This window comes from Mauremys mutica, chromosome 1 (genome assembly GCF_020497125.1).
Source record: "Mauremys mutica isolate MM-2020 ecotype Southern chromosome 1, ASM2049712v1, whole genome shotgun sequence".
NCBI classification, from domain to species: Eukaryota; Metazoa; Chordata; order Testudines; family Geoemydidae; genus Mauremys; species Mauremys mutica.
In genome coordinates, this window is record NC_059072.1 from 158,203,752 (window position 1) to 158,431,037 (window position 227,286).

A 227,286-nucleotide genomic window follows, 5' to 3' on the forward strand; every position below is an offset into this window, starting at 1 on the left:
GTTCCCCCACCTGTTATTCTGGCAACAGACAAGAGTTGAGTCTCTGTAAGCTGGGTGGTGTAACCAGAGTGGTGATAACAATACCTTTTTGCTTTATTGCTGATGAAGTGCCTGAGAGCTATGTTTGTTTGCTTGAATATACCACGGTCTGAATTCTGTAGACACCAAAGGCACCACCCCAAAGAACTGCTGCTTCCCCAGCCCCCTCAGACTCTTGTGGAGGTCAGATTCCAATCAGGAGTCCCAGCGAGTTTGAGGAATAGCTCTGATACTTCATGATTCGGCTGTGTGCAGGGTGGCGTGAGCTCACAAGTAAATAAAAGGGAGCAGGTAGTTTTACCTATTGAATTCTAACTCCTTTCCCCCACTGCCAATTAGCTCCAGCCCCTTCTCCTGTATTTCCTCCCACAAATCTGAGATTTAAGGCATTCAGCACAGCCTCCTACAGGTCTCATTGTTCAAGAGTGATAAATGAGCACGTCTCCTGTTGTGGCAGGGCAGATGGAAGAGGCCTAGAATCGGGCAATGAGGGTGAGTGGAGGTTTAGCCTGAAAAGGCTATGGCACTTGTTTACAGGGTACCACTCTCAAGGTGTAAAGAACGCTCAGAGAAAGGGGAAAGACGTTTCCCAGGCTGAAATAATCAAAGGAAGACTACATAGGAGCACAGAATTTCTGGTTTCAGTTTATTTTCAGAATTTTACTGTACAAAGTATGCAAAGTGTAAAATGGTTTCATGTTTCAGTTCAAAACCAAAACCATCCAGCTATAACTTAAGAGAACCCAGCTTGGAACAGAACAATTCACTCTGCTAGACACACAGTGCATGAACATCACAGACACCAGGAGTTTGCTACTCAAGTTCACAACTGGTGGGAGGGGGAAAACAAAAATGGATTTCAGAATTTATTTCAGACCACGTATCACTGCAGTTAAAGCCACCTGTGCAGCAAGAGGCTGGTTAGTGTCTATTCATTAGAAAATCTCAGCAGAACCCACCTTACTATATGCAGTTGGTGTAGAAAAAAGTATCAGGCTGTACATTACACAGTGATCAGAAGAGTTGTGTGGGAGCCAGGAGATCCTGGCCCCTAGTACACAATAACATTGTATTCATTACAAGATACAGGCACAGAGGAGTGTAAGAATCCTTCACAGACAGATCTCCATGCAGGCAGCGAACCACAGCAAAATGAACACACACATGTGTGTGTGTGTGTGTGGCTCCCAAGTGAATTAGTTAGTGCTGGTGAAAGGTGCCAGATCAACAGGCCTAGAGAATTCAGTCCTCTCTATGCACAGGACAGGCACGGGTGGCAGAGGCACAACACTTCCCCTACACACTGCCCTGCCATGTGGGGTGAAAATTCTGTCTTTATTAACCGGCCCCTTTCTCGGAGAGGCCATACTCGTGGCAGTCATGCTGCTGTGGAGACCTGGCCCAAGAAGAACCAAACAGATCAACACGGAAGTTGCACAGGTTACTGACCACCTGTCAGACGGTAACTTTTGGTCATCATCTTTAACGGAGTCGGAGCCAGCCAACGGGAGGTGAAAGGATCTGTGTATCCATCCCATTGCCACACAGCCCCGACAGAAGTAATTTTATGACTCAGTCCCAAGAGTGCTTCATTCTCCATACAGTCCTAATGGGCATTACTGAACAACCACCCCTGGCTTCAGGCATTAGATAGGAATAATGCACACACCTACAAAGAGACAGCACGTACAAATACAAGCTGAATATGAAAACAACAGACATCTGCACGTTCATTTCCTATTCATCTAAATGTCTATTGTGTGGCAGACTGAAAACTTAAGGACATTTTGAAGATAAAGTCTGGAGCCAGAATACAGTTCTCCCCAAAGACCCAAAGTCAGTTTTATTTATATTTTTTAAGAGGGGAGGCCAGATTTGCAGGCTTTTTTAATGTGATAGCTATGTTAGATTAATTGACTTGAATAGGTCTTCCTATGAAGCAGGGCAAACAAGTTTGTGATCTTTCAGGCTTCTTTATCATTACTGTTTAAATAAATTTATGCCAATAAGACTTTAAAGCAGTCCATTGGGCTAAATGGAATTGCCAGTTTTTAAGAAACTGGTAGTGGTGTGATTTTCTAGGCTTTTTAGTGGAGTACATGGCGGCAGGGGTGGGAATGGAAGTGTTTCCTGTAGCTGGGAGGCAAGACTGGGATTAGGATGAGATCCACCCAAGAGCCCTGCCTTATCATGAGTTCCAGCCTGTGCTCCTGATGACATCCATCTCGGCTGCTACTAGTTCCTCACCAGGCTCTTGGCCTGAGAAACAGAGACCAGGGAGATGGGAGTGGAGGCTGGAGCAACAGAGGAGGGAGAGTGGGTGTTCTTGGCAAATGGGTCATCAGAGGCAGTGAGCCCAGCAGAGGGGTGGGGAGAGGGAAGAGGATAGGAGTAGCCATGGGCAGAGGTGCTGAAAGCTGGTTTACATTTATCACCACTGCCCCCATCCAAAGACACTAATGACTTGCGTTATTCCTCTGCTATGGAGGAACGGGGGCTGCTGTCAAGGCGTATGCTAGATCAGACCCTGCTCTGCAAGAGTTGTGTCATGTCACCCTTTCGCTCTGCTTGCTGCCTCTATTCTCAAGCACCCCTGCCCCCAAGGGGAGTGAGATTAGCAGCAGCCACCCTAGCCCCCTGGCAGCAAGGGTTGGTTGGGGACCATATCTTCTCCACCCTGCCCCACATAGGGTGGGAGCCTACTACCAATCACCTTGCTCTAGGTCCATTCCAATTCCATTCCTTCCTCGCCCTGCAAAGCAGAGGGGCAGCGTGCTGAACCCGCATGCCGTGGTGAGAAAAGAGTAGTGCCTCAGCTGTGCTTCTGGTGGGCTGCTCAGTTCACACACTGGCTTTCCCCATGCTACAGCCCTCGTTATGGGACTGGCAAGAACCAGGAGACAAGCATCTGCCCCTTGGTTCCCACAAGGGGCCAGGGACCCTAACATTTTCAATATCCATCCACTCCACTCTACAAACACCACATACCATTTTACTACAGAAAAGTCACCTCAACAATCTCCATGGGTCTCAAGCTGACCACAGCAGCTTTGCTTGCATCTACTTGGGAGGTGCCCTGCTAGACCCCTCCAGGCTTCAGGATTTGCACCATGCTGCTGACTGAGAGCAAAAGATGTGAAATAGTGTCTCTGGCAGTCCAAGCTACATAGTGGGGAGTAGGGGAAATAGCAGGGAGCAAGGAGATTGCTCGCCCTTGAGCAACAAGGAGACCCAGCTCCCTAGGGAAAGGCTCAGCCTTACATGGACTTCACCTGACATTGTTCAATAGGAATTTCTTCAGTCCCTTAGCTTACGGTCAAAGGCTGGGGCTCTTAAACACTTCAAAGTAGGTTTCCATTCATTTAAGAACTTTCCAATAAAAGAGAGGAGAAAAGGGGAGGTGGGTCAGAGTGAAACAGCCCCCTTTCAGAGCAAACCCTGCAAGCCTTCATTGCACTGTGCTTCCCATGGACGTGAGCGTAAAGCAAGGACTGTGGGATTGGGTTGGAAATGCTGACACTACCTTGCTGTCCCCCCACACCTGATTCTCATCCACTAACAGACTATAAACGGCAAGTGAAATAGGCCGGTCTAGTTTCACTGTTCAATTCTTTATTAGAAGACAGTTTGCGCTTTGATAGCAAACCTCAAGTCACTTCACAAAGGTTACGTTTAGCCTCACAACATCCCTGTGAGGTAAATATCATCACAGTTCTCCCTTTTGCAAATGGGGAGATGACGGCCCAGAGAAGTGACGTAACTTTCCTAAGGTCTCACAGTGATTCCCGTGGCAAAGCAGGGAACAGAACCCAGGAGTCCTGGCGCCCCGTCCCCCACTCCAACCACTAATTTCTCCTTCCATGCTCAGCAAAGTGCAGAAAGGGAAATGACCTTGTCTCTCTCATTTGGGTTTAGACCTCTCAGGCGTTAGCAGTAACAAAGTTAAGGGCATTCCATTTAAAGGAGGTTTATGCTAACAGCGTCCCTTTCAGTGACAGACAGAAATGGTGGCACTTTGAACTGCAGCAGGTAGGTTATGTAGCAGCTGTGAAGACACTTGGCTTCTATTTGGTTTTATGTTAAATCCTTACACGCATTTAAAAACAAAAAGACATGTTTCCTGAGCAAAGTGACTGTCAAACAACTCCCAGTTCTGAGGTGGTACGGCAGGAATCATGAAAGGAGGAAATTTATACTGGGTGCTTTTGTTCTAAATTCACACGTCTGAGCCAACTGAGCCAGGGTTGGGGCCCTGAATTCAGACAGCCCGTTCAACCCTGATCACAGCTTTATCCAATCACCCCCACGGTCCCTGCCCCACAGCCCGACAGAGTCTCTCCTCCAGTTGCATTTGTTATCCAAAGGCTGAAGAAACTCCCTTTTTATGACGCATCATGCACAACACTGTGTGACTTTCGTTTAAAAAAAGGGTACAAAACCAACAGCGTTTTTAAAAGTTAATATACAGCAAAGGCCACAACTGTTAAAAACCAACAAAGACTGCCAGAAAGCCTGACTGAAAGAACGGGTGTGCTTTAGGGCTGGGGAAATTTATAAACATCTCATGTGGCAGTGAGACGAGATTCTCCCATAGACCCACCTCCCTCCAACCACCAGTGCAATTTGGCTTCTTTGTAATCCTTACTGGTGCATAAATACAAAGAGGGTAGGGTCCTTATAAATACCATAGGAGATACCTAGGACCAGCAGGAAGGGCCTGGCAGACCACAGATAGACCATGGCTTGAGAATCACCACTTTAGGCCTTGGTTCAGCAAGTTGCTTGAACACACAACTGGTCCCATACACTTCAATGGGACCTGCTTAAGTACCTTGCCTTAGTGTGTTAAAAATCTGTCTGTAACACAGACAGGCAAGCAAAACAAAGACATTCACATTGTAAGAGACTTCCCCCCAGACTTTCCTGTTCATCAAAATAAAGTTAGACATAGGCCCAAGCCAGGAAATCCCCCGCCAGATCCGGAACTGAACTTGCCCAGAGTCTGGGCGTCATCTGGACCTGGGGTTTTGGTTTAGCTCATGAGAGAAGTAGGAGCCGGCTCTGGAGTGGAGACCTGGACCCAAACATTCCTTGAATTCAGAGTGCAGGGAGCGGGTTCAGATCCAGAGGTTCTGTTTAGGCCCAGCTTTAAAACAAACCTGTTTAAAATCTTGAGAACTGAGCTGCACTGACAGGAAAAAAAGCCTTAAAAAGTAAGTTCTCTGGAGAGCTAAGCGCCCCTCACCCAAGAACAGACAAATTCCAGGCTAGCTTGGTGACTAATACCGAGGAGAACAGTCAGTCACACAGGGGTAAACGGTCAAGATTTTTTTTTTAAAAAAGCAATTGCAACATTCAGACGCAGTTTGGTCTCTCTTAGCTACAGTGGGGTTGGGGGGGGATGAACATACCATAGTGCATTTATATATACTGTCTTAAAGAACTATGGCACTCAGCCACACGCCTCAGCCAAGGTCTGCCCTTCCCCTGCTCACACTCTCTCTCTGGGCCCTGGGAGGACAGGGGTTAAGTGTTCCCCCTTCCTTCGAGATGCACTTGAAGCCCTTCTAGAGTTCCATACCGACATTCCTGCGCATGCTCCCTATGGTTGGGACCAGTCTGTCAGGGTTAGGTAAACTCCACACACCTCCTAGGAGAACGTTTACTCAGCCAGGCTGTAACTGTGCAAATACATAGGGAGAGGGAGGAGGTGATAACACGACTGACCCCGGGGAGCTGTTGCTAGAGAAACACATTCAGAAAGCTGAAAGGGGAGCAAGGAGGAGAGTGAGCACCGGACATTCAAATTAGTGGGGCAGGGATTAGAGATCAAGGGGCCGAGGGGGAGAGTTGCATCAGGCACAAATCCCCTGACGTCTCATTAAGACTGGTAATAATTCAAACAGCTGCAAAATGAGCAGTGCCCATACAATGACCCGCAATACAAGCAACTGAAGAGACTGAAGGAAACAGATGGTAAAACCCACCCCTGCTACCTCCTGGTTGACAGGGGTCTAGGGCTATTGGAGAAGAGCAGCCCTGGAGGGGGAAGGGCTCTTCAACCACAAGACAGCCTGGGTTTACAAACAACTATCAATTCTCTCCCCACCCACCACGCTCTCCTTCCTGAGCAGAGGGGAACTGCAAATTCTCCCTCAGACGCAGACTTCTATGAGACATGAGAAAAAGTTGCTTCCCCATAGAAATCTACACGCGCAGGACGCAGAGACCAGGCCTGAGTAAGGGAGATGTACGCACACTACTGATCACTGCAAGGCAGGGCTCCAAAGGAAATATAAAGGCCGTGTTTGTTCACACAGTCTACAATATGCCTGGAAAACAAGGAGGACCATTTTGTCTTAAAGGCTCAGCTAACTCAAACAAGTTGCCTGGTGAGCTTTTAAGATATTACTTTCTAGATAGATATCCCAACCCATTACCCCCGGCCCTCCTTCCAAATAAAGTGCAGATGGTCAAATATTACTGGTCTGTCATCTGTCAGTTTCCGTCAGCATTGGGGACACAAAACCCAAAAGCAGAAGAAGAGAACACTGCCCCACACCCTAAACCGAAGTCTCAGACTGCAAGCGAAGGGCAAATTTGTGAGATTTGGGATCTATGAACTCTTCCGAGAGTTTGATGAAGGGGATTTTCTTCACATTAATTACAAGGCTGAAGTCCAAGCACTTGAGAACAAAAACGACACCATCCCTTAATCCACTTGTGACTGCTTCTTCACTGACGAGCGTCCACTGCTTGGAGAACCAGCGATCCCTGTCATATTGGAGGGTTGGGCCTGGATTGATGTAACGCTCCAGGAATGCCTAGACACACAGAGAGAAACACACACACAGAAAGAATGAATTGGTGCCACGGGAACTCCACCCCCCCCATGACTCAGGTCTGCCTTGACATTTTCTTTCAATCTCATGATTTAGCCCCAGGGACAGAGACAGTCCCTGTAGCGAATTGTTTCAGCTAGCACACTTGGTAAACCTTCCTCTCCCCCTGCCATGTCCTACCCCTAGGACCTGAACAAGTAGCTGACAGCTAGAGAGCTGCTTTATCTCATCCCAGACAGTTCACAAAGTTATGGCTCCAACTTCCAGTTTCAAAATTGCCTTTTAAATACAGATTTAGCACTAGGGAAAGGTCCGACAGCGCTGGAGAGCAGAGGCCTCTCCCTCCAGAAAGGAGGAGCCTGGGCAAGGCACAACTTCCCCTCTGCCATGTATACAGCTCACTGCTGAAAAAGCCCCATCCTTGACCTGGAGAAATCCCCTGCCCCAGTGGGAGGAGATTTCAGTCTCCGTGACCCACTCAGTCCTTGGCAGGCAAGTACTTTAGCTCAGACACCTGGAAGAACAAGCATCACTTCAAGCAGTTTACTTCATATTGTTGGATTTTAAAGTTCCCACTGCAAACTCAGGGGGCAAGTTCTGCTGTCAACACACATCATGCAGAAGGGGCAGTGGGGTCTGAGTTCACTCCGAGACCTAAAGCCAAGTTACAAGCAAAGGACTGAAATGTACCAACGGTATCATCCACAGCAGCCCTCAAGTCTCATTACTCTCTGCCTGACCCCCATTCTCCCTCACATACACACTCTCTGGCTCCAAGGCTGAAGGCAGCATTACCTTGGGCGTCATGTTGTTGGTGATGCAGGAGGACAGGTGCTGCAGGATGCTCTCCATGCTGTGGTAGTGCTGCTGCCGGGTGGTGCGAAGGTATTTCTGCAGAGCCCTCGCCATGGATGGGAAAATTGCCTGGGCTGCCTCACGGGGATCCATCACTTCACCTGGAGCTTTCTGCTGTTCCTCCGCCTGGAGACGTTTAATGTGAGTGAAAGCCTCTTCCACTGCAACCACGAGCCTGCAAAAAAGACACGAGGAAGCCAGATTCACCACCGGGGAGGACGGGAAGGTCCTGTGGTTAGGGCACAGATTGCTTGGGAGTCAGGAGATCTGGACTCTATTCCTGGCTCTGCCACTGGCCCACTGTGACATGTCAGGCAAGTCACTTAACCCCTTCTGCAGAGAGGGAAACAGAGGCCTGGGGAGGTGAATTGGAGTTTTCTTTTTCTTGCGCAAAAAGTCACCCAGCACATCAGTGACGCAGCCAGGATTAAACCTCAAGAGTTCCTGGCCCCAGTCTTGCGTTCAGGTCACTAGACAGTCCTGCCTCCACTTGTAACTTTGGCCCACAGCTACTCTCATATCGAGTACAGAGGTACGAGAGTAGTGGACCCAGCATGCATTGCTCCAGGTTTGATCTGGGGGAAGGTGCTTGGCTCAAGATAGAGCACTGAATACACTGAGATCCACAGTCTCCACGCACCTCTCCATGTTCATGACCTGCACTCTATTCCCTTTTATACAAGCTGGGGTGCAGTCCTCAGGCTCCTGGCAGGTTGCTCAAGTGGCCCTGCATGTGGCAAGGGTTGGGTTCCCTGTCCTAGCACTTGGCAGCCAAGAACGCATCCTATGCAAACCATCCCTGTTTCAGCACAGCTGTGCAAACAAACTCAGACCACACTGGAGCAAAGCAACACAGATGCCAGAGGATGTTCAAAAGCTACCCGAGCCGAGTTTAACGAGTAAAAGAGAGCACTGCAGTTAAAGGAAAGCTAGTGGATTGTAAAATACTCATGTTTCACATTGGATTAAATTAATGGAACTAAGTCACTAATAAGGACTTTTCTACAATCCCCTGCATATAAAACCTTGAGATATTAACGCAAAGAGAAGCTGTACTGTCAGCCTGATCACGTGTAGGGAAGACAGAAATACCAGAGACAAGCCACAGACACAGAACGCTTCAGATAGATATGTGCAGGAAACAGCAGGAGGTCCTCAGAGCTCTTTTTAGTTCGGTTTTGATGTTTTTAGACAGATTCCCCACGTATACGCCAGCAGACTGCATCTCCTGCTAAATGATGGTTTGTCTTTAAGCCAGCAGCTGCTCTAGCTGAGCTCAGTGAGTAGGTGAAAAGGACCCAAGTTGCTAGATTGCACAGAAGGAAGCCTGTGGAAGCCCAGAGATAGCAAAAAGGGAAGCATGTGAGAGACTGGAGAAAGCCTGACCAGCAGCAAGGGGTCAGGCTGAGCCAGCACGAGACCTAACTGCTGACTCTAAACCAGGGGTTGGCAACCTTTCAGAAGTGCTGTGCCGAGTCTTCATTTATTCACTCTGATTTAAGGTTTCACATGCCAGTAACACATTTTAACCTTCTTTAGAAGGTCTCTTTCTAGACGTCTATAATATATAACTAAACTATTGTTGTATGTAAAGTAAATAAGGTTTCAAAATGTTGAAGCTAAATTTAATTTTAAATAAAGCTTCAACATTTAAAATGCAGAGCCCCCCCGGAGCGGTGGCCAAGACCCAGACAGTGCGAGTGCCACTGAAAATCAGCTCGCGTGCCGCCTTCGGCACCTATGCCATATGTTGCCTACCCCTGCTCTAAACCCTCAGTTACGGCAACTCGTTTAGTCCCTCTGGTTACAATGGAAACCTTCCAACTGCGACTCAGCTCAGGGATGTCAGTCTGCTGCAGGTGACCTGCCTGAAACAATAGCTCGGAGGAGCTACCTACCCAGGTTAGCTTCAGTCGAGTGTTAATTCTGAAGGCGAATACCACCCTGTAATCACCATGCTGAACTCGTATGCACAGAGGACATCCAGCTACTCACATCCCTGCCTCTATCAGACCTGTTCAGATGGACAGTAAGACTACAGCGTTTAAGCGGAAGTGTTGTACTGCCATATCAAATGCTGCATCCACCTACTTCTGAAGGAGGGAGAATTCCTCCCTGTAGAGCCCAGGTGGCACTGACAGTGCTATGGATTCAGCCCTTGGATTACTTGGGGGAAATAATGGGATTTCATGCACTGAGCGATTATGGATTTCTCAAGCACCGGACCCTTCCCTAATCCATAACATTCTGTTAGCTGATCTGGAACATTTACACATGCTCTTTGCTTATGTATTTCTCTAAGCTCTTCCTGTCACAAGCCATTGCCACCCCTGGCTGTCTGTTTTTTCCTATACCTTTTTAATATAAAGGACTTTATTTATACCAAACACTCAGTCCCTTAAACAAAACCCTTTCAACCCAATTCCCCTCTTTTTTATTGGGCCCACCAAGCTGTTCAGATACAGTTAAGAGAATCCAGCACGCCAGCAAACTGACTGTGGCGGGCAAACAGCCGCTGCAACGGGAAGGAGACAGCATTACCTTGCTCGACGTTTTTTAACTCTGCGATCGTGGTCGGCTTCTTCATAGTAAAGCTCATTGTGACTGGAGTCTCTGCGCCGGGCGGCAGCAGCGATCATGGCCCGGGACTGGCCGGCAGCATTGTTACCTGGGCCTCCAAGGGGAAACAGAAGTAAGAGGAAGAGTTTACTGTTGCAGAATGGGAGTTGAAAAGGCTCAAAATCCAAGAGTGCCTGTCACAGGCGATTGGTGGGGCTGTACCTGCCCAATGGGGGTGTGTGTGTGTGTGTGTGTGTGTGTGTGGGTGGGTGTGGGTCAAAACCCCTCCCTGCGGATACTCCCCCTGGGCAAGCGTGCACATGGAGGCAGTATTTCCTGTCCACTCCAAGTGTTGCAGTCAGTGGAGATGGGAGAGAGAATTCAGAGGGGATGAAGTAGCGGAACAGTTACAGTGACTGACTACACCAGGGGCAGGCAACCTATGGCACGTGTGCTGATTTTCAGTGGCACTCGCACTGCCCGGGTCCTGGCCACCGGCCCGGGGGGCTCTGCATTTTAATTTAATTTTAAATGAAGCTTCTTAAACATTTTAAAAACCTTATTTACTTTACATACAGCAATAGTTTAGTTATATATTATAGACTTATAGAAAGAGACCTCCTAAAAACGTTAAATGTATTACTGGCACGTGAAACCTTAAGTTAGAGTGAATAAATGAAGACTCGGCACACCACTTCTGAAAGGCTGCCGACCCCTGGATTACACAAACTAGGAGACCGAGTGCTAAGGATGTTACTTACCATCCGCTATATACATTTTCAGTTTGGCCACAAGGGCAGCTGGAACACATCACATTTCAGCAACAAGACAATGAGAGAGCACAAGAGAGTTGGGAGGAGAAAGACAGACAGAAAAGAAGAACATCAAGAGACATGGAGACAACAGCCACACACAGGAAAACACAGAGCTATGCTGGGATGTCTGGGCAGCGGCATCATCTTTAGACAAAAGACAGACACTTTAAAAAATGTAGTTACTGTCAGAGAAGTGACTCTGCAGAATGTAACTCTGGGCTCCCTACTGGTTCTCTGTGGGGCTGAAAGTTACATCTGTCTCAAGAGTTTTTATGCCTATTAGCAGAGCCCACTCAGCTCTAGGAAAGGGAGCTGGAGTCTGCTCTACATTGCACATAGATATCAAGTAAGTATCTATCACTTGATTATTAGTGATGCTTTAAAATGCAGGAACAGCCCAGCTAGGTTCTGTGATCCCACATGCAGCCTGCAGCGCTAGGAGTTAGGGAAAAGTGTCATCATTTGATGAACAGAGCACATCAGAGTCAGAGAAAGAGACATATAAAACAACCCCCAAAATGTATACATTTTTAAGAGCCACTTTTCTGACGGTAACTATGCTTTAAGAAACAGTCTACGCCATTAAACGGGCAGTGTTTAAGCATTATCAATTCTGGAGAGCAGACAGGCCCAAGAATGCTCTGCTCACACAATAAGGGCTGCTTTTTTCTTAAAAAGAACATGGTTTCCAAGAAATAAGTTTGATATTTAATGATGGATAGTTTAGGAATTCAAACAAACAGCTTCTCAAGAGTAAACACTTTAGATTTCATTTGACAGCCTTGATGTGTAGTGGTACGGCATAGGAGAGGCGCAGTTCCACTTTGGTTTAGAGCTATTAACTATCTGATTCATCACGCATGGTGATGAAAATACAGCCTTTGGGCAAGCTCCCATTTTGCCAGCACAATAGGGACTTTAGCAAAAACTGTTTCCTCCTCCCTCCCCCCCCCCCCCCGACTACTGTAACACCAAACTCAAAGGCTGCCAACAAATTAGAGGTCTTAACAGCATTACTGTCCTCTCATGCGGAGAGCATGCAAGACAGATTGTTCCAGTGCCAAGAGGGTCCTGGCTACAGCTACACAGTCCACTTAGTAAATCCACAGGAATTCTTCTAAAGGATATGCTTCTATGCCACTGAGTTCAGTGTGCATTAAAAAAAAACTCTGCTGCACAGCAAGAGAAGCTATCCAAAACCTCTGCAAACTCTGGGATTGCACAGTATATTACAATAGCTAAAGTCCTGCTATATTCATTACGGCAATAAAGCCAAGAAGTACCGAGAGACCAAGGAATTGACAATTAATGTAAGATCCTGTGATTGAAGCCACTAGTGCCACATATAAATGCTTTATGCTATTGGAAAGTTGGGAGTTCCTCCTATCCCGTGTCATGAAGCACTTGTTTCTAGCCCTGCCAGACAAAGATTTTGGAACTGAAAAAGCATCCCCCATCCAGCTCCCTAGCTTGCTTTTGTCTACTTGAGTTCTGACAGGATTTTAAACTATGCTAGCTCACAGATTGCTGGTGCTAGAAAAATCACTGATTTTTCCTCTGAAAGTCTGGAACCCCAACTTTCCAAAGGTCTGTATCATTAGCCTCTTCCTGCCGCAGCTGTGCCCTGCCACCTCACAGCTATGCTGCAACTGCACTAGAAGAGATGGTAATTGGAACGACGTGACATCAAATAAGCCTAATGCCTTACAACCTGAAAAGGCTGGGAACACTTTGGCGGAATCAAATTTGGAAATACCTTCCGGACCAGTAAGTTCCCCCCTGACACTAGCCCGTGACCAGAATGAAAGAGAAGGCTTCCACCTGGTCAAAATGGGTTATTTTTTTCCAAGACCCCCTCCCACATACACACAAACATTGCCCATTTCTACAACAGAATATGCACGCTTACATCCCTTATTACTGATGTTACTATTTCACACCCCTTGGCACTTCCTGCACTAGCCAGGACCAGAAGTGCTACAAAACAAAGCTGCCCCTTTCCAGGTTTCTGCCCCACCCCCCCCAATCAGCAGCCAGTCTCACTAGAGGAAGCTGCTCTGGCAACATTTCCAGGTCCAATTTTTGTTGTCTCTAAAGGTTCAGAGGAGGTTTGGAGAAGCTTCCACACAGCCTCTGCACCCTTTGGGGGCACCAAGCAATGCAAAGCAAGGTATAAGCCACGTGTGAACAACAGGGCAGAAGTCTTAGATTCATCTCCCACATTCCTGCTGCGCGTGAAAAACAGCCGCTCTCTGCAAAGTCAAATCCCCTCTGCACACACCCTGCTACAAAGCTTTTCAGTGCTAATCCACACATGTACAATGCAGCCCTGATTTTTCCAACTCCTGTGAAATTAAAGCTGACCGTGTTTCCTGGGACAGCCCCGCTCCTTTGTTGAGTTTAAAAGCTTCCCCATAGAACTGAAGCTACCTGATTACTGGAACACCTGATTTTATCAAGGCTGTGGGTGTCCTGACACAACCTTGGCTTGTTTAAACCTGTCTTATTTAGATTCAATCAGCAAAGAATTGATTCAAATTTGGTTTAACTCAGGTTCAGAGGGGCCACATAGGGCCTCACAATGGTTTAACTACATCTATTGAAAAAGCACCCCTTTAAATTGGTACAACTTGTGAAGACAAGCCCTAAGTTTGCGAAGGTTTGCAGGACACTAAGCCCCAGTCCTTATATCTACCTATAAAGTGCCATACCCATCTAGGCTTTGTGTTGAGTAGGAAGTACAATCAAATTTAAATTGGGCTTCCCTAATACTTGGCCACTTTTCCTAGTCAAGACAAAGTTCTATTGTGCTTTGTAAGTCTGAAGTGATTTGGGACCAATGGACTCAGTAGTGGTAGGAGGATTTCTGACAAGAATTTTGGATGGTGAGAAGATATTCTTTGTTCCAGGCACATGCCTAACAAGTCCTGCTCTTCTCCACCCCACACATCAGTTCTCAGCTACTATTCCACCTCACCTACCATCCACATTGTAGACTTTCAGGCCAGCCATATGTTTGGCTGCGCGAGACTTGGAGGCCATTAACAAGCTCGAGTTATAGACGGTGAAATCTCTGTAGTAGTTTTCCAGAACCACCAATGCAGCTCGCTGGATGCTAGAAATAAAATGCAACAAAACAGTTTTTAAAAAGACAACTTAACATTATATAGAGCAACACAGATAACCACATTAATTGGAAACCGGTTATTAGTGTCATGGCTCTGTGTACTATGCAATTCTGCAACTGACAAATCTGTCAGACTACACTACTTGTGGAATTGGGTTCCAGGATCTTCTAGCTTTCATTTTTGAGCAAAGCATTTGCCTTTTCAGTTGCTAAGAAAAGCTTCTTAAATGCAAACTGGGTGTAAACTGACATAATATCGTCTTCAAAACTGCAGACAGCCTGGAACAATAGCTCATCTATCTCATCTCACCTTGGCTTTACCTAGACCAGAAGCTAAGATGCAGTTCTAGCACATATTAGCCAGCCAGCCTGCCTCAGGTTGAGGCACTGGTTCAGTACCGATGGATGCTTTCCCTTCCAAATCTTATATTCTTGCAGCACCTGGTGGTTCTTGAGATGTGTCTCACCTCAAGTACTGACATGGTACAGTCTTTACAACTTGTGAGATCAGATAAGATCACAGCCTGAGGCAGTATGGCTGCATTATAGCAACATTAACAATTTCAGATTACATCCCACACTAGGGCTGGGACATAAAACAGTGTCACCTCCTCCCTTCGAGTTGGCTTCTATTCCTAATATAGCAGCCAACATGAGCAAAGCAAACACAAAAAGGTGTTCAGCTGCATGGTTTCCTTTCCTCATAATCAGCTTGTCAAGCAAAATATAAAGATAGGCACTGTTTAAAAACATTACAAGCTGAAGTGTTTCAAAATGAGCCAAGGCCCAGGGCTAAATCAGGCAGAGTGCAGGGAGATGCTCTACAAATTAGGGTTTGTCTATACTGCGACGTTGTCAACAAAACTTGTTTTTCACGGGTACTTTAAAAAGTTGTCCCTCCCGCGAAAGACAAAAGTTTTGCAGACGCAAGTGGCAGTGTGAATGCGGCTTTGTCGGCAGGAGCACTCTCCTGTCGACAAAGCTAACGCCGACAAAGCGCCGACAGAGAGCGTTTACATACACCGACTTTAAGTGACAAGTCTGTGTTGACACAGCCTTGTCGCTAAAAGCTGCGTAGTGTAGACAAGTCCTTAGCTCCCATCTCACAGCTCTGCCAATGCACTGCTGTCCTGAGCATCCCCTTCAGCAGACCATCAGTAGAGATTTCTTCATGTCATTACCCAGGGGAACCAGCCACGAACACCACGCTGGTTTCACTTTTAACCCACAAGGATTTGTACTCAACAAGTAGCACTTTAGCTCCTAGAACCAACCTAACCTGTTTTAATTAAGTTACATTTGTCATTAACAAGCAAACTCCCCCATGAAAACAACAGCAGATGATTCTCACATGAGTTATAAGAAGAAAGTTGCAGGATACGTAAGCATAGGAAGGGCAGCGTTGCGGGAAAGATACGAATCAAGAAATGGCATCTGAAGTCTAGTCTCAGCTCTGCCACTGACTCACTGTATAAATTTGGACAAGTTACTTAACCTGCGTGTCTAATGCTGATAAAAGCCTTCATACCACGCTACTCTGAGCCCACACAATACATAAATAGCCTTCCAAACAAATGCCAAAATCCAGATGTCTGTTCAATTACCTAGGGCTAGCGGAGTAAGGAGGAGCAAGCTGTAGCTCTTTTCTGGACACCTTCCTCATTAAGTTTCACTGTACAGCTAAGTTGCTTTCCTTAGCTGTGTACATTAAAAGCTCAGGTTTAGATTTTCAAAAGTGAATAGTGATTTTAGACTTGATTCTTGAGGCTCCAACTTGAAACACTTGAAAGGTGTTTGATTTTCAGAAGGCGAGTGCTTGGCACTTTCTGAATGGTCCCCTGAAAAGCATCTCAATCTTTGAGAGATTTCTCCCCCCACCATTCACTGCTGAAAATTTAAGTCTTGGTGAGAAAGTTGCATAAAACGAACCCCCTGCACACAGAACACAGTTCTCAAAGGTTCACACAATGTCAAGTCAAAACCAAATTTTCAACTGAAGTTTCAACTGCATCTCTCCTCAACAAGGGTGATTTCCCTGCCGAATTTCTGTTGGCCAACCCCAGTCGTTCTAACTGGGGGGCCTGTTAAATAAGTGCCTATTGTGTCCCCCCTCCCATCATACTTACACATGGCAACTTTTTTTGCTCAAGCTTCCCAAAGTTTCACCCACATGCCTGGAAAGGCGAAGGGTTTGGAAAGCGATGAGCTCCTGAGAACAAAGTTAGAACAGAGACTGCCATGCTCGTGTTCTGCTTGTGGACAGTTTGGGCTGCGTAAGACTACATGCAAAATGGGCAGAGCATCTCCAGGGGGGTGGCGTGTTGAGTGATTCCCTCTTCAGTGAGCAGGGGCAATACAGCTCAGAGAAAGCATTTTGTTTATTTAATGTAAGAATTTTCCTGCAATCTAGAAAGAACGTTAAAATTTAGAAGTCCCCTGTACCCCAGTGACCAAAAAAAAAAAAAAGAAAGAATTTAACTTGCAAAAAAATGTCACTACCACATAGGCACCCCTAAGACATCCCGCTTCAGCAGGGCCTGTTCAACTACAGGTCCCTCCCCACTATAGAGCTGCTACAGATTATGTTAAAGTTTCAGCATTTCCTAAATCCTCCTGTCAGCCCAACTCTGGCTCCTATGCAGTCATGGGCATCAAATTAGGAAACAGCTAGAACAGGGGTAGGCAACCTATGGCACCTGTGCCGAAGGCGGCACGCGAGCTGATTTTCAGTGGCACTCACACTGCCCGGGTCCTGGCCACCGGTCCGGGGGGCTCTGCATTTTAATTTAATTTTAAATGAAGCTTCTTAAACATTTTAAAAATCTTATTTACTTGACATACAACAATATTTTAGTTATGTATTATAGACTTATAGAAAGAGACCTTCTAAAAACGTTAAACTGTATTACTGGCATGCGAAACCTTAAATTAGAGTGACTAAATGAAGACTCGGCACACCACTTCTGAAAGGTTGCTGACCCCTGAGCTAGAATTCCATTTGCAGGGCTTTGTGTTTGTTTTAAAGCTAAATTCTCTTGAATTTTTTAAAGACACCGATGGCATGGATAAGAAAATTAGAAGGGTCACAATAATTAGAAGAGTGAGCAAATGGTTGAATCAGAGCCTCCGGGCTGTATTGCTCAACCTCTCTACCCACATCAAGGGGGAGCACCGCCCTCAACTGTGCAGTAGGAAAACTATTTCTGCTCTGCCTTGCGAGCTATAAAGCAACAAGAATCCCCCACCCCGCAAACACACACCCAGCCCTTCCCACAGCCGGGAGAAAAAGACATAGAGAAGGAACATATCTTTGCTCATAAGAAGGCACGTAAAGTGGCCAGATGTATTTGGTGGAAAGTGCAGGGTCTACCGCAGCCTTGAGTAGATGGAAAGCCTTAGAGCAGTGGTTCTCAACCAGGGGTCCCGGGCCCCCTGCAGGGCCGCAAGCAGGTTTCAGGGCAGCTGCCAAGCATAGCCAGCTTTAGATTTGCTGGGGCCCAGGGCAGAAAACTGAAGTCTCACCGCATGGGGCTAAAGCCTGGAGCCCTGAGTCCCACCACCGAGGGCTGAAGCCTGAGCAACTTAGCTTTGCGGAGGCCCATGTGACATGGGACCTGGGCAGCTGCCCTGCTTGCAACCCCCTAACGCTGGCCCTGGCTTTTATATGCAGAAAAACAGTTGTTGTGGCAGAGGTGGGCCATGGAGTTTATGGTATGTTGGGGGAAGAGGGAGGAATGAAGATAGAAAAAGGTTGAGAATGCCTGCCTTAGAGGGAGGTATTAAGATGCGTAAGTGAACTGACTAGAGTAGAATGCTAAATACACACACAAAATTCAGCTCTGCTTTTATATTCTCTGGGACTTCCTCCTGCAGGCTAGTTACGCTGCTTCTTTAGTAATGCACAGAGAAGTAAAGTGGCTGCTGCAGAAAGATCTCTCCTCTCCACCCACACTCCATGGACTCCAGATCGAATGGAAACTGGCTAGGTTCCCAGGTCAACGTTCTGAGACTTTCCTGGCAGAGCATCTCTACAAGGAGTTCAGCCCTATGTTGGCTGGTAACACTGCATTCAGCACCCCTGCAAGTTAACTTTCCTTCCATTTACAATTAAAATAAGGGGATGGGCTAGGAAGATTTCAGTGCACTGTAACTGAAATGACCCACTCAGATGGTTGCAGCTGGAAGTCTCACCTGTATCCTACATATGACAGCACCCAGTAGAATAGGCTACGAGATAAAGCATGCTCTAACATTATGCTAATGTACAACAGCATAAAGCAACCTTCATCAGGAATTTCAAAGTGTTTTATAAACACTAGTTCAGCCTCAAATCACTGTTGGGGCAAGGCAGAAGACAATTGCCTTTTGTCTAGGCTGCAGAACTTAGGATATTCCTAATGTAGATAAATTCCTGGATATTGTGATGTGAAATCAGTAAAAGGGTCATGTCAGAGCATGCTGCAACTGGGGGAAGCCAATAAGCAGATATAACTTCAGTAGTATGTTGCATCTGAGGATTGCAAAGTCATTTACAAACAGTAATGAATTAAGTTTTACAATGCCCCCGAGGAGGGATTTGTTTTTTCTTCGTGTGAAACACTTCCCCCTCCTTCCACAGGTAACTCAGGAACAGCCGCACTTGGAAACTTGTCGCTAAAATGTGATTTCAGTTTTAGGAGATCACGAAACGCTTTGCAACTTGCAGGCCAAAATGGCCTTAACCTTGGCTGCAGTGATGGACTTAATCACGCTGTGACTGAAGTCTTTTTTTCAAGGAGATTGTTCTTGGAGGCTTTGCAGAAGACCGGAAATGCTAGGACAAAGCTTAGAGCAGAGAAAGGCAATCCCAGCAGTTATGTCCAAATCAAATCTGCAACAAGTAGCAGTGCACAGACATGCAGAGCTAGACTTTTAACCACTGGAGTCCCTGTCTTCCCCGGAATGTTACTGGGAGCCCTTCCAGCACCAGGTTGAGCAGAGGTTTCTGAAGAGGTGGCTCTAAACAAAGTGTCTAAAATCTGCAGGTGTACTCAGATGGGCCAACAATTCCTGTGCCAGTTAATAGACCTGGGTTGTGTTAGTGGTGCACATTAGGGTCTGTTTGGTCAAAGTGTTCCTGAGAAAAGTTTCTCCCCCAAATGACCTACTTTTTAAATTTTCTAGTGCTCTAGAATCTGGCACAATGCACTGAAACTGGGGTGGGAAGCGGAGAAGAGACATGCTCCGTTCTCAGTCACGTGATACTGAGACCAAGCAGAAACTGAGCTCTGGATCCTCAAGGAAGAGCTCAATGAGACACCTCCGCTCAGCTGATGGCTTAGGGAGGGTGGCACCAAAACGCAGTCCTAATGACCATGAGTTTGAGTCCCCTTCTAGGCAGATTCCTGAGATTAGTTTTGTGCCCATTGGCTGCGTACCCAGCCTAAAACGATGGTCAGTATCTACAGAGATGTCAAATCACTGGGCTGCCCTGAGCTCATCTAGTGCAGGCAATCGACAGCAAGTCTAAAACATACGGATTTGCTGGGCACACATCGGGGTAAGCCAGTTACAGACTACTTTTATCCCCTGGCGCTGTCTCCCGCTGGTAGCTGAGGGGCTGTGAGAAATGCCCAGGAAGCTTCCCCCACCTTCCCAAAATTGTCCCTCAACTTTGCCCCCCCCCCGTTACTCCCATTTTCTCCAAAACCAAGGGAAATTCACACACAAAACCCCTTTGCAAGCACGGAGTCCGAAGCCAGTCAGCACTGCCCTGTGCTTGCCATGTCCTGCAAGAATATTACAGTGTAGCTCCCAAAACGTAAGTGTTGCAAAACCTGGAAACCCAGGATGAAGATGACACTTCCCACACCAACTGGAATCTGTCCCTGAAGGGATGGTAGGGAATAGGAAGATCGGTACCTTACCCCTCTCAAATGTGCTGTGTTCCTTGTGCCTACCACAATTCCAAGTCAGCATCATTCATATGCAGCCTCACTGTGCTCTGGGCAGCACCACTGATCCAGGAAGCACTTGCTACTGGATGGAAGAGGTTAAAGCAGGGGGGTGATATTGTGCTCTTCCATTGACCCTTGCGCTAAGGTGGCAGTTAGGGCGCAGGATTAAGGTTGTCTCAAACTGGAGGGAGCAGCAGCATTTCAGTTTTATATCTGAGAACACACACTTAAAGTGACTTAAGAAACCTGATCAACTATTGTATCAGAACAAGATCTTCAAACTATTGCAACAGCAACAATATTCCATTTTAGTTTCCTTGGCTGTGGTCTCATTCTCTCAAATGACAGGAAAACCACATTTTCTTGTCAGACAACCACATTTGAAGTCTACAGGCAACTAAGAATAAGTGCTAAAAATTCCTCACCCCGCAAGCCTGCTCAGGCTATGCACTGGGATAGCCAGAATTTGGAAAGTATGTTTTAAATACATGACTAAGAAGCAGGGCCCCAGGCAATTGTTGGACAATCTTCTCAGCTGGGGAGGGGATCCACACGGCCAATCTTTAATTTCCCTTGTCCTGAGAGGGAAGGAGTCCCCAGCCTGCTCCCCAGCTGACTGTATGGCAACAACAGAACAGTTCTTGTAAACACTTGGCTCTATTAATTGAATGCCTACTAATGGTTCAGTTAAAGGAACACGTACTTCATACAAGTAGGAAGGATTTGTTGGACTGGCTCCAAGAATCACTTCCTACGTCAGTTTCTTCTCTCCCTTTAAAGGCAGTTTAGGAAATTAAGAACAAGACATCTATATTCAGGCAACATTAGCTGGATATTTTTTTAACACACTGCTACATTAGTCAGGAAATGCATTAGTTAAGTTTCCAACAGCAGCAGGGTTATCTCAGCTGCTTTGAACATCCCAAATATTTTTTGGCACACATCACACAGAACATCAAGTTACACATTTAACAAGATAAAAACTAATAAAAAATACTGTGTGCAAAATGTCCATGGTAACAGTTCAGTAGGGATTTTGTACAACCTTAATTAAAAAGTTCAGGAAGTATAGAAGTTTTTTTCATCTGATACTTTAAAAAAAAAAGTCTTCATAAATCTACCACAAATGTGGTTAGCTTCTTTTAAACTTAGTCCACATTGGAGATAAAACAGCATGAAAAGTTACATTTTAAAAAGAAAGTTTCATTGCAGCATGACATCAGCAAAGCTTTTAAAAAAAAATACGGTAATAAAGCACTATTTTAAAGGAAGTGTCCAGAACAAGCTATTTTTAAAAAGTAACTCTACAATTATTCCCAGGCCAATGTTAAAGTTCACAATTTAATCCAGAACGCTTTCATAGCCATTCTACAAATCCTGTAAAACTCTATATTACAGCCACACTCTGGTTGAAACTCTTATTCTAAGAAACTGACCAGGCCAGGAGCTTGGTGAAGTTTATTGTTTTTCGAGCATTTGTACTGGACGGCCCACTAAGCAATTCTACAACAGTCTTTCACCAGGAAATTTTAGTAGTGGTGATTTCAATTGACAGAGTTCAAGATTAATGTTTTCCTGCCATTTGTAAGACAGAGTACAAGCTACTTTCAGATGGTAAGAGGCACTTGGTTTAGCTCTAGAAGTTTAAGTATGCAGCTAATACAATAAGTCATGGCAAAATTCAAAGATACTGTTGGTGGGTGTGAAGGGGGACATGATTTAAAAGGTCAAGACGACGCTGGCTTGTCAGGGACAGAAAATGACTAGTAAGATGTGTCACACTTCACTATGTCCCTGCACACCCAAATAGCGAAACATTTTACTCCCCAGTATAGGGAAAGACCTACACATGGAGAAGATGTGACAGCAAAGGGTTCTCTAATCTAGCAAATAAAAGACATACCAAGATCCAATGCGTGGAAGCTGAAGTCAGATACATTTAGACTAGAAATAAGGCGCACATTTAACAGTGAGGATAATTAACTAGTGGGACATACCAAGGGACGTGGTAGATTCTCCATCACTTTCAGTCTGAGTCAAGATTCGATGTCTAACAGATATGCTCAGCCAAAAGTTATGGGCTTGATGCAAGAGTTAATGGGTGAAGTTCTATGGACCTATGTCATGCAGGAGGTCAGACTATGATCATAAAGATCTCTTCCAGCCTTAAAAGTCTATTAATTCTCTGCTGCACTGAGGAACAAGAAGGAGAAGCAGGCAGAAGATAGGGTGACAAGGAAGGAAAGAAGGGAAGCCAGTCCCTGCAGGAGAGAAGAAGAGATGGAGATATCAAGGACTGGAGCCTAGGGAGAAAAAGGAGGATGAGGTACAAGGGACTGTGAGAGAGAACATAAGATATTCATACCAACACAAGGTGGGGGGGGGAGACTGGGGTTATGTGATCAGGGATTCCATAGTCAGCAGAATCAACAGGCTGGTCATACCAGAACACATCCAGAGAACAGAAGAGCTTGCTGTCTGTGAGGAACAAGGCTATGAGATGGGGACATGAGGCTGAAAAGGATCCCAAGGAGAGCAGGGGGGGAAACCCATTGAGCTGTGCTGCAGGTTGGAACGAATGACACTGCTTGATTCTCACTGGAATGGATAGTGACTTCGCTAAGCTGGGTAACACACTTACCGTGGAAGCTCAGATGATTTTCAGCAGAATACCTGTATATACTGGATCATAAGCCGGTTCGTATATAAGTCGACCCCCCCCAATCCAAGACAGATAAGTAAAAATGCAAAATTTTTATGACCCATTCATAAGCTGAGCCTATAATTCAGGGATCAGCAAACTTTGGCTCCTGGGCCATCAGGATAAGCCACTGGTGGGCCAAGATGGTTTGTTTACCTCGAGCGTCCGCAGGCACGGAGGTAAACCTACGTAAACAAAGTGTCCCGGCCCACCAGCTGCTTACCCTGACAGGCTGGGACAGCAGCTGGTGGGGAAATGTTTTTTGTGGGGAGAAGCTGGGGGTCAGGAGAGTAACCCCTGTGACCACCCCTCATATGACCCCACCCCTAGCCTGGGACCCCCATACTCTCCCCCCATCCCATCCCTTCCCACCTTATCTGGGGAGAGCCAGGGTAGTGTCTCTGGCCTGGCTGGAGCTGCTCCGGCAGGCTGGGCAGCATGGCCACAGCCTGCCCCGGCGAGCCAGACCGGGCAACGCAGCCCCAGCGTGCTCCGGCGGCGCGGCCACAGCCTGCTCTGGGGGGCGGGGCCAAGCAGCACAGCTGCAGCCTGCCAGCCCTGGAGCTGCAGCTGCTTCAGAGGCTGGGGGGAGAGCAGCATGACCAGAAGCGGAGACAGTCTGACCCCACCTCTTCCCTTCTGGCTCTGCTGCCTCTCCTTGCTCCCTCTGTTGGGGAACGAGGCTGTGTCCCACCTCTCCCTCTCTATACCCGTTCATAAGCCGACCCCCTTCTCTGGTGCTTCCCTTTTTTACTAAAAAAATTCGCTTTATGAACGAATATATACAGTACTTCTGGTCCCTAGAGAAGGAGGACAAGTTAATGAAGATGAACCGGTGATTCAAGGATTGGTGCTACGAGGAATGTCAACCACTGGGAGACATTCACAGAAAGACGACATTCCTCTGTTGATGGACTTCACTTGAGTACCTGGAGTATTAACCTTCTGGGATCAAAGCTGGCATGATTGAGAAGAAGGATTTTAAACTAGGAGACTGGGGGAGAAAGTTGGGAGAGTCCTTGAGAAATCTCCACATTTGGCTTCAATACAAAGAGCAGTAAATCAGCTAAATGAAGATATACTAAGGGATAAAGGAACATCAGAAGGTGAGAGTATAGACAGCAAGGTGAAAAAGTACAAATACTGATTTGAGTAGCAGTCGGGTAGATGTTAAATTAGTAAAGGATTATACAGGTAGAAAACTAGATGAGATCTGAGCAAAAACAACTGAAGAGCTTGTACATGAATGCAAGGAGTCTGAGCAATAAAATGGAAGAACTTGAACTACTGATGCAGGAAGTCAAACCAGATATTATAGGAATGACAGAAACATGGTGGAATATCACTTATAAACTAAACTAGAGCAGGGGTGAGCAAACTTTTTGGCCCGAGGGCCACATTTAGGTGGGGAAATTGCATGCAGGGCCATGAACGTAGGGCTGGGGCAGAGGGTTGAGGTGTGGGAGGGAGTGCGGTGTGCAGGAAAGGGCTCAGGGCAATGGGTTGGGGCGCAGGAGGGATGCGGAGTGCACGAGGGGGCTCAGGGTAGGGGACTGGGGGCTCAGTTCAGGGTGTTAGGTGCAGCGAGGTGCAGCGGGGGCTCAGGGCAGGGGGTTTGGGTGCGGGCTCCGGGCCAGCGCCACTTACCTTGAGTGGCTCCGGCATGGCAGCGGTGAGCAGCGGGGCTAAGGCAGGCTCCCTGCCTGCCTTGGCCTCACGCCACTCCCGGAAGAGGCCAGCACCATGTCCCTGCGGCCCCTGGGGGTGGGGGCAGAGGGCCCTGCGCACTGCCCTCGTCTGCAGGCACCACCCCCAAAGCTCCCATTGGCCGCGGTTCCCCATTCCCGGCCAACGGGAGCTGTGGAGGGCAGTGCCTGCATGGACATGGTGCTCGCTGCTTCCAGGAGTGGTGCGAGGTCAGAGCAGGCAGGCAGCCTGCCTTAGCCCCGCGGCACCACGGGGGGGTACCAATCCCTCGGGCCGTAGTTTGCCCACCCCTGGACTAGAGGTATTCAAGGGTAAGAGATTTTTTCCTTTCTCTACTAAATATGCCACGGTGGTAGGGTAGTACTGTGCACCAAGGAAGCAGTAAATTGTAAAGAGATAAGAAACAACAGTATGACCAAAACAACCTGTTTGGATCAAAATCACTTTGGGGAAGGACTGTAAGAGTGGCTGTATTAGGCAAGTGTTTGGGTCTCCTCCAGACCTCCAACAGTCAGGCTCAGAAATGGATAGAGATCTCTTCAATAACATGAGAGAGAAAAATACATTTGGGAATTGTGTCATGATGGGAAACTTACTTCCCAGATAGAGATTGGAGAATAAATGCTACTAATACAGTTTGTCCTAGATATGATAGAGGAGTTTTCTTTACCAGACCATCACCAAACCAACAAGAGGTGGACTTTTTGATAAGTAGCGAGGACATCATAGAAGAGCTGGTCGTAGGAAATAACCTTGGATCGAGTGATCAAGAGCTGCTTTCGTTTACATTAAATGGAAGAACCACCAAAACCAGGTAACAACTATGGTTTTAAATTTCAAGTGTTGTAAGGGAAGTTAAAGTTAACTGGTCTGAAGAGCTCAATGACTTAAAGGTGGGGGAAACGTAGCTTTTGTACAGCTGATTTGAAGAAATTCCATCTGCCGTTTGCATCCCAAGCAAGGGGCAAAACTTGTAGGAAAAAGCGCCAGGCCCAGCTGGATGAATAGCCTCCTCAAAAAGGTTAGCAGATGTAAGCAGAGAGCCTATAGGGCATGGAAAAAGGGACTGATCCACAAAGAAAGCTACATAATTGAGGTTAGAAAATGGAGGAATAAAGTGAGGATTGCTAGAAGTCCAGCTGAATTAGCTCTGGCCAAGGAAGTTAAAATACGTGAGAGGGTTGGTTTTTTTAGTTATATAAATAAAAAGAATACAGAAGGATGAGATTATGCTGCTATACAGTGTGGATGGGAAGGAGTTTAAAGATGAACTAGGTATGGCCCAAAAACTAAATGAATACTTTGCTTGTGTTTTCAATAAGGGTGATAATATGGAACATGGGCATGAAAGACAGAATGGCTGATGGAAGTGAGTGTATAGAAATGGAAGGTACCACATCTGAGGTGGAAGGAAAAAACTTAAAAGAGCTTAAGGTGCTCAAATCATGGGAACCTGATAATTTCCATCCCAGAATATTGAAAGAACTGGCACATGAGATTGCTTGTCCGAAACAAGGATTGTAATAAGTCTATCTATTTTGGGGGTAGTACCATATGTCTGGAGACCAGCCAATGGCGTACCTATATTTAAGAAAGGGAAACAAAACAAAACAAAACAAAGACAGCTGGGCAATTAGACCTGTTAGACTGACCTCAGTAGTACACAAAACTTAAAAACAAATTGTGAAGGAAAGAATCATTAAGTTCCTGGAGCTAAAGGGAATGTAATGCAACAAAGGTTTACCAAAGGTAGAACATATCAGACTAATTTGATTTCCTCCTTTGAGAAAATATCTGATTCTTTTAAAATAAGAGAAATGCAGCAGATTTAATATACTTGGACTTCAAGTAAAGCATTTGACACAGTACCACATGGGAAACTGTTTAATTAGAGAAGACGGGGATTAGTATGAGACTTGTAAGATAGATAAGGAACTGGCTAAAGGGGAGAAGGCAACGGGTTACACTAAAAGTTGAACTACGGTATCATGCTGAAGGGAGATTACTAGTGGAGTCCTCAGGGTCCGGTCTTGGGACCAATCTTACTCAATACTTGTATTAATGACCATGGCACAAAAGAGTAGCAATGTGCTAGTGAAATTTGCTGATGATACGAAGTTGAGAGGCATCGACAATACAGAGTATCATCAGAGTATAGCCAGCCCGGGGAGACAGACACATGCTAGCTCTGCTCAAGCTAGCATACTGAAAATAGCAGCAGGGACATAGTGGCACAGGTACAAGCCTGTCCCACTCTGTGGCTCGCCTGTGCCACGAGGTCCAGACGGCTACTTTTGGCAAGCTAGCTTGAGCAGAGCTAGTGCATATCTGTCTACCCAGGCTGGAAGACATGCTCCCAGCTGCCATACTGACAACCTTAGAAGCTAATGGCTCTGTGTCCAGTTAGTATTTATTTGTATTACAGTAACACCTAGAAGCCCTAAAACAGATTTAAAAATATATACATATAAGCCGCTAACGCTCACAGAGCAGAGCACCCAATGAGAAACAAACCAAGGTCTGGCCAGATGCCCAAAACCCTCATTACAGGCTTGAGCCAGTTCTCATTGAAGCTAATGGTAGCTGGTAGGAGGAGGCGGGGACTGGATCTCAGAAGCTAGCTCAGATTTAGGATTCTGCCAAGCACGCTGCCAGTACGCCATGCCGACTGTCTCCACACCATGGTTTTGTGAAGTGGCTGAGTATCCCTGTGGGAGTGAGAGAGAGAAGACTAACTTGTTCTTATTTAAAAAAAAAAAAACAACCTACCAACTGCTAGCACTGAAACAGGCCTAAGCAGTGAAAGGCCTCCATTATCAATTGATCGACCAGGCTAGGGGGAAAAGCTGGCCGAAGCACAGAGCTGGCAATTTACACGAAGGGATGGTTTCAGGAAGCAGATCCACAACATCTCAAAATTAACGGCTCAGCAAGCACAGCAACGGCTCTGAACCTGCACAGCATCAGCCAGCTTAGTACACATAGGTGCAGTAAACAGCAGCACAAGCCAGCTGGTCATTCCAGCTTCCTTACAGTAATGTGAACCCATCCGCCCGTAGCTCTTTGAAGGCTTGAATTAAATCAATCCAAGTGAACAATATGCAGGCTAACTACTACTGGGGACTATCAATGTTTGCTACCGAAGTTGGTCTTATGAGAAAGATCTCAGCAACGGGAGAGAGTGGAACAGCAGGTGCCAAGAAGTGCTGGAGGAAGAGATCTGGAGGGCTCCGGACAGGGTCAGCTCCAGACACCAGCTCAGCAAGCAGGTGCTTGGGGTGGCCAAGAGGTGGCACGTCAGGCTCTTCGGCGGTGGGTCCCTCGGTCCCTCTCGGAGGGAAGGACCTGCCGCCGAAGAAGAAAGCGGCGTGGTGGAGCTGCTGCCGATCATGACCGCGGCTCTTTCCCCCACCCCCACCCCGCCACTTGGGGCAGCAAAAACCCTGGAGCCGGCCCTGGTTCTAGAGCTTGGATGCAAGTTTGAGTCTCATTTCTAGGTCAGCGACTCCAATCCAGATTAAGTCTGTAGCGAACAGAAGTTATCACACAATATCTGGGAGCTTATGAGAAAAGCGACTTGATGGTCTCTGTTCCTGATGTCCAAATCACAAATGGTCCCCACTGCTGACAGGGGTGCCAAAGACTGACCATGTTGCTTTCACTCTGGAGGTGGGTTCTTTAGGACAGGGAGGTGGGTTCTTTAGGACAGGGGATGAGGCACACAACTGGCACCATACTGCAGGAGGCATGTGCTATCGAGTGCTGTTCTTGTTCTGCAGACAAATAGACTGCAGTGTCCAATGCGCAGTGTCCCTCCACACTGTCCACTAGCACTTAAAAAGGCAACTGCAGAGAGACCCAGAAAATCAACGTGTTCATTTCAATATTCATCAGTAATCCACCGAAGCGGCAGACGCAACCTGTTTCTCTCAGGCTTCTTACTAACGTGAGACCCACCTCAAAGAACACCAACAAGAATTTAGTGTGTGTGGTTTTGTTTGTTTTTAAGAGGCACAGAAACATTTAACTTCCAAAAAGCATTTTAGTGTAAAAGAGAATTTCTAGTTTTGGATTAAACTCCCACCAAAACACTTTGGGTAAAGAGTTGGAAAACAAAAGGTAGACACCAAAAGAGCACACAGCCTATAGTTGGTGCTTGACTGAGCAAACAGCATCTCCCCCCCCCCGCCCCCCCTCTTCCCTTTCTTGCTTCCTAACAGTGGCAGTTGTCTATAGGGAGCGCTCTGCCTAGGATCCCAGGACTTAAGTGCCAGTGTGTAGCTGAGCACAGGAACAGAAGGGGGTAGGGGCTTGGGTGCCTCGTAGCACCCAGGAAACAGCCAGGATACAGAAGCACTCTAACCTTGCTGCTTTCGGTCACTGGCCCTACATCTATGGCTCCTGAGGTGGGGTGGTGGTAGGGGTGGTATACAGACTCATCCTTCTACAGCAAATTCACCACTAGCCCAAGCAAATAGCTCCATTTACAGCGGTGGATTTGTCCCGATTTATACCTGCAGTGGATTCAGACCTGAAAAAACACAGTCACAATAAAAACCAATGCAGAAACCCTAATATAAAAACTCTAGCTTCCTCCAATTGCCCTTCTTTTCAAATATGGAAAAACCTTCTATTTCTTGTACATATGCAAAATTGAATCAGAGCTCTGAGTAATGAGAGTCCATGTTTTAAAAAGGGCATAAGGCTAACTCAATTCTCTTTCTTGTGCTAGGTGAGATGGTTGAAGAGCCTCTGTGAGCACTACTAGGAAATTCGCCCCCATGCACATATATTATTAGCTTTGAAAGTTAAGGAAGGAAATTATATTTAATGTATTTGCCCAGTTTTAATGAAGTAAATAAGCAAGAGGAAATGTTCTAAGTAACCATTAGAACAGTTTTAAATTCATACATCAGTGTAGTAAGAGATTATTTTTGTTTAAAGGGTCTCATTTGTTGCAACAAGGCAAAAGCACTCAGGTCTCATTCCAGGTCCTGGCCAGCAACCTGACTGAGTGCTATCCCAGGGAAAGGATCACCCATTACTTGATTCCTGGCAGGGCTCAGGATTAACAGATTCAGCATTCAAAGGCAGTTTGCCATTACTCTGAATTAGAACAGCTTTAATCTCTTTTGGGGATATTTCTCATGATTCTCTCTCAATCCCCCAAATTTTGCCACGAAGCTACTCACAGCTGAACGATGGGGTTGAATACAGACGTACAAGGGCAATAAGATGAACTACATTTTAGGCTTGGTCTGCACACAGACTTGCAGAGATGTAACTACTCTGTTTCCCAAAACAGATGAGTTATTTCAGTGTCAGTCAGGGTGAGGACATTCATTTCAGATGGGAACCCGCTAAAGTCACTAGCTAGACTTCCACAGCTAAAGTCAGTAGCTAGACTTCCACTAAACCAACATTAGCCACTTTCTTCCAAACTGGAAGTCCACACAAACTTGCATGGAAGTAACTAAACCGGTTAAATTCACACCTTTTGTTATATCTGTGCAGGTCTGTGCACAAAAGACTAGCCCTTAGGGGCTGTTTTGAGACTATGCCATATAGGGCCCTGTGTGAAAGGGACCCCCTCTCACACACTCCACTTCTAAGCCAGAGCTCAATCTCCCATGCAGGCCACGTCTTGATTGCAGAGTTAACTTGAGTTACTCCTCTTAAGTTAGCCCAGCTCAAGTGAGAGCAGCCCACTGCAAAGCGAGACTCAGGTCCGGTCCAAACTTAAAATTTAGGTCGATATAGCTAGAGCGCTCAAGGGTGTGAACAATCCACACTGCTAAGAGACATAGTCAAGCCAATCTAACCCATGTTGTGTTCGCAGCTGACAGAAGAATGTTTTCATTGACCAAGCTACATCACTGGGGGAGGTTGAGTTCCCGTAGCAATGGAAAAAGCTCTTTCATTGCTGTAGGAAGCATCTATGCTGTGGGATTAAAGCAGTGTAGCTACAGCATGCTACCTATGCCGCTGTAGCATCTGTAGTGTAGATACAGCCTCAGTGTCCACAGTGGTGCTGCATTCACCCTTGTGTGTCACTGGGACTTCTGGGAACACATCCCATGGTTCTTAGTGCTGCAATAAGATGAACTGCTCTATAAATTCTTCCCCAGGGAATTGTGGGAGAACTTGAGCACACAGGGGAATTGTGGGAAGGGCACTGGAGGACAAGTGGCTCTTGAGTGATACTCGCCTGCATCCAGCACTACAGTAGCTGTGTCAGTAGCTAACACGTTGTGCTCGTAGGAGTTTTAGTTTATACCCTGCCCCTAAAGAGGACAGCCAACTTGAGTTAAAAGCACTAGTACACTTGAATTAAGGGTTGTATGTGTGGAGGGGACCATGGTGGGGAAAACATTTTTTTTAAATTTAATTCGGGTTTTCTATTTAAATTATTATAAGTTTTCATTTTAAAAATAAATCTGTTTAAAATGAAATGTGAGTTTAATACAGAATGTGTTACGGCCTAAACTTCTCATCTCTCAAGACATTTAAATAAAAATAAATATGCTGAATCCATTAGCCTCTATAAAAACGGTGTTGAAGACAACATGTTGATTTACATCAGCCTTGGAGAATGCCCGTTTCTTTAGAAAAATAACTGAAGTACAAATGGAAAAGCGATTAAAATTGATAATTTAAATCAAGGCTTTCCACTTGGTGATTTAAATCACTGATTTAAATTGCCTTGATTTAAATCAATCAAGACTGGAGGGGACTCAAGTTAGGGACAACATTCAAGTCAAATTAACTTTGCAGTGAAGACAAGTCTGCAGAGCTGATTTAAGGTCAGCAGTAGAGATTGAATCCCCTAGGAGTTCTCCCCTGTTCCCTAAGGGGAGGGTCTAGGATTAGCTGCCATCTTACTTGATATTTTTTATATTATGTATATATAGGGGATGAATTACATATTTCTTGTACACCAGGTCTGGACTTGTATTACTTTGATGTAATCCTAGTACCCCATGATTTGTCACAGGGAGTTGTGTTAAAAGTTTTGGGGTTTTCTTTTTTCAGTGTTTTTAGATGCCTGGGCCTTTTTTGTAGTGGCCACAAAGTTCACAGTAGGCACTTCAGAGGAGGCCAGCTGGCCTTTTGGGTGGCAGGTCAACAACGGAAGAGGACATGAGATGACAAATCCACAAATACAGGGTATGCTGAAGAGCTTGTACATCTACTGCTGTGTGCTGTCCGTTTGCAGAACTAAAACAAGGAGAAAAATCCCTGCAGACTAAGCCATGGCCCTTCAGGCTGCCCTTCAGGAGATCACACAGTAAGAGGAAGAGAAAGCCAGAGATTAATAATTGACTCTAGGCCCTTCACCTGCAAGTACACATTCGGGGCTGTTAAAATATTAAGTTACAAGTATTCCAAAAATGTGAAACCATCACTCCAGGGAATAAAGGTCACTCCCCAGCCTCTGCTGGTTGGAGCTCCTGTAGTAGCTGAGAGCAACTGTTGCACTGGCTGGTGTGCATCATACAACACTCCACACTCATGTTTTTGGGACGCAAAGCGATTGGAAAAAAAACCAAGCTCAGGCTCCCTTGGAAGGCGGAGGCTGCAGCCCAGTAGCTTGCAAGGCCCCAGGGCTGCATCGTTATCTCACTAACATACCCTATTTCAACAGAGTGTCAAGAATAGCTTTCTACTACCACAGCACATCTCAGGAGAGGATCCCACTGCACTAACTTTCATTACACTAGCCTTGCCTCCGAACCTGTGAGATAGATGGGGAAAACTGAGGCATGGGGTAAAATGACAGGAATAGGGTCACACAATGGATGGAGCAGAGGCAGGAATAGGACCCAGGCCATCTCAGCTCCCATTCTTTTATTCTGACCCACTGCCTAATCAGTTTTTGGAGGCAGGAGTCCAGTTCTAGATTTAAATCAATATTTAAAAGCCTGCTGGGCAAATCTGTGCAATAAGGGAATACACTGGTTATACCCACTCTCTTCAAAACACACACTCAAAACCAACCAGTCAACCAAATAGACTTTGGAGGTTGACTTTCTAAGTGTGGCATCTAGGGAAAACTGTAGCACACGGCCAGATCACCCTCCATCAGGTCTCTGAGAATGCTCCTTTGTAACAGGAGGAGGCTGGTAGTACCAGACTTTGCTGTTAGATTCAGTCACCAAGAAATGCTCCAGTAGACCGTGGCACTGCTCCAATTGCCATAAGAAATCCTGATGCTCCCATTGCCGGTGCACAATACAGACTGTGTCAGAGCAAGCTGCCAGACAGACGAACCCTCGTAAAAGGGAATGAAGAAATAAAATGTTCCTACCAGCATTCGTTTTCAGGTGCAAAGGAGCCCACAATACCAGCTGCTGGGAAGGCAACAAGGATTTTCAGAGAACACTGGCACCTCTATCACTGTGCCCCCCCCCCCGCTACCCCCACCCCCCCAGCTGGATGATGCAGCAGGCAGCTGTTGCTCCTTGTGTGTACAAGGAAGTGGGGGTAGAGGAGGACTTGGTAGGTCAAGTGTCTGGGAAACCCAGCACTAGACAACCACCAGAACTCAGCTTGTTATTTGGTGGACTGCCCAGTGATCAACTGCCTATATCAGAGACTACTGCTGACATGCCCAGCGCGGTTAAGAGCTGAATGGGTCTGGAGGCAGAGAAGCTAGCCTCTCACCCCCGGAGAGGGCCCAAGCAAGTCACTGTTGCAGTCTAGTGGCAAACACAGGTGTGGGGAAGCTTGCACTGTCATTGTCTGTGCTGGGCCAGTTCTGTAGTCGGGAGGACTTCGGTCTCCAGGGCATCAGGCTGGCACCTTTCCCCAGCAAGGCTACATTGGGGCTGACTGCATAGGTTCCGAGAGAGCTTTACACCCTCAGTGGCAATTAGCCACTTTAGCAGAATGACACTCAGCTTCCCAGGAAGTTCTGGGCTGGCTAGCGTGACGAAGCGGGGAAGCTGTGGGGAATGAAAACAGTAGAGAAGAGTTGTATCATACAGAAGTGGGTAGGGCTAGCTTCAATTTGAGAACACCCTCCAATTCTACCAACATGAACATGGTGCAATTTAGCAGGGAATGAGCAAGACGGTGTCCAATTCCACTTAGGCTACTGGGTTTGACTGCGGAGTTGGCTGTGCTACTCAACTGAGCATATACTCAGCCTGTGGACCTTATTGCTACAGGAGGTCAGAGTCTCTGATACCATAGCTGAATACATTTCAAATTACTAATAAAATTGGTAGTTATAGGCCAAGCTCAGAGTAATCAGATCTCATGCTTCAGAGCAAAGGCTGATCACTGCAGGAGGTTTGGAAGACCACACTTTCCTAACCTCTTTATCAAGGGGTTGGATTCTCCATCCCTGGAAATTTTTAAGGTCAAGACTGTATGTTTTTCTAACAGATATGCTCTAGTTCAAACAGGAATTAATTCAGGGAAGTCCTATGTGGTCTGTATTATGCAGAAGGTCAGACTAGATCACACCAATCCTCTCTGGCCTTATAATCTATGAATCTCACTGAGGAACAAATTGGCCAGATACATTAGGGAGTTTCTTCATCATTTTCAGGATCATGCCCTGCCTGAAGCAAGAGACAACTGAATGGGCCATTGCTCTGATCTGGTCCAGTAAATCCTGTGATGGAGAACGGGGGTAAGAGGTAGGTACTCCATGAAGGGCTTGCGTTTGGGGGGGCTGAGACAGAGTGTCAGTAGCCTCCAAGAAAAAATGCTTCAACATGACTCTGGACAGAAAGCAGAGTTTTCTCTTCCGTTCAGATGATGGACAAGTGTTCTCACTGACTAAGGGCATGTCACTCTTTAAGCAATGTCTGGAGTTAGTGAGCCACACTTAAGGAAAGGCTTAAACATGCAGACTTTGGTTTGAGGAACCTACTTCCCCCAACCCTTTGTTCCTTTTCAGTCCATTCCCCTCCCCACACACTCCAACTATGCCGCTGCACCAACTGGAGGAACCTGGATACAAGAGGCAGCTTATCAAATGAGATCATTAAGTGCTGAAAACCCAGAGAGCAATTTCACAAGTGCCAGGTCTGCTGTTTGTTTAAGTTTGAGTATTAATGAAAGAAGCTGATTGTACTGGATACAATCAGAAAAGAGGTGGCATAAATTTGCCCTACATAACTCTGCCAGCACAGATTACTCCTGCTTTGCATTACAGTTCACAGGTGTGGGTGGACATTCGCCACGTATGCCACTATGGACAGTTATATCATCTTCTGCTGTAATGGATGGCGAGCTCTCCCTGAGGTCTTTCATATAGGCCTAGATGTGGTGACTTCATCTACTCTGTTGTTGATCACTGCGCATGCAACAGCACCTCTAACCAGGAGGCATTAATGACTTCTAGATGGAGATGGGTCTAGAAGGGATGAGCAGAGTAGTAGCAGATGGGGGTGTAGCTACAACCAGTTTCTTTCTTGGCCTCTTGACTACAATTAAGGTCAGGTTAAATATCCCAGATAGCTTTCAGCAAGGGTTATATCCTACCTTTGCAAAGGGATGGGCAAGGATCTAGTTGACACTATAGTCCAGGGGTAGCGAAACTGTGGATCGCAAGCCGCATGCGGCTGTTTTACAGTTAAAGTGTGGCTCACGGAGCCCTCCATGTCCCTCTACCCCGCATTATCCACCTCCCCTACACCCGGGGGAGGGGAGCTTGGGATCTCTGCCTTGTAGCAGGGTTGTGGGATAGGGGTAGGGTGACCAGACAGCAAATGTGAAAAATTGGGACGGGAGTGGGGGGGTAATAGGAGCCTATATAAGAAAAAGACTCAAAAATCAGGACTGTCCCTATAAAATCAGGACATCTGGTCACCCTAGGTAGGGGCTTCTGCTGAGCAGGGAAGGGGGTGTTGGGGCTTCAGCCCCGGCTCTCGAACTTCTGAAGATTGTCATATGTGGCTCAGAGGGTCAGTAAGTTTGGCCACCCCTGCTATAGTCCTTTCCAAGTACTCAGCCTTTCTGGATTAAAGACAGCCAAGTATGTCCACTTCTGTGGATTGCACTGCAAATGTTGTGGCCGACTATCCCGTAGAAGCTAGATTGAGACTCGCAAACTAATCTCACAGGCAGCTTGTTTTAAGAGGTAAGCCCATGTTCCAAGAGGTGAAAGGCTAGGGCAGACCTGTGCTCTCCACCACAGACCTGGCATTGTACAGACCCATATAATTATAAACGGGCAACTGTGAACGGTGCCTCCTGTCCCTCCTCCACTGCTCCTTGTTCTGGGAAGACTCGTGCCCCACCATGTAACAGGGTGGAAATAGACTCTATGACCCACTAATGGCCCTGTTTAACCCAAATCATTCCAAGATAATGCAGGCGCCTGACACTAATTCTATCAATGTTTACAGACCAATAATTACCACGTGCTTCTGAAACCATTCATTTTCCTGAGCTGTCTAGACAAGCACTGCTCTAGGGTGAGTCGGGGTGGGGGGCGAAGAATGCATATTCATTTGACAGGAAGAGAATAAATTTAGCGGCCTGATTAAGAATGGGAGGGGTTTTTTAAATGGGGCTTTGCTAACAACCTATGAGGCATCCAGAAAATTTTAGGAGGAACTGGCCTGAAAGAGCAACAGATGCCCGGGTTTTGTGATACAAACAGGGACATAAAAAAATTAAGTCCCCAGAATATCAGGCCTGCTGACAGAGAATGCTTTCTTTTTCCTTCTCTCTCCCTTCCCCTTTCTGTTCACACCCCTTTTTCCTGCTTTCACTCCTACTATCTGCTTCCCGACCCAGCCTCACTTGCATGTTCCTTGGTTTTCCTTTCTTTCTCTGAGTTTTGTTCATTTCTCCTCTTTCTTTCTCACTCTCTGTATCCATGTGCATTTGCTGAACAGGGTTGCAAACAGCCCTCATGTTGTGTTCCTCTGCACCGTTACCAGCAGTGCAGCAAACATTATAAACTTACCAAAAAAAGCAAGGCTTCGGCTTGGCTGCACAATCCTGGGTACAACTCCACCTTCCACCTGCACTGCAACACCCCACCCCCTGCTCCCAAACAAAAATCACAGGCCAGGAGGTCCTTAAACTGGGCAGCTAAACTTGAAATCTTTGGAACTGGTGTGGTCCCTCTCTCAGCACTTTAGCCAGCCTGCTAATAGGAACCACTCTTGGAAGAGAAGTGACCTGAGCCTGCCAGAGCTCAGCAGGGCTGAGAAGAAGTCCTTACTGGCAAGTTCAGCTCCTCCCCATTCCTTCACTCATTTGGAGCCAGCACTGGTGGAAAGTTTTCCTCCGAACCTCTGCTGATAGAAAATTAGGTTTGTGACAAGACTTTCTGAAGGAAGTGTCTGCTTGCCTCAGAATTTTGGTTGTTCCATTGGAAAAAACCAAAACCCCCGATGCTTTCATTTTTGACAAAGTTGAAATTTTTCCACAGAAATTTTTTTTTTTAAACCGACCAGCTCAGTTTGGAGGTGCTCCGAGAAACAACATTAGGAGGAGATATGTTGAAAGCTCTCCCCAACCCCAGCCCACCCCAAAAAAGCATGCTAGACACTCAAGGGAAGGGGGTGGAGGCAGAGAAGCGGGGCTCAAAACTGCAGAGATGGAGAGAGAGAGACGGACAAAGTGAAGACAGGAGCAAACTGCTTGGCCTTAGGATGAGAAGTCAGTCCATTTATTTCAGTTACCATGCCAGTTAAATGTCACTGACCAAACAGTTAGGTGCAGGTAGGGGTTTTCCAAAAAAGCCAGATATATCAGGCTCTAACAGAAGACCTGTTACAACTTTCGGCCTCCTCCTGCTGAGATTTATGCAGGTACTTAACCTTAAGCATGAAGTCAATGGACTATTCCCATCTACGAGCTTAGTTTCAAGCATGTTTGCAACAGAGGCCCTACTATCTATGAATACAAACCTAGGATTTCCCAGCGTTTTGTACTGAAACACTCAAAAGCAAGAATTCAATTTTTTTTTTCCTTTAGGAAAAAACAGATACCCAAAGTAAGTTTTAAAAATGCAGAACTCTTCTTCTTGTAACAACGGCATCCTCACTCCCCAATGTGTGAAGCATTAGTGTATAGATGAATTCTTACTTTGGTGGCTACCCTTCAATCTCTCTGGGCTGAAAGGTGTTTATCAGGCAAAGGACCAAGACTAGAACCTATCACTGAAGAATCTTAACATTATGTGATCTAAACTCTCATATAGGCAATAGATTAATTATACTGGAAACAGTGTGGTCCTACAGATTTAAGTGATTTACAAACCGTAAATTAAGCCCTGCTACTCTGCCACGCTCTATGAAGATAGGTATCTTCTCCCATTTTACAAGGGCAAAGAGTTGAGCTAACTTCCTCAGAGTCACGAGTCACCAGCACAGCCAGGAACAAGGACCAAGAATCCCAACTCCCTGGCTCTTGCTCTAACCACTAAGCCCTACTTCAAAGCAATTCCGTTGCCATGCTAACAGGCTGCATGAGACTGTGTTCATATATCCACTTAAACCAGCAGACACTAATCTCTCCATCTGCACTAGATCTGTGCGCGCCACAGGGATCTGGACAGGATAAATTTGACAGATGTTTAATCCAGACACTAGTTCACAGCATCTTCCCTTTCATGCTTGAGGTCATTCTCTCCCCCCAGCCTGAGAAGCCATCAGTTTCATGGGGTGAGGGAACCAGAAATAAGCCTTCTCCCCCGGAAAAAGTTCTAGCCAACGTGACTTGGCCTTTCCCACACCTGAGAGAGGCAGGAACCTCAGCACAAGGGGTGGGTTGTCAGGCATGAGTCATACAACTAAAGGTATCAAATGACATGTAGGAGGTGCCGGAGTGCTAAGAGGGTCTAATAACTTTTAGGCACCCTGACCCCACCTAGACACCTACGAAGTAGAGCGTACCACCCACCACCAACTGAAGCAGCAAATAATTTAGAAACCAAACTAAAGTAGTAACAATATAGAGCAACTGAAAAGGCCACCAAAGCTTACATATGGGACCGACAACAGCTGAAACAAATACTCCAGAGTGCGGAGTCTTCAATTATCCTAAGAGGGGAAGGAGAAGCTGGGGCAGCTCTTTCAAGAGGAGCTAGTGCCGTGTCCTGGGAGCTGCCACAGCAAAAGCTTACCTAGGGCATGCAGGCAGAACCCCTTCACATCAAGAAGCGTCAGGGTCCAGATGCACAACAGGACAAGCTTTGAACATTGCCCCCATCTTGATCTCAGGCTTGAGAAACCAAATCATCAATTTGAAAAAAATTCCAATCTCATAGCTGCTGATCACTTAGCATAAAGGACCCCTTTCCCTCTGGCTACCCAATGCAGGAGCACATAGGGATTCTTCAGGCAGTCCCAATGCTGGCTCTTCATAGGAAGTGAAGAGAGGAAGGCAAGGACTAGAGCAGACGTGGGCAAACTACGGCCCGCAGGACGGTCCTGCCAGACCCCTGTGGTCCCGGCTGGGAAGCCTAGTCCCCAGCCCCTTCCCCGCTGTCCCTCCTCCTCCGCAGCCACGCCACCGCGTGGGCCGCGCTCTGGCCCGCCATTCCCGCTGGGCAGCGTGGGGAGCGCAACTGGCTCTGGCTGGGTGTTGTGGCTGCGAGCTCCTGCTGCTGGTAAGGGGGCGGGGAGTGGGGGTGTTGGGTAAGGGAGCAGGAAGTCCTGGGGGGCAGTCAGGGAGGAGGGGGCGGTTGGATGGGGTGGAGGTTCTGGGGGGGCGGTCAGGGGATGGGGAACAGGGAGGGTTGGGAGTGGGAGTCTCAGGGGGCCTGTCAGGTGGGGATGTGGATAGGGATCGGGAGGACAGTCAGGGGACAGGGAGCGGGGAGGGGTGGATAAGGGGGTGGGATCCCGGGGGGGCAGTTAGGGATGGGGAGGTACCAGGAGAGGGTGGTCAGGGACGAGCAGAGGGCGGTTGGATGGGGGTGGGAGTCCCAGGGGGGCTGTCAGGTGGCGGGGGTGTGGATAGGGGTCAGGGCAGTCAGGGGACAAGAAGCAGGTGGGGGTTAGATGGGTTGCGGGTTGTGAAGGGGGCAGTCAGGGGGCAGGAAGTGGGAGGGGGTCAGATAGGGGGTGGGGGCCAGGCTGTTTGGGGAGGCACAGCCTTCCCTACCCGGCCCTCCATACAGTTGCGCAACCCCAATGTGGCCCTCGGGCCAAAAAGTTTGCCCACCCCTGGACTAGAGGTTAAAATACAGGCCTGGGACTTAGGAGATCTGCACTCAATCCCCAGCTCTACTGGCTCTTACTGTGGGCAAATCACAGCCTCTGTACCTGTTTCACTATTCATGAAATTGAAACATACTGTTCCTACCCCACTGGGGAGCCAATAGGTTTAATTTGTTAATCTTTTCTTTATGAAAGACTTGGAGAGCCTCAGATGGGGAAGGACGGAGCAACCCAATGGCTATCACGTTAACAAATCCATGCTCAGTGGATTTCATTCTCTGCTACTGCCCTTGAATCTTTATACAGATTTCCAGACATTCCCCTGCCCCCAAGAAATGTCAACCTACCTCAGGTGCCCCAAGCTATAATATCGCGACTCTCCGTCTGTCGACCGCACCACCTTGACCGTGAACATGGGCTGCAGTTGCCTCAGCTCCAGCAGCACAACGGCTAGATAGTGAATGAAGAGGAGAGCATCTACGAGAGACACTGCATACTGCACTATCCCCTGGTAATTGGTGTCCTTGGAGTCCAAGATGCGGACGCCATAGAAGAGCCAGTAGGAAAAAACAAACAGGAATATAAGGACCAACAGGAGGGCCCGGAACATGAACACTCTTGGTATATCCGCCTTCGGCTGACGGAAGAACAGAGCCCAGGTCCCAATCAGAAGAATCAGGAGTTTAAAAGCCACAGAGATGAACAGTCCCTCGCAGACGGTGCCACATGGCTCCAGTTCATCCCGCCACAGGATCTGGGGTAAGAGAATGAAGGCAATGGGGGTAAGGAAGACGAGGAGTCCAAGGACAGCAGCCACTGTTAAGCCAAGGTAGCGTTTGCAATCCAAGCCAACACTGTCCTCCAGATCCTTACTGATCCTGGCAATGTCCTCCTGGGAGATGCTGTGCTCCGAGGTGCCTGTGATAGCTGTTGTGGTCTCACCCCAGTTGTCATCCTGAAAGGGAAAGAGAATAAGGAAACACCAGTTTATATCAATTCCTGACATTCTGCGTTTAGCAGCTAAAGAGCCACATGGTCGCCACAGAAGACTGGAAACTGCCACAACACAGCTGAACAGCAGGTAGAAAATCCCAAAAATGTATTCAATAATGTGGGAGGGTGGGAAGCAGGGGTAAATGGTCTAACCAAGTTCAGAATTTTTTCCTGCATCTACAGTCCCAGGAGATGACTCAACATAAGAATGGCCATACTGGTCAGACCAATGGTCCATCTAGCCCAGTATCCTGTCTTCCAACAGTGGCCGGGTGCTCCCGAGGGAATGAGCAGAACAGAATATCATCAAATGATCCATCCCCCTGTTGCCCATTCCCAGTTTCTGGCTAACAGAGGCTATGGACACTCAGAACATGGTTTTCTATCCCTGTCCATCCTGGCTAATAGCTGAACCTGACTTCCATGAATGTACCGGTATCTAGTTCTTTTTTGAACCCTGTTATAGTCTTGGCCTTCACAACAACTTTACATGCTGATTACTAGTCTTTCCTTTCAGTTCCCTGAAAGAAAATCAAATATTCTGCCCAGTCTGTAGGGACAAGAAAGATTACATGTTACGCTGAGAGTGTGAGTAGAAGAAGGAGATTCATGAAGGGAGAGCGATTGGGAGCATTTGCTCTTGCTACTTAGAGATCTGGAGAGCCAGCCCTGATAAAGATACCCAGAAGTTAAAAATAAAGGAGCCCACCTCCTGCAGATACAGAACATTCTGTAAATGCAGGAACTAGTGCTCTTCCAGTCCGCAAGTATTTATATGTGCACTGCAGAATCCACCTGCAAGAGAAATTCTGTTTCAATGGTCAGCAATGAGTCGAGTGCAATTATGGTTATAGTGAAACCTCATCCATAGTAAAGTTGTGACATAAGTGGTTTCACTTTCAAAGGGTTCCACTGCATATTTTCTCAGTCTCCCTCACTAGTGGAGGAAACATTACATACACACCCTGCTGAACTATTTTAGCCAATGTTTGTCAAGCTAACCACCAACTCTCCAGCAGTTTGAGATAGATATTTATAGGTGCTGGGCCATGTGAATTTGTGGGTCTCTACAACACCTGTTAGCTCCTATATTAAAGTACTGGATGTGTCCAAAAGCTGTTCAACCTGAAGCCAGCATATCTGAAAAGTAGGGACAATTGCCAAAGAGTCAGAAAACTTTATTGTAGACTGAAGTTTGAAAGTCAGCAATAAAAGAATTCCGACTTCAGAGAACTTCTGCCACAGAGATCCTACACACTGTTCTTCCTACTCCATGATGCATCTGCTTGGACACACCCACACAAGGCCAGGATAAAGAGTTTATCTGACATGTATGGATCTGACTTGGAGCTGCTGTTCAGGGAGTGATTCAGACTTCTGAAGACTTGACAATTTACACCAATGCATGCCAAACTGCATTAAAGCTTCTAAACAGTAGGAAGCAACAAAGAGTCCAGTGGCACCTTATAGATTAACAGCCGTATTGGAGCATAAGCTTTCGTGGGTGAATACCCACTTTCTCAGACGCATGCTTTCACCCATGAAAGCTTATGCTCCAATACATCTGTTAGTTTATAAGGTGCCACGGGACAGTCTGTTGCTTTTTACAGATCCAGACTAACATGGCTACCCCTCTGATACTAGACAGTAGGTAGATTCCTTCATTCCACATAGTGGCACCTTAAGTCTTTGTAGTCACCAAGTCAGTCATTAGCACCCCAACATGTTTTTGGAAGAGAAAAAGATATCCCAGTGCAAGTGTGTCAGTGACTGACAGGAGAAAACCTGTTTGGCTTCTGCACGGAAATATGCTGACAGAAGTGTTTTAACAGAAACAGGCTTAGAGGTAGTGATGTTGTGTTGTTCTTGTTCTGTGGTTTCAGGGCCTCCATCTAATCAGGGCCATCAGCCCGGTATCTAATAAAATCATTACAATCACTTCTCAAAAAAGTTATAAAAAAAGATTAAGTCTAAAAGTATCCTTGTGACAGGAGCAGACTGAGGCAGCATAATTATTTAGAATAGCTACAAGAATTTCACTTCTGGTGCAATTTGAGACATTAATATCTCAGGCCGAAAGCACTGAGGTTTTAAAAGGTGAGAGACCAACCACAGCCAGCAACTTGAAATGGTCTCAGCAACGTTAACACTTTTTACAAAAACAGGCCCTGGAAAGGCCTAACAAGTTCTCAAATGGAGTGCAGTACTAGAGTACTCTGCCTTTTGCTAGCACCTTCCAGATGATGATCTAAGCATTTTTGACACATTAAAAAGGGTATAGAGAATAAGACTGAGAATATATTATTGCCATTATATAAATCCATGGTATGCCCACATCTCGAATACTGTGTACAGATGTGGTCTCCTCACCTCAAAAAAGATATTCTAGCACTAGAAAAGGTTCAGAAAAGAGCAACTAAAATGATTAGGGGTTTAGAGAGGGTCCCATATGAGGAAAGATTAAAGAGGCTAGGACTCTTCAGTTTGGAAAAGAGAAGACTAAGGGGGGACATGATAGAGGTATATAAAATCATGAGTGATGTTGAGAAAGTGGATAAGGAAAAGTTATTTACTTATTCCCATAATACAAGAACTAGGGGTCACCAAATGAAATTAATAGGCAGCAGGTTTAAAACAAATAAAAGGAAGTTCTTCTTCACGCAGCGCACAGTCAACTTGTGGAACTCCTTACCTGAGGAGGTTGTGAAGGCTAGGACTATAACAATGTTTAAAAGGGGACTGGATAAATTCATGGTGGCTAAGTCCATAAATGGCTATTATCCAGGATGGGTAAGAATGGTGTCCCTAGCCTCTGTTCGTCAGAGGATGGAGATGGATGGCAGGAGAGAGATCACTTGATCATTGCCTGTTAGGTTCACTCCCTCAGGGGCACCTGGCATTGGCCACTGTCGGTAGACAGATACTGGGCTAGATGGACCTTTGGTCTGACCCGGTACGGCCTTTCTTATGTTCTTATTAGACTCTTAGCCCCTCTCCCACTTGATGAGGTGGACCAATAGAATTACCCCCATTTTACAGATGGAGAAACAGTGACAAAGAGGGGAACTGACTTGCCAAGATCACAGCCAAAGCCTAAAACAGAACACACAAGTCCTGGTTCCCAGCCTCACCGTTCTAACAGTTCTCCCCATTTAAAATGGCATTATCAAGAGATCATGCAGTCAAGCGGAGCTACTGAGCTAAAAATTTGTGCTGAAAAGCTGCCGGAGCATAATGTCTCTGAGTTGCTAAGAGACAATCCTTCTCGTATTGTTTTTGTATTTTTCTTCGCTTTTTAGTTTACATTACTAGAGAGATTTGCATGAAGATAAAAACCTGTTTCTTAAGAACTCATCAGCATATTTTGCCCCACCTGACACAATAAACTCACCCATTCACAACTGTTTAACTGGCAGTTTGTGAAAGCTATTGTCCAAAAACCAAAGAAGGTTTATTTATGTACCTCCATTTGGCACCCTCTGCGGTGGCATCTGGGTGCTCTAACAACTATTAACGCGTACATTGCTGGTGGGGAAAAGGCAGCAGGCAGGCAGCAGGTCTGGACTACATTGGAGGCTTACATTGGTGTAACTACGGCGCTCATGGGGTGTGAAAAATCCACACTCCCTGAGCAAAGTAGTTATACCACCCTAACACCCACCCCCAACCCTCCAATGGAGACTGTGCTACATCAGCGGGAGAGCTTGGTGTAAGAGCATCTTCATTAAAGCGCTACAGCGGTGCAGCTGCACCAATGCAGCCTTTTATGTGTAGACAGGCCCCGATTCCCTGAGAGAGTTCTTGGTTTTGTGTACGAAATCAGCACTAACCTAAAAAGTGCAGCAGCAGAAGAGTGAAACGTAGGATGCACTGAAACACTATTTGGAAACTATTCCAAGTTTGTCCTGAAGTGTCACTGCTCTTTAAGGCTACTATTCACACAGTATGACTGCTTCAACCCGTGGAGCTCCGGTATAGAAGAGCCTCTGTTCTGATCCCGATGTAATATAGAAACAGTAGCTTTCCATTCTTTGCCTGACCTAGTGTCCATATACCCACTGCATGGACTCAATTTTTTGCTGTCATTCCTTATATTTGTTGTAGATTGTCTCTTGCTTTCCTCCCTCCACTCAGCATCTTGGTCGCCTGTTTTGTTACCTTTGGAAAGAGGTGTTTGTTTGTTTTTTAAAGGTCTAGATTTTTTTTTAATGGGTTGGGTAACTATCCTTGATCAGATGGTAAAAACAGGCTGGCTTGGTATGTTTGGCAGGAGACAAAGCGTTGGTGATTCAGTAGTAGGCGCTCTTCGAAATCAATAGCGAACTAAAGTCCTCAGTGTGGCCAGACAGGGTATTGTTCTACTGAAAGCGATGCTTTCAGAAGAGACAAAACAAAAGTCTTGACCACTTGTAAGCTCAAAGGTCCCATGCCTTTTAATATAAGAGTGGGGGTATAATTGGATCATTGCATTCTGCCTCCCTAAAAGCCTGTGACCATTTCAGTTCTTCATATTTTATCTTTAATCATGTGTTGTGCTCTGTTAAATTGCTACCACATCCCACCACAGAAGTGGCTACATTTTGGTGGTAGGTGAAGTGACACAGTCCCTATAGGTAGAGAGTTTTGCAAAGCAGTTTAAGGCCTGAAAAAACCCCCAAACAGCATTAACTATGATCCAAAGGGACCCAAGAGCCATTCCTGCCTGCTACTAAGAGTCCAACTAACACATTTCCATCAGCATGCAGGCAGGCAAAGACAGTCACCAAAGCAGAATGCTGTCCCACAGCCCGCGCTTCGCCCATCCACGTCTCCATTTGCTTCCCGTTCCTTACCTGACCCTCTTCTGTCCGAGAGGCATCATTCCCCAGCAGCGGTTCCGCGGGAGGCGTCTGGATGGTGACCGATTTCTCTGACCTACTGCCATCTTTACTTCGTGGCGATTTGTGCCTGTCCCGACTCCTTTCCCGTAAATAAAGGCAAGAGGAGAAGAAGATTACAGGACCCATTCACCAGAAGACATCACAGACTCAGCCCTCCCAGTGAGATCTACCCACTTTCATTAACCGCCTGTAAATCGAGAAGTGCCCTAGCCTCTTGACAGTTACCTTTGCAATACAACCTTCCACAACAAACTCCATCTGCTATAACTCCAAGAAGGTTGGGAGCCAACAGAGATCCCACTTCTGCAGATGGTTTCTGGCAATAGGATTGTAGAGGACTCACTCCACCGAGGAGCCTGCACCTGCCCGTACAACGTGACCCTCTTTCCAAACTTTAAAGGACAGCCTGATTCCTGGTGCCATCTCACATGCCAGTCCCACAGGGCACGGCACATTATTTCAGTGCTCACAGAGAGCTCAGAGCTGTATAGGACAGTCCCTGGCCTAGAAGACTTAAATCAGAAACTTTGTACCTACTTCTTCCCTTCTCAATCCCTGGTCCCAAACACCTCCTACCCCAGCAACATCAGAAGAGGCCTGGAGAAAGGGACACTCTCCCACATGTATCCTCAGTGTAAACTCAGGGAGGACTCCCTCTCCCCAAAGGATTTCAGTGGGAGATGGGGGCTGGGGGGAGACGGGGGTCAGCAATCAAGCTGCCTCAAGGGGGCTGAGGTAATACTCAAGGGAGCACTGACAGCAATATTTAGACTAAGATCTTCAGGACAGGGAATGTCTGGGTCCATACGGCACCTAGCACAGTGGGGCCCTGATCTCAGATGGAGCCTGCTAGGGGCTGCCATAATATAAAAAGAATTAATACATAGCGAGTCCCCAGACGGGAGGACTGACCAGCTTTTTTAAACAGATGCTTGCTGTTCCTCCTCCTTTTTTCCCACTCCTGTTTGTCTTCCTCGGCTAGGGGCAAAGTTTCTCTCCCCCTCAGCTGCCATGTTAATACCTTTTGTGGGTAATTCAGGTGTTTAGAAAAACAGCTAAAAATAGGCAAAGTTTATAAATAATATGAAAGCCACAGGCAAACTTTGCCTATTTTTAGCTGTTTTTCTAAACACCTGAATTACCCACAAAAGGTATTAACATGGCAGCTGAGGGGGAGAGAAACTTTGCCCCTAGCCGAGGAAGACAAACAGGAGTGGAAAAAAGGAGGAGGAACAGCAAGCATCTGTTTAAAAAGCTGGTCAGTCCTCCCGTCTGGGGACTCTATCCAGCCCTCTCAGTTAATGACTGAACTAACCAATCTTTTTCCATCTCCACCTTCTGTGGCCCTATTTCTAGTGTCCTGAGAGAGAGAAAGTCACCCCACACTTTGCCTCCTTTAGAGCCACAGTGTTTTGGTCCGCAAGGGGCTTCAGCATGATCTATGGAAGAGGTCATGACATTGTGACACTGCCCAGCCTAAGGACTAATTTCTTAATAACGGTTTCCATACCCTTGTCTGTGGGCTTTTTTGGAGTGACCTGAGTAGTGGGAATATCCCGAGTATGTCGATTCGGTATCCATGGCAGCAGACGCCTGCCCCCCGCTGGGAGGGGCACTGATCGCCTTCCTTAGAGGGTGAGCAGCTGTTGCTACTGAGGTGGGGTCCTCAGAGAAAGTACTTTCCTGGATACTCTCGGCGTCCCAATCATGAGTAGCTCCAAAACATCAGGCAGCCAATGACTTTCCACCTAAAGAAACTCTAAGGAGGGAAGAGCAGGTGCCTTAATCTTCAATACCAACCTAGGAAAAAAGAAACAGATGGGCGTACAACACCGATACTCTACTAAGCAAAGCAGCCACGTGCTTACCGTGGTAGGCCTCGTCCTCCTTCCCGTCGCATCTATCAACATTTGTCACACCTGGTCTAAGCATGTAAGCTCTTGGGGACAGATACCACATCTTTTTTGTTCCGTCCATATACTTGTGGAGTAATAAATTATAAAATAAACAGCTCCTGCTAGACACAACGCAGCCCCGTTTATCTCAAAGTCTCCAGAGGACAGCAGAATCTTTGGATAAACAGAGGGGTCTGGTGAGGGAAAGGCAACACAGCCCATGCCTGCAGCACAGTAGATTTCTGTAACTCACTACTGGAAAATGCATAAAGATACACTGGGTTTGAGTCTCCACCACCATCTTGCCCTGTCTGTCATTTACACCTGTGCAAAGTAGATATAAAAATGTTACCGAGTCAGGATGATAACATTTCACACTCACATTGCACAGGTATATGTCAGCGCACAAGGGGCAAGGCAAAAGAGAATCAGACCCACCGTGCCTGAACCTGTATCGTTTCCATAACTACAAGGTGTGTCCATTTTATTAGCATTACTAACTATAAAATACCATAGATTACAAGGTCCCCTCTCACTTACCATCTACATGCTACTTGGGCTTTGAAGTGCAGCTTTTTAAAAGTCATAGGAGTCAGGATAGAGACTATTAGATCATATTTACTTTACACACACCCTGGATTTGTGCAGCATTCGTTTCCTGGAGTATATTTTGTAGGGCCTTCTGGTGTGTGACATCTTTGTAACAAGGAGGAAAGGGAACATGTTTTGGAAAGAACAAGATATTGGAATAACAATCAAACATGTCCGATAGCAAAGGACTGGTAGACACTAACCCCTTTCATTCTGGGGAACCCAAATTCACACTTTGGATTAGGTTACAAGTTAAATTGATTAGTGGAGAAAGGAGCGATTTGCCAGTTTTCGCGATGCACACAAACAGGGCTGTCACTACCACAGATCCCCAGACTCTAGAACAGTAGGTGGCAGCACTGCAGCTCAAGACAGCAGGCCCTTGGCAGAGCTTGGTGCTTGGCATGAGGAAGGAGGGAGCAATCTTATACATTTCCTGCCCAGGCTATTCCTGCCTCTCATCAGTGTCGTGGCCTTTACTTTCATTGGTGTAACATTTATTTACAAGTTCTAAAACGAGAGAGTTTGCTTTCATTAAATCCTTCAATTATTTTCTGCTCTCAGCAATTTTCAAACCTCTTGCAAGAACTCTTCAACCTCCTTCAAAAAGAGCAAGAGTTGGCTTTTTAACTCATCTGGGCTAATCTTTTTAACACCTCATGTGCTAATTAGTATGTAAGTGTATAGCACACTCATTACAGTGTATAAAGTGTACAGAACAAAGAACAAAATGCTGGCCCCATGGAGTTCAGTCTGATGGAACAAACGGGGACATTATTACAAAATGTTACGTAGATGGTGGGAGCTGCAAGGCCTTTGTCAAATAGGTGGGCGCTTGCAGGAGTTATTTGAATGGAAAGGGCATTGGCTGTGTGCATGTTAATCGGGAGGTTGTTGCAGTTATAAGGCAGGAAGGTCTCCTAATGAAAGGAGGCATGAAGCTGGGTGGGATGCAGGAGGGTAGAGACCTAGGCAAGGCAGAACCATGCAGAGATCTGAAAGCAAGCAGGAGAGGCTTGAAGTGTAGCCAAGAGATCGGAAGCTAGTGCAGATGTGTGTGCAAGGATGGCAGTGAGAAGAATGCACCCTTAGCAGAACATGATCAATAGAAACCATCTGCAGCCATAATCTGCAATTCCCGTAAATCAGCAAGACTCGCATGCAATCGAGGAGGAACATCCTGAATTAGACAGAAGTTGCAAGTAAGTCATTAGCTATTCTTTGAGGACAGCTATCCTCTCCACTAACACATGTACCCCTACGATGGGAATAGCAAAGTGGGGAGGAGAGGAGGGCTGTGTGTATATCCATGGAGCGGTAACCACCCCTAGTATAGAAATTACACTAGCTTCTACTATAGAGACTAACACTCTTACCTCTCAGAGGTTCTCCATGCACTTTGCAAACATACATTAAGTCTCACAGCCTCCCTGGATGGTTGGTATTATCCCCATTTTACAAATGGAGAAACTAAGGTATAGAGGGCAAGTGGCTTGCACAAAGATCACACAGCAACTCAGTGGCAGAGCCAAGAACAGGAGTATAATTCCCCACCCACTCCTCTAAGTACAACCCTAAGGAAGAAACCAGTGCTGGGACATATCAATTCCTTGTGTGTTAGCAGTGGAGCTTCTATTGAGGGAATGGCAGCAGAGACACAACACATTGCGTACTGCTTTACAGGCACGAGCATCTTTGTTGAGAGTCAACATAGCATTTCAGCATTTCTCCGACACTACAGAGAAAGTACCCAGGCTTTCCCCACATGAATCAAGAGCAGGCAGTTCCCATTCTGAGGTGGGGAGAGGTGACACAAACAGCGGCAGCTCCAGGCACCAGCGCTCCAAGCGCGTACCTGGGGCAGCAAGCCACAGGGGGCGCCCTGCCGGTCCCTGTCAGGGCGGCAGTCAGGCAGCCTTCGGCGGCTTGCCTGCGGGAGGTCTTCCGGCAGGTACTCCGAAGCCGCAGGACCAGCGGACCTCCCGCAGGCAAGCCACCGAAGGCTGCCTGACTGCCGTGCTTGGAGCAGCAAAAAAGCTAGAGCCGCCCCTGGACACAAGGGATCAAGCGGAGAACATGAACCCTATATCAGGAAGTATTTTCATTAGGCCAACACAGAAACACCAGGGCAGGTAGGCAGGCAGGCAGGCACGTGTGTGTGTGTAAACAAAGCATGGTTTTGATGCAGCTCCACAAAAAGTCAACAAGAGGCCCCCCAAAAGCCAACCCTCTTGGATCAGTCACCACCAACAGCAATACCCTTAACGCGAGAGTTCTGCAACACCTCACAGCCTTGGCCACACGACACTGACGGTTAAACAGAGCGCTCTGCCAAGGCTGCAGCAGAGCTGCTGTGAATGGGCACTATATCCCTTTGAATTCAGTTGGGAAAGAGACACCACTGCCAGCTAAGGGCACCCAAACTTTGGGCAACCAAAGGCTGCACTGGCAACTTTCCAGAAGCCTGAAGACCATACCCAATTTGAGCAACATGGAGCAACACCACAGGCAACCTCCTTTGGAAGACTGCAGCGACCACAATCCTACAATGCTCCACCGACATGGAGCGTACACACCCTATACCCAGGTCAGACACGGAAAGGGGTGTGGTACGTAGCCCACAGCAGGAAATGGCTACACCCAGCTGGGAGAAACTCCCAAGAACTGCCAGCGGGGGTGAGAGAAAGGAAAAAAGAAGATCCTCAGGGAAGGCTCATTAGGTTGGGGAGCCATAAGAAGACAGTAGTCCTCGACTGGCAGGCCCAGAAAGTAACGTGAAGACTCCTACAATTAACATTCTGCACAGAGCGGACATGAGTGCAGTGCCTAGCACAATGGGACCGAACCTGGTTGTGGCCTATAGATGCTATCACAATAAAAGTAACAAATCTCCTCATGGCCCTAGGACATGGGCAACTGTACTGTACAGAAGCCTTATCTATTCACAAGCTTGCACCAGTTTAAACGCCAATCTAAGTTAAACTGGTTCAACTTTGTTTAGACAAGGCCATCATCTTGTGTGACTACTCAAGGCTGCCCTGATTCGGACACTTTGGACTAGCGCTGAAGGAAGCCGTTTTGGGCACCAGTGTGTGGTGAGGCAGGGCTTGGGTAGGACTTTGACTGTGTTCGTCCTTTTTGCAGCCCATAAGGGAGTTGTAAACTTCATCCAGCTGCTGAGCACATGGGGACACAGAGCCCTGCTATGCTCCCAAAGGGAAGGTGGCTATGCTGGCAAGAAGAGCACTAGCCCTTCACATTAAGATAAATCACTGCATCTCAGATAAGATAGTCTCCACAGCGTACAACAGAAATCTCTGTAATTGAGGTTGCTAAGTAACTCATTGTAACTCCCTAGTTTCAAATGCTCATAAACCTCTCATAAAATTTTCTTCTTTTGGAATGGCCATTTTCCTTGCTTAGGGCCCAAGCCTGCTGCCAGTGAAGTCAGTCTGGTCATTGATTTCGAGAGCAAGGCCCTGGCTCAAGGCAATTACCAAAAAAAAAAAAAAAAAAAGTTGAGTTGAGTTGGTTGCATTCAGCCCTTTGATTTACAAATGTGAACAGAAATACCCAGCCTTCTGTGCTACCCCATCAGTTTCCTCACCGTTTCAAGGTTTGCTCATGCAGTGCTTGGGAAGATAACTAGATCAGCTCAGGTTTGAAGTTTCAAATTTAGTAAGGAATTAATTTTTATGCAGGTTTAGAACTTTTACTGAATTAGAATTTGGCAGTTAGTTTGTGAAGTTACGTGCATTTGAAAATGCCATCCGGAGCATAAGCAGCAGAAAGCATCCACAAGTACACACATGTTCAGTTAAGTGTGCAGTTGGCCTTGATATTTAAATGGCACCAACTGTCTATTGGCCAATGGAGGCCCGTAAGCTGGCAAACAAGGGAAATTTCTCCCAATTTAATTTAGTAAAGACTTGGAAATTAAATACAAAAACCTAAAAGCTGTGTTAAGGCAATGTTAGGATTGCACAGTCAGAGACCGAGAGTCAGGAAACTTACAAGTTAAAAGTTCCTACAGCAGCATTTAACTTGGCTGCACAATATATCTGTGGTATTTTCCTAAAGTGTAAAAGTCATGTCGTTTAATATATTAAATTACACACCTAAGAACAAATAGAAAGAGCCAGATATGAGCAACGTCACCAAATTAATGTTGCAAGAATGTTAACTTCAGCATTTCCTGACTCAAGCCCCAATCCAGAAATCAGATCCACTAGGGCAGATCCAATTGTAGGACATGAATCCAATTGTAGGACTGGGAACTTTCAATTTAAGTGCGCAACCTACATTACATACTTTTTTTGCACTTGAGTTTGTGGCACGTTTCAGTTTTCACTCTGGCAGTTACTTTTTTATTTTAAATATACAAGTTAAGGTCTTCACATTAAATGGCATGGATATTTCTACAGGAGGATTGTTTTAATTGGTTTTAAATAGGTAATACAAACATATGGGTGAATCATTTGAACATGTATTACAGGTCCAAAAAACGCAGCAGTTCTGTTTGCTTTGTAACAAACAGAAGTGTTTGTCAAGCAAAAAATTTGAGTTACAGCCCACGCCATGTGCAGCCACTAGTCTGCGCCCTGAAAAGCTCCTACTGGGCTTTCTTTAGGGCCCCCACAAGCTACTTGTCAGCAGCAGAGCTTCATTGTGACTCCTTCTCCAGCCCCAAGGCTACAGCAGCCTTCCCCACATTTTGGAAGCCGAGTCTGTACCTCTTAGTTTGTACTCCTTCTATACCCTCCACAAACCTAATCTTTTGCGGGACCGGGGGGGGGGGGGGCACAACCGACACTTTAGGAAACATTGGTCTTCATTATATGATATATGCTTTCATGAGCAGTGACATAGTGAACAACGTTGACATTTAATGTGTCTTGGCCTGAGTAAGCATTTTTTGAAATGAACAGGGCAGTTCAACCTTGGAGCCATTGTTTCAGGCCCTCGGCAAATTCAGGCATACTAATCTGCATTGGTTATACCAAGGTCACATTTTCAAGGTTCTCTCTGAAACTGTAACAGCTGGACTTTTGTGGGTTCTTCTAAATGAAAGCTGAGACTCTGGAGAACAACTGAGAGTCTGTCTGTACCCCCCAGAGGGGCTGTTCCACCCTTTAGGACCCTTTGTGCCACTTGCACTTCAACTACAGGGAGGTGGAATGGCCAGTGGATCTACAGTCCCAAACCCAAATCCCTACTGGGCAATCCAGTTGGGCTTCACAACATGCATCTCTTTGCAGGGGCTCCACATCCTTTGGGAACAATTGCACTGGCTTTGCAACGCCCTCAATAACCACGGGGGAAGGAGCAGGATTTACTCCAAAGAGAAGAGTGAACTCCCTCTATTTATCTCAATGGGACAGTAAACCTGAAGTGACAGTAAGCAATTTATTTCAAAAACTTTACCACCGTGACAGTAGCACCCTGTTGGATCTTTCCTCTTCTGCTGGGAGCACTAGATACCCATGGTACCAGCAGCCACTAACATTTTAATCATTCTTTCATGCAAACACTGCTCTGATCAGGGTCAGATGTTATGGTGCTTAGATTGCCAGTGGTTATCTGGAGCCCTAACTGCACTACCTTCCCTCCAGTGGTGGAGTTGAAAGGACAGTTGCAAACATGGAAATTTAGAAGCAGTATCCTAACTGAGACACAGTCTGTATATCTGCTTAGCTTTCATTCTCCTGGCTGATAGCCATCAGCCGTTAGCTACCTCTCTGTGCGGCTGAACATGAGCTGGAAATCCTTCCAGAATTTTGACTTGCGAGGAGTTTTTTTTAAATGGGAGGTTTTCTGTAACTCTATTCACCATTTATTTTTAAGATTAACCAGTTAAATTACTATAGGACCAATACTGGTCCAAGCTTTGCAGCCAATTATATATTCAAACCCCAAAAGGGGTAAAAAGCCAAGCCTGTTTAAAATCAAATTCTTAAGAGGTTAAATACTCGCCAACTATGAGGCAAGAATTACTAACCTGAACACAATTCTTCTCCTGCTAATCAAAACTATTTCCTCAACTGATATTCTAACGCTATGTACAATTGTTAGTTCTGCCTCCCTAGACTAAGAAAGCTGATGCCCTGTCCCTTGCACCTTCAGGAAACATGTCGCTAAAGAGCCCAGCTTTTGAAGCAGGAATGTTATTTTGAACCATTAAGTAACATTCTAAACAAGGAAATTAAGTCTTTTTTTTTTAAGTGGCCATTCAAAGTTTGCAATTGTTATAACAAATTGGCAAAAGTAATAACTTTGTCTTCTGTATGGACACAATCACCACCTATATTGCTAAAAACTAAAGGGAGTGTCCCCTGCAGGCTAAGTGCAGGCCTGTGCTTTTGGAGCAGAAGGATCTCAGGTTTATCTCCATCACCGAAAGGTTGTAAATTGCCATGGTCTAAACTTAACAGCCAGCCATGCAGACCTGTGTAGCCATGAATTGTCATATTAGTCCAACTGATCAAACTAACTTCTGTATAACTAGATCACATTATGCTTTACTAGCTTTTTTGTCTTACCCACCTACCCACAGTTGCCCAAACAAACTTGGGATTTAAACAACTTGATTTACATCATCCAGGGAATTAGATAGATTTGCAGAGCACTGAACTCAGTTTTAATTCACTTATTTGTTTACTAATCAATTAGTAATTTGCCCCAAACACAGGGCTTTAAAATTTCACTTGCCATTGGTGAGGGGGAAGCTTTCCCTGGCAACCCTGCACAGGGCAGTGTTGCCTTCCCAGGTCATCAGGCAAGCCTCAGTGTGCCTAAGCTGCTGCTCATAGCTCTGCCTGAAATTAGCAAGATTCCAGTTATGTGCAGGCACTGCTGTTATTCAGGGCTCTGTGGGCAGCAATGCCAAATGACAAGACTCTGGTCCAGGTCATGCTGCTGCATGGGAAAGCTCTGAGCAGCAAAGGCAGAAGACCTAGAAAACAGAGGCTCGGGCAAGCCATGCAGCAGCCAGGAGGCTTAAGGTCCACACCTTAAGGAGGAGGAGGAGGAGGAGGAGAAGTGTCAAAAAGCTCTTTCTCCCTTCCAGCAGGAGCGCGGAGTGCCCAAATGGATCAAGCACCTACTAGCCAGGAGCTGCAACCGAAGTACACGCTCGCTGGTAGCGGAGACTTACAGAAGCCCGGTTACTGCGTCCCCCTCCCTGGTTTAACAGAGGTAGCGAGATGCCTGCCAGCGTGAGCCCAGGGGCCACCCAGCCTTGAGCACAGCTGCAGCCCAGCAGCCAAGAGCCATCCTCCATGCCGGGCGGCACCCGCTGGGAGCGGGGACTGGCACAGAGCTCGCCAGGCGCGAACCCCCTCCCGGGTTAGCCCCTGCTGGGGCCGAGGGCTGGACAGGCCCGGCAGGGCGATGCGGGGGCTGCCGGGGAAGGGGTGGCACCGCCTCAGCCCCCTGGGGCTGCCTGCCTGCCCCGCGGAGGAGGCAGAGGGGCGCGAGCCGCAGCAGGACCCCAGCCCCCCGGGGGCGGGGATCTGGGGCCAGCCCGGGGAGGCAGGAGCAGCCCCGGGGGTGCTGGGCGCCTGCAGGGCAGAGCCCCGGGAGAGCCCCAGCCCCGGGCAGGGGGAGCCGGGCCGCCCGCACCCACCTCTCGCGGCCGCTCCATGCTGCTCCTGCTACCAGCCCCGCTGCTGCAGTTACTAGCGCCGCCGCTTTCCGCTTCCTGTGCCCGGCGCCGCCCCGCCCCACCGCAGGGACCAGCCGCCCGACAGTCCGCCTGCCGGGACCGCCCACAGCCCCCCCGAGGCCCCGCCTGGTGGGACCGTCCCTGGCTGCTCCCCCAGTTCCCACTGGGACCTGCCCCAGGGCTGCTGGAACAATTTGTATAGGGGCGGTGGTGAGAGCCATTGAATCCAACTGTAGACTCTGTATTTTAATGGAAACCACTTGAAGCCAGGAGGTGGGGTAGCGCCCCTAGTTCCAGCACCCAGGACCTGCCCTAACGCAAGCTCCCCTCAGGACCCCCAGCATCCCTAACTATACTCCACCCCCTCCCAGGACCAAACTCTTACAGACACCCACATAAGAGCAGCCTCTGCCCCTCACTCCCACTACAACCCTCTTTAGGATCAGCCCTTCCTACACTGTAACCTCCCCGCTAAGCTGAGCCCAGCCCCTTGCACCCCACCGTGCTGCATCCACCTCCAGGATTCTTGCAACCTTCACTCCTGCAGGACCAGCCATCTCCACCCAGGGCCTGATTATTCACTAAGTACACAAGTGCCTACACTCTGGGATCACTCGATATCACCATGAACTGGAACCCTCTCTCAACAGTATGAGGCAGTATACTCCAACCCAAGAGGCTGCAGGGAGACCCCCGGACAGCGCCCACTGCTCTTCAAAGGAATCCAGGGAGCCAGTAGATGACACCCAGAGCAACTCTGCCTGGGTGCGAGAAGCAGGGCTGGCTCCAGACCCCAGCAAGCCAAGCGCGCGCTTGGGGCGGCATTTTGCCGGGAGGGTGGCAGGCAGCTCCAGCGGACCTCCCGCAGGCATGACTGCGGAGGGTCCGCTGGTCCCGGAGCTTCGGTGGACCTCCCGCAGAAATGCCGGCGGAGGGTCCGCTGGTCCCGCGGCTCCGGTGGAGCATCCGCAGGCGTGCCTGCGGGAGGTCCACCAGAGCCGCGGGACCAGCGGACCCTCCGCAGGCACGTCTGCAAGAGGTCCCCCGGAGCCGCGGGACCGGCGACCGCCAGAGCGCGCCCCACAGCGCGCCGTCCTGCTTGGGGCGGCGGAATTCCTAGAGCCCCCCCTGGCGAGAAGAGCCAAAGGACCAAAAATAGGCCCTGCCGTTGTGGAGCATGATCCCTGCTTGCCCCATTAAGCTTCTGTTTAAAATCCTCTGGAGATGCTAGTGACAGGATACCCATTGTGGGCTAGTTGATATGGCACTAGACTGGAAGTCAGGAGGCTTGAGTAGGGTCTTTGGTTTTGCTACTGACATCCTGTGTGACCTTAGGCAAGTCACTTCACCTCTCTGTGCCTCAGTTCCCCCCCACACACACACCTTTTGTTTGTCTTGTCCTATTTAGACTGTAAAGTTTTCAGTGGCAGAGCAAGCCATAGAATCTAGATCTGATCTTCTGGCTCCCTGTCCTGTCTTTTAACTACTAGAAAATGTTCTGTCCTTTAAAGGAAGCAGATATTTAAGATGTTTCTTCATGTTATATGTTAACACAGGGCACTAGGTTAGTGTAGTGTTAGTTGGGGGATGTTGGGTTATGTGTTTTTTTCCTGCACCCTCTTCCCCTCCCTTCCCTGAGCACTATCACAAATGTATTTGCAATATCTGTATATTTGATTTATGATATTTGATCTATATCATATGCTGGGTTATAATAGAACAAAAGCACAAAGCTGATTAAAAATTAGATGAAACTTTCATTTCACTCTGATTGGATAGCTTGTTATACCTATGTTGCAGTGGCATATGCAGGGTATAACATCAATGGAATATCAATTTATTAACTTCATTTTATATGATGTGTGGAACAGACATCTAAACTTGCCTGAGGGCAACATATTGAATTGGATTCCAGACAGTTGCTCTGCCCTGGAAAAACACTTTGCTGAAGGACCAAGACACAACAATATTGAGTGAAGGACTCAAGTACTGGCCCACTCCCATGGAACAATGATTTTTCTATGCCAGGGGCATGGGGAAAGCTTAAAACAGGGGTAAGGGGGTTGGAGCTTCCCAGTTTGAGCACATGGCACAGAGAAGAGACCCTGCTTAAGAGCAGGGTTCTGCTCTGTGTGTGCCTGACCACCAACACTTGTAAGAAGGAAGAAAGTTGTGCTGGTTAAAAAAACTGACATGGTTTAGAGGGGAAGTGAAGGCAAATATAACACATGGAAGAATGGGGAAATTGATATAAATCATAAGTTAGGAATTGTAGCCAATTGATAAGGGAAGCAAAGGGATACAAGGAGAAATCCATAACTAGCAGAGTTAAGGATAATAAACAGGTTTTTTTTTTAAAAATATACTAGGAACAAAAACAATCCTGAGAATAATATTGGTCCATTACTAGATGGATATAGTAGAATTATTAATAGTAAAGCAGAAAAGACAGAAGTGTTCAATAAATATTTGTTCTACATCTGGAGGAAAAAAGATGATAAAGTCTCACCCTATGGTGATAACACTCTTTCCAGTCACTAGTATCTCTGGAGGATTTTAAACAGAAACTACTAATAGTTAGACATTTTTAAATCAGCAAGTCGAGATAGCTTGGTTCCAAGAGTTTTAACAGAACTGGCTGAGGGGCTCACTGGACTGTTAATGTTGATTTTTAATACGTTTTGGAGCACTGGAAGAAAGCTAATATTGTACCAATATTTCAAACAGGTAAACAGGATGACCTGGGTAATTATACATCTGTCAGCCTGACATTGATTCTGGGCAAGATAATAGAGTGTCTGATTCAGGACTTGTTTAATAAAGAATTAAAGGAGGGTAATACAATTAATCCAAATCAACATGGGTTTATGGAAAATAGATCCTGTCAAACTAACTTGAATCATTTTTTGATGAAATTACAAGTTTGGCTGATAAAGTTAATAGTGTTGATGTAATATACTTAGACTTCCATAAAATGTTTGTCTTGGTACCATATGTTTTGATTAAAAACTTAGAACAATATCAGATTAACATAGCACACATTAAATAGATTAAAAACTGACTAATTGATAGGTCTTAATATAATTATAAATGAAGAATCATCATAGCGTGGGTCTGTTTCCAGTGGGGTCCACCAAGAATTGGGTCTTGTCCCTATGCTATTTAATATTTTTATTAATGACCTAGAAGAAAACATTAAATCATCACTGTTAAAATTTGCAGATGACACAGAAATTGAGGGGGTAGTAACAATGAAGAGGAGAGGTCACTGATTGGACAATCTGGATTGTCCGGTAAACTGGGCACAAGCAAACAATATGTGTTTCTAACCACTAAATGAAAATGTATTCATCTAGGAACCAAAAATGTAGGCCATACTCAAGGGATGGGGTATTCCATCCTGGGAAGCAGTGAGTCTGAAAAAGATTTGTGGGTCATGGTGGATTGTCAGCTGAACATGAGCCTCAGTGCAATGCTGTGGCCAAAAGAGCTAATGTGATACTGGAATTCATAAACAGTGAAATCTTGAGTAGGAGTAAAGAGGTTATTATACCTCTGTATTTGGCACTGGTGTGATAGCTGCTGAAATACTGTGTCCAGTTCTGGTGCCCACAATTTAAGAAAGATATTGATAAATTGAAGAGGGTTCAGAGAAGAGCCACAAGAATTATTAAATGATTAGAAAACATCTTATAATGATAGACTATGACAGTCTGTACTCTTATGTTCATCTCTTTTATAGGACTATGATAAATTTCATATAACGTATGCCTTGTGAGGTATCATTTAAAAACTCATAATTTGCTGATCATTGTTGTCCTGGTAAAATGTATGTGGCAACATTGTATGTAAAGTTATAAGAGTCTACTGTAGGATATTACAACGACATGTTCATAGTCTAGGGAACAGGCACAAATCAGTTCCTCAGAGACAATAGAGAAGCTGCCAAAACCTCTGCCAGGTGTCAACACAATCAAAGGGACCAATCACTTAGTTAAATGATCGTTCTTTGGCAAGAAAGAGGGTGTGGGTGAAAAGCTACATCTTGACAAAAGAAACAGCTTGTGATTCTCATTCACTCAGACTTTGTTTCCTAAACCTCAGCTGGAGATGATTCTCAAAAAAGAGGAAAAATTATAAGAGGTGACAGCAGACACCCTAAATCTTCCACAGTGTAAACAATACCTGAAGAACAAAGGAAGCAGCATTGGACTGGGGAGAAATCCTGACTGAAAGGCATTCAGCCAGTAAAACTACTGAAATATGTGGTGAGAGAGACTTTGCTTTGAATTCACTTGCTTGTTCAGTTAGGCATTAGTTGCACTTTACTTTTATTTTCTTGTAACCAATTCTTACTTTTATGCCTCATTACTTGTAATCACTTAAAATCTATCTTCTGTAGCTAATACATCTCTCTTTTTTTTATCTAAACCATTGTGCTTAGATTGAAGTGTTTGGGGGAACTCCATTTGGGATAACAGGATTTGTGTGTATCATTTTCTGTTAACAAATGAAAGACTTTATATGAGCTTGTGTTGTCCAGGAGAAAGCAGGGCAGTACAAGATGCACATTTTTGAGGGAAAGTCTGGGACTGGGAATTTGCTGGGTTGCTCTGCAGTGTAGTTCAGGAGTGGCTAGCTATAGCACTCATATAACTGGAGGCTGTGTGAGAGCAGACCAGGAATGGTAACTCTCACAGTGAAGCAATGTAAAAGGCACCTCAGGCTGGAGAATTGAGGGGAAAAGTCCAGATCGTACCCTGGGTAATGTCACAGACTCAAAGGGCTCAATCTATTTAGCTTAACAACGAGAAAGTTAAGAGGTGACTTGACTAGTCTGTGGCTACATAGGGAAAAAATATTTAATAATGGGCTCTTCAGTCTAACAGGGAAAGGAAGCTGAAGCTAGACAAATTCAAACTGAAAATAAGATGTAAATTTTTGACAATGAAGGTAAGTAATGGTTGGAACAATTTACCAAGGGTCCTGTTGAATTCTCTATCACTGACTACTTTTAAATCAAGATTGGATGTTTTTCTAAAAGATCTTCTCTAGGAATTATCTGGGGGGAAGTTCTATGGCCTGTGTTATACAGGGGGTCAGACTAGATGGTCCCTTCTGGCCTTGGAATCTCTGAAAGGACTTACAGGAGAGAGAGGACCAGGAGGACTCCGCCCCAGCCTGCATTGCTGATGGGCCATGGCCTTACAGAAGGAGCGAGCTCAGACTAGGGTAGGGAAGATGTAAAAAGGTTTACAAACCCCATACAGAAGATAGGCAGAAGAGAGCCTTCCCCCCGCTCACAGAACCAAGTTGACCACCATACCCCAGCACACCTACCAGAACTGCCAACCATGGAGACAAGCAGCCACAGCGGGGACCAACAAGGAAAACAAGCCCAGCTACAAAGGCAGGAGAGCAGACAGAGCAAGGGAAGGCAAAGGGACAACAGCCTTACACCAAACTGCCTTCAGGGGACCGACAGGCTGCAAGCCTGAGACTTTGAGGGCTGCTTGATTTATTTTAGGTCAGGTTGATAGACTGGCCCAATCTGAGTTAAATAGAGGAAAGCCAGTTTGGCAGCAGTGGCCCACCCAAACAAGTCTGCACGCAGAACTTTTGACCGTAGGTCTCAGGACTTCGGTTGCTTTCAAAGACCTGTAACTCTCAGTGCTCTAACAGCAAGGTTTCTGTGGCTAACTCCTTTGCTAAGCCCATGTTCCTTGCTTTCCTGCCACGTTCCCCCCAGAGGGGTTAAACAAGAAGCCCAGAGTCCCATAGCCCAGGTGGAACTCTGGGGGAGTGTATGTAAGCTACTGGGGATCTTGGGAGGTCTGACACTGGTTGGGGGTTCTAGGACAGCTGGATGGCAGTGTCCCGTCAAGGAAGGATGGCTCATGAGCTCTGAACCTGGGAGTGTGTCCTGAAGTCCCAGAACTAGAAACCGTGACCAGGCTCTACCCAGACTCAGTTGACTTGGAAGCCTGTGGGACCCAGCAACTGGGTGGACTCGCAACAGATTGGTGACTTGTAACACAGGGCAATGGTAATTTGAGTCCACTCTTCCCAGGCAGACTCTAGGGCCTGGTCTACACTAGAGGGGGGGTATTGATGTAAGATACGCAACTTCAGCTACGGGAATACCATAGCTGAAGTCGAAGTATCTTATTCCAACTTACCTCCCGTCCTCACAGCGCGGGATCGACGTCCGCGGCTCCCTCGTTGACTCCGCTACCGCCGCTCGCCCTGATGGAGTTCTGGGGTCGACGGGGAGCACATTATATCGATCCCTGATAAATCGATCACTACCCGCCGATACAGCGGGTAGTCTGGATGTACCCTAGTACAGGGGTCCCCAACCTTTTCAGGACCAGGGACCGGTCATGCCTGTGGAGGGAGCGCTCGTCCCACGGCTCGGGTAGACCTCCCACAGGCGTGCCTGCGGGAGGTCCACCGGCTCCGGTTGAGCTGCCGCAGGCATGACTGCGGACGGTTCGCTGGTCGCGCGGCTCAGCTGGACCGCCCGCAGGCATGCCTGCGGCAGCTCAACCAGAGCCGGTGGACCACCCCCCGGCGTGCCTGCGGGCGGTCCAGCTGAGCTGCGCGACCAGCGAACCGTCCGCAGGCATGCCTGTGGGAGGTCCACCGGAGCCCCGGGAGCAGCGGACCTCCCGCAGGCATGACTGCGGAGGGAGCGCTCGTCCCGCGGCTCGGGTAGACCTCCCGCAGGCACGCCTGCGGGAGGTCCACTGGGTCGGTTCGCGGCCCGGTTTGTAAGAGGCCGCGGACCGGTACCGGGCCGCGGACCGGGGGTTGGGGACCCCTGCCCTAGTAGATGGAATGTGTGATGTGTTCATAGTTACGTGCTGACCAAGGACTGGTTATATACTTACCGTTCACTGTCTGTTTAAAGCACAGGGGCAGGGCCTGATTCACTCTCCTGTGGACCCAGGGCTATTAGAGAGGGCTCTCCTGTGGGACCTGGGGTCCCCGTATACAAGTCTTTTTCCTAATTTAAAATAAAATGATCACAATTATGGCATCAAGGCTATTAACGCTATACTAAACTTGCCTTTCAATTAACATAAAGCTGTTCTGTGGTTACATTTTAGTCTTAAAACATGTAAAATATAGTTAAGTTAAATTAAAATAGCCACCTTCTGACCTTAGAACAGCTGATATATTAGTTTCTTTCGGGCAGGGAGTTTGGGTGCAGGAGGGGGCTCCAGGCTGGGGCAGAGTGTTGTGGGGTGCAGGAGACAGTGATGGGTGTGAGTTCTGGGAGGGAGTTTGGGTGCAGGAGGAGATTCTGACCTGGGGCAGGGGTGCAGGAGAGGGTGTGAGGTGCAGGCTCCAGCTGGGAGGCACTTACCATAGGTGGCTCCCGACTGGCGGTGCAGCAGGGCTCAGGCAGGCTGCCTGCCTGCATGCCGTGGCCCCACGCTGCTCCCAGAAGCGGTTGGCTGCTGACACGTCTTTGCGTGCCCCTGGGGGAAGGGGGACAGCACGTCTCTGTGCACTGCCTGCACCTGCAAGCACTGCCCTGCAAGTGCCACCACCGCAGCTCCCATTGGCTGCAGTTTCCAGCCAATGGAAGCTGCAGGGATGGTGCTGAGGGCAGGGGCAGCACATGGAGCCCCCTGCCCCCCCAGGGCCTCGGAGGCGTGTCAGCAGCTGGTCACTTCCAGGAGTGGCATGAGGCCACGGCATACAGGCAGCCTGCCTAAGCTCTGCTGCACCAGGGACCCCTTAGCCCGTGACCCTGGGCTGCAGCCCCTAAAGTCCCTGCGTTAATCCGTTCCTGCACAGGGGCATGATGAAATGTTTGGCACTAGTTGAGCTCTTTGGTTAGGAGCATGGCTTGGATGTTTGTAAAGTGCTGTGCATATTTATAACACTGAATACTGAGATAAAATCCTTATTTCTTAATGTGACCGTGTAAGGGTCCGGTGTGGGGGCTCGGCCCTCTCAGGTGCAGCTGGGAGCCAGGCCGCCTCACTACACGAGGCTGGGCGAACAGTTCAGTATCTCAAGTCCAAGCCCTAGATCAGGGCAGGGCAACGGGCAATAGTCCTGGGCTCAGGCCCTCAGGCAGGGGCTGAGCAACAACTGGTAAGTCCAGGCTTCTACGCCTGAGCGTTGGGGTGAAGGGGGAGACTGCCACCCGTGAGAGGGGTGGCAGGGGGGACACAGGCCCACCCACTCCACTGTGTCCCAGCCCGGGGCCCTAACAGCGGCAGTCAGTCTGCTGCTGTGTCGGTGGGGTCCTGACCGCAACACACCAACATTGGCTCGAGGTCTGCTGCAGCCAGACTGGGGTCAGCTACCCCCGGGCTACTTCCATTCTCCCCCTCCATTGGTACCTGTCCATCCCTAGCGTCCTCTGCCGGATCCCACACCATGGGCTCCTCAGGGTACTGAGCGCTGGGTAGGTCAGGCTGCTCCTCAGGACACGGGGCGAGGGGACGCTCAGGCAGCTCCTCGGGGTACCGGGCTCAGGGAAGGCTCGGCCAGTCCTCCTCAGGGTACTGGGCTCGGGGAAGGCTCGGCCCAACAGGAGCTCGGGTATCAGCGTCTGTCCTCTCCAGCGGCCGGGCGGCAACTGAGCGCTGGGGCCGGGCCTTTATACTTCCTGTCCCGCCCCTTGACTTCCGGGGGGCGGGGACAGGCGGCGGTGACTCCGCCCACTGAGGCGGCTGTTCCGGCTCGGTCCTCTCAGGTGCGGCTGGGAGCCAGGCCGCCTCGCTACAGACCCCCTAATTGTACTTCCCCAAACAAGTGAGGGCAGTCTGTGCCCCAAGGAGTGTGCACGTTCCATGGCACGTGAGAAAACATCTCAATAGGCCAGTTCCTTTCCGTTTTAACCTATCTTCCTTTTCACTTCTCATAAACAAGATGGCAGAAGTGAGTTTTAAGCAGGGATTGATTGTGGTGAAGTAGCTGGCTTGGGAGACTTTATTCAGGGAGGGCATTTCAAGCATAAGGGTCAGCAAAAAAAAAAAAGCGCCCCACTGATGCCTGCAAGAAAGGGAGATCAAGTGGTTATCAATGTGAAGGGCAATGGAGTTGCACCCAACTTTTGTGAGGGTTGCTCTAGGTGTCTTTCCACAGGTTCAGTAGATCGGTGTTTGTACACATCCCCATGCCTCGCAATCTGCCAAGGCCCAAATATGGGACATAATATGTGACAAAGTCCCAGAATGAGGGACACCAAGAATGATTCATGCAGGCAACTGGAAATGCTGTGGGGATACATTCCTTTGGTGTAAACAACTGTCTAAAATGATTCTGCATTTCTGTTGTAAATATTTTGCAATGTGAAAAGTGTGTGGGGAATTTAGATAATCTGGAGCTAGAATGAGGGGCATGTGAGAAGCATGCACATTTCTTCTTCCTGTACTGAACTCGTGTTTTCAGTCATTGTGCCAGCACTTTGATCAGCTGCTCATGGCAGGTGACACACGTGCCAGCTTATTAAGCTTGCTAAGTAGACTTTTTAAATGTTCTCCTCTAGGACATAGATTGTTTAGTGGTGGCTAAGATTTTTCATGAACTTTAGAGATTTAAACTTCCTTCTAAGTAGTCTCTTTGCTTTGAAGTTTACTCTTATTTTCCCAGCAGCATCTAAGCTATTGATTTGTTTTAAAGAAGCCCAACTTCTTCTGTTTATTTTTTTTCTATTATATTTCCATGTCAGATTTTGGATTCTCTGCCATCCTGGTAAAATAAGAGACATACACGGGAATCCCTGGGTTACTTTTGTGAGATACTAAGTTGGGAGCTGCTGTATATTGGTCCTGCTTTCCCTCTCCCAAAAATCTTTCTGGGATTTTCATTCAGTTAATAAAGTTGACCCCCAGGCTCCATCTCTCCCAGCACCATGGAAGAGCATTCCCAGCTGACTAAATCAAAGGTCTTTCTGGGCCTGTAAGCAAGATTGATTTCCCATTTTCTTTTTGCTTATTATACTGCAGTACAATTGGTCGCAGAGTGCCAAATAACCTTAAAAGACTTCCCAATCAGAAAAGCAATGTCAGGGCCAAACCTTCCTTCCAATAGGCCCATTGTTCCGATTAAGCAGCTCAACATTGAAGGCCTATGCAATGCAAAGTGCAATTATATCACAATGATTCTGGGGACTCAAAACATCAGTGTCTCTGTGCTATAAGAAATACACTTGGAGAGTGAAGGCCACTGATCAAAGATCAGTGGATGCGTCCTCGTATCTGCAAGCCATCACCCCAAATTTGGACTCATGACATATGTAAAACATGACCTTAAGGATTCTGTTCAGGTCATGCTGATCCCCAACCTTTACTAAATTGCCATCGAGATCAGCAATCTGACAGTCAAACATGTACAAGCCACCGTCAACGGAATGGCCATGTCCAGTGTTACCAACGCCATGCCATCCTACCATCCACACTGGCGATTTCAATAGCCACCATAGCCTATGGAGCTATAACAAGAATGACCATGCTATAGAACATCTGACATCCTGGTCTTTCACCAAAGATCAGCACCTGCTTTACAATGCCAAATAGCCTGGCACGTTCAGGTTGGCCCAATGGAGGAAATGCCAAACTCTTGACCTTTGCTTGGTGTTGTGCAATATTAGCAGCCATCCAATACCATCTACAAGGTCAGTTCTTCCCAACAGCCATTTCTGCCCCGTCGCAATTTGTGCAGGCCTAGAAGTTCCACCCATTTGATCCCTTTTGAAACTGTGCTGGAATTTACAGTCTGCTGACTGGCCCTGCTATGTGGTGAACACAGAGAGCACAATAAGCCAGATCCCACCATAACCGGCTCATTACCACTGCATTGTAGGCCTACTATTGGCCACCAAATCGAGCCCTGCGAGGGGCCTCAGCAAAGCATTCTTCACTCCTTGCTGGACAGAAGAGATTGAGGCACTCTTCCAGCAATATCAAGCCAACCAACGCCCCAAAACCACAACAGCATTGGCTGAGCCTCTGAACTCAGCAAGATGAAAAAGGTGGTATGAAACCCTGATGGCTCTTGACTTCTCAAGGTCAAGCCACAAAGCCTGGATTCTCCTCTGTCTTTTAGATAGTGTGACTCCAGCAGCCTACAAACCACTTCAAGTAAGTGCAGATGCCATCTCTGTGACAGTTAATTGCCAACTCTCGTGTGCCGGTGGATAAAACATAAGGCAGTAAGTCCACTATCAACTTTACTGCACACTAACCAGTACCAGTTGTCTTCACGCCTTTCTGCCCTCTACACAGTACGTAAAGTGGACAAGGGTCTCTCCAACACTATGTCCAGGAAAGTGGCAGGAATGGACAGAATATATCCAGAATTCCTGAAGAACCTTGGCCCGAAGAAAAGAAGGTGACTGGCAGACTTCTTTATCAACATCCACTTGTCTGGAATAACACCAAGAGTGGAAGGTAGTTAAGATCATCGCATTTGGAAACCCAGAAAAGAGACCACTGACCCAAAAAGCTACCAGCCCATCTGCCTCCTGAGCTATTGCTATAAACTGTTGGAGTGGCTCTACTTCAAAAGTTTACAAATGATACTAGAGCAACTGGTTCCCAAAGAGCAGGCTGGATTTGGGACCAGTCGCAACTGTTGTGACCAGGTGCTGTCCTTCACCAGCTACACAGAATCTGGCTATGAGCAAAAATTAAAAACAGTGTCAGTGTTAATTGACATTTCTTCCACATACGATACTCTATGGCACAAAGGTCCCCTGTTGAAATTATCATTAGCTTTCCCTTGCCAATCAGCTATCAGGCTCATCACTGAAATGTTGAGTAATAGAAGATTTACCCGACACCCTGGTGAATCTGCTAGCAAATCATGGAGACTGAACAATGGCCTCCCACAGGGATCCATTTTAGCATCTGCACTGTTCAGTCTCTATACCAGCGACATTCTGGTCACTCACATCATCCTGGAAATTCCTCTATGCAGATGATTACTGCGTGAACAGTGCAAGCATCCTCTCTGAAGGCCACAGAAAAGGTCCTGAACAAAAATCTCTGGATGCTTGAGGCATATTTCAAAGCTTGGAGACTGAAACCCTATGCTTCAAAAACACTTGTTGATGCCATCAACTTGAACTTCCGTGTGCATGACAACTGGAAGATTTTTCCCCTAGCAGCACTCTGGGCGACCCCTGGAGTCACACCTTCATGACGCTCAATATAGGGCCCTGCCAACCCGCCACCCCCTCAGTTCCTTCTTACTGGCTACTCCGACAGAGGGGTAGGAGAGTGGGTATTGGAATGGACATGAAAACACCTCTCGAAGAACAACAGTTATGAGAAGTGAGTAACCATGTTTTCTTCTAGTGCTTGTTCATGTCCATTCCAATCAGGTGACTCCCAAGCCCAAGTTCTGGAGGTGGGGTCGGAGTTCAGGTGTCCAGTGACTGGAGCACTGCTCTACCAAAGGCCGTGTCGTCTCTGGCCTGCTGGGTGATAGAATAACGTGATGTAAAAGTATGTGACCATGTCACTACTCTGCATATTTCCTGGGTGGGAACATCCACCAGAAACACTGTTGAGGAAGCCTGTGCCTTGGTGGAGTGCCCAGTGAGCGGAGGGGCAGGCACTTCTGCCAGGTTGTAGGACTCTTGAGGGTATGTCTATACTACGAAATTAGGTCGAATTTATAGAAGTCGATTTTTTAGGAAGCAATTTTATACAGTCAATTGTGTGTGTCCCCACTAAACGCATTAAGTCACATTAAGTCGGCAGAGTGCGTCCACAGTACCAAGGCTAGCGTTGACTTTCCGAGCATTGCACTGTGGTAGCTAACCCACAGTTCCTGCAGTCTCCGCCATCCATTGGAATTCTGGGTTGAACTCCCACTGCCTGATGGGGCAAAAACATTGTCGCGGGTGGTTTTGGGTACATGTCATCAGTCGCCCCTTCCTCCGTGAGAGCAACAGCAGACACTCATTTTGCGCCTTTTTCCTGCGCAGACGCCATACCACAGCAAGCATGCAGCCCCCTCAGCTCAGCCACCGCTGTTGTGTCCTGGGTGCTGCTGGCAGCAGATGGTATAATAGGGCTGCAAATCATTGTCACACTTCCGCTGCCACTCCGCTCTCCTGCTCTGGCAGCTGACGGTACAATAGGGCTGAAAACCATCATCACTGAACGACCGAACCACCACTTCTGCTGCCACTCTGCTCTCCTGCTCTGACAGCAGATGGTGCAGTAGGGCTGCAAACCATCATCACGTTTCCACGGGCACTCTGCTCTCCTGCAGATGCTGTGCCGCGGCAAGCATGGAGCCCGCTCAGATCACCGTGGCAGTTATGAGCACTGTAAACACCTTGCGCATTATCCTGCAGCACATGCAGCACCAGAACCTGCAAAAGCAGGCAAGGAGGCAACGGCAGCACAGTGACAAGAGTGATGAGGACACGGACACAGACTTCTCAAAGCACGGGCCCTGGCAATTTGGACATCATGCTGGTAATGGGGCAGGTTCATGCCATGGAATGCCAATTCTGGGCCTGGCAAACAAGCACAGACTGGTGGGACTGCATAATGTTGCAGGTTTGGGATGATTCCCAGTGGCTGCGAAACTTTCACATGCGTAAGGGCACTTTCATGGAACTTTGTGACTTGCTTTCCCCTGCCCTGAAGAGCAAGAATACCAAGTTGAGAGCATCCCTCACAGTTCACAAGTGAGTGGCGATAGCCCTCTGGAAGCTTGCAATGCCAGACAGCTACCGGTCAGTTGGGAATCAATTTGAAGTGGGCAAATCTACTGTGGGGGCTGCTGTGATCCAAGTAGCCAACGCAATCACTGAGCTGCTGCTATGAAGGGTAGTGACTCTGAGAAATGTGCAGGTCATAGTGGATGGTTTTGCTGCAATGGGATTCCCTAACTGTGGTGGGGCGATAGACAGAATGCCTATCCCTATCTTGGGACCAGACCACCTTGGCAGCCAGTACATAAACCGCAAGGGGTACTTTTCCATGGTGCTGCAAGTACTGGTGGATCACAAGGGACGTTTCACCAACATCAACGTGGGATGGCCGGGAAAGATACATGATGCTCATATCTTTAGGAACTCTGGTCTGTCTGAATGACTGCAGAAAGGGACTTACTTTCCAGACTAGAAAATAACCACTGGGGATGTTGAAATGCCTATAGTTATCCTTGAGGACCCAGTGTACCCCTTAATGCCATGGCTTATGAAGCCATACACAGGCACCCTGGACAGTAGTCAGGAGCTGTTCAACTACAGGCTGAGCAAGTGCAGAAAGCTGGTAGAATGTGCATTTCGATGTTTAAAAGCACGCTGGCGCAGTTTACTGACTCAGTTAGACCTCGGCGAAACCAATATTCCCATTGTTATTACTGCTTGCTGTGTGCTCCACAATATCTGTGAGAATAAGGGGGAGATGTTTATGGCGGGGTGGGAGGTTGAGGCAAATTGCCTGGCCGCTGATTACGTGCAGCCCGACACCAGGGTGATTAGAAGAGCACAGCAGGGCGCGTTGTGCATCAGAGAGACTTTGAAAACCAGTTTCATGACTGGCCAGGCTACGGTGTGAATGTTCTGTTTGTTTCTCCTTGATGAAAACCCATCCCCTTGGTTCACTCTACTTCCCTGTAAGCCAGCCGCCCTCCCCTCTCCCCTTCAATCACCGCTTGCAGATGCAATAAAGTTATTGTTTCAAATTCATGGATTCTTTATTAATTAGTCACAGAAATAGGGGGATAATTGCCAAGGTAGCCTGGGAGGGGTGGTGGAGGGGGAAGCACTGGGTGGGGTGGTGGAGGAGGGAAGGACAAGGCCGCACTGCATTTCAAAACTTATTGAATGCCAGCCTTCTGTTGCTTGGGCAGTTCTCTGAGGTGGAGAGGTTGGATGCCCAGAGCTCCCCCCACCCAAGTTCTTGGGCGTCTGGGTGAGGAGCCTATGGAACTTGGAGAGGAGGGTGGTTGGTTACACAGGGGCTGCAGCGGCACTCTGTGATCCTGCTGCCTTTCCTGTACCTCAACCATACAGTGAAGCGTATCAGTTTGATCCTCCAGTAGCCTCAGCATTGCCTCCTGCCTCACACTGCCACCACTGCTCCTCTTGCTCCCACCACCTCATCTCGCACGTCCCTCCTGTCCTCGCGTTCGTTTTGTGATTTCCTGGACTCTGACATTGTTTGCCTCCACGCATTCTGCTGGGCTCTTTCAGTGCAGGAGGACTGCATTAGCTCAGAGAACATTTCATTGTGAGTGCATTTTTTTCACCTTCTTATCTGCGCTAACCTCTGGGACGGAGATGATAGGGGTAGCGTTGAAACATTTGCAGCTGTGGGAGGGGAAAAAAGGGAGAGTTGGATTGACCATTTAAAATGGGTTGGCCATTTAAAAGGAGGGGCTAAGGTTTTCGGGTTAACGTGCAGCACAAACCCAACTAACACCCCCCCCACATACACACACCCAATTCTCTGGGATGATCGCTTCACCCCTCCCCCGACCCGTGGCTAACAGTGGGGATTTCTTTTCAGCCACAGGCACACAGCCCAGCAGGAATAGCCACCCCTGAATGTCTCTTTAATAAAATTCCCTTATTTCAACCAGGTGACCATGAATGATATCACTCTCCTGAGGATAACAAAGAGAGATAAAGAACGGATGTTGCTTGACTGCATTCCAGTAGCTTTACTGGCCACGAATACATCCCAAGTCTTCAGGGCAAATTAATCATTAAACACACTTGTTTTTAAACCATGTATTATATTTACAAAGGTACACTCACCAGAGGGGCCTTCTCCGCCTTCAAGGTCTGGGAGCCCGGGTTGGGAGGGTAATGTCTCCAGGGAGATAAACAGTTCCTGGCTCATCACCTGTGCTGATCAGCTTGCCACGCTGGCCAAACAGGAAACAAAATTCAAAAGTTCGCGGGGCTTTTCCTGTCTACCTGGCCAGTGCATCTGAGTTGAGAGTGCTGTCCAGAGCGGTCACAATGGAGCACTCTGGGATAGCTCCCGGAAGCCAATACCGTCGAATTGTGTCCACACTACCCCCAAATTTGACCCAGCAATGTTGATTTCAGAGCTAATCCCCTTGTCGGAAGGAGTACAGAAATTGATTTTAAGACCCCTTTAAGTCAACAAAAATAGCTTTGTAGTGCAGGGTTAAATCAATCTAAAGCTGCTAAATTCTACCTAAACTTGTAGTGTAGACCAGGGCCCAGATGCAGGACATGATCCACAACGAAATTCATTGAGAGGAGACTGGAAGACCCTTCATCCTGTCTGCCATAGCTACAAACAGTTGAATGGACTTCCAGAATGGCTTCGTTCTTTCAATGTAAAAGGCTAGCGCTCTGTGGACATCCAATGAGTGAAGCTTCTGCTCCCTGCTGCTTGCGTGTGGCTTAGGATAGAACACTGGAGGAAGATGTCCTGGTTGATGTGAAATTGGGAGACAACTTTCAGGAGGAATGCTGGATGTGGCCTCAGCTGAACCTTGTCCTTATAGAACACGGTGTAGGGAGGGTCTGATGTTAGGGCCTTGAGCTCAGACACCCTCCTGGCTGAGGTTATCACTACCAGAAATGCCATCTTGTACGAGAGGTAGGGCAGGGAGCAAGTCGCCAGCAGTTTGAAGGGCAGCCCCATCAGTTTGGAAAGGACCAGATTAAGGTCCCAGGCTGGGACCGGTTGTCGGACGTGAGGGTAAAGCCTGTTGAGACCTTTCAGGATACGGCTGACCATATTGCTGGCAAAGACTGATCGGCCCTCTGAACCTGGCTGGAAGGCAGAAATGGCAGCCAAGTGAACCTTTATTTACAACATAGACAGCTGCTGCTGCTTAAGATGGAGAAGATAGTCCAGTATAAGTGGTATAGAAGCAAGCATCAGAGATTGACAGTAGTGTGCCGACCAGATTGAAAATCTCTTCCACTTGGCCAGGTAGGTAGATAGCCCTGGTGGAAGGCTTCCTACTGCCAAGAGGACTTGTGTAACCGGGTCCGAGCAGGAGAGCTCCATCAGATTCAACCATGGAGCTTCCACACCGTGAGGTGCAACAACCCGAGGTTCGGGTGCTGGAGACAGCCGTGATCCTGAGTTATCAAGTCCAGGAAGAGCGGCAGGTGATTGGGGCTTCCACGGACATTTTCAGGAGAGATGTGTACCAGCGTTGGGGTGGCCAGGCTGGAGATATCAATATCACCGAAGCTTCTTCCCTCCATATCTTGAGGAGCACCTTGTGAAAGAGAGGGACGGGCAGGAATGCGTATAGGAGATGGCCTCCCCACGGGATGAAGAACACATCCGTGATGGAGCCTGGGCTGTGATTCAGGAAGGAGCAAAACTGCTGGCACTTCCTGTTGCGTCGCATGGTGAACAGGTCTATTCGGGGAAAGCCCCACCGTTGGAAAATAGAGTTTGCGACATCCGGGTGTAGGGCCAACTTGTGGCTGTGGAACAACCTACTGAGGTAGTCCACCAACTCGTTCTGTACTCCAGGGAGGTACGAAGCTTGCAAGTGTATTGAATGCTCCACACAAAAGTCCCACAATCTAAGGGCTTCCTGGCACAGGGGAGAGGAATGTGCACCCCCGTTTGTTGATATAAAACATTGGCATGGTGTTGTTTGTAATAACTGATACACATCTCCCTGCCAAGTGGGCTTGGAAAGTCTGGCATGCTAGGCAGACTGCTCTCAGCTCTCTGACATTGATGTGGAGAGAAAGTTCCGCCTGAGACCAGGGGCATTGTGTCCTGAGGTCTCCCAGGTGTGCCCCCCAACCCAAGGCAGATGCCTCTGTCACTAGTGAAAGGGATGGCTGGGAGCTGGTGAAGGGGACCCATGCACACATTACCTGCGGGTTGAGCCACCACAGGAGTCGAGGACCGGGCAAGGCAGAGTCACGACCCTGTCCAAACTGTCCTGACCTGGCCGATACACTGAGTCTAACCACGATTGGAGTGGCCAGCGTCTGAGCCTGACATGTTGTACCTATGTGGTGCAAGCGGCCATGTGTCCCAGGAGTTTCAGGAAAAACCCAAGTGGCCACATCTGCCCTGTCCAGAGTGGCCTGCAGTGAGGCCCAGGAGATAAGCTTCCCCTCCTCCACCAGAGCTGAAACTTTGGTATGTGAATCCTGCGGAAGCAGCTCCATAAACTTAGCCATCGCTCTGCACATAATATAGCAGAACCTGCTAACAGTGCCCTGCTCATTAGAAATATGAAGCTGCAAGTTGCCAGTTGAGTAGACCTTTCTCCCAAAGAGGTAGAGTCTTTTCGCCTCCCAATTCTTTGAGGAGGGTTCCTGGTAGCTCTGGTGCTCACGTTGATTAGCAGTGTCCACTACCAGAGAATCTGGTGGAAGGTGGGTTTATAAGTGCTCGTAGACCCTGGAAGGCACAAAATAGCGTCTCTCATTGCGCTTAGCCGTAGGGGGAAATGAGGCTGGGGTCTGCCACAAAGTCTTTGTGGTGTCAGATGGTTTTTATGAGGGGCAGGGCAATGCGAGCAGGCCCGGAGGGGGCGAGGATATCCACCATGGGATCGGCGTCCTCCACAACCTCCTCTGCCTGTATGCCCAGACCCTGGGCAGCCCACTGCTGCTGCAGAACTCTGCTGTCCTCTAGGGCTGGGGCTACAGCAGTGCCCGCCACTGCCTCATCTGGTGAGGAAGAGGATGAAAGCCCCGGAAGAATTGGCTGTTGCCTTCCCTCCATGCCCAGGGGATCCCATGGAGCCTGGGGTTCCCGGGATGCTGATGTTGACCCCGACAGTGCTGTGATTCTTGGTGCCAGGACTACAGAGGGAGATTCAGTGCCGACGTCAGGACCACTAGTACTGGAGCTGTTGGTGTCAACGATGTGAACAGTGGCAGTACCGCAGAAGCTGACGTCGGTGCCATAGGTGGTGGTAACCCAGTAACGGGAGGTGCTGTAGCCACTCCTGGTACTCTTGGAGCCAAAGGCGGTATAAAGGTAGTCGAAGCTACCGATGTCACTCTAGACTGGGGCCCCTGACTTTGCCCTTGGCTTTGGTGGAAGGCCCAGGGTGTCCAGAATGGCCACTACATTGGGTGTTGCTATTGAGTGGGCCATGGTGCCGGGTAAGCATGACAATCCCACCGTAACCTCGATCTCCTGCTCCTACTCCTGTCTGAGTGCACGGAGTCCGACTCCAAGGTCTCTGAGGAGGACCATGGAGGAGCTGCATTGTGAGGGAACGATAGTTCGCAGCATGGGCTAGGGAACCAACGTGGCTCCCGCCCCTGGGCCATTGGTGCTGGGGATAGTGAGAGCCGCCACATCATCGCCGGCTTTCCTCTTGATGGTGCCTCATGGTGCAATAAGTCCTAGGACGCCACAAATGCCTCAGGAGTCGATGGGAGCTGTAGCTGTTAGCTCCATGGGACCAGCGAACGGGGACGGTCCGGACTTGGCACAACCCTAGCAGGTGAAGGGGCCGAGGTGGTGTGGCCCGAGTGGGGTCTCACAGTGGCCAGTTCCTTGGTCTTGGCCAGGGGACAGCAGCCCCTTTCCGGTCTCCTTTCTTTTGTGGCACTGGCGATTGTGAGCCATGAGTGGAGCCATGGTGGTGCTGGGATTCTTAAGAAGAGTCTTTCCTCAGTTCCCGTGCCGACAGCGCTGGGGCACTCCGCACCGAGGAGGAGGTGCTCGGCACAGGGTCCCTGATCCGGGGTCTGACTGAGGCTGGAGTGCAGCCTCCATAAGAAGGACTCAGAGACACTGATCTCTGTCCTTCAAAGTCCTAGGGTGAAACCCACGACATATCTTGTGCCTGTCTTTCTGGTGACTGTCCCTTAGGCACCTTAAACACGAGGTGTGCGGGTCACTTTTAGGCATATGCTTGCCACAGGCCTCACAAGTCTTAAAGCCAGGAACCATGGCATACCCCCCACCCCAATCCCTCCAGAACCATGGTACTAAACTTACTACTAACTCATGAGAACTATGTACAACGGACACTGCTAATGGCGCTTGCCAAGGCAAGAGCTACAGGACGTTCCAGCTAACCATCACAGCTAGTAAGAAAGAACTGAGTGGGTGAAGGGTCAGCAGAGCTCTATATTGAGCACCATGAAGGCGCAACTCCAGGGGGCGCCCAGGCCAACCCAACAGATGCTGCTAGGGGAAAAATCTTCCGGCTGCTGTGCATGCGCACACACACCTGATTGGAATTGACATGAACAAGCACTCGAAGAAGAACCTTGGTTTAGCTTACACACTGCAGGAGGTCTTGTTTTGAGGAAGATGGGGCTGGAGGGATATGACTATAGGGAATTCCTTCCCTTCTGGCTTGACTGCTATTTGAAAAGGGGTAAAGTGGAGCAGCATGTACTAGTACGAGCAGCACAACACATAACAACTTACACACAAAATATCTCCCCCAGCCCTTTATTGAGTTAAATAATCCAATAAAGAATTCTATGCGATGATGAGTGGGGGCTCTGGGTTCGCACAAGCTCATTGGCTGGGTTTTGCAAAACCAAACCTGGGTTTAGTTGGGATCTGATTTCCATTTCTCCTAACTTCCTAAAATTTGGAGGTGGGAGGTATATGTTTTAGATATATGGTTTTGGTCCATCTCTAATGGATTTAAGTAATATTTTTAAAACAAGCTACGTAACCATTTCTCCTGTAAAGTTTGAAGGAGCAAAGTTAAGGTAGGTGCTACCTCCAAAGGGTAAGAGGTCTACCAAGTGGAAGAGGAACTGAGATCAGAAGCTGGCCTGCTTTGCCCCAGAGGTCTGGAATATAGTCCAAGCAATGGCCGCCCCTCTTATTTCCAAACCGCATATCTGGATCCTTGCAGAGATCTCATGAAGGAGCTCCTGGAGCTTTGGGGGAGGTAAAACCATGGTATGGAGGTAGCTCCCCCCCTCCCCCCCATGGGTGCATGCTCCCCTTTGCTCTCAGAAGCAGAGAAGAGTACATGAGGCCTCAAGTAAGTACGTCAGCATTTGGCCTCATGTGTCTGAAGTTGAGTCCCATGTCTGGCCACAAGTAGCTGACTCAATATTGGTAAATAAACTTAAATCTATTTTGGAGCACTCTAGTAACCCTACCTGACAGAGCAAATTTATCCTCAATGTAGCTGCACTGAAGCCAGAAGACTTACAGCTGGGAGGGATTTGGGTGTAGGTGTTTGTGAGGCTGTGAAGAACGTTGGCACACGTTGAAAGGAGAAACAATTGGAAATTCAACCAATTAAAAGATGATGACAAAAGTAAGGGGGAAGGAGGGGTGGAGGAACAAAGTCTTGTGCCTTTAAACTGCAATTTCACTTTAAATGTTGAGTAAAATTGGTAAAGAAAAATGAAAAACAAGATTTATATTTTAATTTGGGCAAAACAGAACATTTTTCTATGCTGGAGCAGAACATTTCCCTGCTCTTTGAAACCAGCCTAACAGCAACATGTGTTGCTTGAGATAGATAACAGCGCCACCAGCTGGCCAGTTCAGAGAATGCCAGTTCATATCAATGAAAATAAGGTACCTTTCATCTCCAAGAGCTTTACAAAGTAAGGCCCTGATCGTGCAAACTCTTACCCAAGTAAGTAAGGGCTGTTCACATAAGAGCTTATAGGGTTGGTTCCTAAAGGCCTGATCCTGAGAGGAGCTGAGCTCCTGCAACTCCCATTGGTTTTAACGGGAGTTGAGTGATCAGAACCTGTGTGTGGGGGTGTGTGTCTGGCAATACCATGTGTATGTGTATGCACATATGTAAAATCTCAGTAAGACTGCTTGTGAAGGAAAGCACTTGTCAATGGGAAGAAGGGTGCCAGAATCAGGCTCAGTAACATTACTGAGAGTCACCAGATGGTGCTTTACAGTGTTACATTCAGCAGAGCGTATACACGCAGTAACATATTTAAGCACACGCTTTCCGTTGGCTGCAGTGCACTTTCTTTGAGAAGCCGAACAGATCACCAGTGATGCCTGTTTGCTGTTCACAGCCTCTCTGACTGAATCATTTGTTAGGGACACCACTGCTGACAGGCGATACCCAGCAACCACGTTACATGGTGCCAAAAACATTATAGTCACAAAGGTTTTACTGTGCCATACAGAGCAAAGCCAGTAAGAAAATAACATTTTCCATTACTTTTTTTTCCTGTAAGTGGACCAAAGGATCACAAAACCTTTAGAATAGCATAAGGAAACCAGCTTTGCCTGATAGCAGCAACAATCCAAGCATTCTATAATAAAGAGCAGCAGTGGGAGGAAGAAAGGAGTCTCTTATAAAGACCACCTCAGATTTTGTCAGACTTGTGTGTTCTGGCAAAGGATACTGGTTATATGGACACTGCTTGGTTGCAAACATGTGACTGTGCAACTAGTTCTAACTTAGAACTTAGAATTTTCTGTTTGAAGAAACATCATTAAAATGGGTTTCTTTGGAGTTGGGGCTGTTTACATTAAGTGTGTGTTATGTTGAGTTTTTGCTGCAGACATCTCCCTCACCAAAGAAAGAAGTTTTATCATTAGACCTTATCTCTCGTTTACATGACTGAATTTTTTTCCTGGCCCTTTGGCGGTTGTTTGAGACAATCCTCTCTCTCTCTCTGTATATATTTGTTAGAGATAGCTACAGCCCCACCCACTCAAACTGTCTCAAGCAGCCACCAAACAACCAGCAGAAAAATCAGTGTTGTAAACAAGAAATATGGTCTTGAAGCAAAAGTCAAACAAAACTGTACTGCAAACCCTGAGAATAATTTAAGGTGGTGGTTTAAGACGAGGGCTTATGATTGGTCTTTAGTGAAGGTTTAATTTTCCATCTTAAAAACTAGACATGGGCCCAAACATACACCCCAGATGCATGTATCTCCTGAAGTCTGAAGAAGTTTTAACACAGCTCAGTTCCATAACTAATAAAAAAAACACTCTGAACTATAGAGGTCTAGAACCGGACAACCAACAGTGACTTTGGATCTGCTTCAGAGAAGCGACATAAATACAGGCTGGCTGTAGATGTGATGTTGAAGAGCTCATGGGTTTTTAGAGATCAGTACACTTCTGAATTAAATCACTGGATCTTCAAGGGTTTGAGGTTGTCATTGAAGTTGTGGATGGTTGTGAAGAAGAGGAAGATGCTTTATTCCTAGGGAAGTAGTATCTAAGGAGAAGGGTCAAGGAAATACTCTAAAATTTCAAAACAAATATGTACGAATGGCATCAACTTAAAGAGGTAAGGAGGTAGAATACTCACTATACTCTACACCTTTGTTCTTAATTTTGTCTCTCTCACAGCGTTGCTGAACATGGCATTATACAGCAGCTGCATTTCCCCCAAGAAGTGACAAGAATATAGTTTTAACACTTCTTACTCCTGCCAGCCCTGCAGAACTTACTCACCTATGGAAGACTCAGCTGAATTCTATTCTGCTTTGCACATCAAGACAGAGAGAAACTGAACAAACAGCATACACAATGAAAATCCAATTGGTTTTGTAGGATTCTTTCCCAGTTTTAATAAACAAAAGTTGTCAGTAGCCACGTAGATAAAGACATTGGTTTAAAATATATTAATTTGAAATTGGTAATTGTCCCTTTTCTTTTCACCTGACCAATATTTTATAAAGTGAACTATCCTGGAGCTAGTGGTCCTTCCCTTCCCCTCCCCTTCCCCCAGTCCCCATCTCCCTCAAAGACAATCCTTTAGTTGATGTTTCCTGACTCACTGATCGTTCCATCTTGCGTGATCTGTGATGGTACGACACACAATTGCATGCACTGGTGAGCTACTTCAGTGCAATGAAGTACCTTTTACATTTTGATATAAAGTAAAGTTATATGACCATAAAACCCTTAAAAGTGATTTTTTTCCCCACAAAAGCTGTTCACTTTTTAAGTAAGTGCTATGCTATTTTGTTTCATATGTGTATTCTCTCTCACACACACACACCCCACACTGTGATGGGTGTTCACTCCACATTGCCCCGGAAGGGGTGAAGGTGGCTCAGAAAGGGCTAATTAACCTGGGAGGTTGTACCTGGGGGGAGACTTCGGCTTGACTGACAAGCATTTATTAAAGATGGAGTCCAGCTGTGCAGGAGTGGGAAGGGGCTTGTATAAAGCCAGGAAGTGAGAGAAGAAGGGGGCTGCAGTCACTCTCTGGGCCTAGTGAGGCGAGGAAGAGGAAACCTGGGGAGCAAAAGCCTTGGAATCTGGACTCTGAGGGCAGGGGCTCACACAGAGGGCTGGTGGAGAAGGAAGCCTGCAGAGGGTAGAGTAGGAAGACACCTAGGGAAACAGCAGCAAGCGCTGAGATGGTGCAGATTTGGCTGCTGACTGTAGGGTCCCTGGGTTGGAAACCGGAGTAGCAGATGGGTCTGGGTTCTCCTCCCAGCCACTAGGAAAGTGGCACAGTCATGGGAAAACAGCCTGGAATGGCATCTGGACAGCTGGTCTGGTGAGACTTGTTACCCCGGGAAACCTGTATAGTGACCGGGCCAGAGCCAAGCCATGAAGAGAAAGCACTGCAATTGCTAGAGAGCAGGAGGGACCATGGCACAAGCAATTGAAGGAAAGGGGCATCAGACCGGGCAGAGCTAGTCCCCAGATGCAGCCACAAAGGAGTGTCCCAGTGCTGAGTAAACCCCATCTCTCTCTTACACACACACGTCTTTAGAATGTGCTTTTCCTAATCTGTCCATTGTGTTTGTGTCTGGGCCGGTTTGATAAATTGTTTCTATAACTTCAGTCACATCACTACAAACTTGGGACATTACAAGAAGCCCAATGGCTGTCACCAGAGGACCAGCGTATACTCCCCTCTCCCCCCATCATACAAACAAATACCATCATCTAGCATGCTTAGTATTTACTATGTAATGTGTACTTAGATGAGAGTGAGATTTAGACATCTGTTCAACACAGTTTTTAGTTGCACTGTCCTAGTATGATATCCGTAGCCCACAGTGGATCTAGATCTTACAGTGAACATTTTGGTATTTGCAGATATGACAGGTCATTTTGATTTGAACAAAATAAAATAACCATGTTTCAAAGGATACATAGATGTGGGGATTCCTCTTGTTGCTAAATATTTTCGGATGAGCCGCTCAGTACCATACCAGTTAAATCCCTTAGTTGCATGTCCAATACGTGGAAGATGGACGCTTGCTGGAAGAGAGAGCAGAAAAGCTCTTTAGGGCCTGATGCATTAAAAAGAAATAAATAAATAAATAAAATAAGCTCCACTCAATGGCAGAAGAAATGCCTGTGTCATAATGTTCTAGCTGTAGTGGGTAAGTGTGCCCCCGCTTCCATTTCAGAAGACAATCACAGAAGAGATGGAAAAGACCCATTAGAATTAGATCATCTCAATCCATGACCCTGCCAGAATCTTTAAGTGGAATTTCATGCACACCTCTGGGGTACATCATTCTTCCCATTTCAAAGGCACACAGATGGACAGATGCACACTTACCATTCCTTTTCTTGGCTGCTAAATAAATCTTCTTTAAGCCCTCTTCCAAAGCGGACAACTTAATGCCAGACAAGTTGTTGGACCGATCCCGGTGCTGTGCTACAATCAGGGCCAACTAGAAAGAAAAACATGGGATGTCTGTACACTGGCAGTCGCGGCAATGGCTGCTAGAAAACAACATTAAACACACACTTTATAGGCTGGAAAAAAAAAGCTTTTCCTTGTCTTGTCTTTGTTAACACTTATTTCAAGCCAGTCCTGTGCTGTATTAGGGTCACTGTTATTTTGTGTAACATGTAACATTCATTTCATGTTGTTTCAGTGCTTCAGTAGAGAGAACATCAAAGGGGCTTCTTATAGTTACCAAGTCCTGGCCTTTATTTCTGGATTCTTTATCGTCAATGGGGAATAAGAGGGTTCTTCCCAATGCCACGTCTGTCCGAAAACCAAAAACATAAGAAAATATTCAATCCCATGAAGAACAAAGGTGAGTCAATGCAATGCTAACTGTTATAGGCTTCTACACCATCCTTTCCAGTTCTCAACACTGTGCACCACACAGACATTTTCTTCAGAGGAGGGAGGTGAGAAAATGGAGAAAGAAAGTGATTAAAAGACATGAGGGAAAAGAGAGACTGAGAGAATAAAATTCCAGTCTACAGTGAGGTCTAATCTGTTCTTCACTAGCTCCGTAATGGTTTAAGATCACTAGTGTGTATGTGCACATAGGAGAACAAGGGGTACTGGAGAGAGCCCATGGCCTGGCTAGACACATATTGACGTTGCTCCAACCCATCTCCTCCTCTTAAAATCATTTTGAGATTTGAACTGCAGGTTTAGCACTGCCTTGTAGAGAGAAGAAATACTGTGACTAAAGAACAAGATATTTTTCCCCAGGAAAAGATCAAAACAACTGAGTTCTATGAAGAATCTTCTCACTCCAGAGCAGAGGTCAGGGTCAAAATGTCTTCCTGTATTGTCACTTCCAACACCACACATAGGAAGTGCCAGACTAAAAGGAGAGGCCATCAACTTCAAGCACTAAGATTATATTTTTCTCTTTTACCTTTCATCCTTCCTGCCAGCTCGTATATTTTCCTGGGCTGATCAGAACGAACTTCCAGAGCTGTAAATAATCCTCCCCTTCCCCACCGGCCGGAATCATCTAAAGCAAAATTACAAGTTAGATTCTTTTTTTTTCAATTGAGATCTGTGTCCAAAGAGATGAGCTTCCAAGTGTATCTGTGCTAATAATGCCTTCTGCAGGGAATAGACATGTTCTCACTGCACATCATAGGACTCATTAGAAACAGACATGGAAGATGAGATGAAACAAAATCCCTCAATGTCCCAGCTCCCTCATTCTGTGCCAGAAACAGATCACATGATCCTAAGAGAGGATCCCTGCTCAGCACTTCAGGAAAGTAAACTTCCCACACGATCCTTGCCAAGCCATCCCAGGGGAAATTCCTCCCCACCCCATGTGCAATCAGTCATCAAATCCTATGTGCAGCCTGGTAACCTGGTACTGTAGACATCCATTACTTCCCCTCAGATGCTGCCTACACCTCCAGAAGGCAGAGGATTCTCCCCACCCCCAGTGTGTTTTTGTTTTTAAACAGAGCATGTTGGATGAGTTTGAAATAAATGCCACAATCTAGCCAATCAGCCGTTGCCTTGCGGCTTTAACACCCACAGAGGAGAAGCTCCAACAGGGGATTTTGTCTCAGGAGGCACAATCCACTGCCCCACCCCCAAGCTACACGAAGCACAGGAGGAACGTGTCCTCCTTCCAGGTGCATGTGTCTGCCTCCCCCGCTCCTCCTGGGGTTGAGTGAAATGTTCCCCTCCGAATTCACATAGGAGACAGGATGGAATCCAGGGACTGCAACTGTTCCTAGCGCTAGGCTCCCTCCCTCTCCTCCATCCAAGGCCCAGCATGGGCTGGCCCATAGCTTTTCCAAGTACGAAGGAGAATTAGAAAAATAACTTTCCTCAGAGTAAAAGATTAGTTCAGAGGAGCTGACTGCAAACCACACAGGCAGGGGAATCCTCGTTCTAGCCCCCACTGTCCCCTCCAGCAGGACATCATGTCGGAGACACTGCCTTAGCCTAACCATGACCTGGGGGCATGACAATGGCAGACCGGGAGAGCTGGAGCCCTGTACCAGTTAATTCCTTCATAGGCATCCCATGAAACCGAGTGTTGTGGCAGCTTTGTCCCTAGGCATACAACACAACATACCGTGTAGTGCCAGGCAGTCCTTCTAGGACCATCACCTCTTTGTGTTTTCACTTCCCAGAGGGCCTCAGCTCTTGCTGCACAAAGCAACATTGAAGCACCATGACTGTCCCCTATTCCTCAGCAGCTAAGACACTGAATACCCAGATGCTGAGTTCAGCTAAAACACTCTTGCCCCACTGCTCCACTCTGCCAATGCCCTTACCCAGCTAGACCAAGCAGATGCCCACTTTCTGCTGTCTCCAGTGCAAACCAGACACTACTTTCTGCTCCTGCCCCATCACTGCTGGGCCATCCGGGGGGGCTTACACACATCTTCCTCCATAGGCAATGGACCTTATTAGAGTTAACACACCCTGCAGAAATTCCGCATTTCAGCACAGATTTAGGGTGGGGTCAGGGTGCGGGTGTCTTTGCAGATTTCAATGTGTTCTGCAAAATGTCACCTTTTGGTTAAGTTATATTTCCAGCTCATCTGGATGGAAAGTAAACCTTCTGAATGGGACTCCAGGCCAAATGGCCTCACTGACAGGGCCACGCACACGCACAGGGCCAGGGTCCGCCCACTTACTGGGCCCACTGGATGGAGGGGAGTTCACGCTTCACCTTCTGAAAAGGGAGGGGCTGCATGCTAGGGAGCATGCTACCCCCACTCCTTCCTTGTGGCATTCTAACTGCACCTGCACCATGCAGGCAGAACGCCTTCAGCCAGGGCCACTCCGCTGTTACTACTGCTCAGCCGTTGGGCTACAAGGCACAATTCAGCACTATCCCAAGGAAGGGTTTTTGCTCTTGCCAGTCCTACCTATGCAATGGACGACGATCGCATCCTCCTCTTCGGCTCTGGGGTGGGTAACATCACCCATCACATACTTGATGGAGTTCAGCTCTGGGTCTGTCTCATCTAACTCCACAACCAGCCTGTCTTCCCCCTCCTCAAAGGCATCCTCTGAGTCACTCTCCTCTGAGGGCAGACAGGGGGATCTGTAGTGATTTGCCTCCCACCAGGCCATCCTGAAAAGAACGAGGCAAAAGAAGAACAGGCCAAATGAAAACTGGGAAGCCAAACGCCTGCTGCGTTAAATCCTTGTCATGAATAGCTGGATTTGGGGTTTCGAGGGACCAAGCTCAGCTCCAGATCCAGAACCATAATTTCACCCCCCAAGTTCGGAAACCACACTGCCACAGAGTGGCTGGTCCCTGGGAGTGCTCCCAGCTGGGCCAGTGAAGGGTCTATGGCTGCACCTGAGGCTAAAAAGGGTCAGAGGAACTGCCAGTGAGAGAGAGAACTGGCTGAGACAGGGCTAGGAAGCAGCAGCAGCAGGGCTGCCAGAGTACCCTGGGAGGGAAGGCAGTGAGAAGAAGCCTGAGATGTAAAGAGGAGTTGGTTTTGTTTAAATTTGGACAATAAACCTGTCTCAGAGAGCCTGTGGGTCTGGCAGTGGGTGCTTTAGAGGCTGTGGAGAAGCCCTGCCTTGATTCATGTAGGCACTTTGGTCAGCTCCCGATACAAGAGGAGAGTAAGGAATATCATTGGTGCAAAAGGAAATGAAAGAGGGCAAGCCCCTATCATTGACTGGCCCCACTTTGTAGGGGTGACCCAGAATTAATGGAACAGGATTATGTGGCAGCCTGCTTTGCTTACGGAAGCTCTGCTGGTGCATGGAGGATGACAGCAGTGGCAGGAGTTCCCGTTCCAGTTTCCGCAGGCAGCCAGATGAGAGAGGCAGCCAGAGGTGCAACTGGAGCTACAGAAGTGACTAACCAGGTTCGAGAAGCAGCAGCAACTCTCCTAGAGATTCTGCAGAGGGAAGGGATTGGTGGGCACAGGTACAAAGCAGGAAAGAGGGGGTCGAGGGATGAGAGGGCCAACAGAGGGAATGTTCTGCCTATGGGCGAGTGCCGCATAAAAAAAGTGACGGTCCTTATGTGAACTGTGCTTTTAAGACTGGCTCAGCTGCGCAGAGCCCAGAACAAACCCGGGAGACTCTGGGTGGAATCCTGCCTTGTTACTGCGGCTCAAAAAGGGGCCAGGACAGGAGGGTTCCCAGGGGTTGTGGGGGGCTGAGGCACATTAGAAGGTACTGCCCCACTAAAAATGGAAACTGTGGGAAACCTGGATGCCAAAGATTTGGGTGCCCCAAGTGACGGTGTAATCAATGGGAGGTTTGGTAGGAGGCAGCCAGAATGTTTCAGGTGTGGGGAAATGGGACACATCTCTGCACCCACGGGGAAGAGTGAACTTGGGAAGAATAGGGGAAGAGCTCTGCAGGGGGAGGCAGAGCCGGGTACCGGGAAGCAGAAGCTCACAGTAGAGACAAAACACTGTATCAGGGACTCAGACAGGGCCTCAGAGGAAAAGTGAGAGAAGGACACAGGCACAGAGGCTGCAGGAAAAAACGTGGAATCACCACTTACAGCTACTAAAGCCACCGTTACAGCACTGAGAGGAGAGGACCGCTCTCCTTGGCAGAAAAGCGCCTGGTGGAGCTTGCTGCCTCGGAAGAGACACGACAGCAAGCCCAGAGAGAGAAGGAGTTGCTGAACAACCAGCAAGAGCTGGAGTGTCAGACTGAGCTCCTGCAGGAGGAGCAAGTGGGATTTGAAACATAAATCCAGGGCATGCAAAAGGAACCCCAAGGGAGAGCTGAGTTACTCTTTAAAGTCACCCAACCAAAGGGAGAACCGGTGCAACTACAGACTGAAAAACCAACGAGCAGAGGTCAGAGAAGTGAGATGAGGCTCATGACAGCGTGCCTGGTGAAGATGTAAATTGTACGGCGGGTATTAAAGACTGTGGGGACTTGGGGAATACTGATGTGTATGAATCTGTATGGAAATGTTTGTATTTTTAAGGGTGAGAGCCGTCCAGATGGGGCCTTACAGGCTGGTGGAGAGTGGGGAAGAAGGGGGAAGACGTGCCTGTGAAAGAGGCAGTTGTTTTCTGAAAAGTGGGGGAGGTGTATCACAGGGTGACTAAAATCCAACTCCCCTGTGCCAGAGCAGGTGCTCCCAGCTGGGCCAATGAAGTGTCTATGGCTGCACCTGGGGCTACACAGGGTCGGGGTGAGTTCCAGTGAGAGAGGGCTCAGCAGCTGCTGGAAGCAGCAGGATGCCCAAATCTCCCGGGAGGGGAGGCAGTGAGAAGCCTGAGATGCAAAGGGTGATGGGAGGAACTGGTTTTGTACATGTTTGGACAAAAAAACTGCCTCGGAGAGACTGTGGCTGTTGCAGTAGATCCTTTAGAAGCCGGGGAGAAGCCCTGCCTTGTTTCAAATACTAGTATGACAGGTGGGTTTGTGGTGTTAAGAAGGGGAAAGGAGCTTTGTGATAACCATTTATAGACAGATGAAGGATATGCCTACAGAGGAGGGGGAAGAGTTGCCCAGGGTGGCACGAAGCGGTACAACTAGAACTAATGAGATGAAATTTAAACATAGGCTCAACCACATAGTTCAAATCCAAATTCCATTGTACAGGTAAAGGGCCAACTGTCAAATCTGGATCTGACTGCGAGCTGCCCAAAATCTGAGCAGGGTCAACGATGGGGTTCTTGTTCATAGAAATGTAGGGCTGGGAGGGACTCTGAGGGGTCCTCTGCTCCATCCTCCTGTGCTGAGGCAGGACCAAGTAAACCTAGACCATCCCTGGCAGGCGCTTGTCCAAAATGTTCTTAAAAACCTCCAGTGATGGGGATTCCACAACCTCTCTTTGAAGCCTGTTCCAGAGCTTAACTATCCGTACAAAGTTCTTCCTAATATCTAACCTAAAACTCTCTTTCTGTAGATTAAGTCCATTACATCTTGTCCTACCTTCAACTGGACATGGAGAACAGTTGATCGCCATTCTCTTAATAAAAACCCTTAACGTATGTGAAGCCTTATCAGGTGCCTCCTTTGTCTTCTATTTTCAAGACTAATCATATCCTGTTTTTTAAACCTTTCTTCATAGGTCAGGTTTTCCTAAACATTTAATCATTTTTATTACTCTCGGCTTGACTCTCTCCAATTTGTCCACATCATTCCTGAAGCGTGGCACCCAGAATTGGACAGAGTACTCCAGCTGAGGCCTCACCAGTGCCGAGTACAGTGGGACAATTACCTTCTGTATCTGATATACAACACTCCTGTTAATACACCCCACAAAATTAGCCTTTTTTGCAATTGCACATGAATGGACTTGTATTCAAACTGATCTACTAGATCCTCCAGATCTTTTTCAATAGTACCAGCACCTAGCCAGTTATTTCCCATTTTGTAGTTGTGCATTTGATTTTTTTTTCTTCCTAAGCCTAGTACTTTACACTTGTCTTTATAGAATTTTATCCTGTTGATTTCAAATCAGTTCTTCAATTTGTCAAGGTCATTTTGAATTCTAATCCTGTCCTCCAAAGTGCTTGCAAACCCTTCCAGCTTGGCGTCTTCTTCAAATTTTATAAGCGTACTCCAAGTCATTAATGTTCTGGACTCAGAACAGACTCCTGCGGGACACCGCTAGATATACCCTCCGAGTTTGACAGCAAGCCATAGATAACTACCCTTTGAGCATGGTCTTTCAATCAGTCCTAAACGTACCTTACAGTAATTTCATCTAGACAAGATTTCCTTAGTTTGCTTATGAGAATGTCATGTGGGACTGTATCAAACCCGTTACCATAATGTAGACATATCACATCTACAGATTCCCCCCATCCACTAGGCCAGTATCCCTCTCAAAGAAGGAAATAAGGTTGGTTTGGAATTATTTGTTCTGGACAAATCCATGCTGGTTATTCCTTATAACCCTATTATCCTCTAAGAGCTTACAATTGATTTATTTAATAATTTGTTTCGGTATCCTTCCAGGTACTGAAGTTAGGGGAGTGGTCTATAATTCCCCGAGACCACTTTGTTTCCCATATAAAGATAGGTACTATGTTTTCCCTTCTCCAGTCCTCCGGGACCCCACCCGTCATCCATGACTTCTCAGAGATAGTCGCTAATCATCCCAATATTGCTTCAGCTAGTTCCTTAAGCACTGTAAGATGAATTTCATCAGGCACTACCAACTTGATAACATTTAACTTATTTAAATATTCTTTAGCCTATTCTTTCCCTATTTTGACTTGCATTCCTTCTCCCTTGTTGTTAATATTTATTGTGTTAAGTATTTGGGCACAATTTACCTTTTGAGTGAAGACTGAAGCAAAACAGGCATTAAACACCTCAACCTTCTTACATCATCAATTATTAGCTTTCCTTCCCCACCAAGTAGAGGACTTACACTTTCCTTCGTCTTTCTCTTGCTCCCAATGTAGTTATAGTACCTCTTATTATCGCCTTTTATGCCCCTTGCTAAGCGTAACTCATTTTGTACCTTAGTCTTTCTGATTTTGTCCCCATATGCTTGTGCTATTCTTTTGGACACATCCGTAGCAAACACGTTTCCACTTCGTGTAGGATTCGGGCCCATCATGAACGTTAGCAAAAAAATCAATGCTACCGTTGTGTCAAAAGCCATTTCTACATCAACACCTCTACATCACACACTTGAAAAAATAACGTACAGCTGTGGCTCCTTTTAGACGTGACCTGCGGCCAACGTCTCCTCCTCCACCCCTCCCCATGTCCCAAATACCCGGTTATTGCAAGAGTAATCAGAATTTGTAGCTTCCTGACTTGTTTTTATCAGTCTGACATAGCCAGTTTCCCCGCTAACTGTAACAGACACCACACTGCTTAGTAGCAGGCAAAGCACAATCCTACTTTTTCTTGTGTTCAGCTTCTGCTTTCTTCTGTTTCTTTTCTTCCATGAGCCGTGCTCTCTTTGCTGCCTCCTCTTGTCGTTTCCTCCTCCTGGCTTCCAGCTCTTCTGGGCTCAGTGCATGCTTCCTCCTTGTAGGCACCTCCTGAAGACCAGTGACAAGTACCTGGAAAAGGAAGGGGACTTGCAGATAAACAGACATTTCTCATCTCAAATTCCTATCAGATCCCACCTTATTCAATGTCCCATATCAGTTCCCCACAGTCTATTCCTCCAGGGCTTTGTCTGCATTGACTCATACTCCCCAACTCATTTCAAGTAGGCCACCAAACCATCAGCTAACGACAGTGACCTGTGCTGCTATGACCTGTATTTGAACCTCTTAATGCTCATCTCTGATCCGTTCCCAATCCCCCTGAGTCATCCAATCCTCAGAGCCTACTGTTAATTTCAGCATATTTGTAATTGAGTTTAAGTTTTTCCTCCACAAACTGGAGATTAAAATCTGCCTCATTTTCAATGACTCATTGACAACATCATGAGAGTCATTTCTTTCACTTTACATTTGCTTTATTTCGGAGGGCTCTTCCTTCTTGATTGGTCTCTTCAAGGACTTTCTGAAGATCCAAAAGCTGGTCAAATGCTCTTCTGTCTTCTCTGCTCAGGTCTTTCGAATAATCTTTGCCTTCATATAGGTACATATGATCTTTTAAAAAAAAATTAAAACATATAAAGGTCTCCCAATGGGCCAGTGGTATCTGCTAAAATTACAATAAGTAACAAGTAATAATTAAAGTTACAGTAAGTAATTAATTTGAATTCACACCCTATGTGAAACACCATTGCCCGTTCTAACAGGGATAGATGTTGGGATAGTTTTGTGAGGAAAAACATAAGCATCTGACTGAGACAACTAAACCAAATTTCTGTCAAGGCATTAATCCTCACCGAGGATTACACACGTGGCAAGTTTGAAGTTTCAAGTGGAATTTGTTTGGTGCTATCCAATACAGATGGAATCCTGGCTCCTAAGGTCAGAAATTTCTTCAACAGCTACCACACATTGGGATCTGAGATACCACAGTTCTTCTCTCTGTCTGCAATAGGAAATACCACTGCGTGGTAACCATTGGCAAATGGTGACTTATTACCAGCAGCCACTGGATGGGACAGAAGGCCCATTTTATAGGATCACATTTCTGTAATATTATGGAAACCCCAGTCACAACTCCATAGTTAAGGATAAGTTCCATTTTGCACTTAAAGCAGAGATTATGGATCAAACACAGTGCATAGAGTGACACTAAAAGAGGAAAATATGTGAAAAAAGGATCTTTAAAAGTCAGTTTAATCCAGTCTGGGATTGCACACACTAACATGTCTTAATCCTAATCATATGGTTATTGCACGCTGTCACCACAGGACAGAGTTAAGGTTAATTGGGTGCTCTAACTATGCATTTCTTTCCCTAATGCTTGGATTTTTTAAAGTGTAACCTTACCTCTGAAATTCCAGGGTTTGTAACACTTGGTTTTGGGATAATTACAACATCCCTATGAAGTTTTTTTACTCTTAAGTTACTGATTTCTAACTCCATCTTAAAATATATGTTTTTCTATGAATAAAGTCAATTATAATACAAACTTGACCGTTCCCTAGGTCTTACATCCAAGGATATCAAAGCATTTCACAGACATTAATGAATTTAGCCTCGCAACCCCCTTAAAGGCAAATCAGTTATTATCATCCCCATTTTACAGATGGGGAAATTGAGACACAAAAGGAGGAAGGGAGTGTTCAACAGTTACAAATCAAGTCTGTGGCAGAGCCAGGTACAAAACTCATTTCTCCTGATTTCAAGTCCCCTACTCTAAGCACAAACCCATTTTTCTTCCTTCCAAAGTTATCTGAAAAACACAGTATAACCCCTTGAAATCTCCTCTAATAGCATCCAGACTTGAGTGCGTTTTGTGTGCATTTAGGATCCTCGAACTTACTTTCTGTATCTTGCTCTCTGCTTTCTTCTTCTTCACTTGGTAGCACAACATCCATTACCCACATTCCTTCTTTTGTCTCTCCAAGGATACTTTCCAGCTCCACATCCTGGATGGTGCTTCCCTCTAATGAGAGCAGCTTATCCAAACCGAACTTCAGGATTTCACTCAGCTTTAATGAACAAAAGGATGACGTTTATCACCACCATAATGTTTCATGCTGCTCCTAGCCTACTGAGCCTCTAGGTTGAAATGAAAATAGTTTGTGAAGAGGGAAATCAGACACTTTATGTCACCCAGCAAAACACTCATGCTTTGACAGCTGTTATTCTCACTCTGCCCTCATCAGTTATGCACCACCTAACAAGACCCATGTAACAAATCATACTCAGCAATATCCATCTTGACAGCCATAGGTCACTAGTAGCTGCACAGACAGTTACTCAGACTACATGCAGACTCAGGCAGACAGCTCTGCATTGGGTCACATTCAAGAGGTTTTCTTCACAATCAGGAAGGCCAGAAACTTTTTTTTCCTTTTACATGAATGCTTAAATGTCTGCAGAAATCAATGGGGTGAAGAGTGCCAGCATGGCATATCACCACACACAGGCTCAATCCAATTTCTCAAACTGGAAGCCATCATTGCTCAGACAAGTTTGTGGGGAAGAGGGAAGGAGAGGGGCTGGTGCCATAGTTTTTCACTGTTTCACTTTACATGGGGTTCATGTCCCCCTACATTTCACTAAGTTTGGAGTTTGACTAGATGATCTGGTTGTCCCTTCTGGTCTTATACTCTACCAAATTCACATCCACTTTGGTCAATTTTACGCTCATAGGATTTAAAAAATAGTAAATTTCATGATTTCAGCTATTTAAATCTGAAATTTCACTGTGTTGTAACTGTAGGGATCCTGACCCAAAAAGGAGTTGTGGGGGGGGGGGGGGAGAGTCACAAGGATACTGTAGGAGGGTTTGCGGTACTGCTACCCTTACTTTTGTGCTGCTGCTGGGCGGCTCTCTGGCCGCCCAGCTCTGAAGGCAGCACCGAAGTAAGGGTGGCAATACTGCAACGCCCCTAAAATAACTTTGTGACCCCCACCCCCCACAACTCCCTTTTGGATCAAGACCCCCAATTTGAGAAACCCTGATCTCCCCCATGAAATCTGTATAGTATAGGGTAAAAGCACACGAATGACCAGATTGCACAGAGGGAGACCAGATTTCACGGTCTATGATGCATTTTTCATGGCCATGAATTTGGTATGCAAAACTCAGCTTTTGGTTCCTAACCACAAATCCCCCCTGGGATTCCAATTTGCCTAGAGCTCAGTGTAAATTTCATCTGAAAGTTTTGCAAGCCTAGGACAAGTTGTGGGTTAGTAACAAAAAGCTACCACAGTGCTGATGGTATAGTTCTGTTTATGCGAGAGAAGGAGGCAAAACAAATGAACTCCTAGGAGCTACGATGCAATTTTCATGTAAATAACTATTATAGTCAAAAACAAGGAAAGAAAACCCCTCAAAATTAGCATCTGATTGTCCCCAAATTTCAGTGGTTTGGATCTGGGATTTTGGCTTGCTCCATAAAAGATGCATTCAGATGTCACGTACTTCTCCAATCTTCCCCAAAGACAATGGTGTTTGGATCAGGCCCACCTCGAATACACACACAGAATGGGACCCTCTTACGTTTCTAAGGGATGATGCTGTTAAAGTCATGCTCAGTGATCATCATACCTGCATGTCTGCTGCATCCTGGCACTTGGGTACTCCCAGAGCAAATTGCCCCCCTTCGATAACGGTGTTTGTAAACTGGAGCTTCGATGCAGCTCGACGGTAGATTATTTCTTCTACAGTGTCCCGTCCAATCAAGCGGATAATTTTTACAGGCCTTGCAAAATTTGAGAGAGTCAATTCAATCATTTATATTGCATTAGAACAGTTTCCCTGAATCAGGACTGACTACAGGGTTTGGTCCCTGACCCAGCGAGGTGCCCAGTTAGCGAAGAGAAAGCACATGTCGAGCTGCAGAAGGTGATGCTCACCCAACCACAAGGGGAAGGGGACACTGCAGAGAGCAGCCAACCTCCCATTCTGTTCCCCCTCCATAACGACAGAGTTCCAGATTCCGGAGACTTGGGGAGGCCAGAACTGCATGAGATCAAGGAAGGGAAGAAGTGGAACTATGCTGAGGACCCCTGGCTCCTTTTTCTTTGCCCCCGCATTACCTGAACCGCTCTGCTTAGGTCTCCTCTGCTGGAAGAACTTGGGGGTGGAGAGTGGGGATTAAGGGAAGCATTAGGGTGGCATTTAATGAGAGAGTGAGCAATCAGATGCAAAATGCACCACAAGAAACAGTTCTGTTCCTATTTCTCACTTGTTCTGGCCAATCCTGTGAGCTCTCGCCGTGGCTTGCAAGTCATTTTGTGGGTTAAAATCACTGTCAACAAAAATAACTGTATCTGCTGCAGTTAGATTCATGCCGACTCCACCTAAAAACGAGTTTAAACAAAGGGGATGGTCAGTAACACACATTAGCAACATGAAATAAAGGGAGAAAGGGTGTTTAGGCTACAAAAGGGTGGATCGGTTCAGATAAAATAAAAATAAACCCAACTTTGTTCCATCCCTCAAACCAGCAGTGAATTTTTTATGAGGCTCAGAAAAGTTTGGTTAACTTTCTGAATTTCATTTTCTTGCACTGCTATGCTTTCAGCTTTCCACCAGGCCTCATAACAGATGTGTTGTCTAGTGCACTAAAAAGCAATCCAGATTCAGGTGTAATTAATTTAAAGGGGATTGTTTGCTGAGGCTGCTGGACACAGATGGTGCTTCTCTAGCTGGCAGACCAACTAACACCATTGGCCTGCCTCGTGTCAATACAAAAGATCTCCCTAAGTCCTGGCAGAGACCAGTGTCTCTGCTACAGAAACTGGAAACATCAGGTACAATAATACAAACTTGAGAATGGTGGACAGTCTGGGTTCTTATCCAAACTAAAATGTCAGAGATTTGCCCGTCACTAGTTTCTGAAGTGCTAGCTCTCGTGAGCTTCAAAGACAAGTTAAACCAGAACATATGCTGCCACTAAAAAGGAGGTACATGCTGAGGAGCATTTGCCCCTATCCAGGAGACACACCTTTCTTCCTAGTATCCCTACCCTCCCTGCAAACGCTGACACAGCCCTTGTAGCGAGGCGGCCTGGCTCCCAGCCGCGCCTGAGAGGGACGAGCCCTTGCAGACGCCGAAGTGGGCGGAGCCACCACCGCCTGTCCCCGCCCCCCGGAAGTCAAGGGGCGGGACAGGAAGTATAAAAGCCCAGCCCCAGCGCTCAGTTGACCTATGGCCGCCGGAGAGGACAGACGCTAGTGCCCTAGCTCCCGCTGGGTCGAGCCTGCCCCGTGCTCGCTACCCTGAGGAGGACTGGCCGAGCCTGCCCTGTGCTCGCTACCCTGAGGAGCTGCCTGAGCTTCCCCTCGCCCAGTATCCTGAGGGTCAGCCCGGCTTACCCAGCACTCAGTACCTTGAGGAGCCCATGGTGTGGGACAATGCGGAAGACGCTGGGGATACACAGGTACCGATGGAGGGGAGATTGGAAGTGGCCCGGGGGTAGCTGACCCCAGTCTGGCTGCAGCAGACCCCGAGCCAATGTTGGTGTGTTGCGGCCAGGATCCCCACTGACACAGCAGCAGACTGACTGCCGCTGTTAGGGCCCCGGGCTGGGACGCAGTGGAGTGGGTGGGCCTGCGTCCCCCCTGCCACCCTCACTCACGGGTGGCAGTCTCCCCCTCACCCCAGCGTTCAGGTGGAGGAGCCTGGACTTACCTCAGTGTCCGCTCAGCCCCTGCCTAAGGGTCTGAGCCCTGAACTGCTTGCTGCCCTGCCCTGACCTGACCCAGGGCCTGGGCTTCTGTACTGAACTATTTGTTTGCTCAGCCCCTGCCTAAGGGACTGAGCCCTGAACTGTTTGCTGCCCTGCCCTGATCCAGGACCTGGGCTTATATACTGTTGGTTTTCTCAGCCTACTTGAGGGTCTGAGCCTTGAACTGTAGTGCTGTCGCCCACCCTGAGCTAGGGCCCAGGCTAATTAGACTGTTGGTTCGCTCAGCCCCTGCCTGCGGGCCTGAGCCCTACCTTACCGTTTGGTGCCCCGCCCGGAGCTAGGGCCCGGGCTAAAGAGACTGATTTCCGGCTCAGCCCGCCTGAGGGCCTGAGCCCCCGACTGTTCTTTGCCCTATCAGACTATGCCGCCGATTGCAGACGCATGTAGCCAGGCGGCCTGGCTCCCAGCCGCGCCTGAGAGGGTCGAGCCCCAAAACCGGACGCTTACACCCCTGAAAATCTGTACCGGTATCTGAGGAGGGGTGAAGATGAACCCACAGTCTTCATGTTAGGCTAGATACAATTGTTGGTCTTCACTGACTACTAGGTCTGAACAACCTGTCTAGTGTTGACCGGGAGAGTCCGGGCATGGGGGAGGCATAGTGAGAAGAGCTTACACGCACGGTGGGAGGGAGAGGAAAGCTGGGCAAGAGGGTGGGTTTGGAGCTGGGCAGTGGGCATATGACGGATCCAATCAAGGAGGTGACTCCAAGATCTCTCTCTCGAGTGGTAACAGCTAGTTTAGACCTCATCATTTTGAGCTTAGTTTAAATAAGTCACTCAATGGGCTGCGCTGTAAACTGTGTGTTGGCCTCAGGATCCTGAACTTGGGTCTCAGCCTGAACATAAAAGAGTTGCTGATATTCAAACACATTGTCTAAAACTATAATTAAAATTAATCTCCATACGGATTCTACCACTGACAACTTGTTTTTAACTGATGTTATTTAAAAGCTTTGTTTCCTTTCCCTTATGAAATCCTATTTGAATATTAAAACTGGGGTTCTCTAAAGAATTCAGACCTTCCCAAAGTCTGGTCAATTCCTGAAGACAGCAAACGGCCAGGAGATTGTGGAATGGGTTGTTATAGTTCTAGTTTTGTCTGTCCCACAGTTGCCTTACCTGCCCTGGTGCTCAGCAGGAAAATAAAAATGGGCTGCTGACCAAAATTCTTAATGGCAAGGTGCCTCTCTTCCCCTCTGACAGATCCATCCAGCCGCTCATAGCTGTAGCCTTTCCAAAGAGACAAAAACAGTATTTGGTCAAGAAAACACTATTCTGACCCTATTCCTCTCCAGGTTGGTTTCTCCTTTCCCAACCATCCTTTTCTGCCCCCTGCTCTACAAGCTGCTTTACGTGTTTAGTCTTCCTCCACCAACACCCCACGCCTCAGATTCTCCAGGCTCTCTCCATTCTCCACAGACTCTCTTTGGCTTTCTCTCCTTCATCTACAGTCTCCTATTTTTGCTCCTTGCTAGTCTACTCTCAGGGGGCAGGGGGGTTTGTAGCTTTGTTGCTCCCTCATGCTCCACCAGCACTACAGAAATGGAGGGCCAGATTCTGTCCCAGTTGATGTAAATCCAAGTAATTAGACTGAGTGCAATGGAGTTCTTCCAGACTCACTGATTCCAGGGGCTACCAAAACTGAATGTGCAACAGAAACTGTTGTGTTTTAGTTTGGTGCTTGGAAGCAGAGTAGAAAAATTCTGAGCCAAAGCAGAAGAGTGCTGGTACAATGGCCTGTTTTAGAGCAGGCCACTTTGGCAACTGGCCTCGCATTATGGGCCAAAGCATACAGTCCTTTCTCATTGACTTCAATGTCAGCTTTTCTGAGTCAGGACTACAGGATTTGGCCTCATGTTCAGCTTTAGACTACGTTATTAGTTGTCTACGGCAATAAACACTAAATAAAAGCCTCTCTCATTAGAAATAATTGGCATAAAGCCTCATGGATTGAAATGAAAGAAAGTATCTCTTGTCTCAAGAACACGTCTGGTAAGACTGCCAGAAATGATGCGATCCTGCCTACCCGTGCACTTAGCAATATATCTCTTTGAAAATTGTGTAACAACGGTTTTCAGCAATAAGTTCATTTTCTGGTGTAGGCTACATGGCCTGATTTTTATTTAATTCAGAGAGGTGTAAATCAGGAATACATTTATTGGTTTCACTGGAGTTTATAGCTCTGCAACTAAGATCAAAACCTATGGGAGAGTCCTGAAACACAGGACTCTGGAGCCAGCACCATTACAGGATGACTTTTGCATCACGGCATAATGTAAAGCAAATAGCACTGTATCACCATGAAATGTCAGGGCGTTATAAACTAAGTTCAGGGCCTTGGGTAATTAGCTGTAACTCCACTGAAATTAATAGTGTTGCACTCACTAACACAAGGACTGAATATATCCTATGACCACTAAACATGCATTCGTGTAGTTTAAGGTATTAGAAAGCAGATTCTTACCCTAATCATACAGCAAAGAGTATGTGGGAGTGAGAGATAGGGTTTGGCCTTCGCTTGTCTTTCATACAAGGATTTCAAAGCTCTCTGATCTCACTGAGCCTCATAACATCTTTATTCTCCTGCTTTCACAGATGGCAATACTGAGGCAGAGAGAACCGAAAAGACTTGCCCAACATCACACAAGCAGTCAGAAACAGCAAGAAAACTCCTTTTTCCTACTAGAAGTAAGTCCCCAGTATTATGGTCCCTTCTCTGTCATGCAACAATCAGTCGGGTACAGCATCACTGTAGCTGATAAAAGACAAATATGACAAGACAGCTGCTCCAAGAGTATAAGTATTTCACCTCTATAGTCCATGTAGTCTTGCAGAATATCCAGCATCCGAGTCATCTGAGAAAACAGCAAGACCCGATGACCACTGCAGAAATAAAGTGAAATCCTGTAAGTTCAATGTACCTTTTGTAGCGTTTCACAGAGAGATAGATAAGGTTAGCTTAGTTTGATATACAGGAGTATATTTAATCAAAACATTGTGTGATTTCAGTTTCCTCAAATATAAAATGCCTTGCCAAGATCATAGATTTCAGAGCGGTAGCCGTGTTAGTCTGTACCAGCAAAAACAACAAGGAGTTCTTATGGCACCTTAGAGACTAACAAATGCCCAAATAAATTAGTCAGTCTCCAAGATCATAGAGTGAGTTAGTGGCAGAACTGGAGTTAGAGCTCGGGTCTCCTGACTTCCAGACCTGTGCTGTATGCCTTATACTGTGACAACACTCTATTCAAGCCAGTTGATACTGACTAGCATCATTTTTTGGTGGAGCAGACCCATGGGTCCTGAGAGTTTTTGTGGCACAGGATCCAGGGACGCACACGCACGCAGTCTCTCCCCAACACTGCTGTACAGCAGAGAAGCAAAATCATTCCAGCTACTTTAAAAGTTTCATTTTTGCTTTAAAATGTCTGTTTAAGGACTTCCGAGGAAGCTGTCAGAGGGAAACTGCATGCTAGTTAAGATTCTCTTGTTTGGTATCACTCTGCATCATGGAGGAGGAGCTGTTCCACATCCTGCACCAAAAGTCGATCTGAAGTGTGTCCTGATTTGGTTAGCTCTCTCCCAGGAGATGGTCCGAGTATCTAAGACTTCAATTCCAGATTCTGAAGCCACCAAAGTTAAGTTCCAGAATCTGGGTCCAGATCTCAAATCCCCCATCTCTGGGGTGTGTGTGTGTTTTCCAGGCTTTGATTTGTCCCAATTCTTAGGTTTGTTTGTTTTTTTCTCTGTGTATGACTATTTTTCATTTTGACTGCATATTTGTGTTTCCTCAGCCCAGAGGAACTGAAGCACAGCATGAAAGTCTGTTCTCTTAGAATCTGTGGCCAAACCAGAAGCATCAGACATCACGTAAGACAACTTGTTCTTCCAGGACTTTCAGCCCAAATTTGGAAGGCAGAAGAGGTTTGAATAAATACAGAGAAGCAACCAGTATTGTGGGCTCTTTAAAAGGAAGCATCAAACCTTTTATGGTTCCTCCATCATCCCTAATGTAGCTGCAACATTGTAATTACTTCTGTAGAGCTGTCAGTAATTCAGCATCAATTAACTGGACCACTACAGTGTTCGTTTCTTGGTGTATGTGGGTAACAGTCATGGATAAATTAGTTTGCTTTTCCCATCCAGGCTTATCTAGACCCCCACAAGTAAAGCTCAGGGACTGCACATACCCAGCATACAAGAAAGAAAGGAGTTTGTCTAACAAGCACAGCTTCCCACTGGCTTCAACGAGGTGGTCTCCAATTTCGAAGGGCTCTGGTTCGACACCTGGAAGGGAAAAAAGTCTCAGAAGCAGTACTACTAGTAGACCAATGATAGTGAGAGCCTCCAGAGTCATCCCAAGTTACCCCAGAGTCATGTATGGTAATTCACAATTTGCACAGCTGTGGCTAAACAGAACTAGGTAATAACATGGGTTCCGGCTTCAAAACTGACAGTGCTTTGTTATCTAGTAGGAACACTATCGTCATGATTCCATGCCAACAAACTAGTGTGAATGCATTGCTTAGGCTGAGAAATCAAGCACTCAAGAGAAAACAAGTGCAGAGTTAACGCTGAAAGCTCAGCCTTGACATAGGCTTATCCTTGAAACACAGTCCCCTTTACATATCACTATTAGTCAGTTAATATGGATTGGAATTTATCATACAACCTTACATACAGTCTTCAGGTTTGACTCAATTTTTAAGTGTCAATGAAATCTACAAAACAAGCCATGTTTGAAGAAAAATTGGCTCATATCCTATGATGATTTTTGGTTGCTTTCAAACAGAGAAGAATTTTTTTTCTCACCACTGAACAGGTATGGATGGGCTACACACTTTCGAAGCTGAATTAAGACATTCTGAAGTTTAACCTTCTTCCCTGCTTCATTTTCAAATGCATCTGAAACACAAAAATGAAACGACAAACCCATTAAACGAGAGCTCTGGGGATACACTGTAAATGTAGTGACTGGAATTATCTCTATAGGGTTTATAACAGAGAAGGGAAATCTCACAGTGGTACCAAATTTAACACACTCCCTCTTTATGCATCGTCTGAGTTCTCTCGCATATTTTCTTGGTCAAATATTTACCCACTTTGGCAGAGGAAACACTGAAAAGTGACACCTTGTTGGAAATTTTTCCCTGAGACCCTAGTTAGAGAGCCACAGTCCCTGCCACTTCACACAGCTCAGGGATTTAACGTTTTCCAAATTAACAAATCAAGTTACTTGGTAATGCATGCAGGTACTGGAGGAAAAGCTGGCGGCAGCATCAAGATCTGCTCAGCCACCACCTGTGTTCTCTGGCGCTGACAACCTTACTTCCCCGCTCTGCTAGGAGTCTGTGAAGGGCCAGTGAGACAGGCTGGTTGGAGGAGGGGAAGAGGCGAGGCTCTGAGAAGGTATGGGATATTGAGCTGTCCATAAGAAGCTTGGGGCTGCTGCCTCGACTCTCAACAGCAGAATCATAGGGAGACTCTGAGGATGAGGGCCAGAAGAGCGAGTGGGCCTGTAGGGAGAAGTGATGCTTAGCAGGGCTTTGGGGAGGCTGTGCAGAGGTTACGAGGGGATGCGTAGGAGGAGGCTGAGAGTGGAAGGGGAAGAAGATTGTGCATGTCTGTTGCAGGGGTGGCCTTGGGCAAGCACAATCCCTCTGCACCAGCATTTGAAAGACTCCCTTGGCACTGTGGCCTCAGCTCTCTGGTGCACTGAGCAGTAGCATCAGATGAGCAGAGTCTCTGCAAGGTCATTAGGACAAGCAATGGCTCTCCAGTACTACATAATAGACATGCAGACATGTGCATGCTGGTAGTTTGTAGATATAAGGACCCAGGGACTAGAACCTAGGTCTGCAGAGCCTGGGACAGCTGATATTCCCACAGTGCCACTGGGAGGCCATACAGAGGCACAGCCAAGGGAGCACTATGGAGAGTAGGAACTGCAGGAAGTGCTGCTCAAGAGACCTAGAGTGATGGTACCCTGTGGCCCTCTGATTGGCCCAGCACCCTATTTAACCCCAGGGTTGCCCTGGGAAGTTTTCTGGGCAACCACATGGACTTTGCCCTGCTGCAATACCAGACTTTGCTTGATTTCCTGGTCTCCAGTCTTTGACTCCAGCCTGACTCTGACCCTGACTCTTGTTTATGGAACCTGGCTCTTGAGATCCCTCCACCTCCTGTGTGGCAACTACCGTCTCTGGTGGGCAGACCTCAGCCCAGCTGTAACCACTAGGCCAGACCTCCTACGCCTTGGTTCCTTACAGTATACTGTAGCATTCACACAGGAAAGAGTACGAGGTCAAAATAAGGAATGAACAGCTGAGTGTAATTCAGCAGAAATGGTATGTTCATTTTGATTGGTTATATATTAGACAGACAAGGGAGTTTGATATGAAGGTCAAGAATCTACGAGGGCGTTAACATATGTGACTGAAGGATGGTTTAACTGGTGATACTAAAGATATTTCTGAAGATCTTTAATTGTATTTTAATTAGAGGTTGGCCCAAACCAGAATCCTGAGATTGACTTGCTTCCACACTTTGGGAAAGTGCAGATCCAAAAGCCAGTGGACATAAGAACATAAGAAAGGCCGTACCGGGTCAGACCAAAGGTCCATCTAGCCCAGTATCTGTCTACCGACAGTGGCCAATGCCAGGTGCCCCTGAGGGAGTGAACCTAACAGGCAATGATCAAGTGATCTCTCTCCTGCCATCCATCTCCATCCTCTGACGAACAGAGGCTAGGGACACCATTTGGACCAAACCAAAAGCCCAGAATCAAACAGCCATGAACCCTAGGAAAGTTTGCATCAGGCTCTACATTTTGAGGCTCAGACTGATCCCCCATTTTAATATTACTTGCTTATCAAATGATCATTTGGAATACTAAACTCAGCACAATCATTCAGAGCATGTTCTGAATGCTAATGCATCTCCTATTTCCCCACAAGAGGGCATGGATTTACAAAAGGGAACGAATTTTGCTTTTAAATAAACTAATTAGGTCCAATCCCCCACACGTCCTGCTTACCTAGATCTTTCATCAAAATAGCCTTGTAGTATTTTCTCTGCAGGGCTGACATCCCATGATACAGAACCACTTCCACCTTCTTAGGCAGCTCTGCCGCGACCTCAGCCTTCACCCTTCTAAGCAAGAAGGGCTGCAGAAGACTGTGCAATTCTTTGGCTGTTTGGAAAAAAAATGTTGCAGTAAGTGAATTAAGCATAAAGGAATGTTTTCAGCACTTTATTTTTTTATACAAACATTAATACATCTCACAAGATGGTGAGAAGTTTTAAGTATTTTCTCTATTTTATAGAAGGGGAAACTGAAGCAAACTTGGCTGCCTAAAGGTAGGTACCTAAACACATATGAAGGCACCGACATGCTGATGTAGGCGGCATTTTTTCATAGCTAATCAGTTTCAGAGAAAGCAAACCCCAAAGTCCCAACACCCAATCCCCTGCTCTAACCAGCTGACAGAACTGACCCTCAAGTACGTTTTCTGACTCATTACTTGCCTGACTTGCTCTCCTTTTCAATCCCATGGTAACACTGAACAAACTCTTCCACTTGCTCTTTAGGAAAGATGTCAGGCTCAATAAAACTGAGTAGGGAGTACAGCTCCTGGAGATTGTTCTGAACAGGAGTGCCGGTGAGGAGGAGACTGAAGCCCACTGAAAACTGAAATAAGCAAAGGCAAAGTAAAATGAACCGCAACATGCAATTGGAATGAAAAGTCACTTGCCACACAAACCCCGTCACTACTCTCTCAGGCCTGGTCTACACTAGGACTTTAATTCGAATTTATCAGCGTTAATTCGAACTAACCGCTCAACCGTCCACACCAGGAAGCCATTTAATTCGAACTAGAGGGCTCTTTAGTTCGAATTTGGTACTCCACCCCGGCAGGTGGAGTAACGCTAAATTCGCACTTGCTAGCTCGAATTAGGCTTGGTGTGGATGCTAATCGAACTTAGCAGCTCCGGGAGCTATCCCACAGTGCACCACTCTGTTGACGCTCTGGACAGCAGTCCGAGCTTGGATTCTCTGGCCAGCCACACAGGAAATGACCCGCGAAAATTTGAATTCATTTTCCTGTCTGGGCGGTTTGAATCTGACGTTCTGGTTGCACATCGGGGCGAGCTCCGCAGCACCTGCAACGATGCAGAGCTCTCCAGCAGAGGAGTCCGGGCAATCCCAGAATAGAAAGAGGTCCCCAGCATGGACTGACCGGGAAGTCCAGGATCTGATCGCTGTGTGGGGCGAGGAGTCTGTGCTCTCGGAGCTGCGCTCCAACAAGCGGAACGCGAAGACCTTCGAGAAGGTCTCTAAAGCCATGAAAGACAAAGGATACAGCCGGGATGCGATGCAGTGCCGCGTGAAAGTGAAGGACCTAAGACAAGGGTATCAAAAAGTCAGAGCGGCAAACGGACGCTCCGGAGCCCAGCCCCAGACATGCCGCTTCTACGAGGCACTGCATGCCATTCTAGGTGGGTCTGCCACCAGTGCCCCACCAGTGACGGTGGACTCCGAGGACGGAATAGTGTACCGGGACAGTTCCCCCTCCCTGTTCGCCGATGGGGAAGATGAGGAAGGGTCTTTAGAGGACGGCGCAGGCGACATCGAACCCACTCCCGCTTTCCCTGACAGCCAGGATCTCTTCATCACCCTCACAGAGATCCCCTACCAACCGTCCCCGCCCGTTAACCAGGACTCGGAATCAGGGGAAGGATCAGGCGGTAAGTGCTACAAACAGGGAAACATTTATTTTTTTAAGAAACAGGGATTTATATAAAAAATAGAAATACTATATAAACATTTTTAAATATGAAACTAAACAAACAGCAGGTCTACACAAACAGCAATGGAGCAATAGTCCTCTGGGGATATTTCAAAAAAAGCTCTCAGAGAGCAGCTGGAAAAGCCTCAGCAAGAGGTTTCTTGGGAGAGGTGCTTTATTGGGTGCTCCGTTGAAGCACACTCTTCCGCGCCATGCCATCCTCAGGTAGAGGGGGACCATCGCCTCTACGAGCATGGCAGCGTAGGGTCCTGGTCTGTGCAGGGCTTCTATTAACATCCGCTCTCTCTGTGTGCGCCTGACACGCCTCAGGGTGATGTCGTTGTGGAAGTGCTGCATCTAATTAGTGGAATTAGTGTACTGTTACTATTGTGCATGGTAGACTTTTACTTTGCATAAGAATGACCCTCGCTTAACAGAGTTTTACTTTGCATAAGAATGACCCTCGCTTAACAGAGTTTTACTTTGCATAAGAATGACCCTCGCTTAACAGCCACGTGTTCCAGGACTCAGAGGAAAAGCATACAGGGGTCTTTCGCGGTCACTGGCGGGAGATGCCGCATAACGCTCATCTTTTCTGCTTTGCACATTGCCTCCAGCAGGAGAGCACAGCTAAGCACTATCTGATAAGCAGTCTGTACTGTAAGGCTTACCAGGACTTTATGCAAGAGGGATGCAGCTGTCTCTCCTCGCTTGTGCGCTATCCAGTGCAATCGCGCCGCCAATGAGAGCGTAGTCCGAAATCTCGGACTAGTTCCGAGATCTCCTGAGACTTGGTTCCCTGTTTGGTCTTCTTAACTGAAAATGACTAGACTGTGTTTACTGTTGGCAAACATGTATTTGTTCAAGGAAATCACCTACTTTTTCGCATCACACAGCTTCGGCTCCTTCACGGACTGCCCCGCCATCCCCCTCGCAGAGGCTGGCTCAGATTAGACGCCGAAAGAAAAAGACAAGGGACGACATGTTCCAGGAACTGATGGCCAGCTCCAGAGCGGAGGCGGCAGAGCAGAGACAGTCGAGGGAGAGCCTGTGTCAGCAGCATCGCACACACCTGGAACGGGAGGATAGGTGGCGGCAGGAAGACCAGCAGGCAACTCAAACGCTGCTTGGTCTAATGAGGGAGCAAACGGACACGCTCCGGCGCCTTGTAGATGTTCTGCAAGACCGCAGGCAGGAGGAGAGAGCCCCCCTGCAGTGCATCTGCAACCGCCCTCCAACGCCAAGAAGTCCTGTCCCCCCCTCACCCAAAGTGACAAGAAGGAGGGGCGGTAGGGGCCGTGAGAACTGTCACTGCACCGCAGCAGAGCGCTAATGTACAAGACACCTCTCGCGCTGTAAATCTGTAGAAGTTCTTCCCTTACAGGATCACCCAGTCCCAAATCCAAGTTTCAACCCCCCACTGTGTATAACATTATTAAAAGCGGTTTGCTGTTACTCTCTGTTTCCGTCACGTTTCTCGTGTCAGAAGACTTTGTGTGTGTGGGGGGGGATTTTTAATTGCAGTGCATAGCCCACATTACCAGGGTACAGACTTGGGGGCAGGGTCAACTGCAGGGCACACACAGACTGCAGTCACTAGGCACCAGGGACAGTCTGTGTGGTGTATGCTGCCCCGGGTCTTTCCTTGATGTGTAGGGTCCTGGTGCCTGACATCCCCGAATGTAAAGGCAGGCTTCCCTTCACATGCATTTGGACCGTAGTCACGATCCTCCCCGGTGCCCCGAGCCCCAAAAAGAGACCTCATCCAGGGGCAGATACTCACCCTTCCCCCACACCCCTCACCCCTTCCAACGCCCAAACCCACAGCCGTCATGGTAACCCCTATCCAAGGACGGCACCCCTCGCCCCTTCCTGCAAACCCACCCATCAGTGCACACCTTAACCAGCACAGAATGCTTCCATGTTTCAACGAAGAAACAGAAATGCAAAGTCAACGAAAGATTTATTATTAATTACTAAAACATGTCCTTAGTTTTAAAACGTCCTTGGGAAGTGGGGAAAACTTGGTTTATGATCAGACTCTCTTAAAATCAAGTGGACAGTCACAGGTTACCCTGCTCTGCGAGGAAACTCGCTTTCAAAGCCTCCCTGATGCATATCGCTTCCCGCTGGGATATTCTCTCAGCACGGGTGTCTGGCTGATCGTAAACAGCAGCCAGGCGATTTGCCTCAACCTCCCAAGCGGCCAAAAAGGTCTCGCCCTTGCTCTCACAGAGATTGTGGAGCACACAGCAAGCAGCAATAACTACGGGGATATTCTTTTCGCTGATGTCAGAGCGAGTCAGTAAGCTCCGCCATCTCCCCTTGAGACGTCCGAAAGCACACTCCACCACCATTCTGCACTTGCTCAGCCGGTAGTTGAAGAGTTCCTTTTCAGTGTCCAAGGCGCCTGTATAGGGCTTCATGAGCCAGGGCATTAGCGGGTAGGCCGGGTCCCCGAGGATCACTGTAGGCATCTGCACATCCCCAACCGTTATTTTGTGGTCCGGGAAGAAAGTGCCTGCCTGGAGGCGTCTAAACAGACCAGAGTTCCTGAACACACGCGCGTCATGAACCTTGCCCGCCCACCCGACGTTGATGTTGGTAAAACGTCCCCTATGGTCCACCACAGCTTGCAGCACCATTGAAAAGTAGCCCTTTCGGTTAATGTACTCGCTGGCCTGGTGGGCTGGTGCCAGGATAGGGATGTGAGTCCCATCTATAGCCCCACCGCAGTTTGGGAATCCCATCGCGGCGAAGCCATCTATGATGACCTGGACATTTCCGACAGTCACTACCTTTGAGAGCAGTTGCTCAACGATTGCGTGGGCTACTTGAATGACAGCAATCCCCACGGTAGATTTGCCCACGCCAAAGTGGTTCGCTACTGACCGGTAGCTGTCTGGCGTGGCAAGTTTCCAGAGGGCTATGGCCACTCGCTTCTGCACAGTCAGGGCTGCTCGCATCCTTGTGTCCTGGCGCTTCAGGGCAGGGGACATCAAGTCACACAGTTCAAGGAAAGTGCCCTTACGCATCCTGAAGTTTCGCAGCCACTCTGTGTCATCCCAGACCTGCAGCACTATGCGGTCCCACCAGTCTGTGCTTGTTTCCCGGGCCCAGAATCGCCGTTCCACACCATGAACTTGACCCATTGCCACCATGATCTCCACTGCCCGGCGTACCCTGCTTTGTGAGAGGTCTGCGCCACTCTCCTCACCGTGCTGCCGGAGCCTCCTCGCCCGGTTTCTCAGCATCTGACTGTGGAAGAGGTGGACGATAACGTGCGAGGAGTTGACAACGGCCATAAGTGCAGCGATGATCGCAGCGGGCTCCATGCTCGCAGTGCTGTGGCGTCCGCGCTGTAACCGACCAGAGAAGGGCGCGAACAGATTTCCCGCCGGCGCTTTCAAGGAAGAGAGGGAGGGCGGGATTGACGGTTCAATGACGACACATTTTTCCCCCCAGCATGCATTGGGGGGAAATCCCACAATTCCAATGGGCAGCGGGGAGTGCGGGAACTGTGGGATAGCTTCCCACAGTGCACCGCTTCCAAAGTCGAAGCTGGCCCCGTGAATGTGGACTCAGAAGTTCGAATTTGTGTATTTAGTATGGATATACAAATTCGACTTATTAAGGTCGAATCCACAAATTCGAATTAAGTAGATTCGAAATAGTCCTGTAGTGTAGACAAGGCCTCACACAACCAAAATCTGACAGTTAGTAGAGAGGCACCTACAGACTTCTGCAACTTCAGTGGAAACCAGCAAACTCAAGATCTGGAGTAATAAATAGACTTACAGGGCCTGACTCTCCTCCCAAACACTCTGGTGTAAATCAGGTGCAACTCCTCTGAAATTAATGGAGTTACACCAGAGCACAAAACATGTATGAGCAAGGGAAGAATGAAGGCCAAAGATGGTGCCATTATAACCTTGATCTCTGCCGCACGATATGCACAAACCATGTGCACTGTGTTAAAATAACTAGAGCTGGTTGGAAAATTTCTACAAAATCAAAACACCAAAAGGAAATTACACAAAATCCACACTCTGCTCTCCTGTTTTCAGGCCAGCTCTAATAATGTTGATATTTATCTGCAATATGCTATTTGCAGCATTCCCTGTACTTAGACTGGGGAACACGGCTACCACTATGGCAAGTTTAACACTACATTAAATTCCCGCCGAGTTCAAAAATGGGACCTAGGTGAGCAGAATGGAAGTGGGATTGGGGTTATCTTTTAGCATTAACAATGACCATTCTGGAACTAGAAACAAAACAACTCGGAAATAATAGAAAATATTTCCCTGGGCATCTTCTGCCCTTGAATGTGCTCCTACCAGGGCAGATTTGGATCTGGGACACCTGGGTAAGTCAAGAACAACTCCACTGACTTCCATGAAGAGAAGTGACTTAACCAAGGTCACATAGGAAGACCAGAGAAATAGATCTGAGGAGTCATGACTCATGGTCCCCTGCACTCACCACTGGACAAGACTTCCAAATTCACAGCTACCTCACTTTGTTGTTTTTAATCATTTATATCAGAAATACAGACTCCTGACGCAGATTGTCATTTGGTTGTGATTTAGCTCCACGTCATTTACAGCTTCTTTACATTAATCCTTTTCTCACATTCCTCAAACTTCTGAAGCCCAAATGTGAGTCAGAATGTGAGACAAGTTCCAGACTAAGGATTCCCTGTCCAACATAGGGCCCAATCCATCTGCCACGCAAGACAATGGGAGCCTATCTACTGACTTTTAGAGGAATTGGATCAGGCCCACAGATGAACAAACATGGGAGATAGTGATGACATAAATAATGAACTTGTATCCTTTAAAGAGGCAAAAAGTCCTTTAATTGCTAAAAGGCCGTTGGGCTCTTTTTTACCTCAGAAAGGGTCTTGTGCAGCAGTGAGTTCTGGTTTTTCAGTCTCTGGGCTTCATCCACAACCAGAGCAGCCCAGTTAAAACTGTAAAATAAATTAATAGAAAATACTGTTTGTGACGTTACAGTCTATATGATTTTATAAAAGTGTGCTAATGAGTGAATATAATGTAACTGAAATATGCTTCATGCAAAAGGTCTCTTGTAAGGTATCATTACAAAACTTATAATCTACTGAGTGTGTTCACCCTATTTCTATAAATGTATCACTTTTGTATCTAAAACTAGAAATATGAAATACAACTCTGAGGGCCTATTGTAATTATGCAAAGTGTGGGCCATTAATGGTGGTTTGGAATCTTGATGGATCCCATCAACCAGGACAATTGACTGAATGGCTCTGTTTGGAGGGAAGCCTTCCTATGAGTCAGGCTGGGAGGAGTGAAGGCTTGGGGGTCTGAGGGTATGGCTACACTTGCAGCTGTACAGCTCTGTGAGTTAAACCTGTCTTTGTACAGCTGAGTAGGGCAAGTGCTGCAGTCTGTCCACACTGACAGCTGCCAGCGCACTGTCGTGGCCACATCTGCAGCACTTGCAGCGGCATTGGGAGCGGTGCATTATGGGCAGCTATCCCAGCGTTCAAGTGGCTGCAAAGTGCTTTTCAAAAGGGAGGGGTGAAGTGACAGGGAGTGTGGTGGGAGAGAGAGAGTGGATTTTTGGAGCTGACACTGTGTCAGCAGCTGCCTTGCAAGTTCCAACCCTCCTCCCTCCTCCACCCCTCTCTCACTCACTGAAAGCAAACAGCAGCTGCTTGTTTTTTCCTCAGAGACCAGATAAGCAGCCGCTCAGACCCACACCGCCTCTCTCTTCAAGCAAACATTAGCTGTGTGAGTTTCAAAGGGAGCCCCCCTGCCTGCCTCTACTCATTCACAGCAAACAGGAGCTGTGTTTATTTGATAAGCAGCTCCGAGAGCCCGGAGTTCACAACAAAACAAAGAGAGGCATCACAACGAAACAAGGAGAGGAACCTTCACTTAAAAGGATTATGGGGAGTTTCCGGAGGTCAATCACTGTGTAATAAGGTTACTCCCCGTTACACTGGAGCATCAGTGTCTCAGCCACTCCGCAGCAGCTGTTAATCCTCTCGGGGAGGTAGAGTACCTGCAGCGCTGTAGCCACGGAGATACAGTGCTGTATGTGCCTTGCCAGCGTGGATGGGGAGTGAGTTACAGCGCTGTGGGCAGCTTTATTGCGCTGTAACTCTCAAGTGTAGCCAAGGCCTTACAGTGACATGTCACCTGAACTGGAATTGTTCTTTAACCTGGTGCTTTTCCAGAGGAACAAAGGATTCCTGCCTTATGCAAAAGATAGATAAGTGGGTGGAACAGAACAAAGAGAGGAGAGGAGCCATCATGAGGAATCCCCTAGGTACCACCTGAGCTGGAACAAGGGCTGTACCAGAGGGAAGGACTGTGCCCAGACTAGGAAGGCATCCAGTCTGCAAAAGAAACGTATTGAAACATCTCTGAGGGTGGGATCTTATCTGTATTCAGTTTCAGACATAGACTTGTGTGTTCTATTTTATTTTGCTTGGTAATTCACTTTGTTCTGTCTGTTACTACTGGAAACCACTTAAATCCTACTTTCTGTATTTAATAAAATCACTTTTACTTATTAATTAACCCAGCGTATGTATTCATACTTGAGGGGGGGAGGGCAAACAGCTGTGCATATCTCTCTATCAGTGTTCTAGAGGGCAAACAATTTATGAGTTTATTCTGTATAAGCTTTATACAGGGTAAAACGGATTTATTTGGGTTTAGACCAGGGGCGGCTCTAAAAATTATGCCGCCCCAAGCAGGGCGGCACATCGCGGGGGGCGCTCTGGCGGTCGCCGGTCCCGCGGCTCCGGTGGACCTCCTGCAGATGTGCCTGCGGAGGGTCCGCTGGTCCCACGGCTCCAGTGGAACCCCCACAGGCACGTCTGCGGATGCTCCACCGAAGCCGCAGGACCAGCGGATCCTCCGCAGGCATGCCTGCGGGAGGTCCACCGGAGCCGCCTGCCGCCCTCCCGCGGAATGCCGCCCCAAGCGCGCTTGGCGCGCTGGGGTCTGGAGCCGGCCCTGGTTTAGACCCCATTGGGAGTTGGGCATCTGAGTGTTAAAGACAAGAACACCTGTTAGCTGCTTTCAGTTAAGCCTACAGCTGTTAGGGGACATGATTCAGACCTGGGTCTGGGTTTGCAGCAGGCTAGTGAGTCTGGCTCAAACTAGGCAGTGCACTGAAGTCCTAAGCTGACAGGGCAGGAAAGCAGGGGCAGAAGTATTCTTGGCACATCAGGTGGCATCTCCCAAGGGGGTTTCTGCGATCCAACCCGTCACACGGTTTCATTTAAAATTCAAATAATTCTTGTCTGTACTGGAGATGGCCCTCAACCAAGACCCAGGATCTAAAATCCCCTGAATATTGAGGGGGAAATCAGATCTTCACCTAACGTTTGCCACTCATGTGTATTTCTTGGTGTTATAGATGCCTCGTAGCAATCTATATTTCAAGTTGTAAAACCTTTTCCATTCTCCCCTCTCGTTTTCCATCACTGATAACTTTCTGCAACAGTCACCTTTCAAGCCTGAAACTTCCCAGGGCTGTGTGTCTGCCCAAAGATTAACTTTTGGGGATAAAATGAAGGTGGGGACATGTGGAAACAGTTCAGCTGCTTTTGACGGAGTAAAAAAAAAAAAAAAAAAAATTACACTCTTTTCCATTATAAACAAATATTCCTGTGAGCTATTTTTGAACAGCTGGGGGAGAAGCTGGCCATTTCACAGGGAAACAGACCTGACTGAGATGTACATCACAGCCTTGTTATGGAGGAAGACGGCTTTCCACTTGGCCAAGTGAGCCTTTGAAAATCATGTGCTGAGGATATACAGTATATCATTTGTTTTGCTAAGCTTGTAAAGCACACTCTTAAGGCAGGGTGCACTGCATTCCTACCCACCTCTGTAAAGTGCTCCGAGATCTACAGATGAAAACGTGTGAAGTATTATTATTATTAGCCATATTTTTCAGATGGAACAATTCAGGCTCAAAGAATCTGAGTGACATTTCTTAGAGGCACTGAGGACTCGTGGGTTAAGCACCGGCTTCAGAACCAAGAGACTGGTCCTGAGTCTGACATTTATGTGATAACAGGCAAATCACTTAACCCCCCTGACATTCTTTACTCTACATACTGCACTGATGGTGTAAATTACACAAAACAATATGGAATTAAGCAGAAAGTCATTTGGAACTAAGAGGACTGAATGCATTCTCTGCGGTTTTATTTTTTTACAATATACACAAAATGTTTCACGGTGTGTTAACTACCAGCTCAAGACATGGATTCTACCATGATGTGTTCATGAAGCCTGTATCTTGTCTCTAGCAGTGGCTAATACTTGAGGCTCCAGAGGAGCCCCATCATACACCTGACTGGTTGTGAATTGAGGCTGAAGGGATGGGGTTGGGCAGTTGTTTTTTGACTCCTATTGAGTCCCTGAAGCATTCATCTGATTGCCTCCAGAATTCATAACTAAGTGTTTGTATTATAAGGCATCAGCATTATTGTTATAAGATATCCAAACCCCTTCCCAGTACAAGTACAGCCTTATGTAAAATCTTCTGTGATCACGACAGAAATATCTGCCACCGATTGGTTATGCTAATAAAATCCAGATCTCACCAGAAGGTGAGATAACTACTCAAAGAGCAAAGGATCTGCTGGACTAGCAATGTGCTGTGATACAGTTTAGGTTATGATCCTGTCATGTGTCCACCATATGATAATGCAATTCACTTTTGTCAAAGTTTGTACCTATAATGTAAACCAGCGGATATCAACCCACATGCGGCCCTATTAGCCCACAGCTGCAGCTCAGCTGTGTGCTAAAGGCTGCCTGGCCTGCACAGCAGGGTCGGGGGTCAAGGCTGCCGCCCGGCCCCACACAGCAGGGTCCGAGGTCCCTGCTGCCCACCCCAGTACCTGAGGCTCCGCTCCTGGCTCCACTCTGTGGAGGGGTCTCTGGGCTGGGGACACTAGGCATAGGGAGCTGTGGGAGGGTTGGAGGGGAACTGCAATTCTCATCCTGCAGCCCAGGTAACACATTATGGGCCACATATGCGGCCCACAATGATAAATAGGTTGAGAACCACTGATCTAAACCAATGAATCCACTTTTACCAGACTGTTACTCTACGTACGATCCCTGGGAGATAACCTGGGAGCAAAAATCCATTCACTCCTTTTACGCCAGTTATGTGTGACCAGTGCACAATATTTCCTATTTCATCTGCTTGAAAATTGTTCTTGTAGAGGCTGGGGGGGGGGGGATCTGCTCATGTACAATGTGCCTGAACATAAAAAGATCCCTCACTAAAAGTTTCTAGAAGAAAAATTCTAATAATCAAAGAACAGTGTCAATGGCTCATGTGAAACAGAGATGTGACCTCATATCAATGCGCCTAGACAAACTGTTGACAGACCTATTGTATAAACCCTAATAAAATAAAAATAAACTCACAATTTTAGAAATGCTCCATCTTTCAGGCAAATCTGTAATCAAACAAAATCAGTGTTACACACAATGCCTTACAGTTATCTAGCACCTCTGAACAGGACATATCCTGAAGTTATTTACTAATATAACAAACTGATATATAAACAGTTCACAGACAAGGATCACTTCACAAACCCTTGAACTACAGCTGCTTCTTGAGTGGAATATGGCAGCTACTTAACAGCACATAACAAGACTACACAACAGAATAGGAGAGAAAGTGAAAGAAAATTGAAACTGCAGGAAGAATTTAGAGGATGGAATGTAATTAATGGAGTTGCAATTTGGCCTAGACACCCAAACTGCTCTTATGGAAAGAGCCCTGGGATCTATAATGACCATAAGTTGCCAGGACCTTAGTTTTGAGTCTCATCGGAAATACAATACAAAACACAAGCAGAAAAGCTCAACCAAGAAATATTATTAAAAGAGACTTCTTAGCTGGGGAAAATGTTCAGCGCTCTCAGCCAAGACTTTTCACTTCTGTCATGCTTTCTCACGCAATGTTTCTCCCCACATTTGAGAACTAGTGACGTTATCTATGTCCCCTCCATGTCCCATTTTCCCTCTTCATTGACCTGCATTAAAATAAGTGATCATGATGAATTTGTGGCATCATAACTACTTGCTAACGTCACAAGCGCACACACACCGTCTACCCTCAAAAAGGAGGAGAAGCTGGGCTGTGTCAAGAAGAAAGCCCTTATTAAAAGCACAGACCTCAACACTGACAAGAGCAAGCAAAGAGAAATACTAGTCAAGTGAATTTATGCATGGATAGGTAGGACTTTCTCAAGCTTCCTCCAGTGTGAAAGTCTCCCTCCCTTTAGTGCCCTCAGGATAAGTATTCTCAGAGCACAGACAGGATCAAGGAGCAGCGAGAGTGGAAAGGCGGACAGGGACAGCATGGGACAAACAGAAACCATCTAAGGGGGAAGAGAAAACGAGAGACCCCAGAACAGGGGAAGCAAAGGGGCAGAAGCAATGAAGAAAGGTCAGAGAAATCAGATGGCGGAAGCTAATGGGGAGCTAAGAGGGAGACCTGTTACCACTACTAGACTGATGTAGAGGTGTTTGTTTATTTTAAAAAATGGATTGAATGAATGATGCTAAATCACTCCCGTGAGGAGCGATTTATAATGGAGAAGATTTTTATTTTCCCCTCAAGAATAATTAAGCAACAGAACATTGTTTTAATAACTGCAGGAGAGGCCAAAGCAGTGACTAAGGGCCCAATCCTGTTCCAGCTGGCTCCAATCCTGCTCCCATTGGCACCAGTAAGGGCAAGACTGGGTCCTAATCCTGGGCTCTGTTCAGCACTCCTTATTCAGCTCAGCCTCCTACTACCTTCAATGGGAGTTTCACTGGAGAAAGGCCTGAGAACGGGTTTCTAGCTGAGTAAGGAATGTGGAATAGGATCCTACAGCAGCCATTGAATGGGATGAAAGGGAAGGTAAATACAAGCAGAAACTTCCACTAAATGTGATTGTTCAGAGGCTCCGGCTAGAAATGAAGCTGTGTCCCGCACACAGGTAATGCTCCTGCCTGCTGACAAGTACCTCATAGGTAGTGAGCAGCACGTGGAAATGAGAATCCGCTTTCAGGTCCCACTGAAGCTTGGCCCGTTCCTCCTTGTCTCCTGCATATGCCACATAGGAAAGACCTGGAGCAAATCTGTTTTCATTATAAAAAAAAACCAAACAAACAAAGTAGTGAGCTAGGCCAGGCTTTCATGTAAATAAAGGACGTAGTCTGCTTTGAACCCAGGCTATCAAACGGTGTATAAACCAGAGAAAGGCCAAAACTGCAAACTCAGATCCAAACACCTTGAGGTTTTGGAGGATGGGGTTTGGATTCAAGTCGTTCACTCTAAATCTACCCAGATGGGATTGGATCCAGGCTGGATCCTATTTTGTGGTTCTGATTGGAGGAGTCCATAAATCTTATGAGAATGGCTACTCTCTCATGGCTCCTGATGCTCAAGATGGGAAACCTTGTGAGACCTACCAGACTCATGGGATTTCCACCATACTGAGCTGAAAAATCTGATAAAAAGGCAGCAAGATTTTGGTTTTGCCAAACCTGAGCCTCAGCCGTGATTCAGCCTCCAACCTACACCTCGAGATCAAATCTAGTGCTAAGATCCAAAGCCCCCCGTTCCATCTGCAACGTAGAGATCCTTTAAAGCAATAGGTTCCCATGAGTGTCAGCAGGAGGCTGGCTCTATCTCCTGATTAGCTGCAGAGAACAATCCTGCAATGCACCACATTCCCCCTCATATCCCACTGAAGTCAAGTTCATAGCACCCAGTTCATAGCTCTTTACTTTCACTGAAGTCAATGGGAATTTTTCCCTCAGCAAATAGTTTGGGCATGAGCCCAAAACTCCCCTAGCCAGAAGATCCAGCAGTACCCAGCTCTGCACAGGACACAACTATCCCCACAGTCTTTATAAGCTGGAGAGAGAAGGAGGTAAGAAATACTGTGAAAGCAGAGTTAGAGGTGTCATGATAATGGAATTCTCTCTCACTTCCCAACAAAACCATTTGCTTAGCTCCCCTCTTGGGCAGATAGTCACTACTTGTCTATATCATTAATTTAAGCATATCGATCCATATTTCCCCAGCCATCCCCTAGGTAAAGAAATTCTGTCTAAACTGCATCTATTCACTCTCCTGAGAAATCGTTACGCTCCTGCAAACCCTCTGAAGTCCTCTCCTCCTCTTTTGATCCTAATCCTCTGACCCTCCCCTCAGGGTCAGACCTTTGGGCCCTGCACATTCAGTACATCAAATGCACATGAAAAGTCTGTGTTATATGAGCAGCTATAAGGGTGTTTGTCATGCCCAATTTGTGCATGCATAGAAGTGCACGCTTTTGTGTGCAGACTTAATAGTGTGGGCCTTATCCTTCACTCAAGAAAAGCTTTCATGACCTTCAATGAGGTTCTGCCTAATGGATGTTGAGCATGGAGATTACAGCCCAAAACAATAAGAGCAGGAAAGTGCACACTGGAGCTGGGCCATAGATCACCCAATATCATCATCGGTAACATTTATACAGGGGACAATCCAATGCATCCCAGTGGTGTAAGGAATACTATCTGCTCGTTGTGAATGGTGCTGTTTTGTGCCGTAGCTTTCACAGATGGACAAATTCTAAAGCCAGAAGGGACTACTACAAAAATCTAGGCTGACTTGCATAATGCAGGCTGTAGGGCTTCTTTGAAATAATTCCTGTTTGAACTAGAGCATCTCTCTTAGAAAGAGACAGGGTGGATAAACATCAATTATTTTGAAAAAAAAAAGGATTTTTTTTACTTAAATACATTTTTAAAAGAATAAACCTATTTAAAGTTAAATTTGAAATTATGGCAATATATGTTAAGGTCCAAACGTACTATGATCTACTAAAATCATTTAAATTACATAAAAACTATGAAATACACCTCTACCCCGCTATAATGCGACCTGATATAACATGAATTCAGATATAACACGGTAAAGCAGTGCTCCAGGGGGACGGGGCTGCGCACTTTGGTGGCTCAAAGTAAGTTCGATATAACACAGTTTCACCTACAACGCGGTAAGATTTTTTGGCTCCCGAGGACAGCGTTATATCGAGGTAGAGGTGTAGTACATATTCGCTGCTGAAGTTTTAAGTCAAACCACTGAAATGGTAGAAGTCACTGGCTAAGCACCTGGAACCAGAAACTGTTGAAGTGCTTTTGACAGCTGTAGTCTCTTCTGTAAGTAGAGAGAGAATATTTTCTTCATTTCAGTTTATTCAATTAGTTTATTTCAATGACTAGTTCATTCAAAGTTAAAAAGCTGATTGGGAGTTGAAAAAGCAGGAAAGCTGGTTTTTATCTTCGAGTCTATGAATCAAAATGAGATGTGAGAGGGTGAGACCTACTAGTTCAAAAATCTTGAAGAACATGGAGACCAGAAACAATCATTTAAATTCACTAACAACCAATTATTATTATTTGTATTACTGTAGCACTTAGCCACAGCCAGTGAATAATATTTCCTTTTTTTAATAAGTATTAATTGCAAAATGTATTTTGATACTTTTTTTTCCTTATGTATCCAGCACATTTAAGGTATTTTTATCTAGCTAATAAAAACAAATGTAATATGCTGTTTTTGTAGATTTGTAATTGAATTCCAATTTCCATCCATATAGAGCTTGACACAAATCACAAGAAATAAATTAATTAGCATCTAATAAATAAGAACTGTATCATTCACCATGTTCTCACATAATAAAAATGTAAGTATTAAGAATCTGAATAAATGTATGGTAAGGCATATAATTTCTTAAATAAATACGTATAGTTATAATGTATCCCTCTGGTTAGCAAAAAGGAGTACCAAATTTAATACAGAAACTATATTTAATTGAAAGTCAATATGTTTTAATGTTTGCCAACCTGTGGGAATGAAGCTCTCTTTAGAGAAATAAGTAAAAAGTACAAATGTAAATCAAGATTAAAAGTTGATTTAAATCAAGGTTCCCTGCTTGCAGATTTAAATCATGAGTTTTAAATTGCTTTTCTTTAAGAAAAACATCCAGTCATCCAACTTGGAAGTTTCAATGGCTGCATTTCAATAAAAACAAAACAAAACAAAAACCTCACACGTGGGTGACTGAGCATATTTTAAGAGGACCTTTGCAACTATGGTGGCCAGCCTCCAGGATTGTCCTGGAGTCTCCAGGAATTAAAAATTATGTCATGTGGTGAAACCTCCAGGAACACGTCCAACCATAACTGGCAACCCTATCTGCAAATCACAGATATAAGATGATGATATAATTGCTGAGGCTTACCTCTCCAGCTCCTCCTTCCAGTTGCTCAACACAGATAGAGGACAAAGAATCAGAAATGGCCTTTTGTTTAACTTTCCAGTCAAATAAACAAGCAGAGCAATAGTCTAGAACACACAGACAAAGAGGAGATTATTTTCCAATAACTAGAAATGGACTCAAACCATAGCCCTATATCTAAACACACCCACAGCCTCCCAGCTGGCCCTTGCAGATTCTCTACAGCAAAACAGGACCATAAATAAATAAATAAATAATCCAAAATCAAAAGAAGTCCAGACTAAACTTTTCCATAGGTCTGAATGCCGCAACTCAGACCCAATAATCCCCTCCCAAAATAATCTTCTCTCTCACAAGGACCGAAGAGTATGTATTCCATGTCAATGTTTAAAACAATTCACTTGTTATTTAAGATGCACGGAATACTGTCAGATGAACACGCACATCAGACTCATTCTCCAAAACTTGCAAGACGTATTTTGAAAAATGTTGTCACAAAAAATCAATATGAAAAAATCTACAAGTTTTACCCATCTCTGACCCTAGAACTGAACTTCATAAAACAATCTACCCAGACTTGCATCAAAATGACATCACCATTATAGTGATAGTATGTTGTTTTTACAACTTAATAGGAGTGTCTCATGTATGGCCATCATTACTTTTATCCACAATGTTCAATGCAATGTCTCTTGACAGAAGATCATTTTGCCTTAAAATAAAAATAAAAGAAATAAAGTCCTTACTGAGTGTTACTCAGGCAAAACCTTTACTGAGGTCAAAGGGAGTTTTGCCTGAGTAACCACAAAAGGAATCAAGATTTAGGCTTTAATCCTTGCAGTATGCACTTCAGAATTTGATCCTTGGTTTGATCGTTGGTATTTTTCTGCCCCTTGTAGGAATGACTGGGAAAACAGAAATTTGGCCAAGTTGTTTTTCTATATAGTAATGAAAAAATGCACCTGACAAGTCTTTCCGAGACCCATCTCATCACCCAGGATGCAGCCGTGCTGAATGTCGTAGCACTGTACTAGCCACTTTACTCCTTCCATTTGGTAGGACCGGAGCTGGATACCTAGAAATAAAAGTAAATAGTGTAAAGCTACATCCTACTGCAATGCACTTTACCTGGCATTACATCCAGAGACTATCCAGAAGCTGAAACTGGTGCAGAATATGCCTGCCAGCCCACCAACCCAGAGCACATAGCATCAGTACTTTACAGATGGCATTGGCTTCAAATTCATTTACAGGTGGAGATTAAGGTCCTGGTTTTCACTAATAAATCCCTAAATGATTTGGGACCTGCCTGCTTGGTAGATCATTTCTCTACAAATGTCAAACTGCTGCAGCTGAGATCAGTGGAGGAGATGCCTGAACTGGTGCATCTCCTCAAATTAAACAGGAGGGAAATTCTTGAGTGGAATTTTCCATGATGGGTCCTCAAGTTTGGAACTTACACCCCCCGCACCCTGGTCTGCCAGGGTGCAGCTTTGTTAACCTATGACAAAGCTCATCTTTTCTCACCGGTGTTTGGGGATGGAACACATTGAAGTTTTCTGAGGGAATATTGAAGGTGGGGTATTTTAGGTTACTATAATTATTGGCAGCAAATTGAGGAATAAGGTAGTCCAGTAGAGTAGTTCTCAGCCAGGGGTCCGAGGCCCCCTAGGGGGCCTCGAGCAGGTTTCAGGGGAGCCTCCGAGGAGGGCCAGCATTAGACTTGCTGGGGCCCAAGGCAGAAATCTGAATCCCCACTGCATGGGGCTGAAGCCCAGGTCCCTGAGCCCTACCAGCCAGGGCTGAAGCCTGAGCTAGGTAGCTTTATGGCAATGGCCCTGCTTGCTACCCCCTAAGGCTGACTGGCTTTTATATGCAGAAAACCAGTTGTTATGGCACAGGTGGGCTGTGGAGCTTTTATAGCATGTTGCAGGGGGAAGGGGAGCTCTGAAAGAAAAAGATTGAGAACCTCTGGTCTAGTAAGTTTACTATTACTGATGCTTTGCTATTGTGAGTTTTATGCATTCTAAAAAGCACCTGGAGCTTTCTGTATGGATACTTCTTGCTACAGGAGTTTTAACCAAAATACTAATAAATAAGTCCCCCCACTCCCAGATTTCTTTAGTGTCCTCCTCTGTAGTCATCAATTGTGCTACATGTAGCTCTGTTCATACTCACTGAAGACATTAATATAACAGACTCTTGATAAGGTGATTGTATTGAACTGTCTTTCTGTCTGCCTGCATTGGGGATGGAGGATGATTTTGTGGTTAAAGCACAGGACTGGAGGGGGTGGGGGGCAGAAGAGCTGGGCTCTATTCTAAACTCTGCCAGAAACTTCCCACATGGTATCGGCCAAAGTCACTTAGAACACAATTTTCAGGAACGTCAACTGATTTGTTACCCAGCTTGAGACATTTAGGCCAAGATTTTCAAAAGTGGGCACCTAAAGTCAGGCCATGTATTTAAGTGCCTAAATGTGGATTTTGGCACCTCAGTGGAACTCAAATATATAGTCAGACACCTAAAAAGGCAGCCTCATTTGCAACTCAGGTAATTTGTTTAGACACTCAAATATGGATTTAAGTGTCTAACATCAGGCTCCCACTCTTGAAAGTCTTGGTCTCAGCATTTACTATGGTGTGGTAATCATTTCTAAACAAGCTATTTGCTGGATTTTCTATATTTAAAACAGGGTAGGGCACAGTAAAGGCAAGTACTGTATTGTGGCCGCCACTGCAAAGCAGTACATATTTATAGTCACAACATAAAAATAAAAATTAAGGACTCCTGTATTTTTTTCTTCAATACCTTGGCTTCGATACTGTGACCCACACCTTAATTCCTTGCTATAAAGCGTGAAACCTCTCCCACTGTTTCCGTGAAAGACGCAGAGAGTGGATTGAAATATAGCTCCCAGCTGTGATGTAGAGTGTGCAAACAAGCAGACTGGAGAATTGCTCTGCAATGGATTATAATAAATAATACTTTCCCTTCACTAGCATCTGCGATCAAAGGAGCAGAAAGCACCTTACGCCTGTTAAACAAGCTTCCGAGCCTACTTTGAGATAGGTTAGAAATAATGATCCTCATTTCACAGACAAGGAAACCTAGGCTCCAACAAATGAAGGGACTTGTCCACAGGACGTGTTGTAGAACAAGTCAGGAGTGGAGTCCAGGAATTTCCAACGCCTGAGCTCTAACTAGACAGTCAAGAAGCAGGTTGAAGAACTACAACCTGGGAGGGTTAGAGATGTAGCAAGTGGGTTAGACAACCATTCTCTACAGTAAGGAACAGAGAATAGGAGCAAATGTAAAGTCTCATACCCAAGCCAGCCTCCCTCCAGAAAGTCTCTATATTATTCTAAGACTTTAGTATAAGAGTTAATTGATTGCAGTTGATCGGGACCAAGAAAAAAAAATAAACATAGCATTGTGGCAGATGGTATTTTTTTCAGAGAGAGTGACCGTTAGGCACACTAGGAGAACTGGAATACTAAATGTGGATTTATTTCATTTCTGCAATTTCCTAACATTACAATAATCTTAGTTTTGGAAATGCTGATGGTAGAAAAATAGTTCTTGCTTTCTAGGCTATTGTTTTAGAAAACAAAACCATGTGGCTGTTATTCTTAGAGCCTGTCCCCCTGCCAAAATGAAGGCGTGTCCCCCTTTTTTAAATTTACTTCCATGTGAGAGGAAGGATTTTGCCATGTGTGTTTCAGTGAAATATGTAACATTTCCAACTTTTTTGTGTGTACAGCTACATTCTCCAAGCTGGAGAGAGCTGGACAGTTTCCATGGGGAAAGATAAATACAGCAGTTTATTTGATTTAAAAAAAATCTTAACCATAAAAATGGGCAGAGTAAACCAAATTCTAGTTTACACCAGTGTAATCCCAGAATAACTCCACAAAACCGAATTCTGCTCTTAACTACAGCACTGCCTGACCAGGTTAGCTAGAGAACTGCATTAACTGGAGTGGAGTTTATTTAGATTTCCAACAACATAATTGACAGCAGACCCTGCCCCAGGTAATGTATTACTAGTACCCAGTTCTAAGCCACCTCTCACTGCTGTAGGGAGAAGAACTGCCTGCAGTCTCACCCCACTTCACACACCATGTGCCCGGGACACTGACACCCTCGGGATCAGCAAACCCTTAACTTACTTTACCCTACAAACAAGTAACTTCTGGCAGCTCAAGCCACCCCCACTAACCTGTCAGACCCCATTGGCGCAAGTCCTTCTCCTTAACGCCTGGCCCGCCCGTCCTTGCTGTGGGTTTATTGCACACGGTCTGGAAGAAGTGAGACATCGCGATCTGCAAATACCCCTGCCTCAGGGTGCTACCCCACTGGCTCCCCGCAGAGCGGCTCTGCCCACCCAGTCCAGCAGCAGTCACAGGAAACCCCTCCGGCCCGGCAGAATTGTCCCGGAAGGATGCAAGTAAGAGTGATTACGTCATTGGCTGATTGACGCGCGGTCTTTATGCAGCTCCCCCCTGCAGTCTTGGATTGGCTGGTTTCACAAGAGGACTTCCCTCATTGGGTAGACACAGCTCACAGCTGTGGATTGGATGAGAGGCTGGACAGCTGTAGCATTTTTCTTGGCACAGCGCCTGGGATGCTATTTCCAGGCAAGCTAGCTTTGCCGGTGTGCAAAAGCACAGGTAACTCGGGGGGTGTTACTGCACCCCCTGGCTTGAAGTCGTTTCCATCATAGAGGGTTTAAAGTTTGGTTCAGCTGGCTCTCACCACCTCTGTGCATAGCTGCATAAGAGCTTCAACTCACAACATAGCTGTTTAGGAGGGGAACTTGCAAAGCCACAGAGTTCTCTGCTTTCTCACCCACTCCAGGTTTCTTGTCTGACGTTTGAAATAAAGAGATGAAAACTCGCTTTATAACACACTGCATTTCTCTAGCACTTTCTATCAGAGCATCCCAAAATTTATCAACTAGAAACCGTCATTAAAAAAGTCAAAAGGAAAAACGTTTAAAACATTAATCTTTATGACAACTGTATTTACTATATTTTTTTCTGTTTTTATAGCTTTTTCTCTCCCTCGTTACTATGGGAAAAACACATAATGGATAAAAGTGATTGGGCCTTAAGCCTACTAACAGTTGTGCACCTGCTTAACTTTATACGTGTGAATTGTTCCATTGAGATCAATTGGTCTTCAAACCATAATGGTAATCAGGTAGTTAATCAAAGGATTAGGGCTATGCAAAGTTTTGCACACAAGTATATCTTAAAAGAGTTGGGGCATAATTGATTATACAGGGGAAACAGTGAAATCGACTGTGCACTTACTGCTGCAGGAAGGAGAGAACTGGGGGGGGGGGATTTTTGCCTCATTTACCTCTACAAACTACGTTCACTTCCCCTGCAACCCGTCAGTGCAATACACCACCACGCGCCTCCTTTAACCGCCTATAGGCAACGTCCCGCTGCATTTTCCCCGTCCCTGTGTGCAATATACACCCAACCCTCCTGTGGTCACTCCCCCTTCAACCGCCTCTGTGCAACCCTGCTGCGGGCACTTCCCTATTATATCCCCTCTGTGCAACCCCCACCCTGCTGCATTTCCTTAGCCCTCCCGTGTGCAACCCGTCCTTTGCATTGCCGCACCCCTTCCAGCTGTACAGACCCCTTCTCTTCCCCCTCCTCCTCCAATCCCCCCGTCCAGTGCCACGCCCCCATTGCATTCGCTCCTCGTTCAGACCACCCCCCGCAACTCCCTCCGCTTGGCCCTTCATCCCCTCCCCGCGCTGCAAAGCGCGTCTCCTCCTCTCCCCCGTGCACAGGCCTTGCGTCGCCGCCGGCGCCGGTCCCTGCCGCGTCCCGCCCCCGGGCGCTGCCCTGCGCTGCCCGCTTCTGCTGGAGGCTGCTCCGGATCGTCATGGCGCCGCCGCTGCTGCTCTCGCTGGCCGTCGCGCTCCTGCTCTTCTATCTGGGCTTCGTGCGGCGCCGCCCCGGGATCCCCCGCGCCGCCTTCCGCCGCCGGGAGCCGGGCCGGGCCGGGGACAGCGGCCACCAGCCCCCGCGGGACGCAGTGAGCGCCGGGCCGGGCCGGGCTCGGGGGCTGCTCCCCGGCATGGGAGTGGGGGCGAGTAAAGGGGGCGTTGCCTCCCCTCTCGGCGGTGGGGGTGGGGTGTCTCCCCCGGGGGCGATGGGGCGGGGAGGCTCCATCCACCCAGCCCCGCCCGCAGCACTTTTCTCTCTCTCTGTCTCTCCCCAGTGGGGTCCCCGGCTGTCCGGCTTCCCGCTGCGCCTCTTTGTGCATGTGGCTAACACGGTGAGTACCTGCCCTGCGCCGGCCGGGAGCCCCAGCCCGAGGGGTGCTGCGGGGAGCCCGCCCCGTACTAGTGGGATTTGGCACCTACATCATTTGCCAGCTGTTATTGCTGACAGTCTCCCCTTCTCCAGGGAGGCAGATCTGAATTAACCCCGTTTGATAAAGGGAGGGGACGAATCCAAATAAGGAGACGTTAAAGCTTTGTCTTCACGAGGGTGCAGACAATTTTTTTTTCAATCTTTATTAAGCTAACCTCTGTCAAAATCCTAGTGAGGACAAGGCAGCTGTAGAACTACAGTGTCGGGCAGGTCAACCCGTAAAACACTGCAGTGGATGGCTGTAGGTCTGGAGTATGCTCCTAGGCAGGATGGGAGAAAGCTCTCCCCTCAATGTAGTTAATCTATCTTCCCCAGTGGTAGCTATGTTGGCACAAAAAGCTCTCTGGTTGACATAGTATTATCTATATAGGTGGGGTTAGGCCAGGATAAATTTATTGCTCGTGAGTGTGGATTTTTCACAGTCCTGAACAATGTAGTTATACCAGTGTAGGTCTGTAGTGTAGACCAGACCTTAGTTTAGACACACTAAAAATACATTTTTTTTTGCCTCTTGTAGACACAGCCTAAATGTTTAGGTCTTAGTTTGTGATAGACTCAGGATTAGAAATCAAGAAATTCTTAACTTCTAGTGCTGTGCTCAGACCACATAACACCACTTCTCTAATGCCATGGCTCGAGGGGATAAGGGATGACATCGGCATGAAACTCATTGGAATTAAATAATAAAATCATAGAAATGTACACCTGACAGTGACCTCAAGAGGACCTCTAGTCCAGCCCGCTGCACTGAGGTAGGACTAATTAAACCTAGACCAGGGGTACACAACCTATGGCACGCATGCCGAAGGCGGCATGCGAGCTGATTTTCAGTGGCACTCACACTGCCCAGGTCCTGGCCACCAGTCAGGGAAGCTCTGCATTTTAATTTAATTTTTAAAAGAATCTTCTTAAACATTTTAAAAACCTTATTTACTTTACATACAACAGTAGTTTAGTTATATATTATAGACTCAGAGAAAGAAACCTTCTAAAAATGTTTAAATGTATCTGGCACGCGAAACCTTACATTAGAGCGAATAAATGAAGACTCGGCACAGCACTTCTGAAAGGTTGACGAACCCTGGCCTAGACCATCCCTGACAGGTGTTTGTCCAACCTGTTCTTAAAAACCTCCAATGATGTGGATTCCACAACCTTCCTTGGAAGCCTGTTCCAGTCCTTAACTACAGTATCCATACAGTTAGAAAGCTTTTCCTAATACCTGACCTACATTTCCATTACTGAAGATTAAGCCCATTACTACTTGTCCTATTTTCAGTGGACACAGTAATTGATCCCGTCCTCTTTATGACAGCCCTTAACGTATTTGAAGATTGTTACTGGATTCCCCTCAGTTTTCTTTTCTCAAGACTTAACATGCCTAGTTTTTTTTAAACCTTTCCTCCTAGGTCAGGTTTTTTAAACCTTTTATAACTTTTGTTGCTCTCCTCTATATGTCTCCAGTTAATCCTCATCTTTCCTAAAGTGTGGTGCCCAGAACTGGATACGTTACTCCAGCTGAGGTCTCACCACTGCCAAACAGAACAGGACAATTACCTCCTGGGTCTAATATACAACATTCCTTTTAATGCACCCCAGAATGATATTAGTCCTTTTTGCAACTTCATCACATTGTTGACTCATACTCAGTTTGTCATCCATTCTAACCCACAGGTTTTTTTCAGCACTGTTACCATCTACCCTTTTTTATTGTACATTAGATTTTTTTTCCTTCTTTAGTGCTTTGTACTTATCTTTGTTGAATTTTATCTTGTTGATTTCAGACCAATTCTCCAATTTGTCAAGGTTGTTTCTAATCCTGTCCTCCAAAGTGCTAGCAACCCCACCCACCTTGGTGTCATCTGCAGACTTTATAAGCATACTCTCCACTCCATTATCCAAATCATTAATGAAAATATTAAATGGCACTGGGACTGAGGACTGACCCCAAACAATTGATAACTACTCTTTTGACTAAAATTTTTCAACCAATTGTGCACCCACTTAGGGTAGGTTTACACTTACCTTCCGGGTCGACGCGGTGAGTTCGACTTCTCGGATTTCGAACTATCGCGTCTGATATAGACACGATAGTTCGAACTCCGGAAGCGCTGCGGTCAACTCCGGTACTCCACCACTGCAAACGGCGGTGGCGGAGTCGACGGGGGAGCCGCGGAGTGCGACCCTGCTGCGTCTGGACGGGTGAGTAGATCGAACTAGGGTACTTCGAATTCAGCTACGCTATTCACGTAGCTGAAGTTGCGTACCCTAGTTCGACCCCCTTCTTAGTGTAGACCAGGCCTTAGTCTAGACAATGTTTCCTCAGTTTGCTTATAAGAATGTGATGTGGGACTGTATCAAAAGCCTTACTAAAATGAAGATCTATCACATCTATTGGGGCCCCATAGCCACTTGGCCAGTAACCCTTTCAAAGAAGTTTCTTTGGCATGATTTGTTTTGACAAATTGATGCTAGTTATTCTTTATAACCCTGTTATCCTCTAAATGGTTACAAACTGTTTTTAATAATTTATTCCAATATCTTCCCAGCTATTGAAGTTAGGCTTATCAGTCTCTTAATTCCCTGCATCCTTTGTGTTCCTCTTTCTCAAAGATAAGTACTGTATTTAACCTTCTCCAGTTTTCAGGGACCTCACCTGTCCTCTTGGAGTTCTCAAAGATAATTAACAGTTTCAGATGGCTTCAGCTAGTCCCTTAAGTACCCTAGGATGAATTTCATCAGACCTTGCTGACTTGAATACATCAAACTTACCTAAATCCTTTTTCTAAGTTACCAACAACATGGATAAACCATTAAAACTGTAAGAGTGTTGTAGATATCATTTATGATTTGCATTGCAGTACATCTAGAAGCCCTAGTCTGGGATCAGTCCCTATCATTTTAGGTGCTGTACACGCATGTGCATGCGGACACACACACACACACACACACACACACACACACACACACACACACACACACACACACACACACACGTCAATGCCCCCAAAGCATTTCATACTTTACTTTCTGCATTTGACAGTTGCAATTTCTGATTCTCATGTCCTATTGTTGATTGATTATATAGCACCAGCCATCTGTGAAATGGGTTTCCGTCACAGCCAGGGAAATTTTGTTTGTTTTTTTCATTGGAATAAGAATAAAAATCTCCTTATGGAAAAGCCATTTCTTAAATTTGTGTAAACTCTTGCATGTCCCTTCTTTTTAAAACAACTTCTACATTTTAGTCCCAAAGTTAGTCAGTGGGAGGACACTGAGGTGTGTTTTACAATTTAAAAATCCAATATTTTCCCCTCACTATTCATAATTTTGCTGCTTGGAAGAAGAAAACATGGATCTCTGTTGAGTGGACCAAATCCAGCTAGCTTCACTCACACAAGTAATCATGTTGAAGCCAGGGGGGCTATTCACACGAGTAAAGTGATCAGAATTTGTCCATTTCTGCAACTCATGCACTGTGATTCTTTGAGAGATCGCACAGACTTGGTTCCTGTAAGAGGAATGGCCAGTTTAACAAGTTGACTTCTGAGAAGTACTCTCTCATCAAGCTTTACCAGCGCAGATGCAGTTTGGTAAACAAAGCAGTGAACCGTACCAATTTGCACCAGGAAATTCACCAGTCTAATTACCTAAGGTTTGTCAGTGAAAACATTTTGGAATAAAACAAACTTCACCCCTTTAGAATGGTCATTTCCCTGCTCTGAGCAGGTTTAGAGGACATGGTTATTTAAAACACCAGTGGCTGATCTGTACTACTACAATGGTGGGGCGCTTTTTAAAAAAGAAAAAGAAAAAAGCTCAGTGTGGAGACAGGCATTCTCTAAGGCCCCAGAACTGGTAAATATTTGTTTACAATACGTCCTGAATTCATTGGGGAAATCCTGCAGCTGAGGCCAAGTATAAAAACCCTTTCCACCTGGAAAAAATCATGACATTCCAGCTGCTTGTGACTTCTCTGTCAGCAGATGACAGAGAATCCACCATCCAAACAGTGAAATCTCACCTCACCAGTTTCCTGAGAATTTTTAATTTCTTCTTGGTCCATTGATTTATTCCTACCGCCCTGACTGCTCCTGATCTCTTATCTGGTCCTGGCACAACCATGTGATTCATGCACAGCAGAGTGCTGATAGGGATAAGTGACTAACCCCTAGTTTAAGGTGATCTTGGTATGTGACCAGACAGAACACATATTTGCTGTTCCCTCAGCTCCAGAATAGGTTTTTGTAAAATGTTTGACCTTTACAGCATATTGGTGCAGCAGCTTTCTTCTTAAAGCTATGTACAAAGAGCTATTGCCAGAGCTACATAAATTACATCTCCCTTCCCTCCCATTTAATTCTGTGGCTTGTTCCTGAGCTTGCCAACTGCAGGGAGGGGGAACTGGCTACAGGGAATTTTTCTTAATGGAGCTGTCTTTATGGCTAAAGCACAGGATGGGGAGCCAGGATTCTCTTTCCAGTTCTGCCACTGACTTGCTGTATGCCCTTGGGCTAGTCACGTTGCCTCTCTGTGCTTCAGTTTCCCCATATGTAAAATGGGAATGAAAATATTTCCAAACTTCACAGGGGTGTCTTAGGGGTTTAATCTTTGTTTGCATTTGTAAAACATGTTGAGATCTCAGAAGTAAGGAGCTGTTCTAAATACAAATGAAGAATTTAGTCTATTGATCTTTTCTACCTTTTTACCTAAATGCAGGAATAAGAGACGCCTGCAGAAAATTTCAGCATATTTTCCCCTACCCTGAATTCTGTCAATAATTAATTTTTAAGCACAATCTTGTACTATTAAATCAGGGCAGAACATGACTGATCTCTGGAATCGTTAATATTGCCACATTAGCAAAGGCATAAGGATAGAATTCAAATGCCTTTGTTCCTAGTGTGGAACATTGACATTTCTAATGCTTTACTGAGATGACTAGGTTGAGGAAGGGGAGCAGGTTCACTGGTGTATCAAGGCAACAGAGTATTTAAGGGCATTGCGAAAGCTCCTTGCAATGGATTAAATAAGCTAGAAACTTTATAACTCTTTTATTCAGAGTTTGTGTTTTGCAGAAAGCTACAAGGATTGTGGATGGAACTTACAGATTTCTTGTGGCTGACTTAACTTTTTGGTTCCAGTCTGTAAGCACGTGGCTTTTGGGATTGTCTCTCTGAGGGATGGGTATTGATGTATTTTGGCTAGTGAATGGAAGGAATGTATATCAGGAATGTTCAGGATTCTGTAAACATGGACCAAATCTATGGTCTGAAATGGTTTGACAGTTTCCCTTTAAGGACTGCATGAATGGAATTCTCATATCTTTGGTTTGTATTATAATTTCCCTATATAGCATAGAGCTCCCCACAGCTAGTGCTCCCAGTTGCGGGAGAGAGGGGCTAAGGTAGAATTAGCTGTCAACTAATTCTACCTGTTTTTCATCTTCTCTTCTAGGCTTTTGGGCAGTTTTGTGTAATGCCGCTTTTATTGAGGTATGTTCCATATCTGCACTCTGAGGTTTTGCATTGTTAACAAATCTGGGGTATCTGCAATGACCTCTTTAAATGGGGAGTCTATGTAATTTGGGATTTTCCTAGGCCCTGGAGAGTGGGCAGAACTATTGAGCAGAGGCCCTGGTGTTTGCTGGCTTTTTCTTTAATTTTTCTAATTTGATGACATTCAGATTTTCTATCAGGGAAGATTTAACCCTTTCTTTTCACAGCCAACCTTGTGCTTGGAAACTTCCTTGGGGCAGCCTCTCTGTCATCTCCTATGCTCTTACTAAAGAGCAATCTCATCTTTCTCAAAGTTCAGGGACATACCGATCCGATGTTTTCGTTCACCTGTAGTATGGCCAGGAGAGCAATAAGGGTCTGTGACAGATTTCCGGGGTACAACCTGAAACTGGGGGACTGCTGTGCCCCCTTAACTCTCCAGCCTGGGCTCTCTCATGATGCTTTGCCAGTGACAAGCAGCAAACCCCTCCAGATGCTGTGATCACTCAGTCGACAGCATACCTAACTAAATTGCATGAATGCTCTCTAAGTCACTCATGAACTATACAGAGGGAGACACCAGCAAATCCCCCTAGCTTTGCATCCCCAGAAATGTACCTTCTTACACTGCTCAAGACCTTCTCTTGAACAATGCAAGCTCATTAATTAGTTTGACACTTCATCAAAGGAAATGGACATGCACCAATCTTTGTAATCTGAGCAGATTCCCCAAGTGTTCTAGATAAGATCACTGGTTAAGATTAAATATTAAAATAAGTTTGACTACAGATATTAAGTGATTATAAATAACTACCTCTGACTTTTTATGCCTATGTAAGAGATAAAAGTAAACACATTCTAAATACTAAACTTTATCAGTCTCAGTAAGATTTGAATCAAACAGCTTTTCTCACCCCCACTGGATGTTGCTGGCAGGTTATAGTTCCTAATACACAGGCTGAATTCTCTTCTCGGCCTGGGACCAGTCTCTCCAGTTTGAAGTCTGTTCTTACAAACATTCTTGTTGGCTTCAAAGTAGGTGGGGAAGGAGAAGGATAGTCTCATGAGGCCACTGCCCTTTATTTTATACTGTCAATTCATGTCCCTGGGAAAATACTAGCCCAAACATGTCTTAGTGGACATTGCTGAGTCACAGAGTTGAGCAATCACCATTGTGTGGTGCTTGCCAGCTGTCTCTTATTAACTTGTATATCTCCTGCTGGTCAATGGGTGGTGATGGTCATTTAACACCTGCCTGGGTGTGGGTCACCTCCTTTGGTGCCACTGGAGAACACACAGTGGGTGACTCCCAAACTCATAACATATTTCAATAATAACCATATAGCAAAACCTTATAACTCTGTATACAATGATGATATACATATTTTGACAGAATGCGTTTCAGCAGATCATGACCTTTCATATACATGCTTTGTATGAACTCTCATAACCATACACAGATGATGAATATGGGGGTTACAGGGTGCTACTTTGAGGTACAATGCGTCACGGGTCACATGAGAGTCAGAGCCAAATTGATAATTCTCTTTGAAGTGTTCAGATTGAAGGTTTTGGTTTAGTTTATTCCAGACCTCCCAGTTGCCTTCATGAACATGCCCTTAATTGTGTGCACTTTGATCTGAAGAGGCACTAATAATTCAAGCTCGCAGTGCAGCCCACAAGTATTGCTTATAACTTGGTGGGCAATATCTTGCAGTTCCCAATACATTTTAAAGTTCTTCCCTGTAGTGCTAAGAACACTTGAAAAATGCCTGGTTTTAGGTAGGATCTACAGTGCGTTCTATAGCTACTGAATACCTCCAAAAGAAACGCAAATTAAGAAGGACAGAAACTGTCACGCTCTTGTACAGTGGATCACTCCTTAAAATCAGGACCTTTGTGGACATATCCTTAATTTGCCTCCTGATTCCCAGTCCTCACACCTTCCCCGTGGCATCTACGGTACTTGATTGCATGAAAGTCACATTAGGACGGTGTTATGGAGACGACGAAAATAAACTTTCTTTTATAGAATTAGTTCAATTGCTTGAATATGAATACACGCCCTCGTTTTGTATTTGTGCTGCTTATTTTCTCTCTGGGAGTGCAGGGCTTTCTAGTACCAAATCTCCTCTGCCTGCCTGCAAGTCTCCAGTTCTAATAATCAACCCATTTGGCTGAGTGGTCATTCATGACTTGATCTTTGGCTTTAACCTGCCTTTGCCAAATTGTCATGAATATTTACCTGCACAGGCACAAAATCTGCCTCAGTCTTAGTACAGTGATCACTGGAAGGAAAAATATTTTATTCAACATAGGAGGAAAAATTTTATTCTTCTCAGGTGAGCAGAACTTTGCAATGCTAATTAAAGCTGATGCTCCTTTGACAACTTTCATTGATGTCTCCAGCTGCAGAAAGGCATAGATATTGAAGACCTGCTTTGTCATCACACTGTGTTCCACTACGAGTGCAGAAGCAGGCTCTGATCACTGGGGATGTTCATTTCTAAATGACATTAGTTTCTCCCTGGGGCGCTCCTTCTCAATAATAAGAGAATTGTGTAGTCATTGATCCATGGTGGTGTGCTGTCCTTTGTAGAGGATATGTAAAAGACATATAAAATCTGCTCTAGGAATTATTTTGGGGAAGTTTTATGGCCTGTGCTATACAGGAGGTCAGATCAGTGGTCTCTTCTGGCCTTGGAATGTACAAATTCATGAATAACCTAGTAATCCTTCTGCTCCACCTCTGCAGAGGAACATGGTGACAGAGAGAGAATGGTTTTCTAGTAGTTCTGCAGAACAGTGCACACTGTTCAAAAGAACTCTCCAGAGGTATTTTCCTTTTAATAAAATGTTTGTGAATTAAAACATGAGGGTCGGGCTTACAAGCTCCAGCAGTGACTCTCAGTCTCTCTTGCAGGATGAATAACTTCACTCTCATGCACTATCTTGATATCCATGAAGACCCCACGTTTATTCCAGAGGTTGCTGCTGAGGGAAGAAAGGAAAAGCCTGAGACTAAAAACACATTGGAGATTCTCAAGCAGTTGATGGAGACCAGGTCAGCATGATGTGCAAGGAGTAGGGGGGTTGTATGTGTGTGTATTAATGCAGTACTGGTTCATTATGTCATTGTCAGTAGTCTGGACAAAATCAGGTTTCCCAAAACAAAGTGACTTTGTGTCTTAAACAGTGGCCCAAGTCATAGGGAATTCTTTCCCCCCTGGCTGCATTCTAAATTCTAATGTGCAGCATCCTTTCCTTCCTCTTCCTTTGCAGTTTGTGTCCTTACTCAGTATCTCCCCATGCTATCTCTGCACCTTCTGATACCGAAAGCTCCCCTTACTTCATTAACCCTTGTCTAGACTGCGGGGAATATCTGTTCTGAATTAAGATGCATTTGAATTATGTACTGTTTGTGCTAGGTACTTAAATGTTTTTAGACCAGTTATAGCAACTTTAAAAACATGTTAGCTGCTCATAGTCAATCCTAGGCTCTACCCTGGGCTGCTTCCTTTCCCCCACCGATTATGTTAGCTGTGTTGACTATGACCAGTGAAACATGTTTTTAAAAGGTATTGAAACTGGTCAACATTAGGTTCTGTTACCTTTTTTTTTTAACAGCACGTAGTTCAAACTTACTAGCTAACATGTTTAAAGGCAAGGCCTTCATCACCCACATACTTAGAAAAGTTTTTTGTTTGCTTAGAACATACACAGGTCAAATGCAGATTTGTCTGTCTTACCAATTAACCTGTTTTAACTGATTTGTACATGTCTGTCTCAATATTCTACACCAGAAAGTACAGAACGCTATAGATTAGATCAGTGGTCCCCAACCTTTTTCGTCTGGTGGGCGCCAAATGACGAGCCACGGAGGACCATGGCGGCGGACGAGCATCCGCTGAAATTCCACCGACAAGCGGCAATATCAATAGGCGTCGCTGCTGAAATGCCTCCAACAAGCAGTGTCATCCAGAGGCGTCACCGCCGAAAATCGGTGGCATTTCGGCGGTGACGCCTTTGGGTGACGTAGCTTGTCGGTGGCATTTCGGCAGATGCTCGTCCGCTGGCCAGTACGTGGGTGCACTTAGATGCCCCAGGAGGCGCCATGTTGGGGACCCCTGGATTAGATCCTTGTTAGGCTTATTGGCATGTTGAATTATTCTTTGATGTGTTTTGAGTGCAAGCTTTTTGGGGAAAGAACATGGTTTTTGTATAGTCTCTAATGTGCCTAGCATACTGTTCGTGCTATGCAAGTAATAATAGCTTCTCTGTGGCAAGTTATTCCTTAAACCTTCTTACAAACTCTGGACTTCAGTTGCTGGTAGTTCTAATGTGTGTCTATCAGTGTATTTAGGTTTTGTATTTCAAAAGACTTGAGGCAAAATATTCAAATGTACCTACATGATTTGAAACCCTTAATTCCATGACTCTGACTCTTTAGGCACTTTTGAATATTATACCATTCCATAGCGAGGGATTTCTTAACGGCTAAAGACCTCAGCTGGGATTTCCAAAGGGGCCCAAAGCAGTTAGTTGAATTTCAGTTGGATTTTTGGCAAAGAAGGTTTTTTGGCTGTTACACTGGAATCTGAAGTACTAGGTGAAGCTTTCCTAGTCAGCACCTCATCACACCTTGTTGGCATTGTGAGTCTCGAGGAAGGTTCTTTGGCGGTTGACTGTCACTTTTTTTATTTCTCTCTTTGCAGGTCTCATCGTGCCAACACTGGGTTCAGTTTCAAAGGGATCCAGGACTATCTGAACTGCTACCGGTAGGTGAGATTAAATGATTGGTGGAAAGACTATAATATTAGGGCATCTTGTCTTCCCTTTTCCCCTCCGTGGCTTGATGTGGCTCCCTATATCTAACGGATATGTGTTAGGAATTTCTCCCCCAAAATTTGGCTTACTACATGTACCTCCTCTTAACTTCATCCAGTTACTTCTAGTTCTTCATTCTAATCTGCTGAATAAATCCCCTTCCTAATTGGTTTTTACACTTTTCCAGTAATTGCAGTCTCTCTCTCAAAGTGCTGCTAGGTGGGGGACTTACGTCCAATTCTCTAGCTCTTGAGCTTATCCATAGTCTTCTCAGTGAAGTAGGAAAGCAGGGGAAGATTCCTTGTGTCACTTGTTGTTGAGCGAGTGGATGGAAGGTCACCACAATGCAGAGCCTTTGAGGATCCTGAAGGACCTCCACTGAGTCTCCCTGCTGCTTGCCGTCCCAGTTTGACACCGTTCCACCCAGTGAGTGTGAACAGACCGGAGGTCACTGGAACAAAAAGGTCAAAACAATTCTAGGAAGCAGTGACTGGAGATTGGGAGAGGATTTTGTTGAGGCCAAACTTCTAGGAGCTGTATACCTCAGGCCCATCTCTGATACTAAGACAAATTATACTGTCAGAACAAACAGAAAGGTGGGGCCCACCCCAAGGCTAGTTGGGGGGTGGGGGGGGTGTTTGTGCTCATGCCATGCCCTAACCTCATGCAACCTCTCTGTGTATCTCAAGTGTACACATCAATGTGGTATCTAGGAGCCAGAATTACTGGAAGTGTTACTGCAGCCTAGGGAACGTTGACTTTCTGAATGTTCATTTTTGGGGGTTGATGATGAAGGCCATGTTGTGATGCTGTTTGCAGCCCATATCATCAGTGGGAGACCTGCACAAAAAGTTGACTTCCGCATTGTGCTCTGAGTTCAGCCCGCTCTCTGGCCAAAGCGAGTTTCACAGCCTTGGACCCTTTGCCAAGAAAGTGGAATAGTTCTGCCCGGAGCTCTGTCATCTAGAACACTCTGGCTGATCTTGGTGTTCCCAGGCTTCAGACTGGGTTTCCAGCTCCTATCTCGCTCTCTGGGGCCGGGAGTGCTGTGGAGACAAGCTCTCATGGGGAAGGAAGAATTTCATGTTGCTCAGTAGCACTAGCTGTCTAGGGAGTGTCACTGATCAGCTCCTGATTGAGCTGAGAACTAGACAGGAATCAATCAATCAAAGGGTGATGGCATGACACCTTCCTGCCAGAGGATGGTTTCCTTCAGAACTGTGCCTGGGAAGCAGAGAACCATCCCAGGAGTTATAAGCGCTGACTCTGTGATTGCTGCAAAAAAACCCAAAAAAACAGTGGGTGCTCAGCAGCCCTGTGGATCAGCTCCCCTCCTTTTCCCCCAGCACCTCCCGCCTCCCAGTGCCTCCTGCCTGCTTCAATCAGCTGTTTGGCGGGGGTGGAATGGGGTAGCAAGAAGTAGGGCGGGGTGGGGAATTGGGGAACGGTGTGGAGTGGCGGTGGAGCCTGGGGCAGAGTGGAGGCTTAGCACCACCCAGGAACACAGAAAGTCCACACCTCTGGTGGGAATTGTAACAGGATCCCAATCTCTGAACTCTCCTCTTTTATAGGACTGGGGAGTTGACACCCTTACAAGTTGCTCAGAATATTATCTCCTCGCTGGAGAACTGTGAGAAATCCAGCCCCCCTCTCCGAGCAATTGTGCAGTGGGACCGGGCACAGATACAGAAGGTATGTCTGCCTTTGGTGGGAGTGGGCTTCCTCCTCCCTAGAGTGATAGCAGCCAGTGGTCACCTGAATGGGCACACTTTCCCTGCAGAAGAGGATATGAGCGACTAAGAGGCTCTTGGGCTGATCTGCTGCATAGATGTTCTCAGATCCTGGGATAGGCTTGCTGGAATGAAGTGTGCATAGTTCACCTTTCTGTCCTGTTTTCCTCATTTCCCTCCCTTCTGAGAGCCATAAATGACTTGATTGCACTTACTCCTGAGGGAGACTAATATTACGGGAGTTGCAGTTCCTACTGAATGTTGCTTAAACCAGGATGTGTTTCTCTGGGGTGTCCATACTATTCTTCCCACCCTGTGGCTCCTTTTGCTCCAGGACCTCCGGACCTAGACTTAATCGATCAGTAGCTTCTCTCCTCTCGCCCGTGGTAAAAGTGTTCGGACCCATCATGGGGAGATCTCTCAGGGTTGTATTTAGTTTGCAATATTGATCATGTCCGTCTTCTCAGACATAGCCCATTGTCCAGCTAAGATAAAATCTTTCTCTCATTCCAGATGGCTGAAGCCTCCACTACTCGTTACAGGAATAAATGCCCCCTTTCTCTTCTGGATGGAATCCCTGTTTGCATAAAAGAAGAGATTAAAGTTGTGAGTTCCCTTCATGGTTGGAGTGTTGCATGGCCAGCTCACACTGTGTGACGTTATAAACACTTGTGTATCGTCCAGCTGAAGGACACTCAAAGGCACTTAAAAGCAGCTCAGTTTAAAATGCATAAAAAGAAATATGTTACTCTCCCAAAAAAAAAAAGTGATTAACCTGTGTAACTCACTGCTGCAGGTTGTTAAGGCAAACATCTTGGTAAGATATTTGAAAAAAGGTGTAGGCATTTATAGGAATAAGAGTAGAATCTGCAGTTACAGTAGCTAGACTGAAACAGTAAGACCAACCCTGGAATATGAGCATATAAAAAGCATATTTCATATCTGGTATTCAAATCGTAACTTCTAACAGCATTTAACCCATGAAACCCAGGAGGGAGATGGAAGAGGAAAAGAGATACTACTTATTCTGACAAAGCAGAAAGTCAGTAAACTTCATCCTAGAGTTGGAGGATGGGATTTCCAAAAGTTCTCAGTGTTGGCCAGACTCTTGTAATTGGAGTCTTACAGTTGATGTAAGGAAGAGTGGAGCTCGGATTTGAGTTCGTTTGGAAAATGCTAGTTCATTGAAGCAAAACGTTTTGCCAGAACACAGGTGTGTTTCCATTGGAAACCTGCCAGTGTTCCAAGGTCCATAGCCCTGACGGGGAGTCTGCCAGCCCCAGTGGAAGCCAAGGCTCTGGAAACTTGCAGGCTCCTGGCTTCCCAGCGGCAGCCCAGGCAGCAGCTGAGTAAAACTGGCATTCTGTAGCAATTGTGAAACTGACAGGAATGTCAATTTCACATTTCTTTTGGGGAACACCCTGTTTCCCTGATGCTGAAATGAAATTTTCAGAGGTCTTTGGATTGCAAGAAACTTGAGTAAAATTTGCTTTTATTCTGAAAAATAACAAAAGCAAATTTGCAAAATAAAAATAGTGAAATTTCTTGTGAACTGAAGACCTGAATTTGTTAGGAGGACAGTGAATGCTTTTGTAAATCCCACACCAGTTTTTTTCCCTGTGTCCTAGCAATAGTTACCATTAGTTACTCCTGACAGCTATGTCAGCAATTAGATGGTGCTTCTATACATGCAATGGAATTATAGTCGTATCGGTGGGAGCTGCAGGTGTTGTGTTCTGTTCTGTTTGGTCCCATTCCCATCATCCAAAAATGAGGCCATGTATTTGGGTGCTTAAATACCTATTTGGGTGCCTAACTTTAGGCATCCAAATTTGAAACCTGCAGCCCCTTCTAATATATGAATGTGGAGAGTGGAGACGCACGAAAGAGCGATCGTTTGCCGTCTGGCCAGCAGGTTGGAATTATCATTGATACTTTTATAGAACTCTCCATCCAGAGATCTCCAAGCCTTATTCAAAGTTGGGTCACTGTTACCTGACTATCTACATCGTGTTAGTACTATCCCCAGCCTGATATCTAACTAGCGCCTGAACAGAGCAGTTAGGGGAATATTAACTGTTTGATTTTAGGTTTTCTGATTCCAAGTAGCCTCCAGAGAGAACCCAGCACAAGAAGGGCAGTACCCCGCCTGAGCGGTGAGGCTAAAAGCAGCCATTGTATTTGCCCAGCTCTGATTTCACCACAGTGCCTTAAGTATCTAGGCCAGATGGGCACTGATTCCTCCGAGAATCCTGTTCTGCTGTTGTGGAGAAGAAGTTGCTGGATCTTGTGTGTTCAGTATACCTAATGCACTCTTCTGTTTCTTTCTGAGGTGCCTTATCACTTCCGAGCGGGAACGGCATACCTTGGGACAGAGCCAGAGACTGAAGATGCTACAGTGACCAGGAAGCTGCGGGAGGCTGGAGCAATCATTATCGGGGTCTCAAACATGCATGAACTAGGGACTGGAACCACTGGCTGTAACCCCAACAAGTAATCAAGTCTCACACACCCCGCTTCCCCCCCCCCTTTTTTGTCATTCAGGTACATTTAAAAAACCCTCAGTCATGAAACTCAGCTGTTGAACATTCTCACATCTCACCCACACAGTGGCAAGGAGAGCATCTTAGCCATGTGAAGGTTTGAGTGTCTGAGGGGTAGGGGTCTAGATGGAGGCACAGGATGCCTAGAGAGTAGCGCAGTGTGCCTGGGGGGGCAGAGGTGGGTGAACTACGGCCTGTGGGACCTACCTGCCTGGTCCTTGAGCTCCTGGCACAGGAGGCTAGCCCCCTCCTGTTCCCCCTCCCCCGCAGTCTCAGTTCTCTCCACCATGGGCGCAATGCTCTGGGCGACAGGGCTCCGAGCTCCTGGGGCAGTGCAGCTGCAGAGCCTGGCCTGACCCGGTGTCTGTACTGCACGGTGTGTGGCTCTAGCACTGGCAGCCACTGGTGCTCCAGGCAGCATGGTAAGGGGGCAGGGAGCGGGGGGGTTGGGTAGAAGGCAAGGGAGTTCGGGGTGGTGGTCAGGGAATGGTGTGTGGATAGTGGGTGGGGAACAGGGGGGTTGATTGGGGGCAGGGGTCGGGGGGGCAGTCAGGAAGGAGGGGGGTGGTTGGACAGGGCGGCGGGGGCAGTCGAGGCGGGGGTTCTGGGGGAGGTCAGGGGACGGGGTGGGGGTGGATGGGGCAGGGGTCCTGGGGATGGGACGTCGGGGTGAGAAGCGGGGGGCAGATGGGGGGACTCACACACACACACACCCCAACCGGCCCTTCATACAATTTCCAAAACCTGATGCGGCCCTCAGGCCAAAAAGTTTGCCCGCCCCTGCTTGCGGGGGTGAAAGGTTATTTCTGAGACATGATTTTGGTTCCTTCCCTACCCTAAGGTGTGTCCGACCTTTTTGAAACACGCTCATTTTATCTCCTTCAGATTCCATGGCACCGCTAGGAACCCATACAACCCCCAGCATTTCACTGGGGGCAGCTCCAGTGGATCGGCTGCTGCTGTGGCGGCAGGTGAGATGAACTGAACCCAGCCAGGGGGAAAAGGCCACTTCAGAAGTTGCTGGAGCCTTTGGGGAAGATTCTGGGGTGTGGCAGAAGTTTTGTGAGTGGGTGGAGAGAGGCCTGCGATAGATGCACCAGGGGTGTTTTGGAAGCGGGGCAGAGAACAGAAGATGGCAGAATCCAAGGGGAGGAGCCTGGGATCAGGAATAAGCCAGCTGGAGTAAATAGGCTTTTCACGCAGTGCTTTGTTTGGTGTAAAAGCTGGTTGTGGTTGGGCCTCTAAGGGGATTTGGAAGTCCGTGGGTATTGCCCTTTGTAGAGATGGGCGCTTCAGATGTACCGTATGCCTGCTCTTTCCTGGTAAAGATGCTGGGAAAGTGGTGTGGGAAGGGCTGTGTACAGTCTTTATGGTCCCATGCAAATACACATTTCTCTGTAGGTCTTTGCCCATTGGCTCTTGGCACTGACGGAGGCGGCTCTGTGAGGATTCCTGCTTCTTTCTGTGGTGTCGTGGGGCTGAAAGGTATTGCCCCTTTACCTGGCTGGGGATCCTGCATTTCCTGGGGGAGGGTGGGACCCCACACAAAGGCCAATACCCTCCTGAGCATGAAACTGTTCCCCAGCCCTCTGCGGGGTTGGGATGATAGTGCCAGTTCAGCGTGTGGCTGTAACTAACTGTGACAAGGATTCGACTTCTGAGATCTGTTGTATTTGACTTGTGACTTTAGATGGTGGTTGTTAAGGAAGTTGGAGCTTGTGTGTCCATGCATCTTATGGATTTTAATTAAAATGAAAATAATCATTTGCGGCCAAACATGGAGACATTTCCTGGTTAGTTGGTACGTCCCTGACTCCAGATGACACTTGGGTCATTCTGTACTCCAGCCCCTCTTGTCTTCTATCCCCGGCACAGCGACTTGCCCTGGCTGAAGGAGCAGGGATAAGTAGATGTCATTCTTAGCTGCAATGTGGGGACTTGTTGTTTTTTTGGAGGGGGAGGGGTTAAAATGGAAGGAAGCCACAGCATGAGCCCCACTAGCTCTGGGTTCAGGGTCCAGAGGCATCTCTGACATGACCTTGCTGCTAAGGGTTTGGAATGCACCCCATGAAAGTTGTTTCCCTCCAGCAAGTGTTGAATTTCCCCTTTCTTTCCCGTATTCCACCAGGGAGGAGAGGACTAAGGGGGCAGAGAATCCCCCAGCTGTAAATCCATGTACCTCTGTTGGAGATCTTCTGCAAATCCCCAGGATTGATTTACAGCCTGTAAATAAATCTTCCCCAACCTAGGAATTCTGTAGTTTTGAATAAGGCAATCACCCCAGTCCTGTACCTCAGTTTAGGGTGCCAGTTACCACTGGATTAGTAAACCCCAGTGAACTTGCACTCCTTTCTGGGGGGGGCATGTGTAGTAGGTTATGGCAGACCACCTCAGAAGTGGGGAGGGAATACTGCTGGTAGGAACAGCAAAGAGTCCTGTGGCACCTTATAGACTAACAGATGTATTGGAGCATGAGCTTTCGTGGGTGAATACCCACTTCGTCGGATTCACCCACGAAAGCTCATACTCCAATACGTCTGTTAGTCTATATATAAGGTGCCACAGAACTCTCTGCTGCTTTTACAGATCCAGACTAACACGGCTACCCCTCTGATACTTGCTAGTAGGAAGGCAGTGTTGTTGGCCTCAATCCTGCTGACCCCTATGTACATACTTCAGATTAAGCACATGCATAAGTAGTCCTGTTGACCTCAGTAGGACTGCGCGTGTGTTCAAAGTTAAGCGTGTGCGTGTTTGCAGAAGGCTCTTGGTTCCTAGTGTAAAGGCAGGGGGGTTAGTCACTTCTGCTCTGTAAAGGCTCCCCAAGGATCTAGAGCTTGGTTTCCAAAATGTTAGTCCTACTTCCCCCTGAGTACATTTGCTACTGGTGCCTCCCCTAAAGTAAATTCTTCCCTAACTTTACATTGGACTGGAGGCCTGACTTAGGAAGGAAGCCTTGCCATGGGCCCTCTGGGAGTGGCAGGATAGAACTTCATGCTGTAGGTTTCTTCCGTCTCTTGCATGTCTGTGCTGTAATCAGTGCTAGCGTCTAGCTGAACCAAATCCTAAGCCAAAGATGCTCTTATTTCCCCCTCCCTCCCACTCCTTGCGCTCTTTAGAATCTCCTCTGAAGAGTTCTGAACCTGATTGGCTTGATGAAGAAACCCAGTCTAGAGCCACTAGCTGTGTGGGACTGATGCCGTCTCACTCCAAGCACACAAGAGGATGAGGGTTGAGGGTATTTAGCCTCATCCCCTTGTGGGTTAATACTAGAGATGGGCCTGAGCCAAAAGGATCTTTAGGAAGACTGGGTCTGCCGAGCACTGGTCTGTCTCCACTTAATACAGTTTGTTCCTCCATCTGATCTCTGTCTGTGTCTCTTGCTTGAAGGTACATTTGGGCTCATCAGTTGTCACGGCTGCCTTCCACTCTCCTACTCGACCTGCAGCCTTGGTAAGAGGGCTCTCGCGGCGCTGCGGTGACTTCCCTGTGCTTGCACACGTGTGAAGACACACAGCAGTTGTAAGCCCCTGCGTGAGAGTGCGCGTCACTGGGAGTGGGTGTGTCCTGCTCGCTCCTTGCCATGTTTGTAACCATTTCATTTATTCTGGACAGGCCCCATTTGTACGTCAGTGACAGATGCAGCCATTGCGTACAGCATCCTAGCTGAGCCAGATCCACTGTACCCATATGGTGAGTGAGCCCTCTCTCTCCATTATCTCCCCCCCCCCCCCGCCTGCCTCCCCTTGGTTACCCCATGCTAATGACCTGTTTGATAGCTCGCCGTGGGTAGGTCCCTGTCTGATGGGATCTTTTTGTTTGTCCCTTGCAGGACTACAGCAGCCAAAACCATCCCTGTCTGAAATCCTCACTCCTGACCTCAAGGGCTTAAAACTGGGCGTGAACTGGACTTTTTTTAAGGTGCCTGTTGTCTCTTCTCTCTTCTCTTCTTTATGGTGCACTGTGTCCGCTGCTGGAATTCCTTCAATGCAGCCGTCCCCTCCTCTACCCTGCAAGCTGAGCATTGATTACAGACGTCTTTCTCCTCACTGCCCTTAGCACTACAACCTGGTCGGAAACTTCACAACGAAAATCTTTTTTGAGGGAAAACATGGTTCTGTTGAAATTTTCCAGAAGAAAACATTGATTAGAATGAAACTTTGTACTTTGCTGAAGCAGCATTTTGCACTGCAACATTTTGTTTATTTTAAACAGTTTAGCTTAAAATACCATGGCAGAAATGGAAATATCACATTAGGAAAGGAAGTATTTTGATTTGCATTGACGCTTCTGAATTGACATTTGTGAGAGCTCTTCATTCTGTGAAAAACTTCCGTATTTCAACTTTTCACCCCAATTTGGGACACAAACAAGTCTTGAAATATCGGGATTTCTCACAGAATGGAAATTCCATTTGCCAGCCAGCTCTACCCTGTACCCACTGCCTGTCTCCTGAAGACTGTACTGGGGTCGCATTCCTTCCACCCAAGCCAAATAGATGGGGGCTGTCGGCCACTGGGTTTGATGCTGCAAGGGAGGGTTCATGTGCTGTGTTAGCTGTGCCATGGCTCTATTTTCCTCCCCCTCCTCCAGAGCAGCAAACGCAGGGCTCTGTGGTCTTGGAGCTGGGGCCCTGAAAATAGCCATGGTGTGAGATGTGTAGGATTTACGCCCAAGGCTGTGTTTCAAGGAGGAGAGGCGCGTGTAGCCGTAATTTGGTGCTCAGGATGGTGGGGAGGCCGGTGTTGGGTTCAGCCTGGGGGAACAGGGGATGACAATTGATAAAGGCCTTTAGTTAGTTAGTTTATTTTTCTGTCTTGTCTTTCAGGCTTGTGATGCAGAAATTTTGGCAGTCTGCCAAAAAGGTACAGCAAGCCTTTCTCTGTTTCGGATACCTGCTCCCCCATGGCCCCATAAAAAGCTGCGGTAAAGGCTGGAAAGGCCTGTGGCAGGCTGCAGCCTTGTTAGTTTGGAGGAGAAGTGTGTTGAGTCTATCGGGGGCAGCTGACCATAACTCAAACTGTACTTTGTTCTCTTGGCTCTCACCTGAGTGGTGCTTTCGTCTGCGTAGCTCATGTTTGAGTTCTGGAATTGTAACCTTGGCTAACCTAGCTCCCGCTGGCTGGCTGCGTGACTGCAGTGGCCATGGTGCCCTGAATAACCCTGATCTTGCTGGAGTTTTAAAGCTAAGTGGGTTCGGGCTTGTTTAGCTCAAATGGGAGCCTTGCCCACTCCCCCATCTTTGAACCTGGCTTTCTAGGCGTGTTGTTCCTTTGCTGTTGGATAACCCAGCCTGTGCGCCATCATATTTACAATATAATTGTACAAACTTGTCTTCTGAAAGCCTTTCTGGGTTTGCCTTGTCTGCTAGCCTAGTGTTAGTGCTCTGTTGGGTGGGAGATGTGGGCATGAGTCCTGCTCCCGTCAACCCACTATTTGGGGCTCCCTTGACTATAGCCAAATCAGCTGTGCTGCAGGGATACTATCCTGAGGGAAGGGGGGTAGTCTTGTCGCATCTTGTAAACTAAGCAAGGATGGACCTTGTCAGTACTTGGAGGAGAGTCCTCACAGTGGCCTGTGTAATGTGTCATCCACGCATCAGAGTTTAGCTGCTGCCCCATCTCCTCCGGAGTTTTTGTTGTTGTCCTGAGTGCATTTATCCTGTCTATTCCCAACTCCTATGACTACTGTATATATAAATATTACTGCAGTGTCTGTCTCCCTGTGAATTTTTAATTCAGATTCCCCCTTGCAGTCCTCAGGGCCCTCCTCTGCCTCACAACCGGCATTCAGCACTTGGATGCCAAGACGACAGACTCCTTAAAAATACCAGAGAGTGTTTGCTTAATTGAATGCAACATCAAGGTTGAGTTTTAGCTACCCAGAAATCAGGAAATTCAGAGCTGTGTTTCCCACAGCAGTTTTAAGCCTGCTCCCTTGTGTGTAGCCTCGTGATGTCTTTCGCTGTCAGACATTGGGGGCAGATTGTCAGTATGTTAATTAAAATGCACACTGTGATGTGGTTTGCATGCATGAGGGACTCAAACTCCACCTACGCTACTACAGGTTGGAAAGCTGGTCAGATGTTATTTTAATAATATTCAGAGTTCATGAGTCTAGACTCCTCATTCCATGTCTGTGACTGACACAGACACGGAACCACTTAGTGCCTCCTCAGTTTGCAGCAACTTGTTGATTTTGTCTTTGACTTCCATTTCACATTGTGTATTCTGAATGTTACTTGGATGAGAGCCTCAGACTAGTAACATTGGTAGCGACCTCTCACAAGTCTAGCATTGTTCATCCCAGCAGATCTGGAAGCACTTTGCAAAGTCAAGGAAGCATTATTATGCCCTTTTTACAGACTGGGTAACTGAGCTGCAAGCGACTTACCCACGATATAGTAAGCCAGTGGAAGAGTTGAGAGCAGACCCATGAGTCCTCACCCCTGGGTCCGCTCTGTCATGTGGGTAGCTGTGATCTAGTGGACAAAAGCCCTGCAGTTTTTTCTATAACTAGATGCGGCCAGGTGTGTTGTTGCCCATGCGCTGTGTGATCCTACGAGCAAAGAGCCTGTTGTCGTGTGGTTGTGGAAATCCCTGCCTTGTGTGAGATTAAATCTCAGCCATCTCATTGTAGCCTTCTGAACACAAGGAATAGCATGTTCCTTTTGCTCCTTCTGCTTCGTGCTCAGCTGTAGAGCACCTGCAGGCTTTAGGTGCCTCTGTGGTGGACGTGCCCCTGCCGGAGATGGAGGAGGTGCGGATGGCGCATGTGATCTGCATTCTCAGCGAGATGAGGGATTTCCTGCAGCCTGACTTCAACACCCACTTCCAGCAAATGGTAAGGGGCAGATGCATGGATTGTTAGCATCAGCCTTACTTGTGTCAAGCCATCTGTGTCAGTCCCTGCTACGCATGAGTGGATAGGCTCATGGTGTATGGGACCTGGGGCTTTCTCAGCCTTTGCCCCATGTGGGAGTGGAAACCAGCTGGAGTGCGTAGTCCTGACTCAAAGTTCCTTTGTGTTTCAGAATCTGGAGACACGGCTCAACCTTACTCTGGCTTCCCACTTCACAGCTCTGGATTATATTAAGGTGAGGAGCGCGCTGTGGATTATATTAAGGTGAGGAGCGCGCTGTGGAAGAGAGGGAGGAGGCAGGCAAAGAAGAAGGCTTCTCCCAGCCTGGCGAGGTTGTGGGGAGGAGACAGCCCGCTTGGAAGGTCTCTGCACCCGGGTAGAAAGCCATGGAGAGACGTTACCCAGCAGTGCTCCCTCTGCCTAAGAACCGATGCAAGCTTGGAGGGGCCCAGATGGGAAGGAATCATTTGGTCTCATGCTCTTACACTGAGTCTGATCAGTGAGTCTGTGATGGTGCTGGCTCTTTATCAGGGAAGGAGGCTGTGACCCCCAGTGACGGGGATAGGCACCGCTAGAGGACTCTGTACGTTCTGTAAATTGGTGCCTTCTTGGTACATCCCATCTCTGCACTGATACCATCTCCTTCTCTTTGCAGGCAAATCGGCAGAGGACTCGGAGCATGAGCTTTTTGCGAGAGATCTTCGCCAACGTGAACTGTATCCTCACCCCAGGTCTCTGCTCTGTGGGCTGAGCATGGGATTTACTGTGGCTTGGAGTGAGATTCTTGGCGTAAATGTGCACATATGTATGATGCACTTGGCTTCCAGGGTTAATTCTTAATCCATTTGAACTTGCAAAATTATACCTTTTATAACTGCCATGAGTCAAACGTCCTTCCTTTGCTCTGCCCCAGCTCTAAGGAAATGTGACTTTAAAATTGCTTCTCTGTGTTCCCCAGGCCTGTTCCCTGTATGTTTCACGGTCAGAACTGCTCCTTGTGCTGACTAAAATAGGAATTGTAACACTCTTGTTAACTGAGCTGTGCTGGCTCTGCCGGGCTACAAGGGAGGGAGTGGGAATCTCTTCTCTGCTGTGCATCATCTAGAAACTCCTTTTCTAGTTGGAAAGTTGTTGTTCCTGATGATGATGCACAAACCAAAAAGAACTTGGCTTGACTCCAGGGATGAGTTAGAGCAAACATGTGTGTTAAAGGAGGCATAAAGGGCTGAATTGTCCCTGCAGGAGATGGTGATTGTTGATTGCCTGTTTCTCTCATGCAGCCACCGCTTGCACCGCCCCAAGAATCCAGGACTCTGACCTCTTGACGGGGAACAACGATGTTCTAATGACAGTAAGGAGCATGAGGTGAGAGCTGTGCTGTTTGCTCTGGGCAGTAAAATGTGTTTATGGTCAGGCTGTATGGAGAACGCTGGGGATGCTCACAGCTGTTCCGTCCCAGCCTCTGCCACCTGAGCACTGGCTGTCGAGCAAGAGAGATCCCAGCTGCTCCAGTTTCTGCCTCTCCACATAGAAATGACTTCACTACTGTCCAACAGTGAGAGTGCAGGTGACTCTTCCCCACTCTCTTGCAGATACATGCAGCTTGGAAACTTCACAGGCATCCCGGGTCTGGTGGTGCCAGTCGGGTACACGGCCAATGGGCTTCCCATCAGCTTTCAGGTAAACACTTACCCCCTTGCTAATGCTAGTGTGAGAACTGCCCAGACCACAGTGCTCTGTGGGTAGAAGGGTGTCTAGTGCTGGGTCCCCATAGCCAGCTTATGAAGGGGGTGGAATTTGATGCTAAAAAGTGTAAGCTTCTGCTCTTCCTTGTCAACAGACCTAATCCAGAACTATGTATCCCTGGGTCACCAGGAGAATGTGAGCCCAGGGGCCAGTGGAAAACACTGGATCCCCTTCACTACCCCCATGTCCTCCTTGATTGTTCTCCTGGGGTCTGTCCCTCTTCCATTCCTGTTGCTTCCTTTCCCTTCGCTCTCTTGTACCCATCTTTGTTGCTCCCTTTACTTGTCTCTAGCGCACTGGGGTGCCCAACTTTTCCTGTTGTGCCCCTCCCCCCTTACCAGTAATGGATCTGTCCACGCTCCCCCTCCATTACTGCACAGTCCGCCCAGCAGAGGCGCTTGGGCTGAAGGCGGGGACGGGGAAGGAGCTGTGGCTAGAGGTGGAGCTGGCCTGGGGGCAGAGAGAGAATAAGGGCAGAGCTGGACTGGGAGCGGAACGGGGCGGAGTCGAGCTGCGGCTGGGGGCGGAGTGGGGCTGGGTGGCCCTGCTTTGCTACCACCGTGGAGGCTGGCCTGGGCCCCACCACGTGGCCCCCAAACGTTCCTCTCACCCTACAGTTAGGGGACAATTGTTCTAGCACCTTCCCCACTGAAAGGAGCCACAGGTGTCCGGGGAGATATATCGGGGCGGGGGGCTTCTAAAACTTGACAGGGAAGGGTGGCCCACTGATTAGGGCTCTAGCCTAGGACTTGGGAGACCAGGGTTTAATTCCCTGCTGTGCCACAGACTTCCCGTGTGACCATGGCAAGGTCCCTTAGCCTCTCGACACCTCAGGTCCCCATCTGTGGTGATGGTGTTAATAGCACTACCCTAGCTCCCAGGGGTGTCAGGAGGATAAATACATGACAGAATGTGAGGTGCTCAAGTACTACAGTGATGGGGGCTGCATAAGGACCTTTGATAGATGCATTTGTGGCCATGCTCCCAAGAGACCTGCCGTGGAGCGAGGGGGAAAAGACAGTGACAGGAGGGAGCAGAGATGGTTGTGAGCGAACAGAAACCTTTAGTCTCGGCATGAAGCTATACAGGGTTTGCCTCCCCATTCCACACACTAGGGATTTGCCTCAGCAGAGCCGGAAGCAGCTCTGCATATTATTTACAGCACACACCTGTTCCTCTGAATGGCCTGGGGGACGTCCAAAACCTTGCAGGGAACCAGGGGTTGGGAGAACCAGCAATGCTGTTAACTAACGTAGGGCTAGCTGGGAGACACTCTGCACACTCGGGTAAGTAGGGATTTTGGGATCAAGGGAATTTGGATAACTGGAATTATGCTGCGCTATTATTTATACTGGGGTAGCACCTCGGAGCCCCCGTCAGGAACTAGGACCCCATTGTGCGGGGTGCTGTACAAACACTGAACAGAACGATGGTCCCTGCCCCAAAGAGCTGACTGTCCTGCACTGGAGGGCGCCTGAAACCACTTGGACCAGTGTCACTTGGCATTAGCATGGGGATCTGCAGACAGATCATCTTTCCAACTCACGCTGCTCAAAACAAGAAACTGCTGGAGGCTACAGCATCGCAGTCAATGGCAGCCCGCTGCTTTGGCTGGCTGGATATCTGTGACTATAGGCCCCCCCTTCTCTCCCTCCTCCCCCAAAAGAAAACAGACAGACAACCCATCACAGTGCTTGTGGGAGGAGGAGGAAGCTAGGGTTTGGTATTCAGTGGGGAGCCATTCCAAGGCAGTGGCGGGAGGACGTGTCGCGGGCTGTAGATGGCATAGGCTAGCTGGTATTCAGCACCGTTAGCCTAGTGAGGTGGCAGCGCCCACTGGGGTTCTCAGCCAGGGCTGCAGTCTAATCCCTGCCCCACGTTAACAGCAGGCTTTTACCCTGTGGTGGTTCTTCATGTTGCAGTAATAAGTGCTTCCTCCCTCTAAGTTGCTTCCATCCCCCACTGCTCCTTAGCTCCTCGCCCATCTACACCTGTTCCTGTCCAAGCTCCCTGAACCCCATGCCAGTGGCCCCCTGCGCATTGTGAAGGTGCTGCCTTGTGCTGCTTTGGTTCTGAGGATGGGCAGGCACATGGAGGACAGGCCAGAGAGAGGGCTGGTTCCTGGTATGGGGTTGGCAGCACCCAGGCAAGACTAGCTGCAAGGCGTTCCTACCTGACCCGATTTTCCTATCCACAGGGTCTCGCTCTTTCAGGGGCCTCGCACCAGAAGCACACACCTGACTCACCAGCCAGAGCATCATCCCTAGTTCCCCAGTCACAGTCCCATCTGGCACAGGCTGAGTTCCTGACCTGCCCTCCCCTGTTCAGCAAATCCACCTCCTGAGCAATCTATGTAAAAGGTCCTCAGGGGCTTCAGAGCCTCTCACACGTGGGGGGGGGGGGAATTCCTGCATCCCGAGGGAAGCCAGAAGCATGGGGGCAGCTAGGAAGATGACATGGTGCACAGAAACTGAGGCTAGGGAAGGGACAGTCTTTGGGAGGGAGCTGGATGGGGCCCTGTAATTTTTACCTCCAGTAGACCTGCAACACCGAGGGCCAGCCCGGCAGGCACAAGCCTACTTTTCTCCAGGGACCACCCAGTTTCTCAGGAAGCCAGTCATCCCCCAGGAGAGGGCAGCGGTCCCTGTCTGTCCCAGCCTGTCCCCCCGAAAGCTCTCCCACCTTGCTGGATTTCAGTGCCCCTATTTCTCTCCCCTCATGTCCCTGGTGGCGATAGCCTTTCAATGTTGGGCCCTGTGATTCCCAGGTGCCATCCAGCTGGGTGCTAGCTAGATTCGAGGGTGGCTTCAGCAGGATGCTGACCCCGTTGCTGAGAGGGTTACAAGATCATTCATTGTGTCAGTGCTGTTCCTGCTGGTGAAGCCGCCCCTCAGAGCTTTCTTACCAAGCAGTGCCCTAAAGCCCTGCGGGTGACGGTGACTCTGTCTTCCACTTGCAGGTCATGGCAACGTGGTGGGATGAGGCCGTTCTTTTCCGGGTTGGCCTGAAGCTGGAGGAGTTCCGTGACACGACCAGGAAGCCAGCCATTTATTACGACGTCCTCGCATGACAGGAGTCCCCGAAAGGAGATGCTGTGATTGTTCCGGTCTGATCCGACTGAGCGTTACTGGGAAAGGAGTTACTGCTTTTAACATTGATCTCAATGAGGGGTGGCGGCAGCAGCACGGCTGTTTACATAGTGGAATAGTAGAGTTTGTTCTAGGATGATATTTATTCCCATCCAGGGTCAAACAGCCCCTGCACCTGAGGGCAGCAAAGAGGATACCAGTCTACGCATGGATGTGGGGCTAATGGATGGGTGCAGAAACACAATTTATTTTTGTAGTTAGGGTCAGTTCGAGGTGTTATATGGATAGGACCAGACAGGGATGCTCTCAGGATGACCTCCTATACATGGGCTGCACTAGTAAAAATCAGCTATGGGTGCACAGCTCCCCCAGCCTTCCAGGGGAGGTGGGAGGACATCCCTGGCACAATGCAGCCCATGGTCCTCAAGTAAATCCTTTTGCCCTAATTACACTCTAGAAAAGGGGAATGAAACACTGCACTTTTCTGGGTGTTATGCTTTTTCTGTTTTGTTTGGGCAGGGGAGGCAGTATCCCTGCTGCAGCAGGAGAGTTTTTCCACTCAGGATAATTTAATAGGATCTGACTGCTCCTGGAGCCAAGTAGGTGGTGCATATAAAATGTTGTCATAGGACCAATCTCTCTTGCAGTGTATGTGATAACTAGAGAAACTAAACAAAACTCTGCAGGAACATAGGAAAATGAAGTCTTTTAAAGCTGCTTTTAGATTTCTCCTGCTTCCCCACCTCTGCTGGCAGCATAACTTGGCATTTTTTGTTAGTGTGGGTTTCCCTGTGAAACTGGGAAATGTTATGAGCGGAGCCCTTCGTAGAGCCTGAGGGTGGGATGCACAGAACTGCAGAAGCCCAACAAGCATGTCTAACTGCAGCACAGCAGTAGGTAAGAGGTCATAAGGGCTGGGTCATTATATCCCTTCTAACAGCCAGCACCTCCTGCTAAGAGTTGCTGGAGGAACTGTCTAAGCACTGAACGGGGAACTAAACTGTGGACCAAGGAGAGGGCAGCTGTCCCTGCCTAGGAGGGATTTTTACTGGTCCACCCTCTTATGCGTCCAAAAAGCACATGGTGAACCCTGTTTACCACAGCCAGTCTCTGCTCTTGTTTCCCTGAAGAGTCCAGGGCCAGCTAAAGATCACAACCTATAGGAAAACTTCCTGCCTTAAGTTCTCATAGGCACCTTCCTCTACCCTCTGGGATGGCTTGAGCAGTGGCGTATTAGCGCCTAGGCCAACAAGGCCTAGGCCTAGGGGGGCAAATTTGCTCGAACCCCCTCCCCCACTCCACTCCTTCCCCAAATCCCTGGCCCCCCTCCTCCCCCATCCAGGGGTGCTGCACTTCCCTCCTTACACCTCTGTCCCAGGCTTGCTGTGCGAAAGTGCTGATGAGCTGGGGAGTAACCCGGACGGGGAGGGAACTGTTCCCTGCCCCAGCTCACCTCTGCTCCACCACTGCCATCCCGAGTGCGCCGCAATTCCCCTTCTCCCCCCTCCCTCCCAGGCTTACTGTGGGGGGCAGCAAATTTGTTAATCCGCCATGGGGCTTGAGGCTTCTTCCTGCCCTTGTGCATTCAGCTTAGTCACTTTATCAGAGCAAGAAAAGGCCTAGCACTAAACCTGAGTAGGTGGTAGGGCTTCTAGCTGAGACTAAAGAGATGCACTTAACAGGGAAGCTCCTGGATTCGTTCAATATATTCTTCCTGCTACACCCTCACTTCTAGGTTTTAAATATAAAGTTGTTGCAAAAGCCAGTGTAGGACAAGAGCCACACCCATTTCCCTGACTAGGAAACGGTGGAGCTTTCAGTGCAGGAAGCAAAGGGGAGTTGGGTTTTTTTAAACCCCTCTCAATCCATTTTCATTTTCTAAATGGACCTGACCTTACACTGAGGATTAAGACTGCTTGTTTCATAGCATTCAAATGGAAAAGCACCAGTGGCCCCTACTGTCGTCTCTACCTTCAGTTCCTGCTGGGAAACATCAGCAGCCACTGCTAATTGCTAGCATCACTGGCAGTTAGAGATAGTGAAACTGCTGGGATCTTTGAATGTTTTTCAGTTCCTCTCTACTGTAACTAAGCAATGAGAACTAGGCTCTGGTATCTTCCTCTGAAGAGCAACAGCCTTCTCACTGATAAACAAATACTTTCTCCACTGTAACCTTAATTCTAGTTTGGTACATTTCTGTAGAGGGGCTACAAGTGTCTGTGTATTGCCTAAAGGCACTAGGAGACTTTACCAGCATGTCCTGCATTGGGATGGTTATGGATGATGTTCACTCAAATAAACAAGTTATCTCTTTCTCTGCTAAGTCTGCTCTTTGTATGTGACTGAGAGTCTCTATTTGCAGGGGTGACCTCAAAAGGTTGCTGTGAAGAGGGCCAGGGGGTACTAGAAACATATTTGCTCTGATTCAAATTCATGTAAAATATGTCCTGATACCCCAGTGATGGGAACCTTCTACTAGCCATGTTATAAACTGCCAGCAGCAACTCAAGGGGTGGGGAGACCCTAAACTGCTTCCGGTCCACTCCAGTGCCATTTGAGCTTGGCCCATTCTATAAACCAGGGGAACTGCTCTGAAGAATCAACCCCTTCTGGGTGGAGGGGATCACATCCCCTTAGCCTCTGGAAGAAAATCAATGCACTGGATATCTCCCAGCTAGCCCTATGTTAGTTAACAGCATTTCTGCCTGAGGGCTAGATCCACAAAGTGAGTTCGATGCTCAACTGCCACTTTAGGTACTTAAAATCCAAAATTTAGATCCTCAAAACCATCACTCAGCTACCTCCTAATCTTGTAGGTGCCCAAATTCCCCTGGCATCTAAAAATCTGTGGCTGAGCATGTGCACAGCTTCCTCAAGCTGGGAACCAGAGCCCCAGGAGGGAGGATCCTCAAACCAGGCATTACCCCACTTGGCTTGATTGCAGGGCCTGAAATGGTAGGTGGTCAGGAACAGGGACTTGGACTTGAATTAAGAACATAAGAACATAAGAAAGGCCGTACTGGGTCAGACCAAAGGTCCATCTAGCCCAGTATCTGTCTACCGACAGTGGCCAATGCCAGGTGCCCCTGAGGGAGTGAACCTAACAGGCAATGATCAAGTGATCTCTCTCCTGCCATCCATCTCCACCCTCTGACAAACAGAGGCTAGGGACACCATTCCTTACCCATCCTGGCTAATAGCCATTTATGGACTTAGCCACCATGAATTTATCCAGTCCCCTTTTAAACATTGTTATAGTCCTAGCCTTCACAACCTCCTCAGGTAAGGAGTTCCACAAGTTGACTGTGCGCTGCGTGAAGAAGAACTTCCTTTTATTTGTTTTAAACCTGCTGCCTATTAATTTCATTTGGTGACCCCTAGTTCTTGTATTATGGGAATAAGTAAATAACTTTTCCTTATCCACTTTCTCAACATCACTCATGATTTTATATACCTCTATCATGTCCCCCCTTAGTCTTCTCTTTTCCAAACTGAAGAGTCCTAGCCTCTTTAATCTTTCCTCATATGGGACCCTCTCTAAACCCCTAATCATTTTAGTTGCTCTTTTCTGAACCTTTTCTAGTGCTAGAATAACTTTTTTGAGGTGAGGAGACCACATCTGCACCCGGTATTCGAGATGTGGGCGTACCATGGATTTATATCAGGGCAATAATATATTCTCAGTCTTATTTTCTAACCCCTTTTTAATGATTCCTAACATCCTGTTTGCTTTTTTGACCGCCTCTGCACACTGTGTGGACATCTTCAGAGAACTATCCACGATAACTCCAAGATCTTTTTCCTGACTCGTTGTAGCTAAATTAGCCCCCATCATGTTGTATGTATAGTTGGGGTTATTTTTTCCAATGTGCATTACTTTACATTTATCCACATTAAATTTCATTTGCCATTTTGTTGCCCAATCACTTAGTTTTGTGAGATCTTTTTGAAGTTCTTCACAATCTGCTTTGGTCTTAACTATCTTGAGTAGTTTAGTATCATCTGCAAACTTTGCCACCTCACTGTTTACCCCTTTCTCCAGATCATTTATGAATAAATTGAATAGGATTGGTCCTAGGCCTGACCCTTGGGGAACACCACTAGTTACCCCTCTCCATTCGGAGAATTTACCATTAATTCCTACCCTTTGTTCCCTGTCCTTTAACCAGTTCTCAATCCATGAAAGGACCTTCCCTTTTATCCCATGACAGCTTAATTTACGTAAGAGCCTTTGGTGAGGGACCTTGTCAAAGGCTTTCTGGAAATCTAAGTACACTATGTCCACCGGATCCCCCTTGTCCACATGTTTGTTGACCCCTTCAAAGAACTCTAATAGATTAGTAAGACACGATTTCCCTTTACAGAAACCATGTTGACTATTGCTCAAGAGTTTGTTTTTCTATGTGTCTGACAATTTTATTCTTTACTATTTACTAATTTGCCCGGTACCGACGTTAGACTTACCGGTCTGTAATTGCCGGGATCACCCCTAGAGCCCTTTTTAAATATTGGCATTACATTAGCTAACTTCCAGTCATTGGGTACCGAAGCCGATTTAAAGGACAGGTTACAAACCTTAGTTAATAGTTCCGCAACTTCACATTTGAGTTCTTTCAGAACTCTTGGGTGAATGCCATCTGGTCCCGGTGACTTGTTAATGTTGAGTTTATCAATTAATTCCAAAACCTCCTCTAGTGATACTTCAATCTGTGACAGTTCCTCAGATTTGTCACCTACAAAAGCCAGCTCAGGTTTGGGAATCTCCCTAACATCCTCAGCCGTGAAGACTGAAGCAAAGAATCCATTTAGTTTCTCCGCGATGACTTTATCATCTTTAAGCGCTCCTTTTGTATTTTCATTGTCAAGGGGCCCCACTGGTTGTTTAGCAGGCTTCCTGCTTCTGATGTATTTAAAAAACATTTTGTTATTACCTTTGGAGTTTTTGGCTAGCCGTTCTTCAAACTCCTCTTTGGCTTTTCTTATTACACTCTTGCACTTAAGTTGGCAGTGTTTGTGCTCCTTTCTATTTGCCTCATTAGGATTTGACTTCCACTTTTTAAAGGAAGTCTTTTTATCTCTCACTGCTTCTTTTACATGGTTGTTAAGCCACGGTGGCTCTTTTTTAGTTCTTTTACTGTTTTTCTTAATTTGGGGTATACATTGAAGTTGGGCCTCTATTATGGTGTCTTTAAAAAGGGCCCACGCAACTTGCAGGGATTTCACTTTAGTCACTGTACCTTTTAACTTTTGTCTAACTAACCCCCTCATTTTTGTATAGTTCCCCCTTTTGAAATTAAAGGCCACAGTGTTGGGCAGTTGAGATGTTCTTCCCACCACAGGGATGTTGAATGCTATTGTATTATGGTCACTATTTCCAAGCGGTCCTGCTATAGTTACCTCTTGGATCAGCTCCTGCGCTCCACTCAGGATTAAATCTAGAGTCGCCTCTCCCCTTGTGGGTTCCCGTACCAGCTGCTCCATGAAGCAATCATTTAAAGTATCGAGAAATTTTATCTCCGCATTTCGTCCTGAAGTGAAATGTTCCCAGTCAATATGGGGATAATTGAAATCCCCCACTATTATTGGGTTCTTAATTTGATAGCCTCTCTAATTTCCCTTAGCATTTCATCATCACTATTACTGTCCTGGTCAGGTGGTCGATGATAGATCCCTACTGTTATATTTTTACTAGAGCATGAAATTTCTATCCATAGAGACTCTATGGAACCTGTGGATTCGCTTAAGATTTTTACTTCATTTGAATCTACACTTTCTTTAACATATAGTGCCACTCCTCCCCCTGCACGGCCTGTTCTGTCCTTCCGATATATTTTGTACCTCGGAATGATTGTGTCCCATTGATTGCTCTCAGTCCACCAGGTTTCTGTGATGCCTATTATATCAATATCCTCCTTTATCACAAGGCACTCTAGTTCACCCATCTTATTATTTAGACTTCTGGCATTTGTGTACAAGCACTTTAAAAACTTGTCCCTGTTTATTAGCCTGCCTTTTTCTGATGTGCCAGATTCTTTTTTATGTGACTGTTTATCATCTGATCCGGCCCTTACATTATACTTCTCATTCCTCTGCTCCTGACTATAACCTGGAGATTCTCTATCATCAGACTCTCCCCTAAGAGAAGTCTGTGTCCGATCCACACGCTCCTCTGCAGCAGTCGGCTTTCCCCCATCTCCTAGTTTAAAAACTGCTCTACAACCTTTTTAATGTTTAGTGCCAGCAGTCTGGTTCCACTTTGGTTTAGGTGGAGCCCATCTCTCCTGTATAGGCTCCTCCCATCCCAGAAGTTTCCCCAGTTCCTAATGAACGTGAACCCCTCCTCTCTACACCATCATCTCATCCACGCATTGAGACTCTGAAGCTCTGCCTGCCTACCTGGCCCTGCGCGTGGAACTGGGAGCATTTCTGAAAATGCCACCATAGAGGTCCTGGATTTCAGTCTCTTCCCTAGCAGCCTAAATTTGGCTTCCAGAACATCTCTCCTACCCTTCCCTATGTCATTGGTACCTACATGTACCACGACCACCGGCTCCTCCCCAGCACTACACATAAGTCTATCTAGATGCCTCGAGAGATCCGCAACCTTCGCACCAGGCAGGCAAGTCACCATACGGTTCTCCCGGTCATCACAGACCCAGCTATCTATATTTCTAATAATCGAATCTCCCATTACTAACACCTGCCTTTTCCTAGAAACTGGAGTTCCCTCCCCCGGAGAGGCAACCTCAGCACGAGAGGCAACCCCAGCACCTCCCATCTCCCAGAGGAGTGCTCTAACTTACTGATAGGCTTGGGAGGATTAGACTTTTATTGCTAAATGTCGATTTCACCAACACACACACAGACTGATGGAAAAAATACTTCCAGTGATAACTAATTTACAGATAGGCAAAATAAGAAAAATCTCTTGAACTTAGAGTAAATAACCTTCAATCAAACTCCTATTTTGACAGGTGGTGTTGACAATTTGTGTAAACAGCTAAAGCTTCAACTTTCTGACTCAATAGCAACTTATTAAATAATTGTCTGACACCCCCCTCATTTTGCACAACTCTGAAAATGTAAATAGAAAAAATGCTTAAAAACAAACATCGCTCTTATCCAGTGAAATTGTAAAAAGAAAAATCCAGTGCTGCCAAGCCTACTTGCTAAGCACGAGAGTTGCTCATTCTCTGGCCTTAATGACCATTTCATTATTTGTACAAAGTGGGGTGGCATCACCAGGGAGCATAGCAAGAGCCCTACAGCATAATAGCCCAGAACTCAGGGGTCACAGCACTCTTGTGAGAGATGTGAGTTCAAATCCCTGCTCCCCATCTGGCAGAGAAAGAGCCTGAACCTGGATCTCCCACATCCCAGTTGAGTGCTCTTACCCAGGGCTAAGATGGCACTGGTTTTTGTGGTGAGCTAGATACCTAACTAAAGAAGAAGGGTCATGATGAGAGGGAGGCGCTTCCCTCCAAACTGGAGCTAGGTGCTCACGTCCCTTGGTGATAGCTCCCACTTCACCTTGCTGCCTCTCATGGATCCCATTCTTGGGCACCTAACGTAGGGCTGTCGATTCTACTAGGCACCCGAGCACCTGTTAGGCAGTGCAATGCTGAATTTAAGTTCTTTTGTGGATTTAGTCCTAGCTTCTGTGCTAAGCCCTGGCACAGACCTTGAGCTGCTAGAGCAGCAAAATGCTTTTCCTCTCTCTGTCACCAGAGGGGCATGCATGTCCCAGAGCAGCATGTGCCTGTGCAAAAAGCTCTTGGTACTAAGCCATCGGAGGAAATCCTCTGGAAACCCCCTGGTTTTAGTTCCCTTTGTTGATTAGTCTCCACCACTGGGTTTGTTCACACTTCCATGGTAGGAGGCAAGTTCTCTACCTTGTAACAGACTCCTCCTGCCCCCCCAAGAGAGGGCTTGAGACACAGTGGCAGTGCGATTGTGTGAGCAAAGCAGACACAGTGACCAGACGCACAAGCCTGTTGCTTCACATAACTGTATGTATGGATATAGATATACGGTATATACACACTGATTGTATAGATATATATAAAATAACACCTTGTTTATAAAGCGACATTTAATTGCCACTTGCCCCCTTCCCGCCCCACAAAACAATAGTATACAAAATATAAAATATCTTAAATATTTATAAACAGCGCAAGAAAAAATAGAACTGTACGAAAATAGTTTTTCTGACGTTCCCTCCCTTCCCCCCCACCCCCACCCCTTGGAGCGTTTGGCAGGTTAATGTGCCTTGAGTCCGTAGCTGTTGAGGGGGTAAGAGTAGGCCCTGCCCAATACTATCCGGTCCCGAAGGAGCTTAAATAAGACATAGTAGTTGCAGAAGAGGATGAGGGCCATGGAGAGGGTGTGGTTCCACTTCTCCGAGCGCAGCAGGGAGTACAGCTGGTAGCAGACGACACTGCCTTCGATGAGGATAAGCAGGTTAAGCAGCCGTAATGGACGGTGAAAGAGGAACTGCAGTGGGGGGAAAAAAGATCTGCATGTTTGTGGTTTGCTCTGGTAAAGAAGCTGACAGAGTATTTTTGTAGCAGTTGTAAGGCCTGGGGCATTGGGGTAAATACTCTGTAATGTCCAGATCAGCTGCTAGCCGGTAGCCAAGAAAAATGCTCTGGCAATCTGGATTCCCTGCTTTGTAATGCATTACTGTGCCAGGCACCAATGCTACAGCGATGCTGGAGAATGGCTAATGGCATATGCTGCTGCTGTGGACTTGAAAGTGCTTTCAAGTTCCCTGAGCGCTGTGAGTAGAAAGCCGCTCTGCCCAGAACCAGCAGAAGGAGATTACCCAGGGCTGAAATCCCTTCCCCTTCCAACCCTGACTGACAAGAGAGTTCGCTCTCTGTGGCTCATTCAATCGTTGGCCTTTTTGCTGTGACTGCCAACAAGAGTGCCCATTTGGGACACAGGAGCTGAACTGAGATTCACCCGTATGTTAAACACAGGCCCCAAACAGGTGCACGCTAAGCTAGATGCACACTGCAACAGACAATACAGGCTCCATCTCTTCCTCCCAGGCCCTCAAAGTACCAGAGCAACTTTTTGAATTTCAATTCTTTTGCCATTTTCAGCTGTCAGGGCAGCAGCAGCTGGCACCAGGCCACATCTAGAATTAAACATCTGCAAAACTACAGGGGGCCATATATTTAAAACAAAACTACTTGAACCGAGAGAACAAGAAAATAAAGGGGACCTATAATTAGGAAAGAAAGCCAGGCCTTCTGGCGACTCAACCTAAAAGCAATCCAACCACCTTAAATCTTATTCTCCGCTAGGCACTAGCCTGCAGTTGTTTCAGTAAGAGGTTTAGCACCAAGAGTGCAACAAATCTATGAAGTATGTGTTTATGGCAGAAGTGGAGCTCTGTATCTAGTGCCAGTCTGCAGTGCACACTAGAAAACTTTAGAGGGCCCTGAGGGAAAGAGCTTTAAATTAAGAAAAGGTTTGGACCAGGCCCTGGTTTTGCTGGATTAGAGAATCCAGTTTATTCCTTCTGCCTGACTTTCAATTCTCAACCTGCACTGCTGCAGCGGTGCTCAACCCCCCCTCCCACTCCTGATGTGTCATTCTGGGAGACGAGATACTTGCATAAAAGCGGGCGTGGGAGACATCTGAAGGCACTGCTACATTGTAAGGCCCTACTGCCTTGTACAGGCATCGACTGTGTCGCACCAGCACGCCCTGTGGCCAGATCGTACTTTCTGACCAGCTGAGGAGAAAAAGAGACGTGCCATTAGCCCAAAGGAGGCAGCGGGTGGTGATGGTGGGAGAAACGGGGGGAGGAGAGGGGTGAGTGTGTGTTGCCTAGATCAGCTCAAGAGCTCATGTCTCATGAGAGAATTTCAGTGCACCTGCCAAAAGCAGGCGAGTATCATTATTCCTTTCAGGGAAACAGAGACATGGAGTGGTGACAAGATCACAGAGGGAGTCTAAGCTGAAGTCAGGAATAAGTCAGAGCCCCATTAATAAGGATAAGATGTCACAGAGGTCATGGATTCTGTGACGTCCAGAGACCTCCATGACATTTTCCACCTCAGCCCTGGGGCAGCAGGGCCAGAGCTCCCAGCCTTCAGGGGACCCCCACCAGCTCCCAGTCACCGGCCCCGCAGCTCCAAGCCGTCGCAGGCAGCAGGGGGATCCTGGATCCCCGAGCGAGCGGGTGCTGGACCGCCCCACAGCAGGGCTTGGGCTCTCATCCTCCTCCCCAGAATTCAGTCATTCCCTGTCAGCCCTCCCCCCCCCACATTATTTTTAATAAAAGTCAGACAGGTTATGGGCTTCCATGAATGTATTGCCCACATCCTGTCTGTGACTTTTTCTAAAACGTGACAAAATCTTAACCTTACCCTTACCACAAGGCCCAAATGGCTCCCACCACAAGAACCAAGAGCACTTTGTCTTAGTGTCAGTGGGGCTGTTAGGAAAGCATCCCACCACCCAGTGTGAACTAACTGCTCCAACTGGTTGCAAGAGCATGAGAGAGTGTCCCAGGGGAACAAGAGCCAGCGCTGTCAGGGCACTGCCACGAGGAAGCTGACAGTGCTCAGGGGTGGGGAGTGCTGGTAGCACAGACAGAGCAGAACAGCCATGACCTTTCCATCTAATACTAGGAAGAATGGAGACGCTTCCTCACTGTAAACCCAGCAGGCAAAGAACAGCCGCATCTTAGAATGCCCTTGTTTAATGGGCAGAGCGCACTGAGCCCTCCCAGCCTGCTCTTACATGTGCTGTGGGGCGTTGCTGTATGAGCCGTGTTCTAGCTTCTGCCACTTGCCCAGGTGGGCGGCCGATCTGTGCAGCAGGTCGCAGTACTTGGGGGGCAGCAGCTGCGTGGTGAGCATAACGAAGGCGTTGATCCACACCATGATGAGGTGCTCGCAGGACCAGCGCATGTCGTAGTACTGGGTGCTCTGCAAGAGACCGGATGGGAAGTTAGCGCCACTGGCATGTTACAGCAGAGAGCGCAGGGGGGTGCTGTGTGCAACCAGCAGACCAGCTCCAGACTTCACAGGCATGCACTGCCCAGCCAGTGAGTTTGGAGGGTTACCACCTAGGAGACACCTCAGAGTTCCTTCTCCTGGGCATAGAGGCAGGGGAGTGATGTACCTGTGCATCTCCTCCCCCAGCAGCTGATACCAGAAGGGTAGCTGAGCCATGGAGTGTACATGGACCAGGGTCGCGCCATGGATTGCGGAGCCCTTTCCCTTCATTGCAGCAGATTAATGATCAGACAATCTTAACAAGCTCCTGTCACACAACAATGGACAACAGAAACTGGGATGGCTGTGGAAGTCCCTGATTTCTTAGTTAATAGACACGGAGCCTGGCACAATTTAGAGAACCAACACACAGCCCCGGCACCAACACTTCACATCTTTGGTTCAGGTCCAGACTTCCCTGCTGGCCCTGTTCTACAACAGGCCGAACCAAAACCCCCGATCTGAACACGCACACCCCAACCTTTGGCAAAACTTGGGAGGTGAACATGGCAGCTGGTACCCACTTGTGGCACGACCACAGTTATCTGTCGGTCTGGGGAAGAGAATGGGGGTTAGTAAATGGGGAGGGGACCAGGTGCATCACGTGTATGGCAATACCTATCCGCCAACCAGGAGCGGTACTAGTGCATTCCAGATGCAGCCACACTCCACCATCCAGGCTGCCAAAGGGGAGACAGAGAAAAGGGGATTAACCAGAAAACTGGCACATCAACGATTTCGTGCAAAACTGAGGAGGCAGCGGCGACGGGGGGAAGTGGCAGAGAGAGCGACAGAGATGGACAACAGCTACCTTCACGAAGCACAGCGGCAGGAAGGCCACGTAGTAGGCACTGAAGAGGGAGTTGAAGAGAACCTCCTTGATCCTGCGGTTGAAGTCCGCTTTTAGGCACTCCACCTCATTGCGGATGAGGTCTGGGGAGAGGGGGCAACTGTGGGTTGGGATGGCCGTAGGGTTATTGAACTGTTCTTTCAGGGACTCCCGCAGGAGGGAGAGGAAGTCTTTGGGTTTCACCAGGCTGCCAATGCCTGAGGTCCCGTCATCCACCATCTGATCCTGCACCAGGTAGCTGCAGTCGGTTGGGAGGGGCTGCGCTCTGCTGTCTTGGTGGAAGCAGCACAGGGGAACGTAGACACCGAACCTGTGGGAAAGGAGGGTGAGATGGCTGCTGTCCACATGCGAGACCAAATGCCATCACTGAGCAGACACAAACATGCTCCAGGGAGAAAGCCCATGGAAGCCAGCACTGTCTGGTACTCAGAGCCCAATGGTCTCCTCCCTTCTCCTTGTAAGGTATGGAGCCTCAGCGTGGCACAGAGTTCTCTCTCTAAAATTCTTGGCTAGGAGACCCGTGAGCCCACCCACAGGCTTCAGAGGTTCAATAAACCCACTTACTACTAACAGTACATCCACAACTTCTCTCCATGGCTCCAGGGCTAATGGCTCTCCTCTCCTTCAGACACACCCCCCTCCACCCACCCACCCACACCTACTCAACTGGGGCTCAGAAGCCAGGAGCTCCTCTATCCACACACCCCTCCAACGTGGGTCAGAGGTCAGCAGCTCTTCTCCGTGCAACATTCCCAACATGGCTGCGGCCACCCATCTCCCACCTCCACCAGGGCTCATGGCCCCATCCTTTCCCCAAGGTAAGAGCAATACTCACGGGTAGCCCAAGAAGAGGAGGTTGAGCACAGAATGGCTGCGGAAGAGATTGACCAGAGTCCAGCAAAGTACCCAACCGCACAGCGTGAGCAGCACCAGGCGCGCCATAATCAATGCCATGTAGTGAATCACTGACATTGCGCCCACCTGAGAGGCCTGCAAATTCAAAACCCAGAAGAAAGAATTACCTAGTGCCATGGTATGTCTGTGTGGCAGGCACTTGAGGGGAAGAAAGAGGGTCAGCAGGATTCCAGAAGGAGGTGGAGTGACTGCTGCCCTCTTCCCCAGGAACAGAGATCCCCTTACTTCAGTGATGGTGAGGGGTGTTGGGAGGTAGCTCTTATATCCCATTCTTTGGGACAATTCAAAATATTAGTGACTATTTAGAGCTCAGCCTGAACCCACTGCAAGTGACAGGCCAGCACAATCCTGCAGCCCGCAGCTTCCTGCAGCTCCCATTGGCCAGGAACGACGAACAACGGCCACTGGGAGTTGCAGGGGGCCGTGCCTGCGGACGGTCAACGTAAACAAAATGTCTCGTGGCCTGCCAGTGGATTACCATGATGGGCCATGTGCTGAAGGCTGACGACCCCTGTGCTAGGTTATTCCTACAATAGGGCCTTCTAAAGTTGAACCATGAAGTAGGAAACAAGTATTCTGTTAGTCCTTTATTGCTCCATGATGATGAGACACATGTTGCATCTTGAACATTCTCTCCCCCTACTCCAGCAAATTTACAGGCTGCAGTCTTGCACGGAGAAGATAAAGTTGCAATAAGGGAATTATTTGTGGTCTCCGAAGAAGTCGGGGCAGATTATATTAAGAAAAATTTCTTAATTGTCAGCAATTGAGCAGGCCGTATCAGAGATGCCTCAACAAGGGGTTTCAAGGCCCCATCATCATAGAAATCCAAGAACGGTCTAAGGGAGGCATTATTGAGGACGATATCATAAGTGGAAATGATAGAACTCAGAGATAGAGAAGAGCTTTTGAGGTCCCACTTAATCCAGTCACCTGCTGAGCAGGGCAGGATTGCGCCCTACTGTATGTGCTCCAGTGCTCTGTCTGTTCCAGCTTTAACTATCCCAGTGGCTAGAGCTTCCAGCACTTGTCTTTTCACTTGTAAAACTGTTGGCGGCCCAAGTGATCTTTCCCAGCCCAAACTTAGACCACTGCTGCCCTCAAACAGACAGACACAATTCTCGGTGAAATCAAGGAATGTTGTGCTCCTGGGAGGCTTATGAAAAGCAACCAGAGCTGAAGAGCAGGTCTACCAGCTACGCACGTTTCCTATTTCACTAACTTCTCAGCCTTTATTTTATACCCAACTCGGAGTTAGCCATGAGGTTGAACTCGCTCGAATCTCTGACATTTCCCTTGTCTGGAAATCTCCTATTTTCCCCTCTAGATCATCAGAATTTAGCCTTGGTTGAACAACCTATTCTCTCCTTCACTGCCTCCTGACTCAAGTATTGAAATCCCCTTCGCTGCTCCTCCCAAATGCCTGCAGCCAGATGACTCCCACTGAGGAAGTGAGACCATTTCACCTCCTTCCAGTTCTCAAAGAGAGAACAAAAAGGCCAGGATGCTCCTGAATGCTACAGGGCAGGTGGGAGCTAGGGAGCAGAGCACAGCCCAGAGGTAAAGGGAGAGTTCCATGGGCACCATCAAAGCAGCATGCTCAGCCCGTCACATCCATAGTGAGGTGTTGGACATTTCAGCTGTTCTTCCCCACACATGAATTCACTCAGCTCACTAAAGACCTCTCTACGACCAGTATCTAGATGTGGTAGAGGAAGCAACTGCAGAATGTTACCTCGGAGATGAGGGCCCACACCAGCCTCCGCGCCAGCATCACCGTGATGAACGCCGCCAGGTGGTAATCAATGAGGTGAAAATTCTAAAGGAGGAAAAAGGAAAAAAGGTTTTCACCAGGAGAAGGCACCTGGCGGGGGTGGGGCTGCTCGGCTTGCTGGAGGAGGAGAACCAAGAGCTTGATGAGCAAGCCTCAAGTCTGCCAGCTGTGGGGGAAGAGAAGCTAGCAAATTCGTCATGCTTGAGTCCCCTGGGGAGTGAAGAAGCAAGACATTCACCATACACAGGTCCCACCTCCCCTTAACAACTACAGCTTAGAAAGGAAACCCTGAGCCAAAGACTGATCTATAGTCAGTAGCATCTTGAGGAGCACTGCGCACAAATTCTCTTGGAAAGGTAAGATTACCAACCAGAAACAGGGTTCCCAAAATGCCGTTCCCAGAATTCCGCACGGCAGCCTGCCTTGTTCTTTAGGCAGCAATATGGGCTGTGGAGACTACAAGTTCCAGCAGGCAATACTCCAGCTTGATTTGAGAACTGTCTAATACAGAGCTATGGCCTGTGGAGATAAGTTAACAGCAGCTGCAGTAGTATCAAATTAGATACAGCTTTTGGGCTCCTTGGAAACTGCCAATACAGCTGTCGAATGGGCTAAGCCTGGGTACCACTGAACTTGGTGTCTGGCACCTGGAAGTTCCTCGAGTGAATGAGAGCATTTGACTTCTGATAGGGGCAGAGATGAGATAACTGAGGTAGATTTCACAGAGAAGGTCTAAGACAAAACATTCTTTTTTCACAGAGAAGAGTGATCAGGCCTGTACTGTAGCTGAATTTCAAACAAACAGTGAAATAATTTCATTGCCAATAATGTTTATAGGTACGAATACTGGGAAGTCAAATCAAAATCTCATGCTTCAAAGAAGAATTACCACCCACCCCATGTGCAGTACTGCTTAACTGCATTCTGAGGAGGTCTGTCCTCCTTGGAAGCATCAGGAAAAAGCTACTACCCAAAGGCAGGATGCTCAGCTTGCTGGGCCAACCCAGTCTGACTCAATATGGCAATGTTGATGCTTAAGGCCTACATTAAACTCAGTGGAGATCCTCAGCTGATGTATATCAGTGTATCCGTCTTCTGTATCTATTCCTAACTCTGCTGCTGATTTCCAGCTATCTTCTTCAATTGGTTTCTGTTGGCCTCAGTTGCTTTTGACTACAGGAGTAGCCACCCCAAGAGCAAGGAGTCTAACAGACCCTTTGCTCCATTGCAAAACCAAGGTGAGTACTAGAACTGGTAAATATCAGATCAACATTTTCATCTACAATTTCCGCTAAGGGACCTTGCAGGTCACCTCTATAACCCTACCAGATTGGCGGATTGTGGGGCTTCTTTCACTCACTTATGTCAAATGCTCGTCGATCTCTGGATTGAAGGAGCCACAAGGAGAAGCTATGTAATGAGGAGACACGGGCTCTCTGAGGATTGGTGAGGCACTCTGTACCTCGGGGGAACACCCTGCACCCCCAAGATCATCCTTATAATATGATTGTGTGGTATCCAATGCAAAGTTTGTTATGTTGGGTGTCTTCAGAAGGCTCATGATGCACTGAGCATTGTGGTTGTAGTAATGTTATAGGTTGTAATTTCATGTATATAGTTATAAGGCTGAAAATGTGTCCTTATGGCTTAAAACAAGCCCAGGCAAAAACTCTCCAGGAGCAAAGGGGCAGTTCATACCTCATCAGCCCATGTATGGGACAAACCCAGCCCAGCCTCACTGGAACAACGTACACTGGCCTAGGCAGCAACAAAGGATCTGTTGGACTCTTGAGTGCAGTCACCCCCCTTCCCTTGGTCAGATTGGGACTGCAATGAGGTGGGGGGGGGCCAAGAGGGAAGAAACAACATGATAAAAGGGAGAGACGTTTGCCATGCTCTCTCTCTCTTACACCTCCATCTACAGACACCACCACCAAGCGACTGAAGCACTGATCAAAGCAGAGAGCCTGGCTGAAGGGCAACCAGCCAGCCTGTGGTGAAAAGCATCTAAATTTGTAAGGGCACTGAAAGTGTTAAAATCAGCTTAGAATGCGTTTTACTTTTATTTCATTTGACCAAATCCAACTTCTTGTGCTTTGACATATAATCACTTAAAATCTATCTTTCATAGTTAATAAGTTTGTTTGTTTATTCTACCTGAAGCAGTGCATTTGGTTTGAAGCATGTCAGACACTCCTCTTGGGATAACTAGCCTGGTACATATGAATTTCTTTATTAAATTGACGAACTCATATAAGCTTGCAGCGTCCAGCGGGCATAACTGGACACTGCAAGACGGAGGTTCCCAGGGTTGTGTCTGGGACCAGAGATATTGGCTAGTGTCATTTGGTTGCACAATCCAAGCAGCAGCTGGCCAAAAGTGCTCACTCATGTAGCTGGGAGCAGCTTACATGCTAGAGGCTGTGAGTGAACAGCCAGGGAGTGGGGATTCTCACAGCAGAGCAGGGTAAGGCTGGCTCCCAGAGTCGAGAATTGGTGTGACCTAGCAGATCACCAGTCCAGAGAACACCAGAGGGAACATCACAATGGGGAACTCACCAGAGAGGTGCAGGAGGCAGGGTGATTGTAGGGATACCACCAGACAGTCTTGTAGATATTGATGTACTGAATAAAGAGGGCCACTAGCAGGTAGATGAAGAAGAGGAATTCAAAGAGAAGGCTCCCATCCAGTGGCAGGTCAGGGATCCGGCAGTGACGCACAGGCTCTGGGGTGATCAAGGCCGTTATGGGAGGAGCTGAGAGGCTGATTGCACTACCATTCCTGAAACAGACAGATGCCATTAATTGTAGGGTCAGCATCCTGCGCTGCCTCAAGCTGCCCCCCTAAGGTTTCAGGGTCATTACTGAATGGTGCGGGGGCATGGGATTAAGGAAAGCAGAACCTTGCTGACCAGAGTTTGCATCATTCACACATCTAGCACAGGGCAAGTAGATGCTCCCTACTCATCTTAACACAGTCGACACCCTTCCATAGATGCCTCAACTTCTCCAGGAGGTCAGAATTATTCTAACCATTTCACAGAGGAGGACTAAGGCATAAAGAAGAGAAGTTACTTCCCAACCTCATACCCTAGTGGCAGCGCATCTCCCCTTACACACACTTCTGTTCTAGCTTTCCTCCCACCCCACAGCAGAGGGGGAATCACGCCTATGCTGTGACACATTACAGTGATTCCCCAGTAACATTGCAGAGAACAGAGCGGAACGGGCTAGGATTGCTCAGTTCTAGGATTCACGGCCCCAAATCTTGCTGCTGGGGAAACAGATGGGAATTGTGCCTTCCTAGTCTCTATCACTCTGTCCTTTCCAGTAACACAGGGGGAATGCTATGCTTGTGAATAGGGCCACAATTCTCCCATTGGGACAGATATTAAAATATAAAACAAAGAGGAGACGTACAGGAAAATGGGTCAGTCAGTGGCACAGCCAGGGAGACAATCTAGGAATTCCCTTCTAACCACCAGACCACACTCCTTTGGAGAGCCAAGAATAGAATGCAGGAGTCCTGGGTCCCAGCTTGTGCTCTAACCACTAGACCTACTCCCTCCCAGTGCCACTGAAAAGAACTCAAGGTTCTGGTCAGCCAATCTGCTGCTTCAGCCATTAGGTAAGACTGCTTCACAGAGCTTAGAACAGAACCCAGGATTCCTGGTTTCCAGGCTTCTGCTCTAACCATTAGAAAACACTGCCTCACTGTATCATAGTGTGTCTTGCTGGCCATACTGTCTTGTCCCACCTGTTTCTTAGACCAGTGCCGTTGCCACAGCTCCCGCCAACCAAAGTCTGGAGAGAAGGCAAAGCTGAACGGCTTAGCTGCTGCCGACTGGGTCCCCTCCTTCCACCGGGCATGACCAGGAACCGATCCACTTCCAGTGCCTCCAGCAGGCTCTGCCCTGAGACCCAGACAACAACCCCAAAGCCTTCCCAGCTCTGCAGGGGAGAAGGGGGAGAGAGAGAACAGTGGTATTAATTAAGATGAAAACTTCCGGTGATACACCTCACAGTTGAGACCAAGTCAACCCATCCACACTGATTTGCACAGAAACTTCTGGAAATCCTGGGACTCCTACCAATACTCTGGGGCCACTGACCCTTTAAAACAATCTTAGGTCCCTTGTCCGCCTGAATAAATAGGATGGAACAGTGCTTACAGGTAAACATTCAGACATATTAGAACTATGCCTTTAAGAAGTGACTGTGTAAATGAATAGTATAACCTTCTGTTGGCTGAGAAGCTGGACAGATGATCTCTAGTCACTAAGCAAAGAAGAATTATGTGCTCTAGTGTAACAGCAAGAATGAAATGAACCTCTCTTTGCTTCAATGTAAGAAACTGTGAAAGATGTGCTGCTCTCCATAATTTTCTAAAACAATTTACAGTTGGAAAACAGTTTTTGAAGTTGGTGGATAATGAGGCTCTGTGTACAGTGTCAGCTATTGACTAGTCTACAGCAAGTTTTAGCAAAACAGCATCTCACTCTACACTGGAAAAGAAAACCATATTACTGCATTGCTAGCAAGAGTCATGTTTAAACATGGTTCTAACTAAAACGGTTTGATTTCCAGAACAGACAGGGTCAAAAGGTAGAAGATATATGTGTGTGTATATGTCAAGTGTATTGTGAGGTAGGAAACCAAAGTCCAATGGTATTAACCCGAGAGAGATGTGAATGTCTTACAATCACTCTCCGTCCTTTATAAAAGCAAGCTTTTTTAATGCATGTCAACTTATTAATTTCTTTAAACTGAAAACGAGCATGTGTTTACTTTTAAAAAAAATCGATCCATCAGAGACTGTGCAGCTCAGATTAATAGTACAAAGCTGGATCTTCCGGCGCAGCAGTCACCGATTCCATGATTATTGTTTTTAAAATATATCTATGACTTAGCCTTACAGGATTTTAGTGGGATTTGATGGTTAACAGACAAATTAAGTGACAGCTGTAATTTGGAGCCTCAGTCCTGCAAGTCACTCCACGTTGGCCAACTTTCCAGGATCATGGCCTTGAAGGTGAAACCCAGACCAAAAGCACACTGACCTGTTCGTAAGTTTCTAAAAAAGTGTACCTTCCAATAAGTTAGAGCAAGAACTGAGCCTGAATCAAAGCCCTGCATCCAAACACCCCAAACTTCTAGGCAAATTTGGATCTGGCTTTAAAATTTGCATATGGCCCCATCTCTAATTATAAGCCAATTATCACCTCCTTTAAAATACTAAGTAGTCATAGCTGGCAGAGATGCCAAGAAGTATGTTGAGCGAGTCATATCACTGCCATCATGGACACAGCTTATGGAAGAGCCATTCCACCCTAAACACCTCCTCAAAGAACTTCCATTTTGTACTAAAATGTCTTATGCATAGTCTCCAGCTGAAGGCCAATTTACATAAAGTTTCAGGAAGATCAGTTGAGCTGTTTTTGAGATGACTATTTTGCAGGTGCCCCTGTAAAGGTGGCCTGAAAAACGGGGGGAAATGGACTAAAGACCTCCCCCTTTTTTAACCTGTTTATGTTTGTAAAGTAGAATTTCAAGTTTTGTCTAGAGTGGAAGAAGTTACGGTGCCTGGAGAACTAGTAAAATGGTGACACAGCTACAGACAAGAGAGTGAAAGTTGAGCAATCTGGGCTGTGAGGGAAAGTCCTTTTTTTAAATTGTTATTTATTTGCTTTTTTTTTTTGCTTAATATCAAGTGAACTGTAATAACCAATTAACACTGAAGAATGGAAGCCTCTTTGCCTTTTCAATTCATGCATGAAAACTTGCAGTAGTTTCTTTAGGCCTTTTAAAAGTTCTCCAGCAAAATTAGGGAAGGCTAGACTTGAGGTTTCTGATATTTTAAGGTAAAATACAAGCAGAAAAGAAACCACAGGCTTTTTTTAAAATCTATTCTAATGAAGGAAAAGAGGGTACAAGTTCAACTGTAAAAAAAAAGTCCTTTGAAGTCACTTTAAAAAGAAAATGATGATGTCTTTTGTGTTTTCTTAAGTCACTAATGATTATTAGACCTCAAACTTGCCATGGACCACGCTCTCAGTGGAGCACTTGTGCTTGTGACAGGTTAGGTAAGGCAAATCACTAATAAAGGAGTTCTGTGCAATTGATGTATTGGCCATGTAGGGGACTTCCCATTGGCCACTTTCAGTCATGAGCATCTGTACAATGGTTTAACTCCAGGGAAGTCAATGCAGCTACATCAGGAATGAATTTGGACTGAAAACTACATTTTGGGCCTTAAAGCCAGTGTTCCTTTAAGAAAAACAGTATCTTTAAGGTTTTTAATTATTTCATTTAAGGTATGGTTCAACTCCGAAAAGTACCTGTGTAACTGCCCATAATCTCTTATTCCAACGCACCTGACCCCTATGTGTATCAAGCTGCTCATTTGAAACAAAAATAAGTATGTTCTTCTCTTTACTTGTTACCTCTGCAGTGCCAGCACAACTACTGGAGAGCGAGCTGGAGGCTATTCTGGCTTGTGCACCACCAGCAGAATTGTTTCTCAGAATTATTCCAAATGCACAGCCAAAACCTTCTTTCAATTGCAGCTCTGAAACCCATGGCAAAATGGGTTGCACTGAAGGCAGTATTTGTTATTCACAGGCTTTGTTGCTGGTGATGAGGTGCAAGCTGAAAAGCACCCAGCTTAGCTCTCAGATCCCAGTTTGAGTTTGCAGAGCTGGCAGTTAGAAAAAAAAAAAACCTTTTACTTGTAAACAGAGTAATTTGATCCAGAGTCATCAAGAGACAAATATAACATCCCAAGATGCCATTTTCACAGTCACTTTTCAGAGTAGAACTGCATTTTTAAAAGCACAACTAAATAAAAAAAGTTGTCTAACATGCTGATGTACTCTCTCAAATAAGAATATTGAGAATTTTTAATTATCTTGTAATGTTGCTTTAAAAACAATTACTAAAAAGAATGGCTCTGGGATTGTCTAGTCCTCATTCCTGAAATCCATGCACTCCCTACAGCCACAGGTTTAAACCCCAGTAGGAGTCAAACCAACTCTTTGTCCTTCCAAGGTAGATCCATTGAACATTGTGCAGTTTCTGCTAGCCGGTGAGAAGGGAGACCGGAACTTGAAGTTCTGAAAAAGATGTGAAGATCCCCTGATTTCTGTTGTTGCTCTGCTCTGACCGGCCACCTTCTACCCTACAGGTGGCTGCATGTCAGGGATGCTTCATGTATATAGTCTCAGTCATAAGAAGTGAACAAAAATGGCAGATATCAGCCCTCGCTGTTGAGACTGTTAAGTACCTAGATTTGACACCATATTGTCTCTCACAGGCCACCTGCTATCTGCCTGCACCATGATCACATGCACAGAAAATGTATCCTTCCTCTAAGCCCCTAAATAGACTTTCCTGTCTCTATCCCATCTCCTTGTGCCCTACAGGCGCATGTGTACATTACAGTACATACACAACTCACAGGTAAGTGTGATTTTCCACTTGCATGCCCTTGCTTTCTGGCTAGGCAGAGACAACGACCAGGGTGCTGCCATGCCTATGAAACTGTGCATTGCCGACCTGATGCCCCTTCGCCCTGCCTCCCACAGGAAAGCACAAGAAGCTGTCCCAGTGGAATCACTAAGAAGAGTACTACCAGCAGTAACCATAAAAGGAGCTATCAGCAACAGCTGACAGAACACTATCAGCATTTCCAGTACCCGGATGCTAGTCACCAGAACTAGAACCGCTGCTAGTGTCCAAATCCATTAGTGCTGGAAGGTGGGGGAAGGGAGGTAAGGAGCAAGGAAAAGGAATGGGCGGAGAGAAGACTGGAAAAAACAAGGAAGGAAGAGGAGAAAGACCAGGGGGACTTCTGATGTCCCTGTGACAGTTCCCTCGCTTGGGGTAACTACATGATGTGGCAGGTCCCCTCATTCATTCCTATGGCATAGCACATCTTATAACCACACCAGGACTGGTGCACTCTAGTATCCTTCCAGTACGTACCCCATATTGTCTTGCCCTGCTTCTGAGAGCAGGGGCTTTTGTGTAATTTCCAAACATGGGGCACTGAATTCACATGGATGGGGTTCAGAGGACTGGCTGAACAAGTGCCATTGCAATTCTCGTGGCAAGAGACCTTTTAAGACTACATCAGTTCAGCCAAGTCTGAATGACAGACTTCATCCCAGGTGCTGCAACTGAATGGTACAGCCACCACCTGCAGAACACTTGGGACAGCTGCTGCAAGTGGACACGAGCAGCTGTACAGGTGAGAGAAGCTCAGTGTATCCAAACCAATGGTTTGTTTGGAATGCCTGGTTTGCACAGAGAACGGGAGTACTTGTGGCACCTTAGAGACTAACAAATTTATTTGAGCATAAACTATCGTGGGCTGTAGCCCATGAAAGCTCATGCTGAAATAAATTTGTTAGTCTCGAAGGTGCCACAAGTACTCCTGTTCTTTTTGCGGATACAGACTAACACGGCTGCTAATCTGAAACCTGTTTTGCATAGGGCAGACAGAGCCACAAAGGTAGCTTCCTACCCAGAGGAGGGATAGAGGAGAGCAGGACAAAATCTTCTGGCTTTTGGGAGTATAACAAATAAAAGTTGAGGTATGACTTTTATTGTAAAAAATATACAATCCTTCCATTCCTTTCTCTCTCTTCTTTTTCCTCCCCTATTTCATTTTTTCCCCCCAAAACCAAACAAATAATGCTAAGAATCTTGGCTATAACTGCCCCAATCAACTCCATTCTCTGATCAATCTAATCCCAGACTTCCATTCATCTAACAAACCTAATCCCACGCCTAAAGGATCAATGAAGTTACATTACATACACTTTGAAAAAAAAAATGCTTTTCTCTCTTCAACAAACTTCTGCAGCAAGCCCTGACATAAGGGCCAATTTCTGACTTGCTTTAAACCCTCTGCACACCCTCTTAAACCAGAGAATCTTTGTCCCCATTTTACAGATGGAAAAAACTTAGAGAGAAGGCAGGTGACATGCCCAGCATAATGTAGAGCTAGGAACAGAAGGTAAGCACTCCCAGTCCTGTGCTCTAACCATTAATAACACTGCTTGCTTTGTCACATTGCTGTAGCTAAAACTGAGATGGTACTTGTACAACAGCATTGTAGTAGCATCACCCGAGCTAAAACAGAGGTTGTACTTACATTTTTCCAAACCCATTTTCATGCAGAAATAACTGTCAGGTTGTCAGACTGCAAACTAAATATTTGGCTTGCACGGCCCCCAGCAATAAACACAACTTTTCAAAACCCACTGGTAATAAAAGAACACACCTGCCACCTGCAAGCAAAACCCTGCACCCCTCCCCCATTCAGGGAGACATAACCAGTTAGCAGACCTCTGAAGTCAGCACATTTTCCATGTTCCCGCGCTGCATGGAACACTCAGAAGCAACAGATAAAGAGAGTATTAAACCACCAGAGAGACAGAAAAATTATAAAGCATAGTCACGGTCTGACTCCAGAGCCACTGAGCCAGCAAATTCAAAGTTAAGGCTTCAAATCTGTTCCAAGATCCAGGGTCAGGGGACTCATTATCAGTACGATTGGATTCATTTTTAAATCGGTGACAGAACTCCTTTCCCCTTCAGAATTTAAATTCAGAAGTAACAAGCCGACTAATGCAGGGTTCACCATAAAGCACAATATTGGCAAATGGAAAGGAGTCATCAACCGGTCCCAGTGTGTGACCCAAAACTGGGAAAAGTGCAGAAATTAATAATGAAAGGCAGACAAAGCCTCATTTGCTGTATATATACACAGTACCACTGAAATGCATCCATCTCTGCGGAGGAAAACAGCCGGCAAGAAGGGCACTGGTGTGGAAAGTACTGGTCAAAGACAATGGGACAAACACCTGCTCTTTAAAACTTCCATGGCACTCAATGTCCATGCAGGAGACAGGAGCTTGGCTGTGAAAGTCTCATCTGAAAAAACAACCCACAGCAAAGTGCAGGGGGCTCAATTTAGCTACATTTTTGGGGCATACTCACTGCAAGTTTCGGACACATCTATACACACCTCATTTTTATACCCCTCAGCCATTGCCTCAGACCGCCTTAATGGAGGGGTGTAAAGAAGAGACCTTCGGAGGTGGGGACGGGACATGGCCATCTTTAAGGTACAGGGGAAAATGTGGGTGGGAGGGGGCAGTCAGGCACTCTTACTGAACCCTTTCCTTAATAGAAAAACAAAGCAAAACTTTAAAAGCAGTAAGAGAAAATACTTCAGCAGCATATAATTATCACAGGGCACTAACTGCTGCAGGATGCTGTTGAAGCAAACAGCTTAGTAAAATTGTAATGAAGGATTAAATAATTGTATGAATGAGGACATTTGTAGTTATGCTAGCAAGGATGGAAAAAATTACAGGAGTCATCAGTCTTCATGCCTCAGGGTGTAAACTGATCAACAGCCAACAGTCAGGAAGAAATTTCTCACCAAGAGTATAGGGTTACACAATTACCCAGCGGCAGAGTGGGTTTCTTCAGCCTCCTTTGTAATATGGCATTAGTATCTGTCAAAGGCAGGATACTGGACTACAGACAGCATTGGTTTGTTCTGGTAAGACAAGGATAAAGAACTGCAGAGATGGTCTGTTCTTGAACAAGAGTTCTGACTAGTTGGATCATTGGTCTATTTTGGTCTTACAATTCTGATGTTTCTCAATCATAAAGGGAAGGGGACAGCAATGCTCACGTCTCATCCAGCATGTGAGATTTAAAATAAAGAAGCTGGCAGGAATTACTAAACTAAGAATGTTACCCAAAAGCCACTTGGCTTTGTCATCCGAGAGCTGGAAACAGTTTAAGCTTGATACCCAAAATAGCATTTCTATACATAATAATGACACAGTTATAAGGCCTGATATCTCACATCCTACCAGGGCTAGAAACAAAAGCCTTATACACTAATAGGAATGAGTAATCCCCTGTTCATCTCATTGGTATAAAACAACTGCTTCTATACCTGATGAGTTATGAGATCTTAGACCTCAAATGTGCCACTAGTCTAGGGTTGAGTATCACCCACCCTAGGCCTCAAGGTAGAATAATTTTGGGGAAAATTAAAAAAAACAACAGTTTTATAAATGGCATTTCTGAAGCAGTTCAGAGGTTGGACTGTTAGAATAAATCCCAGGGAAAATGGATTAGCAGGCAGAGTACACATGAGACAATTTATTGCCACTGTATGTGTATATAAACACATAATTCTTGAATTGCTAAATTCTGTGGAATGAAGACAAGCAACTGTACATTCATACAGTATCACTGAAAACGCAGCCACCATTGAAGAGCAGACATGCAGCCCTCTTATTGATAGCCCACTGCATGACAATAGGGAGGGAAATTTCAGCTAGGAGCACTGAGGATTTAAATATTGTGAGTTATGTGAGTGGAGGGGAAAAAAAGTTATTTTTAAAGCCACTTGTATGACAAAAGATTCTGACCTAGGATCCTGTGTGCTAATTTCAAGCAGTGGCAATTTTTTTATAGTCAAGTTAACTACTGAAAAATTCAAGGTTTACTACAAACTCTGAGAAGCCCCATTTATTCTCAACCAGCCTCTCACACAAAAGATGCATGGCCTAGTGGCACACATACAGGACTGGGAGCCAGGAATTTCCGGTGTTCTAGCTCTTCCACTGACTTGCTGTGACACCTTGACCAAATCACTTCACCTCTCTGGCCCTGAATTTCCTCATCTGTAAAACAGGGATTATTTTTTGCCTTGCAGGGGGCTAGTTAATGTTTGTACAGCACTATATACAGTAAAAGCTGTGTTATCTGGCCCTGTACCAACCGGAAAGCTCCATAAACCAGCATTTCTAATCTTCACAGAAAGTCAGGTTTATAGTCCGGTTGGTGCGGGGCCAGCAGGCTCCCTATCTGGCTCCCCAGAAGCAGCGACATGTCCCTGCTGCTCCTAGGCAGAGGAACGGCCACAAGGGGTTCGGAGTGCGGGAGGGGGCATGGGACTGCGGCGCAGGCTCTGGGAGGGAATTTGGGTGCGGGAGGGGGCTCAGGGAAGGGAGTTGAGGCTTGGGACAGGTTTTGGGGTGCCAGATCTGGGGGGTGCTCACCTTGGGCAGCTTCCCGCAAGCAACAACCTGTCCCGGCTGCTCCTAAGCGGAGGCGCAGCAGGTGGCTCTGCGTGCTGCCTTTGCCCACAGCCGCCTCCCCTGCAGCTCCCATTGGCTGCAGTTCCCGGCCAATGGGAGCTGCTGAGCCAGCGCTCAGGGCAGGGTGGGTGCAGCGCACAGAGCCACCTGCCATGCCTCCACCAAGGAACAGCAGGGACAGGTTGCCGCTTGTGGGGAGCCACTCGAGGTGAACCAACACTCCCCAGATCAGCACCCTGAAACCGGTCCCCAATCCCCTGCCCCGAGCCCCCTCCCACACCCAAACTCCTCCCCTCTTAGTTAACCGGCATTCTTCACTTACTGGTACCCCCCATTTCCCAACATGCCGGGTAAAAAAGCTTTTACTGTAACTGCTAATTGTTTTTACAAGATTTTCTTAAACAAACAAAAGCAGCATTTCTCCTGTCCGTGCCTGTTTACCAACTAGAATTTTTAATATAAAAGGTAATTCAATCAGTACAACGCATATTACAAAGCAGAAATCACTAGGATTTTTTTTTTAATAGGCTCAAAATAGGCTAAAGAATAATTACAAATCAGATGGGAAATCTGTCCCCTTTACTGTTTGATGGCATGCAGTAGGACCTGGGGGATTCCATTCCAATCAGAAAGCTGGAGACTTTCAAAGCTGTTTCAAATTCTAGTGTGTGTGTCTGTGTGTGATGTTAAATGTACTTGTAATATATCTAAAAAAATCAGAATTTACCTTGCAGCAACTTTGAATGTCCCTGCTTTCTTATGCAATGAAATGAGAGCTGAATTGCCCGAGTCCTGTTCCATGTCATTAGGCTAGAATTCATGCTGGAGAGTATCAATGCAATAGCAACTTCTAGCGACTGTCCATTCACACTTATGGAGAGAGTGAAATTGTGACAGGTATTTTTAAAAACTGTTCTGAACATTTAATTTGTGTATGGGAGCCTGTACATACAGTCACACATGCCATTGCTCAGATATACATTGCTTTTATATATATATATATATATTTTTTTTCCTGTGGTATCTAGATAGCAAATATTGAACTATGTAAGACACTATAACTAATCACCTTATACTGTGAGGTTACGAATGCATCCTGCCAGGTGCAAGTGCCTTCAACTCTCATTGACCTTGTTGGAAATAAGCATTCAGGAGCCTACAGAAATCATATGGGGGGGGGGGGGAGGAATCTCACCCAAGAAAAATACAACAGGCCAAGCTGACTCATTCTCAGTGTAACTCCACTGAAGTGGTTAGTTATACCCAGGGACTGATTTGGCCTCCTGAGTTTACCTGCATGCTCCTTTAAAGACATTCCCAGACCATGAGGTCCATTGACACTTTTGTTTTAAATCAACAATTCTGAAACTGCCCCCACAGGCACACAGGTTATGCAGCAGTAGCATGTATTGTACCAGTCAGCCAGCCTGCCTAGCTTTTACAAGCCAGGTTGCATAATGCATACTGTCTACTTCTCACCAGAAGTCTCTGCTTCCGCTTGCAAAATGTTCAGTCCAAAAAGTCAAACAGGGCTGGAAATGACTTAGTAGAATGCACATGCCCCATTAAAGATGTCAGAAACCTTTCACGAGGCACTGCAATGTCTAATGAATGATTTAGCCAAGTCACATGACTGAAGATTCACCTATTTTAAAAAAATGCACCTGTTAAAAAGTTTCACACTGTAAAATAGTTGAGGGAGGAGGGGGAAGGAATATGCTCCCCTGCCCCCAGCCCAAGAGGGGAGCATAGAGCAACAGATCTGGTGGTGGGTAGTATCGTTCAGAAAAGCCAGTGCTGCGGGTTGAGTAAGTTCTCCAAGGGGACTAATTGGTGGGAAGGCTGCTCAACGTGGCATCATCATCCCCCCTTAGCCTGTGGGAGCTCTCTGAGCAAGTCAAAACAATGGAGGTCAGCATGAAATTGTACCAGTTCCCCAGTCATGCTCTGGAAGCCCAATGCCTTATCATGAAAGTAGCCCAGGCAGCCACGGTACCAGTGCTTCGTGAAGAGCTAGAAGAAAGTTGGGAGAGACACAGAGACGTGTGGAGATGCAGGCTCACCACACACATGGCCCATGGAGGAGCTCCCAAAAATTGTGGAGATGGGTTGGGTTTGAGGGGCTCAAACTTCTGCTGTAACTGAGAGCAGAATTTGATCCCTGTCTTGTCCGTCTCTGTTAAGCACTAAGCAGTTCATAGTGCCACGTAAACAACAACACTCAGCTTACTAACAGTAAAAGAATTTCAGAGTACTAGGAACAGAGTTTTCTAATCACTTTTTAAAAAATATAATAGTATCCCCTTTAAAAAAAATACTAACCTCTACTTGACTGGGGGTGATGGGGCATATTAGTTAATCTTTCTAGATATTACAGTAGGGCCCCAAATGTGCTAGACACTTTACGAAAATATAGGTGATGCTGAATCTGCTACAACATAAGGCAGCTCTCAATGGGTTGCTCTGCAGCCCAGAGTGACCAAAGTACATGGCATTCCAGCTATCCTTCAAGCCGCCCCTCCCACCTTATGTGTGGGGCTGGGCAGGAAGGGGGACCCAGAGCTACTGTCCGGGGGTATTTCTCTGGAGCCAGCTAAGTTGGCTTTGCAGCCTCTTTGTCACTGAACAGAACAGGGCTGCAGGACTCAGGCCTGTGTAAAGAAATATATTCAAGTACAATGAAAAAAAAACATTACTGCAGAATTAAGGTTGCAAGATCAGGGAATAAAAAGTCAGATTCCAAGCATTCAAGTAGTTCCTGCAACCTTAACTCAGCCCTCCCATATCTTAATAGTCTGCACTAATTCCATAACATTAAGGTTCACATTTAACAAGGGAAAGAGGGAGAGGGCTGGGAATTTTTTAAAATTTTTAAATTTGGGTTCTTACACCTTAATCTGCATTTAGGGACTTGAGTAAAAGTGGCTTGATTTCCAGAAGAGCTGAGCTCCCCCAGCTTCTCATAGTATCTGCTCCTTTGAATACCAGGCTACATTTATTTCGGTCCCTTTGGCCTGGTCTACACTGGGGGGGGGAGGGAAGGAAATCGATTTAAGATACGCAACTTCAGCTACGAGAATAGCGTAGCTGAAGTCGACATATCTTAGATCGATTTACTTCACGTCCTCGTGGTGCAGGATCGACGGCCGCCGCTCCCCCGTCAACTCCGCTTCCGCCTCTCACCCTGGTGGAGTTCTGGAGTCGACAGGGAGCGCATTCGTGGATCGATTTATTGTGTCATCGATCCCCGATAGATCGATCACTACCCGCCGATCTGGCAGGTAGCATAGACATACCCTTAATGTGCATTTAGATTCCTAAACTGAGTTTAGGCCATAAATACACAACAGTAATGCTGGCTGATTTAATACTGCCAGAGCGATCTTAGTTTTCAGACTGTCCTGATTTCTGGGCATGGAACTTTGGACCACAAGGTACTTAAGTGCTTATGTCTGTGGGTTGGGTGCCCACATCCTAATTTTGGCTATACTCTGATCCACAAAACTGCTGCTGAACGTTCCTGCCTGCCTCTGGGTATGCACACTGCTGCCTCCCTCAAGGTGTCCGGACACGTGTCTCCCACCTAAGCCCCAGAGTGATTCACAAATCAGGGGAAGACAAGCATTTGGCCAACTAAATTACATGGGGGCGCAATCCGGGGGGAGGCAGCGGCAGCAGCAGCAACCACCTTATAACTTTTAGTCCATCACTACAGCACTTGCCTAGGATATGGAAGACCCAAGTACAATTCTCCCCTCTCTGTCAGCAGGGGAGAAGAGATGGGGAAGACTCATCTTCAAATCCTAAGAGAGGGCTCTAACTACTGGGATCTGAGATAGTCTGATCTGAGGCTCCCTCAATCTCTCCTGTTGAAGCTGCTGTACTCTGGATAAATAATGAAAGAATGAGTAGAGCAGGGACACTGGAGCCAGAGTCTCCCACCTTCAAGCCCTAACCACTGGACTACAGACCCATTCCCATTTTCTCTCTGTCTAGTCCAATGACTATTTAAGTATTTATCCACAGTGGAACAGTCATTGGGCCAGAGAGAGCACGCATGGGAATGACTCTGGAGTCCAGTGTTTAGGGCAAGTTTGAAGATTCAAAGTTCAGCTGTTTTGAGTTTTACACACCCACACAAAAATGGTTTGTTTTTACCCTCTCCTAAATCCAAAACACTGGATGGGATTTTGATCAAACTTTATTAAAAAACAAACAAACAAAAAATCTTCCAAGAATTTCAGCCCAAAAGGTAAAAAGTTCCCACAAAAAACACAGGAGTAAGAAAACAATGCATTAGAGTAATTTATACTAGTATACCAATATCATTACACCAGTGCAAACTTTCCCTCCTAATGCCAGTTCAGGCTAGAAAGCTGATCAACTGACCAGTCAACTGACTTATTATCTGACTACCATTAAATATTCCAGAAAGAATGCCCTGATGTAGGCCCAACGTACCTTTTTGATTGTCATCTGTTAGCAAGCCTACTTAAAACTCTTGATCACTTACTTTACTACATGCTAATGCCACCTGTTGGAGGAAAAGGGCAAACTAATTAAAAGTTGAGCCTCTTGATTGGCTAGAATCTTCTAGAACCAATATTGTATGTATCTCTATCCTTATGTGTAAACAGGCCATCAATGTACATGGCAATTTACAACGCACGAAGCACAGCCATTAAGCTACTTGAATGTCTACCTAGAAAACGTGGAAAAAGTCATTTTAAAATCTTTTATAGTTGCTCTGTGTTTGTTTTATTTAATTTCAATTTTTTCTTTTGTAACTGTTCAATCTTGAGTAATGTTCACATTTAAATGCTAACCTAACATTGCTAAAAAAGGTAATAATAATTATTCCTTCATTTTTTATAACTTCATTTCATTGTGTTTTGCATTTTTCTGAGTTAAAACAACTCAGTTAAGTAACTTGTTTTTTTGCAATTACATGTAAGTATCTAAAGTTAAGCCTGTTTGAGACCATAAAGTCTTATCTGTCTTTGGTACTGTTGTTACTATCTTAATAAATTAGTGCTATAAAATATGTCTATATCTGACAGTATTTGACAATATCTGACCAGTCAATTGGCAAATTATTTTTGGACCGGTCAAATGCCCAACTCTGGTCCTATCTACACTGATACTACTTTGCAACGTTAGCTACAGCAAGATCCTATCAGTATCACTAGAAAAGTGATAGCTTGCAAGTGCTATTCATCTAAAGAACTCAAGATGCTTTACAAGAACTAATTTACTCTCACAAAACCCCTGCTCAAGTAGGAAGGTAAATATTATCCTCTTTTTACAGACGGGGAAACTGAGGCCAGAGAAGGTAAGGCCCAAATTTGCACAATTATCAATTTTGAGTGCTCAACTTGAGACAATTTGGACCTTGTTTTCAAAAGCACTGGGCATCTGCAACGCCAGCTGAAGTCAGTGAGAACTGTGGTGGCTCAGCCTTTCCGAAAAAATTAGGCTCCACGGCTAGCATCCATGAAGGGACTTAGCCATTGCAACACTGAGTATCACGGTCCCTAACTTTTAAGCACCAAGAAAAATCACAGGAACAACACTCAGATCCACAAAGCCAAGCTAAGCACCCAGGCTCACTACACAGTGAATGTGGAGAGACATGCACCACACAATGGGATCCACAAGAGCCAGGACACTAGGTGCTGAACTGCCTAAACTACCTAATGGGAGATGCTGATGATAGGGGTGTGTGGTAAGCCTGCCTCTCTCTGAGATAGGCACCTCCCAGATGGATGCCGTAAGCACTGGACTGCAGAGTCATTCTCCCCTCTCCCTCTGGCTGGGAGAGTCAGTCATTGGCCCAGACAGTGAGAGAATGGCTCTGCAGTCCAGTAGTTTATTTATCTGCAGTGGGACAGCTTCAAAATGAGAGACTGAGGGAGCCCCACAACAGAATATCCCAGAGCACCTCTCCTGAGATGAGGAGACCCCTGTTCAAGTCCTGTCGCCCCGTCTAGAAGAGAGGTGGGAATTGAACCTGAGTCTCCCACATCCCAGGCAAGTGCTCTAAGCCAGTGGTCCCCAACGCGGTGCCTGCGGGTGCCATGGGGCCCGCCGGGGCATCTATGTGCGCCCGCCTACTGACAAGGGAGCGCCCTGCCGCTGGACAAGCAGCTGCCGAAATGACACCAAGAAGTGGCAACATCAAGAAGCATCGCTGCCAAAATGCCACCGAGAAGCAGTGTCATCAAGAGGCGGTGCCGCCAAAATGCTACCGAGAAGCAGCGGAATTTCGGCAGTGATGCTTCTTGGTGGCAACCCGTCTTGGCGTTGCCACTTCTCAGTGGCATTTCGGCAGCTGCTTGTCTGGCGGCCATGCTCCTCGGCAGGCGCCTGCCACACTGAAAGGTTGGGGACCACTGCTCTAAGCACTGGGCTAAAAGTTAGGAGGAGGACGGCAGTGCCACCACCTCCTTCTCCAGACTGTTTTTAAATGGGCCCCAATCCATTAGGTGGCCTCTGAGCATGCCTGCTAGATTGGGCCCCACAGGCAACTTAGGCAGCTGAATGCCTGTATTCTCCTGTATGAGAGGGGTAGCCATGTTAGTCTGGATCTGTAAAAAGCGACAAAGAGTCCTGTGGCACCTTATAGACTAACAGACGTATTGGAGCATAAGCTTTCATGCGTAAATACCCACTTCGTCAGACGCATGCTTTCACCCACGAAAGCTCATGCTCCAATACGTCTGTTAGTCTATAAGGTGCCACAGGACTCTGTGTCGCTCTATTCTCCTGGTCTATGAAACATTTGGGTGTTTAGGCAGGAGATAGCGCCTGGACACCTAGAGAAAGACACCAATGTACATGCCCAGAGGCAGAAACACAGGCTCTGGGAAAAAACTTAGGCACCGAACGAGTTTAGCCACCTAAGAGTTTATCAGCAGTTTTGTAGACTTGGGCACATAAGTACTCCCAAAGTGCCTCAAATTAGGCACCCAGTGTTGCTAGCCATTACTAAAGAGGTCTACCCAGTTGGTTTTCATAAGTGTACAGACTGAGTCAGTGTCAGAGCAAAGAATAAAAACCAGCAGTGCTGACTCCTAGTGCCCAGCTCTCGTCAGTAGGCAGCACTCCCATCCTATATGCCGGTTTGGGCTGCAAAATGAAAATTGACAGCTGCTTGAGAACAAGACACAGAGCAGAAATGTCCACATCTTAGAGAATCCCAGTATGATCAGGGCCTACAGGTACTGGGTAAAATACTGGGTTCAAAAAAGTCAATGGCAAAACCCCATTGATGTCAGTAGGGTCAGGATTTTACCCATTGGGTATTGATAGGGCCAGACAGTATGGTGCTTTGTGTGAAGGTCTGTTTTAGAGTAACACTTAAAGGAACTTCCTAGAGTGGGGAGTAAGAGGCACCAACAAATAAACTTGAATGGACATAAACATCAAGAATTTTAGGGGCACCAGAATGGGAATCAAGGGGCTTGGCATCTATTTCCTATTCTGCCACTGACACGCTGTGTGATCTTGGACTGGCTGTTTCCCATCTCTGTACATCAGTTTCCCTATCCAAAAATTCCTGATGGCAGCAGGTACATAGTCCTCTGGGTTGGCAACTAAGATGAGGTCTTCTCTCTTAGAACTTCACAATCCACCACTTTGGAGTATGGACATCTCATTCATTCATGTATAGTCATCACAAATGGAAGCGATATGAGGGGCCTGCTGTTCACATCCAAAAATCATGCACAACAACTATCAAACACTGGAAACAAAGCTATCCTTGTTTCAGCTGAATATTCATTGTTAAAGCGACCCCAGAATAGTTAGCATGCAGCCTCATATAATAAGCAGAGTCGTCATCTTAACTGCCACTCCACGTAATGGAGGATAATCAATACATGGCTTTCTTAGGAGTACAGGAAAGTGCATTGCACACTTCCCACCTTCAGGAGAATGGGGTCTTATCACAAGTTATATGGGCTTAGATTAATTATGTTTCACCATTTATGATATGTGGCTCTGATCAGTTCTATATATCTCATGTTCTACTCAATCTATCATATTTTCCTTGATCATTTAAAATGCTGGGTAGTGTTCTAAAAAACACCAACCCCAAACGTAAGCCCAAATGAACTTTGTGGTGTTTAAAATCCAAACACTAACTTTGCAAATAGCACATCTCTCATCTATTTTCCAAGCACCCCCCTATACTTGGGGTGTCTGAAACCCAGAGCTGGACCTCAATTTTGCAACTTAAGCCTATCTCCAGAAGAGCTGCCGGAAATAAAGTTTACAGAATCTCATCAGCCCTGCTGCAACTGCATGTATCAAGGTTTCTTTTAGACGATGAGTACTTGGGCCAGAAAGAGAGGCAACATTGGAATTACTGGTCCCCCTCAGAAGTAGCAGCCTTTCCTCTGGGGCAGTAATTCTTCCCACACACCCTGCAGCCCAGAGGCATCTAAAGAGTAACTCCTTGGGATACGTGTGCAGGATCTTCACACAGTCCCAGTTTGGGTTTGTAGAAACCCCCCCAGAGCCACAAGCACCCCGTTGACGGAGAGGAAAGCCCCACGCAGAAGCCCTAACGATGCACTAAAACCAATCCTCCACTCCCCCAACTCTCAGTTTAATGCATTTCAAACTCCCAGCAATTCGTGATTAAAGGAACAAAAGTTGCCTGGACAGAGCCATGGCGGAAAAGGGGGCGGGAAGAGGGAGTCAGGGCCTTAGGGTGGGGGTGGGAGAGATGGGGCTCCCAGTGTGTTGGGGAGGGGCGGGCCCCAGGGGCTGGAGAAGGAGCAGTAGCCGGTACTCACACATCGAAGTGCGGATGGAGGAGGTAGTGGTGCAGCTCAGACATCAGCCAGGAGGAGGGTCCCGTTCACACAGCAGCAACAAAGAGCCACACTCCAGCCCCCTCCCCCAACACCAGCAGCTGCTGCTGCCGCCGCTGCCGAGCCCGGGGTCCCTCCCCAGCCCTGGCAGTAGCAGGCACCGGGTTACCCGGGTGGGCGGCCTGGCTCCGGCTCCCCACCCCGCGGGGAGACTCGCCTAGCACCTACCCACCCTGCCAGCACCCACCAGGGCCAAACGGGCGGGTGCAGCCACCTGCCCAGCCGGGCCACGCTGCAGGGGGTCGGGGTTCAGCAGCTCCCCGGGGAGCAGCGGGGAGGGAGGGAGGGGGCGGGAGAACCTAGCCCAGCCCCCCCCACGCTCCTTCTCTCGCCACCTTTCCCCGCGCTCGCCGGCTCCCTCTTCCCCCCTCAGCTGCGGCGGCGGCGGCGGCTGCTCCCCAGGAGAGACGTGGCAGTGAGGGCTGATGCTCTCATCACAGGGCGACAGCAGCGGCCAGCCCAGGAAGGGAAAGGGGGGGGTGGCTGCCAGGGAGGGGAGCCATGTTGGTAGTGGCAAAGCCTGCTGTGGGGCGGCGCCCTCCCGGTCCCCTCCCTTAGGCACACAGGACTGGCCTTTGGTGCCCGCTCTGCCCCCCCCCAGTAGGGGGACCTGGAAAGCCACAGCAGGAGCTCAGCTCTCACTTGGGGAGAGGCAGTTTCCCAGCCCTCCGCCTTGTGAAGAGCCTCCCAAAGGCAGCTGATCTCTAGCTGGACACTGATTTTTTAAACAGACAAACAAACTTTGTGTTGTTCAATCGCTGCCCTGGCCCTCTACAGCCACCCACGCAGCCAGGACTGGCTTTCAGGATCTACGAAAACCTGCCAGGATTGCCAAGGCCAAGTACTCGGATCAAGCACCAGGCACCGTAATGCCTTCTGAGTTTGGCTTATAAATTATGAGATTGAAAAACAATAATCCATGCTGGGTTCTTTTTCTTTGCCTGCTGGTTTTGGAGCCTTCAGGCTGCGTTCAGTTCACGTTTTTCAAGCTTCTCTCTGCAACCATGAAGGTTAGAAACTTGTTTTTAAATGAAAGCTGAGATTCTTGTGTGATTCTGTGACTCCAGGAGTTGGAGCTTTACAAAATACACCAATTATCCTGACACTTGCAATGCCGTTGTGAGAGTTGGCAACATTAAAACCATGCCACGGGTCCCTCAATTTTTAGGAGGAGGCCAGATAATTTCATGTCCGGAGGCTGGGATAGTGCTGCTCAAGCTGCTGTTGGCTAGTGTGCACTCACTCTCACCTGGCTGCTTGCACTTAGGCCCCTCCCCCAGATTTAGAGGAGGAGCCACTGGACATAGTGAATGCAGCAGACAACAAATAAGGCAGGGATAGGCATGAGGGTCACAGGGTCAAAAACAGGTTGCCAGAGGAGGACACCAAGCAGAGAATCCGGGACTACGTCCACTGCTCCTCAAAGGTGGCCAAAGAGCCAGTGGATGCAGCCCAGAGGAACTCTACCTGGAGACGTAAACTACAGGAGGAGCGGAAATAGGCCCCACAGTCACAGAGTGCCTCCCCATCCAGCATCCTCCTGGTATGGTGGACGGCCATCTTGGCCAGCGCTAGATGGATGTTGATAAGGAGGTCTCACCTGGGGCCACAGATGGGGTGTGGGTAAATGAGGAGGTGTGGGGAAAAGTGCAGTCAGAACCTAAGGAGAAGATTCTGGAGGAACCAGAAAAGGGGCTGCAACCTGGAACTCTCGATGTAAATGTACATCCAAGTCTCCCTCACACCACAGAAGGAGCAGGTGTCAGGGAGGGGAATGAACTGCACCACGTACACGCCCATTCTCATGGCTCCACGAAGGAGCCACCAACTAATATCCCTGGCGGGCCAGGGAACCTAGATGTAATGCAGACAGACCCATCGGGGTCTGCTTGCAGTTGAGCAGGCTCCTCTGCTGAGTTGTCAGAGTGCGCTCTGGCAGCACAATAACATAAGAGGTAATGTGGTTTAATGGCCTAGACAGGCAACTAAGAGGAAGGGAGTCTGGAGTGCAAATCCCAGCTCTGGCACTGAGAGTACATCTATATAAGAAATGCTACAGCTGCACTACTTTAGTCCCTCCCCTGCCTTCGCCCACACTAGGGGGGACCTGGAAAGCTACAGCAGGACCTCAGCTGTCACTTGGGAAAAGGCAGTTTCCCAGCCCTCCTCCTTGTGAAGAACCTCCCAAAGGCACCTCCTCCATCTGCACTTCGATGTATGTGTACCAGCTACTGCTCCTAAAGTTATTGACTGGGTACATGTCACCTCAGGACGAAATGCAGAGACAAAATTTCTCGATCCTTTAAATGACTGCTTCTTGAAGCAGCTGGTGCAGGAACCCACAAGGGGAGAGGCAATTCTCGATTTAGTCCTGAGTGGAGTGCAGGATCAGGTCCAAGAGGTAACTATAACAGGACCGCTTGGAAATAGTGACTATAATATAATAACATTTAACATTTCGGTAATGGGAAGAGCACCTCAGCAGCCCAACACTGTGGCATTTAATTTCAGAAAGGGGAACTATGCAAAAATGAGGAGGTTAGTTAGAAATTAAAAGGTACAGTGACTAGAGTGAAATGCAAGCTGCATGGACACTTTTCAAAGATACCATAATAGGGGCCCAACTTAAATGTATACCCCAAATTAAAAAACACAGTAAAAGAACTAAAAAAGAGCCACTGTGGCTTAACAATCACGTAAAAGAAGCAGTGAGAGATAAAAAGGCATCTTTTAAAAAGTGGAAGTCAAATCCTAGTGAGGTAAATTGAAAGGAGCATAAACACTGCCAAATTAAGTGTAAAAATGTACCGTATATTCCGGCGTATAAGACGACTTTCTATATTAAAAAACAACCCCCCAAAATCGGAAGTCGTCTTATACGCCGGGTATAACAGCGGGCGGCTGGGCTTTAAAAGGCTCTGAGCTCCCCGCCGCAGCGGGCAGCCCGGAGCCTTCCGACTCCCCGCCGCGGCTGGGATTTAAAAGGCTCTGGGCTCCCCGCCGCAGCGGGCAGCCCAGAGCCCTCTGATTCCCGGCCGCGGCTGGGATTTAAAAGGCTCTGGGCTCCCCGCCGCAGTGGGCAGCCCAGAGCCCTCTGATTCCCGGCCGCGGCTGGGATTTAAAAGGCTCTGGGCTCCCCGCCGCGGCGGGCAGCCCGGAGCCTTCTGACTCCCGGCCGCGGCTGGGATTTAAAAGACTCTGTGCTGCCCGCCGCGGCGGGCAGCCCGGAGCCTTCTGACTCCCCGCCGCGGCTGGGATTTAAAAGGCTCTGGGCTCCCCGCCACAGCGGGCAGCCCAGAGCCCTCTGATTCCCGGCCGCGGCTGGGATTTAAAAGGCTCTGGGCTCCCCGCCGCAGTGGGCAGCCCAGAGCCCTCTGATTCCCGGCCGCGGCTGGGATTTAAAAGGCTTTGGGCTCCCCCCCTCGGAAGGGGGGGTCGTCTTATAGGGCGAGTATAGGCCAAAACTTATATTTTAACTGTAAAATTAGGGGGTCGTCTTATACGCCCCGTCGCCCTATACGCCGGAAAATACGGTAATAAGAAAAGCCCAAAAGGAGTTTGAAGAAAAGCTAGCCAAAAACTCCAAAGGTAATTGTGACGTTATTGATATAATCTGGGACCATATAGAACATGGTTGCAACTAAGGTCCTGTAGTGGCACCAAATCTTATGTAAAGGGGGTCATATAAGGTGTCTAAGACCAAGTATGGGTTGCTGGTTATGATTATGCTGTCTGTATGCATGTATCATTTTTTAGTGGAAGTTATGAATATTGGCTCTATACTGTCTGTACTTCAAAATTATGCTATGCTTCTGGATGACATCCCAGACAAGTTGGTGTTAGCTCTGCCTAGCCCGCTTAATGTCCCATTAAGGACTATCAGCTATACAATTGACCCATTGAGAGAAGGCAGATACGCCTTGTAACTCAGCAAAGTATGCAGGAACTTGCCCATGTGACTACAGACTCCATTTTGCTGTAAGTTTCCACAGTAAGAACAAAGAAGTGTTCTTACACCTGGAAAAGATATAAAAGGCTGATGCCTCATCTCCATCTGGTCTTCAATCCTGCTTCTTACCTCTGGAGGGACTTTGCTACAAACTGAAGCTCTGAACAAAGGACTGATGACCCATCCCAGCGGGGGATGTACTCCAGAGACTTGATTTGAGCCTGCAGTTTACTCCATCACTGCTACAAGCCTGAACTAAGAACTTTGCCATTACTGTATGTAATTGATTCCATTTAACCAGTTCTAGCTCTCATCTATATCTTTTTCCTTTTATGAAGAAACCTTTAGATTTTAGATTCTAAAGGATTGGCAACAGCCTGATTTGTGGGTAAGATCTGATTTGTATATTGACCTGGGTCTGGGGCTTGATTCTTTGGGATCGAGAGAACCTTTTTCCTTTATTGGGGTGTTGGTTTTCATAACCATTCATCCCCAGGACGAGTGGCACTGGTGGTGGTACTGGGAAACTGGAGTGTCTAAGGGAGTTGCTTGTGTGACTTGTGGTTAGCCAGTGGGGTGAGACCAAAGTCCTCTTTGTCTGGCTGGTTTGGTTTGCCTTAGAGGTGGAAAAACCCCAGCCTTGGGCTGTAACTGCCCTGTTTAAGCAATTGGTCCTGAATTGGCACTCTCAGTTGGGTCCCGCCAGAACCGCATTGTCACAGTAATAATAAAATGTTTTTTAAGTACATCAGAAGCAGGAAGTCTGCTAAATAACCAGTGGGGTCCCTGGATGATCAAGATGAAAAAGGAGCACTTAAAGATGATAAAGCCATTGGGGAGAAACTAAATGAATTCTTTGCTTCAGTCTTCATGGCTGAGGATGTTAGGGAGATTCCCAAACCTGAGCTGTCCCTTGTAGGTGACAAATCTGAGGAATTGTCACAGATTGAAATGTCATTAGAGGAGGTTTTGGAATTAATTGATAAACTTAACAATAACAATAACAAGTAACCAGGACCAGATGGCATTCACCCAAGAGTTCTGAAAGAACTCAAATATGAAATTGCAGAACTATTCACTATGGTATGTAACCTGTCCTTTAAATCAGCTTCTGTACCCAATGACTGGAAGATAGCTAATGTAACCCCAATACACCTCTACCTCAATATAATGCTGTTCTCGGGAGCCAAAAAATCTTACTGTGTCATAGGTGAAACCGCGTTATATCGAATTTGCTTTGATCTGCCGGAGTGTGTAACCCTGCCTCCCCAGAGCACTACTTTACCACGTTATAGCCGAATTCATGTTATATTGGATCGTGTTATATCGGGGTAGAGGTGTATTTAAAAAGGGCTCTAGAGATGATCCCGGCAATTACAGACTGGTAAGTCTAACATCAGTGCCAGGCAAATTAGTTGAAACAATAGTAAAGAATAAAATTGTCAGACACATAGAAGAACATAAATTGTTGGGCAAAAGTCAACATGGTTTCTGTAAAAGGAAATCATGTCTTACTAATCTATTAGAGTTCTTTGAAGGGGTCAACAAACGTGGACAAAGGGGATCCAGTGGACATAGTGTACTTAGATTTCCAGAAAGTCTTTGACAAGGTCCCTCACCAAAGGCTCTTACGTAAATTAAGCTGTCATGGGATAAGAGGGAAGATCCTTTCATGGACTGAGAACTGGTTAAAACACAGGGAACAAAGGGTAGGAATAAATGGTAAATTTTCAGAATGGAGAGGGGTAACTAGTGATGTTCCCCAAGGGTCAGCCCTAGGACCAATCCTGTTCAACTTATTCATAAATGATCTGGAGAAAGGAGTAAACAGTGAAGTGGCAAAGTTTGCAGATGATCCTAAACTACTCAAGATAGTTAAGACCAAAGCAGACTGTGAAGAACTTCAAAAAGATCTCACAAAACTAGGTGATTGGGCAACAAAATGGCAAACTAAATTTAATGTGGATAAATGTAAAGTAATGCACATTGGAAAAAATAACCCCAACTATACATACAATATAACGGGGGCTAATTTAGCTACAACTAATCAGGAAAGAGATCTTGGGGTTCTCTGAAGACGTCCATGCAGTGTGCAGTGGCAGTCAAAAAAGCAAACAGGATGTTAGGAATCATTAAAAAAGAGAAAAAGAATAAGATGGAGAATATCTTATTGCACTTATATAAATCCATGGTACGCCCACATCTTGAATACTGCATACAGATGTGGTCTCCTCATCTCAAAAAAGATATACTGGCATTAGAAAAGGTTCAGAGAAGGGCAACTAAAATGATTAGGGGTTTGGAACGGGTCCCATATACGACGAGATTAAAGAGGCTAGGAATTTTCAGCTTGGAAAAGAGGAGACTAAGGGGGGTATGAAAATTCTTCTTCACACAGCGCACAGTCAACCTGTGGAACTCCTTGCCTGAGGAGGTTGTGAAGGCTAGGACTATAACAGCGTTTAAAAGAGAACTGGATAAATTCATGGAGGTTAAATCCATTAATGGCTATTAGCCAGGGTGGGTAAGGAATGGTGTCCCTAGCCTCTGTTTGTGAGAGGGTGGAGATGGATGGCAGGAGAGAGATCACTTGATCATTGCCTGTTAGGTTCACTCCCTCTGGGGCACCTGGCATTGGTCACTGTTGGCAGACAAGATACTGGGCTGGATGGACCTTTGGTCTGATCCAGTATTGCCAGTCTTATGTTCTTATGTTTTTATGTAGTACAGAGTAGATATTCACTACAGCAATGGAGGGGTTCTTCCATCACTGTAGTAAATCCACCTCTCTGAGAGAGGGGTCAAAGAAAGAATGCTTCCATGAACCTAGCAGTATCTATACCAGGGCCTAGCTCATCTTAATTACATTGCACAGGGTGTGAAATTTTTCACAGCCCTGAGCAATATAATTAAACCAACCTTTGTAGTGCAGACCAGCCCTGAATCCCTCTGTGCATTTTGGCCCTGGCAGGTTTGCACATGCTGGACAGAGAATGGGAAGGACAGAGGGTTATGTACACGCTTGCTGGGAGAGTTATCACGCCTTCTGAGGCATGAATGGCAAAAGAGGAAGCGGGATCAGGCTTGTGCTTGCCTCACAACAGTTACAAATAGATCACAAAATTTTTCACTGAGAGTCAATTTCAGCTCTCATGTGAGTGGAAGCAACTCCAGTGGTGCCACTTCCACCAACCTTTCTGCTGTCTACATATTTAACTCCCCCCTTTCCTCCTCTGCTTCAGTCAAACTGCATGGCTTACCACCAGTATGGTGTTTTCTGGAAGGTCACCAGTGCATTGTAGTTTTCTCAGGAAATCAGTGGTGTCATGGAGATAGCTGGGAGTGCTGGTGGCATAGGGTCTGAGTAGAGAGTCCACGTATCCGGACAGTCCTTCAATGAGAGTGCCAATGCCAGAGATGATGGGGTGTCCAGGATTTCCGGGTTTGTGGATCTTGGGTAGTAGATAGAATAACCCCGGTCAGGGCTCTAAGGGTATGTTGATTTGTTCCTGTGTTAGCTCAGGATTAAACAAAGACTGTGAATGGCTATCCAGCTACAAAAGCAGTTTCTCCTCCCTTGGCATTCACACCTCAACAGCTAGAAGAGGGCCTCATCCTCCCTGACTGAACTAACCTCGTTATCTCTAGCCTGATTGTTGCTTGCATCTTTATACCTGCCTCTGGAAATTTCCACTACATGCATCCAATGAAGTGGGTATTCACTCACGAAAACTCATGCTCCAATACGTTTGTTAGTCTATAAGGTGCTACAGAACTCTTTGCCGCTTATAAAGGTGTGTGGTTCCAGATGAAACAGGACAGGAGTAATACCCTGACACTAAGAAAGAAACATTGAGGTTAACTATCCTATAGTTTGCATTCTAACCCCTGGTTTTCACATGCACGAAAACCTTTAACTCTTTGGGCTGAAATTTAGCTGGCCTAGTATCTGCTTGCTGGTGATTTTTTTTTTTTGTTAAGTTTGCATACAACCTCTCACTTGTTATTTTTTAATTTCACACTCCCACCCAACTTGTCCCACTGAAAAATAATTCAAACCACACTTTTTAAAGACAGGGTTACCTTACAGTAGAATTCATCTTTTTTCCTCCGTTCTCTTCCTCTTGCTGTGTCCCAGCACCATGAGATGAAACAAGGCAATATCACCACCTAGCAGCCTATGTCCTGGTTATACATCCATTGTCGCAACACCTGTCACCATCAAATAAGCCACATAATGTTCCTCCTCCGTCCTCAGCACCACTGGCTCAGGAGAAATCAGACTCATTGCTGGACTGGCTGGTAGTCAATGATTAATAAAGAAGCTGGCAGAGTTTAAGGATTAGCACATTTGACAATGACATTTCTTCCATGTTTAGTAGCTGATCTTTTGTCTGTGGTATAAGACTCCCCATAGCCAACCACTCTCGCCTGCTAAGTGACATGGGGCTCGCACTGTTTCTAGTTCCTGATGAGCATGGTGCCTTGAACTTTTTTAGGGAACTTTATTCTTGTCACCCTGCGAGGGGTGAGGATCTAGAGCCCAGGCTCCAGCCTGAGACTGAACGTCTACACTTCAGTTAAACAGCCCTGGAGTCCAAGCCCTCCAAGCCCAAATCAGCTGGCACGGGCCAGTCGCAGGTGTTTAATTGCAATGTAGACATACCCTAATACTTGAACTCAGGGAGCCTGTCCTTGCAGGATCCATAAATTGGAGGGGCAGCATTATTCCAGCTGGATCCAGTTCGCATGTTCCATGGATCTCTCAACAACCTTGTCCCAGAGTCCTGGCACTAGATTCCCTTTCATGTGCATCAGCTGGAAATAGTTCTGTTTGGCAGATGGTTTGTTAAGGGCTTTACTTTATGAATTTGCCACAGTGGCCCCTGTCATAACCTGGACTGTCCCTGGTGAGTGACCCATGCCTGATCCACTCTGCACCTCTCCCCCTCTATCCTTGCTTTACCGTTATAGACCTGGCCTGGAGCTAAGATTGGCTGTGGTCTCACTGGTCCCCACTTTGCCCAGGTCTGTCCCTGCGCCCTGACCCCGTGGTCTCCCTCCTCCTTCTCTGCTCTGCCAACCCCTCAAGATCTTGTGGACTGGTTCCTCTCTGCCAGTTTGTCAGCCTCTTGGAGGGATTCACACCAAATCCTTCATGACACCTCTCAGGAGAGCTCAAAAGGTCATGTGTCCCTCATTTCCCCATGGTGTCAGCCTGTACCATGCTCAAATCATGGGGAAAAAATAGGGGGGCCCAGGGTTGCCAGGCATCTGGTTTTTGACCAAAACACCTGGTTGAAAAGGGACCCTGGCAGCTCAGATCAGCACTGCTGACTGGGCCATTAAAAGTCCGGTTGGTGGTGCAGCGGGGCCAAGGCAGGCTCCATACCTGCCCTGGCTCTGCACAGCTCCCCAGAAGCTAATGGCATGTCCCTGCGGCCCCTAGGTGCAGGTGCGATTAGGGAAGCTCCATATGCTGCTCCCAGCACCTGCTCCGCAGCTTCCATTGGCCGGGAACTGCGGCCAATGGGAACTGTGGGGGTGGACCCTGCAGGTACAGGCAGCATGCACTGCACAGAGCCGCATGGCTGCGCCTCTGCCTAAGGGCCAGACATGCCGGCCACTTCCAGCAGCAGCACAGAGCCAGGGCAGGCAGGGAGGCTGCCTTATCCCCACTGCACCACCAACCGGGAGCCACCTGAGGTAAGCACCACCTGCCCAGAACCCACACTCCGAACCCTCTGCCCCAGGTCGGAACCCTCTCCTGCACCCCAAATCCCTAATCTCCAGCCTGACCCCAGAGCCTGCATCCCCAGCCAGCGCCCTCATCCCCTCCCACACCCCAACCCAACCCCCTGCCCAAGAGCAGAGCCCTCTCCAGCACCCTGAGCCCCTCATTTCTGGACCCACCCTGGAGACCACACCCCCATCTGGAGCCCTCACCCCCTCCTACGTCACTACCCCAGCCCAGTGAAAGTGAGTGAAGATCAGGGAGAGTGAGCAATGGAGGGAGGGGGGCTGGAATGAGTGGGGACAGGGCCTCAGAGAAGGGGCATGGCAGGGGGTTGGGCAAGGGTGTTTGGTTTTGTGCTATTAGAAAGTTGGCATCCCTAGTGGGGCCATGAATGTCAGGTGACTTGCTTTGATTTGAAATGGTAGTGAGAAGGAAGGGCTCATAAGACAAAAGTGAGGTAGCCCCTAAAAGTAGTAAGGGGGCTCAGCCACCAGTATTCAAGCACTAGGCCTGCCTCAGCTCCACCCATTTATTAAAACATTTCCCCCTTTGTGCCCTTAGTTTCACCAGCCTCTTCTGGGAGCAGCCACTGACTGGCGAATACCATCTCATCTCTGGCTGCAGACTCTGTGGCGTTAGTCTCTGAAGCAGAGACTCTGTGTTGCCCAGTAATGATGACTATATATAAAAACTCCTCACACTAGAATCTTTCCCAACAAATTTTATTGCACCAAATCCTCAGTATAAAATCCAAAATGGGGCCAATTATTCTGCAAAATTTGAAGTCTTCAGGCGACGAAACTGTTCTTAGCCACAGCCATAAAGCAAGCAGGGCTGAGGTACTGCCAATGCTCGAGGCCTTTGCAATGAGAGGAAGCTGTTGTGCGATCCTAGAAGATGAATCTGCTCAATGCAGCAGATGAAGGCAAAATCCCTCCAAAGTCTGCACCAACCTGACTTGGAGAAAAATTCCTCCCTGACCCCAAATTTGATGGTCAGTTTAACTCTGAGCATGCATCTAAGCTCATAGGATTTACTCTTCCTTCCTCAGACCATTGCTATACCTGGGCTGATGTCCTGCCTTCAGCTCTGGCCAAGTTTTGATGCCCTGAAGGGTGTACATACCACCTCCCTGATTTCATCTGGTCAATTCTATCCAATTGTGAATTAGGGGGATTCCTTCCTGATCTCTGCTAGAGAACAGCTGAAGCCTGACACTTGCATAACATAAGAATATCCATACTGGGTCAGGACCAAAGGTCCATCCAGCCCAGTATCCTGTCTACCGACAGTGGCCAATGCCAGGTTCCCCAGGGGGAATGAACAGAACAGATAATCATCAAGTGATCCTTTCCCTGTTGCTCATTCCCAGCTTCTGGCAAACAGAGGCTAGGGACATCATCCCTGCCCATCCTGGCTAATAGTCATGGATGGACCTATCCTCCATTAATTTAACTAGTTCTTTTTTGAACCCTGTTATAATCTTGGCCTTCACAATATCTTCTGGCAAAGAATTCCACAGGATGACTGTGCATTGTGTGAATTACTTCCTTTTGTTTGTTTTAAATCTGCTGCCTATTAATTTCATTGGGTGACCCCTAGTTCGTGTGTTATGTGAAGGGGTAAATAACACTTCCTTATTTACTTTCTCCACACCAGTCATGATTTTATAGACCTCTACCATAGCCCTCCTTAGTCATCTCTTTTCCAAGCTGAAAAGTCCCAGTTTTATTAATCTCTCCTCATACAGAAGCCGTTCCATACCTCTAATAATTTTTGTTGCCCTTTTCTGAACCTTTTCCAATACCAATATATCTTTTTTGAGATGGGGCAATCACATCTGCATGCAGTATTCAAGATGTGAGTGTACCATGAATTTATATAGAGGCAATATGATATTTTCTGTCTTATTATCTATCCCTTTCTTAATGATGCCCAATATTCTGTTTGCTTTTTTGACTGCCGCTGCACATTGACTGGATGTTTTCAGAGAACTATCCACAATGACTCCAAGATCTCTTTCTTGAGTGGTAACAGCTAATTAAGACACCATCATTTTATATGTGTAGTTGGGACTATGTTTTGCAATGTGCATTACTTTGTACTTAGTACATTCTCCTTATTATCTTAGCAAAATAGATACAAATGTAAAAAAGGTGGAAGCAAAAAAGAGGTTTGGAAGTGAGGAATGCTGGAAGGTGTTTATCTCCTTTCCATGACACGGAAGTAAGGGATGTGGGACAGGGTTATGGTTGTATTTCCATCTGTAGCACTGTACATATCTTTACAAACCACAGACAAGTCTCGCCCTTGCCCCAAAGGGTTTACAGTTTAAAGAAGACATGACAAACAACACATACACACACTGTCAGCGTCTCTGCCAGCTGTGGCTGCAGGGCAGGCTTTTGGAGCTGCCCTGAGAGTCCCATGAATTTTATTGGTGGGCTCCATTTTCCTGCTGTAGCACTTTTTCTGTATGTATAGGTTCAAGATTCTTATGTACTGTGAGACCTATGGAAAAAGTTTCTTTATTATAGCAAAAATATTGACATTTGCTGATCCTTCTCTTATCTCAGCCTGACCTCACAATGACAGGGGTATGAGAGAGAGTAAATTATGGAAATGTGGTGTCATTCCCAGTGTGACACCCCAGTGTTACCATTGTTACCAACTCTTAAAACTAGGACTGCAGCTAGCCAATGAGTGTGCATTGCTGCATTGCGACTGATATTTCTCCCCAGTACATCACTGGCATCTGTCTATTCCCTTACCAAGCTCCCATCCGACTTGAGTCCCTGTTCATCTGTGTCCCACCTACAGTCTTCAAAGGACTGAATTTCCTAGACTCAAAACACAAATGGGGAAAAACCAAACAAACCCTCGGGTCATTTTATTATTTACAATAAAATATTCAAGTATTTAACTAAGATGCTTTGCAAGTATTAAAAAACGGCAAACGGATCAGGACCAGAAGAGCAATGCATCAAGAGACAAATGAAAAGACAAGACAAGAGACAGATAGGAAACAGACTTTGTGAAAAGAAGATAAAAATAGAAATAATAGGGAAAGGAGAGAAAATGTTTAATAACTTTGTATGGGGACTAGCTCATATCCTCTAGTGCCTCCCGCTTGTCATTTGTGCTAAAACCTTATCTCACCTGTTCTTTAATTTCTGCACTGATGGTACCTCCCCTTGCTAGTTTAATACAGTAATCAATTGCATTTAATGCTAGTACATTTCCCTTAATGTCTGGGTTGACAGCTACAGATTTGTGTATGTCCAGGGATCATATCCAGCCTTCTCCTTTGGAGTATGATGCAGCGGGTGCTATACTTCAGCAGGGCCAAATTCAGAGGGATGGGTGTTGAGTGCAGTGGGTATTGGGAGTACACACTGCTGGACTGTGAGGAGGGAGGAGTGGGATGCTGCGGGTAGAGAGTGGAGCCCAGAGGTTGATAAGAGTATATTGGCGGTGTGTGTGTGTGTGTGTGTGGGGCGCATCAGAAAGAGTTTTGCGACAGCGGCTGCAGGGGAGGGCGGGCGCGGAGCTGCTTGGTTTGAAGAGCTAGTATCGCCTGGAGCGTGTCTGCTTGGCGCTCCATAACTGTTAAGAGCCGCTCTGTGGCTTCTTTCTGGTGTGCCATCTCGCTGTCCCACCACTCCTTCAATTCCTTTTTCTCAGTGGTGGAGTGCATCATAACCTCATGCATAAAGTCCACCTTAGTTCTTCTTGGACGCGTTCTAATTCTTCGCAACCGTTCTGCCGCCGATAAGGGCTGGCCTCCCAAGGTCATCTCTGTGAAGTTTAAATGCAACATTTTACAGAAGTAGTATTGTTTGCAACATAGACAACACCCTGTTTCAGTGCTTTAAAAGACTGCCAGTACCCACATACCTGACACTAAGTGGCTAACCCCAGGCAAGCACACAGAAGCCTCAAGACCCCCAAAATGGTGAGTAGCCTCAGGGGCAGGGTAAATCACTCATCCCAGACCCTGCTGCACACTGGGCACATGGCTCTTGGGCACTTGGGAAGAGCCAGCACTGTAGGGGGAGCCTGATAATCATTCCTGTCCCCTCACTTTCCACAGGAGGTGACCATTTTGGAAGATATCTCGCAGCTGAGGGTGAGCAGGGAATCAAGGGAGAGTTGATACCAGACACCTCTGTGTTCTTGGGGAACCAAGGTGCAGTATCCAGCCTGACTCATGAAAGACACCTCCCTCTCCCCCCGCCACCAGCCTCTGCTTAAACCAAAACCCATCAGAGGAAAAAACTTGCAGAGAGCAGTGAAGGGTGTTGGGAGACACACCTAGACCCCTCCTGACAAGGGTGACAAGATTAAGACATCTCAATTTGCATACAGAATGGAGAACAGAGAACCGCAATGAACTCTGGGACCAGAAAAAGCAGAGAAGCACTGTATCATGGGAATCTCTGCTCCAGGTGCTAATAAACCTATGTCTGTGCACACCCAGCTCAGCAATTATCAGACCAATTCTAGTAATGAATCCTTGACTGATATCCAAAATACTGAGGCAGCCTGGTTGCATTGTGAGCTCCCTGGAAGAAAACACCACCCATAGCCAAGAGTGATCAGCTCCTATTGTCTAGCCTAAAGAAAACACTTGAATCATTAGCTTACCTATAAACAAATCTAGTGTTTTCCCTTCAACCATTGTAATTTCTCTACAAAAATCCCCACTCACCCTCCAGTCAGTGTTCTGATGCTTAGATCCAAACTATGCATCAGTTCCACTGGGACTCCATATTCTCCTGACTGATCGTGCTGGGGACTATGCCTGTCTCCTGCCCTCAGGACCCTCAGCTACCACCATCATCTGGGAACCCCGACCAGTTCAAGCTTCAGGGAGTGGTGAGATCCCCTTCTTTTTTTCGCTCTCTCTCTTTCTCTCTCTTTGTTTTCCTTTCTACCTTAGGTATTAACCTTTAATAATGTATGTTATGTTGGTTTAGCCCTCCTTGTGTAGTTATCACTATTATTCAATAAATAACTTGTATGGTTAAGTTGGTTGCTTCTCTCTCTCTTGATGAACTTTACTCTTTTGTGTTTTTAGCTTCCCCCATTCACTCTACAGCAACGCTTCTTTCACCTAAGCTAAAGATCCCTGCAGCGCCCAAAATACTGTGGGGTTTGCTCATCGAGTAGGTTACTGCCAGTACAATTGTGTTGTGAGAGTGGGGATAGGGACGTGCTGAATCTGGGATGCATAAGGGTAACAGCTTGAAAGTGCTGCTTGACCCAGTCCATGGAGCCCAGGGGCATATAAGGAGAGACAGCTTGAAAGTGCTGCTTCCTCCAGCCCAGTGAGTCCAAAGACATATAAGGGGTCAGCTTGACAGTGCTGATTGACCTGATCTGCTCAGACTTGCTCTGTTAATGTATGTGTGGGTGTGTTCATCCGGTTCTGGGGCTGGAGTAACCCAGCCCTAGGGAACCTAGGTCCTGCAGGTTAGCTCCATTGGGAGGGGACTTGCAGAAGGGAGAAGTAGAGCTCCATATGAAAACACAAGTGACAGAAGCAGTGCATTGATAGGATTACAGAATCCCCTTCCCCAGAAAAGTAACCCGAATAAATGAGCATACTCCAAAGTAATGGGCAAATCTGGTAACAGGGTCTTCTCCAAGCCTGCGGCTTTCGCCCTGGCCCCCATGCGGCTAGCCTGTGTACAGCTATGCTTCCCCCCCCGTGATGGCACAGTGGCATGGGAAAGTTACCGTTAATGGGGCAAGAAACAAAGCAGCTCTGCTGAGGAATCTGTGGGAGCAGATTGCCCGGTATCTCCATGAGAGTTTCCTGGAGATCATAGAATCATAGACTTTAAGGTCAGAAGGGACCATTATGATCATCTAGTCTGGCCTCCTACACAACGCAGGCCACAGAATCTCACCCATCCACTCCTGTATCAAACCTGTGTCTGAACCACTGAAGTCCTCAAATCATGGTTTAAAGACTTCAAGGTGCAGAGAATCTTCCAGCAAGTGACCCGTGCCCCATGCTGCAGAGGAAGGCGAAAAACCCCCAGGGCCTCTGCCAATCTGCCCTGGAGGAAAATTCCTTCCCGACCCCAAATATGGCGATCAGCTAAACCCTGAGCATGTGGGCAAGACTCACCAGCCAGACACCCAGGAAAGAATTCTCTGTAGTAACTCAGATGCCACCCCATCTAATATCCCATCACAAGCCATTGGGCATATTTACCGCTAGTAGTCAAAGACGAATTAATTGCCAAAATTAGGCTATCCCGTTAAACCATCCCCTCCATAAACTTGTCAAGCTTAGTCTTGAAGCCAGATATGTCTTTTGCCCCCACTACTCCCCTTGGAAGGCTGTTCCAGAACTTCACTCCTCTGATGGTTAGAAACCTTCGTCTAATTTCAAGTCTAAACTTCCTGATGGCCAGTTTATATCCATTTGTTCTTGTGTCCACATTGGTACTAAGCTTAAATAATTCCTCTCCCTCCCTGGTATTTATTCCTCTGATATATTTATAGAGAGCAATCATATCTCCCCTCAGCCTCCTTTTGGTTAGGCTAAAAAAGCCAAGCTCTTTGAGTCTCCTTTCATAAGACAGGTTTTCCATTCCTCTGATCATCCTAGTAGCCCTTCTCTGAACCTGTTCCAGTTTGAATTCATCCTTCTTAAACAGGGGAGACCAGAATTGCACACAGTATTCCAGATGAGGTCTCACCAGTGCCTTGTATAATGGTACTAACACCTCCTTATCTCTACTGGAAATACCTCACCTGATGCATCCCAAGACCGCATTAGCTTTTTTCATGGCCATATCACATTGGCGGCTTATAGTCATCCTGTGATCAACCAATACTCTGAGGTCCTTCTCTGTTTTTTATTTCTCTGTTACTTCCAACTGATGCCTCCCCAGCGTAAAACAATAGTTCTTGTTATTAATTCCTAAATGCATGATCTTGCACTTTTCACTATTAAATTGCGTCCTATTACTCCACTTTACAAGGTCATCCAGATCTTCCTGTATGATATCCCAGTCCTTCTCTGTATTGGCAATATCTCCCAGCTTTGTGTCATCCGCAAACTTTATTAGCACATTCCCACTTTTTGTGCCATGGTCAGTAATAAAAAGATTAAATAAGATTGGTCCCAAAACCGATCCCTGAGGAACTCCACTAGTAACCTCCCTCCAGCCTGACAATTCACCTTTCAGTATGACCCGTTGTAGTCTCCCCTTTAACCAGTTCCTTATCCATGTTTCAATTTTCATATTGATCCCCATCTTTTCCAATTTAGCTAATAATTCTGTGATGTTACAGTCTATATGATTTTATAAAAATATGCTAATGAGTGAATATAATGTAACTGAAATATGCTTCATGCAAAAGGTCTCTTGTAAGGTATCATTACAAAGCTTATAATCTACTGAGTGTAATCATCCTATTTGTATAAAGGTAACACCCTTGTGTATGAAACTAGAAATATGAAATATAACTCTGAGGGCCTATTGTAATTATGCAAAGTGTGGGCCATTAATGGTGGTTTGGAATCTTGATGACTCACATTAACCAGGACAATTATCTGCAGATGGGTGTGTTTTACCTGTAAGTCTTCCTGTATACGTGTGTGCTGGCAAATGGGCAATGAAGTCTTGCAGAGACATGTGATCATGTCACCTGAACTGGAATCCACCTGTAACCTGGTGTCTTTCCATTGAGAAGGAGGGGGTGGGAACTCAGAGAGGGACAAAGGATTCCCGCCTTATGCAAAAGATATATAAAGAGGTGGAACAGAACAAAGAGTGAGAGGAGCCATCATGAAGAATCCCCTAGCTACCACCTGAGCTGGAACAAGAGCTGTACCAGGGGAAAGAATTGTGCCCAGGCCTGGAAGGTGTCTAGTCTGAGGAAAAAACATACTGGAGCATCTCTAAGGGTGAGATTATCTGTATTCAGTTTGATTAGACATAGATTTGCGTGTTTTATTTTATTTTGCTTGGTGACTTACTTTGTTCTGTCTCTTACTACTTGGAACCACTTAAATCCTACTTTCTGTATTTAATAAAATCACTTTTTACTTATGAATTAACTCAGGGTATGTGTTAATACCTGGGGGAGCAAACAGCCGTGAATATCTCTCTATCTGTGTTATAGAGGGAGAACAATTTATGAGTTTACCCTGTATAAGCTGTATACAGGGTAAAACGGATTTATTTGGGTTTAGACCCCATTGGGAGTTGGGCATCTGAAAGACAGGAACACTTCTGTTAGCTGCTTTCAGGTAAACCTGCATGTAGCTATTGGGTTCCAGGAAGTGGGCAGGCAGAAGCCCGCCCAATGCTAAAGGATCCCCTCCCAGCCTAAGGGGAGGATCTACAGGACCTCAGAACCCCACTGATTTCGGGGGACAACTAATAAAAGAACAGGGACAGGAGTGCGGTCAAAGGGTCATAAGAAGGGAGCCTGACGGGGACACCGAGCAGAGAACCCCAGACAGCGCCCACTGCTCCTCGAAGGCGTCAAGGGAGCCAGCGGACGCCACCCAGAGGAACTCCGCTCGGAGACGTGAATGGACTAAGAACCGGAAACAAGCCCCACAGTCAAAGGAGATCAGATTGGTTTGGCATGATCTACCTTTTATAAAACCATGTTGTATTTTGTCCGAATTACCATTGACCTCAATGTCCTTGACTACTTTTTCTTTCAAAAATTTTTCCAAGACTTTGCATACTACAGATGTCAAACTGACAGGCCTGTGGTTTCCTGGATCACTTTTTTTCCCTTTCTTAAAGATAGGAACTATGTTAGCAATTCTCTAGTCATACAGTACAACCCCTGAGTTTACAGATTCATTAAAAATTCTTGCTAATGGGCTTGCAATTTCATGTGCTAGTTCCTTTAATATTCTTGGATGAAGATTATCTGGGCCCCCTGATTTCATCCCATTAAGTTATTTGAGTTTGGCTTCTACCTTGGATGTGGTAATATGTACCTCTATATCCTCATTCCTATTTGTCATCCTACCATTATCCCTAAGCTCATCATTAGCCTCATTAAAGACTGAGGCAAAGTATTTGTTTAGATGTTGGGCCATGCCTAGATTATCCTTAACCTCCACTCCATCCTCAGTGTTTAGTGGTCCCACTTCTTCTTTCTTTGTTTTCTTCTTATGTATAGGGATATAGAACCTTTTACTATTGGTTTTAACTCCCTTTGCAAGGTCCAACTCTACATGGCCTTTGGCCTTTCTCACTTTATCCCTACATGTTCTGACCTCAATAGGGTAGCTTTCCTTGCTGATTCCTCCCATCTTCCACCCCTTGTAGGCTTTCTGCTTTTTCTTAATCACCTCTCTGAGATGCTTGGTCCACAACTCCTGCCTATGAATTTTTTCCCCTTTTTTGGGATGCAGGCTTCTGATAGTTTCTGCAACTTTGACTTGAAGTAATTCCAGACTTCCTCCACCCTTAGATCCCCAACTTCTTCAGTCCAATCCACTTCCCTAACTAATTTCCTTAATTCTTTAAAGTTAGCCCTTTTGAAATAAAAAACCCTAGTCACAGATCTATTTTTGTTATCCTTCCCATTTAGTTTAAACTGAATTAGCTCATGATCGCTCAAACCAAGGTTGTCCCCTACAACCATTTCTTCTATGAGGTCCTCACTACTCACCAAAACCAAATCTAAAATGGCATCCCCTCTTGTTGGTTCAGCAACTACTTGGTGAAGGAATCCATCAGCTATCGCATCTAGGAAAATCTGAGCCCTATTATTATCACTAGCGCTTGTCCTTCAGTCTGTATCTGGGAAGTTAGTCTCCCATGATCACACAATTCTCATTAGTATTTACTTCATTAAAAACATTAAAGAGGTCTCTATCCATATCCAAATCAGATCTCAGCGGCCTATAGCACACCCCAAGCACTATCTCAGGGGAGGCTCTAGTAGCTTTCTTCCCCAATGTGACTTTTGCCTAGACAGACTCTGTCTTATCCATTCCATCCCTTCTTATTTCTTTACAGTCTACCTCATCATTGATATACAATGCTACTCCACCCCTTTGCCTTATTTTGGTCTTTCCTAAACAGCACATACCCTTCAATACCTGTACTCCAGTCATGACCACTATTCCACCATGTTTCTGTTATCCCTATAATATCCGGTTTCACTTCCTGCACCAGTAACTCTAGTTCCTCTATTTTGTTACCTAGGCTCCTCGCAGTGGTGTACAAACATCTTAATTCTTGCTGTTTGGCTTCACTCACATTCTTTACCTGATTAGGCACAGACATTCTACCAACAGTATCACCTATTTAGAATTGTATCTAAAGTACCCTTCCTCCATATGTCCATTCTCCTACCCATGACAGTATCCTTTCTTGCTTTGTTTTCTTCCCTCTCAATGTTAAAATCCGGTGTGGAGATTACCTGGACATCTCCCAGCCATCTCCCCACAATTCCTAGTTTAAAGCTCTCTTAATCAGTTCTGCCAGCCTCCATCCTAGAAGTCTATTTCCCTCCCTACTCAGATGAAGTCCATCCCGAGAGAACAGTCCTCTGTCCATGAATGCCCCCCAGTGGCCATACATCCCAAAGCCCTCCTTATAGCACCACTGCCTGAGCCATCTGTTGATCGCCATAATTTTGTCAAACCTTTGTTGCCCTTCTGTAGGAACAAGCAGAATCCAACTGAAGATCACCTGAGCCTCAATTTCCTTAAGGATCTTCCCTAGTCTGGCATAGTCTCCCTTGATATGTTCCAGTGAGAATCTAGCGTTATCATTCGTTCCCACATGAAGGACAATCAGCAGATTCTTTCCCGCTCCTGTTAAGATCCTCTTCAGCCTCAGGTCCACATCCCATATCTTAGCACCCAGCAGACAGCACACCCTTCTGTTCTCTGGATCAGCTCTGGTTACAGGCCTGTTTATTCTTCTCAGTAAGGAATCCCCAGTCACATAGATCTGCCTTTTCCTGGTGACGGTGCGATTCTTCGGTCTATCCCGTTCCCTCTGGCTGCAAGTCCTCTTGATTCCTATTCACCCTTGCAATCCTCTGCAAAGCATCCCGTATCCTCCTTGGGCTCATGTTTGGTATCATCTCCATTGACTCCTCTCCTCTCTTTATAGGGCTAGCTGCTCTTCTCTTCTTCCTTGCCCTCCCACCTTCAGCGACCACTTGCTGTGCCTCTTTCTTCATTTTCCAACTCTGCAAACCTGTTCCTGAGCTCTATTGCTCCTTCACTGGCCTGTCTTTTATCCTCTCTTTGGTTCGCTTAGTCACATGCTTCCACCATCCACTTTCCTCACCCAGCGGTCTCCCCTCAGAGTTCTTTGGTCCTGCTTCCATCTGCAAGTCTGAGCTTTTCCCTTTGGCCTCATCATGTCTTTGCTCCATCATCCACTCGAACCCCCTTCTAAACTCAACCAGAGTTTCCACCTGCATCTCCAATACTCGGATCTTTTCTTCCACCAGCTCTATCAGGCGGCACTTCATGCAGACAAAACTCTTTTCAGGTACCCACTCCAGGATCATGTACTTGCCGCAGCTTCCACATCCAATCATCTTTATTGTGTCTTCCACTGCTTGGGTCACTACAATTGCTACCGCTGTATCCGTCATAGGCTTCCCACCTAAATCCTGTAAATCTAGGAAACACAAACCAACCCAAAACACCACCACCCACAGCAAAACAAACCCCCAACAAGCACCTAGACACTGCTAGAACACTTTACACTTCCTTCAGTAGACTGTATGTTCCTCTGCCTGCCTCTCTTAGTCTTCCCCCAAACTCCCCTGTTTACAGCTCTGTTTGCTGGCTCCTGTGCCGCTGCAGCTGTCTATGCGGCTGCCTGACTGGCTGGCTATCTTTATAAGACCTCTAGTCAGAGAAGCACCGCCTCGTAATCAGGGCTCAGCTTCTCTCCTAGCACACTGCCCCTGCCAGCCTCCACACATACAAATATAACTACAAATACAAATAGCTGAAAATACCTTCTCCTCCAACAGAAGTCCCACTCAAACTACCCTGTTTGCTGGCTCTGTTTGCTGGCTCCTGTGCCACTGCAGCTGTCTATGATCTCTGAGGGAGATTCACGTGAAGTGTGGGAGTGTATCAACAGCCTGTTCCACCGCTCAAACTAGGCATGAGGTGCAGGGCCGGCTCCAGACCCCAACACGCAAAGCGCGTGCTTGGGGCGGCATGCCGCGGGGGGCGCTCTGCCTGTTGCCGGGAGGGCGGCAGGCGGCTCTGGTGGACCTCCCGCCGGCGTGCCTGTGGAGGGTCCGCTGGTCCCGCGGCTCTGGTGGACCTCCCGCAGGCGTGCCTGCGGATGCTCCACCGGAGCCGCGGGACCAGCGGATCCTCTGCAGTCACGTCTGCAGGAGGTCCACCGGAGCCGTGGGACCGGCGACCACCAGAGTGCCCCCCGCGGTGTGCCGCCGTGCTTGGGGCGGTGAAATTGCTAGAGCCGCCCCTGATGAGGTGGGAGACAAGCCTGCTTTCTGCAACCTTCCTGCCTGCAACAACTCGCTTCAGCAATTCCCAAAATCAGATCCACTTACCAGGGGCCTCCTCTCCTGTTTGTGCTTCGCCAATATACATCTGCTGCAGTGATTTTCCCTACACCCCCGCCCTGAATTTCCCCAACAACCCCTGCAGTTCTGTGAACTAGTTACATGCCAGACCTGGTGGCTCAACTTTGCGACTTTGTCCTCACCCACAACTATTTCACATTTGGGGACAATATATACTTTCAAGTCAGCAGCACTGCTATGGGTACCTGCATGGCCCCATAGTATGCCAACATTTTTATGGCTGACTTAGAACAATGCTTCCTTAGCTCTTGTCCCCTAATGCCCCTACTCTACACTGATGACATCTTCATCTGGACCCATGGAAAAGAAACCATCAACCTCAGCCTAGACCAATCCACACAAGCCGTCCATTTCCTTGACACTATTGTGCTAATAAGCGATGGTCACATAAACATCACCCTATACCAGAAACCTACTGACCGCTATACTTACCTACATGCCTCATGCTTCCATCCAGGACACACCACATGATCCACTGTCTTCAGCCGAGCTCTAAGTACAACCACATTTGCTCCAATCCCTCAGACAGAGACAGACCTACAAGATCTCTATCAAGCATTCTTAAAACTACAATACCCACCTGCTGAAGTGAAAAAACAGATTGACAGAGTCAGAAGAGTACCCAGAAATCACCTACTACAAGACAGGCCCAACACAGAAAATAACAGAACGCCACTAGCCGTTACCTTCAACCGCCAATAAAAACCTCTCCAGCACATCATCAAAGATCTACAACCTATCCTGAAAGATGATCCCTCACTCTCACAGATCTTGGGAGACAGACCTGTCCTTGCTTACAGACAGCCCTCCCCCGCCCCAACCTGAAGCAAATACTCACCAGCAACCACACACCAGAGAACAAAAACACTAACCCAGGAACCTATCCTTGCAACAAAGCCCGATGCCAACTCTGTCCACATATCTATTCAAGTGACACCATAATAGGACCTAATCACATCAGCCACGCCATCAGGGGCTCGTTCACCTGCACAGCTACCAATGTGGTATATGCCATTATGTGCCAGCAATGCCCCTCTGCCACATACATTGGCCAAACCAGACAGTCTCTACGCAAAAGAATAAATGGACACAAATCAGACATCAAGAATTATAACATTCAAAAACCAGTAGGAGAACACTTCAACCTCTCTGGCCATTCAGTAACAGATTTAAAGGTGGCAATTTTGCAACAGAAAAGCTTCAAAAACAGACTCCAATGAGAAACTGCTGAACTTGAATTAATTTGCAAACTAGATACAATCAATTTAGGCTTAAATAGAGACTGGGAATGGCTGAGCCATTACACACATTGAATCTATTTTCCCATGTTAAGTATCCTGACACCTTTTGGTCAAACTGTCTTAAATGGGTCATCTTGATTATCACTACAAAAGTTTTTTTTTCTCCTGCTGACAACAGTTCATCTTAATTAATTAGCCTTTTAGAGTTGGTTGGGCAACTCCCACCTTTTCATGTTCTTTATATGTATATATGTATATCTCCTCACTATATGTTCCATTCTATGCATCCGATGAAGTGGGCTGTAGCCCACAAAAGCTTATACTCAAATAAATGTGTTAGTCTCTAAGGTGCCACAAGTACACCTGTTCTTTTTGCAGATACAGACTAACACAGCTGCTACTCTGAAACATGCCAATTTAGTGACTGTTTGGAAATTTGAATTGAAAGATTAATACACACTTTAAAAGCATATACAGTGTATGATAAAATACATGTATCTGAAAAAGTATAATAGATTTGAAAGTATGAACATAGACTAGCTTCCTTATACAGATGTTGTTTTTTATGACAATGTCAGTGCATTCATTTCAATTATGTTGGCCAACCTAATAATTTCAAATGATGATTTGTAAGCAAAGTCTAAATGAGCTCTCCCTGACAGCTAGTGATGAGCTGGGGGCTGGGAGGAAAGGCTTCAGGACCAGATTGTATTTACATTCACACCTAATCTAGCTAGGTATTCAGCAAACAGAGCTGTGTTGCCCAAGTGATAGATTTTGGCTGGGGTTGGGTTACAAATCACTTGAATGCAGGGGGTGGGAGGTGGTAATGAAATGTTGTTTTTGTTGTAGAACTGTATTTAGCCTGTGCTGATTGAGGGCATCAAGAGAGAGGGTGGGGACCTGTCCCTCTCCACTGTTTAAAGACAGAGCTGATTAGGCTCCAATAGATAGTCTTTTGTTCTGTTAAGTGACCGCTGCAGCTGAAATCACTGATAATCAGGTCTAAGTGCTTAGTCCTGCTGTGGGGACAGTGTTTTTGTGTAAGAGATGGCCCAGACTGCACTAGCAGCGAGGTTCCCCCACCGAGAGCTCAGCTGAAATCACTGAGAACCAGGTGGAACCTCAAGAGACCAACTCGCAGAGGTCACAGCGGCAGGTGGCAGCAGAAGGTGACTGCGCAGGGCCATTGGCAGCAGAGTGGTGGAGTGAACGGTGGCACAACGAACAGCAGTGGCCAGATTGAACAGTGAGCAGCTGGAGGAACGAGCAAGGTGCCTTCTTGCCCCCCACCTGGGAGGTGTACTCACGTGAAAGCACCTCTGAACTCTGAGTCTCCACTGATTAAGGACAACACTGGTGAGTGGGGTGCAGTGAAGGGAAAAGTGAGGGACACGTTAAATAAACATTTGTTTGTTGGACTATATTTTAGTGACTTTGCTCCAGGATGCTAGATTTGTGACCGGGAATGGAAACTTATATAAATATGTTTCCTAGTAGGCCAAGATTTTTATAATGCATTATTTGCCAAGGTTGTTATCTCACATCGTTGCTAACTTGAGAGATCATTATGTTGGGGAGATTTCTGTACAAAACATTTTTATTATTATAATTAATTTTTACATAAGAATGGTCATACTGGGTCAGACCAATGGTCCATATAGCCCAGTATCCTGTCTTCTGGCAGTGGTCAAGGCCAGGTGCTTCAGAGGGAATGAACAGAACAGGGAATCATCAAATGATCCATCCCCTGTTGCCCATTCTCAGCTTCTGGCAAACAGGCTAGGGACACTCAGAGCATGGTGTTGCATCCCTCCCCACCCTGGCTACTGATGGACCTATTCTCCAGGGATTTATCTAGTTCTTTTTTTAATCCTGTTACAGTATTGGTCTTCACAGCATCCCCTGGCAAAGAGTTCCACGGGTTGACCTTATGTGTGTGAAGAAGTACTTCCTTTTGTTTTTTTAAAACCTGCTGCCTATTAATTTCATTGGGTCACTGCTAGTTCTTGTGTTATGTGAAGGATTAAATAACATTTCCTTATTCACTTTCTTCACACCAGTCAAGATTTTATAGACCTCTATCATAACCCCTCTTAGTCATCTCTTTTCTAAGCTGCAAATTCCCAGTCATTTTAATTTCTCCTCCTGTTTCATACCTCTAATCATTTTAGTTGCCCATCTCTGTACCTTTTCCATTTCCAATATATCTCTTTTGGGATGGGGTGACCAGATCTGCACACAGTATTCAAGGTGTACACATACCATGGATTTATACAGAGGCAATATGATATTTTCTGTCTTATTATCTATCCCTTTCTTAATGATTTCCAACATTCTGTTTGCTTTTTTGACTGCCGCTGCACATTGAGTGGATGTTTTCAGAGAACTATCCACAATGACTCCAAGATCTCTTTCTTGAGTGTTAACAGCTAATTCAGACTCCTTCATTTTGTTGCCCAGTCACCCAGTTTTGTGAGATCCCTTTGTAACTCTTCGCAGTTTGCCTGGGACTTAACTATCTTGAATAGTTTTGTATCATCTGAAAATTTTGCCACCATTTTTCCAGATCATTTATGAGTATGTTGAATAGTAATGGTCCCAGTACCGACCCCTCAGGGATACCACTATTTATCTCTCTCCATTCTGAAAACTGATAAAATATGGGAAACAAAGGGTAGGAATAAATTAACCAGTTACTAATCCATGAGAGGAATTCCCTCTTATCCCATGATGGCTTACTTTTCAAAAGTCAATTTAAATTAAATACATTTTTTTAATTATATTTTTTTTAGAAATCTAGACCTGTTATGTGTTTTGGTGTAACTTGCATTATCCTTATGTTAAATTTGCATTATCCTAACAAAACATTTACTTTATTCATATATCTCATCGGCCCTGACACCACCCCCTGTAAATTCAAACACCCCCCCGTGTCATAAACAGATAGTTAAGGGTTAATGTCTCTTTTACCTGTAAAGGGTTAAGAAGCTCAGTAAACCTGGCTGACACCTGACCAGAGGACCAATAAGGGGACAAGATACTTTCAAATCTTGGTGGAAGGAAGTCTTTTGTTTGTGCTCTTTGTTTGGGGGTTGTTTGCTCTTGGGACTAAGAGGGACCAGACATCAATCCAGGCTCTCCAAATCTTTCTGAATCAGTCTCTCATGTTTCAAACTTGTAAGTAATAGCCAGGCAAGGCATGTTAGTCTTATTTTTGTTTTCTCAACTTGTAAATGTTCCTTTTTGCTGAGAGGATTTTACCTCTGTTTGCTGTAACTTTGAACTTAAGGCTAGAGAGGGTTCCTCTGGGCTATATGAATCTGATTACCCTGTAAAGTATTTTCCATCCTGATTTTACAGACATAATTTTTACCTTTCTTTCTTTAATTAAAAGCTTCCTTTTTAAGAACCTGATTGATTTTTTTCCCCCTTGTGTTAAGATCCAAGGGCATTGGATCTGGACTCACCAGGAATTGGTGGGGGAAAGGAGGGTGGATGGTTAAATTCTCCTTGTGTTAAGATCCAAGGGGTTGGGTCGGTGTTCACCAGGAACTTGGTGAAAAAGCCTCTCAAGGCTGCCCAGGGAGGGGAAGGTTTTGGGGGGACAGAAAGTGATCCAGACACTGAAATTTCTGGATGGTGGCAGTGTTACCAGATCTAAGCTAGTAATTAAGCTTAGAAGTGTCCATGCAGGTCCCCACATCTGTACCCTAAAGTTCAGAGTAGGGGAGGAACCTTGACACCCCCTAATTTCAATTCATGGGGAAACTACTAATCTGCTGTGACTGGCTAGGCTCCTCCAGGGTAGAAAAGAGCTCCTGACTGCATGCATCTCTGGCCTCCGAGTCATTCTCTGCCTCTGGGTTCCTCTCCCCTTCTTCGTCCAAGATTGCCTCCTCCTGGCTCGGTCCACTCTCAACTGGCAACGAAGCCAACGAAGTATCCACAAGGGACTTCGCTGTGGAGGTTGGGTCACCACCGAGTATCGCATCCAGCTATTTTTAGAACCAGCAGCTCGTGGGTGCAGCACCAGAGCGACAGTTTGCCTCCCGTGCCTTGTGGTAGGCGTTTTGCAGCTCCTTCAATTTGACCCTGAACTGAAATGTGTCCCGGTCATGGCCCTTTTCTATTATGCATATAGAAATCCATCCGTAGGTATCATAATTCCTACGGCTGGAGCGTACCTGTGACTGCACTGCCTCCTCTCCCCAAATGGCGATGAGGTCCAGCAGCTCGGCATTTCTGCAAGCGGGGGAACACCTGGTGCATGGAGCAGGCATGGCCATCTGGAAAGATGCACTGAGACCACTGCACGCATCACCTAGCAAACAGGAAGGGGACTTTCAAATCTGCAAAGGAATGTATGGTGTGGGGCTGACGGTTGGTCACCTGAGGGCAGGGCAGTAGAGTTCAAACCGATGTCCAGAGAACAGGCATTGTGGGACACCTCCCGGAGGCCAATCACAGCGCTGTAATCACCACGGTGTCTACACTGGCACTGCAGCGCTGTAGCCCCGGTGCAGAAAGCTCTATGCCTCTCATCAGGGTGGTTTGCTTTTTTTTAGAGCGCTGCATCTACACAGTTTCTGCACACTAAGTGGCTTGGCAGTGTGTACACCTTGGGAGTTACAGCGCTCAAAGCTGCTTTACTGTGCACAAACTTGCCAGTGTAGACGGGGCCTAAGTCCATCTCTGCTCTCATTTCCTCCTAATTCCCATTTCACTCCCCTACCTGCTTCCCCGTGCTTTCATTTTGCTTTGTGCCTTTGTTCCATTCTGCCCCTTAAAAGCCTGAAGCAGTTCCCTTGTTCCTTTCTACCAACTACCTCTTGTTTCAAATCTCCTTAAAATCCATCAGTTCAATCACTCTCTCCTTCGTTTCATCAAATATCCCTTCACCCTCTGACTCCTGAACTGCTATCCCACCACTTATGATTGTTTGCTTTATATCCCTTAGGATGCATGATCTGTCAGCAGCTACAAGGGCCAGGTCCTTATTTTAAGGGATTCTCTAGTTTCTTAAGTTTTTGGCTCAGGTCTCCATCCAGGAATCTGAGAACCTATAACCACTCTGAGCACCTTTGCTAGGCCAATCAGTACACACTTACAAGCACAGAGGTTTAAACAAACTTCATTGGAGGCAGGGTGGGGTGGGGGGAGAAAAGAGAGAGGCCAGGTTGAACTGGGACAAATATTTATAATTTAACATCTTTTCCACCATCATTTACTTCAGGGTGCATAAGTCACAATCCCAGACAATTGGACCCTGAATGGCAGTTTGCTCTGCCTGCCACTCTGTGGGTCTCCAACTTCCTCACTCACAGTTTGTCCAGAAATATCAGAGTCCCTGTTTCGAAGGGAGCTCTGGGGGCTCTACCAACTATCTTGCTATGTTGATCAGCTAGGACATGGTGGCCTCAGAGTCACTAGGCTGACGTAGAGTGTTGCTATGAATTCCTCTATCGCAACTGTAGTTCATGCAATAGTTACTCTACTGCTATCCACTTGGAAGCTATAGTTTGTAGTGAATCCATCCAACTGCTGCTTCACTCTTCCTGCTGCTTAGATAACCAGAGCTTCCACTGGCCAGATGACTGAAATCTCTGGTGAGCTCTTCCCAATGCTTAATTTGTAATTGCCAGGGCTCAAGCAATTTTTTTTCACTTTCATAATTGACGTGGCAAGCCCATAGATGCTGGGGCTCAGCTATGGTACAAATTAAGCACTGGCTTTCCCCACATAAAGCAATTACTGCTCTTAGTTCAGCTCACTTAAATACAAGGGCAATCAATAATCTTAAGAACCCATCAGAATCCCTGCCATCCAGAGAAGTATTCTGCACAACAAAGCAGAAATTTTCACTCTCTCATTCCTTGTTCTTTGGGGTTGTTCAGGGCCTCTTAACCCACCGTGGCAAACATGAGTTGTCATCAGGATGACCCCATACCCAGTCATTGTCCAGGCTTTGCCCAGTGGGTTCCCAACAGTGTAATCTTAAAAAATATGGGTCCCAAGTACAAAACGTAGTCAAGTTATACCGCAGTGTCTCCAAACTACCTGCAGTTAATAAATATATGCAGTTAATATGCAAATAGGATGCCGCTCCTCTCAGTCAATTCCCCTTGCTGTCCAGTAGATGACAGCAGAGAACATAGTTGATATTTAAATGAGGTACTGCTTCATTTAGTCAACCCCCCTTGCTCTTCAGCGGATGCCATCAGAGAATTCACTCAATTACCTCCCTTCTCTTGTAGGCTTCAGGCTACGAGGGCTTACTCTAAGATTTGGCCCATTGATTTAATTGCAGTTTGCTTGAATAAGAGCAGAGTGGAAAAACTGAGGATGTAGCCCAATGATAATGTTATGGTGAAAAATGTTAATGTCGTGTTATGAGTATGTGCATGCATGAGTGTATATGAGCATGTTATGAGTCACTGATGTATAAACACTCAGGATGAAACTCACCACACCCAGACAATGGTTAAGGGGATTTTGCATATATAGCACGCTTTGTCTGGGGACTCAGACACCAGGCTTAACTTTCCAGACCCTGTGGTCCTACGTGAGCAGTAAGGGGTTTACCAGGTGAAAAACCCAGGGATTGAGGAACAGAGAACAGCATCTGTGTTTAAACTGTGAGATTCCAGGAGAGTCCACGACAGAGGCTCAAGAGAAACTTAGCTGAAGTTTGTGCAAGAAAAAGTTTCTTGTGGGGAATTTGTGACCAACACTGTTCAAAGAAACTGCACTCACATACATTTTGTACATAAACAAAAATACCTGACTGCATCACTGATTTCTCCTCCAATGTGAAACTAACTTGCAAGGCCCCTAATCCTACTACCTCTTAGCAAAGAGGCAACCCTAATATGTTTACTAATGCAGTGGCTCTCAACCTCTCCAGACTACTGTACTCTTTCAGGAGTCTGGTTTGTCGTGTGTGGCCCCAAATTTCACCTCACTTAAAAATTATGCTTACAGACTCAGACAAAATTACAGATGTGTTACTGCACGCCATTACTGAAAAATGGCTTATTTTCTCCTTTATACCATATGTAACTGTACGGCACTCACCCCTGCGTCGCCTCCTGCTGGTCGTCTCAGGGAATTAGCTCTTTCCCAGCCTTGATGCCCTCTGCAGGCTTGTTGCTGGCCCCATGTCCCTCCCGGACCCCGGTGCCCCTTGTCTTTGGGATGCTGCCCCCCACTGTCTCAGTGTCTCCCCACCCAGGGGAACCCCCAACCCTCTATCTCCACCTTGCCTTAGTCTGGGCTACTGCCAGTCATCACCAAGCTCTTGCTCCCTGGGGCAGACTGCAGTGTAAAAGCCACTCATCATAGGCAAGGGGGTTCAGACCTGCTGCCTTCCTCTGCCTCCCACAGAGCCATAACTAGCTATTTTTTGCACCGGAGGCAAGACTATAAAATTGCACCCTCCATATAATTTCATAGTAGTTACTTTGTGTGTGTGTGTGTGTGTGTGTGAGCTATACAAAACACGCACGTGTATTGGGATACTTATGCGCACAGATTCGTTTCTGTGTGTATATAGCCAGAGATGAGGGTCTGCTTAAATGTTTTGATCTCTGTTTAATAGTCCTGGGTGGCAGTTTCCCACAGTCCTGGATTTATTTTGGTTTGGGGTGGGGTTTTTTTGTTTTTGTTTTGTTTGGGGTTTTTTTTCACGTGAAGACAGGTGAAAGCCCAGCGTTGTCACTGACACATAGAGGCTGCTTCAAAATCACCTGTGCAAAAAATCCCGCACGACACGGTGTATACAATCCTACATCTGCCCTGATGTCATTGTCAGGAGAGGCGATCGACAGAACGTTCTATCCGATTAAACAATAACCTGATGGGCTCACTCCTGTTCTTCTCCTTGATCAGTGGGACTCCCCATGGAGTAAAGACCTACATTAGGTCTAGATGGATTCCTATCTGACATCTGTGCCTGGCCATTTGTGAACTAAACTCTGCTGGACCGCTGTCCCTTACTATTCCTGGCTGGCTGGCTTGCACTCTCCACAGAGCTAGACTGTGTCAGGTCCAGAATGCTGTGGGGTGAGACCTTATTTTGAATTGCTTTTCTATTCCAAGGCTCGGCGAACCTGGGAGCTACACTACCAGGGCCTTTAGAGGGGTTAAATGAAAGTGTGAAGTAGTCAGAAAAGACCCTTGAAACCAAAGCCAGGAAATATGACATTTCTTGGTTCAGTTTTAACCTCAGAAGCAGTGACAAGTGTGGTGAATAATGTGATCCCACTTTCCCCTCCAAGTCTGGCCATAGACATTTATTAGAAGCAGGATCATGCCCTGTATTTCCCAATAAAAATCCTCAGCAAATCCATCCCTTGCAAAGAGAATTTGTTGGATAGGGGGAAACAGTGCAACGGTCTTTGAAACTCATTCCCATAAAAAGAAAGTTTATCCAAAAGAAAAGAGAAGTGAATCCTAACAAACACTTCACCTATATTCTGTCACAGTTCTCTGCTTTTTGTATTGCGTGAAATAATGATTGAGGGATAAAAACTACTCAATCCCAGCTGGCTTTATTAATCACTCATCACTGATTATTGCTGCTATTATCGATCATAAGGGAAATAATTATGGCCATTGCTATGTATTCTTCACAAGAGAAAAGTGGGATGAGGAACTACTTTCTGATATGCTAGCAATGCATTTATTTGATTAATGGATAGAAAATCTATCCATCTAAGCTATTTAAACTATTGTTTAACTTCCTTCTGTATAAAACTAGACGGTAGCCCACATGTCCTCACTTGGATTTAGCTACTTGCTTGATTTCCACCGATAAAAGTATTGGTTTCTGTCCTGGGGAAAAGGTTTCCTCTTCCTCAGGTGATTGTTTCTATTTCTGGCACTCATTCCACTAGCGATCTGGGGGCTTTTTTTTTTTTTTTTTTTTTAAAGACAAAGCTCCTGTCTGATTTCGGGATTGTCTGTCTCCTGCAAAAACTGAGGGCACCATTATGTCCTCCTCACTGCTTCAGTTCCTTCCGGGATTTTACCTGTGTGCCTGGGCATATAGAACTAAAGCAGAAATGTTGCCCGCAACTTTCATACAAATGTCCCCACTCCATTGTTGATCTTTGCAGTTAGGCAGGTGTTGGGGACTTAAGATGAGGGATCGTCAGTAAGGAATCACCATCTATAAACAATCATCCTTGGGCAAAATGTCAATTGGAAGAGCTGCGCGTATTTATGCCTGGCCAGGAGCTGGTTCTCTGCATTTGGGGGACAGTTGATTAGTAGGGTGGAGAAGGACATCCTGGGAAAAGCATCTAGACCTTCTGAATTTAGCATCGCTCTGCAAAACAGCTGTAGGGACACTTGAGGGGGTCGTAAAAGCAAAAGCCACAGCAACCTCTATTTCCTCCGCTGTTCACTTCTCTTTCCAAGAATCTGTTTGTGCCGGTCCCCCCTCATTGGATCTGCTACTTGGTTCTTGGTCCCTTTTAAATGTACCGGTATTTCAGCAAGCTGGAAAACCAGAACAGGCTGAAAGTGAGAGAGGCCGCGATTCAATGGGATAGAGGGGGTACAAGGGCAGGTTACTTTTCGTTGTTGACAAAGGAAGGGCAGAATCTAAACACCACTTCAGACAATCAATGGAGCAGAGACAAGCTCTCTAAATGAGTCTGGCATGCTGATAACTACAGTTTAGGCACCTGAGATAAACTCCTTCCAATGGCTTCATGGCGCAGGAGATAGAAAAGGATCTGGGGCATGATCTGCGGCTGTAGAGAGGTGCTGTGATTTGTCTGCCCTTGCCTATAAAAGAAAAAAGACCGGTGCACGGTCTAATTGACAGGAGCACAGTTGTCATGAGCCAGAGGAGAAGAGCTGGGTGCAGAAGTCATTGTACCCTGGTGCTTATTTGCAGGACTAATTATCATTACAGGGCTGGGCGAGGAGCTGTTTTCCCTATAGCTCGTTCCTTTGGTGTGTCTAGGACTTCTGAAGGGCCGGCACAAAATCTATATCTAGCAATTCCCCTCCTGACAGTTTCCACTTCAAAAGCATTCAGTCATGTTGAGGGTAGTGGGGACAGCTTGGGGTTTCGGGGGTACATGCTGAACTAGGTGCAGCTCAAGTTTGGGTTTCTGGGCCAGAAATGTAACACTAGACCTCCTGGGACAAACAAAAAAGTCGAGAGACAAATGCACTGACATGTTTTTCTGCGCCCCTCAGCTTTGCGCACCCGAGGCAAGTGTCTCACTCGCCTCGCCCTTGTTACGGCACTGGCCTCCCAGTACCTCTATGGGCCTTGGACCAGGCCCTGCAGCCTGGGAAGTTGCCAGCCTGGAGTTCTCCTGCTCCTTTGGCCTTCCCCCAGCCCTGCTTCACTTCCAGTGCCCTTTCTGCAGGCAGCCAGGCCCTGCACTCTCCCAGCCTGGAGAGAGACTTATTGGGCCTCTGGCTCACTGCCTTTTTATACAAGCCAGCTGTGGCCTGATTGGGGCGTGGCTCAGCTGCAGCCACTTCCCCAAATCAGCCCAGCTTAGCAGCTCTAAGCCACAACCTTCTCGCAGGGCTGACTTTAACCCCTTTTCCGCTGGAGCGGGGGAGCCGCCTAACATACAATTATAAAATTATTTTGAATATAAATATTGTACTTACATTTCAGTGTACAATATATAGAGCAGTATAAACAAATCATGGTCTGTATGAAATTTTAGTTTGTACTGACTTTGCTAGTGCTTTTTATGTAGCCTGTTGTAAAACTAGGCAAATATCTAGATGAGTCGATGTACTCCCTGGATGACTTCTGTGTACCTCCAGGGCTACACATACCCCTGGTTGAGAACCTTTGTACTAATATGTCACACACTCCGATTTAAAAATGTTATTAAAGCTAATGTTAAAAAATTATATAGTGCACAGGTTAAGAAAAGAGTGTCTGTACATCTGGGTATAGTGTATAGATTAAAAACAAACCTTGTATTTGTTGGTAAAGTCATAATATACATATTGTACATAATCAGCAATAACCCAAATTTAGGTGAATAAATTTAAGAATACAATTTAGGTATTAGCACCCAAATATTCAGGTACATCACTCATGAAAAGTTAGTTGTGGAAAGCAAATATAGTAATGAGTGAGGACTGTCCCTCAGTAATTGAGAATATAGGGTAGGCTATCCATTTAGAAAATACAATCCATGAGGAAAGTATTTCAGTTACTTTCCCCCACTGCACTTCTCATCTGCACTCCAGCTCATCCCTCCTGGTATTGCCGATGTCGGGTAATGTATTCTATGTAGATGTCCCTTGACCACCTGATGGCATCTGACACCATGAGTTGCTGCATCAGCCGAGCATAGCGCTGACCGATTCAGCATTCTCTCAACACCCACTCATTACTGGGGTCCCATGTGCCCAGGGCTCTGACAATCAGCACGTGTGTCTGAACCAGGTAACCCTTAGCTCTCAAGATGTCGGCCAGAGGGGTATATTTCTCTTCCTTTCGAGCTTGGGCATCGCGGAAGGCTGGGTCCTGTTCTCGAAGGGCACTGTGATGTCCACTGTGATGATCTTCTTCTGCTCCTTGTTGGTGATGACGATGTTCGGTCACAGTTGGCTGTCGGTTCCGGGGATGGTGGAGTTCACGGCCACCTTCCCCATGGGTGGCAGGATGGCTCTGACTAGGCAATCTTGGATGGTGTTTGGGAGGAGGCCAGGGTGTAGCAAACCTGTTGGGACTTGTTCAATACGCGGCTTCCATTCTAGGAAGAGACCCATCAGGTTAGAAGGTGGAAATGCTCTAATTTGTGGAACGGGAAACAACCCCCCTCGGTGGGGCTAGGAAAATGGGCCAGAATCCCAGGGCTGGAGCCCGACCTGATTAACCAGCAGCTGCTGTGAGATGTGAGGGGGCACCCATCAGGGAGGCTTAGGGTGGGTTCTTAACCTTTTTCTTTCTAAGGCCCCCAACGTGCTATAAAAACTCCACTGCCCTGCATATGCCTGGTTCTCGGCATATCACAATCATGTATGTGACTCAGTAAGATTTGACTCTATCACTGCTATTAGTATCATACTTGGAGCTGCGTTTTTATTTTCATAGAAATTTTAAGTTACTTTACAGACAGAGTTAAAAATACAGTTTGAAGATAAATGATCTTCATCTTTTAGAAAAGCTGGACGAGCACAAGTCCATTGGGCCGGATGCGCTGCATCCGAGGGTGCTAAAGGAGTTGGCCGATGAGATTGCAGAGCCATTGGCCATTATCTTTGAAAACTCATGGCGATCGGGGGAGGTCCCGGATGACAGGAAAAAGGCTAATGTAGTGCCCATCTTTAAAAAAGGGAAGAAGGAAGATCCAGGGAACTACAGGCCAGTCAGTCTCACCTCAGTCCCTGGAAAAATCATGGAACAGGTCCTCAAGGAATCAATTCTGAACCACTTAAAGGAGGGGAAAGTGATCAGGAACAGTCAGCATGGATTCACCAAGGGCAAGTCATGCCTGACTAACCTAATTGCCTTCTATGATGAGATAACCAGCTCTGTGGATGAGGGGAAAGCAGTGGATGTGCTATTTCTGGACTTTAGCAAAGCTTTTGATACAGTCTCCCACATTATTCTTGCCAGCAAGTTAAAGAAGTATGGGCTGGATGAATGGACGGTAAGGTGGATAGAAAACTGGCTAGATGGTCGGGCTCAACGGGTAGTGATCAATGGTTCCATGTCTAGTTGGCAGTCGGTATCAAGTGGAGTGCCCCAAGGGTCGGTGCTGGGGCCGGTTTTATTCGATATCTTCATTAACGATCTGGAGGATGGTGTGGACTGCACCCTTAGCAAGTTTGCAGATAACACTAAACTGGGAGGAATGGTTGATATGCTGGAGGGTAGGGATAGGATACAGAGGGACCTAGACAAATTAGAGGATTGGGCCAAAAGAAATATGATGAGGTTCAACAAGGACAAGTGCAGAGTCCTGCACTTAGGACGGAAGAATCCCATGCACTGCTACAGACTAGGGACCGAATGGCTGGGCAGCAGTTCTGCAGAAAAGGACCTAGGGGTTACGGTGGACGAAAAGCTGAATATGAGTCAACAATGTGCCCTTGTTGCCAAGAAGGCTAATGGCATTTTGGGTTGTATAAGTAGGGGCATTTCCAGCAGATCGAGGGATGTGATCATTCCCCTCTACTCAGCACTGGTGAGGCCTCATCTGGAGTACTGTGTCCAGTTTTGGGCCCCAGACTACAAGAAGGATGTGGAAAAATTGGAAAGAGTCCTGTGATGAGCAACAAAAATGATTAGGTGGCTGGAGCACATGTCTTATGAGGAGAGGCTGAGGGAACTGGGATTGTTTAGTCTGCAGAAGAGAAGAATGAGGGGGGATTTGATAGCTGCTTTCAACTACCTGAAAGGGGGTTCCAAAGAGGATGGATCTAGACTGTTCTCAGTGGTAGAAGATGTCAGAACAAGGAGTAATGGTCTCAAGTTGCAGAGGGGGAGGTTTAGGTTGGATATTAGGAAAAACTAATGGTGAAGAACTGGAATGGGTTACCTAGGGAGGTGGTGGAATCTCCCTCCTTAGAGGTTTTTAAGGTCAGGCTTGACAAAGCCCTGGCTGGGATGATTTAGTTGGGTTTGGTCCTGCTTTGAGCAGGGGGTTGGACTAGATGACCTCCTGAGGTCCCTTCCAACCCTGAGATTCTATGATGTCGGAGCTGCCAGGCTCTGGAATGGGGCTTGCAGCAACACAGGATGTGGGGTAGAGTCTCGTTGGCATAGCCGCACTTCCTGCATCGCTTGTCCCAATTCCCATGGCAGATGGCGCCGTTCAGCGGAACGCAGTTGAGTTGGGCACTGTGGATGAACCTTCAGTCAGCAAATCGGGTGAAGCTTCCTCCAGGGAGGAAGTGGTTGCTGGCGTCCTACTTGCACGTCACCTTGAATGCCTTGCCCTGGTCTGGCTTCCGTTTCAGGCTTTTCACATATTAGCAGTGGATGGCATGCATCAGGGTCCTCTCCAGCATGGTTCTAGCTTTCAGAGTGAGGATTGTGTGCTCTGCATTCTTCACCTGTGGCACCAGGACTTCCAGCTCCTGGTGTTCCTCGTATCATGTCCAGCGGCAGCTGATACATTTCTCCAGTCGTCAGGTAGTGTTGCGGGCATGAGTCCAGAGTGAAGCAAAGTCTCCCCCGTCTCTTCCAAATTTGCTTTCCAACAAGCTGCTCAGGTAAGTGGCAACATCTTGATTGGAGGGGGTCCTTGCAATTCACTTCTTGATGGCATCCCATATAGCACTTTCTGCGATATTCCTCGCCATGGCATCGGGGCATGTCAGAAGGCGGAATGCATAAGTGATCACTGCAACGTCGCACAGATCACCCATACGAGGGACGTTGGCGCTGCACTGCCTGTGCAAGATGTACACCAGTTCATTGCTGGCTCTCTGGGAAAGAAACATCCGCTTCTTCACTAGCTGTCTGATGGTGTTGTCTGCATCATTCAGAGGTACCTTTACCACGGCAGAGCCCCTCAGGACTAATGAGATATGGGGGATCAGGAAGGTGCTCAAGGCGTTGATCTTCTGTCATGGTGCCAGTAGGGAGGACTCGATCCTGGCCACATCTCATAGGATCTCCGCGATGGTATCCTCAGGTGTCTGCTGGATATGGAAACCCGTGGACGTTGGTATGCTTGCCCATCCTCGAGGAAGATCCTGGGTTCACCCTGGATCTGAAAAGGCATTGCCTGGACCAAGTCCCTTCTACTGCCATTGATATGCAGGGATGTGCACTTCCTAGCATTGAAGTGGAGTCCCATCCAGTTGGCATCCTGGCTGGTGATGTCGAGCATTTGTTGCAGACTCTCAGGGCTGTTTGCGATCAGGATCAGATCATCTGCGTAGGCCAGGATATTCACACTGTTGCCATACAAGGTCGAAACTGCTGGTCAAAAATTCCAATGTTTCTGTAAGGTCAGAAAGTGGTATATAACAACCAAAGTTGCTTCATCAGTGTCTTTTCCTTGCATAAGAAATGTGCCATTGTGAATTTATGCCCCTGAGGGAAGATTTTTACGATGCACAAAGGAAGTTGAAGGTGATGATATTTTTTTTTTGTCCAATCTAATTGCTTCCTGCTGTGGAAAATAACTGAGTTCACCAACCTAATGCAATGACATAACTCCATGTGCTATGTACTATATATCTCTCTGCAGAATGGAAGGATTTTTTTAAGGTTGCATTCCCTTGAAACGGTTATTACTAAGTTTATAGACAATGGTGTGATGGCTGAAATCAGTGGTTCTTATTGCTGGAGCATGTGTTCCTTGATCTTGTCCAAACACTAGCTACTGTTAATTATGATTTTACTGTTTGAAAAACTTAACTCGCTGGAAAGGTTGGAAAAAGACATAGGTGCTAGCTTGCATTCACATGTAACAATTCACCCATGGAGATGGGCCTAGACTGCAATATGCAGGTTGAGACAGGATCTAAATTTCCTCAAAGTTTGGAATCCAAGGTTCTTGTTCAGATCCAAGGTTCTAATTCTTGTCATACACTGTCACAGGGGGGCTTAGTATGGATGGAGAAAGTCTAATCCTGGACAGGCTGATTTTTAAGGTGAGAAAAGATGAAATTGGATTCTGTCTGGTATGGATCAGCTGATCTAGATCCCATGCTCAGAAGGAGACTAGGTTATTTACTTGTTCCCATAATATAAGAACTAGGGGACACCAAATGAAATTAATGGGCAGCAAGTTTAAAACAAATAAAAGGAAGTTCTTCTTCACACTGCGCACAGTCAACTTGTGGAACTCCTTGCCTGAGGAGGTTGTGAAAGCTAGGACTATAACAGGGTTTAAAAGAGAACTAGATAAATTAATGTAGGTTAAGTCCATTAATGGCTGTTAGCGAGAATGGGTAAGGAATGATGTCCCTAGCCTCTGTTTGTCAGAGGATGGAGATGGATGACAGGAGAGAGATCACTTGATCATTACCTGTTAGGTTCACTCTCTCTGGGAGACCTGGCATTGGTCACTGTCAGTAGACAGGATACTGGGCTGGATGGACCTTTGGTCTGACCCAGTATGGCCATTCTTATGTAGGTCATACTGAACTATGTTTTCATCTTGCCTGAGCCAATCCTTGTGGGTCTTTGTGTGTTTACTCAGTTCCTACAGAATTCAATGAGAGTTTTGTCCAAACAAGGATTTCAGGATTTGGCTCAGAGAAAATAAACTTGTTTAAAGGGATATTGGGTGGGAGGGAGAATGGATAAGTGGAAGGGTTTACAAAAGTGGAAGCATATGCAAGTGCATTTACAAGTTTAAAAATATAAATGAAACCAGCTTTTTGGAATGTGAATTATTCCTCTGCAGTTTTGGGAACCCAAACATGGCAGTACTGTGCAAGAGAACCAGAAAGAACTAGTTTGATTGTCCATGCTGGGAAAAGTGTAAAAAGTAGGTGTCATAATTAACACTGGTAAACCTAAATTTGATTTTGAAAATTCTTCAACCTTAAAATGTTAAAAAGTGTTATCAGTACCAGAAGTTGGAAATACAGGTTTGTTTGTTTGTTAAATCTGTCAATGAATCCATATGTACACACACAGAACTTGTTTGTTTATCCTTTACTACCCTATGGTTCCAGAAACAAAAGATCTTTTCTTTATTTTGATTAAAACTAAAGAAGCAGACACTCCATCTCTCTTTAGCAAACACTGATGTTTGGGAAGCAAGTGTCTTAGTTCTATGATTTCTGACATTTTCAAAACATCTGCCAAACAACACTAAAAATTTTAAGTGAAATGAAATTAAACATCTTAAATGCTCTCATTTTGAGGGCAGTGTTCTAAAAGATATTTTATAACTTTTAATTAGTAAACAAAATGTACAGTACACTCAGTGCAAAATCACTGTTGAGGTCAGCAGCACTCAGAACTCTGCCGGAGGCATAGCTAATATGGTAAATATTCTCCACATGTGCTGGAAACATAGAAACATGCATAATATCTGGGACTGCATTCAAGAAAAACAGAAGCCTTGTTAGGCATTCCGATACTGACCACACCCGTATTGCTTTAGTTTACGCCTCTAAGTTCTTAAATGTTTCTAAAGCAAATAAAATGTAGATAACCAGCCCAGATAACAACACTGAGATGTGAATCACAGTAGTGAATCAGAATAGTTGTCAAGTATAACTAATTCAGTAGGGGACAAAAGAATTATTTAAATTGCAAAACATAATGGATTCCTCTGAGAAGGTGTGGAAATTTAAGCCCCCGTGCTACCACGGGCCACCCAATGGGACTACGCACATGAGTCAAGTTAAACACACGTATAAATCTTTGCAACATTGGGGCCCTATTTAGC

General features: G+C 46.7%; 4 protein-coding genes across 10 annotated transcripts; 1 reads left to right on the forward strand and 3 right to left on the reverse strand.

Moving 5' to 3' along the window:
* Positions 1-671: 671 nt before the first annotated feature.
* VANGL1 (VANGL planar cell polarity protein 1) lies at positions 672-55,778 on the reverse strand. Of its 2 annotated transcripts, none has more exons than XM_045001205.1 (8): positions 55,702-55,778; positions 47,102-47,350; positions 45,544-45,670; positions 40,066-40,673; positions 14,092-14,225; positions 10,278-10,410; positions 7,677-7,911; positions 672-6,863 (listed from the first exon to the last, which is right to left on the reverse strand). In XM_045001205.1, exons 2-8 carry the CDS (start codon positions 47,170-47,172, stop codon positions 6,603-6,605), a joined length of 1,569 nt encoding a protein of 522 aa, XP_044857140.1. In that variant the 5' UTR covers positions 47,173-47,350; positions 55,702-55,778; the 3' UTR covers positions 672-6,602. The 2 variants fall into 2 exon arrangements, with proteins under 2 accessions (XP_044857140.1, XP_044857139.1); XM_045001204.1 differs by having other exon boundaries at positions 47,102-47,391; positions 55,702-55,773.
* Positions 55,779-77,049: 21,271 nt separating this feature from the next.
* On the reverse strand, positions 77,050-131,095 carry CHD1L (chromodomain helicase DNA binding protein 1 like). Of its 3 annotated transcripts, none has more exons than XM_045001211.1 (23): positions 130,957-131,095; positions 119,106-119,218; positions 118,147-118,250; positions 114,874-114,988; positions 113,279-113,310; positions 108,717-108,798; positions 102,562-102,724; positions 102,071-102,226; positions 99,847-99,939; positions 99,225-99,321; positions 97,844-97,917; positions 96,154-96,264; positions 93,527-93,641; positions 92,887-93,040; positions 91,150-91,318; positions 89,716-89,858; positions 89,155-89,318; positions 84,216-84,424; positions 82,235-82,333; positions 81,533-81,603; positions 81,169-81,283; positions 80,753-80,893; positions 77,050-78,852 (listed from the first exon to the last, which is right to left on the reverse strand). In XM_045001211.1, the coding sequence occupies exons 2-22, from the start codon at positions 119,193-119,195 to the stop codon at positions 80,778-80,780; spliced, it is 2,472 nt and encodes an 823-aa protein (XP_044857146.1). In that variant the 5' UTR covers positions 119,196-119,218; positions 130,957-131,095; the 3' UTR covers positions 77,050-78,852; positions 80,753-80,777. The 3 variants fall into 3 exon arrangements, with proteins under 3 accessions (XP_044857146.1, XP_044857143.1, XP_044857145.1); XM_045001208.1 differs by having other exon boundaries at positions 80,753-80,861; positions 130,957-131,094; XM_045001210.1 differs by lacking the exon at positions 130,957-131,095 and adding an exon at positions 122,366-122,607 and having other exon boundaries at positions 80,753-80,861.
* LOC123360433 (fatty acid amide hydrolase-like) lies at positions 123,651-151,593 on the forward strand. Its single transcript, XM_045001212.1, has 20 exons — positions 123,651-124,203; positions 124,390-124,446; positions 130,002-130,039; positions 132,966-133,106; positions 134,758-134,820; positions 136,441-136,561; positions 137,113-137,205; positions 138,932-139,092; positions 140,028-140,113; positions 140,544-140,627; positions 142,533-142,595; positions 142,758-142,835; positions 142,975-143,063; positions 143,971-144,007; positions 145,837-145,985; positions 146,176-146,238; positions 146,659-146,734; positions 147,284-147,368; positions 147,596-147,683; positions 150,709-151,593. Exons 1-20 carry the CDS (start codon positions 124,051-124,053, stop codon positions 150,817-150,819), a joined length of 1,836 nt encoding a protein of 611 aa, XP_044857147.1. The 5' UTR covers positions 123,651-124,050; the 3' UTR covers positions 150,820-151,593.
* Positions 151,594-159,053: 7,460 nt separating this feature from the next.
* On the reverse strand, positions 159,054-187,640 carry TMEM39A (transmembrane protein 39A). Of its 4 annotated transcripts, none has more exons than XM_045001213.1 (9): positions 187,553-187,640; positions 169,150-169,343; positions 167,952-168,174; positions 165,354-165,437; positions 163,539-163,693; positions 162,665-163,013; positions 161,597-161,784; positions 160,463-160,583; positions 159,054-159,331 (listed from the first exon to the last, which is right to left on the reverse strand). In XM_045001213.1, exons 1-9 carry the CDS (start codon positions 187,592-187,594, stop codon positions 159,098-159,100), a joined length of 1,590 nt encoding a protein of 529 aa, XP_044857148.1. In that variant the 5' UTR covers positions 187,595-187,640; the 3' UTR covers positions 159,054-159,097. The 4 variants fall into 4 exon arrangements, with proteins under 4 accessions (XP_044857148.1, XP_044857151.1, XP_044857150.1 ...); XM_045001216.1 differs by lacking the exon at positions 187,553-187,640 and adding an exon at positions 186,741-186,757; XM_045001215.1 differs by lacking the exon at positions 187,553-187,640 and adding an exon at positions 186,593-186,667.
* Between the last annotated feature and the right edge of the window lie 39,646 nt (positions 187,641-227,286).

Excerpts from the sequence above, each read along its gene's own strand:
- LOC123360433 (XM_045001212.1), top strand. The coding sequence starts at position 124,051 with ATGGCGCCGCCGCTGCTGCTCTCGCTGGCCGTCGCGCTCCTGCTCTTC. Across the intron at positions 147,369-147,595 it reads ATGACAGTAAGGAGCATGAG|ATACATGCAGCTTGGAAACT; the intron begins GTGAGAGCTGTG and ends ACTCTCTTGCAG. Across the intron at positions 147,684-150,708 it reads GGCTTCCCATCAGCTTTCAG|GTCATGGCAACGTGGTGGGA; the intron begins GTAAACACTTAC and ends TTCCACTTGCAG.
- VANGL1 (XM_045001205.1), bottom strand. The coding sequence starts at position 47,172 with ATGGATACCGAATCGACATACTCGGGATATTCCCACTACTCAGGTCAC. Across the intron at positions 14,226-40,065 it reads TATAGCTTGGGGCACCTGAG|CATCCAGCGAGCTGCATTGG; the intron begins GTAGGTTGACAT and ends TTTTATTTCTAG. Across the intron at positions 6,864-7,676 it reads CCAACAACATGACGCCCAAG|GCATTCCTGGAGCGTTACAT; the intron begins GTAATGCTGCCT and ends CTGTGTGTCTAG.
- TMEM39A (XM_045001213.1), bottom strand. The coding sequence starts at position 187,594 with ATGAAATTATCTGGCCTCCTCCTAAAAATTGAGGGACCCGTG. Across the intron at positions 160,584-161,596 it reads AGCAACGCCCCACAGCACAT|CTGGTCAGAAAGTACGATCT; the intron begins GTAAGAGCAGGC and ends TTTTCTCCTCAG. Across the intron at positions 159,332-160,462 it reads TCTCCCACGCCCGCTTTTAT|TTCCTCTTTCACCGTCCATT; the intron begins GCAAGTATCTCG and ends CCCCCACTGCAG.
- CHD1L (XM_045001210.1), bottom strand. The coding sequence starts at position 122,462 with ATGTCTCACTTCTTCCAGACCGTGTGCAATAAACCCACAGCAAGGACG. Across the intron at positions 113,311-114,873 it reads TGCTGCTCACTACCTATGAG|ATTTGCCTGAAAGATGGAGC; the intron begins GTACTTGTCAGC and ends GTTTGATTACAG. Across the intron at positions 102,725-108,716 it reads TGCACAAGACCCTTTCTGAG|TTTTCAGTGGGCTTCAGTCT; the intron begins GTAAAAAAGAGC and ends TGCTTATTTCAG.